Source organism: Larus michahellis, chromosome 17 (genome assembly GCF_964199755.1).
Source record: "Larus michahellis chromosome 17, bLarMic1.1, whole genome shotgun sequence".
NCBI classification, from domain to species: domain Eukaryota; kingdom Metazoa; phylum Chordata; class Aves; order Charadriiformes; family Laridae; genus Larus; species Larus michahellis.
This window is the reverse complement of record NC_133912.1, coordinates 4,037,213-4,307,877: the sequence shown is the minus strand read 5'-3', so window position 1 is coordinate 4,307,877 and position 270,665 is coordinate 4,037,213. Positions and strand designations below refer to the sequence as shown.

The 270,665-nt window shown below is 45.3% G+C and overlaps 7 protein-coding genes and 1 long non-coding RNA gene across 19 annotated transcripts; 3 read left to right on the top strand and 5 right to left on the bottom strand.

Moving 5' to 3' along the window:
* Positions 1-14,496: 14,496 nt before the first annotated feature.
* LOC141732418 (uncharacterized) lies at positions 14,497-31,794 on the bottom strand. Its single transcript, XR_012584092.1, has 3 exons — positions 31,677-31,794; positions 23,113-23,236; positions 14,497-14,864 (listed from the first exon to the last, which is right to left on the bottom strand). It is a non-coding gene; the product is annotated as an uncharacterized LOC141732418 (long non-coding RNA).
* A 67,130-nt stretch (positions 31,795-98,924) lies between these two features.
* On the top strand, positions 98,925-157,731 carry B3GAT1 (beta-1,3-glucuronyltransferase 1). 7 transcript variants are annotated; one of them, XM_074561025.1, is made up of 8 exons: positions 98,925-99,196; positions 107,582-107,701; positions 140,600-140,718; positions 140,874-141,020; positions 143,901-144,409; positions 147,013-147,309; positions 153,978-154,089; positions 155,336-157,731. In XM_074561025.1, the coding sequence occupies exons 3-7, from the start codon at positions 140,715-140,717 to the stop codon at positions 154,062-154,064; spliced, it is 1,044 nt and encodes a 347-aa protein (XP_074417126.1). In that variant the 5' UTR covers positions 98,925-99,196; positions 107,582-107,701; positions 140,600-140,714; the 3' UTR covers positions 154,065-154,089; positions 155,336-157,731. The 7 variants fall into 7 exon arrangements, with proteins under 7 accessions (XP_074417126.1, XP_074417128.1, XP_074417124.1 ...); XM_074561027.1 differs by lacking the exons at positions 98,925-99,196; positions 107,582-107,701 and adding an exon at positions 118,562-119,065 and having other exon boundaries at positions 140,600-140,735; XM_074561023.1 differs by lacking the exons at positions 98,925-99,196; positions 107,582-107,701 and adding an exon at positions 118,572-119,065.
* On the bottom strand, positions 157,616-184,246 carry LOC141732281 (beta-galactosidase-1-like protein 2). 3 transcript variants are annotated; one of them, XM_074561021.1, is made up of 20 exons: positions 184,113-184,238; positions 180,953-181,012; positions 179,499-179,696; positions 178,830-178,898; positions 178,417-178,512; positions 176,754-176,862; positions 176,353-176,445; positions 173,534-173,615; positions 170,189-170,253; positions 167,822-167,906; positions 166,641-166,778; positions 165,887-165,967; positions 165,547-165,653; positions 165,000-165,146; positions 164,505-164,576; positions 163,474-163,552; positions 162,206-162,293; positions 160,516-160,630; positions 159,461-159,577; positions 157,616-158,990 (listed from the first exon to the last, which is right to left on the bottom strand). In XM_074561021.1, the coding sequence occupies exons 1-20, from the start codon at positions 184,193-184,195 to the stop codon at positions 158,904-158,906; spliced, it is 1,971 nt and encodes a 656-aa protein (XP_074417122.1). In that variant the 5' UTR covers positions 184,196-184,238; the 3' UTR covers positions 157,616-158,903. The 3 variants fall into 3 exon arrangements, with proteins under 3 accessions (XP_074417122.1, XP_074417121.1, XP_074417123.1); XM_074561020.1 differs by lacking the exon at positions 184,113-184,238 and adding an exon at positions 183,387-183,439; XM_074561022.1 differs by lacking the exon at positions 180,953-181,012 and having other exon boundaries at positions 184,113-184,246.
* Positions 184,247-184,860: 614 nt separating this feature from the next.
* Positions 184,861-192,206, bottom strand: ACAD8 (acyl-CoA dehydrogenase family member 8). The gene is made up of 11 exons (XM_074561353.1): positions 191,933-192,206; positions 190,748-190,848; positions 190,193-190,362; positions 189,496-189,605; positions 189,173-189,249; positions 188,756-188,893; positions 188,207-188,342; positions 187,996-188,093; positions 187,616-187,768; positions 186,594-186,696; positions 184,861-185,779 (listed from the first exon to the last, which is right to left on the bottom strand). The coding sequence occupies exons 1-11, from the start codon at positions 192,180-192,182 to the stop codon at positions 185,727-185,729; spliced, it is 1,389 nt and encodes a 462-aa protein (XP_074417454.1). The 5' UTR covers positions 192,183-192,206; the 3' UTR covers positions 184,861-185,726.
* THYN1 (thymocyte nuclear protein 1) lies at positions 192,072-197,483 on the top strand. 2 transcript variants are annotated; one of them, XM_074561354.1, is made up of 8 exons: positions 192,072-192,309; positions 192,932-193,018; positions 194,019-194,248; positions 194,733-194,801; positions 195,462-195,554; positions 196,255-196,350; positions 196,990-197,140; positions 197,251-197,483. In XM_074561354.1, exons 2-8 carry the CDS (start codon positions 192,976-192,978, stop codon positions 197,295-197,297), a joined length of 729 nt encoding a protein of 242 aa, XP_074417455.1. In that variant the 5' UTR covers positions 192,072-192,309; positions 192,932-192,975; the 3' UTR covers positions 197,298-197,483. The 2 variants fall into 2 exon arrangements, with proteins under 2 accessions (XP_074417455.1, XP_074417456.1); XM_074561355.1 differs by having other exon boundaries at positions 192,129-192,309; positions 192,935-193,018.
* Positions 197,484-198,002: 519 nt separating this feature from the next.
* VPS26B (VPS26 retromer complex component B) lies at positions 198,003-208,556 on the bottom strand. Its single transcript, XM_074561356.1, has 6 exons — positions 208,058-208,556; positions 204,562-204,718; positions 203,562-203,726; positions 202,603-202,778; positions 201,783-201,925; positions 198,003-201,185 (listed from the first exon to the last, which is right to left on the bottom strand). Exons 1-6 carry the CDS (start codon positions 208,278-208,280, stop codon positions 201,039-201,041), a joined length of 1,011 nt encoding a protein of 336 aa, XP_074417457.1. The 5' UTR covers positions 208,281-208,556; the 3' UTR covers positions 198,003-201,038.
* Positions 208,485-236,938, top strand: NCAPD3 (non-SMC condensin II complex subunit D3). Of its 2 annotated transcripts, none has more exons than XM_074561352.1 (35): positions 208,485-208,716; positions 208,974-209,128; positions 209,927-210,089; positions 210,875-211,053; positions 211,885-212,067; positions 212,393-212,454; positions 212,715-212,802; positions 214,145-214,278; positions 215,013-215,085; positions 215,690-215,815; positions 216,002-216,254; positions 216,778-216,840; positions 217,015-217,098; positions 219,222-219,295; positions 220,234-220,368; positions 221,130-221,350; positions 222,769-222,960; positions 223,303-223,400; positions 223,530-223,645; positions 225,068-225,175; positions 225,697-225,811; positions 225,907-226,014; positions 227,032-227,270; positions 228,001-228,080; positions 229,366-229,503; positions 229,842-229,975; positions 230,111-230,310; positions 230,901-231,011; positions 231,428-231,583; positions 232,367-232,539; positions 232,686-232,825; positions 232,952-233,029; positions 235,903-235,977; positions 236,073-236,133; positions 236,219-236,938. In XM_074561352.1, exons 1-35 carry the CDS (start codon positions 208,485-208,487, stop codon positions 236,328-236,330), a joined length of 4,659 nt encoding a protein of 1,552 aa, XP_074417453.1. In that variant the 3' UTR covers positions 236,331-236,938. The 2 variants fall into 2 exon arrangements, with proteins under 2 accessions (XP_074417453.1, XP_074417452.1); XM_074561351.1 differs by having other exon boundaries at positions 236,058-236,133.
* Positions 236,939-237,980: 1,042 nt separating this feature from the next.
* On the bottom strand, positions 237,981-270,274 carry JAM3 (junctional adhesion molecule 3). 2 transcript variants are annotated; one of them, XR_012584090.1, is made up of 10 exons: positions 270,141-270,274; positions 245,656-245,721; positions 244,656-244,769; positions 243,644-243,796; positions 243,196-243,398; positions 242,760-242,859; positions 242,295-242,424; positions 241,184-241,238; positions 239,768-240,539; positions 237,981-239,185 (listed from the first exon to the last, which is right to left on the bottom strand). XR_012584090.1 is itself a non-coding variant. In XM_074561349.1 (9 exons), the coding sequence occupies exons 1-9, from the start codon at positions 270,187-270,189 to the stop codon at positions 240,504-240,506; spliced, it is 906 nt and encodes a 301-aa protein (XP_074417450.1). In that variant the 5' UTR covers positions 270,190-270,274; the 3' UTR covers positions 237,981-240,503. The 2 variants fall into 2 exon arrangements, 1 of the variants encoding a protein (XP_074417450.1); XM_074561349.1 differs by having other exon boundaries at positions 237,981-240,539.
* Positions 270,275-270,665: the final 391 nt, after the last annotated feature.

The following is a 270,665-nucleotide window of genomic DNA, read 5'->3' as shown; positions in this document are numbered from 1 at the left end:
AAATCTTAGCAAGAAGGAAGGAATCGATGCTGTTGAGAAACCTAAAGGGCAGGAGGCTGAACCAGCCACCACTGAGCAGAAAGACTGTACTGAATAAAATAGGGAGCCAACTGCAGAGGGCACAGAACCAAGAATGCGAGAAACGATGGGACAAGAAGAAAGAGGGAAAAGCCCAGGCAATTTTGGTCTGCCTGAGCACAGATACCGACTGCCAGAAAGATCTGGCATGGGACACTGTTCAAATCCAGAATTTCAGGGCAAACGAACATAATAAGTCTCCTAAAAGCTAACTGCTAGGCAAAAGATAGTTTTTATACCACCAAAAAGCAGTGAAGCTTATCCCAGAGCACAGCTAATGTGGAGTTTCTAAAGCACTAAGCAAAACACATGCTGCCATTCTCTAACAAATTTTCATAGTTATACCAGCCAACTATACACAGTAACTTGCTATATAGGTCTACAAATTGGCAAGGAGAAAACCTGCAGGGAAACACAAAAGGCCATTTATTTTACCTAGCTTCTCACACTTAGAGTCTTTTCCTGGCTCTGCTCAAGGTCCTGGTCCATCAGAGACCTTTGGCACAGACAGCCAGGCAGAACACAGGCTTTATAAATAGGCCTATGAGAGTGCAAGGGTAATACTAGATTTTATACAACGTGAGAATAAGCTAAGAATGAAGTACAGAAACTGGAACTGAGGTGCTCCATGCTACAAGCTCAGTGAATAAACTCTCTGGCATTCACACCCATCAATAAGCAACTTCTTAAGACTCCTGAAACATATATTTTAACTGATTCCCCTTGCCTTTATGAGAAACTCTGCTTTCAGGCTAGGTAAAGTACTGTGCAGTGCTGTTTTGGTTTAATATTAACAAGTCACTCTAAAGGAAGCTTAGTAACTGGCCACCACATCTGTGGTCAGGAAAGTGCGTGCCTGGGGTGATGGCCTAGACACTGAATAGTCACAGCTAAATTACAAACTATCTGCATCTATATGAGGCGCTTAATATTACACATATAGGCTAAGAGGGGTCACTGTGCTCCTGACTACGCTTTTGGCAAGCCTTGGTTTGTGTTGTGCTTCTTAATCAATGAAATAACCATCGAGCTCTCACTGCAGCACTTGCAACTCATGACTGCAAACAGAACAGGCAAACTTACTAAGCAAAGATTTGCTCTGCTGCGACGGTACTGGTAAAACAGCTTCTTGTGCTTGTAGGTGCAGGTCCTTGTGGAATTCAGGAGAAAAGAATGAGGACAGGAACTAATCAAGTGTCTCATCTAAAAGAAGCCTTGCTCTAAATTTCTGTGACTCCAGCCTATATGACACCGCACCACCTCCTGCTGCGTAACTGAAGTCAAAATATAATTACAGAATATGTGTAAAGGGATGCGGTGTCTCTACTAAATACTTAGCAACATTCATAAAACACAAACAAGCGGTAGCAGAAATGCTCATCTAGACAATGAGGGAGCTGCCAATTACAAGTTTCACACAGTTAACAGAACAGTAACACACCGACAGCCTTATCTTCTTCTGCCAAAGATCCCAGTGAAACCAGGCTCTGCAAAGGAGATGCACTGGTATTATTTGCTTGTAATAGCTGTTAGCTGCCTTGGAGAAGTGGCACCAAGTGTATTGTCACAATAGACAGGATGATCTTAAGTCAGTTACATTTGCTGAAGAAGGTATTTATTTCCAGCACTTACTGAATCTGTGGGGAGCTGCTCTGCCGAGTACCTGCTGCTGTGGCAGTAATACCTGTAGCTTAACCCAGATCCCACGGCCGAGTCTCAGCCAACTGGCTAAGAGAAGAGAATACCCCTCTTGGGTGTATTTCACAGGCTGTCGAGCCACTGCTGCTGTCGTCGCTTTTGGCATAAGCAACCCTAGTTCATACAATCCTCCTTGACTTGTGAGAACAGACAATGAATCAGGATTGCTTCTTCAAAAAAAACAGATGATGAAGAAACCTTCTGTGTATGTAGAGTTTCCAAGACAGAGAATTGTAAGTTATACCTTTTACAGTGGATAAGACATTGAAAAGCTGAAGCAAATGATGTCTAGCACATGGATACAAAAAATCTTTTGACACTTACTCATACCCATCAACATATGATTTCAGTCTTCCTAGCTTAATTATACTGTTGGCTGAACGTGTGACTTATAACTCTTTTCTTCCCTTCCCACCGACTAATTCTGGAACCTGAGTTAGCTTCAAAAGAACAAAGCTGCTCATCACTCTAAATGGAAGGCTCTCTACTTATCTCATTGGAACAGAAAACGTCTGGTGAAAAGTTTCAAAAATGCAGAGGTACAAACCTTGACTTTCTGCACTCTTTCAGCTTTACCAGTAGAACGTTCCTATCCGCTCTGTGAAATCTAAGCACCTGTGAAACATGCCATGAGGTGTCAAAAGGAACTTCTGGCTATGTATGAAATGGTAGATGAAATATCTCTGCCCAGAATAAGCATCTCTCTGTAGGGGAATGGAAACAATAGTGTACATACTTCAGTCCACAGCCTACTTGTTATCCTACTGGCCTATGCATTTCTTTAAGGACATGTGTGAAAAAAGAGGCCAGTCATTAACATACATGCAAACTGGGGTATAGTGGTGTCTCTTTTCCCCTGGGTAGGGTTAAGGACCTCCATTTTGCAGCAGGCTCAACGAAAGAAAGCAAGAACAGACTCCAAATAGCATAGTGGTGAGCTTCTATAATCTGATAATAAGCCAGCAGGGATCAAAGTTCCTTTTTCTACTGCACAGTCCTTTAGTCAGATTATGGCAGTCCAACAGTCACCTATTATGTACAATTTAACAATTTGTTTTTTGACTTGGCATGTTGTCCTCCTTAAGGATCTTTAAGTCCTTGAGCAAAACATACCAGCCCCAGCTGAGATAAGGGCCAGAGTGTGTTGCATATGCATACTTAGGCTGTGTCCTTAGGGAAAGGTGGGAAGAAACTTCAGAAATCCACAGAGGGAGCCAGAAGCACCAAGTTTATAGGACAGATGCTTCTGGAAAATTTCTCAATGAACTGCACAGGGAGCAGATGATAAGGGAATAGAGACAAGACTGAGGGCCACATGTGCTAAGATGGTTCAGCCCTATCTCCTACTTAGGAACCTAAAGCTGCTTCTGACGTAGAGGTATTCTGCATGAACTGCTCACCCAGAAAGCCTACCAAAGAGCAGGTCTGTGGTCCCAAGCTTTCTGAGTTCAGTCCAATCACAGAACCATTTAGGCTAGAAAAGATCTTTAAGATCATCAAGTCCAACCATAAATCATAAACCTTGCTTTAAGTGTCTATTTACTTAAACCTTACAGTTTCCTTCAGGGAGGGAAGCTTTCAAAGGTACAGGGCAAACGTTTACGCAAAGCATATCCTGACAGCAAAACAAAGAAGGAAATCTCGGTGCCCTGATCTCCTATATCTCACACCCAAGATAATAAAATACTAATACTTACACTCTACAGAGACTCATAGCAAGAAGATCCATGATGGAACGGAGGTACTTCCCAGAGGCAACACTATAAATGAATCAGTTTTGATGAGTGAAATAGAACTCACCTCCCATACCCACCCATTCAATTTAATAGCCTTCCAAAGGCTTGGGTGTATTACAGCAGGATAGCTCTTCATGGATTTCCAGGACAGAGAAAATCCTTGAAGAAACAGGCCTGCTTTTTCTCTGCAGGAGCACCTGGATGCTGTCAGCCCAAATTTGTAACACGGGAAACAGAGTAGGTAAGTAAAACACAAAATGCAAATATGGAGCTTCTTTTAGGTTTACTGGTTTGCTGTGTAAGTCACTCAAATAACATTCCAAAAACATGTGACTAACTCTCAAGTGCTTAAATTGCTTCAAAAAGATAGTGTTAGGTACCTGAGTAATTTAAGAGCTTTTTCAGGAAAATGCACTTATTCAACGTTTACTTTGCACTGACCTGGCTCTGTCCCCTTACACTGGATCTCCTCTGACAGGATGTGAACCTCTCCTCCCTGCAACTGGTAATACCTCAAATCCAAGATTTGCAAAAAACAAGCCTAAATCACTATAGTTAAATTCTAAATAAATGCCCTGATTTCTCCTCCATAACCTCAAGGAGCATTGTTATGCGCTCAGCATTTCTTTTCAAACCATGCCACCCATTTCAAATTTAAGCTTCTATCTCTTGAAAGGCACATGGCCCAGATTTGTACTGCCTCTATTTTTCTTTCCATCTGTGATCACTTCTCTAATGGCATTTAACTCTTCCAAGCATTAGTCAGCTACACCTTGTGCTGTGCATCTCCCAAGACCTAAACACCACAGCTTCCCCCGACTAAACTAAAATCTGTGACCATATCAGTGAAAGTGAACAAAGACATAAACAAAGGTCATAAACTGAATTTATTTGACTTCTGATGAAACTTCTTCTGACAGTTTTGTTGGGGTTGTTTTTTAGCTGAAAATTTTTGTTCCAGCACTGAGCCTGTTTCAGGCTTGTTGCCTGTTTACCGTGCCTGTGGTGCATGCCTATTAGAAATACATCACTTGCTGGCATCAAAACAGAAGGGTAAGCAGTAATTAATGGCATGTTCTATAAATTTCACCCCTTTCTCCTTCTCCTTTCTGCTGCTAAATATGCAAGAGATGACTGGAGAGGTGCTCTGACAACACTAAGAGGAAAGAGTATAACCATTACTTACCTCAATAAAAAGGAACCTGAAAATGAAATAACTGTTTTCTTGGTTTAGTTTACTCTTCTCCCTACGGGGAAAAGTCTACTCTTCTCCCCACGTTAATCAAGTGCTTTGTGGTTCTGAGTTTGATCTGATCTTTCTGATCCTTCTGTTGCCCAGTAAGTGCTGAAGGAAAGGAAAAAACCCATCTCACACTCCTCTTATTCCCAGCCTTTCTTTGTTCTGGCTTTGTTTTAAAAATTAACTTTCATGTTTTCTTGGAGCTGAGAAAGCCATTACAGAAAAGACCAAACCAATTTTTCATTCCAGTATACGTGATTGTTTTCTACTTCCCTAAAAGGTTAATGTTTAAAATGAATAATGGGCAGCGGGGAAGAGGAGGAAGAAAGGTTTTTCCTACTTTCCATTCTCTCAGCTCACACATCATGGAGGTATTGCTGTTTCCTGGCACAGCTAGCACTTTTGCAGCCTACAGAGCCGTTTGCCCTTGGGTGGCGGCCTCCAAACCAGATTCAGGCCTACTGATGGATCCGCTTACAAAGGGAATCATTTTGTCCTCCTCTTTCCCTCTCATAACTCCTCTTCATCAACTATTTTTGGTTGCTACAGCCTCCAAGGCTTGCTATTTCTTGTGAGCAGCTTAGTTATTAAGTCCCCTGTATAAACTAGCACCCATGGATCCACAGCAGTTTCACCACTTATTAATCTGTGCAAATATTCCTCCTGTTACCACTTTACCAGTGGGCCTAAAGGAATGAAGTAAACAGAATGAGGGTAAGCTAAAAGAATAGCCAAAAAAGCAACCGAAAATCTAACAGTTCACACAAATTTAAGAAGAGCAGCATGAAATGTACCCATCAGCAATGAAGGTTACCTACTGCTTGTGCTCATAACGTCACGACAGCAGTGGGAGGAGAACTCAGTTCTTCTTGCTTCCAAAATCTGACTCTGAGCTGGCAAACGATACGAGGTCTGCGGCACAAAGCAGCAGGATTCCAGCCAACAGGAGGGCAGCAAAGAAAGGCAGGAAGCCACGCTGTATGGACATAGTGCGGTTCCATTTTGAAAAGCCATTGGATTATCCTGGAAAAAATCCACATTGGAATTATTAAATCAAAACCTGCTGCCTTGTAGAAAAAATTAGTAGTGCTGTGAACTCTCGCAGGGGTTGAATATATAAAGGAACTTGACATTACAGAAAGAGCTCCTGAGCTGCAGCAGAACATAATTCTTTGCAAGAGAGAAGAAAGTATGGAAATCTATGAAGACAATGACTAGTTCAATCCAAAAACACATGGCTCAAAATCTCAATATAATTATCACAGTGCCTAGAGTTCCTGTTGGAGATGTTAGCCTAAAAAGAAAATATTGACCCAACAATATAAGTTAACACACACATTATGTTTCAGGAAGATGCTAAATGTAATGTGTTTAATTTAACAGGATAAACATCTGAAGTTATGCAGTCATCCGTTGGTGATCCCTGACATTTATACTGAAAGTGGTAATTTTGAAACCAACAGAACCCACAGATAATGACCATCTCCCTCTGTAAACGGCCCGGTTATTCAACATAGCTCAGCAGTCCAAGCTTCTGGATGCTGCAAAGCAGAGGCATGTCTTTTCACATACCCACTTATTTTTTTCTCTTCCTTAGATTTCCTCTTCCTAGAGTTTCATTTCACAGGTAAAACCATATAACTACTGACTTCCAGGCAAAAGGTGTGAAAAACCACAGATTTCTCATAGTTATGCTGGAAATGCAGGTTTTCCTGAGGCTGTGGCTGAGTCATAATTTTCCACTACCCAGCTGTGGACTCTCAAAACAGAACCTTCTGCATCTCTTCCTTTTTCTCTGCATGTCCTTGCTACATATACAGAAGCAACTGTGCACTCTCCGGAGATGGATGAATGTATTCCTGAAATGTAAAGACTGCAGCTTTGAGAATTAATCTGCTGCACTGGCTTCTAATCGTAAGGCAAACACGTCGCTAATTCATGGTATTCAGCTTTCTGCAAATGCCTCTGTCAGAAATCTAAATCTAAGCCGAAGTCCACCCTTGTGTTTCTCTCACCTAAGTGCCTTCGTATTGTGCTGTTAATCTCTCCTACTTCTCTCTGCTTATCATCAATTCAGATTCATTCTCTCTTATTTTTATACTAAGAAAAATTCAGACAAAGTTTGATCTAGTGGTCACAGAAGATCCCGATAATAAAATATCCAGGCTCATTTTTGTTCATCTATTGTTGTTGTGTATTGTAACTTCACCTTTGCATTCCTTAGTTCAGTCTGTGTAAATCACAGCCTCCTCAGGGCAAAGACTGCGCTCTGTGTGTGTTTGTGATTATGAAGGCTTAGGAGAGAAGAAAACTGGACCTTGCTTAGGGCCTGTAGGCACTACTGTAGTACTAAGGATAAATCCAGAGAGGCCACCTGACTACATAAGACTGTAAAAATCCCCATCAACGAGTATTGCATGTCATGGCAGAAAAGTGAACAAGAGGAAAAAAAATTACCTCTGCGGATGGCATAGCTGAGTTGCACTTCATTATATTGCACTGGTGTCACACAGAGTATGATAAACTGTTGAGACAAAAAAATGAAACGCATGTCACAAGCAGTGTAAGGAAGTACATTGCTAAGGGTGCATTAAACTTTGATGGCTCCATTTATACATTATACATGTGCAAGTCAGAAAAGCTGTACTGGTGGTAATTTTCCAAAGGAATCAGCTAATAATGTTACAGCACATGCTGGAACAAATTATTGCACAGGTTGTTGCTACTTTTTTCTATTTTTCTTTTGCTTATTAGTGCACAAAATACATAATGCTCCACACTATTTTATGCCCTAGGGTATGGTCCAAAGAGCAAAGCAAAGGGGACTTGTAAGGAAGATTGATGGAGATACACTTTGCCTCTATAAACAGCACGCTGATGAAGAGGAGATTAAAACTGGAAGTCCCCTTACCTTTGCATCACCTATGACTCTCAATCTTAAGGAAAAGTCCACTGCATAAATAATGCAAACTATACCACAAGAAGCATGAGCAATTTTAGGAGAGGCTGGACTCCTTCAAAGCTTAAGGCCACAGGTGTTTAGAAACCATGCTGACAAACAGCACAAAATATCCTGATAGAGAGGGGCTGACAGCAAAGAAACCAGCTGATATTTCCACAGTTTTCTCCTTTGAAGCAGAACTCCAGCTGATTACATGGTTGGAATATGAAAAAAAAAAAAAAGGATGGTATGAGTTTTGTCCTCAACGTACCATTAATGCTCAGAACAATCACTGCTGCGCAGGGACAGGCAGAAGGCCTAGAGAGTCAGGAGAGGGTAATAGCAAATCTCACAGGAATTTTATATTTTCATCCCCTTGATAGAAGAGTCTTGCACAAAGTGTAAACTAGTCCTAATCTGACATGCGCTTTCCACCAGTAATTCTCCAGCACTCCAAAGATTCATATGACATATGAGACAGGCCAGCAGGAGAGGACAAGGACCTAGAAAACTTCAGATCCACAACACTGCATAAAAAGGCATTATCTGCCTCTACCATCTGCTGAAGAACCCCTAAACCTCATAAAATTTTCCAGGCTCCAAGGAAAACATAAGACTCACTCCATTGTTTCTGAGGCAAATAAAGGAATGAATTAATATCCTCCCTACCCAACATATGCTAATCTCCAAGATAAGAGAGAGACTAACATATTCCGAGTTACACGAGCAGTAGCAATATGTTAATATGAAAACAGGTACTTCTGAGAGTTGAAAAAGTTGTGTTAAGTGATAAAATGGTTCCACGACTTGATTTAAGTATCTATGGCTTGAGAGAGGACTATGGGAGAACACACATAAAAATGCTTTGAGGCAACAACTGTGTTCTCACAGCCGCTGGCGCAGCCAGTCTTTCCTCAGTGCTAAAACTTCTTTATATACTACAAGTAATAAAATCATGAGCAAAAGTAATGAGAATCTCCAGCTGAAGTGAAATTTATTCCGGACCATAATCTAGCAGGATTATGCTCCCCTTCACGCAGTGTGAACTGAAACAGAAACACAGCGAAACTTGTGCAAGCCTCTGTTCAGTTTGATTAACTTACTTTCAATACTCATGTACTGAGAATGTTGCACCCTGAATTTAGGTGCTGCCGAACGTTTTGCCTATTTCCAAACCTCAAAAGCAATTTTGTGCTTGTTATGGATGAATCTCTACTGAAAAAGACGAGTTACTCTCACTACAGAGACAGAGTATGATTTGTTCACCATTCACTGCTATCAGTTTAGCTCTTGGAGCCCCTTCTCCAAGTTATTCCCATTTTTTTGTTATTGCACTCTCAATACCTCGCTGTAGCTCTTTTAAATTCTGAGTTCTGTGTGGCATTGGTTTCTCTCATACAGCACTGCATGGTTGTTCTCCCTGACTGCTGCCTTTACAGACAAGGAAATACAAAGAAGGATGCTTCTCTACTCGGAAGTCTCCGGGTGCTATCTCAGTAGCACATAACTATCACAGGCACTGCTTGCATTTGCAGGATACAAAATTGAAATTCCACCAACAATGTCAGAAACATAAAGAACAAGCAGTGGAATTGCTTGTGCTTTATAGACACTTCCTGACAGGAGCTTATCTCTGCCTGTACAATGTGTTGTTATTCCGGTAAACACTGCATGTTGGTTTATTACGGTTAATGAAATGCAGTCCTAACAACTCATGAGATACAGAAGGACAGTTAGAGCTTCTTGCAGGGACTGGATAAATACAATGTGCTGTAGTTAACAGGGAGAAAAATGTGGGAAAGAGAAGATTATTAGTGCAAGAAAAACAAACTAGAGGGAACTTCATGACCAGAGGGAACTTTTTATGACTTTCTGGCATTCGGGTCTCAATTATCAGAGACACAGATCATAAACAAAATTTATCTCTGGCAGAGGTAGGCTGCTTTATTACAGACCTCAGAAAGAGTGAATGTTTTTATAATGAAGTTAAAGGAAAACCAGAACTTCCCAATTTGAGAGTAGCCTTTTCTGATCATGACGCTAGTGCTGTGCTAGGTCAAAAGTAAATCAATAATGCAGCCCTTGGGAAGGCTCTATTTATGAAAAATTCTGTACATTGATGCTTATGTGCCACTGGCAAAGAATAATATTTTGTTTAAGGGGCCTAGATCTCTGGAGATAAAGAGAGGTTGTATGGAAGTCAAGGTATATTTATACACTGACTGTATAAATATACACACTGTGGCTGAATTTATCAAATTTAAAACATGAGAGACAGAGGGAGGTTCAGGGAAGGCAGCCCTGCTATAGCCTGTAGGAAAATACCTGTTTCCTTAAGAGGTAGAATCCCGCTCACTGTGTGCGAGTGAGCAGTGGGAAAATGCTCACGAGGGACCTCCTTCCGATCTGTCGTGCAGCTCATTAAAAGCTAGAGCACAGCAGGTGAGTTCTGTAGGAAGGGATTTTCAAAGCTTTACTTTCTTTGAAGAGAAAATCCATCAGATAGGGGTGAAAAGCAGCTGGGGGCTGTATCACACACCTCTGCAGCAATCCTGTGTTCCTGCTACGCTCAGAACTTCCCCGTCTTACACAGTTTGTCCAGTTTAGCAGAATATGATTAAACAAGTGCTTTTCTGGAAAAAGAATTCCACTTACACAGCTGTTTTATTCATGGCACATGAATGATGAAATATCTCTCTTGGCTTCTACCCTTATGAGGCCAAAGAAATAAAGAAGCACAGGCACATTTTAAAAGACTCATTAAAAGACATAAAAGATTTCCTTCAATGCTGGTGAAAGGAGTGAGTGTGTGTGTTTGTGCATGCGTGCACACATCTGTAAGGGTTTTTTGTTGTTGTTTCTAATTCAAGGACTAAAGGGGGCTTTCAAAAACCCAAGGATAGGCTAGCTAACACTCAGCTTTCACAGGCCTGCAATACAAATTGCATGTAATCGCCCTTGTGCCATTGATGACCTTCCTCCAATATTTTCTCTTTTTGACAAGTAGGGGAATGGCAGCCTGTGTCTCTGAATATGATGTGACCCTTCCATTAATAGCATTGTGCTTGCTTCCTACCTCATGCATATATTCTCTTCCTAGGTGTTTTGCGTTGGCTTCTAACAGTCACTTGCCTTTACCAAAGTGATTAAAAGAGAAAAGAGCCTGTTATTTTATAGATATCGCCTTGCATTTATCACTCCTTAGTTGCAGCAGTTCCCTGAGGTGACCACATTAGCATCTTAATTACTCCAGGCTCCTTCCATAACCAGAGACTTCAGATGGGACGAGTTTTGCTCTGCACATCTCTCTCTCTTTTTCCACTAAGTTCAGAGAAAGCTCAAGGCACCAGATTCTGAATCTACATGTTCCAGTTTATTACAATATGGGATAAATTTAGACAGTAGCATTTTCAGTTGTATCTTCTCAAACCATATTGGAAATAGAAACAAACACCTTTGCAAGTGAAACTAGCCAAAGTCCATTATTACCCCACCAACTACTTAATCATTTTACAGACCATTCTTACCCTCTGTGTCTTTTTGCACTCCACCCTGCAAAGGCTTAGGAGCAAGCTTAACATTAACTATGCGTTTTCCCATTAAATCCCTAAGTCTTTGCATTATTAAACCTTTAAATTATAAACTCGCATGGGTTATCGGGTTTGTGCAACACCATGTTCATAACTTAAAAGCATTAGAAATGGCTGAGGGAATCAGCGTAGCATTCAGAATTTTGGGAAGTTTCTCCTACCCTGCTTTCAACTGTCTGATTTATTCCTCAGCACAGCTCCCCCCTGAGGAAAAATATAATTATCTCAATTTTACAAACAAAGCATAAGCTCAAATAACTGTTACTCATAGGTCACACAGGGAATACGTGGTAAAGTTGGAAATGGAACCCATGAGCTTTGCCTACCAGTTCCCTACTCTAATTTACATTAAGCATCAGGGGAAGAAAAGCCTGCCCATCTGGACATCCACATGACGGGGAAATTTTATTGTAAAAATATCTCTAATTGCTGTTCAGCAGGCAGGTTTGGAATTACAGAGTGGAAATTTTCTTGCCTTTGCTGAAGTTAGCTTCCAAGCTTATGTTTTTCTCTTATTTAATAAAAGCTACAGGAACAGAAATGCAGGATCAAATCATGTCAGTAGAAAGACTTTTTTCATTTGCACCACAGATGCTTCAGCTGTTCACTGGAAGAGGCCACCTCGTTGCTGCAGGAACTGTCCTGGGAAGGTACTCGTGCTTTTCATTTTGTACTTCATCATTCACAGCTGCTTAGAGATTGCACAGGGCTAAAGCACTGCTAATCCTTTGTATTGCACTGACTACAGACATTTCCTTTCTTAATACACAAAAAGCTCCTAACATGAATAAGAATCTACACTGCGTTGTGGTTTGGGTGTTGTTTTTTTTGTTAAAGAAATCAGCAGGGTGGGCATGCGGCTTGTACATAAAACCAGGAAAGGGGTAGATGTCTGACGGCAATGCTCTAGCTTGAGAATCAGCGTACTTGGGCTTGTTTCCTAGCTGGGCCCCCATTATCTTGTGTGCTCAAAGGCCTCTCGCTATTTTCCTTGATTTCTGGATTAAAGTCCAAGTATGCTTTATATAGCTCCACCCACTTGTCCAAGTACAGCAGCACGAAGATGCATCACACTATGGCACACACAGGCAATCATTCAATATAGCGGTGTAAGAAATAGTCCCTTGCCAGTGCTTTTTAGGAAGGCTAGACCTTCCCCCACTGATCCACTACTGTCCTGTCAGTTTGTACCGGGGAAAACCTTTACTGAGCCTAATTCAATGCCCAGTACAGACCAGGTCAAGCATGAGTGTCCGTGAGTCACTGTAGCATGACTTTCTTGTTGCTCAAATCATCGCTCAAGCAAAACAATCTCTCTGAAGTCGGCCGTGTTCTCCAAAAGCCAGATCAGACAGCATCAAAGCCAAGATGTAACGACTCTGAGAAATAACTGACTGATATGGTAATCACAACGAAATTATGGGTATAGAGATCTGGATATCAAGTGCATCTCCACTTAATCATTACTGAAATGTTACAGTCAGCTGGTCATCAGAACAATGTGATTTATTAGTTTATTTGTGTCCGCTAACATAAGGCTTTGAGGGAAATATTTCTGCTAGATTCACTCCCATGAGAGACATAGATAAAGTAACTATGGCTCAATCAATACAGAATAGGATTATTTTGTTATCCAGCCCATTCCCAAGTACACCTGATATTTAGAAACCAAGAGAATAAGGCCCCAAACAATTTTATCCATTAAAAAAAAAGTATGAGAGAAATTAAAAGAAAAATAAAAAGAAATGTGACTCTAACCTCCCCTGTTCAGATCTAGAAAAGCCAAGATTTCTCAAAGTGTTTCGTAGTAGTCAAGCACTTTGTGTTGTTCACACAGTTTAAAAAGAAGAGGTACAGATGCTGGCATGAGAAAATTTTGAGCTGCCATTAAAACAAGTAAAGCTCCTGGCTTGAGAGCTTTACAGCTGTAGGAAGCGAAGTGGTTTGTAACCCAGAGCAGCCCACAGGCTCTTCTACTGCAATACAGCAGCCAGAGCTCCTATGACACGAGAGGCCCAGTGTCCTGCTCCATCGTGGGAAAGACAGCTTGGTGAACAGAAGAAACGTCTCAATGCTTGCCTGTCAAAAGACAGTAAAACAAATAGCTGAAGAAACCTGAAGAAGCAGTGTAGAAGGCGTTTACAAAAGTGTCATGTAAATTACAACCGTATGTGAAAACATATTGGGGAACAGAGATTCAGGATGTGTTTCTGTATACAGCATCAGAAGTTAACAGCCTGAACTATCAGCTTTCTGTATTAGGTCTCTCCTATTAGCTCAGATACAACAACCTTTTGCTTTTCATGCCTGACTGCTTCCAAAATAGGGGTTTTTTTCCCCAGGATTCTGTATGTGTAGAATTAGAACATCAAAGCTTGGACTGACAGCCCTATAAAAATTTGACTATGGGTATTCCTGTCTAGACTTGGAAAAAACCTAATTCCACTAGCAAGTTTTCATGATTAACCAGATAATGCATCAACTAAAGCCTAAAGACGCTGCAAGCTTATCTTCATGGTTACAGTGCAGTAACATTTATTGGACCATCTTAGAGGCTTAGCCCTTCCAATGTGTATGCCCTGTCTGATCTTCTGGACTTGAACACCAGCACAGACATAACCCCCATGCCTACCAAAGCCAGGCTTCCAGAATAAAGGGAGGCCTGTCCCTTTAGTTAAGGCATCTGGGAGGCACACAGGGAGTTCCTTCCATATTCACAGCAGTTACAGTCTGCAAGATGCACAGAAATAGTTCTCCAGCAGGTTCTGAACACTGCGGGGCACATAAAAAGGAACATTCTGTCCAATGATGAAGAGAAGAAAGAAAAAAGCTGTTTAAAGAGGCACTGTGAAGGTTTCACAGGACAGTGTTTTATGGTAAAGAAATATCTGGGGGAGACAAAGTATTTCATATTGAAATTCTGTCAAGCACCTACAGAACCCAATTTAAAGAAAGAGAACAAGTGTATACCTGTAAACATGCCTCTGAGCACACGGACTAAAGCAAATATTTTTACTTCATTAGTAATTCCATTAGCCTAATTGGTACAGGATCAGATTAGAACTTTTTTTTTTCCCCCTGAAGTTGCACTAAAATAAAGTTTTAGAACAGGTAATAAAAATCAGTATAAATAGACTCTTGTGCCTACGGCTTTATTTAAAGAACACACATTTTTAGCCTTGTTTCCCATGAAAACAACAATTAAGCTTTTACTGTGGTTTTATGTCTTAATCCACATCTTTGAGTCTCCAAATAGATTTCAGACAACTTGGTCAAACGTGACAGAGGGTCACGAGACACAGATAATAAAATCCCCATAGAATTCTTATAAACAGGTAAATATCAGTGAAAATGTGCAGCAAGTGTTGTGACAGAAGGAAGATGACAGCATTTCATTAGAAAGCAAAAGCCACCAAAGCCCCAGGCCCTGAAAAGCTTTCATCAGATCTATGATCTCTTGAGTGCTGAAGTCAATTAACCATGATGATTAATCCAGAGGAAGCCATGATTCAACACTTCTGGTATTCAAAGGCCCTCTGCCTTAAAAGAGTATGGCATGGTCTTGAAGTCTGTTCAGGAACCTTGTGGGCAGTGGAGAGAAAAAAAAAAAGCCAAAACAAGAAAAAAAGTTATACTGGACCATATTTCATAACCATATAATTACACTGTAATTACCCAACAATTACAGTATACAATGCATTTGTTTTAGCTTTTTTGAAATTGCCACTAATTTATGTAACAGGAAATGCATCGAGCAAAGTAGGAATAGTTACAACATAAATATGATGTAGTTAAATATCTAGAGTTTAATAGCACTTCCTTAAGAATAATATCCAAGGCTGTTATGTTGTCATGAAGTTAACCTTCTAGTCATAAGGATAAGCATTATTTACATATTTGAAAACAAAACTAGAACGTAATCCCACTGTCATTACACACAGGAAAAGTTATGACAGTCACTATTATGAAACACGAGTTTGTACCCTACTTTAATCATTCATATCATCAAACATGCGGAAGCTTAAGTGTACTACAAAGCAGAAAAGAAAGGAATGTCTAAAAGACAGTGTTGTCCCTCTTATTTCCAGAGAATTTTGACATTCTTCGATCACCTCAAGTTCCCATTTCCCCTGCTATTTTTCTCTTAATGTTTAAGCCAAGACCTCAACAACTCCGGCCTACTGGAACCACAATTTCTGTAGCTGTGCCTTCTTTGCGTGTTCTCCGTTGTCTGGTTATGTACACACAGGTCATCCAGAATAAACATTTTCCAGGAGCAAATATCTTGCCCACTGCATTAAGCACAGCAGTACTGAAATGCCCAGGGAATAATCACTGCATTTTAGGTAAACCATCATGAGATGCCATGTAAAACCAGTGCACCTTGCAAAACTTTCTCATGTTTTCACAGAAATTGACTTATGTCTTTTACTTCAGCATCGCCAAAATCCTTTAGGTGGGTCAGCTGGTTCCATTCTAGATACATGGAGAATCCTTTGCAATTGTCAGATTAAAACACTCAATGTTACATATGTGTAGTACACACAGCATTTACGCCTTTGGAAAATGTTGGCATTTTTCAAATTAGTATGTTTGAGAAACCAAAAACATTTAAATCCACTAATTCTCCTAATGGGCCGGTGGGCAAGTCTAGCTACACAGCATTAAGCTGTTCAGTTGCCACTTGTTTTTCCAAGATGCTGATACTTCTAAAGCAAAATCAGGATCCTACTGCCACCTCTCAGCCATTACCCTGTACCCAGCCTAGCAATACACAACTAAATGGAAGCTATTTTTTCCCAAAGCTGGCATGAAGTTTGGATTACTGTAACCTCATTGAATGCTACAGCAGTGAAGTCACTCAGGAGAATTTCCACTCATCCCAAGCTCCCCCAAGTCCTTCCTCCCTCCCTGCCAGGCAGCTAGCAGGACACTTGCACCAGATGGTACTAGAGATAAGCAGCCTCATCAGGGCACAAAAAAAGCCTGTGAAAGTTGAGCTCAGAAGGAAGAAACAGCAGAGGCAGGACCTCATAATCATAACTTTACTCTTTGACTCAATACAAAGGTTGTAATTCAATTTGAGTTCTGCTTCAGTGCATCTCTTATGATGTTACCAGAGAATCTCTCAGCTGAGTTAAAGAATTGTATCAATCAGCAGACAGACATTATTTTATAGAGAGAAAAAGCAAGAGAAAGATAGTTTATATATGTGTGTCTGCACTATGTTCCAATTTAATTACTTATAATTATAAGGTAGTGGGATGTGAAACCTTAATTGAAAGTTTTGGGTGCCTACATCTCAAAGCCTGAGAAGAATTTGTGTGCCCATCTGGTTAATAGGAAAGGGATTTTATTTTCTAGATCACTGATTTATCATCATTAAAGGTCCAAATACAGAGTTCTGTAAGTCAGCTTCAGGAATATGTTTTTTCCATTACGTTTACACTCTATCTAAAATTGCCTCTAGCGCTGGTGAATGTTAAAATTGACTGGATTCAATTTAGTGAGATCGCCTTCTTGCTCTGTCAGCGGTTATTTATCTCATTTAGCTTTTGTAATGGAAGGTTTTTTGTGGCTTTTTTTTCTTCCAAAATAAAGGTCCACGTAATTATTCTTTTATTATTACTAAAAAACAAGCTCCAAACCGTATTGATTTCAAATGGTAACAATGTTTTGATGGCACCTTTTGTATAAATATACTCACTCTTGCCAAACAGAATCTCAATAATCAGAAGCGAGGCTGTTGCTTTATTACTGGCTACACGAGAGCAAATCCCCTGAAATTCTGTCCCCATCCAGTACAAAGGTCCACAGGGTACTTCCGAGCATCACATGAATTGAGAGCCAAATCTATCACGTCTTCCATCAACTTTACTTACCATCCAGACTTCTGAGAGTCTGTAGAAGAGTGACTGCTTATAAAAGAAAGACAATGTTAATCTTTACCTCCAGAAAACCTAAGAGTAGCATTAATACTTATTTTGGAAGTTCTTTGTTAGCTCTGTTTTTGCTTAGATGGAGGAAGCAATTTGGAAGACAATTCGATGTCTCATTATTCCTAGATCTTATTTGCTCAGTACTCCTTCCAAAGATGACCTTGCTGAAAGCAACTCCTCCTCTGCTCTGCCAAGTCACCTCACCAGCTTTCAAACAAGCTAAAAGCGTACCAATGCTATGTTAACCAGACAAGGAATTCTAGTCAAATTTTTGAGCAATTAAGTGACAGGTATCATCAGAATACCCAGAATACTGCAGAATACCATGGAGTTTCTTTCCAGCTTTCAGTTCCACAAGTGACAGCTGAAGACGCTTCTTTTCATGTAGATAAGATTAATACATGAGAAAACAGGGAACACCAGCCTCTGAGAGGAGGGAAGGTGGCCAGTGCAATTTACAGCTCACCAAAGAAACAGATGAATAACGCAACAATAACATAGTATTGATATAACACTACATAAAGAATGCAGTCTTGTAGTTAACCATCTGCCCCAGTCTCAGGACAGATAGGTAAAATGTTGGATTTTTCAAGTAACAGCACAAAAAGAGGCATTGTGTTTAAGTCTTCCTGGGCCTCAGTCCCACATCTGCTACACTTTCTGTATAGCACTTATTACAACACTAAGTACTATTATATATATATAATACTAGTTTAACAATACGCATAAAAGTATAAATGCACACCTATCCAGCAAGACCAGACTGAAAATGCCCAGTGCTTAGTCACCCCGTAGGCAAACAGCTTTGCAGCAAGCCAAACTGCTCCCTATGGTATCAGTTACAGCAACCGGATCAAGATACACTAGTAAAGGTCATGGTAGTTCTGAGGAAACAGTCTTAGTACTCTTAATGATTTATTTATTCAGTAACTCCTACAGGAGCAGCAATCCATTCACCCTTCTGCCCTCCCCCAGCACTAAAGTACTTAATTTTTTCCTTGATTTCCACCACCCACCCCCACTTCACTGAATGCCTTTTATCCAATAAGCAAGTTTTGATTACATTTTTTCAAGGTTGCAGTTTCAGAACAAAAAGCACAAAAGATTTGCAGTCAAAGACGTCATTTTCACAAAGATACATTGTCAAAGGGCCATTTTCTGTGAAGTACAGTTCTCATCTGTTATAAGCATGCATCTTTTTCCTAGTACAACATACCTATTTTTCCCTTCCTTTTATACAGGAGGATTTGGAGGAAATATGTAATTATTCTGTTGGGCCAGTGAGCATCTCCCCCCTGCGCCCCGGAAAAATTAATCTTAAGTAAAAAGAAAGAGTCTTAGTATAAAGTACCAAATATCTTGTGATAAGTATGCTTCCCTCAGGTTTGGTTTGAAAATGTTCATTTAACTAGTACTCAAAATCAGCTTGCAGCATTTGCAAAGAGTTTCATAATTGCATACGTGCCTCTGGCCACGTTCAAGTCCTATTATAAGAAAAGTCCCTGCATCTGTTAAAGGGCGTCAAAGGATTTAGTTCTCGATAACAATGGCTTGCCTTACTGGGAATCTACACATGGGTGGGAATATCTGCTTTGTCCACAGCGGGGTAATGGACATATGTCCTGCTTTTCCAGAACACTCTACGAAAGCAACCTGGCTGCCATTGCTGAGATAAGACTTGGCTGCCTATCATCCTTCTGTGTATCCTAGTTTCCTTTGGCAGCCAGCTCCAGTGAATGAGTAGCAAGAAAAGTCAACATCAAAGTCAACTCTTCCCCATTCTCAAGTCAATAAAAATATGCAGGGAACTATTTTGGTAAAAACTTTCACTTTGGGTAGAATTAGCTCGTCTCTGTACTGGGGAATGCCGAAACAATGATTTCACGAACGTAACTTCTTCAAGCACTCCAGCTTTGTCTTTCCCTTATCTTCCCTAGACAGCAGGCAAAAAGACCACTCTCCATCAAACAAAGACCACCTGGTTCAGGTAAGGTGACTCAGAGTAGACCGCAGCATTTTCCATGAGTTCGTAAAAGTGCAGTGAGGCTGACAGCAACTTGTTCCTCCTCCCCTGCTGAGCCATTCTCCCATATCTCTTATTTCTCTCACCTCCCACTAGCACAACCAGTTACATCCTTACCTGCCCTTTTGCTACTGCAAACCTTGCATGAATTTGCTATTTGATTTCTTCCAGCAGGAGCCCTGTGAAAGCTCAGATTGGCTTCCTGTTGAGGAGAGAATACCAATCTATAAACACTAGGCTAGTGGAAATCAAATTTGCTGTTATGGTTCTTGAAATAGAGATCTTTTTTCTGTAGCATTAGCTCCTATGCAGGTTTGTCTTCCCAGCTGGGCTTACAGCACTAAGGATACTGATTGCTAAACACCTCCCAGTGAGCACATATTAGAATTCAGACATTTACAGTCATCCAAACCAATCTGTGGAAACCCAGTGACAAGACACTCTCACATTTACAGACGAGCTATTAAACCTTCCTCCTTGTTGTCTGCAGCTAGCCAGCCCCAGGCACACATTCATGCCCTGACAAGAGTTACAAGAGAGAACACAAGCTCAAAAATGATGCTAAAATGTACTTATTTATTTTTACTCCCCAGCTATATTCATGATTTCATGGGGTCCTTCTGGTTATTCTTATATTAATTCGTAACTTCCTAAAATAATTGTGTTTCCAAACCACTCTAGAAACTGCTATAATGAAAAAAACAGGTATCAAAATGGAGCCAGATGCAAACTAGCTCACAATCCACCCAGAATGCTCCACCAAGAACCTCAGACACCACCACCCCGCCAAAAAAAAAAAAAATAACACACAAATGTTAACCTTTAGATCTGAGCTTGCAATTAAAGCACTGAGCTTAGAATTGCAAGACCTCCATTCTGTTCCTACTTCTGCTAGTGACCTTGGGCAAGTAATTTAATTTTTCTCTGCCTTAATTCTCTATCTTTAATGAAGGAATAACAGCTGCTTTTAACAGAAGGCATTGTAAGGGGGGGAAAAAGGGAAGCTAAATCAGTTGGTACTTAGGCTGGGCTCTCAGTATTGGAAATTCCAGCAGCATGCTGACAACTAGCTCCATACCTAAATGCCTGAGGAAAAAAAAGCCACACATTTCCCTCATTTAAAACAAAAACCTCACTACAAGTCCTTGATGAGCCGCACTGCTTTCAGGAAACCACTTCTTCAACTTTAAACTTTCTGCACAGACAATGTATAAGGAGGTAAGGGGAAAAAAAAAAAAACCAACAATGGGGAAAGGACAAATTCTCCCAAGAAGTTTTCCACATTTAACTATAAAAAAGCAATCCATGATAAGCACCATCCCAAGAACGATAGTATTTGCAGCCTGAAGCTTATTATTGAGAGGCAGAATAAACTGCACACGTATACAGCTCATGGTAAAGGTGCCGTAACAAACACAGCAACCATAGTGGAGGAGTTAAGAATGCCACAATGGAATCTAATGAAAAGAGAATGCAGGCACAGCCAGTCCTGTGTCCCAGATGAGGCTTATCCCACAGTAATCCAACCGTCACAAACTGTGACGAAACACTAATATCACATGGTAGTGATAAAAACACCTTCCTGCAATCAACCTCAAAGCCAATTGTTAAATGCCAGTTTTGTTCTGGTAACTCCAGGCAAGGTGACAGTATGTTAGCCTTTCGCCTGCGTTCATGTCTGCCCAAAAGCACAAATGCGTGTCAGTGTTTAGTGGACACCACATGACTATACATGTCTATACCTACTGTCAGCAAATGCTTGAAGACCAATGTACATCTCTTGAGTATGACAGTCAACGAACATATACATCAATGTCTGCCTGATGCATATTTGTTTTAAAGTACAGCACACCCATTTGAGTAAGTATTTGTGCACAAGTTTAAAACTTCATCTTTGCATGTCTTGCCCCTGTGAAAACATGTCCCTAGGAGAATGCGTGCATACATATGCACGTCTGAGTGTGTATGTGACGGGCATACACAATACCTGCATATCTAAATCAGGACGTGTGTGCGCATGAATATGTCAAACAGCTTACGGGTCCTTTGACAAGTGATGCTACAGGGCTACTGCTGTAAGCCATCTTGTGATTTGAAGTAATAAAGCAATCAGCCTTCGTACTAGGGAAGAGCCAAGAGTTTTAGAATGATTGCACCTCTATCTAACAAATTCCCTCTGATACCTCCTTTTCTTCTACTACAAAATTAGCACAGGCCTGGAGAGCTTGTTAACATGGGCTCTAAACTTCATCTGTAATGTGCTCACATCTCAATATTGTAACAGGAAGCCAGAGAAATGCATGGAGGGTGAAGATCTATATGCACAGAAGCTTCAGGCATTGATGAGTGAAGCTTGATTAAAAAACAAACAACCCTCCCCACCCACTCGCCCCTTGGGAACTCTTCGTCTGTTAGGTACAGATGATTTTACAATCCGTTTGTTAACGGTGATACCTCTTTACCTATCAAAAATCACAAACATGTTTTTAAATTAAAGCCTGATATTAAACGTCAGAGATGCAAAATCCACACACTCAAGTACAGTGTGAAACCTGCACAGAACACAATACAGTAGGTTGGAACAATATATTCCCAATTCACAGTGAGAAACAGACAACTGATGCAATGCTTCGCTTCCAAAGTACAATGTATGTTCCTTATTGCCAATATGAGACAGCAGGACATTCTCTATTCCTCCTCAGCACTGCAACAGTGCAATTTGCACCCAAATCTAGAAGAGCAGTTGTATATCCAGAGATGCTTTTAAGAGGTGCCTGAGAAAAACTGGCTCCTGACAGAAACCAGGTAACGGGCGGATAATGCACAAACCTATTTGCTAAACGCCACTTGAAAAATCACAGGCAGCATAATTGACTTCTACAGCTTGGATAATGTAGGTCACTGCATTAGTGCAACAAGAAAATGAATGTATGTTGGAGTGAAAGACAGAATGGAAGTAATTACAAAATATAGATTAAATAACCATCAGATAACAGGCATAATAATAACAACTAGGGTGAAGATACAGAAGAAACAATTTGTTAAATGGATTGTAGCAGGGTTCTAAGAAACTGCCAGTCTCAGACGCTAGGCTTTTCTTTTTTCTTTTTCACTGCAAACTCAATAAAGTATCCCTCCCCTTTTTGAAGCTGATATCCTACTTCTCATGGTGTCAGCTTACAGCTTGCTCAGCCTAGAGGGCTATTAAGTCAGAACCTGTTTATATTAACACACAGTTCTTAACTCTTGCAGAAACAGGAAGCCATAAAGTCTCCAACAAGTAAGAAGGATCATAGTCCAATCCTGCAAAGCCCCAAATTCTGGCGAAGGCTTACTAAAAGCTTTGCGTTCTCAGTGCTTCTACAGTTTAGCCCAGGGAAGTTAAAAAGAACCACAACCCATAACGAAAACACATTTGCTCTGCCCCGAACAAATGAACAATGCCAAAACAAAGGAAAAATATAGGCATAGGGGACTAGGTAAAGATGCACATATGATTTTTTTTCCCCTCCATATTAAACAACTTCAGTCCAGCCTGGCTTAATAGTGCTCTGAACTTACCAGTAACAGATAGCTGTTCAGTGAGCTCTAAAAGAAAGATCTGGAGGACTGCCTGTCTTCCAGCAGTTAGGTATTTTCACATCACATCAAATCACCATTGCAACTACTGCTCCTTTAGGGACGGCACACGGCACCACATAAACACACAGGTCTAAACTTCTCTTTGCTAGAAAAGGATCTGTGCAAACCTACAGTGAGTGACACCCGAGATGATCAAGGGTGAAGAGGACAAGGCAGAAGGGATATAACATGGCTGCTGACTTGTACTCGATCAGTAGCTTGTATCAATGTTTAAGTGATACTAACCTGCACTCCAGAAGAAACACACTTTTGTCCATCTCCACTCTTGCAAATTCACATCTGCTAGCTGATGTGCAGATGACACCCAATGGCATTCTGACTGTCATTCTAATAAGGTCAGGGATGGAAGCTGGAAGAAAAGATTGAGAGAGTCACTGAAAACTTAATGGAAGTGAAAGATGTGTAGTTTTCATATTGAAGAGGAACAAAATCCACCAGCTCAGTGTCCCTTACACAGCTGCCTCTGAACCTAACTTTATGAGACCAAAGGAAGTTGCACAACAGCCACATATAAACCTCTAGAAGCAGGAATACAGAATGAGCCTCACAGGTACACCTATGTCACTTAGGCTGACACAGAACATCAATATACATAGCAACACAGAAGACTACCAGACAGCTCCTCTTTGTTCCACAAGTGCGGAAGAGGCACAGCCAAGAAAAAAGGGGACACTAAAAAGGGCTCTACAGAAGCATGCCTGAGGAAGAAGTCTTTGGTTTTTTTGAATGTAGAAGCTACAACTATCCCATTCATTGCTGCACTGTAGCACAGAACGTCCTTGCCACATAAGAACTGTTGGGTTTTAATGTTTTCCTCCCTTAAGAAAATTAAAATTTAACATGGGCTTGTCATCTGCATTTGGTCATGTGCTAGGACCACTTAACACATAATCACAGCACGTGTAGGGTCTAAGGAGCAGCCTCACTTTTGCTTGTGCACTGCCTAAGCGTGGGAATGGAAAAGAAGTGCATCTCCTAAGACCTGATTCTTGTCTTTTACCACAATGAGGGGTTGCATTGCCTCATCTTGTGATTTGCAACACAGGCCCTAATATATGTTCTCCTGAAGCACTACTTCTGCTGTATGCAGCTCATAGCCTGTGGCTGCATTGGATCATCCTTGTCCTCTGTTGCTCTGTTCATTAATCAATGGCTCCTCTGAATGCGAATGAGTTCTGAAAGGAGCCAGGTGAAAGGAATGGCAATTTGCTCACAGCTTGATAATTACGCATTTTTCAAAATAAATTAAAGCCAGAGCTAACAGCAGCACACTGTTTTCAGAAGTCCTGCTTACACAGAGAAATTAATTGGAAAGCACATTGATTGGAGGGGCTGCTGAATTCCAGCATGGAATTTACTTCCCCATTGTTCCACAGCAGCTACTGGACCACTTACCAAACAGAACCTCTCACCTCTGCTCAAACCGAGAGGGAGACAAAAGGAAGCATAAATAACCTCTACTCATTTGAAACCATCTTTGGAGAAACCTCGTTTCCTTACAGAATAAAGCAGTATTTGGGAGGGAAACATACAGAATCACAGATCACAGCCTTCAGTGAATCTTTGCTTCTGGGTTACCCAAGGCATCAAAGCTCCAAGCTCAGTTAAAACAAGGCATACGGCAATGACTAGTTTTACAACAGAAACGCTTCGAAATAGCTCTTTCATCCTGAGACACACAAATTAGAGGCTTGGGTGAACAACCAGCAGATAAACACCGCGTGGACAATTTATCTGTGTTCTTTACATCTTAGGGAGAAACTCACCCACTCCAGAACTACAGGCTCTTGGTTACTCGCTGTGGAAAGCTATCTAAACTCCAGTCCAAACACTTTGGCAACTTGCCACTCCATCTGAGGTATGGGAAAGTGGTAACGTCAGAGATTCCTCAGTCACAAGATACCACAGAGCACACTGCAAGGACTCCAGTTTAGAAGGGAATCCTTTCCCCTGAGTATACTAAGCATACTAACTGACAGCAAGGTTAGGGCAGACTTCTGAGCTATTACTACAGTAGATTAACAGAAGATAGTTGTTTTCCTGTAGAACAAATCTTGGGTTGTTGTTTTGTTGTGCTTATTCTTTTCTTTTTGTACAACCCTGCTTGCCTTACCAGCTTGCACGTGTTTAAAAGGGCAGCTCTGCATAATAAATTGGGTTTGTGTAATCAAATATTTTAGGAGATGAGATTAGTTTTAATTTGTTCTCGCAATTCCTCCCCCACTCTTCATAAACTGCACCCGGCACAGCAGGATTTCCAGATCTAATGCTGGCACAGTCAGGCAATTATTGCAAGTAAGTAAAAGATGGAATCCACAAGAGAATTACACCTACTTGTATCCATTTCATAACATTTGTTTCACTACACAAAAAAATAAGGTGGCAAGGAGACAACTGCTGCTTTCTTCCTAAGAGCAAGGCACTGGAGTGCTCAGAAAAGACCAAGAAAACGCTCCCATTCCAACTTGTTTAGATATATGACACTTTCAGCAATATCAATTGCTGCCAAAAGCATGAGCTCAGGGTTTATAATCCAGTTGTACTGTGACATCTGAAACAGAAAGACTAAAACCTGATCTCATTCTTAGAGTTGCTCAGATTTGCTTATGTGAAACTCTTGGTTTGCCCCATTAGGGAATGACAGCTTCAAGCAGTTTCCACGGAGTCCGCATGCCACTACACCTGAGGTTTTGACTTATATCCTTACATCTATCTTTCAATGTCATCTTTCCACACATCACTGTAGTATTTGAGTATTTGCAAAAAAAAAGAAAATCAGAGTAATGGCAGCTAGCCTTCCTTGTATTCAACACCAGGGTAAAATGGATTGTATTCTGTCCCAGCTAAAATTGCTTCTCTCTTGGGTAAGCTAAGAGACATTTGTATGAATTATTCCCAAGATCCTTGTGATCCATGTTCAGGAAAGAGCAGTATGAATTGGCAAGATGGGAACAGCTGGAGCACACTTCTCATTGCCTAAGCAAGACATCTTCATAATAAAAATTAAAATAAAACCCCATCAGCCGCCAAAAGCAGAAGCCACATTCTGAAGCATTATCTGTATTAACCCTTCCTAGTAACCTTACGAACAAGCAATGTCCCATTTTTACATAGAATGCTTGGAGTTGGAAGGGACCTTACAGATCATCTTTAAGAAGGCAGAAAGGCACTAGGGTAGTTGGCTGGGATACAGACTACAGTGGTGTCAGACCAGGGTGCTTTTCTGGTCAGTTGTATGCCTTTCCTCTGCTGTGTGCTGCATGGAAAAGAGCTACAGAGCAATACGGCAGGGATCGTAAAAGGCGGGTTTCAGAGAGCTTTTATAGCCCTCTAAATGACACCTACATTTCAGCCAAAGCATAGTTTAACCACACACCGCACCTACATCAGTTATTCATATCAAGGCTATGCATACTTCAGAAGTAAAATACTACTGAACTCAATGACAGTTTGATGATTTATGCCACGGTAACTGTCTTCAACTCTGAACTTGTTCACGGCTGCACATACAGGCCCCTGCAATACTACTGCAGAACATATAAATTCCCTATAGACCCCTACACCCTTCATCAGTAGTCCCTCGACACAATGTCATTAATTCCTTATCAATTCACCAGTTCAACACCATTCATCGATTCTTATGTTAATGATAAAGCTTCTCCTCAGTGTCACAGTGCCCAGCAAAATGACAGATCTAATGGATCAGAGATACTTCAGCTATCACAGAGCTTGCACATTTCAAAGTACTTTCAAGGGAAAAAACCCAACCAACAAGATACTCGAAGAAATACTGAGGGGAAAAAAACACAAGCATAGTGCAAGTTGCATATTAATGTTGATAACACAAACTTTAAGCTGCTTACCGTCCATTGAACCTCACTGGTGATATTTTTTAAAAGCTTCCAATTTAAACAAAGTTACAAATTTTTTTTTAATTTTTATTTTTACATTTGCACTGCTTCCATTTTTTCAAGGGATCAACTGAGGACATGTGGAAAAACCTTTCTTTCTTTGTCTTCCCCTGCACCAGACAAACTGTATCAATTGGTATGCGGGGTATGAGCCAGCCTGTAGGACTTTCTATTCATTCCCCGATTAACTTGTTTCAGTTGTGCCAACTTGGATTTTGCTGCTGAAGCCACGTAGAAAACTGTGCTAAGGGACTATATGTTTCAGAAAGGAAAGGCACAGACCTCACATCTTCCAAAACTACAAAGAAATACCTAAGTAGCATTTACCTGTAACTTCAAGACATACTAGCTTCTTATTTATGGATCTGAAGCACAAGTCATATATCCAAAATATATGCTTTCATTTTGGAAGTAGCTGAATCCTTTTCAAGGCAATTTGTAAGATTTACACTTGCTATATTTAATAGGGCTATTAAACAAGCGGACAAGGTGGACTTGGTGATTGGCAGTAACAGACTTTTTCATTCCTCACCCCTTTGCAATTCCCTTGAGTGGGCTGAACTTATTTACAGCAACCTTTCATTTGCACTGATCTGGAACAGCATCACTGGTGCTTTTCAAGCTTTGCAGAAATACAGCCACAGCGTAGAGTACCACCCATGGACAGACCCATCCCTGCCTCAGTGCAAGAAGGTTAAAAAAAACAACCAACAAAACCCAAAACCAAAAGAACATCCCTTCTGCCTCACTGTTCCTTTTGAAAATCCTTGTGGTTTTATTTTCTAAAACTTTCTACCTTCCAGTGGGCATCCTACCACCAGTCTTATGGCTAATTAGTATTATTGTGGAAAGGGCCCTGAATCCAGTGGTCTAGACACTCCCCAGGAAAGCCTAGATCCTGCTCCCAGAAGTGATGCCCGAGATGGTCCTTATTCCCAGTTATTGTGCATAATTACAACTTAGCATTTGTTATTTGTGTTATTAATGCATGCACCTATTCAAGAAACCATGCACGCACACACACTATATCAGTTCCCAAGAAATACGGCCACCTCAGGAGGAAGGAACTTGGCACCTCTTAAGAAATACACAGCAGAACTAGGCAACTGCTGGAGACAAGGAAAGAGGAAGGATGCTGTACAAAGACAATAAATACCTCTGTACTAGCAGACATCACCACTGGTATCAGCCAAATACTCCAGCCATTAAAGTGAATGGAAAGGCACCCCCTACCTTTGATGAGTGCTGCACTACAATTCTAAGAATATCAGCCCTTCAAAACAACTGATCATGTGAATGGATGCAGCTGCAGAGCACAGCAAGAGCCAAAAGGGTCAGTGTGTCTGAGCCACATCTCTGCAAACCCCATGAAAAGTGCCAGCAGAGGCTTGTCCCCTGGTGCCTGGGAGGCCTGCCCAGTTCCATGCCACGGGAGAGCCCTAGAGGTTTGCGGCTCCCTGGCAGACCTCTGCAGGTCTTGCTTCATTAACTCCTCAGGGATGCTGTACTGCAGAGATAGGCAGAGCATCAATGATTCTTTTTTGAAAAATTCATTTAAACAGCAGAGCTGGGTGGGACTGGGGAGGCAGCAGCCAATTAAGAAACCATCAAACTTCTCTTAAAAACCTCCCTCAATAATGTTCCCCCCTCCTGCCTCCAGCCAACATAGTAATTGTGTCTAATTTCTAAATTTTCATGCAGTTGCTGCATTTGCCTCCCCTTAATGAGATGTAAATGCGTTGCCAGTTTGCGGATTTGTTTAATTGCAGGGTAGCTAAACCATGATTGGCCAGAAGGTTCATTTTTAAATTTATTTATTTAGCACACATGCAAAGCATTTTTAAGATTCTTTACTCCAGCTAAAAGAGAAACACATTCCATTTTCCTGTTATGTTGAGGGTTCTGTTACAAAGAAACCATCTGGTTTTCCAAGTGTTGGCTAATGAACTTAAAAGACTTCTGCCACATTCCAAGCATTTGAAGTAGCTCTGAATACCTCCTGTTTGATCCAGGTTCCTAAGCTGGACTCTGATGCTCAGGGATCTTTGGTTCTCAATGGGCACATGAAACACTCAAAGCATTTTAAGTTTCTTTGCTACACGACAATACTCCTTCACTGGGCTTTTTCTCATCTACCTCCCATAAAGGCATTTAAAAGAAAGGATGGAAGACTCAGGTCCTAAACTGGGTAAGAGCAGAGTCATCATTACCTAGTCTAACTCCAAATAAGATCCACTAAAGCTTGACGAAAACGCTAACTGAGTTTAGTACCTTTAACTTATGGCCACTTCAGAATTTGCTCAAATATAGGAGAACAATAAGAAGTCTCCTAAATCTCAACAAAACTTTGAAGTATAGATAAAACTCTAGTTTGCCCTGCAGAACCTTTACTACCAAGGATGATGATCTAGAAAAGGGTTGGTTTGAGTTGCAGATCTCAAAACATCTGGAAGTGAGAAAATAATCTCCTACAAACTGTGTCCACCTGGTATCAATGCTGTAAGCAGAACCACAGGGCTATTTCTGCAGGGGCAACTTTCAAATCAGACCCACACAATAAAAGGCCAAAGTTCTGGTTTTGCTGGTTTATAACCCAAAGATCAATTCTTCCACTCTGATGCTACTTAATAACAATTAGCCTGCTGAGAAACTATAGCTTTTTCAATACTAAGACCAGTGTATAAGTAATATATTAATTTCCAGAATTTCTTTAACTTTCTGGTTTCAGTCAGTTTTATAGCATCTAATGCTGCTTTTACCACTTACCTTCATGTAATGACTCACCCATATAATTCACTGAGACTTGCACACATAAATTTCCCCTCAACCTCCCAGTAAAATTGTAAAGCAGCAATATTTACCTTTGCCTTAGACATCTTAGCACCTAGCACAACAGATTCCAATTATCACCATCTATAAGCCCCAACATCCAGTCTCAAGAAGTCAGGGGTCCCTTTCCCATTCTCATGTCCCACAGGAATATGTGAGCGTACATCTTGCCTCTAAAGTACTACTCCCACAAGAGTAGTAGAACTATGCAGACCTATATTTAGACCTATATATTTCTTCTTGGGCTAGAAGGCCCAAACAATGACCCTGGAACAGAAACACTCACCACGCTCAGGAAAGGTCCATTTCCTGGCAAATCTGTCTAGGAGACACCGCAAACACCTGATTGCTAGTGAAAGATATTGCTGCATAAGTAGTGAGCATCTCGCTGTACAAGTCACTTCTGTGTATCCTAGAGAAAAGAATGGAAGTTGATTTCAGCTCCATCTGCCTGTTATTCCACCATAAACAGATAGCTACAAAGGTAATCAGCATGTCCCAGGGCCAAGGGCATCACTTCTCTCAGCCATTGTCAGTAACGGCCAATAACATAAGCCGGCAAAGTAAAGGGAAGTGACAGCAGGGAAATAATTTAGCCTTTAACTGACACGTTATCCAGTTAAAAGCCATTTACCTTCTGCTGCTCGGTGTGTCATCGCTCATTTTAGTTTTGAAGTGACATCTCCCCAAGTGCCATTAACATGCCAGCAGTGAAAGGGAATTTATAGAGTACGCACCCTGGAGAATTATAGCCCGGGTGGTTGTGGTGAAAGAAAGTACTTTGTGGACTCTTTTGTTTACCCTTACAGCTCCCACCCCATCCAATTCAGAGCATCCAGAAGGGGAAGTATCGGGCAACTCCACTGCCATCACCTTCTCCCTACAGCACAGTATGACGTGATAATGCATTTCAGCAGCAATTATTGTCTAGGCACATCCTCTAGCATTCAACAAAATGCAGCATTTGAATTCCCCTTTCTGGAAGAACAAGGGGTCTCCTCCACAACACTGGCAGGCCAACAGTACTGAGAGAACCATGGTAACAACTTACCAGCAAATTTAACTGTCCTGGGTAAAGCACAAAGAACTATAGTGTAAAACTGAGGGAATTCTTTTGAGGAGGAAAAAAAAAAAAAAAAAAGGTTGTTTTCCAGGACTAGATTCCCGCAGTTACAAAAATGTTACATGAAACTGGATGTCCATACAACATGTGGACAAGAGAGCTCAATTTCTTATATTCAATGTAGTCTACAGAGAGAACTAGGACTACTATTTTCCCTTCTAACCATCCAAACTAACCTTAAATAGCAATCAGTTTCAAGCTACTAGACATACCGTGGCTTCTTAAAACGATCAAGTCAGGGTAAGGATAAAAAACACCACTTATCATAGGCCAAGGAGTCACAGTAAAAGCCAAGCCACCTTGGAAGTCAGAATTACTAATGCTATCAGTATTGACATCCAAACTTCAAGTTTGATGTAGCAAACAGATACAAGTCTGCGTCCACAACAGCCAGGTTTGGCAGGATTCAAGCCACACCAACAGGCAACTTCCACAGGAAACCATGCACCTCCAGTTGCTAAGCAGAAGAGGGGCAAATAGGCACTAATTGAATTCACAGTTGCCCTTTACTCAGATACATTCAGATGACAGATGAATTTGCATTAGTTTAATGTGAATTACCACAGATAATGGAAAACAATACTTATGCTAATGAGAGAACACAGCAAAAGCTTTGCAAATAAGATGCCATTTGTTCACCAGACAGAGTGCAGCTGATTACAAATAGCACCACAATTGGTAACTCCATCCACCCCCTCTTCTGGCGTGCCCCCTCCGTGGGGCATCCTCACAGCACCCTGACTTCCCCAGTGCTTCCCGGACACCCCGGGGGATGCAGCCTAGAAGGGGAGAGGCCCCCCCAAGCCAGGAGAAGCCATTTCAGGGACAAAGGTGTGAGCTAGGCCAGGGTGCCAAAAGGGAAGGAGAGCGCCTAGCTGAGGTAAAAAAACCAACGCCTGCCAGAATACCTGCGCCTGACAGCCTACCTGCACCGTCCCACGAGGGCACATGTGCTCCTACCACCACCAGTGACCGCTTTTTCAGCTCCCGGCCTGATCCCGCACCCCCTTTCCTCACAGGCCGCCATCTTCCGCTCTAAACATGGCGGACACGCTGCTGCGCGTGACGGAGGCGGGGTGTGCGCCTGCGCCGTGCGGCAAGTGGGCGGGGCGAGGGGGCACGCGGGGCCGGCGGGCAGCGCGTGCCGCCAGCGGTGGCGACGGAGTGTGTAGGGCCCGGCGGGGCTGGGTGGCCCCGCGCGCTGATGGGCCGAAAATGGCTCTCCCCACGGGCCGCCCCCTCTCCTGGCACCCTCAGGGCAGCAGTTCCGCACCATGTTGGAAAGGGCAAGGTGAAGCCTTCGGAAAAAAAAACCCAAACTAAACCGAAAAATCACCTTCAGTTTTGGGGGTGTTTCTGCCGCGTGGCGTTGTGGTGCAGAGTGGCTCCCCTCAGCCTTCCTCTTCTGTCAGAAGCCATCGACCCTGAGGAGAGGAGCAAGGGAGGTTTTTTTCCCGGCAGGGTGACGGCGCAGAGTTGGCGGGAGGAGCTGCTCAGGATCCGGGTAAGAGCGCTGGGCTCTGAGGTGGGACGTGGAGGCCTGAGGTGGGCACGCACCTGACCTGTGGCCTCCAATGATCTATTTATTGATCATGTGATCTTGTGATCATATGATCTGTCTCCTATGATCAAAGACCTGCGGCCTTTGGTAGCTGTGGTGCTAGAGGAGACATGACAGTCAATTTCAGGAAATATAACTGCCTATTAAGTTGCTGGGCACTGTCCAGTGATGCTGTTTAATATATACAAACTTGTGACCAGAAGGGCTTGAGGCAAAAATTTACTGCTTCTGCTTCAGGGGTGTTTGCAGCAATGTGAGTGAGCGAGGCTTGTTGTTTCTCACTCCTACTGGGCAAAGTCCCAGTCTTCAAGTCATTGGTTTTGTGAATAAATTGCCTGATGCCATGTGAAATGCGTAGATAGAGGAGGATTGTCTGCATGAGTGACCAGAAAACAGCTCCTGTGCAAGGTGAACTTGTGCGAGGGTTGTCCTGTTAGGCAGTGGTTGGTATACGGTTTTTAAAGACTGTATGATAGAAGGAGAGCCTCATGAGCTTAGATAAATGCACAGTACAAGAAAACATTGTGAAAACCTGGAAAACACTGCTTGGGATTCACTGGATATTTTGATGTCTTGTGCTGGATGAGGGTTGGCACCCCCAGAAACATGAGGGAGCTGGGAAAGAGGTGTAGAGAGTGACTCCATTAACAAGGTGTGAGGGGATGTAGCGACGAATGCGAACCAAATATGATGCTCTTGCGAAGGTGTGGGCTGAGCGGGCAGAGCTCTGAAAGGACTTCACAGCCAGCAGGCTACTTGCAGGCAAAAATTGTAGTACGTGGGCAGAGCTTTGTGGAATAACCGTGCTGTGGCAGGATATGATTCAGAGGCACTGGCACAGCTGTACAGGGATTAATAACCTTTCAGACTACTGAACTATAATTGTGTTGAATTGTACGATAGGAGTTTACACTGCTCGTGCCTTTGCGAGCTCTGCAAATTTGTTAGTTCCTTAATTTTCACACCCACTAGGATTTAAAATACTTATGTTTTTAGCAGGGGAATAAGGAAGCGGGTGTATAATGGCATTGCTGCCTTGGCTTACTGTACCCGGCACTGTACTTTCATCATTTCTTGCACAGTTATTACCTTTGGCTTTTAATATATGTTATTATATAAATATTCATCATATACAAAAGCACACTGACCCAGAACAATGGAAATCAGCATCTCCTGGAGGAGGGCTGGAGGTAGGGTGCCACACTATCTTGAGATTTCCTTGAATATTTGCATTTAATTCCTGAGATTTCTAAAGCAACTGAATAGCTCCAGACACAGGGTGGTACAGGAGCAGAATCTGTTCTTCTGCTAGTTGTTATTCCAGCAGGGCAAAGATCTGAATAAATGAGCGCTTGAGAAATGTCTGAACTAAGGAGGCTTGCCCCACTGAGAAATGCTGACCTGACTCTTTTTAAGTAATGTAACTGCATGTTTCCAAGGACGGAGGGAGTAACTGCTCAGCACGGGAGGATGCTGCTGGGAAGGTTTGTCCTGTTTTGCCCCTTTTGATCTCCTGTCCTTTCAATAGTGTCTCCTCCTGTGATCCATCACACAGGGTTACGCAAATCGTGATCCTTAATGCAAGCACATGGAACAGCTTCTGCTCTCTGTGATCTCTTGTCTCACAGTAATAGAGTCCGGCTGGCATTGTGACCTTGTGTGGAGCATTTGGCAACTTTTCAGATGTTGATCGTTTGTGGATAAATTGCTCTTCTTGTTTTGGCAGAGACAGTAGTTTTGGAGGAATGCAATGGCATTAGTGAAAGTTGCTCACTGGTATTCACACCAAATGATGAAAACATATAGCCCCTTCCCTTGGAGCTCTGGCAGCATACACAGACCCACCACTGAAATTCCTGACGCTGCTTGGAGACTGTGAGCAGCTGCAAGGATACACCACATTCATGAGCTATTGCGTTTGTTCCCATCTTGCATCTACTACAAACGTCTGTACCAGAATGCATATCAAAAACGCTAAACTTTAATTCAGTTAAGGGACCACTGAGTGAACCACAGCCTCAACCACCAGAAGAACTTCTATTGTTTAGCTTGCTGGATCTAAGTTCTGAACAGGAACTTCTCCAGTGTCTCACTCTGGGGCTCCTTCACAGTATATCTCCTCAGCAGCTGGACCGAGCTTTTCTCCTGAACCCCTTTACCCTTTTCGTCTTCCAAGGAAAAGTTGTACTAGAATCAAATTTGCATTAATCTGAACACGCAGTGCCTAGGACTCTCTTGGGTCCTTGTTCTCTGTTGAACCCATTTTTATTCATCCGTCAAAAAGTATTAATTCTCCCTTTTGCATTGCTCTCTGCCTGGATTTTTCTTTTTTTCATTATCTTTTAAAGCACTGAGGAACCCCATCCCCTTCTGCTCAAGCCACAAGATGATAAAGTTGTTTTTCCCTCCAGCTCTTTTCAATGCATCATTTAGCAGACCTCCTCTAACATGTTCTGAAAAGCCTCTCTTATCCCAGGTGGAGGGCGGGGAGGAGGATCTGTAGGCTGGTGGGACTATGGAGTTGAAATCCATCTAGGTTTAAATAGCTCAAGGTCAGCTCAGGATGGAAAGGACAACAGGAGATTTCTGGAGACTTCATTCAATGAATTGTTGATTGGAAAAGCTCTTTCAGATCCCTGCGGAGCAGAATCTGGAAGAAATGTGTTTTCCAAAAGGAGGACAGCGGGTTAGTTGTTAATGATTTCAATAAAGCAAGAGAAGACACATTAGGAGGTTGGCCATAAGGGTAAAAAAGGAGGCTGGTGTATTGCTCATTAGTGGTTTGCTAAAATTAACTCCATTACCGTGTTTGCTTTCATTGCAAACCTTCCATTTAATTGCAATTACCACTGAACTGCAAAGAAGGGACCCCGCTTTGTGCTACAGGTCCTCAGTATCAGAAGAGAACCCAGAGCTGAGATGTGTGAACTGCTGTTTTAGGAGCTGTCTCCGTGGTATAGTTGAGCCCGTTCAGCCTGGTTTTGCTATGCTGATAACTTGGGAGGAAAGTGGGGATTTACTGTTGGTCCTTTCCAAAGGTATCACATGTATTATTTCACAAGTATGCACAGGAAGTTTGAATTAAAATAAAAAATAAAAATAAAAAAAAAGAGGACCTGATCCAAAGGGTGGTGAAATCGGTGATAGCTGTGTTACAGTTTTCTTTCAGCCTTGGATTAAGCCCAAACCTCTACAAATTTAGTTTCTGTAAGAAGAAAGTGGAGGTTTTTTACCTTCTCCCACTCTGTATTCTTGCATTTCCTTTGATGTTCCTTTTCTCTTTTACAAGCTATTGATTCTCATCTTGACTTTTATTTACTGCCAGTTCTCTCATTATGTCAGGAATCCTATACTGAAATGCTGTTCTGTTTTCTGCATACACCATCGTGTTTCCTGCATTCACAACCTTTAAATAAAGAAAAGGCTTTGCTGTTCTCTGTGAAGGTGGCTGCCAGTTGGCTAGTTAGTGTTTGAGTTTATAATGCAGAATGAAAAAAGGGAATAGCTGGAACGCTCTTCCAGTGCTGGGAGTTATTTTGCTTTTATCATATAGATATCCAGTCCATTCAGAAAATGATGACAGGGACAGTTTTTGCTAAAGAGACTAGGATATGTTGGACAGCTTATTTCTTTCCAGTGAAATCCATGAGGATTTCAGGAGTCTGTCCGCAGTGTGAAGACAGGCAGAGAGTTAGACCCCTGTTCTTAAGGGCTTCTCTGAAACCTCCAAGGGGATCTGCTGCTCATTTCAGCAAGTTCAGAAGAAATTACACATGTGTAGATTTGCCCTTGTGGCTTCCTGATGTGAGGTTACTGTGAGCCTGCCATTCCCTTCAGCCTCCAGTGTGTCTTCCTTCGCCGGTCACAGGTTAGTGTAGGTTCATGTGGTGGCGTTTTTTTCTGGAAACAGAAGCCAGTTTGGGAAGGGAAGGCTGCAAGCGGCAAAGTGAATGGAAGGCGAGAAAAGGAAAAAGAGATGATAACAACTCTTTGATGGAAGTAGGTCAGTCTTTAATGCTATGGCCTGTCTCTTTGGGCTCCTTAGGAACAGTTATAGCTGCAGTTTGAGATGGAGATTGCACTACGAACTGAAAGCAGATGTTCTCTGAATGCAGTTAGCTACTAGCAATAAAATGCTAAGTGTTTGGAAAATGCAGTAATTCAGTCATGTGATTTTTATTTCTGTACTTTGGTCACTGACCCTACAATGGCACTGAAAAATGGCAGTAGATTGTATTTAGGAAGAAAATGGAAGATGGCTGTCAAAAAAGTAAATAAAATGAAGTGGCTAAGCCCATTTTAATTAAAACTCAGGGTGAAATAGTTATCTCATTCTTGTAGATGGTTCCAAAGCTCTGCTTCCCACTTTATTTTAATGTTTTGTGTCTATGGATCTGATGCAGATAAAGTTAATTCATAGAGTGATACAAATATGAAGCTATGTCTAGTAATATACTATGTAATCAGCTGAACTGGCTGCCAGGAATTATGCTGCTGCTCTCACCAATTAGTGCTAACATGTGGGGTAGTCATAAATATAACATGAATTGTGGGGGTTTGCTTACCTGAATGTACAGGAATGTGCTCAGGTAGTATGAAGCTAGGAGAGCATTAGAAATGCCTTGCCAGATCTCTGCCATAGGTTCAGGAGGAGCATCGATCAATTGACATAGCTCAGTACATAGAAAAACTGAAGAACGGGAGAGGAGCACATGACCATAAGTGAGTCTTCCTTCTCTGCTTAGCCAGAGGCAGAAATATCAGAGTAAAAATACTCTGCTTTTGGCTCTAACCTTGTCAAACCATAGCTACCCATTTTCGATCTTGAAAGCTCATCTAGCTTGTGCCCTGGTAACACTGAGCATTTTCTCCCTGTGCTCCTAGGGCTCTGCAAGTGAGCCATAAATGGGCTTCCACAGTAGAGTGTTGTTTGTGGCAAGTGGGTATTGGGTGTGTGGGAGCGGTATGGCCAGGAATCAGCGCTGGCTTGGTTGACAGTGAGATGCCCCTGGAGAAGAGCACTGGAGCTTGCTGTGCAGCTTTTTTCTAACTGTGCAACAGGTTTGCCTTGCTGTGCATTGGTTTCCCTAGCAAAAAAAGTAATAAATGGAGCTGTGTAAATAATCAGTGTTTATATTCAGCAATGTGCTGAAAAGCAGAAAGCACACTTTTGGGGAAAGAAGCATTTGTTACTTTCCCACAGGGTGGAGGGAAAGCAAAGAAGGAAATATGTGTTTCAGGTTGAATGAAACATTGATTTGTTTTGGAGGAAGAGGGAGGGAGGTTATCCATTGTGTTTCAATTTGGCATATTTTTAAAATAAAAGATCTTGGTGATGGAAAAAAGAAAGGGTTAGTTTAAAAAAGAAAAATGCCAAAAATATGTTTCATTTTTTCTAATTTGTTTTTTTGGTTGAAAGAATGTCTAAATTTGTGTCACGTGCATTAGTCCCTCTGCATATGTCTGTCAATAAAGCCTTTACTAGAACCACCTCCCCTTGTCAAGTTAGAACGTTTTCTCCAAGGGGCAGTGGTTATTTAGTGCCAGCAGAGGTTATTTAATTAATTTCTGTGTGTATACAGCATGAAGAACCATTGAGGTTTCAGAGCAGACTCATCCAGAATTAAAAGATATAAACAATATCTGTCCCCACTGCATTTATCCCTGTGAGACCTGATAGTTGCTGGAGCTGACAATGGCTGAATCATTAATGCTGAAGAGGACTCTGTTATGTTGTTATGCAGGTCCAGATACCACTTATTTTTTGTGCTTTCTGGATGCTGCTCTTGAAGGGCAAGTGGCTTTTGAAGCAGACCAAGGTTAGATCTGGCGACCTTTACTGATACTTTTTCCTTTTTTTTTTTGCCCCCTCCTCCTCCTCTTTTTTTTGTGTTGGAGGCACATTGTGGGTTTAGCAAATCTATGGGTAATTCTGTCTCAGCTGGGGAAGGATAAGCAAGTGGTCCACACGTGTCAGGAGCATGAGATTAGCTGGGAGATACCATTGATCAGCTAAGACACTTGGAATTGTTTTCAGCAGCACTCAGACACCCAGGGAGAGAGCAGGAAGAAAAGCACAGCCTGGGTTTAAGTGGGGATCTCATGCAGGTAATAAAACGCAAGGGACCTGTATCAGAAGCAGATAAATGAGCTGTTAAATCCTGCGGTCAGTAAGTAGTGGAGTAATCGGATTCAACTGCATTACGTTCAGTTGCATCTCTGCATGTTTGCCTATTCGTATGGATGAGATGGAGCAGGGGGATGGGGAGAGCAGCAGACTGCAGGCAGGATGGATGCCAATACAGGAATACGGTGGAGCAATGTCTGCGTTCATGATTAGGTCTGGCAGTGCTGTGCATCAAGCCCAGCAGAGAGACAGGACATATAAGGTCCAATTATTGGCAAAACCAGTGGAGGAAGAATAAGGAGCTATCAGCTGTTGACCTCACTGATGGGTAATGCTGACTGTTCACTTGGCAGCATCTTGAGTTGGAGGAGACTGCAGCATCACCAGGGCACGCTAGCGTTTTATGGCCTCTTAAACATGTGGAAAGCTGACGCTGTCTTGTGATGCTCTGGGTAGAGAAAGAAAAATGAGCCAATTAGGAGACAATAAGAAGAACTCACAGCCAAGTTTGTAATTTGGAGCTTTCTGTAAATCTGGTACTACCTCATCTAACGGAAGGGGAGAGGATGAATTAAGTGGATGATTTAAAAGCAAAACCAAAAAAAGGTGTCATCTTTAATAACTGCAGATGAAAAGGGCAACAAAAGAGTGACCAGCAGCTTCTTAGCTGTTCATAACCTACAGCCAGGTGCTCTCCATCCCAGCTTGACCAACAAACTGCTTATGCTTCTTGCTGCTAGTTTCCTGGTAGCTTTAGCTCTCTGAGTGTTACTGCAAATAAATATCTGCAGTCCAGAGCCAATTTAAAAAAAAATATGCAATGACAAAGGTAGAATAGTGGAAAGGAGGGAATGGGTCCTGGCAAAGAGAAATAACGGTTCGCTAGGCTGGCCTCCAGTGAGATTTGAGCCCCGCTTTGTGAAGCACTGTAGAGGAAGGGGAAGAGAAAGCAAGTGGAGTGAAGCCTGTGCAGAGCAGGAAGGGACATGGGAAAGGATGAACGTGCATGATGTGGGAGTGATAGAACAGAGGGATGAACATAGGGAGGCAAATGCAGCTGTGGGAGTTGTACAGGGTCAGCATGCAGACAATGAAGATAAACATTCAGGGAGAGAGTGATATGGAAAGTGAATATACAACTGTGATTTGTAAGAAAGCTTTGGGAGGATATTTCAGTGTGTCTGTTGGGGCTGAGCCTGCATTGTTTCACTTCCAGATCGCAGCCAAGCCCAGCAGTAAGTAAAAGTTGGTGCCATCCTATGCCCCAGAGTGAAATGAGTCAGTAGGCGGTGCTCACGTCCTCCAGAAGATTAGTTCTGCTAGGCGTTGTGGGTTTCAGCTTCAGGGTTAAGTAAGCTCAATGCAGTCTATGTCACTATGGAGATGACTGCTGAAGGGCAGGATTGGGTCAGAAAGGCACCGGAGAGCAAAGAGCTACTGTGACAGGTCCTGGCTAAAAAGAGGCTCTAAGGCTCAAGCCTGGCAGTTTCCATCTTTGTTGCTGGTTTAAACAAATACATCTTGTGTGGGTGACCAGTCAGCCAGCAGGAAAATGGTTAGAAGAGGGCAGTGTGCTGTGCTGAAGGACAGTTATCTAAGCATCAGCAGAGGAACTAATCCAGCCCCTCTGATACCAACCAGCTTTGATGTGGTTCTGAAATCAGCTCTTGCTGGGTCTCTGAAGCAAGACATTGCTTCAGCAGTGGAAACTGCTGCTCCCTGCAGAAAATTAATAAGGAGACTTTGGATTTCGCCCTGCATCTGACCTGAGCAGCTAAATAGGTTACACAAAGTTTTAAGAATCGCCCCAGTTTTCCTTTTAATAGGCAATTTTTCTGCTTAATTTGCAGAACAAGCAAAAAGCTATTATATAAAATTTATCAGCAGCAATTGACTCTCATTAGAGATTGGGAGCAGGAGGCTTTGTTGTAAGGGGGAAGGGTCCTCCAAATTTTTATTTACCAGCCTTAGTTTCCCAGCGTTTATGCTGACCTGTGCCCTTAACAAATTCAGACACTGAGCCATCAACATTTCTATTCTCACAAGAGCTGTTCTCACCTTCTTTTAGTCTGGTTTTGGAAGTCCTTAAGCAGTCAGTAACCAGTTCTTTTGAAGCAGGTGATCCAGGCTGAATGAAGTGCCTGTAATTTACAGTGCCATTATTACAGTGTTTGAGCAGTGAATTTTGCCATGTCGAGCAAACTCAACTCCAGTAGAAATATTTTGTTCAAGAGCATTGGAGTGCAGTTGTGTGCAGAGCTCCTTGCTGGGCGAATGAGTTGGGCATGAGATTGTGCCTATGGGACATGGGCAAGGTCAGCTTTTAAGTGCCACATGGATTCCAGCACCTTGGGTCTGGAAACTCATTCCCGAGTCTAACATCTTCGCCAGAAGTGGTACAGTTACTGATACCCACAAGACTCCCTTTTCTCACCACTTTTTTCTCCCAAGTCCTGCGCTGGATATAGCAGACATAGAAAGAGCTGCTGTCCGTATTTCCTGGAGACCAGAGCACAGCGTGATCTGAAATTGCTCATGTTTTCTTCATGCTGCAGCAGCGTCTTTTGGCTGCAGCTGAAGACAGCTGTGACTTGTCTCGTGTAGGGGGACAGGTAAACTGTAATATAGCTTCCTATGAGAGACATTAGGGAAGTGGAAATTATTACTGACATTGAAACATTCAGATGGGGATTTTTCCTTTCCTTTTCCCCCTACAGTAAATGTTAATTATACATGAAGGTTCATTACAGCAGAAGGGATTATAATTAATTTATATTTGAACTATAATAGATTTCACTACAAACTGCATTTCATTGCAACAAAGTGTATTATGACTGTTGTTTGCTGCCAGCAATTTACATAAACCGACCACAAAGCACTGCATCCATTAATCCGGCATTAAGGACAGCAGCAGGCAGATAAAACTAAAACAGAAAAAAAAATAAAGCAAGTCTGTTTAACCTGTGGACGGAGACCTTGGACTTGTTGCACAACCCAGGTAATCTAACCTGAGAAATGCAAAGAGGAGTGCATTGGAGCACATGAATTTGTAAGGTAACATTTGGATCCAAATCTATGTCTGAACTTCCCTAGAAATGAGAATTTATCTTTGTGTTCTGTCACTTCCTTAAACTGCAAAATATTAGAATCCATTTGAAAGAAGAATAACCCTTTGTTCTTCTTGGTGCTCTGAGTCACGCGCCAAAGCAGTATGAAGACAGTAGTGACCTTGAGGACAGGCAAGCAGGCTTTTATCTTGACTGGATGGAAAATCGTGTACTTTATGGTGCCTCTCTTTCCTTTTCCAACAGTACCTACCTAGTTTTATGCATGGGAGTTTCTCCAAGGCAGGGATTATGCTTACAAAGGTAGGCTGGAGCAACTCCCAAAGCAGAGTCCCTGTCATAGTACAAGCATTAATCCAAACATACCAGGCAGTATATTAAAAGCATAAGATGGCAAGTTGATAACTTTTAATTGGTGCTTCCTAATTTATTACCACTAACACACTAACCTCACAGCTCTCCCTCCTTGTCATTTTTGTGATGCCTCAGTGATATCAAGTCTTGGAACCTTGGTTTCTTTGCCATCAGGCATATCTTGACACCTCACAGCACTTCACTAGGGAGTGTATCAGACTCTGCTGATGCTATCTGTTGCACTGTATACTGTCGCCTTCTGTCTCTGAACATAATATAACAAGCTTTCGTCCGCAGACAAGAGCTTCATCCCTGATGACCCAATCTCAGACTGTAGAAAAGGGCAAGACGGCTTGTCAGGGACTTCAACAACAGCTTGACAGCTGTTGTAAACAGCCAAGAGGAAAGGTCAGAGCCAGCCCTCCTCTGCCACTGATGAATGTTTCCTCTCCTGCACTGCCAAGGTTGGGCCAAGCAACGTGAACTGCAGCAGAAAGGGCCAGGGGAGAGAAGAGTTGGGAACAAGCAACACAAATAATGTCAGTTTGCCCAACAAAGAAGAGAATTTGGATTTTGGAACTGTGGCCAGACTTTGCAAAAGGCTGAGGCTGTCTCTCAAAATCATGAAAACTCTTTCCAGAGAAAGGATTGATGGCTGTTTCAGTTAATGGCCAGGTCACTGATTATCCCCTTGTCATTTATTTTTAGAAAGTGCTTTGGGATTTGTTTTGTTGTTAGAATCAGCACTCTGCAGGATTCCCACTTCTTTTCCTGCTTCCTTTGGAGGCATTACAGAACAGCTTTGCCTGGGAAACACAGGGCATGAATGTGGCTTCTGCCATCTTCTTGGGGGTTTGGTTGCCTTTTCAGGCATCCAGTGCATGACTGCTAATAAGGAGTTTTACTGTCTGCCATTGCTGTGCCAATGTAGAGTAGTGCATATGTGCATGGTTGACCCTGGTGCAGTATGACTGGGAGTAGCACTTGGTCTGTACTGGTAGCCTGGCATAAGAACCAGTATCAGGCTCTGGAGATGTAAGTCACCCTCACCTAGAGGAGCTCAGATGATTGAGGGAGTTACATGTCAGCACTTCTATCTTCCACAGAGGGCTATTAAAAGCCATGCTGATATTGCAGCTGGGGTCTGTGTATGCGGCACATCTGGATGTACTCGAGCTATCTTTATGCTAGAGAGTTTGGGCACCAGAAAATCAAAACTGCGGCAGCACAGACCTCAGTAGAGTCAGCAGAAGCCTGCCTGAGACCCTGGAAAATTAGCTGCTAGCTGAAGTGCTATTGTCCTTAGCTCCTGTGCTCTTCAATCTACCCAGATTAAGCAAGCCTGTGTCTTTGTCTTCTTGTGGCAGTGCTGAAGCACACTCTACGTTGGGGCATTCCTTGCCCAATTTGCACTTCCTTTGCTTTCTAGCTATTTTGTGGCTATGCTGAAGGCACTCATGGCCACTTCGGTGCTTGTTTCCAAGAGCTTTCTTCCACAATTCATACTCATACTCTAGCTGTAAAATTAACAGACTGTTTTATTACACAGGCTTTATTATTCAGGAGGACCCATCCAAAGGCTAGGAGCAGTTTTAATCCCAACAGAATGGCACCTTGGCAGTAAAACAGTTTTGCTACTAAGATTTTGTTTGAGGTGTTTGCCAAGAAAGGAACAGAAGTCCTGAACAGGCTACTCCAGCGTTTGACCCAAGAAGATGCAGGATAGGGTGTCCTGATTTTGGAGCAGCGCAGAGCAACAATGAGGCTAGTTTGTCCCCAGGAGATGCTATGGGAAATAGAGAAATGGGGCTCTGGTGGCAGCATTGCAATGCCTGCTGTATTGAGGAGGAGCCACTGCAGAGAGTGTTGTGACACTGCGTTTATTAAGGACCTGGCAGCATTTCCTCCCCACACACTCCACAGTGTGAATCACGGTGTAGTGAAAAATACCCACGGAAACAACTTTTCCTGTGCTGTCTGAATATGTACATTGTTGTAAAATGAAAATTGATGTAGTCTGAGATGGGGGGTCGGAAATGGCTCCCAGAAATTCCTTCTGTCCTGCAGTGAGACAGAAGTGACAGTCCCACGATAGCAGGCTGAATGGGGGCGAGTCATCTGCCCCCTTACTTGCCTCTGACTCAGCCTCTGAGATAAAAGACCATTGCCAGAAAGCACTCGGGGTGAAAATATTTCAGTTTGCTGCTGCTTTGCAGTTGCCAGTCTTGCTAATTTCTCCTCTGATGTCACCAGCAGCGGCCCCGTTAATGTTATTTATAGTGTTTATGCCGTGGGCTTTGGTTGTGCTCAAGGTTCTGTTGCTGGTCTACAAGGAAGGGAAGAGCAGCTCGAACTTTTTCAGTGGCATATCTTTCAGCCTGGAGTGTATTCCAGGTTCTTCATGTCACACCTGAGCCGCCTGGGTCTACCCCATACTCCTGTCTGTACCTTGGTTTGCTCCAGCAAACTGAGCCATCCTGGGGCTTATTTTAGTTATTTAGAACTTAGTTTAAAAAATGCAGTAAGTCGTGAGACCAAGCAAATCCGATAAAGACGCTTCAGGGGAAGGCAGTCTGCAAAGCCAGATGCAAATGCAGCCAACCATAAACCAAAAATATATTAGCACTGAGAGAGCAGGGAATTATTCTCCTATCAGAGTTGCAGAATTTTCAGTGTGTATGACTTCAGTGCTACTTCAGGACAGCCGGGCATCTGCTTTTGGCTGAAAATGAGTAGAGCCATGATTGCTTCAAAGCCCGTGTCTTTCCCTGCATGACACCCATGCACTGCAATTAAGAAGCATTAAGAATGATGCATTCAAGAAGCACATGCCAGTCTATGTGAGAAGGACCTTTGGAGCTGCTAACTTGCAACATTGAAAATCATGAGTCAGGCTTTTTATCTGATCCTGCTAATCCTAAAATTAAAAAAGGAAGATGAAGAAGCAGCCAGGGCTTTGGTATTTACCTGCAGAGGTTCAAATCTCCAGAGTTTGTAAGTTATTCTGCCTGAAAGCTGAACTTCTCAGCTAATCTAATCTGGGAGCTAAGGCTTTTTAGAAAAAGCACCAAATATTGCCTACATCTGTAGGCACTGGAAACTCTGCAGACAAAAAGTATGTCCCAGAAGAGCTATTTCAGCACTCAAGCTGATCTTCAGTATGAAGTGTGCACTGGTGTCGGTGCACAGGAGAGAGACCCGGGCAGATAACATGTGCCTACAGAACAGGCCTTTCTATCTTTAAGACATCCCATAAACCACATGGCCTGGAATCAGTCCCTGGGTGGAAATTTTTTTACAGTGAACTTGTGCCCTGTTCCTTATGCATTTCACATTTTTCTGCAATATTTCAGCTTGTAAGAAGCTACTCAATGTATTAATGATCAGGAAATAATAACGTTCTCAACCCAGGGCCAAGTATCCTCCGTCTCCCTGCCATCTGTAATAACAGTGCGTTTAATGGATGTGTGTGAGATGGTCTCTTAGGAACCCTCAGGGAAGCGCAGAGCTACACCGAAAGCACAGTCGCTCAGCTGTTGCTGGAGAATTTAAGACTCTTACCAATTTTTCAGTGCCGTTTTGGTGACTTTCCCAGTGACGTCAGTCTCTGTTACCTGCAGTTGTTTCCTGTCTGACCTGGGAGCTAATTTTCCCGTTGGCACAAGGGTATCTTGTGCATGTGCTGTGAGCCTCCTACAGTAGAGATTGATGGCCAGCAGCAAGAACCACATGGTTGCAGAGTCTCCCAGCAATTGCCATGCATGATGGAGGAGGCTGTCAATCAGCAGTCAGCAGCATCAGTGTTATGTTAAATCAAATATACCAGAGTGGCTGCCTATGCTTGTAAATTGCCACTGGGTATCAATTACAGTTTGCCAGATCGCTCACTAACAGCCTTGCTCCATGCTGCTGTTATTGCATTGTCTGTGCTGCGTGCCTTTTGTGGATTTAAAGGCGATGTATGATATTGCCTCCCAACTCAAGAGAAATCCCATTTTGAGGGACACTTTTCAGCGTGATTGGTCACAACCATTAGACCTAACACATGGCTTGTTCTGCCATCTAATTCATCTTTAGTTCTTCAAGAGACCGGCACTAAAGAAAGCACAATTACTGGACTTAGGATCTAGGAATCGCAGACTTAAAGCTGATGGCCTTTCTTAAGTAGTATGAACATAATGGCCTCCACTAGGTATTAATCACTATGAGACTTTGAACACAGGAACTTGGGCTATTTTTCGCAACCCTGTCAACTGTGAGCTACGTGTCTTTGGGCAAGTCTTGTCTTTTCCCTGTGGTCTAAAAAGTGTCCCAGCTGAACAAAGCATGTCGTAATACTGAAGTGCCTCTAAAGACTAGGTTGTTGTTGAATGAATTCTTACTCCATTTTTTTTTGAGATTTTTGTATGCCAACTGCTATTTTAGTGCAAAGTAGTATTGATTATCATCATGCATATATAATACATAAGTTGTTATTCATTTTCGTAGTGCTTCTCTTCTCTGACATGATCCTTATTAGGTACCACAAGGGGCAGGTTAATAAAACTCTGCCTATTTACATTAAATAGTAAGGGAAGCATTACCCTTAGTACAATCCCGCTCACTGTTGTAGCAAAACCCATCCGTTTGGCACAAGGCTCCAAGGCAGCGTTCCAGCACATCTCCTGAATGTCAGGCTGGGATTCTGCAGTGATATATGTTTTCTTTCTTTTTCTTCTGCTGCATTTTGTAACTGCTAGTCTGACCTGGCATTGCTACCTATCATAGAGACAGGTTGCTTTTTTCCTGAGTAATCTCACAGTACTTATTTTTATAGGTATATTGAAGATAATGATCCTGCTTCTGAATGGGAGATAAGAGTGAGACAGAGACAGAGCTGCTGGCTTTTAAATCGCATGAAAAGCTTCAGATACTACTGCAATGAGGACCATATATGAAGACAGAGTGGTGTCATCACTGGTAAGAGAGTGAGCAATGTAGCAACTTTGATACGAACAGTGACCTTCTCAGCATTAAGCATATCGCGTTATGTTGCAGGAATAAGGCTTAAGACCCAGACTCACAAAGGTGACAAAGTGACGCTGGATCGAGCAGCATTTGAGCATCTAAATACCTTTGTAGATATGGATATAAATGCCTTATTTAATCTGAATTAACATGACTGAAAAATGAAGCGTTAGCACAGTGGAACATGCTCTGTCTGTGGTTGCGTCTCTACTTTCCACTGTAACTGCCATTTTGTATTACGGGTTGCACATGTTGCCAGTCTTGCCCCAGGCAAGGTTAATGAATTGCGTTTCCTGTGGTCTGCCTGGCTTCAGAGAGCCGTACCATATCTTGTTGAAGGATCATCACCGGGAAGCTATCGCATGGCAATCTGGAGCCATCGGCTTTGATTGTCTCTCAGTGATTGGCCAAATACATGATCAACAGATTTCCAATACGGTGATGCCAGTGTGGCGGGCGTCTCAGTCGCTTCTCAGCCCAACACATGGCAAAAGGCTGAGCAGAGCAGGGAAGCCAAAAATTGTCAGCTGGAAGCGGGGCAGCGCAGGAGAGAGGGCAAGCAGGATGCTGCCAAGCCGTAATACCTATAAAGCTCAGGGTAACAGGGGAAGACTATTACTATAGATTTTCAGAGTGTGTGTTTCCTCTTTCCTTTTGTTTCCAATTTTTCCTGGTTCCTATCTCCTGTAAGAACAAAGATGGCAGAGCTCCCCTCTCCTCAACACACCACTGGTCAGATTGGGTCTGGAATCTGGAGTGAAGAAGCAACTGGAGCAATTTCACCAGCATTTTACTTACCTTATGCCAACTGAAGTGGGCAAAGGATTTGTTTTATGACTTTGCCATCCTTTCCCATACAGAGAGGGAGAAGCATTCTCATTTAATATTAATCATGCCTCCATGGATTCAGGCTGCTTCTGACAGTGTATCAATTATTTAAACTTGTTTTAAAAATTTCCAGGATTAAAGAGATTAGTTTCTTGTTGATTTTGGTAATTCCTCCTGCTTTTGCATCTCGGAGGCTGAGTACAACACAGCTACTGAGTTCCTATTTGCTCAGAGTTCACCCTATCCAGGGGCAAAATGGAAATGTTGTTTCCATTTGTAATTGTCAAGTTCATGTCTGAGTGGTAAGCAGCTCCCGCAAACTGGGTATTGGTAAATCAATTGAAGACCTTTTAGGTGGCATTGTTAGGTAAGCAATCACGTATACCATTAAACAGGGAATATTAGTTGTATGTTTGTGTGTACTGTTAGGATATTTCTGCAGAATTTTACGTTATGAAAGTAAATTTAAAAGAGACGACAACATTTGCAGTTTTCCTCTGTGATGGTTTGTATTTCTCACCGACATTAAGTGACCAGTCCCTTCCAGCAGACAGTGGAGGTGACTCCACTGTGAGATCAAAGAACCTCATGTGTTACCGTCACAAATTTAAACAATGCCTAAAGATCATCTGTTGTCTCCTGCATAGTGAGTCTTTGTTAGCTGTGGAAGGACAGCTCGCATGCTCCAGCCTACCAGTTGGAATCAGGGCTGCAACTGGCACTTAAGAAAATCTAGAAAAAAGGATTAAAAAGAATAATCAAAGAGCTTTAAACATCAAAAAGCAAACAGGTCTATGAAATATACATAAAAACACACTAAAACCTCAATCCCAGCATTATCTGTCTCCTATCCGATCATTAATTCATGGTTTTTTGTTACCAGGGAAAGTGAACTCCTTAAATGGGTTCTTTGACTGCGTCTTCCCTGTGCTAAGCAAGACTGCCTGAACAGTCGTGCTCATCACTCCAGCAGAAAGGAATGTTTGTGGCTTCCTGTGATATCCTATAAACATACCTTTGCCTTAATTAACTGGTCAGAGAATCTTGCTTAACAAAGGGAAGACCTAGTGATATTCATATCTTTAAAGAGTTTCTATAATTACAAATTAATCAGGAAAAACCCTTAGTAAGCTTTTCTCACCAAATATTCACCGTTAGAAGGAATCAGCCGGCCCATTATTTTTCTTCCCAACTGTTTCATGCTGCATGATATACTTTATCAATCAGCCTCAGAAACCAATCTTCTCCCAGTCTCCAGCACAGTCATCATCAATCACATCTGTAAGCAATGGCGCTAGAGCCTCATCACAACCTTTCCTTTGCTAGCAAGCGTCACAGCTCGGAGAGAGAGGTGGAGATGTGCATTTCAAATATCGATCATTCTCTCCAGCAGTGAAAGGATGGTGGGAGGGGAGAAGAGAAGAGAGATCGTGTGTGTTAAAATGTTTTATTTTTGTTGTCAGTGTCTCTGGCTAGAAACTGATAAGCTGCAGGAGCTGAGAGCACGGAAAGAGTCTGGCATGAATGGTGTGTAGGAGGAAGGTCAGGAAGGGAGGAAAACAAAATGTCTTGTTGTTACTACCATTATTTGTATTATAGTGGTACTACCAAGCTCTTAGAAGGCGTGTTCTGTCCACCTGCTGTGAACACCTTTATAAAGGTCAGGATCATTATCTTCGTTTTCCAAATGGAGAAACTGAGGAAGGTTTAACTTGCACAAGGCAAGCAGGCCCCAGACAGAGGCAAGAAAAGAGCTCAGTTTTCTCAAGATGTAGAATAGCTCTCTGTGCCCCCAGTTGCATTGCCTTCCCTTTGTAGAAGAGGGTGAATCTGAGATCAAGGTCTCGCTGGGCAGGGTATAGTACAAGCAATACAGGAAGAAAACAGATTGCCCAATGGTCCCTGCATCCTTTCCATTTCCTGAGCTCTCTCTATCATTGTAGGTCATCAGTTGTCATGTAGTTTTCCATCTCAAAGCTTTATTTTGAGCTTTGTATACACACACAAGAAATGTGTTCCAGCTTCACATCATTGCAGTGTGAACCCCAGAGAAGTGAGGTGCTTCTTCAAATGTATAAGATCAAGTAAGAAGAAAAAAACAGAACAAATACAAAAATACTGATTTATTTTGTATGTATGTTTGACACTTCATTGATTTCGCTTGAGTTGTTCTTAATTTACACAGAAAGGTAAGGTTTGGTCTCCTGGGTCTAGTTTTCCACCCATTCATACAAGCTGTATGTCTGTAAATCATGTCTGTAGTGCCTGCAAGGGAGGCAGAGAACAGGGTGTGTTTCTTTCTTTCTTATGCCCTGTAACACTGTTGTTGATTCCCCTTCCAGCGCTGAAGGAGTTTATTCACTTGAGGCTTCTTTAAGCCATTCTTAGATGCTGAGAATTTAATCTCTGAGTGTTTCTAGTTGTCTGGATTAACTACTTGAGGAAATCAGGCTAAGGCTGCACAGCCAGTTGAAGTGTGGCTCCTTGTCAGGTTTAAGGAGGTTGAGAATTGTGAAGCCCCCGCTTACCATCTGCAGCATCACCATGCTGTGGTCTGCAACTGTCCCTGACCAGGCTGATGGAACCTGGTTGCATGGAGCTATAATGGATGTTGTGCTAGGATTTGAGTTTTGCTTCAGGAACTTTCTGGAGAATGAACGAAGCCTGCAGCTAACCAGCTGCTTGTATTTGGAAAGCATAAATGATAGAGAACTTGGGGCTGGAGTACAGGCTTTGGATGATGATATAGAGCTATAGGCTTCTGTCTTTGTCCCTCTGAGTCACAGATGCTATGTTAGGTCAATATAAATGGTTTGCGTGCATACCTCTGTATTTAAGTTACATGTATCACACGTGTCTTGAGCTGGAAATCCATCAAAAAGGGATTTATTAGTCCTTTCCAAACTAGTGCTTTGAGCAGTCCTATGTGCAATAAAAAAGCAAGATATTTCATAAGGCTTTTTTTGCATTGGTCAATTATTTGACACTTCTTATCCAACTGTTTGTTTCCTGCCTCTGTTAGTCGGGGTTCCTGCTGATCTGAATGCTGGAAAACCACAGCAAAACCCATCCCTTCTGTCATTAGGCTTCTTAAGTACAAAGAATGGGTTTTTTTGTTCAAAATCAGCAGTGGAATTAGCAGCTAAGGTGCACAGGCTTCCCAGTTCCTGATTCCCCAGGTACCGGTGTACCATGCTCTTTGAATCACATCCCATTCCTTCATCAGCTAAGCAGAATAAGCTTTCTGTGGCACCAGAGAAAAGTGACATTAAGAATAAAGTGCCCAGGAAGGGGATGGATGGAGATACAATGGTAATTAAGCTGGCAAAGAAAGTTACGTGGAATCAAATCACCTCACGCTTCCATGCCTTTCTGTCCTTTAAAAAAAATACTCTGGATGCCGGTTTACCCTAATTGGCTCTTCATTCTGGCAAGCCAAAGAGAGATCAGCTTCTTTTTCACTGCCTTTGTGTCCCTGCTTCCCGTCCTAACCTAGTGTAGTCTTCTGTGAAATTGTTTTCTCTGCAGAGACGGAGTTGCCTCGTCTCTTGTAATTCCACTAGAATAATCCTTGGCTCTGTGCTAGAAAAGCGCTGAGCGTAGTCACCGAAGGGAACGCTGGGGAAACATAGGCATCTGCACACATACACCTTAGTGCTGGGGGAATTGAGGCAACTCAGAAAACATGGAAGATTTGCAAATACCTCTTTCTTTCCTTTAATGCTTGCTCTGTGGTAAAGTAGAAAAGGCTCAGGGAGCAGCCCGCCAGGAGGGCATGCCAAGTGAGCAGAAATAGTGGGGCACTGAAGGCAAATGCAGGGGGAACAAACGCTTTGTACAGGCCCTCACCACATAAGGAGGAGGGTGGTTTGCAGGCAGTGCACGTAGAGACCTGGGACTGCTTAGCATCAAGCTGAACACAGGGCCAGACCCTCAGCACCGTAACTCCACTGACCTTAGTGCAATTAGTACAAGGGGTTTTGTCCCAAAGTGCTTATGATCTCAAGTGATGAAAATAATAACCTAAGACTTACCTGCCTGTATAACTCTGTGCTACAAGAGGGAAAGTCCTAGTCCTAATTAATTACCTAAATAAAGGATCCTCATCAGTGTCCCGTGACCAAGATAAGCATTGCCCTCATTTTTACACAGAGATATGCAGAGGTAAAGCATGGTGCCTTTAACCGATCTTACAATTCGCAACTCACCATCTGAAGCCCTAACCATGAGATGCCAAACCAAAAGGAGGCATAGCTATTAAATGTGTGTGATTTAAAGCCAGAAGGGAACACTGTGGTAGGCCTCCTTCATGCAACTGAGTAATTCTTTTCCCTTGCTAGATAAATGATGACAATAATATGGAGCTTAACAATTCCCAGTTACACTAGAGAGCATCTCTTTCTGAGAGTTAGCCAATAGCGATTTTCAGATATTATCGACAGAGCCTACAGTTCCAGCCATATCACACAGGAGTCCTGGCAGACGGTTCATTGCTCCGTGTGGAGAGAAAAGGACTTCTTTCAGAGTCTATTGTCACCGTATCACTATTGCGCCTCAGGTTATCAGCCAGCATCCAAATGGCAGTGCTGAAGAAGATGCTTATCCTATGGTGTGATTATTCAGTAATTTCCTGCTATTATTCTCTTGTATTTGCTTCTGAATCCTGGCCATTGCCAGTAAGAAGATTTGAGGTAGATAGCCATGCTCTAGTTAGTACAGCAGTGCCTATATTCATAACCTGGTTGTGACCCGTGACGCACTGAACTTTACTAAAGTCTGGTAGGTACTTGAAAACTTTCTGTAGTTGTATCAGCCAGAGTAGATTTAAATCTGAAATCAATTTGTAGACGTGGCTTTGACATGGCTCAAGATGGAAGGATGTAGAGCAGGAATGCAGGAGTAGGGAGACAGCAACTGCCGTGTAATTATGGGGTCTGTCACTTAATGTTTATATGTGATGGGTGTCCTAAAAGATGAGAGGTTGTCATTTGCATTATGGATATGCTAATTTGTCATGCTGACAGACAACAGAGTCCCAACTCATACAGCCATTGTAACTAATTAAACAGACAAACCAATCAACAGACATGGCAGATGAGGAATTTTAATGTGAAGCATTAAATACACAGAGTGACCTTGTGATGGTGCTTAGTATAATTTTGTTTAATACCAGAGTCTTAGCAGGAAATTAACTTAAAAAGCACATAAAGTGCGACAAGGCAGTAATGACAATTTTGCCAGGGTTCCATAGCAGCTTTCATCCGGAGGGATCCCAAAGCATTTTATCAGCTGTCTAGATTCACTTCATGAAAATGAGAATGCCTTAAAGTGTAACCTGGGTATCAGTGTGCTTGACCAGTGCTTGCTCTCTGCTGAGGTCAGTTCAGTTTCTGTTTTACTTCAGGCATTTTCTTTCTTTGTCCATCTATCTACTTGGTCTTTGTCTTGTTCATCGGAGGTCTACTGTACTATGATTAAAGTAATATGAGGAAGTCTTTTGCACAGCCCTTTTTATTTTTATTTTACTTAGTTTCCAAGCAGCAGGTACAGGATGCAATAGCATGAGGATTTACTTCTCAGCTTTGTTGCTTTAAATGTGGTGAACTGGGCAATCCATTTCCTGTCTCTGTCGTTCATAAAGCCATCTGGGTACATCAGCTGTGATGGATCATTTCAATATTATGCCTTCTATCCTGGAAATGGAGCTTTCCCTCCCCTTTTAGATAAAAGCTGCTAATATTTGAGTCCCCATTCTAGTCAACCAAGCCACGAGACATAAGACTCCCTGACAGCGTATTTGTGTCCTGAACATGTGACACTGCTCCTTGCTTCACTAGCCCAGACAATAAATATTGTGGAGCCAGTGCAAGAAATGAGAAGGGGGATTTACAGTGCATAGCATCATATGGCTTGTAGGCTAGGTTCATCCCTGGGTTAGTGCTGTTCAATTCAGAGGAATTATCCCAAGCAGTGAATCTGCTACAATGGCAGACATGCAAGACTGGAATTCCAGCTCTGTTTTTTTAACTCACTCTTGTCCAAAATACATAGAAGAAGGCTTAGCACTGGGTGCTGGGGATATATGCTGAGCTTGGTTAATCCACTGCAGAGGCTGGGGAGAATTTTGAGACTGGGATTTGGCTTTAGCTCAGGCGCTATGGAGCTTCTAAAGCTAACCAACTTCCAGAGGGATTCGGGTAACAGCTAGGATGAGAACATTGTCAAAGCTGATATGAAAAGGATTTACAAAGGTAAAGGCTGAGGGAAACTGAGGGAAGGTCCCCAGCAAAGTTTGGTGAGTGGGCAGATTAATTTCTTTGTTGAGAAATTCAAGGTAAATTATTTTAAAATAAAGTTATTCTTCTACTTGCAAATCTCTTTAAAATTTAAGTGAACGTTTAAAAACTCTGTTTCTTGTTAGATTGCTCAACAAAACACTCTTGGAGCAGTCAGACAGCTAACACTTCTGTGACGCATAAGGACTAGGAGTAGAAAATAGTATTGGCAATGCTGTATGTCATTATATCCCTCAGCAGAGAATCTTTTGGTTGAAGAAGTAATGAGACTGGAAGGGGTTAAATGTTCAAACTTTCTAATCAGCCAAGGGTTCAGAACAAACAGTTGGATGTATGATCCGCTCCCCTTTTTTAGCCAAGTTTTGGCTTCTTTACAGTCATTCTTAAAATCTTCCTGTGCACATAACAAGCAGTAAAAGCATTTAAGGTCTGTGAGTGTTTTTTATACAGGATGAAAGGTGTTCGTGCATACAGTAGCTGTGCAGTAAGCTCCCAGTGGAATCCCAGGCTACATGGAGTTTACCCATTCGATTTCATTTTGTAGAACATCCGTTTGCATGGAAATCATTGAAATTTATCAGATTGTAAGTTTTGCTTGTTTAGAAGAAAATTAAACCTTACGATGTTTGCAATGCCTGGTAATTTGGACATACAATCTTATAGAAACAAACAAACACACACACACACACCCTCCAGTAACATGAAACCATGCACACTTAAAATGGGGGTTTCCTGAAATCAAAATTCAAAGGCAGCCCTTACCAAAGGAGGTGTATGGAATGGGGAGTGAAAAGAAAATGACAGCTATCATATCTGTCTGAATACCTCTATGGCCTCTGTTACCATAGCATCTGAGCTCTTCCGAATCACTAACCAATTTTGACTGCACAACCCTCCCGTCCAGGGTAGAAGCAGTTCCACTACTTTAAATTCATTCTTCCTATGGAGAGTTAAATGGAGGGGAGCAGGTGAGAGAGGTATGGACAGGCCAAATAAATCAGCACCATTTACAAAAAGGTTGAAATTTAAAAGAGAGGGAGGGGAAAACGGGAAGTGGTAACAATAAAAGGAAAAATGAAGAAGTGCCATGATAAAAATGATACAGTGTCCAGGCAGCCCGGTCCCCAACCTTGAAAACCCCATGAGTAAAACATTGCTTCGTGAAGATGAATTCTTTCAGTTAACCTTGTTCACAGCAACATCTTTGCAGGTCAGAAAATTATTGCTTTCTCACTTTCCAGCTCTCAAGCGGGTTCCTGAATATCTCTGCATATGGATGGGTAGATTGGATTGGCTTAGGCTGAACTCAATTGGCAGACTGATTCCCTAAATCTAGGAATATTGCGCAGTATCATTCTTTTTCAATAAGAATATAACGAGGAAAAAATCCTCCCGGAAACAAACAGAGAGCCCTCAATATGTTGCTGTCAGACTGTTTTTTAGCCATTGACCAGGCTGAAATAGCTGCACTGCAGCAGAAGTGCCTGGAAAAATTATGAGGACTTCAGCAAAACCGCAAAAGCTGTAGGAGCAAGTTGCTTGTGAGTGCCTGCTCCATTCCCATCTGAAAGGTTTCGTGCACCTTCCTTGTTTGTAGCTTAACCTTGAATGTCCTTTCAGCTCCATGCTGCAACTATGCAGTATGGAAACACTCGTCTTCCCCTTGTCCACTTTTACTTGGCAGTTGAGGTCTTTTGGCTGTAAGGCTGGATGCTTAGGTTCTCAGTTAGGAAAGGTTTTGGGGAGCTTTTGGACCCTAGACAACATCAACAGCTGTATGCATTTTCATGTCACTGATGTCACCAAACTGATGCAGTGGGGCTGTGGTACACCCATGAGTTAGGGACGGTGCTCCATCACTAAGCAAATACAAACGGGTGATAAGCAAGGAAAGTGCCCTCTCTTACAAGGCAGCGCACTCCCCCTTCTCCCTCCAAGCCATCAAGTCGCTTCCCAAAGGCTAGTGGTTTAGCCCAGGGAAAGCAGCAAAATCTCATTATGCCCTGACACTTCTCACATTCCTAAGCAAAAAAGATACAGGGGATAATGGGAGTCCCACGTTTGTCTAATGGATTTATTACTACTTACCAATGCAATTTCATCAGCAAAAGTAGGCAAAAATTGATAGAGAACAGAGCACCGCAGCTTGGTGTTTACTGATAGCCCTTGCCTGCTGGATACTTTTATCCTGAGGCAAACATGAGAGTCAGAATGTCCTTGGGCAATTGCTTTTAGGCATATACACAGCAGCATACTGAGGAATAAGGGTTCCTAGCTACTCTGAACACTGAGCATTCGGTTAGGATAATAACGTCAACTGGTCAGACCTTGCAGATCACAGATCCGTACGTTTCATTGAACTGTCTTTAAAAGGGGACCAGTTGTTCAGGTTTCAGAAAACTAGATGGATCCTTGCCACAGGAAAAACAAACAAGGAAGAACTGGCGTGCCACCAGTGTCCAAGGTGCTAGGGCAAAAACTGACAAGAGAAGCCCGTGTAAAGGCAACAAGAAGCACGAGAGATTTTCCCTGATCCTTTTAGGATCAGTTTCTTTAGCTGAAGAACACAGTAATAGATCGCAGAACCATATCAGATCATTGGGAAAAAAGCTAGATGGAGAAGCAGAAGCATATGGCAATGAAAAAGCCTGCCTTGAGAAATGGAAAATAGACCTTTTCTGTTTTTAATAATGTGTCAACCTTTGTATAAACTGGCCCAGAGCCCAAAGAAATGGACTGTTGCTTCCATTTACAAGAAGACCAGGTCTGGCCTTCTGATAGCTCTATAAATAAATGCTCCATTATCTCTTCCAAATATCTTTCCAATATGTTATCTGAACGTAGGTTTATTCATTCACAAATTTGGTCATCTTTTACAGCAGAAGGTAGTCTCTTACTTTTATCGAGGAATTTCAAAGTGCTCCACACATATCAGTGATTTCAGCTTGTTAAATGTTACCGAAAGGAAGCTGAGGCATGGAGAAAATGAAATAAATGTATCCAAATTCATGCTGTGAGTCAGAAGCAGAGCCAGGAATAGAATGGCAATGAACATACCAGAAATGATGAAAGGTCAAGACAAAACCCAGGACTCACTAGTTAGATGAAGCTGCCTCTACAAGGTAGGACACTCCCTGGAGCTAGGATTCACTGTGTGCATGAAGAAAAGCTGATAAAATGGGTATTCTTACATCGCTTACGCTGTTCTTCTCTGTACTTTTCTCTAATTTCCTAGCCTATGTGTTTGTGTCTTTTCCCTCATCAGAGTGCTCTGTAGCATTTCACTGGTAGCTTTGAAACACTGTGTTAATTTTAACCTTCCAAGATCTGCCATTAAAGTGAGGGAAGGGGATGCCTCAGATGGTTGTTTCACTTTATTTTTCTTGTAGAGGTTTGTATCACGGGTAAGCATATTACATAAAAGAGTCACTGCTTGATGCAATTTGTGTTAGTTCATTAAGCACAAGATATGATTAACACGAACACTTCTTTAATCAACCAAAGATGCTGTTACAGACACTTAAAAGCCCTGTGCACTTCTAGCTCTTCTTTTCTCCATATTGCTGCTCTGCCCAGATTTGTGGGAGAGCAGACAGTTCACAGTCTCTACGCACCAGCACAGAGCAATTTTGAGCCATAGTAGCAGTTTCTATACTGGATCAGAGGAACTGCAAAGGAATCTGCTTCTTCCCTGCAGATAATTCCCTAGCTTTTGCACTTAAACCGTGTATCTGCGCTGTTATGCACCAGGGAGGTGCATTATTCTATTAAATGAGGTATAAAGAGCTGTGTAATGCTTAAGCAAGATGTGGAAGGTCAGATTACCAAGACCCCTATTTCACCCAGCAAACCACTAAAATGCAGATCTGTTCAGGCTAACCCAGAAGGAAAAAAAATGTTTTTTATTATCCTCTTTTGTCTTGGTTTCCTCTGCCTTCAAGCCAGTTTGACATAACAGTTATTGTTTCCATCATTAGCTCCATAAAGATACAAACAGATGTGGTCTTTTCTTGCATCTTACCTTGTGTTAGTTTGTACCTATTTCAGTACTCTTTGTTATTTAAATAAAGAATGACTGCCTCCTCACCATTTCGTTCTTCTTTTCCTAGGCTTAGACTGGCTGAGGCCAACTGCATCTGCCCCTGGCTGCATGGCTCAAACGTGTGGCTTTGTGTCCTTGCCGTAATGAGAGTTAGTTGGCGTCTCTTTGCCCAGTCTGGTCTTATCAGACCATAAAGCAAGCTAAACAAAGAGACACAGACGCTGCTTACAATTCACTTTGGCTACTCACTGCAGTCTGGTGATTCTCCATTACATCTCGGCTCATTATGAATACAGATAACAGACTATCATGAGCTGAGGAGCCTTATCCTTAAGAGATAAAACTAATCTGTGTGCTTAGATCAGCAGCCTTGTTCTTGCCTAATCTCACCTTGGAAAGCACAGTAATTGCAGAAACATAGAAAGGAAGTAAAGAGTAAGGGGGTGAGAAACCCAGTGAGTGTATCCCTCTAATTCTACCCTCTGAGCCTGTGGGCTTGCACTGGTTCCTAGCCACATCTTTTCTGAGTATTGTGCATTTACACTGCGCATCAGAAGGAAACAGTCTTTTACAAGAATTCCTTTGTTCAAATAAATACAGAAATAAACCTTTTGCATAGCCTCAGGAATAATCACACTGGGTAAAAGAACCCCTTGTGCTCAAAGCTTAACTGGTACAATGGGCACCATGTGCAAAACACTTTCCTTTCATACTGGATTTCCTCTCTTTTCCCTGTTTTGGCCTTCTTTTGTTTGTTCTCAGAACAAAAGCAATATCCATATGCTCAGCTGGCCTTGGCTGTCTTTTGACCCTACTCTAATGCAAACAATGAAAGTGATAAGAACAAAGTTGTTCAAGTTGGAGTTCAAGCTCTAAACCAACTAGGTTCAGGTGCACAGTCCTGCTAATATTACTTGTAGCTTGCAAGGAAGTGCCTGACCCAAAGGTCTGCATTCGGCTGCGGCAGACAGATCCAGATGCATATTTCCTAGATGGGTTTCCATTCTTACTGTGGCCTAGGCCAGACCTTTTAATGTCAAAAACTATCTCCTTGCCTTTGGTGAAAATTTATACCAAAGCTTTTGAGACACAGTTTTCTCCTTTCAACTAATGCCATTTCAGCCTCCGAATGTGAGCTGAGACTGTGGAGTTATAAATGAAAAAACAAAGAGACATCCAGTTTGTAAAATCTATGACTTAATATTGATCTTGGACATTCCATGAATTGAAACAAGCCTCTGTGCAGAAATCCTCCAAAGATGCCATGTTCACCTCTCCTCTTGACACAACATTTTATCGATCTCCATGTTTGTGCCACATGAATGATGGATTATTGCATATCAAACCTTGCAGTATTCATTTAAAGCCTTTGAATAAAACATTTCTCACAGATTAACTGAGCAGTTTTAAGTGAACAACCATTTTCATCAGTTTTAAATTTTCATGGGTACTTTTCTGGAGAACAAGTACATTGTTAATAATTGAAGGGAATGAGACCTTGCTAATCTCTTTGTATTTTAATAAAGTCCAGTTGCACCCCTTTCATTTATTTTTAAAATCTCAGCATTTATAAAAATTCATTAAATTTACTTCCCTCCCTTTGAAATGAATAATCCTGAGATTACATGAAAAGAAGTGATTATTTATGTACCAGGGAACTGGAATTTCCTTGTGTCCATATAGCTGTAAATGTGGCTTGTGATTGATTGAATGGATGAGAGGAAGGAGAAACACTTTTCAGTGGAAGCAGAGATGCATTGGAAGAGCAAGTTTAGAAAGAGAGGAAGGTATAGAGAGAAAGAAGCAGGAGGCTAGAAAATAAAGAATAGTGAAGCAGTTTGGTCGTAGAGACAGACGGGCCTATAAAAAGAAGACAAAGTTTAGGTAAATATGTAAAATTATGTGTACATAGATGAATGCATACATCTCCCTAATATATTTTTTCTCTCATTCTGTCCTTTCATCGCTCCATCTGTGATGCTAATCCAGTAACCTATGCGAATCTTTCTCCAGTCCGCCTTTTTTTGTCTTCTGTCTCTCACGGTCAATCCTTTTCTGTGCCTCAGACTTCAGTTCTCATCTCTGCCTGTGCCGAGAGCTTCTCAAAGCTTGACTTTACACGGTCCCATTTCTCTTTTTCAAATACAATTACTTCTTTACACACAGCCCCAGGATTACATTTCAAAAGAGAAGAGAAAACCCAATATGTACATGATTTCTTTTATCATTATCGAGACAATGTCAACCCTTTGAATGCTGGTCTCAAAAATATTTCATTGCAGCAAGTTTCATCAAATTCAGTGGTCAGATAGAGCATGTTTGTACAGGGATCTGATCAAGAGAGTCCTGAAGGCTCCCAAAGATGCTGTACGTTAGTACATGGTCAGATCAGTGAGTGAAGAGGCTTTGGCAGCAGTAGTGAAAATAACAAAAAGAAATGTGCTGGGTCCCCTCCTCAGAGCGGGGGGACTGTACTGCATTGGTACAGATTTTTGTGACCAGCAGATTTTTGCCGATTCCAACCACTCTTGAGCTATTCCGCTTTCAGTTTTCCATCTGGTAATTGTCCTTTGGTTCGAAGGGGCTATGTTGAGAGCGTAATAATCAAACACTCATGCCATAAACTGAGATCTCTGCCTCCTCCAAGAATCTCATTGAAACATTGCTCATAAATTGCTTGTTGATATTTGACCATGAGTCACCTCTGCATAAGTCGTTGCCAGGTATTAAAACCATTGAAAAGATGCTGGAATGCTGAGCTAAGTTGATGTGTTAGTGGCAGAAACAGAAATTGGACTGGGCAGCACAGCTTGTGTTTAGTTAGACAGCCTTCTGCATGAGTGATTTCAAGCAACAAGTTGTGAAAACCTGTTGTTGGAAGGAGCTTAAAACAGCTCTGCATTAAATCTTCCTGTAGAAGAGAAAATCTTCTCTTTTCACATTTTTAATCAAGTTTCTGCTTAGCTGTTTACTGATGAGCTCATGACGGGGGATAAAAAATGCAAAATCGGTGCATGAGACAGATTTTTAATGGAGCTGCTGTTATTGAGCTAAGCAGGTTGAGTTAGATCAGTATTTAGGGTGGGACTTCTCAAAAAAAAAAAAAGCTACTGTACTGCTAGAAAGGGTGTTGTTCACCAAGAACATCAGTGTACCTCTAATCAGGTCCTTGGCGAAGGAGTATGGTCACAGAGGGTGGTATCAGTCACTGCCATTTGGTTGGATATAAAATTGAATGTCTGAGTACTAGTGATCTGGGACGCCTTCCCATTTGCAAACTAATATTCTTCCTATCTGTATTCCCCTTGGATTTGCACGAGTTACAGTTGCTTTCACTTCCTATCTCAGACTGTGCAGCATCATCCGTAAATAGCTGTCATATTCCACCCAAGGTGGAATTTGCTGCATTTTGGTGGTGGATAAAGTGATTGCAGTTTTCGTATAGGAGAGAGATGGGCTAAGCTCTGGGCGATGCCGTAGCAATTTATGCTACTTCTTTGGCACAAAGCAGTTGGGAAACTGGATCATCCATTTGCAGACCGGTTCCTAGAAGCATGTGCAGCTGGCATAGCTATCCGGATCACCCCATCCATGGCCCTGCAGGGGCACATCCTTGAGATTCCTCCTCAAGGTATTACTGGACTGCCTGTGGGTCATTCTCATTTATGCCATGGGGTGGTACCTGGTGGCACCAGTCACAATGCAAAGGCTGGGCTTTCACATCAGTTGGAATTTTATCTTGACCCTTGTGGAATAATTACTAAATTGGCCAAGAATACAAAAATACAGCATTGTTCACACATTAAGGAAAGTCATAAAATCAAGAGGCTTCTGAGGTAGAATACAGCCGCAGCTAGCACATGAAGAATGCAACATCTGTGATTCCCTGTACAAGGTTGTTTGCGAAACTACACGAGGGATGGAACGGAACACGCTTGTTCCGTGGCCTTCCCTTGTGACGAATAGCAGATATGGGGACGAGATGGTACTACGGAACTGATAAGCGGCCTACACGCTACCCGAGCCAACATTTCGTCAAATGTTGATGAAATGCTGTCCTTTTGTGCGAACTTTGCTCACCACAATGTACCAAAACACACCTCCATCCCGGAGGCTATCCGCCCCCAAGGTGTGAACACTCCTCCTTGAATACATTAATCATAATAAAAGTACGTATGACTAAAGTCACTCAAACTCCACTTTGAAGATAAAAAAATAATATAAAAATAGCCCAAGAGAGAGGGGATGTCAGGGAAGACACCATCGCGAAGAATTCCACCGCTGATTTCCGGGATCAGTCGACGGGCTGAGCCTTTCTTCCCCCCCATAGGGACGCCTTTGGGTAAGACTTCGATTACACCGAGCGCTTTCTCGGGGACTTAGAAATTTCTCTAGAGAATCTCTACCCTACATTTATAGCCAGGCTGTATCGTTTATAATTTTGTCGCGCATTTGTATACTTAGCAATATCTTTATTTGCACGTGCTTTGCAGACAGTGTATTTATCACCGGCAATCCTAAAGAACCTGTATATCTGTTGTTTAAATAAACTGCACTGTTTAAGTAGCTAGTCGTTTCGCTTTCTCACTGAACGCGACCAAAACTTGAGAGAGGCCGTGCTAGTTCAGGAGCACGACTAGACTGAAGGTGCAGTCCACTGTTAGCGTATCCAAATGGTAATAGTTTAATACATATTAAACGCGATTGGACTGATAGTGCTGAACTGGGCATCACTCAGAATTTAAACCTAGCTGCACCTAGCCTCCCACCTCGGTGAGGAGTGTTAGAACGCAAGGGGGTTTATCTTCTGCCAAAACCGCTTGGCCCCGTTTCACATAACAGAATTTGGCATAGTCCGGCGGGATTGCCATGGATAAACTGCTGCCCCGTTTCACGTAACAACCCTGTACATTAAATGCACAGCACCAATTTAATCTGGGGTGTAAGCTTCCCTGAACGGCCAGGGAAGAGGAATACGAGCGCAATTAATTGATGGGTTAGTTCACACATGCTTAGTGTTTGTCCAGTTGTACGGTAATCAGTTCGAAAACACAGTCAGACAGCACTGAATGCTTGGGGAAATGCCACCTAATTTGCATTTATTATTCCTGCTGTATCTCCAATTACGGTCTTTGGCTCACGCTCCTACAGACAGCGAAGAAGGAGGTTCTCTCTAAGGGCAGTAAATAGCTGGCTTGTCCTCTCCTTGAAAGTGAAATAGGGGCCAGTTTGCATCTTTCCATTACGCATTTGTTTAGAGCAAATGCCTTTCTACCGGGTCAGCAGTTCGTCCCTATGTACCTACTTGTCTCTAAAAGGTATGGACTGCCACTTTCCTGCAGTCCAGGCCCAGTTGACTGTGACTGATGGCATTGCTTAGACCTTGAGAACTTCAGGCCAGTGGTACCTCTCAGCGGAAATAAGGATTTAGCCGTTTTAGAAAACAAATGACTTGTCTGGAAGTCCACTCTCCCCCTGGAGTATAACACAATCAGTGCCCACGTGACTGCTGCACACACTCCCTGTGACCACAGGCTGGAGAGTAATGCGAGCCAGGGCTCAGCTGCAAACCCTTTGTACTTCGGTGGCATGGGCTTATTTGGGCTTGAACTGCAAGCGAGGTCAGTGCTCTTGTCACTTGAAGCTCTGGCCTCCTGATGATCCTATTTTTGCAACTGGCTTGTCCCAAACTGACCTCCTTTAGCTGCTACTTGGCAAATGCACAGTCACACACACACCATGACACCTGGGCATGTAATCACACAATCCCAAATTCATGTGAGTCAATTCACTCTCTCTCTTGTCCCGCCTTTTTGCACTTACATGCATTTTCACTGTCTTACGAACAGAATCACGCGTGTTGAATCTCTTCAGCACACAGGCTGTTGTGGGCACATACTTTCTTGCTTGTAGGTGCAGTCAGACACACAATTGCAAGTTCACAAGCAGTAACATTCAAAATACAAATACTCATACTTTCCTTTCTTTCTTGTGCATGTTTACACACAGTCATTGCACAAATACAGTCACTTTCTTATGTGCTCTGGATCTCATATTTCCACAAAGTCCCACAAGCCCTGAGACAGTGTCTGTCTTGCACAGGCAGACACAATCCCTTGAAATCATTAGATTTTTGTGAACATCAGTGCATAATAAACACACTGTATGACAGGTAAAGTTATCTAGGCCACCCTCCTCTGCATCACATATCCATTGTTAGTGCAGAGATCACCTGAAAATGTGTTTTTATTTTTACTTAAGATGGACAAAATTAATGAACTGAACTTCACTGTAGGATCGGTAAAGCAGCCGTGGCAATGTTTTGAAATCATGTTACATTGAAAGTCTGTTATTTTTTAATATCCCCAGGTGTATTTTCAAATATGATCTACGGGTGAATACTGAGCCAGCTGTAACCCTGACAACAGTGACACAGATGGTAATCAGCAAAATGGACTAATTGAATAAAGTTGAGTTAGAACCAGTGCTTTGCAGAACTCTGCTAGACCCTGCAGTGACTCGGTATAATTTAAAGATGTTGAGTGAATTTCACATTCTCCATTGTGGTCCCACACCTGGAGATGCTGGAAGGGACTTGCATGTGGACAGCACAGACAATATGGGAGAAACAGCCCATTGCGACAGTGTGTGTCTGGGGAGATCTTTCTGGAATTAAAAGAACTGGATTTATTTATCCCCATAAAACTCTTTGAGGCCCTTGAATAACCTAGAGACACAACTATTCATTACCAGTCAACACTCATAGTAAGGGACAGATCTGCTGTATCCCTTAGTACAATTAGAGCACCATGATTGTGTATTTTTAGGGCTTTCCCTTACTTTATGAGGCTTACGTGTACCCTGAAAAGGGAGGGACATATAGCAGGTTTGTGCAGGCTTTTTGCTCTGATGGAATACTAACCCAGGTTGTTGATGTGAAACCTCATTTCATACATAAAGTGCTGCAGCACTGCGCAGGTTAGGGATGTTGCAGGGGCACTCTGAGCCTCACAGGGACGGGGAAGGCTGGTAGGATGGGGTCCCTGTGGAGCCGTGCGCATTTGTACTAAGGGCCACTGTACCTCTGATAAGACACAAGCAGGAGAAGATGTATTAAATGAGACCACACAGAGAAATATGACAAATATCTGGAAGCAAATAGGAGTTCAAGTGTCAAAATGGTTGCTAAAAAAAGGGATGAGGAGCTAGTTCAGGCCCTCCCACCCATTGAGGCAATGGTAAGCACACAGGGCTGAAAGGCTGGGCCCTGTGGAGAGGGCAGAGATCTTTCCCAGTGTTGACTGAGGGGTCTGGGCTAGTGCCATGATTCAGACACCTCCCCAGGCCTGTGTTTCTGCAAGCTTTGAATCAGCCTAGCTGCAACAATAGAGAGGGAAGATTGGAAGCAGAACACAAAGCATCTGTGAATGGGAAGAGGCATTGACTTTCTGTCATTAACCTTTGAGACCCTCTTTGGCAGCCTTAGCAAGGAGAAGAATGATGAGCAATAGCCAGTGTTGTTGCTGTGCAGAGACCACTCCAGCCAACTGATTTATGGGGCAACTAAATAATTCAGCCTGCCCCTGCAATGCTGTATTAATTCTTGTTCTGTCACCAGGGCTGCAGTGTGTCTGGGACATATGGGCTTAGGATGGTTGCTTGACAAACTCCTCTTCCTTGCTGTACCCAGGACACTAGAGCCAAGCTGAGACAGAAGGGTATGAAAGAAAGGGGCAACTGGAGCAGCAGCAGAAAGATGCTGCTGGTGGGGAGTGTTGGGAACAGTTCTTGGATGAATGGGGAGCCCAGAGCAATGCAAGATAATTGCCAAGAACAAGACCAGGTCAGTCCAAGCCTGGAGCATCCATCAATTTAGCCATGGTAATTCCAGCAGACATGCACAACTTTGTCTCTGCTTGGGAGCAAAGACCAAGGGAACCAGATGCAAAGGTCTGAAGAGATTTCTCCTGTATACAGTCATTTCGACTATGATGATTGCTTGTGCGCTGCTAACTCCATTAAGTGTAAGAGTTCCAGGAATGCTACAGCTGTAATGATGTGTTACCCCTTAATAATGAGTCCATTTGTGAGAATTGGAGTCCCCAGCGTGAAAAGTGTTTTGAGACTATATTCAAAGGTCCATCAGTGCATAGGGGGTTGGAGTGAAAAGTCAGGAGAGGGATGAAGACACGCAGGTATAAGGGCTGGCTGTTGGGGGGGAGGTTGATGATGTGCTTTTGCCAAGATAGTCTGGGTGGCATCTGACATTTCAGAAAGCTGTAAAAAGCCAGAAAGTAAACAAGCCTCATTAATTCCAACAAAGGGCAATGTACATAGCTGCCAGCTTCTGCTCTTTTGTTTAGCTTTCCCCCTTATTGTCTAAGGGCTTCATTGTCGTAAATAGCTTCACAAATTGCATAACAAATAGAGCTTTAAAATATTTAAAGAATAGTCAAATGGTAGGTAAGTCATATTCTATGCAGTAAGTCTTTTTTTTCCTTTCTTCTTTCCATTGCGTATATCCTTCCTTTTCTCTTTCTCCCACTTCACCTTGTGCCTCTGTTCCCTTGATGTCTTTCTTGCTCTCTGTTTCTGCCTCTCTCTGTCTCTCCCCTTCTCTCTCTGCTTCTCACTCTGCCAGACAGCACACGTTGTGTTCCCAATGCCTCCAGTGTTTCACACAGTTACTCTCCTAGCTGTTGGGAAGGAAGAGATTTGGGGTGGAAAATTTAATGAAGTGATCCATAAGCCAGCTGTTTCCTATTTGTGTTTGTTTCTTGCTGGAACAAGATAATTTGTACATCCACTTGGCAAACTGAGGGACAAAGTGTCAGAGTCAAGCTCTGTGACACATGCAGACATTTGGGAGATGGCAGAGCTGTAGCGCAGGGTCACAGCTAAACTCAAGCTAAGCCCCACCCCGGGCTATGCCCAGCATAAAGCTGCCAGGAAGAGATGTGCACGCAGGGCACCTTTCAGACAGGGGAAAGCAGCTTGAGAAAGCAGCTGACATTGAAGAGCTCACGCAGCAGTGACAGACATTATTTGCAGAGGTGCCAAATAATTTCTGCAGGCTGTTTCGGTTCAGGCACAGGGTAGCAAAACCACACTCACTCATAATAACCTGTGGTGCTGAGGAGCGCCTGGATAGGGATGACAATTCATCCAGGGGTGCTCTCCCTCTCTTTTCTTAGGGCTCATCTGTTGGCCCACATGTAATATTAGAAGATGCTGTATTCTTAGATATGAAACATCCCATTCAGGCATTAATTTATTTTCAAAAGCAAAGACACATAGTCTGTTCCTGTTTGTGGAAAGGTCCCTTTTTGAAGGACCAGAACCAAAAAAAGCTCCAGACTCATCTATGGATACTAGAGACAGCTCGCCCACTTGAGAGAGCTTGGTTTCTTTCTTGCTGCTAAATTCTGTGAAATTCAAACTGGGCAAAAGTGAATATTGCTCAGCCAAGGATTGCTGTATTATTTAACAAGCCTCCCCAGAGTAATAATCAAAGTGAAGAGCAACTTGGGAGTATATGTTTAATATCATGCTCCAGGATTATGTCACACTGTGTCTTAAGGCTAAGATGTGATGTCGGAGATTCGGATACTCCGTGTCCACTGGGGTAGGAGTTCATATTCAGGATGATCGGAAGAGGCAATGCGACAGTCTTACCTTGTGACTATTGGACTCCTGCATAAAGCAAAGTAGGTGTAAAGTACAGCCATTCTCACTTTAAACTAATCCAGCGCAGATATGTGAGATGAGAGTGGCTGCACAGAAGTCCTGAGTCCTTCCCAAGAGTTCAGGAATGATATTCTCTGTGGCCTGCTTGCCTGAGTTCCGTTTCTGCTCTTCTCGTGTCAGCCTATGACACTGAGACTATGCAGCATAAAGAAACTCCTCGTTTGGTCCGAGGATCAGTCCGAAAGCAATCTCCTATCTTCTGTGGCTTGCCTCCCACTGCTTCAGAAGTTTCCTGTTAGATGAGCCTGGAATTCATTCTTGGCTACCACGGCTTGTGGTTAATAGCGCTGCTAACTTCAATGCCACTGAGATCTTTCCTTCGGCTGGAGAATCACCATGGAGACCCCTGGTGTGTCTGTGCACCCAGCACACCTCTTGGCCCTGGCATTAATCCTTTTGCAACGTACCACAAAGTCAGCTTTAGCTTGGAGGAGCGATCAAATAAATATGAAAACTGCTCCCAGAGGAGGTAAATATTCGCTAGACAAGCAGAAAGGAAAGCAATAATATACCATGTAAGCTACTGCCTTTTATTAGCTCAGCTCCCTTTTCTCTCCTTGTAAAGTATTGTTGCATTGTTATATTAATCTTTACTCTGAAGCAAATTAAAGCAGGGACAGTTGTCGGAGTATTATTAAGAACATCTGTTTAATTAGGGCTGCCTTTGCATCCATTTGAGAGAGAAATGTAACACCCCTGTTCATCCACTCCCGCTGTCTCACTCCCCCTTCCTACCCTTCCCCAGCTACGTTGTGTGCCAGAGGAAGAACGTGTAGTGAATACAGGAGCACCTGGGGCCTTTATTACCTTCCAATTCCTCTGCTCTTAGGTGTCAGTTCTTCCTATTAATGCTGGGAAGGAGGCGGGGCAGGCAGGGAGGTATAGCTGTCGTGGGGTTTTTTAGTGATCTCTGTCTTGAGAGCCTCTATCCCTACTTTCTTCCCCTCAGAAAATAATTTGGAATTCTGTAAAGAGATCATGAATAACTATTAATTATCATTAGCAATTTGCCATTCCAGGCCAGCCTTTCATCTGGGAATCTCAGAGCAGTTTTACAAATGCTAATTAATTGAGACTACTTCATGAAGTAGTCTGTTAAACTCATTTTACAGGGCTAAATCAAGGCTAAGAGACATGAAGCGACTTGCTTGAGTCAAAGGTGGCGCTGCCAGTGGAACCCTGGCTTCCCAGCTATAAATCGCGTCTTGCAACCACCCCACAGGTGAGGTTCTCAAGCTCTCCCACCTTCCCGCATGCCCCAGCTGCACGATGGCATCCCCCTTGACACTAGGCAACACCAGGAGGTGATAAAAACAGTCGCCAAAGCTTTGGCCTTGTCTATTTCTTTGTTTTCACGAGATGGTTCACAAAATACAGGTTCACTAATGACGATAAAATACAATGATCTAACTGCAGACAGATTGACAGAATTTGAAGGGAGATACGTGACTGCTCTGAACGCATTTTGTTTCTCCTTAAGGACTTGCTATTGGTCTTTGTCAGGTCTGTGATCCAGCAAGGCTTTTGCTTTGAGCCATTCAAAACAGTTCTTACAATCTTATACCTGTGTGTCTCCCTTTCTCCGTGTATCTCTGCATTTCTGTGTCTTTCGAGATTGCGGTATCTGATTGTCTAGGCACCATTTCTTCTGTATTTATGTGGCCATTTACCCAGGCAGCCAGCAGTGAATTAATCATTATGTCTACAGTCTCAGCTGGGAGAGGTATTGACTCACAGATTCAAGTCCAGGAGGCCAAGAGCTTGTTTGTTACCTGATAAGACTAAACTTCATTTGGGGCTGCCCAAGATGTCACGGGTGGTTTAATGAACTAACTTCGTGAACTGCGAGGGTCGGAGCTTAGCTCTGCGCTGGTGCACAGGAAACACACGGTTTGTGTATCTGATTGGTCCTGTTCTGTGTGCAGCCATTGGGCATGCTGCAGATCACAGCAGTGCAGGGAAGTGCTTGCAGCAAAAACCAGTTACGAATTCACAAGGGTTGAGAGAAACAGAACTAACTTCCCCCCCGCAGCCCTTTCTCTTCTCCATGCCCTATCTGTCCCATCTTATGTTTTTGAAAATTAGAAATTTCAACTGAGTCAAACCTTTTTCTCCATTTAGCACAGACCATTTCCCCCTAAGAGTATATTCCCTGAAGGGCCTCCCTGTTCAATCATATAAATTATCCACAGACTCAGGCTATCCGATGAGTTAATCAGGTTTAGAGCTATGTCCGGTCACTCAGAAGTTCAAAGCAGTCCATACCTATGTGTGAATCCAAATTCCAGTGAGCAATCTGAGATATTGTAGCAAGAGCTGTTTTACATGCTAGAAATAGTAAAAAACCCATAAATCCTATCTCCATTTACAAGTGCTTGGAAATATCTGGGGTTCTGGAATACTGTAAATTATCTGGACTCTGAATATTTGAGGCTTTCCCATCATTATAAGTATTAACCATATAATTAGGTATTATCTGAGAATTATCCATAAATACTCACCACAACATGATATTTGCTAAGTAATAATTAGGCTATGAAAGGAACTCAAATAATACCTTTGTGTAGAAAATTAAAGGCCCTGCATTGCACTTATACAGCACCATGCTGAGGGGGTAATAGGGTTTAAAATCGCAGTAAATTACAGTTAGACCAAATCTCAACCCTCTTAAGTATTAAGAAGCTACAGGGCAAAAGAGAATCATGCCTCCAAAGAAATTTGAGAGTCAGAAAGCTACGTAGGTAGGTTCTTTATGGCAAGTTTGAAATCTGGTCAGTGAAAGATGTGGACATCACAGTGTGCTCTACCATCTTTCTCCAGAGGAGCTGCCTGGCTGTCGTCAGCGCGATGGGAGGCCCCCAGGCCATGTTCACACATTTCTGGTACCAGGTGAGGTGCTGTGCAGGAGCTTGTCCTGCTGTACTCTGCTCACAGAGCTATTCGCTGACAGCTACAACGCCCTCATCAATGGGTTGCGCAAAAAAGAGGACAAGGCACTAGGTCTGTTCACAGGGACAGCACCTGTGGACTACACCTCCTTCAACATTTTCATTTTCATTGAAGCCCCCATTTTCCAAACTCAGGTTCTCCTCAGAAGTACAGGATTTTTCTTCTCTAAACTTTCACTGTCTTAGATTGGGTGAAATGAGAGCTACCAAGGATGGAAATGATTTCAAGGGGATAGTTACGTTTTGCTTTGGTTTGCAGTGTTTCAAAACTCTCCTGATGAGCACAGCAGAATCATATGTATCTATTTATCATCATTAGAGACTGAGTTGTACCTAAGGAAGACAAACGTGCAAATTTCATTGAATTTCATATTTCCATTAGATTAATTTCAGAATCACAGGGCACAAGCACATTTAGGCCAAGCCTTTGCTGCATGGGACTAAGTGCGTAGTGTCTCAGAGTACAAAATTAAAGCAGAATTTAAATGTTAGATCATTTGTATTTCAACTTTGCCCTCCCTCCCCCTTTGAAGACAGTGTAAAACAGGGATAGTAACATTACACATGAACTCCCATCTCAGTTTTATAAATATAAATCCACTTGCGTTTGTGTAGATGTGTATAGATAAGCACTTCAGAAGAGATTGGGGGGAAGCGAACAGTTCTGCATGCACAGCAGGGCTTGAAAAGCAAGCTGCGAATAAGGCTTAGGGCCACAAAAAGAGCTTTGAAAGTAAAACAAAACCCTGAGTAGCTGCTCAGTTGTGGGTCACCGTGTCTAGTGGATAAGGATAGAATCAGCTTTGGATGAGGATGGGGTCACAGAGATATGGCGGGACATTCTAGTGGCAAACTGATCGTAATTCATCTGCAGAGAGAGCTGAACAAAACGTGGCTGGGTAAGCTTGGTGCTGAAATTGTCTAACGTTTGCATGCGGGAACTTGGAACTTGACCATTAAAGGTAGTATTTAAGGTTGGGTTTTTTCCCCTCTCTCAATCTGATAGGTTCTTTTAATTTTAGCACTGGTGATCTCAATGCAGTAGAAAAAAGACCACTTCTAGTACCCTGTCTGAAACCCAGGATTTACTAAAAGCTCATTGTGTCCTAGTGGTTGGCAGTTTATGGCTTTTTCAAAAATAAAACCAGCATTTGGCTTTTTTAAATGAGAAATAACAAGAGCGTACTGCTTATGTGAAGTTTCCTTCTTCCTCTTCCTGCGTGCTTTGCTTGTGGGATTACAACACATTTACATTTCCTCTCCTGTGCAGTCAAACCTCTAAATGGATGCTTTGGTACCTGGTGCATTTTGATCAATAATACTTGCTGTCTCTTAGTTACTTGTAGAGAAGGACTATAAATGAGAACGAGCAATACTACAGGGTGCTATAACCACTGGCACAAGTCACCGTCCACAGCAGCTGACACGTGACTCCTTTTGCCTTGAATATCTTTGCCTGGGTATAGCAGTGCATTCCTCTTCACTGTATTTTGAATAGTCATTTTCTACGGATGAGACCCAGCCCTCATCTTGCTTCTTGTTTGGTGGCTCCTTGAGCTCTCCCCTTACCCAAGAGAAAAAGGGCATTTTCCAGCAAAGAGATGTCTGCACTGAATGGAGATTTAGTCTTTGTGTGTAGTCTTTAAACACTTTCATAAATAGATCAGAGATGATGAAAGGTGCTAGTATGGCAGTTGTAGCGGTTGGAATCCTTCGCAGGAGGGGAACAAAACGAGCACATTCTCACTCCATACCTTGTACCATCACGGATGCCTCAAACCTCCCGCTCTGGCCTCTGAAGCTGAGAAATGGCTCCCGTTTCTGGTCAGCAGAAACCAGTGGAGTGGAGTTAGTGCCACATGAAGTGGGGATTTCTTGGTATAGAGACCTCTCTGCTCACACTGGGATTGCACCTCGCCACACTGAGTTCGTGCTGCTACCCAACTGCCACCAGTCAGTGCCAATCTGGGTTTATACAGGATTGGAACCTGCTTATCTCTAGCTTGGAGAGCAGGTGACAGTTGGGTGTCTGGCATCTGAATTTAATTCTAATCTTTTTTATACTCACCCTCTGGCAAAGATCATCGGCTTCAGGAGATCCAAGTCCTGCCCTAGTCATTCAGTAAGAGAAAGAGTCTGTGAAAATTTTATACCATTAGGAAATAATAGAGCTGAGGAAAGAAGACAATTTGTCTAAAAGAAAAAAGGTGTGTGAGGGCATCAATGGTGCTTGAACCTGTGCAGAAAGTGCAGTATAAACATTAGCTGCAGCTGAATCAATTGACATCTCAAACAGATTTTAAAATGTTTTTATTAAAGTTCCCCTTTCAGACTTTTTATTGTAGGTTTTAAATTGTAATGTGCAGAGGGGACAAAGTAGGTGACAAACCTGCCACTGCCTGTGAACTCTAGCTGTTTATATAGGGAGTCCTCTGCCCAGAAGGCCTTGAAAAGGAAACATGTTTATGTGCTCTGATCCATGCAGGATCTGCACTATGTTTGTTCACTTCACAGAAGTAAACACCGACGTGTTGAGGACAGAAAATTTAAGGACAATGCCATGCTGGTAACATTAAAACTGTCTTAAAACTCTTATAAATTTGTCCATATTCAGTGTACGCAGCTATACTGGCTTGGTTCAGATCTGCATCTTGCCTAAGTTTTGGACAGGAGTCTGCAAGTTAAAACATACGTATTTTAGGACCCTACAGTTGTTGATCGTTCCTCAAATGTCTGATGCCAGGGGCCTCATGCTGATAAGCCTCTGTGCATGTTTATTTTGCAGAGCTCCGTAGTTTGAATGCTGCAGCCCTGCCCCAGCTATTTGTAACCCGTATCTCTACCAAAGATTATCGTCTGCCTGTCTGTGGGAGGAATGTTTCACATGAGTGCTCTGTAAGCTGCTTCCATCAGACTCAGCCAGGTTAGTGCAAACATATCATTTATGCCATTTGAGCTAAGCTGACCGATTATGACTGAAGTGGATCAAGGAATGCTCTCAAGAAGCAGTCTGTCGTCTGAGCTGCAGGGATGGTAACTTCTGACAGAAGGGCAATAACAGTGTGGTGAGGTAGGGAGACAATGTCTTAAACTTCTCCAGCTGGTCTGTAGAAGCGCTATCTTTTGGAAAAGGCGTTCTGGCACAGATGCCACCCTGCTAGCTGAGGTTCCTCTGCAGATGCAGGGCCCTCCCAGTGTGGTATCGGTATAAATCTCACAGCAAGTTTTGCAGGTCATGTTTTATGAATTGCTGCCACCTCAGCCAGCTTTCCCCAGTGAATTCAGGTAGATAGGTGAGGATTCTTCACTTGCCATTGCAAAAATTTCCATTTTCCAGCTATCTGGCCTTTTGGGAAAAAAAATCCCAATGCTTTACAGTGGCACAGCTCTAGTTCAACATCCTCAGTAACTGGCATTTTTCCCTCTGCAGCTTCTCACAGTCCCAGCGCTGGGACATGCGAAGCTGCACTCTGCCTGGTGAGCTTCGGGTCTCAGGCTGGAGAAGCAAGCAGCTCTGAATCTTTATTGCAAGACAGAGATCCCGCATGGCAATAGTGAGCAATCGGCACCATCTGCCACTGTGCAAAGCCTTGTAGGCTTTTCTGTAGCTGGAGGAGGTTTCTCTCCACTGCCACCTGTACGCCATTTAAATTATGTATGTGTCACCTCCCTGATATCTTTGTTTCCAAATGAAAGGCAGAGATGAGACAGCAAGATATTGCTAGTCCGCCTACTTTTCAAGCACTCTAAATCTGCCATGTAACATTTGGAGTGGTTAGAGCTTGGTTCTTGCATGGTTCCTACTGGGGCAAAAGCAGAAGTATCCTCCCCGCTGGGTCAGACTGCCATTTTACCAGATAGGCCATTGAATAAAGAATGACATTCACTCTGCGGTACAACAGCCTGGGTCAAGTCCCGTTATCATTTTCCATTTCTTGAAAGCTTCTTCCCCACTTTATCTCTGTTTTCTTTTTTTAAACTTTAAAAAATCAGGACATGGTACTGAGCTTTGGAGTCGGAGTCCCTGGTGGATTATTAACACCAATAATGAAGAGCACAACTTTACGAGGACGAGGAGTTTGTTAAAGTCATTAATTTTATTCATAATAGGAAATTAATGTGCAGAAAGGCAATGCCAGCCTGGCAGTAATTGCTTTTTGGTTTTAAAACACTAAGTGGAGAAGTTAAAAGTCATTTGCAGCTGCTGCTTCCTTTTTCTCTTCCTTCACTCCCCCTTCCTTCTCTAACTCTTCTCCTCTCTTATTTTTGTTTCACAAGAATTGATTTTTTTTTTTCTTCTGCCTATTCTTCATTAAGAGTCATTATATATCATCATTACAAGACTTTGGTCATATTTCATTGCTTTTCCATTATGTTTTCATAATTCTTTCTCCCAGTATTACTGTACAGAGCAGAACTGGGCAGAGAATTCAAGCAGCTCAGGTCTATTTTGATGCCTTAGCTCTTGTTGGAGTTAATGAGCAGCCATATCTCTGACCACTTTTGGCCTTTGAGCAAGCAGATGCAATTTGTTTTCACTCTTTCCTCTCACTGAATACACCACCTCCTTCAGGCAATGGGATGTCCCATGATTCAAGGTTAATGTCTTGTGAAAACGTAAATACTATTTCATGCTCTCTTTGAAGTTGAAATAGCTTTCTCCTGTAGACTTCAGAATGCGGGAAGAGGGAAGATTATTAAATAAAACAATTGAAGAGGAGCGCTGACCAACCTAAATCTTGCTTAACATTGTCTGGCATTGTGGTCTTTTGTGCTCTTGAAAAGGAGCATCATTTGATACTTACACTGCAAGGAGAAAATCTGCCATGTCAAGCTTGCCACTGTTCTAATGCTGTAGCCCTCGACTAAACCCCAGGCTTTCTTACAGGTTTGATGACACTGTCATAATTACAGCTTAGCCCTGGACTGAGCCCAGAAGTTCATGGTCTTTATGGTCTGACTCATCTAAGTTTTATATAGAACAAAATGTGTAGTTTGGTTGTCAATGTTTCACATGCACATGTACCCAAACGCATGCAGTCAGCGTCAGCTTTGCTTGAAGACAGAATGGGGATGGTGTGAAAAGGTCAGAGACAGGCGTCACACTTCAATTTGAAGAGAGGAAGGAAGGAGTAAAAAGTTCAATCTTTTAAATTCAGTTTTTATTGTTGCAATAAATTTTACCAATTGCCTAAATGCAAGCAGATTCTGAAAAACTATATGTAAAGTTCCCAGGAGAAGTGGAAACTTTAGAGGCAGCTTTGTAGTGCCTTTCTTCCAGGGTGCTAAGGTGATTCAGAGAAGGCCTTGAGAACTGCTCTCAGTCAGACTTGGTGTCTGCTAAGAAGTCTCAGTTTGGGCTTCTTTGTAATTGTCTAGACCAGAACATTAAGTGTGAAAAAGTCCTGTGACCCAGTTCCAGATGCAGACCTCGTGACTCATTTCAACTGCACCAAAATATAAGAAAAATTAGTTATCATCCTTCTCTTGCTCTTTCCCTCTCCTCCTTTGTTATATCTTCAGTGTGTGTATGGCTTAATTTTAGTTCTGATAAAAGCAAATGACATTTTAATTTTTATAGCATGATTTATTGTCATTTGGGTTTTAATTTATGAAAAAATAATTGAAAAGAAAGAGAGATTTAACCCTGACCAGCATTCTTGATAGCTATGAGGCATAGCTATGAGAATGTAGCTATTTCAGAACATATTTTATTCACCCAAGCAGGACAGGAATATATTATTTTCTGATACTAGTTCTGTGCAAAGGCCTAATTGTTTGCTTGCTGTCTGAAAGAAGATTTGAAAAGAAATATAACCTGATGATCATAGTACACATTTTTTTCTACTCATTTTCTGCAATTAAGATGAAATATCAAGGAAGTATACCTGTTGTTTATTCTGTTTCTGTGCTCCATCACAGACCTGCTCTGTTGCTTTGTGGTATGACCACTCCATCTGACAGTCATTCCATTTGATATTCAGGAGTGAGGAAATAGCAGTGTTTCCATCCAGTGAGGTCTACTGGTCTTGGCACATATAAAGATATCCTCACCTGCCCCTTGAAGGCTGCACTTCCCCTTTTCTACTCCCTGACACATCCCCAGGATTGCAGAGTGCCAGGGCAAAGAAAAGAGTATTACTACCAGCAGCCATGCCCCATCTTCAGGAAGGATGGGGTCTCCTTTCCTTCCTTTGGAAATGACAAATTCTGTTCCATATTACCAAATATTTGTGTCTGCTATAATTTATAGCCGATTTAAAGAACTCTTTATCTTCTGTCCCTCCTCCTTTCATGCCTTGGTCCCACCAGCACTCTCTGGCAAGCCAGGAAGACTTTCATCTCTAGCTGGCTGCAAGGATTGCAGGTCTGTCCAGGTCCTAAGCAGATGGTGGCTGCCTCATTGTCAGGAGTCATCTGTGCATCTGCCACAAGCAGCCTCACAGGCCAGAAAATATGGTTACCAGGCTGCCTTTCTAACTCCTGCTATGCTCCTGCTCTGTGAACTGCAAAGGGATTTCATCTTCCTGCAGGGCTATGCCTCTCAGATCCTGACCAGGACTTGGCAGCATCCAGCAGTGCCCTAGAGGCCCACAAAATAGCAGAGACACATCTACTGGCACCTCTTTTGTTCTGTGAAGATGCACATGGTGCCTCATCAGAGGCCAGTCATGCTGTGATCCACGGGTCAAACCCCGATAGCTTGCCGGGGATCCAGCCTATATGGAATGGGACAGAGCTGTGTCCCCCAGCCCTTCTGCACTGGCTCACTGCCCTAGCTGGCTGCGGGAGCTTGTCCTCTGCTCCCTCTTAATGGAAGGTGACACTGGGGCTGTGCTCCGTAGCGTGACCATGAGGCACTTGGCAGCCGGAGAAGCAGCGTGAGCACTTGGACCCAGCTCCACTGCGTGCCGGGGCCTAATTGGCACAAGTGGTCCTTGAATGCTAATAAGGTTCCTTATTAGCATCACCCAGCAAAGACGCGGGAGAAGGAGTAGGCACAGTAGCAAACAGAAGCAGACAGAGTGCTACCCAAGTCCATTGGAAGGGTCTAGCTAATCCTCTGTCCTGTCTAAATGGCTGGCATGCACTTGGCTGCAAAGAGGGATCTTTCCACTAATGCTTTTCTTTATCTTTTATAGCAGCTGTGGCCAAGCTCAGTATTTATATTAGTTCCTTTTAAAATCCTCTTGGTTTCTATTTTATCTGGTAGTGAATTCCACAGCTTAATTATGCATTTGAAAAAAGTAATAATTTACCTGTATTCATCAAAAATGTGATGCCATTTCCTTACTCCCCTTCCCCGCTACTTTATTTTATATATTCATAAGTTCGCACATCTTCATCACAAGATGCCATTGCAAGGCAGATTTGTTAAGAGGGTTTTCTTTGGTGCCTGCTGTGTACAGCGCAGCAAGCACACGCCACAGTGGAAGATAAGTATACACAGGGCTGCAGCTTCCTTTTTTCCTTCCGGAAAATGTGTATCTGGGCGCTTGGTCTCTGGGGATTTGTGCGACGTTTTCCATATATGAAAAATGCGATACAAAAAGAGCTTGTCTCCTCTTTCACCTGCAGAGGGAGCTCTGAGGGCCAGGGAGATGCTAGCTCTGCCTTTTCTGTGCAATTCTGCAGATTTATCACATTTTGGACCCTAGGCTGCTAGTCAGAGGCCTTTCACCAGGACTAAACTCATCTGAAGAAAAAAAAATCCCACTACATTTGTTCCCAAGCAAGCTGTCCTGCTTTTCTGTGCTTTAAACATCTTTGAGCAAACTGCTGTCAACAGCATCCTCTCCTTCCCTCCCTCCATGGGGTCTGTCTTGTGAACGCAGCACGGGTGAAGAAGAATAGGGAGCAGATGTTTGGATTTCACACTGCACCTCTCATCCCTCCCCATCTGCTAGTCCTGGAAGAAGAGTTTTCACCAGTAAGTGCAATGGGGATTCTTAACAAACAGCCTCTGCTAAGACAGAAAAAGTATCCTGTGAATACCGGGGTCAGCTGATGGATCTGTGCTGGTGTTGAGGGCAAGATGCTGGGGCAAGACAATTCTGACTTCCTTCAGCCTTGTCTTTAGCAGAGGGTGTAGATCAAGGACCACTGACCAGAGCTTTGCCAGTTCTCTGAAACTTAACGTGACTGTCAGTCTGTGGCCTCCAGTGCTGAAGGGCCGATGGTGTGAACCACAGTGCTGGTGCCTGATTGTCTGTGATCTTGTATCTAAGAGGCAAGGAGGAAGAAGCTTTTGGTTTCCTTTCTGAAATGCCCGCATCCTCATCTCTCAGGAATTAAAATCCTGGTCCTAATATCCTGACATGACACCTACTGCATTTAAACGCTGATAATTTTTTGTGCAGGGAAGGAAGGAAGTGAAATCCTAACCTATATAAGCAGGCTTCTAAAGTGCAATTCTAGCAATACGACGCAATATTCCAGCAATAGATAAAATCACTGTGCTTTGCATGTCTTAGAGACGTGGTGATAAAACAGGCATTTAGGTAGCCTGAAATTCTCAGTGGATTATGCTAGGAAATGCAGCTACTAAAACGGGATCTGAAAATGGAGTGCATTTTTCCAGCTAGCACATAGCACGGTCCTGGGATGATATAAAGCCATGGGCGTGATTTTTTGTCAGTCTGGGCATGTGTTTCCTACAGAAAGATTCCCCCCCTTTGGAAACATTTTCTCTGATTGTGATTCCTCTCAGCAGTTTCTCTCTGACCTTTGAGTTTACAAAGCCCTTAAATACCAGAAAGAAGGAAAGCAAAATATTTGTAGTGATAAATTTTCACCCTTGCTGACAAGTCAGTATTAGTCCTATTTTTGTGACATTGTCAGACTCTAATGGATCAAAAATGGACCTTGTTTCCAATAGCTTTGACTCCCCAAGCAGGTACCTGTGCAGTTGGCCACATTTTGTCACCAGAATGTAATAAAATGATGTAAAATTTTAGAGATGTTACATGTTCTGTTTACTTGCTTTATTTTGTACATTTCCAAGAGATAAAAATGACAGACTCGAAATATGGTACTTTTGCAAAACTGCACCAAATTGCCAGCAGCATCCTAAATTAGAGTACCTGTAAATAGACTCTACAGCATTTGAAGAGCGAGAGCAGGCAAGTCCTGTGTGGAAGGACACCTGACCTAGCACCATGGTTTTCCCCTGGCAGATGCTGTGCTTGCTGGAAGCATCCTCCTGCATGTGAGTTAAAGAACCCGCAGGCAGCAAAGAGCCCAGCAGACTCTGTGTTGAGACGGGGCTCACCTCAGTGCGCTTGCTGTGGTCTGGCTGGATTCCTTCCACTCACTTTTAAATCAATCCTGCAGTTTCAGACAGATGTGGTATGTTTTACAGTCTCTGCCGAATTGCTTGGTTGTCTGGCAGTGTGCTGCTGTAAGGTCTGCTGCTTGCCATGCCAGTACTGGCTTTATTTCAGTGACAGATGACATTTTCCTAGTGTATGCATAGTTTATAACCAGCTTTTATTAAAGCTTTCTCCTTGAGCAAAAGGACATCTATTACGAGGAGAGACTGGCAATGGAACCAGGGGTCTTTGATGCCGTCCTGTTGATTGACTAAGAACATACCACGTCCTGCTTCACAGAGCACAGCAGGAGTCAAATGACAGAAAATATCTCCTTTCCTTGCATCTTCGGGTGTCTCTAAGCCAGCGCTTACCCCAAATATTCTCCCTTCACTGTCTTTCAGAGCCTTCTACTATTTCTGCCTCTGCATGGCTTCTCTCTCAGCTTCCTTAGCCTTCTTGCTACACTTTTGCAAACATACAAATCATCACAAAAAAAAAAGAGCCAACTACATGTCGTCTTCTGGGAGTAACTTGCATGTGCATTTATTTTTGGCAGTAATTTTTCTGTTTGATGAAACACATTCATGTTTTGATTCTCTGATTCCATATATATCGGCCTAGTGGAGGAAAGGAGGTGTGGCACATGAACATATGCAGTACATGGATTTTGTAGGAATGTGAATGTGAATATATATCATTTTTATAGGCATGTATGCGCATGTCTTTAGATGCCTCTTGGTCTGTGCGAGGTGCAGTGTATGACAATGCAATGATTTTATACATATTTGATGCATTTCTGTGCAATGTCTGTATGGTTTATTCTTCATGTGAATCTTTGTTTTAAACAACCAGCGTATTGTTTTAAGCTCTGCCTCTGTGAACTATGAAGGACAGGTAAATAGGGAGCCAGAGAATGGAGTGAGGCAACTGGGAGATTATTAATATTGAAAATATCAGCAAGCATCAGCCCTTTGATCGCAAGGCATGTTTACAAAAGGACCTTTCCACTGCATGAGGACGCTTGCACACTCCACCAAGCTCGTTGGCATTCAGTGTGTGCCACAGCAGCTGGTTCTGTCTCTTGCTCTGTGGCTGTCCAGAGAGAGATTGCAAAATGAGTCGACAGGTAGATAAATAAAGAGAGAAAACTGGGCTATTGTCAGAGACAAATGCAGGTTTATGTAGATGCAACTTGACAGGAGGCGGGGAGGGATAAGTCACGTTTGCAGACTGTGCGTGGGAGGCATTGCAGTTGCACTGTAGCCTCTGGTCCAAAGGCTCTGGGAAGACTGGGAAAGGAGAGGTGGGATAAGCGCTGTCAGTTAAGTGGACCTGGTGTCCAGTTTCGGCCCTTGTGCCACCCCTGATGCCACCTGTGCCACATCATTGCTGCAAAGCATTTATGCTCCCCCTGGTTATGATCTCTCGTTGTGTTGATGGTGATTATGGCCTCTGGGCTCTTCCAAAACAGAAACAATAAATAGCACCGGCCTGCTCTGTACTGCATCCTCATTTTGGTACGGACCTGAACCTTCTCGAACCATCTCCTTGGGAGGGGGTTTGAATCGCTGCAAATCAAGAGCAGAAAAAGAACTGTATGATCACCCAGTCCTGTCACTGCCAGTCTGGTCTGCAGATATTAATACAATTTCTGTTTGGGTTTTTTTTTTTTCCCCATGGGAAACTAGTGTATGATTCTGATGTTGTCTTTCATTCTTTTTAAACCAGGAATCGGCAATATGCAGCAAGACAGTGGATCCACTTTAGTATTTCACAGCCTTACCCCAGGTATGTTGTGACTGGTATGAAAACACCTGTAGCAGGAGATGGCATAGTGGAATCTCTGTTCCCTGGCTAAGACTACCGGATGCTAATCACAGTGTAAATACTAATAATTAATAATAATGTATGAGTAGCTCTCTGCAACTCTCCCTTGCTCAGTGCCATCCACATTGGCAGGCAGCGGCAGGAGATGGCTCAGTATTTCATAAATAGCATTTGCAAGCTTTTGTTACGACTCAGTACAGATGTTCAGTTCAGCCATGTTTGTGCCCCTTTTTATTCACTGTTGGCTAATACACAGGGAGAGTCTGGCTGTTTGGGGGGAGGGCGTTCTTCGTGGTTGTTCAGAGCACATTTAGAAAGGCAGTTATGGGTAAGTGTGAGAACGGACCTTAGATCCCAAGTGTTACATGAAACCTTTGCAAAAGGAGAATCTCAGTCCCTTGACAGTGTGTTTGTCAGTGTATGTCTCTAAATCGGACACTCACAGCATCCCTGCAGATTAGACCATGTTTGGAAATCAGTGAATTTCTAATGCTATGGTGTTGTGAGAGGAAAATCTCCCTAAGAGGGAAAACATCTTAGATTTCACTGAAGTGATCTACACACTAAAATGACGGGAACAGAAAGCAAGGAGGAGGGACAGTTCACCTCTCTCAGAGGCTGCTAATTTCCAGATCTCTCCTGTGACACACAGAAGAAGGGTTCTGTGGTTTCACTTCTGAATCTCTCTATCCCTCTCTCTTACTCACTTGAGGTATTTTTTTACAGATTTAACCCTCCCTTCTCTTGTCTTTTCCTCACAAAAAGAGGCGGTGTTTTATAGGTTTAGGTTCTGTATCTTTCTTGCACGTGCAAATACCTGTATACAGAAATGCATGCAAGCTGTTTTTATAGATTTAGCTCGTGTGTATATCTGCGTTATAGTTGAGAAGATTCCTATAGGTTTAGCTTGCACATATATAAATAGTCTCTCACATACACACATACATGAAAGCATGCTTCTGTACCTTTACTTCTGGTGTCACACAAAAGCAGGTTTTGCTCCTTTTGAAAGGTAAGAAGTGTGGGAGGGGGTTGCCTAGCTTTACATTGCTAGAAGTCAAATTAAAAGATCTGCAGAACTCTTTGCTGTGGTAAACCGCAGTTTAGTCACAGGAGATGGAAATGCTTTAATTTAGCTGAAATTACTGGACTTAGTAGAGGTAAATGTCATGTATATCATGGTAAATGTAATGTCTGTGATATACAAGAGATCATCCTAGATAATCAGCTACATCCCTCTTACCCTCAAAGAAAGGTTGTGTTTTCTTTTGTGCTGTTTACTTCTGGAAGAAAAAAATGCCAAAGCAAAACAGGAATGTATGGTTATAGAATTTGTTTCTCTGCTTTCCCAAACCAGAAAATGGCACTGGAAGCCAAATACGTTAGTAAAAACAAAGAAAAGCTCATTCTTGAATAGCAGATAATATTTTGTTTTGCAGCAACTTTGTTCTCTTCAGGGTTTTCAATTTTCATTAGACCAAAATAACCAAAGCAGTAAGCAAACCAGCAAAAAACGTATTCAAGGGAAATTTCGGGGGCAGTATTTTCCCCTAAAGATTCTTGTCAAAAAAATAACAAGCTCTTTTTTTGCCAGCTTGTCTATAGACTTTTGATTCAATCCTACATTTTTGTACTTCTAGGAATAACCTGCTTGTAGTATGAATCAAAAGTTTTTTTAACGTTACACCTCACAAATAATTTTTGGGCATTCTTCATATAGTATTGCCCCCGTATGCCAGCAATGGGCTTACCCACAAGAAAAGGAGCCTTTAGTGGGAGATGCTTACATTGGGAGGGAAGATAACTGCTGCAAAGTGGATGGACGTGAATTAGATACAAATTTCCTCAAGGGCGAATGTTCCTCTAGCAGCATTTTTAGCATCTTTGCCTAACAGAGAACAGGGAGCTGAATAAGTGGTAATATTCTGACGTCATTTTAAATGATCTTGGGGCTATCTCTAGTCACACTGTTTATGCAGTTTAAGGTCTGAAATGTAAGTGTTACTGTTATCCCAAGATAAGACACAATGAAATGGTGTCTGTAGCTGGTGAGGGTTATTTCTGTATATCAAATTATTTCATGCTACTAGGTTTTCAAATGGACTCTAATTAAATTAAACAGCTTTTATTTTTTTTCTCTTTATCACCAGAGGCAGATCGAGATTGTGTTGCAATTATGGGGAAAGATCTATATTTATAGTGTGGAAAGAATTTGTACAGAAGCCACAGTTGTCTCTCTGCTTGGCGTGACATTTTCGTTCTGCACTAATGTTCTGTAACCTTCTGGTAAGTAAAACAGGCACAAAGTATATACCGGCATTGTAAAGACAAAGCTACAGGTCTTTCTTCTCTTGTGTTTGAAATATGGTTACACTTGCTAAAAACCCTTTCTTTCTAATATGTCGGTGGTTAGAAGTTGAAAGCTGAAATTCACACTTACTGACATGAATGTGAGAGCTAGGTCTTCAAGAGAAATATCAGGTATCCTTGGCTGCAGCAGAAAAATACACAAGAAATACAATGCTGGTAATGTTTGCTGTGGAATTCCAATTACACTTTGACTTTCATTTGCTATCTTATACATTTGTATCTGAACATCTTATAATCTTTCATGTATCTGTCCTCAGAACATCCCTATGAAAAATTGCTGACCTATTTTCTCAGGAGTCACAGTAGAGATTGGTAAAAGAAGTTGTTCATAACTTTTCCAATATCAGCCCCGCATCAATTCACTGTTAACAAAGGTTACACTGGAAAATTGGTTTCCCCCAGCACAGAAACAACGCGATCGGAGGCATTCAGTATTGATGAAAGATGCTCTTTTTGCAACAGGCCTTGGCTAGGGATTTGTAAAGTCTGAGTTCAGTTTGTAAAATCTATTATGAAATCTGAGTTCAGTTTTGGCTCTGCCAGAGACTTCCTTAGTGTATGGTTTTGGACAAAGCAGGTCTTCCTTTGCCTCAGTTTTTCCATGTGTGAAATGCACAGCTCTATCTGATTAAGCACTTCTCATTAGCGGTCCAGATGCACTGGAATATTCAGGGATGAAAACTGCATCAGTTCATAATTGTGTGAATTCCAGCAGTGCTTTGCAAATAGCATTCAGACATACAAGTGCTGGCCTGGGAAGCCTGCCTATCACTGGGCTTGTCGCTTGTCACTGGGCTTTCTCATTACCATAATCAATACAATTTATGCCCAAAATAATCAATGAATAGCCATCGGGAGCTGTGTATCTAATCTTCTGCTCCAATTCTGATCACTTTTTTCTCTACTGCTTGCACTACAGCTTGCATTGTTATGAAAATGTCTAGAAGTTGAGCATAATAGAAGGAAAAAAAAATCTGATTCAAAGTTAAAGGTGTGGTCTCACTTAAGGTTTCCAGATAGCTCAGTTTATGCAGAAACTCGGTGTCTTCTCCATTATTAGGAAAGTCTTTTGTAATACATTTTCTAATACATAAAAAATAAGTTAAGTATAAATGCAGAACCAAGGTTCTTTGTGACTTTCTGGTGATAGCAATTCAGATTAAGGAGAAATGAGAATTAGCCACTGAATCTGTTGCAGCAAACAAATTATAATATTAAAATGTGCCCTTTTTTGCTTTGCTAATTTGTCTTTAACAAGCTGTGTTTTTCAGCCTTCTGCCAACGCTCCACAGTTTCTCAGCGAATCGCTCAGTGGGCAATGGCTGGTCAACTCTCAGATCGTCTTTTAACGGCAGGAGAGGAATGTACACCAAAGCTCTCCATAGCTGCATAAGCAATATACATGATCTGTGCACACAGAGAAGATTTGATTTATCCCAGCGGTGCCAGATTCTCTCTGTGTGTGCGGATCAGCTAAACTATCCATGTGCAGTCAAAAAGCCTTCATCCTGCTCCCTGTTTGGATTCAAGGAGCACTTTGCAAAAAAAGGCTGCTGGGGGTGGCTGCTACTACTTGCTCATCTAAACAAACACACTCATTATGCAGCAGGAGGGAAGACTGTGGTTCACCATGACAGTTCATTTACTCTGACACCTGAGGGACCATTTAGAAAGAGGGACATCAGAAGCAGGCTTTTTGCCCAGAAAATTGTCTCTCTGATATATGGCCTGCATTCACAGGTGGAGCATCTCTGCCTGAGGGAACGGATTTCTTTGAAGAAGAAAATGACGGTAGTTTAAAATGATTTTAGGCTTGGCCCGCAAAAAACATAGGAATCACTCACCTGATCTTGATGCAACTGATCTTTGGGAGCCCTTGTTCTTCTAAGTGTCTTGCCCAAAGTCTCATGACAACATAAAGTCAACACTGGAAGTAGGAGCTGTGTGTCCTCGGCAGCTGCTCTAACTGCTTGGCAGAGACACACCTATAGTTTGATAAACCCAAGGACGCCAAGCAGTAGCCCTGGAAGTGTGCTCCTGAGGCAGCCTCCCCTGTGTTTTCTGTTCAATGTGAATGATATGTGGGCAGAGTTGTAAGAGACTGGCTGGGTAAGAAGGTGAAGGCACTGGCTCTCCTTTTAACATCTGGAGACGAGGATACTTCCAGATGGCTATATGAGCTTTCCAAATAGAAGATTCACGATCATGTTCAACTAATTATTTGCATTCAGAGAGGTCTGGGACATCTTTCAAATGCTGCCTAGGTAAGCAGTAAATTAAAAATCAGTTAAGAATGAGAAGACAGAGGGAAATGATGCCAGGTGTGGAGAGCAGTGGTCTAGGTCTGTTTAAACTTGATACTCTGCCTGTCACACTTCATCTGATTGCCGGCTGCAAAAACAGTGTGCTTGTGCTCAGGGGCCTCAAGGTAGCAGCACTGTTGCATATCTGAAGCAAGAGGACACCTGAGCACTTGCAGGCAAAGTACTTCTTGAAGAACATCTCTCCTGCCTCATACCATTCATTATAGAGCCAGTTCTGTCCGCCCTTTTAACATTATTTCCCTTGCTGTGCATCCACAGGAGCTCTCCTGGCTGAGGATTTCCTAACCTAGACAAATCACTAATATTATGAATCCAATCTCATTAGTGTTATTCAGTGTGATCATTTTTATCACAGCTGTGCTTAGAAGCCACTCCCAAGTTCCTGGGTTTTTTATGCATACCCAGTAAATAACACCACCTTTCCAAAAACTGAATGTGCCACGTAATGCAGATGAAGCAGGTCACCAGTGCAGCATTTTGCATCCTGTAGTTTAGTCCGTGTAACTGACTTCTCATGTCAAGTCCTGGCCCCACTGAAATCAGCAGGAACTTTGCCACAGGCATCAGCTGGACAAGGATTTCATCTCTAATGTACTGAGTGTGATCCAGGTTAGTTAATGACACTTGGGTTTCATCTTCGTTCAGAGGGGCTGAATTTATTTATCTATCTGTTTATTTATTTTGGGTTTTTCTAATGAACAGGTGGCCTCTGATTCCTGACTCCTCTTTGTAATGAAGCCATTTGCAACTATGCTGCAGAATTGTTTACTAAATACAGTTTACCAAGCTTTTGGAATAAAAATTACTTAAGATGTCCAAGAGCTCCGGCTGGTGATATGCCTCATATGATCTGTTTTTCAGTAGTGGATTACAATTCCGAACACGACACTACTTATTCCACTCTGTGGAGTCTAATTAACTGTCAGAAATGCATTGTTGAAGGGATGATGGATTATACCAAGGAAAACATTAATGAAGCTCATTCCAGGCAGCCCACGTGAAGACCACAGCTGATGTCACTGGCTGCATGGAGAGTCCGTTCCTTTTGGTTTCCAAAGCCTCAAGCAGGGAGAACCTCAACTGCCTGTCAGTCCCACCCCATTAAGAGCCCATTAGATGCACCCTTTTCTTTCACTGTCATGATCAAGGTGGTTTTAGTCTTTGCAAGTAGCTGGCTTTACCACAGAAACAGACTGTGGAAAGTGAGCAATGACTGTCTAGTAGTCACATTATGACTTTATTATTCCTGACCTGACAGTGCTGCCTACTAGCAGAGCCACTAGTAAAGTGGCCGAGGTGAGAGAATAAACTATGCTTGGCAATACACGCTTCCTAGAAGGTCAGGACCTGCCTCCTTTTGTGGAGCTGGGAACAGCTGAAAAATCTTAGCTCTGAACAGAGCATTCTTTTCATGCTACCATGCGTATCCTCCCACCTCAGGTGAATGATATCCCGCGCAGTGACATCCAGCTCTGAAACTGTCATTCTGATCTGAGGCTTGTGTCTTCTTCTCCTGACCATGGCTTGAAGACCACTACCTGCAGTCTGGGACCAGTAGGCTGACACTGGTGTCTTCTTTCTGTCTGTGTGCAAAAATCTTGCAGGATCTGTTTTTCTCGTCCTCTCTTCCTACTGCACCATCCCCAGAAGAAACAGTACAGACCTGGTAGTGTCCTGCTTCCTCGCACAAATTGGGAAGCTATTTGTTTTGAGATCTTCCTGGAGAACAGTATTCCCAGTGGTGAGAGCTCCAGCTTCCCGGACAGCCTGATCCTCTCAGCAGGAAACTGCTGGAAACAGGGCAAAGAGCATCCGTTCATCACTCACCACGACTTGTCTCCTGCTGGCCAAGGCTGTGCCATCTGCTGAAGAGAGAAGAGCATTTCTCTCCAGCCACTTCCCAGCCTTCGGGTGCCAGTTCAAAGGCAACAGCAGTAAATGTGACAGCATGTAATTAAGTGGGAATGGATACCCATGTGAACCCAGCGGACAGGGTTGAACACAAGATGCTGGCAGAATTCTTCTCACCTCATCCTGAACAGATGGCACCAGATTAGCCCCTTTTTTTTTTTTTTTTGGTAACCTTTTAAATAATGAAGCAGCAACCTGGCTAAAAAAAGCCCCATCTGGATCATATAATCCTAATCTTCCTCAGGGTTAAGTGCAGGTTATCTCACTGTGGGCTGAGGTAAGAGCATGGTCACTGGCACACAAATTGCATGGCTGGAAATCGATTCTGTTAAGTGACTTTATTTCCACCCATGTTAAATCCGTTATTAGAAATGCTCCTTTCTAGCTGAAGATTTTGACCAGAAACCTAAAATAGTGGGTATTCCACTGCCACCTTTTATTTTTTTTACCATTAGTGGCGTTTCCCCACTCATCAAATCTGCAACAGGCTGGAAGAAAAAGGAAGAGCCTTACTCTAAATTTGGCTGAAATCACATTTTCCCAACCTCAGAGCTTGCAGAGGTTGGGTCAGAGAGTTGTTTGTGGGCTGTTCTCTGTTTCTACTCAATGGCTTGTCCAACTACTTAATTTAGTATAGTGGGACGCCCTGGGGACTGAGTCTAAGACTTCAGCCTTCCAGTTGCTCCTTCCAGTCTCTGTAGGACCAGCCTGTGAAAGGCTGTGGGTACCAAGAGAGGAAGGGGTTTAAAGGTGATGCAATAAAGTCTGAATAAAACTAGTGGGATTAAATAAAGCACAGAGAGGTTTACACTATCAGGAATTATATCCTATTAGACTACAGGATAATCCCAAGAGAGGTGGCAGAATGCAGCAGACAATTTAAAGGAAATTGCTTATACCAGCTTGTGAATACTGAAAGATAAAAGGCAGCAGATAAATTAATTAAAAATCGATGGTTCAGACATGCCTTGATATGCCTTTTACTGTCCCTGGAATTCACGAGGAGAGAGAACAGTACAAAGCGAACGGAGTAGCACAAGGGCAAGGCTCCTAGCATTTTTTTTGGCATCTGATTATGTCAGTTAATTTAAGCCAAAGACACTGCAACACAAAAAACATTCCACCAAACAAAAGTCTTATCTGAACAAGTCATTTTTCACCTTTTTTATGACTGCATTTATCAGACAATCTCTGAAATAAAGTTCACCTCACTTATATCTCATCATGAAGACTCAGCGTCTGCTGAAATGAAAGCAATTAATTGAGGTCTTTTACAGAGAGTCGCATTACTTTCTCTCATGCATCATTGAGTTAATTATTTAATGACATATAAATCCTAACGGTTCAAAAGGTCTGTGGCTGTGCTGGAACTACATTGCAAAGCTGTCTTTCATCTCTTCTCTTCTCACCGAATAGCAACTTCCACTTTCTTGTGAAGAAGCAGCTATCTCTTTGAAATATTGTTGTGGCAGCCATCAAAAGGTGCGATATGAAATGTTTATTCACACACAGATACCAGATATTAAATGAAATGAAACATATGTGATTGCCTGTTTGTTTGTTATTCCCCTGTTAAACCCTAAAGACATTTTCCTATCACTCTCTCTTGTTGGATTAGCTGTTGAATAGTACCCGTCTGTTTGATGTAGTGTGTTACTTTCATTAGATAATATTTCTCATTAAGGAAATATTACAAATTAATTAATTTGTAAAAAGACTGAACATTTTGTTAATAATGCTTTGGATTTATTTGGTACCTTTTATGTAAGAATCTTGGAGTGCTCTGCAGAACTGAATTAATTAATGATGAAGTTGCATTTTCTATCATACAAGTGTGATTTTGGCACCTTTGGGACTACACCTTTTTGTTTGTCCTTTACACAGGGTATTTGGACCCACCCCTGGAAGATGCTGGGTACCTTCATCACTGAGTGACACAGGAACTCACTGACTCTTTCATGGCCTTGGGCATACCGTGTTTTCATCTCAGCGTAAGTGTACTGACCCTTGTCTTGCAGAATCTTTCTAGGGATGCCTTCTGAGCCATTTTTCTGCGTTCTTTCACTGCCCAGAAATGTCTCCTTTTTGTGACTAGCTAGACAACAGTGAGAGTATGGTTTCTGCTAATGTCCCTGTTCAAGTGATGCAAGACTGCTGCAAAAATGGACTGGAAAAAGTTGAAGTCCTAGCTCCCAAAGTAATAGTAAATGCCCAGTATTCAGAATTGCCGTGTCACCTCTGTATCCTTGGCCTGAATGCTGCTGTGCGAGTGCTTTCCCCTTCTGTCCCTAAGTATGAAAGCTTCCTTGTGAACAGTTTGGTTTGGACATTTAGCCTGTGTTATGTTACGCTTTGCTAAGTACGTGAACAACATCTGCAGACAAACTGAGCCCACAGGCTGAGATTAGGCTTGACTTCGCTTCCAGTAGCAGGGAGATGCTCTGAGTTTGGAGACGTGTGTCTCATGTCCTGCTACCAAAAAAAAGTGAAAAAGCACAGGTGGCCAGTATGAGTTTCCCTGAGATAATTTTCTTTCAGCTGACACTGGCTTCTTCTTACTTGTAGCCATTTTGTGAATGGGATTGAAAGCCTCTGTTTCACAAAAAGAAATGGCTGTTTCTCAAACCGTTACTCTAAAGGCTAGAAACAATCATTCTTCATTGTAGACCAACCTTTATAATGTGTAAATTATCTTGTGTCCATTACAATCAGTTAAAAATCTAGCATAGATACATCCACTGTGGCTGGGGAAATTCAAACACATTTGCAAACATCCCTTGTCTGCAACAGAAACAATAGGCTGAGCACAGCTGCCTGGGAACCGCTCAGCCACCAGTGAACAGCTGCAGCTTTTGCGATGCCTGCTTTTCTGAGAGATGACATCTGTGAAGGTACTGTGGCAGGCCATCCAGACAGTTTTATGTGAGGAGAATACCCTCTACGTTGAAACGGTGCGTAAAAGCCCAGACACCTTTAGGAGCTACTCTGAACCTTTACCAAAGATTTAAAAGCGTTCTGGAGATCTGTCGAGGCCATGTCATGATGGCCTCGACGATGGCCTCGACGATGGCCTCATGATGGCCAAGACCATTACATGATCTTGGTAGCTCATCTCTTTTGGAGCTGCAGAGGCACCTTAATACACAGGTTGCATGGAATGGAAATTGAAGATGAAATGGGAAATCAGCCAAAGAAAACAGCCAAAGTTTCAATATGAAAAGCACCTGGAATTTCAAATGCCCACCAGAGCAGGATTTTTTCTAGTGCCAAGAATGTGTGCTAACATGGGGGTAAAATAGTGAGAGAAACAGGGCTTAGAAGAGGGTGGCCCTGAGTCCCTTCCAAGTTGGGTCAACCCCTGTGCTCCAGTACACATATTGCTTTGGGAAGGGGAACTCCAGCCGCACCACATTAGTGTGTCAGGGAGTCAAGCCCGCTCACCTGGAGCGCAGGGACTCCTCGGTTCACCAACGTTTTTGCAGCGCCTTTTAGTAAAGAGCTGTCACAGCCTAGAGGGGAGCTCTGAAAAGCCTTCTATTTAGGGACCATTCTGCATGTACACCGTCTGACATTTCTATTCCCTTCGCTAACCGTGCTGCAGGGGCCCTCCACATGAAAACAGGAGCTGCATTTCTCCAGTGTTCCTCCTTTCTGCAACATCTACTCCCTCCTCCCTTCCCTCGCCATCCAAAAATGAGGGCTTTCCGCAGCAGTCGAAATCACAAAGTACCGGAGAAGGATCTGAGTTTTCTGAAGTGTCTCACTCAGGTCAGAAGTTGGAAGAGGCAGTAAGAATCCAGGAAGAAATGCAAGATTTTTCTAGGTCATTTGTACCTACCTGAAAATGACAAGACACACAGGTATTCCTGCACAAATTAATGGGAAGAAAAGAAAAAATCCTCCATGGCCTGTGAAAGACAAAGATGCCATTTGTGAATTAAAAATCTTTGAAATGCCCATCTCTGGAGGCTGTGATAGTGTGTTGGGGAGAGGGATGCTTGCCCTCTGCTTACACTTTTTCCTTCACATTTGGTTTTACCCACTCTGAGAGACAGTATCTTTGGCAAGGTGGATTTTTAGTAGGATTTGTTAAGGCTCTGCAGACAAATTGAACCCTTCTTCTTCCACTGAAAATGCCAGCAAATCTCTCGCAGTCTTCAAGAGAAGTCTCATGCTTTAACCCTTGCTCAGAAAATTGTGAGGCAGTGATTGCCGCATCGGGACTGATTTTACAATAGACCGTTTTCCAGGGCATGTTTTTTAATGAAATACATTTCCAAGGACCCCTGCTATTAAAGAGATCAAAGAAAAAGCTTAGCTGGTAAAAAGGCAGTTGAAGACATACATGTCAAAATGAATATGAACAGAAATTAGCAAGGAGAGTGAGGACTACTGTGAAAATAATTCATATGCCTGATATAACAAGAGCTGTGCAATTTTATTAATTATTCCTAAAGCAGTTTTTAGGAAATACCCTTTTTTACCTACTTGCTTTCTGAGTCCTTGTTTCAGCCACAGCTAACAGGTTCTCTTTGGTTTCCTTTCCTCAGGGAAGGGCTGTAATGGAAAGAAAGAGGAGAATGAATTAAATAGATCCACTTTCAAAGTGAATTGTAGCTTTTCAGTTTCCCTAAACTCATACAAGCTGCCCATGAGATAAAGCTTTTGCATCTGTGGGAGAGAAACAACGGTATGGCCAGGCCAGGAGAACTACTTCCAATACATTTCAGCCACACTTCCTAAATTAAGTGTCTTAAAGATTCCATTTAGATTCTGTCAGGCAGTTTCTGGGTGTTAATTAAATATGGCTGATTATGGAAAACATATTTATGGGGATACCAGACCTGCTGATACCTTTAGGAGTATTTTATAACACATCCTGTTTAGAAATATTTTTTTTGCATTGATTTCTCTGTATCCTTTTTCACTTATTTTAAGAATATTATCATGAAAAGAAAGATATTTCTTTCTTAAAAGTTTTCGTGCCATAACTTCTAAATTCTCTGCTTCTTAGTGGGTGAGTAGGAGACTGCAGGTGATAAATCATAAACTCAAGTTAGAAATATTTAGACTGTGGAAATGTAGCAATTTCAATTAAAAAAGAGACAAACCAACATTTTCTTCTCCTTCGATTTGTGGGGCTAGACACACATTTTGTTGTGAACAGCCATATTTTTATTGTGAGTGGCAGCAAGTTAATAGTTAAAAGCTGACAGAGAGGATTAGAGATTCAGTGGCTCAAAATATTCGCAAAACCACTTTGTGGCTTCCCTGCAGGAAAAGCGTTCACGTAAATGCAACAAGTGTGTGTGGAACTCTGGCAATTTATCTTAAGAATATAGCTCCTGTTATTGGCACTGTGATGTTTTGCTGTCAGTAAACAGCTGAGATAACTAGCTCTTCTTTTGAAGCTTCTGCATAATTTCTGTCTTTCTGTGGGCAGAGGGGGAGTTTTTGCATGACTGTGATCTTACAGAGGGCTCCTAGCTTCATGTTGTGCTGAACTGGTGACGCTGCTCATGCTGGACCAGTATGTGAGATCCTTGCATAATGCAACCCTAAGGAATCTGTCTAAATAATAGTGTGTAATAAACCATACGAAGGACCTCCAGATTTGACTCATACGTAGGAGTCCAACACAGCACCAAGATTTTGCTCGAAACTATTAAAACTTTAGGAGATTAGGAACACACTCCAAAAGAACAGGAATGGCAAAACAAATATGATCAAAGCTCAAATAGATCAAATACAACTCTTTTAGGCTGGCATTTGCCCAAGGAAGTCAGATGAACAACCTGACTTTGCAAAAAGCATCGAAGGTCATCAGAGACACAGTTTAATGTTGCATCAAAGGCAGCGTGACCTGTTCCATAAGTACAGGTTCCTTGAACATCACGTTGCACTGCAGATGGCCTGGTTCTGAGTCCAGATGAGCAATGCAACCGGCTGAATCACACAGACAACTTGATATATCATCATTTGGCTTTTATTTAATACACAATAACATTGCCTCTAAGACTAAATTAATTGCACAGTAGTACATATGAGTCACTTAATTGTAATTGTTATTACCTTAATTTCTACAATTACAGTGGGTAAACAATGGTACTTCATTTTCCAAGTGATGTGGCTTACATTTATAGCACGTTTTCTTTCTACCTTGCGCATTTCTCATAGCAATTCTCTAGAAAACTGACATAATGTAAATGCTCCCTAGCAGAGGATTCTGAAGCATTATAATACGTTGTGTTAGGAACTTCCCCTTCAGCTGTGGCCACCTCCTGCGTGGGACATGGTCACTGATTAACACCAACTTGCCCCACTAGGCAACAACGTCAGCTAGTAGCTGAGGAACCAGCATCAGTAGCTTACAGTTGCTTGTCTTCTTCTGGTGGCTGTACCCCACAGAGAAGTTTATAAATCCATTGTGCCATCAGATTTATGGCTTTTCCAGACATTGTCCTTTATTCTTTTTTTTGTTTAATTTGAATGGTAAGTATATATTTTGTAGATCTCTTGGTCCTGGGTTTGCTTCTAGTAGATGTCTGAGCCAGGAGCGGAGTTTTCCTCGTGACTGAATGGGACAATGCCTTTCCAGCAGCAGAGCTCTACAGATGCATCACAGCTGCTGCACACGTGCAAATCTGTAAGAGGAGAGTTCACTAATAACTTTAATTCCTGTGCTCTCCCTTCAAGCTACAATCCTTTTAATTACAGGCCTGTAACATTTTTCAGTAGTTCTCACTTCCCAGCAAATAGTTTGGCTAATAGTAGCTGTATTGATGGACCCATCTACCAGAGCAGAGAAGGAACCAAAGCTCATAGATTTAAAATGAATGGAGTGTTTACCTGTACATCATTTTAATAGATGGTGAAATTCATTCTCATGATAGACCCATAAATGTCACTTTCTGTCTGCCACAGCAAAATACTTGTGTAACAAATGGCATGCTGCATTAATACCCAACAAGAGGACGTTCAAAGCAGCTTGACTTGCATTACACACGCTAATAAAGGCTCAACCTGGGATTTTTATTCATTCCGCTGGCTCAGGGAGCAGCAGAAACACATGGGTGGAGGTACAGCAACAAGGAAGATGAATGATATGAAGACAAATAAACCAGTCTGGCTTCCCAGAAATGATATCCTTTTGTTGAGCTTGGGTTTATTCCAGATGCTCTGGTAGAAACAATTCTTTTTTTTTCACCTGTAGCTCCCTCTTCAATTTATACACAACCCACTGTCAGTTTGCTCAGCTGGCCTATGCTGCAAGAAGACCCTGAGACTGATAATTTTCTTACATTCATCACTGGAAACAGACAGTCAGATCTCTGAAATCCCAGTGTCCAGGGGGGCAATGAAATCGAAGCCCGCAGACCGACTCAGGTGTGCATGGAAGAAGAAACGTAGCCCTTTGTTTCTTTACATCTTGATTTGCCACAGTCTTTTAGGACTGCAGCAGTGTCTTTGTGCCTGTCCGCACAGTACTTTGGACAATGTGGGCAGTATGCAAACAGTAAGCATCAAAACATAGTCAGCCTTCCTTTTGTTTTCCACTGTGTCTGTGCACTTTCTACCCAGGTAAACCTTTTCTCAGGTTCCCTTTGCTGGCTTCCCCTGAGTTGTGGGGCGGCACAGATACAAAACCAGCTCGTCAGCCTCTCCTAGGCTCAGGGGATGGCGTGCAATGTAGCAAACAGCATCACTGTTTCTCAGTAGGGAAACGACCACAATCACTGTACCAGTACTCAGCTCTGTTTCTGTCCTACTGCTTTAAAAAAAATGCTGTTTGTCTGCCTCACAAATCCATTCTGATGTCTTGGGAGAGGCCTGTGGAATTTCTGAAGGGTGAAACCAAAAGAATTCTTTAGAATTAAAAAGGTTTCTTTCGCAATAACTCAAAAACTATGTAGTTCTATAGAGATTAGGTCCTTTCTATACCTGTAAATCATCCATTAGGCTTTAATAGTGGATAATGTCTCGTATAAGGGATTGTAAAAGTAGGTTCAAAATGTAGAGAAAAATCCTCTTTTTCTCTTACGTTTCCCATGAGCAGCTGTCTCCTTGGTATTTTTGATGTACTCATCACTGTGTGATGGAAAAGGCTGGGTGTTTCATGAGCTATAAACAGCCCCACCACCGCTTTGTCTTTGAGGCTCATCCTAAGATAGAGGTCCTGTGAAAGCTTTCTTGAATCAGCCCTTTATCTCTCAAGAAAGGTTTTCATTAAAGATGCCTACCTAAAGAGAACACTCGCTCTTTGTGCCACCCAGCCTTTCCCTGGCAAGGTAGGTGATAAATTGGGAATGGGGATGGATTAGGAATCCCTCATCGTGGGCGCCCAAACTAATCAAAGTGTGATGCTTTCCTGATACTCAGAAACAAGATTAGAGCCTGTGAGAAGTTTAACAGGACCTGAGTGACTTGGTTGAATCATTTAATTCATAGAAAGCTGCTCCCTTCCACCCCCCACCAGTTTTCTGATATACCTTTGGTTTCATCTTTCCTCACTTCGGCTTACTTTCAACTCTGCTGTAATCTAAACTTTAAAAGGCTAGGACTTCTGCCATTAAAAAAATGCTGCAGCTGAGTTTCCAAGACCTGCTCAGCTCTGTCAGTCAATCTAAATGGTTAACTGGGCCTGGATGGACTATTTGCTAGTTAGAGTTTTCTGTGTTAGAGAAATGTTCGTTAATTTGCATCTTCCAATATAAATATCCCCTGGATACCAGTGCTAAAGCTACAAACCCTTTCACAGGAAGAAGCTGCTAGGGACAGCGCTTGTGTAATGCAGAATAGTTGTTCCCCTGCTTGCCAATTCCCATGATCAATGGCCATTTTTCTCAGTCCTGGCTACAGCTCAGGTGGCCCCGAAGCATCCAAAAGGGCAGTGTTGCTCAGTATTTGTATGGAGTCATAATCTTAGGTCTCCATCAGAAAGCCAAGAGCATCTGTTAATCTCTTGAGCACTGTCATTGGATCGGGACATACGGCAATTGACAGGCCCTCCGCGGAGATGCGATCTGAAGCCTTCATCTGCTGCTGTGATTTTCTCTTGCTGAGCTGTTGTGCGAATATGTTTAAGGCAAATACCCTTGCTCCACTCTGATGGCCTCTCTAGCTTTTTATGTGAGGAGAGTGGTAATTCCATAGTGATATTTCAAGAAAGCTGGTTCTCTGTATTTAAGAGCTTTGAATTGTGAAGAGAAAGGGAAAGTATAATCTTCTTATATTATCATTAAAGGCATCAACTAATCCTGCTGCAAAAGGTGTGATTTGCTGATCGGAAGGAAAAAATTTTTGCTGCATGGGAATACATATCACCAGCTAATGAATACTTCTTCCCTAGTTCCTCGAATGCTTATCTGTGTCTGATAAATTCCATATCCCTGCCTAGTAACACAGAATCCCCACATAGTAAATGCTATATCCCTTTCTCTAAATATTTTGGTTTTTTCACTGCTGTGTAAATTCTCTTTCTCTAAATATTTTGTTCTTTTCACTGCTGTGTAATTTCAGCCTGCGTAAAAACAACAAACTAATGATGCTGGGATATAAACGCGCTGCAGATCAGGCAAGAGGTAGCATAGTACGGTGGGCTAATCATCAGACTGTCAAGGGTCACACACTGACTTTTTCATTTTGCTGCTGACTTGATCTGCTGCCTTAGGCAAATCACTTCACCGCTTTCTGCTTCATGTTCTACCCATAGGGAAACTAAATATCAGTATATCTAGCTTTCATAGAATCATAGAATGTTTTGGGTTGGAAGGGATCTTTGCCCCACACCTTTTAAAAAAAGAAAAGAATAAAAGATCTGGGAAGAAGCATCTAAGCATTTAGTTGTGTGACAGTGATCTACGTCTGCCCTCTTGTCCATGGCAGGATGAAGGAAAGCCAACTCTTGATTCCTCATTTTTGCAGAGACACCCCAGGAAGCAAGCCCTGAGGTGGGACTCAGCCGTGCGAACTCCCCAGAGAGGAAGAGGGATCTGAGCAAGGTTAGTGAGCTTCCGGGCAAGGGGATTTATGGTAGAAAGAGATGTCAGTTTGCTGACAGTACATTTTTTTCCCCATACTGTGTTTTGCTACTATTACAGGTGCAAATTGGCTAGATTTACCTTGCTGCTGTGTGTTTACGGCATGCATCAAATTGGCTCTGCTGATAACATGGGCTCCTTCCCTTTCCTAGTGTCCCACGTCTTTGTACAGGGATCAACCATTCTCTGGGCCTCGAGCACTCAGTTCTGCAGTGGCTTCAAAAAAGTGTTCCATGACTTCGATGGACTTTGCATAAGGAAGAAATCTGAGATAAAATGTTGGGGGATGGCAAAAATGGTATTAATAGAAATGGAGTTTCAGGTTTGGTGCAGGTCGTACAGAAATGTGAGTCAAAGCCAAGAATGCCTGTAGAGGTGTGTGGGCTGGGGACAATAGCAGAGGATTTCATTCCAGGGAAAGGAGGTTTCACAAGCAGAAGGTATATACAAGCAAGCTGAATGCAAAGCGGCTATTCCTTAGAAGGCTGGAGGAGTTGAAGTATCTAATACGTGAATGAGAAATGTTATATTAAGAAGCCTAAGGCTCATAGGGAAGAGCCATTCTGCGACAATAGCTAGAATTGTCTTGGACAAGTGGGTTGACCATCACCAAGTGCAAAGATACAACCAGCTTCTGACATTGCTGTCAGCAGACTTGAGGTTTGCAGCCAGCTGGCAGCAGAGGGTAAGTCTCTTATTTTAACATTTATTTTGTGCCAGTGTTTTGCAGTGCATCTGAGTGATTGCAGCACTATTCGAGAATGAACAAAATTATTTTGGATTTCCTATTTCTTTTTTTTTTTTTAACTTAATGACTTGCTTTTAGTTAATGAAACATCCTGCTTCTTAGGAAAGAAAAGAATAGACCATGATTTCCAGCCAAATGTATACGTGTTTGCCAGTGCCTGTCAGCATAATACCCCATTAAAGTTTGTGCATGGATCTGGGTGCAGAAGGCTGATTGCAGGATCAGGACCTGGGGCTCTTCACTTGTCTAGCCTTTTTCACTTGTGATCTGGAATTTGAATTTAGGGCTTACTTGTTGGGCTTTTACCAAGATGTGCAAAAATGTCGATTACCATCAGTAACCTGGGTGGATGTGCCAGGAACTGAACTAGGAACACAGGGAGAGGAAACTTCCGGTAGCTTGGACTCTGCACCTCTATGCTCTGTGGGCTGGACACAGATGACTTGTATAATCCTGATTGAAAGCTGGGTAACAGTTGTGATTTGAAAGGAAAACATCCTTTGTTAGCTTTTGTGGGTTTTTTAAAAGCTTTTTTATCCCATATGTGGGCAAAAAAAAAGGAAGCACGCCTTCGGATAGCAACTGTACCTTGGAAACATTTTTAAGATCCCTTTAAATATAAGCTACAGCATATTTCTAGACAGTATGAACTGCTATTATATTAAAAATGTAGCAGTGGTTTTATGAAGGGGAAACATTTTTAATGCAAAAGTAGTGCTATTTAAAAATGAGTTGCTTTTATGAAATGGATGAGGTGGTTTTATTAAAAAAGACCATTTGGGAGGGAAAACTGTGGCTGTATTTCTGTCCTACAGTGTAAGGTAAATCTGCATTTTTTCCTCCACCCCCTTTTTTGAAAAGCAGGGGCTAAGCTCTGATCATTTGGGTTTTCTGTGGAGACAGTTAAGGCTCTGTCTGCACACACAAATGCTCTGCAGTTTTACGTGAAGGGTATGGTAGAAGCTGTGGGCAAAGGTAAGGTGTTTCTTTGGCCCAAATATAGACAGACCTTGTGGAAAACTGTGCTTAGGCAAAGTTTGCATTTAGGGTAATTGTAAATTCTTCCCCTTCTCCTCTGCTGTGTAGAAAATGCTGCGATAGCAAGTACCTAGAACTACAGGGTAAGGAGGGGAGCAGTCAAACATCAAATGTATCGCCACCAAGTTCAGGGTGCACCTCTCTCTCTGGGGACCACTCCATGTCACCATTGCTGGGATCATTACCAGGTCTTGTGTTCTGGCACCGAAGGGCTTTGTTGCACCAGCCCTGATGAGAGGATGGGACCTTGAGATGGCCCAGATCTTGAGCCACGAAAGTCGATATCATTGCTGATAGTTACCTGGCAATGAAGTCAGCACTGTATTCCTCCCGCAAGAGCCATGAAGCCAGATGCTTTGATTTCAGGCATGGCAAAATGCTATTCTTGCTGTTGCACAGAAAGAGAAAGCTGCACAGCAGGTAGGTGGTGCAGTTAAGGTGGCTGGCTAATGCTACCTGTGTGAGCCACAGGCTCACCCCTCCTGCCAAAGGTGTGCTTCTGCTTGAGGAGAGGAAAGCATTACCCATGCTTGGCCTTCAGCAGACGTGCCAGCTCAGTACATCCCCACAAGAGGATTGGAAACATAAACACTGTGTAATTCGGTTAAGTGGGAAGAGAAGGCAAACTCATCATAATAGCTCAAAATAAGAAACCCAAAACCAACAACTACCCCGAAAACAACAAATAACAGCTGCTTTTTGCAGGAGCAGCAACGGCCAATTTTCCTTCTCATAAAAGAGAGCAATGATGTGTGTCTCTCCGGGCGTGCTGCAGCTGCAGCCATCTCTCAGAGCACAGCTCTAACCAAGTTTCCGGAACAATATGATAGATTGTATCTGCATAATCTGAAGAATGCAGGATCCTAACCGAGCCGAACTGCTAACAGGCAATAAAGCCAGGGCACTAACACGCTCACCCCATAAAGCACCTAATCAGTTACCTTTATATTTCTACAAGTGCCCTGCTTATGGATATATTTTTGGTTAAGTATAATGCATTCGTGCGCTCTTTGAGTAATGGGGTTGAAACTATTCTAACAAAAGTTAGGGGAATGCATACTACCTCTGTCTCCTGACAGCGCTCCACTGTTCCCAGCTTCATCACTGTCACTTGAGACCAGCTTGCTGAACTGTGATTCATAATACCGGATTCTCATGTGCATTACCTGTGCAGTTTGTTTTCTCATTAAAAGTTCTTGTTCCTGGAATCACATTATTTTCCCACAATCTCTGTGTGCTTCTTTCTCCCCGCAACCCTTGTCTCCCGTAGTGAGTGTCACATCTTCGTGGTTGTGGGCAGAGGGAAAAAGCTTGGGAGTACACGCTCCAAAGATCAAAAAAAGTACAATGCTGGGAAAATCTTTTTTTTAAGTGCACTTCCTTGCATGAAGTTGTAAGCATAGAAATAACTATGTAGTTGTCGTACAGAACTGTGACGCAGATCCACGCTTAGTCAGAATGATCTTGAAGAGAGACTGTGGGTGGCACAGGACCAAAGGCGGATTTAAACTTTATTTTCAGAGGTGAAATGCCTCCTTTCCTAAAGTACGATCTTGGCTCATCTTAGGGTATGTAGTGACTTGGTATATGACCTAGAGAGATACTGCCAGAGAGGCAGCGCTTTACCAGTCCTATGGCTGACCTTAGGTGCTGCTTCCATGGTTCTGTTATTCATCCCAGGATATTTGTGTCCTTGAGCAGAGAAAGAAACCATCAGTCCTGTCACATCATCATCCAACAATACACTCCATGTAGGAACTCAGTCTCTGTAATCGTCTCGGTTTCCAGCAGCCAGTACTGCTGCAGTCAGTGTGTGCAAGGGGCCTGGGCTGTCAGAAAGCACCTTGTCTGCGATGAGCCCAGCGACATCCCCTACGCACTGTACATGTGTCTACAACAACACAATCGGCTGGAACTGAACCCTCCAGAAAACTCAGGTCTGGCAATTCCCTGACAGGGAGTGCAGGAGAGAAAGGACGCTCAGGTGCCCAAGGAAATAACTGCTGAATATACACAATCTCTCCTGACCTGAACAGCTGTGTGCTGTTGCTGCAGTCATATCACTGGTACTTCTCCCCATCCCAGTATCTTACTGTTTTGTCAAACTTTGCAAGAGTCATTCAGCATCTTTTTTCCCTCCACAAATCTTCAGTTTCTAGCTCTGCACAAGTATCTGAATATCTCAGCTTTACATTCAAATTAAGAACATAGTTATGTAGATCAACTGGTTGCAGATGGAGTGTGCTTCAGGTTAACTTTCTATAATTGCTGGAGTTGAAAGGCAAAGAAAAAACCCTCCTAGTTTTTGTTTTGTCTTTAATCATGCCTTTACAAAGTCAGTTTTGTGACTCCCTGGGGTTTAGCTGGATATTTTTGCATATCTAAGAGAGGCGGTGTTGCCTTCCCCCTTCCCTCTCCATTATTTATCTATTCCTTTGTGTCAGGTCCAGCTTAAGTTGCGAGCATTCTCTGGGCTGTGGTGATAATTATATTTATTCCTCTGAGATGGTTTTCATTGGGTTTGCAAACAAGACAGGGCTTCTGAGATCCTGCTGTCTTTGGCCCTCTGATAGCTTTTGAACCATTCGCAAATTTCAAACAAATTTCTCCAGAGTGTGTCAGTCTCAAAGAGAACTCAAAAGAGAATGCTGTTTTTATTACCCAAAGGGTCTGGCAGAATCCTGTATTTCTATAGGCTTCGTAAACATAGGTGGCCAGAGAAAAGGCTGTTAATCCCACTTCTGGGGGCTGCACTGTAAGGTCACCCTTTTTAGAAACCAGGATCTGTGTGGGAGACATCGCAAATGTCCAAGAACAGGAAAAGCTGCCTTGTGAGCGTGCATCTCGCTAAGCAACTGCGCCTAAACCTCAGTCCATTTCCATGGGGAATTCAGAGTGCTCTGGTTCTACTGCTCACAGAGTGACCTGAGTGTTAATAGGCTTATATATAAGCTAAATATTTAGCTTATATCTTTACATGGTGTTCCTTTCGCCGTTTAAGCAATAGAACTGACATCTGTTACGTTATTTGTTTTCCCCTACCCTGAGGAAGGAGCATCTGAGGACTGGAAGTGTTATAAATGTTGCTGTGTTTCAGATAGTGAAGGCAATGTCCGAGAGACACACCTTGCGTCTGGTATTTTTGAAAGTGCTGAACACTCTGATCCCTTCCCTTCCTGGAGACAGAGATGCTTCTTGGGTGCATGATTCAAGTTAACTTAATGATTTAGTCTCTTTTACATCTAAATGAGCTGGTACAGCATACCCTCTGGGATTAGCACAGATGACCTCATGTCTGGAAGAGCACAGTGCACCCTGTTCGTCTGCTTCTGGCAGGAATAAATGCACTTTCTGGATGTTTTGAGATTTGATTTTCAGTGGTGCTCTGTACTGAGCATCTTCCTTCAAGAAAAAGATGTGCAGAGCCTTATATGTCCAGTTTTCAAGGGATCAGGAGAGTCCCAGTTTCCTGCATGAGAAAAAGGTAGTCGCTGGATATAGAACAATTAATTTTAAATACTCTGTTCCTTTTAAATGTGCATCTAAACCAATGAGACACCTCTCTGAAAAATGCTGGAACCTCGTTTATTCGGCTATCTCCTTGACCACATTTCAGTAAACTCTGAGGGTAGAGAAAAGGCCTCTTTATGTGTGTGTTGGGAAGGGACTTGCACCCTTCCCCCCACTAGCCTTGCCACACAAGGACAGTCATTGCTCTTCTCTGTCAAAAGCTCTAATTCCTAATTTAGGAGGTAATTCTAGTGCAAATTAGTGCGCCTTGCAGATAGAATTAGAGTCTGTGTGATGATTTGGAAAATACAATCAATTTACTCCAATTGTTTGTACATGTCAGATCTCTCCAATAATGAAGAATTTACTCCTCGTGCATGAATACAAACAATGAGCTATTAGCCATGCGAGATGAGAGAGCCTGTCAGAAACAACAATCCCAAGATGCGATGTGCTACGTCTGAACATGAGCGAGGATATGACCAGGTCTGTGCCGTGGGTTTTCATGCAGCAGATCCTGCCATGTACAGGTTTGAAGCGCTCAGCATGTGAGGAGGGTGACGACTCCTCCTTAGGGGCTGTGAGACTCCAAGTTAGAGTGTGTCCGGTGCTCCTACCTATTTTAGAGCTCTTACAGCCTATCCTTTTGTTTCACATCCATCCAGGGCTCAGTAGAGGGTAAATGGAGAGTGACTGTTGATCGAATCCTTAATTTCTGGTCTTTTCATGGTCTGATCTAAACAGCTTTTTAGGAAGCAAACAATATGCATATTTCATGAAATTCATTTCAATGTCTGTTTAATTGTGAACGCTCTCTGTGAGGCTATGAGACACTGCTCCTTGTGACTCATTTGAGCTAACAAACAGGGAAACTGAGAAACTCATAATGAATTTCTGAGTGCTAAGCCTTGTTCAGTCTCCTGCTCCTCTCCCTCTTCCCTCAGAAGTTTCTCAAACCATAACATATGCAAACTTCCTGCCATGCTGCTGGCTACGTGGTATTTTTTACTGACTGTTGGTAATATGGCAGCTTGTAAAATGTGCTCAACCTTCATCCTCATTAGAGGTATGGCGGAGGAGTCCTGGCTGTGCCAGGGAAAGGCTGTTCCCAGGAGAAGGTTCCTTTTATCACCATGATGCCTACTGGAAATGGTGACTGCTTTAGCAGGGGCTCATGCTGGCTTCCAGGGCTGGAGGCCAGGATGCAGAGATAACCTCTATGCTGAATCCAGGTAGGAGGTTCTTGTGGTTGTAAACTACTTAGGCATGCAGATGTTTAAGCATATGTATCCTATCACTGGGGCCAGCCTTAATGCTCTGGGAAATGTATGAGATGGTAAAACCTACATTATCTGGGATTTAGGATGTTTGCTTTGCAGAACAAGGGATTAGAGAACAGAAAGCTGAAATGACCATCTGTCTGCAGAAAAAGGATCCTGTGAATTAAAATTTCCATGGTCGTTTTCCCTAATCTTCTTGACTTTATTTGATATCTGCTATCAGAGCTGATGTCCTTGTGCCCCAAACAGTAACACAGTTCATTTTCCACACATAGAAGTTTTCTTCTACTTACGTCTTTCTAGAAGGAGTTGCAAAGTAGCTGTAGAAAGCATTTCCTTATCTGTTGCTCTTGGAGTTTCCCATTGTTTGCAGCCCTATATAATCTTAGTGCTTCTAGCACCTTCTATCTCCAAAGAATGACAGCTGTGAGTGTGCACCTGGTTTTTGTATTGCTTCTACATGTAGTATTGAAATGCCTCTGGGGTGGAATGACTCATGCTGTTGAGCCATACCACTGCACAATAGAAGTAAGCAGTAATCCTGTGTGCTTATATACTAGTGTTGTCAATTTTTGCAATGTGATTGTGGATCTAATGGTATTTGATGTTTCTCTGTAGAGCCTCTGTTCCTGGAAACATAGGAACCTTGAGCTTTTGTTTTTAAATAAGCTTCTAGGCCTTGTGGCTATAGAGAAGAAATCTGAAAGTGTGTTAAAAGTGTAGCCTACAGATTCACAATCCAGAAAGCTGAAAGCCCCAAGCTTATTAATTTTAAATCTCATTATTTTTAAGAGAAAATTGTATTTCCCTTAAAGTAGCAGAGACATAATACCTGCAAAGCACCAGCAGATCCATGGTTCTGAGGTGGAGCTGTGTGCTGTAAAATGTGGAGGCCTCAGCTCACCTAACCGATACAGATATGCTTAGAGCCTGAATGAAATAAAGTTCTTTTCTTTGGTTTTTAAACCTTTCCTTGCTCTCATTCTTTGGTGGATGTAGGTCTGAAGACCGGGAGCTTGATTCTGGGTATCTTCAGCAAGACAAAGGAGTTGCTGAGCACTAATCAAAGCTGGCAAAATGGCTTGCAGTTGTGCTGGGATTAGCCTGTGCTCTCCAGAGCCTCACAGGTGTCTTCAGTGTGAAACACACAAAATAGATTGGGGTTCTCACCCTTGCGCAGGCCGTCTTGCAGCGTAGGAGTTAGATTTGTTTGCTGTACTGTGTGTTCTTTTTCTTTTCTTTCTTTCTTTTTTCTTTTTTTTTTTAATTTAAGCACAACCCAGCACCGCCACTTAGCATTTCCTTGTTTACAGCAAGGTGAGTCGTATTTACAGTGCTGGGGAATTTGTCAGGAGCTGCATTCTGCTCGTCATCTGTTTCTTCCCCATTTCAGAAAGCAATTAGCAGGCGGAGCATGTGAATAACAAAATGTGCTGGAAGGGGCTGTTCACCCAACTGTGCCGAACGAAACGGCTGCCTGTCAGTTGCTGCGAGCAACTGACGGCTCTGACACCAGGGTACAAACCAGGTCCTGTAAACAGGGATGCCCTGGACTGGCAAGTCAGCAGAGGAGAGAAGAAAGAGATCCATGTGAGATAGCAACTGGACTTTGGGTTGCTTGAGGAGACGGTCTTGGGACTAATAGTAGCCATTGGGGCATATAGTGTAGAGCTTCCTCTTTCCTTATAAGCTGATGAGTTGGGTGTGCAGACTTTTAGCAGTGTCCTTAGCTGTTACTATCTTAGAAAGGAAGAATAGGGGGAAAAAACCTCTTTTGTGATGACTTCTGTGACTTCAGATGCAGCCTGGGCTGAGACAGTGTCTGTTTTAGCCAGGGGAGAGCGAAAAGATGCAGGACAGTGGAGTAGTTCTTCATGGACATTTAAAAATAAATCATCTGCAAGTATAAGTTAATCTTTTACTTCAGTTGCATGGGATGTTTCACTGCCCTTGGAGTTATTGTGCTGAGTTTGGATGCTGGATTAAACCAGAAAAGTGTGAAGCAGAGGAATTTTAGTCTGCTTTAAGTGCAAATGTCTGTGTAAACTTAAACATGGAGCTGCTACGGACTTTTCCATTATTCATATATTTGATGTCTTGCTCTGAGAACGGACTTGGTATCTCTAAAACTCAGCCTCTCCTCTATATGTGTGGTTTGGGGGAGGGATGAGATTACCCCTCTTGTTTTAGGAAAGGAGCATGGTAAGCCTTTTTGAGCTGCCAGACTGAAATATGTGTATGTTCTTTGTCCGGAGCTGTGCAAGTCTCAGAAGAGTAGGTTAGAGGAGTGCCTGGCAGCTGGGAGGCTTGGGTTTCGTTACTAACCTACCCTGGGAGCTTGAGCACACTGCAGATCTAAAGCTCGCACTTCTCACGTTGCTTCATGGAGATAGGTCTCAGCAATGAAATTAATTTTTTGCGAAAGACTCTGTATTTGGACAGGCCACATTCTAAAACATTTTTATGTTTTTATGTTTTTATGCTGTCTCCCCAGGGTGAGGGACCAGAAGGGAAAGAAGGAGAGGAGAGGAGGGGAAGAGCATCCTCTATCCCAGGCATTTGGATACTTCCAAATCTTTTCCTTCCCTCACAGGTAGATTGTGGCGTCCTTCAGGTGAGTAGGTCGCCTGAAAAGCAGGCCCGCTTCATAAAGCTTTGCATCCATCCAGCTTACTATAAAATAATAATCATACCATTTAGAGTATGAAGCCCATCAGTATCGCCCGAGGGTAGACGTGCCCTTGAAAGGGAAAGTTAAGAGTGTTTGTTCGGAGCAAGAAGGCGTCAGGGAGGATGGAGCTGAATGCGGGCGACAGCTCCTGAGCCTGATGCTTTCTGACGGGCTTTGGCTGCTCCCTCCATCAGCTGGTACCTGTGGGAATCCATCAGGCTTCCCACCTGAGGCCATGGTGTAGGGGTGAGCGAAGGTTTGGCTACACGGGCAGCGCTGTGAACAACCTGGGCTCGAGCTGGCTTGCGTGTGCAACTTTGTGGGTAGATCCAGAGCATGGTCTCAGGAAGGATATGAACTAAAGAGCAGCCTTCCTAGGCATGGCTGTGGGCAGAAGCCCCCTTCCATTAGTCCAGATGTGTTTATGGCAGTAGTTTCCCTAGTGGGAACAGCGCTGTACATCATACAGATTGGAAACGATTGTCTTCACAGGGTCCTTTCCCAGTGGAGCACCGCACTTACTCCTTTCATTGCAAGGGAAAATATTACTCCTGTCCTGTCTGTTTGTTTCTCAGCTGCTGGTGGAGAATGTTTGTAGGTATCAGAACTAATCAGGGCAATTTTTAATTTACCGGAACAGACATGAGCTGTCGCAAGCAACAAAAACATTGCATGGTGTCTTGGTGCTACAGTTTGCAGGCCTGAAGTGAAGCATCGTGGCCAACCAAGCCTCTGAGCCCCGCTGTTTTGATTCTTTACCTTATGCTGGTGTTGAACGGCTGCATTTGTTGGAATAGAGATGGGAGGAGAAACTGGGTCAGCACTGAACGCAGCGTTAAACTAGGTATTTGCAGACCCAAGTTTCTTTAGGTCTAGGGACACTTTAGGCCAGTTTGAAAATGTTTTCTGTGCCAGGGGAGCCCTGTGGCCCAAGGAAGAGTCCAGATCCCGTTCCTGTCTCTGCCGTCACGCCTGTGTGAGAGAAGCATTGCAGCAGCTGTGCAAAAGGGCTTTGAGATTCAGGCACAAAGTGGTTATTTAGAAGTGAGATGTTTGTTGTGTTTTATAATAGTGCGTTCCTTTGAAATGATGGGCTCAGCTTGCTGGCAGAGGATGCTGCTGGATGTGAATGCTGCGCACAGCCCGCACGTCCACAGACACTGTGGCTATAAATGCTCTTTGTGCTGGAGACGTCCCAACTTGCAGCTTTCAGTCAGTGCTTGAGCTGTTTTCTTCCTGAAAGGACCTGGGCAGTCCCTCACCTGGAGTGTGGTCTGTTCACAGATGGAGCAAAGCTTTGGCTTGCTTTTGGCTGCTCTGCTTTAGGAGATAGAATCATAGAATCATAGAATTGCTGAGGTTGGAAGGGACCTTTAAGATCATCGAGTCCAACCATTAACCTACCCTGACAAAAGCCACTTCTAAACCGTGTCCCTAAGTACCACATCTACCCTTTTTTTAAACACCTCCAGGGATGGTGAATCCACCACCTCTCTGGGCAGCCTATTCCAATGTTTAATAACCCTTTCAGTGAAAAAATGTTTCCTAATATCCAATCTAAACCTCCCCTGACGTAACTTGAACCCGTTTCCCCTCGTTCTATCACTTGTCACCAGGGAGAAGAGGTCAGCCCCCATCTCTCTACAACCTCCTTTCAGGTAGTTGTAGAGGGTGATAAGGTCTCCCCTCAGCCTCCTCTTCTGCAGGCTAAACAAGAGAGAGACATTTGTCTCTCTCTTTCTAGGTGGGAATGAGTAGCTGGGAGACGAGGGAGGAAAGAGGAAAGGAGCGTGAATAATGAGTAAGTGTTAAATTTCTGTTTATGAAAAGGCTGTTTGATAAGTTGGTAGCCATTTAAACAGCACTCAAGAAAATACAGCCTCTGAGAAAGGCCAGTTCAATTCTGTGCCATACATGGATTTGCAGTATCTGAGATGGATGAGATCTCTCCTCTGCTTTCACGAGAAACAATTTATTTACAGGGTGAAGCTGTCAGACCTGCATGAACACTGCCAAACCTGGCAGGTCTGCAGAATAAGCTTTTGTTTGGGTTATATTTCTAGCTTCTTCCTTCAGCCAAAGTGGCCCTGCTTGAGCCGCAAGCTTTGTTCTGAGAAGTATTAGATGGTCAAAAGACGGGCCCTGTTGTCGCCTGCCAGCTAGTCCTGACTGATGCTGCATGTGTTTGGCACTGCGCTGTGTGGGATGGCTTGGAGCAGAAATGAGGACTGCAAAGGTGTTGTTGCTTGGACCTCCACGGAAAATCAAAGCCTGATTTCTCTCTTTAGCTGGGAATTAGTTTGGAGAGTGACTCACTGTTGTTGAAGTAGCTAACGCTGCCTGCAGGATTATCCTGGCCGCTGCAGCTTGGACTTCTCACTCACATTGTTCCAGTTACTCAAGTGAGTGACACATGGCCTCAGTTAAAATCTGTAATTGTAGTTGCTTTTTCATCGCTGCTTGCTAAGCTAATGAGGTAATCAAAGAGAGAGGCGGGAGGATCCACTGGGAAAAGTCAGAGATCTTTCATGGCGTTGCTGGAATGCCAGGGCTCAATCTGGTCTAGCGTGTGGCATCATTTTTCACCAGGAGAGATCAAACACCATGAGCTTTGCATCTACTGTCTGTAGGACGTTAATGTTTCTGTTCTGCTGGAGCCTATGGTTCAGAAATAATGACCTGGTGAGAGGCACACCAAAATAGTGCATGGAAAGGTCATGATAACAATTACAGGAGAGTAATAAAAGCAATTAAGTATTCACAGTGGCTTATTCCTTTGTAAGGGTGGAGATATTCCATTTTAGAGAGGAGCAGAGGTCGTGCTGTAGAAAGATGACGAGCATATTTGATGGGGCAGGTGTTGGATTCCATGACTTGGGCAGGGTGATTGTTCTTTTCATCTGTGTTCAGGGTGGTGCAGGAGCAGGGATCAGCACAGATCATGAAGAAGCCTTCCCTTACACCTTCTCTGAACGCTGTGAGGCAAGAAGCTGCAGGACTTCCTCATGCTGTGGAGGGGAAGCGAGCATCTGTGCCAAATCCCCATGGTGGTGCCAGTCCTCTAGGGAGAGAGAGCAGCAGCAGCAGCATGCTGGAGCCTTCAGCGTCCTTAGTGTGGAGGTGCACATCCTCTGCGGCTTCGACATCTAATTCTGCCGCTGTGATGCCTCTCCATTCCTGGGCTTAGTCTAGTGGCTTGGGAACATTCCTAAGACTCGTGCCGCAGGCTTGTTCCTTCATCTCTGCCAAAGGGTTTGTGGCCTGCATCCTCTACTATGCAACGGCAACATTTTGCTGCCAAGGTGATGGTGTAACTGAGATTTAAGGCCTGTGTGTGTGCAAAACTCTGCAGTGTTTGAAATGGAAGTAGGAAAACGGTCATCCTCAATCTGTTTTTTTATATGATTCACAAGGGGACTTGTGGGCCTTGAAAAGAAAACGCAGATCCCGTGCCAATAGACAAATGTTGCAATGCTTACTGGTGCATTAACAGTGTTTTCAGTGCAGGATTGATACCAAAGCATTGGGTGAGTGTGTATGCACATCCCATCAGCTTCATCAATGACAATGTTGTTGCTGTTGAAATGGGTGAGGAAGCAGGCTCAGAGTTAAGTGCCTTGCACATTTGGAGTCAGCGGCAGAGCTGGAAATAGGACCCTGGTGCCTTGGCTCTCAATCCTCTGCTAATCACAGCACTGGAGGTGAAATGAAAGCCTTCTCCAATCTTCTCCTGCTAGTGCCCGGGGCTGGGAGGCACGTCTCCTCCCTCTCAGAGCGGCTGGAGCGGAGATGCGGATGGAGGGCTGGCAGTGCTGTCTGGGGCTGGAGAAACTCCTCGTGCTGCTCATCTAGGATGCTGGGGGGATGTCGGTGGCTCTTGCTGAGTTGGAGGGACCCCACTACTAACGCCAGACTGCTTTTGTTTAGTTCTCTGATTCTATCAGAAAGCAGTGTGCTTTGCTCCCTTTATGTTGTCAATAGTGGTGGGTTTTTTGTTTAGCAGCAATTTTGCCTTTGTTGCCAAAGCTGCAAGTAGGGCTGGGCCGCGTGAGGAAGTGTCATTAAAGTTTGCTCAGACAAAGGCGCTTGGTGACGAGATGCAGTGTTGCTGAATCCACAAGGGGCACAATTAACTGATAAGAGTAAACTAATTGTTATTCATATTAAATTAGGGCACAGGTGATTTGGAAAATCTATAGACACTCCCATATGCTTTGCAATTTTGCATTGCAGATTATGGTTTTATAAGGCCCTTCTGGGATTTGGATTATAGAAGCAAAGTGTGGAGCAGTATCTAAACTAAACATACTCTTTCCTGATTAACTACATGATAAAAACATAAATGTGCACATCAGAGGATTTACCGCTGTGTTTGCATACTAATTTTTCTTTTCCAGGCATGAACACCGCAGTTTTTCATAGATCCAAGTGATTCGGTTCAGCGGCAGCTGGGTAAACCCAGCCCTGGTGACGTGATTCCCATGTTGTCACGAAATAGTTTTGAGATGGTGGTTAATAGCAGGGAATGGGCATATGGCAAGGACACGAGTGCCACAGGAGTGGGAGGAGATGCTGAGATATTTGCTGCTGGTTCTTTTGCGCTGTCATGGTCTGTGAATGTTCGTGGGTAAGAGGCAGCAGGGCCGTGCTCACCCGGGCAGGATGAGGTGAGGCTGCAAAGAGGCACGGGAATGGCAGGCTGCTTGAGCTTTTGGAGCAATTCTGCACCAGGCTCTGTTGCTTTAAAACAGCTCTGAAATGAATATTTATAAACGGGACATGAAAAAAGAGTCTAAATTGCTTGTGTGATCTTGGGACATGTGAGATATTATGATTATTTATGCACTTCTGTGTCTCGCTTTATCAGTTCATTGTGTTGCAATCCCAGAGTGTCACAAGCTGCTCTTGAAGGAGGTTCTCTCTCAATAAGATCCAAAGCTGCCTGGCAATGCAGTAGTAGAAAATGTGGGGACATCAGAGCAGGAAATGGAGCAGAGCGTGTTTCAACAGCACGGCTTAAGCATTAAGGCAGAAAGAAATGCAGGCCTTTGGCTTGGACTGCTGATAAGTTTCCTGAGCCCTAAAAACAAAAACGGCTATGACTTCTGTCATCTGGAAGTCCCCATTTGGGATTGTCTCACTTAACACACCAAGAGACCCAGCAATAATTCCAGCAGTGCATGCATGTCCTTGCGTCCTCTCCTCTCTCTGGTCTCAAGCTGCGGCATCCAGAGCAAAGACAAGAGTGTCTGACCCGTATGATGGGTGTGTGGAGGGTTGGTTTGGAAACAGAGCTTAATTACAAAGCAGTGTGGAGGGAGCTGGATCTGTTTATGTTTGTTTGCTAAGAGGGTGCTTCCCGATAAATTAAAATCCCTCAGAGAACAGTTTGGATGTATGTGATTTAGCACCGTCTGGGTCGCGCGAGTCTCTGAACAATCCCTGCCTTGGATTCTCGCCAAGATAACGATCGGAGAAAGGCTGTAGCTGGACAAGGAGTCTAGGGGTTATTGAATCACTCCTGCCAACTCCCAGCAATGTGCTAAACCATTTCCTTTTAGATATTCCCCTGAGTTAGGTTTACGTACGATGGGTCTTTAGCCTGTGAAGAGTTCTTCCAAGATGTTAAGAAGCACCACTATCCAAGGGGAGATCCGTGCAAAGCGTGGCTCTCCTTTCCTGGGCTCTGAACCGATGCAGGCTCTGTCTCTCTCAGCAATGCCAAGAGGGGTCTTGCGTCAGGCTGAGGTATCTCTACTGAAGGAAATCCCAAAGGTAAAATGCCAGCCTAGCGCTTAACTTGTTTGCCGATTTGAAGGGGAGAGGACCACCTGCTGATACATCACCACGGTGTTTTTTTAGGGTCTCCTCCCCAGTTGCACTGCCCCTAAATGTGTTTTGCATATATCTGTGAAGCATCCTGAGGGCATGCTGAATCCACACGTCAGGGTGTATAAATGCCCTCCGTACTCGTGCACAGAGCATTGATGGGGTGAAACAGCGCCTGATAGGCAGTGCTGCCAGGGCGTCTCCCTGGCTTGGCTTCAAGGTAGAGATGGGGCCTACTCAGGGGATAGTTTTCCTCCAAAGGTCTTTTTGGACATTTATCGTATCAGGTGGATTGGTGCACTGCCCGTCTTCCAAAGGTTGTTGTTAGTGTCCGGTTCCTTGCGTCTGTCTGAGGGCACTGCCCAGCTGGAGAGTGCAGAGCGATCACTGTGTCCCTGTCTGCTCTCTTGAAGTCTGGTCGCAGAAGTCGAGCTGGGTGATGAGGAGGCATCTCTGATAGCTTGTGTAAGTGAAGTCTGAGAGATGGACTTTTTTGAGTGTAACATAAAGAGATTTTGGATGAGATGACAGCTTTTATTGTTGCTTGCTGTACCTTTACCAGAAGAAAAAGAAACCTTGGCTTCAGAGTAGATTTGTCACAGAATTATCTGCCAGTTTCCCCCCCACTGAAGCCCAACAGACTAAAAGGCTGGTAATTGCTCTCTGTAGCACAGCAACAAGGGCTGTAGCAGCATGGTCTGTGCAAACAGCAGAACGTGTTGCTCCACTCCATAAGAAGCTTATGTTCTACTTGAAAACCTGTTGGCCTATGTTTGGCCCTTGGAGAATAATAACGGTCCTGGCAGGTGCTTGCTGAAGGATCGTTTTGCCCAGTATGCACATGTCAACCAAAGCAGGAGCAAGGATCCTTTCCAGAGAGTGGGATGGACAGCGGTGCTTAAAGGGAGCACCATAAATAGGTTGAGGGGTTTTGTTGCATGTAGAGTTAACGCAAGTGGTTAGTTTGATTTGTGGTTGTGAACAGCTACTGCTCAGCCCTCCTGTGGGAAGAAGGGGAATTGTCTAAGGTTAGCAAAGTGGCCAAACTTTGAGGGTTTTTTTCTCCGTGGCCCTTGAAATGAGGCTCCTAGGCTCCTTCTCATCTGCATAACAAGGTAAGTGGGACTACCAAAAGAGGTTCTCCCTTCCCAGTGTCAGGGTTGGCTCCGAAGAGCTCAGGATGTCATTTCAGAAACTGGCCTGTCTCTTTCCTTGTTGTGTTTCTGTAGGTGGTTGTATCTCAAGTGTGGCACCACAAGACAGTAATAATCTAGAGCCCAACCTATGGGCTGAGGAAACTCCCAGAAAGCCTGAGGCGAGGTATTTCCCATGTTCGGGCTGCCTGCGGCCTGAAAACAAGGCAGTGCTGCTGGAGGGAGTGAAGCTGTGATTGGGGTTGCAGGGGAGGCTGCCAGCCAGGTTAGGTGGGGAAACATGGACCACATCAGCCCTCGGGTTGCTCCAGCTGGTACGCTGCTCCCTCGCAGCAGCTCAGCACTGTGCTTGTGCGTGCACCACTGAAACGTACCCTGCCATTTGCTGAATATTTGCCCTTGCTCTCTTCCCTTTGCCCTGCGCTGCCTCGGCTAATGAGGTTACTGTTTAGCCGGAGAGAGGTGTCTGCTCGTGTTTGTGCCTGGCTGCAGCGAGGTTCCAAGCAGAGATCCTCCTGACAGTGCCAGATGGTGAGCCACAAGCGCAGGAATAGGGGGAAAGGGAGCTGCAGCTCTGTCCCCTCCTGGGAAGAAAGCCCGGTGGGAGTGTGTCTGCCCCGGCACTGCTGCTGGGTGACTTTGGAGTCTGGAAGGGGGAGATGGAGCACGGTCAAGGAGTGGGCCTCTGGATGGCTGGGGCAGGCAGAGTGTCAGGCTGTGAGCATCTAGTTTAGGTTTTTTTGTGCCTCCAGTCCTGTGGTAATAAACCTTACATAAACCTAGCTGGAAGCACAGCATTAATATTTAAAAAATGACATTTAAGATATTGAATATATGCTGTGTTCTCCAGAAGTGAGTGAGTGAGTGTGTGTGTGTGTGTGTGTGTGTGTATGCACACACTTGGGGCTTTGTTTTCCTTTTATAGTGGATTGTTGTGTGTATGTATTTTACTCGGGGTGTTTTTTGCTATAATAAGAAAGGGGAGGGAACGGGAAAATACTGCTCTGTTTATATACACTGCTGTCAGCAGTGATGCTGCGTGTTTCAGATTCGCATCCTCTGTGAAGCCCTCTGGATTCCAGGCAAACAACACCCTTCCCCCCCTTTATCCCGAGATCCCTCGGGAGGATTGCCTGAGCCTCTCCTCCCATACCCCTCTTGCTGGCAGGCTTGCCCTCTCCTGGAATTTGGCTCTGGTGAATGTGGCACACTCTGTACCCAGCATGCAAACAAGTCGATATGCTAAGGTTCAAAGGGACAACCTTGGAAAATGTCAGAGCCATGTCTCTGCACCATTGTTCTGCTGCTCTGATCACAAAAAGGAGCTTTGAGTGAGTCAGGCTGTAATTTTCAGTCGAGGGGGCAGGGGAGGGATGCAGTAATGCCTCTCTGTATGTGTCTGTCCCTCCTGAGCTTCTTTGACACTTTTCCCAATGCCTTTCACCTTTGTGAGTCTTTGGAGACACTGAGGCAGGGCTGAGCCTGAAATGATTCTGCTCACCCGTAATTTTTATAAATCTCAGGTGTAGCACATGCTCTTTCCCTCCTCCCTGAGTTTTTATGTGTTTAGGTTTTGTGGCAGGAGCATTTTTATGTCTCTTTTCCCTTGTTTTCCCCTCTCTCACATGGCCCTGAAATAGTCAATGAATGTGCCCTTTCTTATCTCTTGATATAGGCCTGAAGGGACAGTTCCTTCCTATCCATCTCCTGAATGCCATAACAGCAGGTAGCCTGGGACATGCTGGAAAAGCTCTGGGTCTGAATCCGCCCTTTTGATATAAGTGGACATTATGCATTTTTAATAGACATAGAGTTCAGTGAAACCCTTCGTACTAGCTGAATTGGCACAAAATTCCCAGGCAAGTAGTCTTTGGAGCTGATCTCTCCCTAGGTACCTTGCAGAAAATGAGATCAAGGACAAAAAAAGGCCATGTTCCCTTTGATTGCAAGAACTGCCTTGTTTTGCAGAGGAGGTGGCTGAGCAGAAGCTAGCCCGGCTGTGAAGTCTCTTTAGCTCTGCATGAAGGATTCTGGATTGGCAGTCCTTGTTCATCCTTGTTCATCCCCAGAGTAGATGCAACGTGAGGGGAGAGGCTGTTATAAAGTACTTTTCTTCAAGCATCACCCTACGTGGACAGTACTTCAGCACTGGCCTGGAGGCATCATCTCCCTGGTTTGTCTGATGCAGGCCTTGCCAGTCTCAGCAAAGCACACTTCCACCTGAGGCAGTGGCTTGGAACCATGCATGAAGTCCTCCAGCTTGCTTCACTTCAGGAGCAAGAGTATGGGAGCTGCTGTCCCTGTGATGATGCAGTTAGGATTTGTCGGTGTGTCTTGATGCTTGCTCATTTATGGGTAATACTTTGACTTCCGAGATACACAGCAGACATCTCTGCTCCCAGGTACCCCTCAAGATCCACAAGTTAAAACTGGGGTCTGGGTGCTATAGGTTCAAAACGAAAAGCCTTGTGAAAATGATGGGAATCACTGCTGAAGATCACTCAGGGTGCTCCACAATATGGACCTCAGCTCCCTGAGCGCTGAAGCTTTTCACAGTAGCTGGAAGGTTGTGGTTTTTTCTTTGTTGTTCCTTTTTTGGTAAAGCATAAGTAAATCTCCCCATACCTACAAGTTACCATGGCACTGTAACCTTACCAGATGTGGAAGAGAGAGAGCAATAAGGGAGCAGCTGTAGCTGTGGATCTGTGCATGTCCACTGTGGACCATGTAGCCAGGAAAAGATGGTGGTGTATGGAGAGGGCTGAGCTGGTTGGAAGCAGGTGAGCAGCAGCAGTGGCAGGACAGGTAAAAGGTAACTCATCCCCATCTCAGGACTTTTGGCTGATGTTAAACTGTCCAGCTGTGAGCGTGGTGGTCACAGACATACCTAGTGTGGTGTTCAGCCATCTCGGAGAAATCTGCTCCTGAGCATGAGTCAGCCCTGCCTGGGTGAACTATTAAAGGGCAGTATCAGGAGGTAAGATCTTTACTCTGGTCCCCAGCCCCTTCAAGCCCTGCATCCTCCAGGTGGTCCCTATGGAGGAAGGGGGTATACCTAGGCTCCTGCTGCATTGTTAGAGGTCACAGAAGTGTCCTGTCTGCCCACTGGGCTTGTTGCAATTGTCCCCAGATTAGGGGCAGCCCAAGTCACATCCAGAACCTCCTTCCCACGGGGAAAGCATGTTCCTGCTGTCCTTTGCCCAGTGCCGGTGCCTTAGTCAGCTGCCAGGGTGGACGTGGGGCTTTTTACCTTGCTGTTTGGGTAGGGATGGCTGAGTGGGGCCATGGAAAGACACAGTGCTAGATAGAAGGGGGAGCTGCACAAGATCTAATGAGTGTTACCCACTGCTTGCAAAGCCCAAGTGGACTCAGACAAGAAGCCATCAGTCTGGGCATGGAGGCACGCACAACGAGCAGTGGAGGGTGCTTCTGCTAAAGTGCACGTGCAGAAAGAGGAGCAGAGCTCAGCCTACCTTCCCAAGAGGCTGGAGGGCAACCTTGCTTTCCACCTAGCCATACGGTCACTGCTTTCTCCCATAGAGGTGCCTCCTCACCAGAAGACCCTTCCCTCACGCGCAGCCCTTCCTAGCCTCACACTTTCCGTTTGCCTGCTGAGCTGGGAGAGCGCCTTCCCTAGCCCGTGGCTGCAAACTCAGTGGGTGATGCCGTGGAGTGAGGAGAGCAGGAACCAATTCCTTAAGGGGCCATCTCAGAGCCTTCCCTGGCTTTTCCTCCCGTCGCAGGGAGAAGTGCCCCTGCCTAAGTGGAATAAATTGGTACAGACCATTAGCAGCGCAGGTCCTCCTCTGGTGGGGGGGAGGGAAGGGGCTGTCGGCACCGCTCTGGATACAAAGCAGCCAGCCACGCTCTGGCTCCTTCCTCCTGCACCCCGTTGGCCTCCTCCTCCTCCTCCTCCCTGTTCGCACGCTCCCTCCCTCCCTCTTTCACTCTCTTTCTTTCCCTTAACGCCACGCTGCAGAAAGGCAGACCTGGGGAACCGGAGGTCCACAGAGGCTGTGGAGGAGGAAGGAGCTCTCCAATGCTGTTTCTTTGCGAGTGAAACGGGGAGGAAGAGAGGCAATGAAGGAGTGTCTTGGTTGCTGCCTGGATTAAGAAAGAATACATAAAAAAAAATAAAAATCTGGACCCAACAAACGAGGAAAAAGGGAGGAGAGAAGGAGGAGGAGGTTGCTGGGGGGGAGCCCACTCCGATGGGTGAACAGCCGCTTTGAATCGTGCCTCTGTTCCCAGGGATTAAAGCATGAATGGGAGCAGCTTCCCGGCCACGATGGAGAGAGAAGGCGGTTCAGGCTATGGGAATAAGGTAACTCTTGCTTCTTGCAGGCATTGCGTGGCTGAGCTGAGCAGGACAGAGATCCTTTATGCACAGGGCTCTGTGTGTGTGTGTATCTGTGTATGCAGCGGGCAGGGAGTGGGAGGAAGCAGGAAAGACTCAAAGCGATTTTTCTACCCCTCCCAGTGTATTTAAAGGATGCAGAATGGGTCCCAGGGGCTGCAGTGCTGGAGATCACGTTGCCCCCCTTTCTCAGACTGGGTGCCTGACGATGCCAAGCTGCTTTGCCTGGGGAAGGCTGGGTGGGTTATGGGGAAATATGCCTGTGTCTGCCTCCAGGAGCACTGTGCTCCCAGCCTTGCCCTCCCAGCCCTGCACCTGCTCTGGGGCTCCCCTCCTGGGCTTGTGTGTGGCTCACGGGAAAGCTGTGTGGGGACTACAATGGCCCCGCGCCCTTCCAGCCCACCGCTGCATCCGTGCAGAAAGACGGGAGGGAGGTGAGAAGCGACTGAGAGAGTTGCTTTTCTCTTCCCTTGGCCATCTTCTGCCTTTTCTTTGCAACAGAAAGAGATGGGTTTAGGAGGAGGGGGAACTGAAATCCCTTTCATTCGTGCCAGCAGTGGTGAGAGCCAACTTTGAGGCTGCTTAAAGGGAAAAGCTTTCTGAGTGCTATCTTTTGGAGGAATAGGAGATGGCTGAGCGATGCTTTGCCATCTGAGGAGTGATCTCTGTGTCTTGTTATGTTGTGGGAGTGGGTGGGGATGAAAAATAGTGATTACGGGGGAGAAAGTCCATGGTGATCAATGAAGCTGTCCACAAATGATGCCTTCCTTTTCCCTGCTGGGCCTCTCTCTGACTCAGTTCCTGGGTCTCTGACCCTGAAAGTCCTAATTTCTCTCAGTCAGACCAGAAAGCGCAACTTCAAATAGTATTGGGAGGTGGCTTAGCTCAGATGCTTGGGAAAGCACTGGGGAGAACCTGGTGTTTACAGCTGTGGAGCCCATATCCACTTAATCCCAGCAAGTGCAGGTCTTGCCTGGGCATCCCTCAATATCTTTGGCAGGATCTTGCTGCTGCAATATCTGTCAGATATCTCCTCCTCTTGCCCTCGGGGCTTGTTGATGGGACTTGACGTGGGGTTAGGAAGCATTTGCTTTGGTTACTTAGATAATGACGTATCACAGAAGTCGCCGCTTATGTGCATACAGTGCAGAAAGTAATGAGCCCCAGAGTGCCGTCAATTGACGTAAGAGCTTGTATATACATCTAAGGAGCTTATGGTCCAGTGTTTGTTATGGACCAGAAGAGACTATGCAGTCTGTTGCATAGGTCTGTAAGTACTTGTCTAAATTCTTAGTGTCCCTGAACATCTACAGTGAGGTGTCACCAACTTGTGTAAATGCGTGAGGTTGGGTGTGTTTGTGCGTGCACATAAATATGGAAGAAGGGCCGTGTAAATGTGCAGTGGAGCTTCAAGCCATTCTTTTGTTCCATGAGTAATCCTTGCTTATATGAGGAAATTCTTCTAACTCACCCAAGATGCATCTTGCTTGCCTTGTTTGTGTAATTAGTCCTTGTCTGTACACAGATCTCCAGTGCGAATGAACTGAACAAGATTTGGCTGGAAGGTTACTATGGTTAGGATTGCTTGGGTTACCTGGCAGAGATGGAATTGAAAAGGTGTGGGAAAATGGAGGCACTTGGGAAAAGAGGGTAGAATAATCTTCTTTCTGTATGTAGCACCCAACTCTGTCTTCTGTGTCAGTTTCAAAGCACTGAGGAATATGGAAGATGTTCTGGTGAAGGGATTGAATAATTAGATGGCAAAAAAGAAGGAAATTTCTCCCAGGAGGGTTAATTCTGTGATAGGGGCCAAGAACCTGAAAATCGTCAAAGCCAGCAGGACAGTGGATGCTACTATAATGGAAAAGTATCTGACCAATAATTTTATTTTCCTGGTTGAATATGCATGGGTGTATGAAAGACAGAGGAAGAAAAATGGCATTGGTGATGTTGGCTCTGAGTACTTTACCATTTCATGCAGCTGAGTTATAAATCCCTCCCTGCACCCCCCATAGGCGTTCCCGGTGAAACGCTGTCAGCTTCTCCAGCGGAGGACTGTGAACTTGGAGTTGTGAGCAACGCAGTAACAGCTTTGATGAGAGCTGGCTCCCTCCGAGCCGGGCTGACCTGAGGAAGGTGCAAAAGAGGGGACCCAACTCTCATGTCATTTCTGTTCTCTAGGACAGCCAAGTGGGAGGAGATCCATAAGAAAGGATCTCCCTCCGCATGCGTGTGTCAGCAAGGAGGAGAGGGGGAGAGCTTTCTCCCTTGTTAATTGGCATCCCAAAGTTTCCTGACCCATCGAGGCGGCTCACAGTGGAGCGTGAAAGCTAAGGGGAGGTTGTGCCCCAACACAGGGAAGGGACTGTCACCTTGTATGCCTGATGCGGTGCCACTGGGGTCATCGATTCTGTTCTCCTGTAGCTTTGTCCTCACCAGGGCAGTGTCTCCCAGAGCCCCAGCCCGCTACAGCGATGCCTGGATTTGCTGTCTTTCCTCTCTTGACCTGCAGTGTTCTTCTGCATCTTTCTGGGTTTTTGCTCTGCAGTTGTGCACCTCCTGAGGCAGGAAGAGCAGTGAGTGTCTCCAGTGTGCACGGCCTTGTCCGTTTTTAGCACACTCATATATGCTGCGTCTTTTCTGGCAAACAATGTCTGTAGCTGGGAGATGTGGCCTAAGCTGCCCAAGAAATCTTCCAGTAACAAAGTGTGAGGACACGCTTTCTCCTTGTGCAAAGCTGACTGCTCAATGTCAAAATAATGCTTTCTGAAAGGAAAACAATGCATCTGCCCTTTTAATCTTTTCCAGCACCCTCATGTTACAGCAGTAGAAGCCTTGGGAAATGAAAAAGAACTGCCTTTTAAGGGGCAGTAGGGCAAATGTTGCAATTAGTTTTTTCGTGGGTGTTGAGACTTGCCTTTTGCAAAGCCGTTGCTCTGTCTTGCACTTCTACCAGCTCGAAAAAAGAGTTGTGCAAAAGCAGTTTTTTCCTCTCTGAATGTTGGTTTTTTATGCTTTACTTGTGGAGATCCTGAATCGGTTACCTACCAGTGTTTCGCTTCTCTGGTGGCAAGAGAAGAGATCTTTGCCAGGCACAAGGTCTGAAGAGCGAGGATAGATTCTCCCTTTTTCTCCTGCGAGCCCCATCTGTTTGTGTTTGGGTTGGCAAGTTGACATCAGGGCTGGATTCACCTTCAGAAGCTAATAAGGGCTTTGCTGAGTGGAGATCACAGGGTGTGGCTCATAATTAATCTTCATATCCTGATCTAGACACGTGGACCACCCCCACGTGCTCTAAGTAATACAGCGTATTAGTCAGTATTGAATATATCCTCCTACATTTTTTAATGGGAACTCCACGCCTCCAGGGAACTGAGGCACTGAGAGATTGAGGAAATAACTGAGAACAACTCACTGTGCTAGGGAGCAGATGGTTTCTCGCAGTGCTAATGGCTTTGTGCCACAAATTTAGCCAGTTTGGTCCTCCTCCTGTTCTTCACCCTTTCTGTCTGTGGATATGGTGTTGTACCCAATGGCATTTTCCAAGGCACATTGTTCACAGGCTCATAAAATGACTCTTGCGCAACAAGATACCTTATGGGTACCTGTACTGTGCCTGGAGCACGCTTGCACAGGCAGCTTTGCACACCTACGTTTTCCATCCTGGCCTGTGCATGGAAGTGCGTGTTCTTCCCCTTGTACAGCTGTGTGCAGATGCACACGTACTCTGTGTTTCTGTCTGAGAAGTGCCCTGTCCTGCCCGAGTACCACAGAGCCTTGAAGCAATTTGCCAGCTGCAGTGGTACTTCAGAAACCCCTCCAGCTATCCTATCCACAGGAGCCGTGGGGAACACACTGTGACATGCCTAGCAGTGACAGGAGAATAAATAGGAAATGCTCAGGATCCCCCTCCTGCCTGGATCTGAGCTGTTTTCCTAAAGAAGGGACTCAAGCTAAACTTCTGTACAAGGCTTCCTGCGCTTCTTGTGCTGTTCTTTAAGAGCAGGTGATGTATTCGCTCTCAAAGGGTGTGTTAATGCATTGGGCACTCCTGGCCCAGCTCCAGCCTGTGCGCTGCCCTGGAATGCTATTTATTGTTAGTTCCTGAGACGTGGTTTGATAGTCCAGAGTCCTTGGTGCTGTGAACTTCTAGTCTCTGCACTGGAGCATAGCATGTAAGTAAACAGGATGGACAGAGAAAATACTGCATGCTTGATTTTGATGGAAGGGTATCCAAATGCTGACAAGGGAAAGGTGATTGGCCTGTGATCATGTAGGGAGTCCTCTGGGAAAGATACGGGAGCCCAGTGAAGAAATTCTGCTGGTTAGAATGGGACAATCTTCAGAAAGGCATGAAAAAAGACCACCTCTGAAACCTCTGGGGAGGGGATTTACATTTTCACATCATGATTGAGAATTCTCTCCATTCAGCTCCGTGCTGTTGCAAAGATATGCATGCACTGGAGAGCCCACAGAAGAGAGATGTCCGCTGATGCCCGAGTTCCTTCCACACTGTCTGCTGGAGTCTGGTTATCCCCTCTGAAATAATACAGCTGGTGCCCTGCTAATGCAACGGGGAAAGTAGAGTTCAGACTCCCTCCTTCCGTTCCTGCCTTGTGCACTCTGGACCGGTGGGCTAGGTTGTCAGAAAAATTTACTCTTCTGCACTGTCTGCCATCTGAGAACCCTGTTAAAGCCCAGTGGATAGGGAATTAAAAGCTGTGCTCAGAGAACAAAGTCTGCTTACCCCCCAGAAAGGTGGGAACCCTTTGCTTAAGTGTGCTGAAGATGCGGATATCTTCAGCTCATGTAGGTTCAGCTGTATAGTAAAGAGAAACGGGCATTTCCAGCGTGCGACTCGTCTTATCTGAAGGCATTCGTCTAAAATAAGCCGAATGAATTCTCCTCATTGATTGCAAAAAGAATCTAGGCAGCGAGCCGTGCTGTGGGCACCGTGGAAGCAGGGGTGGGTTTCTCCCACCATAGGCCCCTGCGTACGGGCACTGCAAGGCCAGTGCGGCTCCCGTCTGACCTGTTGTGAGTGGGAATTCATCTGGAGCCAGATGTCCACAACTGCAGCTGCGGCACAAAGATCTTCTCCTGGCTGCCTGCAAGGTCACACTCCTCCAGCCTCACGAACGCCGCGCATTGCCTTGTGTGGGTGGTAGAGCCCCAGTTTCTCCAGTGCCGCAGCTCGCTGTGGTTATGGAGGCCAGAGCTTGTGGAGAATGAGACGCGATTCACTTTCTGACAGGAGAAAGGGGCGCGGGATTTGTCTCCAGTGCCTTGCTGGATGTCATTCTTAAAAGCCCTAGCACAGTTTCTTCCTGAGATTTGGCACCTGAAAGACAAAAGAAGGCTAATCCAGAAGAAATACCTTGACTCTCCCTCACCTTCCTTTCAGCTGGAAAGAGACCAGGAGCAAAAGGATGGATGCTGAGGCTCTGCTCTGGATTTCATGAATGGATGAATGTAGAGACGCAAGTGGGGATTTTGAGGGGATTTGGAAGCCTGCTCCAGGATTTATCTGGCACGCAAAGCATTTATAATACTTTCAGCATTATCATAACATAATGCCAGCGTGATTCGTGGCCCACTCCAGCTCTCAGTGAATAAAAAGCATAACTCCTATCACCATCAGCAGGAGAGGGATCTCACTTTTCAAAAGTTGTAGTTTTGAATAGCCCATACTCTTCTCTTGTCCTGGTGGCACAAGGCGAAGGCTTAGATGCTTTTGTGTGCTGCTGGGAATGAGTGGGTCTGGTTGCATATGCGTGTGGGTGCTGAGCGAGCTGCAGGAGTGACGCTGCCTCGGAGCAGCGCACCATGGCCTCTCGCAGAGAAACACAGTGTGACAGTGGAGTGGGTGCCTGGGTTACCTCCCCCTGGGCTTCTCTATAAATACCACCTTGGCGCTGAAGCGTTCTAGCTAAACTCCTTAGATTTCATCCTGTGTTTTTCCATCTGTTTAGCAGCTTCTAAAGCTAAAGAAGAAATGTGTACCAACGCGTTTCTCTTCACACAGGTGGCCCTGTGAGGGCCAGGACTGTACTTACTGGAGGCTGCATGGGAAAGTCCTTGGGGGAGTCCAGCTTCTCAGGGAACGAGCAAAAGCCAGCAAGTGCTGGGGAGTGACATTGCTCTGGCCACACGGGACCAAGCTAGATGATCTTCTATTATTATTCCATCTGAATCCCATAGGCTGTGGCACAAAGAGTAAACCTGGAGCTCTGCTGAGACACCGACGGCCCTGCAGGGCTTCTGGCGAGTGCATCCAAGTGAGCATTTTCCAGCTTCAGTTATGTCTTCCCCATACAACCACAGAAATGTAGTGCCACCCTTGTACTGATGTAACAGTCCTGTGGTAGGAATTAGTACTGTGGGAACCACTGTCCCAAGGCCTTCAGCCCATCCCTGCGCAGGAGAAATACATCAGAGTGCTGTACCATTTTTGGGTACGTCAGTGCAGGATTTGGGGCCTTTTTTGCGATCTTCGCTGGTGCGCTCTGTTCATTTTCACACCAGCTGTGGCTGCTCACAGTGCAACAAGAGATGCAGCGAGCTTGCATGTTTCCTCCTGCCTCCTCTCTGTGCCTGCCCAGCCAGCCTTGCCTGTCATCAGCAAAGGGGTAGCACTTCTGGAAGGATTTTCTGTATGTGTAGATGAGGAGCAATGCTGAAAGAAACCATTCATACAGTTTAATTGGGCATAGGAGCCATCCTCCAACCCAGGGCAGCTATTACACTGCCCTGAGCAGTCCAGCACTGCCACATTCAGATTCAGACTTGATGTAAGGGAAGCATAATTTTGCTATTTTGTGTGAGCTCCTGTGTGCCTGCTGTAGCTAGATGCCTCCCTGGTATGTGAATAACTCTGTGACAACACACTAGGTAAGTCATTGTCCTCCTGTGGGCACCACATCACTTCCCATGCCCTCTTTGCCCTGCCATCCCTCTGTCCCTGTGAGGAACTGTAACTGCAAGCCCAAGGGAAAGGCTGGAGTTTGTGGAGTGTACAGGAGGTGAGCGATATTGTGCTGTAGCCATTAACGAGGTACATTAACCAGATGATGAGGGAGCGGCCTGACAGGGTTGTTAACTCCTGTCCCTCACCGTAACAAAGCTGTAAAACCCTCCGGAGGGATCAAAGCGAGAGCAGCACTGCGCTCTTCTTGGTCCAGCCCAGGCTGAAAAAAGAGCAGCTTTGCAGGAGGAATTTTGTTAGCAACTGGATGCAGTACCTGGAACCTATTTTGGCTCATGAATAAGTTGATATTTCTTCTGAATAATAGATGCACATGATGGTTGCTGAGAGGCAGATCTGTGAGTGGGCTGGGTCTCTGAAGGAGGGAGTGAGACATAGGGAGTAAGCTGCAGTCCTGTTCTGAACTGGGAGCTTGCTGGATGCTGGAAGCCTGGCAGGACCGTGCAGAGATGACGCTTGGGTGGTAAACTTGCATGACTGAGGCAGAGAGGGGGCCTGTCTGGTCTTTTCATGTCTCCTGTGGTCCATATATACCACTGAGGGGGCCTGTTTGGTCTTTTCGTGTCTCCTGTGGTCCATATATACCACTATCCAGATCATGCCCCAGGGCTGGAGAAAGATAAATTTTTGTATTTATCTGCTTTCATGAGGGGCTTGGTGTGAATGTATGAATGGGAGGAGATTGGTGCTGTGATTAAATCCTAGCACAGCCTGTGGTGGGGGTCAGCAACCCATGATGTGTGTCTCCCAGGGCAAAGCAGGTGGTTTTGGGACAGCACAGAGCAAGGCTGGACCCTGAGAGCTGTGGCTTTTTTTGGGAGGCAATGGATGTGCTCAGATTAGCAGGATGCTTTAAGATGCTGCCTCACGCGGTGGGACTGAGAGGCAGCCTCTTGCTTCCTTGAGAGACCGCTTTCACCTGACTTTCTAGTGGCACATTTTGCTTCTAATTTGGGAAAGAGAAGTATAATCTGGCACAAGCCTGCCACCCTTGAAAGGCTGCCAGCCAGTTTATGGCACTCTCTGTCTGCATGCTCCCTGCAGCCTCGGCGAGATACAGGAATATTCTATCCTTCCCATCCTCAGCTCCTCCGGTAGCTGCAGGGATGCAGCGGCCCGGGAGAGGCTGACTTTGGCTGTGTGATGTGGGGTTGTATGGACATTCAAAGGTTTGTTCAGATGGGCTGTGATCCGCTTGGATGAACGGCAGCTGGTTATGGAGATTAGAGCTACAGAAGTCACTACTAATGAATAATTCTTCCAGTGTCTTTCTTATAATAGTGGCACATCCACAAGGCGTGACTCTTAACATATTCATTTTCAGAGAGTGTGCAGCTCCTGGAATGACCTTCTGTGAGGATTTGGAAGTATTTATTTCTGGTTTTCAGTTATATGAGCATCATTTCTGGCACGATTCATGATTTTTTACCATGAAAAAATGGCAAGTGTTAAAATTGGGAGCATTGAAAAGATTGGGTGGAATCTGAGTGCTAAGGGTAGGGGCCAGGACAACTCTCCCTTCATGGGAAGCGGTTGGCGTGCGAGTGAGGGGTCTGTGGGCTCTTTGGGCAGTGGGAAGGATGCTGATAGATTTGTATGTGCTAGCTTGGCCTGAGCAGAGAGGTTCAGGTGTGGCAGGAGACTGTTAAAAGAGACTGTGAAGCGATGTGATGAGAGTTCAACTCGTTCTTGGGTGGCTGAGTTTGAAGTCACATCTACCTTAGACAGAGTTAGTTGCTCTAAGTTATTAGTTACTTTAGCTCTGAAATTCTCCCAGAGCAAGCAGCCAGTGTTAAGCCAAGAGTATTGAGAAGGGGGCCTGGCAGGCATAACTGTGAATAAAATTACTCTTTAAGATGAATCCCTTGGCAGCAAGGTGGAGCTGTCTGGATCCTGGAGGTGTAGATACTATCTCTGCCTCGAGCCTGGCAGCCTAGCCTCAGGAAGAAGCAAAAATGGCAATAAAACATGCCTTTCTATAAATAAAGCCCAAAGGACAGTAGGAGGGGAAGCTGCCAGTTTCTGCCCTTTGTGGAGAAGGAACTGTCCATGGCATTGTGAGGATGCTGGGATTATTGTCACTGTAATCGTGTGAAGAGGTGCTGGGGTCAGGAAAACATTGCACACCAAAAACCTGTTGCTGCTGAATACTTCTGGGGTTTCACACTGGCAGGACACGTGTGTGGAAGGGGTGCTTTGACCTGTGGAGCAGGAGGACCTAAGCTGTGTCCCTGCCACTGCCCTGTCCCCTGGCTTAGGGAAATTTGACAGCTGTGAAGCCCCTGGTGGCAAAGGGTTTGTTACAATCCTCTAAAGCTGTCACCCTACACATACACCACCTTTCTTCCTCCAATTTATCTTTTAATAATGCTGCCAACATTATTTCTCATCGCTGTCTCGTGCACTCTGTTCTCTGCCTGGCAGTCCTTTTTGTCTCACCCAGGCAGCTCGCACCATAACGCTCTAATGGGAAGAGACTCTGGCTGCTGAAGTTAATAACTTATCCTACAGCCTGAGTCATTCTTGTTACAGAGCAAATTGTGAACTACGCAGCAATCCAGGGCTGAGATCCCACTCTAGGGGGGGAAAGGGGTTGTGGAGTAGGCGAGTGTTCACGTTCAGGTTGGGATCAGCACGTGCACTCCCCTGCTGCTAACACTATGGTGCATTTCTGGCTTGTAAATCTTAGGATGCTTCCCAAAGCAGTGTTATGTTGGATAGATGTGAGAAAATGGAGGATCAGAGAGTCCAGGGAAACCCACTCAAAAGGGAGCCTGCGGGGGAGGCAGAATGAAATGAGGTCTTTGCTCTGGACTGAGAAAACCAACACATTCGGAGAGACTGAAAGAGGAAATTCTTCTCTTTTTCGTCAGCATGACAGCAACTCGGAGGAGGAAGTGTGCCGAGATGTCCTCACAGGTGTGCCGCATCCCCCACTTTCATAGCTGGCATTCTGCATTTCTCAGGAAGCCCCAGTCCCTCGAGCTGCCAAAAGGCTTCAGGGCCACTTGCAGCACCGCGCCCTTCTGAGTCCGGCAGCGCTGATTTCTCCCTCTCTGTCTCAACTATCGTTTCTGTTCTGGCTCACTATCAACTGAGTGAAAGAGTTTAGTAACTCTTGTTTTTAAAGATTAGTCATCTGTAGGAATGACATTTGAAAGACTGACAGTTCCAATCAAATGACAAGGGCTGCTCTTGTGCTTGAAGATATTTGTTTAATTAAAAAAAGGTAAAATCAACCTGACTAATTAACCTTGAGATACAGCCTAGGAAAGTACAGGTGGGTTCTAGTCACTTGAGGAAGCTCCCAGTCTGCCACCACATGGGTTGGACAGGCCTGAAGGGAGTGTGGTGGGTCTGTGCTGTAGCTCTGTTGATATTCTCCTAACCCTGTTCCTTCCTTGGGCAAGGGATGGCCTGCCTCTCTGTCCCTGCCATGCAAGGCTGGTGACAGTCGTAATAATAACGATGTAATTTGCCTCGTTGATTTGAGATGCGCCGTAATTACTGCATGATTACAATATTCTTAGAGCAGCCATTACAAAACCCTCCAGTTTCTCAGAGTTCCCCAAGGGCTTGTCTTGCTCCTCACCTTGCAAGTAAAACCCTGCGAGGGAGTCTGTCTGTCCATCAGCCGTCTCTGCATCTCTCTGTGTGTCAAATTACATGTGCGTGCTTTCAACCACTCGTAGATTAGAGTTTCCTGGTGCTGAGACACTCTGCGGACCACAGGGATATTTCCTTATGTCCCAACTAGTTTGGTGGCAGGATGGTGCTTGGCCAAGCAGATCAAGCTTTTGCAAGGGATGAAGATGCTCTTGGAAATGGCAGGGGCTGGTGAGCAGTACTGGGGAGCTGGGCAGCAGGGAGAGGCACTCGTAGGCGTCTGTCTGCCTGCGAGGGCTGCTTGTTCACTGCTTTTTGAATTGGGCTATGAAACTGTTGGCTTAGTTCTGTCTCCAGCTTTTGGTTGGCTTCTCCATTCCTCATTCATATGGAGAAGATCTGGGCTGGGTTTGGCCCTTGGGTGATTCTAAAATTAAGAGAAATGACCTTCCCCAGGCATGCACACCAGGCTGTCAGATTGGTGTGAGTTGCGCTTTGCCAGCACCTCAGGCATCAGAGCTTGTGCCATTTCTGTATTTAGCCTGTGAGCTACTTGAGCCTTGTGATTCCTGTCCAAAAGTAGGCAGCTATTTTCATCTCACCTCTAGAGCAAGCTGAGGTGCAGGTGAGCCAAAATAACTAAGCCACGGGGGAAGCCAGAGTCAGAACCAGGCTTAGATTGGAGGCTGGACAAACTGGTAGATTTTGCCCTTGCTTTCCCCACTAAGAGACAAAATAAGAGCCAGATCCCACCTCCTTGGGCAATACTGGAATAGCTCTGGGTTTATTGGATTGGCATATGGAGTTTTTACGCTAGTAGAGGAAAAGAAATCATCTCCTTCCAAATGCCTCTCAAATGGGCAATGTTATTCTGACTTGCCAAGGGTTCCCAGGCAGGTAGAAGCCTCCATGTTCACCGTGGAGAAAGGAGGTGAGGGAAGAAGGATGAGTGCATCACAGCAGGGTTAGGAGACCCTGCCGAAATTCGGCAGGGACCAGAAATCGAAGGGAGATAATTTTAAAATGACCTTCCTGTTTCCAAGGAGAAGGTTGTATAGGTTTGTGGCCATACTAATGGACTGCAGAACTGCAAGCAGCGATTGATTGTGTTGCAAGCTGCAGAATTATAGTTGGGTGTTTGCTGTATCATCCCAGATTCCATCCCCCCACCCCGCTTCCCTTTCCACGCTGTAGCATGAAAGAATCGATGTTAATCCCTCAGTCCCATTAGTGACTTTTGCAGAGGTCACAGGCTGTCGGACTCCCTGTGCCCTCTTTGACCACCCAGCACTGAGCAGGGCTTAGGATTTGAGCCTTATCTCTTTAAAGAAACCATATGACGGGGATGGGAGCAGGGGGGTTTCTCTGTAGGTTGGTGTAATGGTTTTGGCTATGATTTTTTGACTGGCTGCTAATCAGGGAGCTGAGAGAGCTCTGAGTGCCATGCTGCATCTTTGCTAGATCTGTCCCACAAAGCTATGGGAGAGAAAACCTGTAGGAAATACTTCTGTGACTCAGTGAATGGCCCTGTCCCTCCAAGCACTGCTGCTACGATATAAATATATTTCTGCAGCTTTGGGGCATGCTATGATGCTGGAGGGTTTGTTGCTCAGGCAGCAGCTAACAAGGACTCTTGCACAGGCTGCTTGAGTAGGGCACAGCAGCTAAACTGGGAACCCTGGCCCTGTTGCAGGCTTGTCTGCAGTGAAAAGTTTGCAATAAGGTAGGAATTTATATATGAATTTATAGCCCAGAAGCATTTCAGCCCAAATTACCTGCTCTTAATGCCTCTGAAATACGAAGTAACTAATTCCAGCCTTCCGCGGCTGCCTCGTGAGTAGCACGTGTTGAAAGTGGCGTTGTGGGGAGGTGTGCGGAGGAGATGCCATGCATGAATTCTCCATGTGCTGGGAGCACTCTGCCTCCCCTAAGCAGGAACAGCATCCTGCGACAGCAATGGGTGCTCTTCACGGCCTGTCCGGAGCACCTCTCAGCCCGGACATGTGCACACTATCAAAGAACTCCGACAACAGTTCCTACAAAGCAGTTTTTACTTCAATGGTGTCTTCAGGGACTTGTGCTTATAACAGCTGGTGTTTTCAAAAGTAATGGAGAATTTGGATGCCTGCGTGTTTTTTTCCCCAGCCTTCAAAAAAACCCCACCTTTCAGATACTTGATGTTTGCTATTGGAAAAAAAGAAAAATTATGCTTTTGAAAACTAAATCCCTTTTTAAGGTGTTTAGGGTGCACAGCGGTGACTTGCTGCAGTGGGTGAGGGCTAGCTTACTCACTAGCTCTGCAAGGCTTCTTTTTTCCCCCTTTTTTCATGCATTAGAATCAGGCTATTAATAACCCTTTTTAAATAGAGCAAGATTATTTTTTTTTCAGGGGTGAAAAAGGGAAGAGCTCAATAATTAAAAGTAAGCGCTGTGATGGCTGTGAAGCCAGGTCTCAGGTACGGAGCTGGTGAGCTGCCTCCCAGCTGATGCTGAAAGGTGTGTGCCACGTGCTGCGGTCCCTGACCCGCAGCTGAGCGGGTGGTGGGCCCCGCTCTGCTCCGCCGGCCTCATCTCCCCAGCAAGGCTAGAGGCACCAGTGCGTGGGAGGTGAGCGGTCTCATCTCCAGGTCTGCAATTGGGAACATATTGCAGAGCCAGCTGGGAGATAAAATTAGGGCTTGTGGCTTGCTGGGCATAGCTCTTCCTAGTTGACGGTCATATTTGTGAACTTTCCCAGGTGCCAGTGTGATGGGAGGCAGCCCCCAGCGTATCCCACTAGCCCGGGATTCTAGATGCACCCAGAGAATCCTACACCCTGAATTTAGACAGTATATAAAAGCCTGGGGCTTCTCTCAACCGCTAACAACAAAAGCTGTGAACCGTGTGGTGGTGAGGTAATCCTTACTACAGCATTAGTGAGCGTCACAGTCTTCCTTCTGACAGCCATGTCCGTTCTTTCATCACCCAGCTACGTTACTCATCTTTAACTCGTGAGGCTTCCTTGGGTAGAGTGAGAAAGGCAAGTCCACAGGGAGCCTGGTGTTAACTTGACGTGTTTGGCTCAATGATTCAGTCTGGCAGATCCTGGAACAGTGGCCATGGCTGGTCTGCTGGTTGCAAAGGTGAGGCTTGGTGGTTGGGCCTCCCGCCTCTCTCACATGAGGAATCACGCGGAAGCACGTGTCTTCAAACCCTTTGGACAAAGCATATGCAAAGCCTATTATGGAGCTGGGGAATTTAGTCCAATCATGTTGAAAATGGGTCATCCTTTGTTAATGTCACTTTTTAAAATCTATGGAAGTCAGCGGTGCACAAAATATTCAGTGCAATGCAGACCACAGAGGTGGAAATAGAAAGTCTGGAAATATGTCTGTCTCTGACAGTGTTGATGGTGTCTTAGATGGGCAAAGAGGATAAGTCAAGGTATTGTTGTGTCACAAGTTCGAGAAGTCTTAATGGAGAAACCTTTAAATGAGCTAATTGTTGGGGCACTCTGTTCCCAGCATGTATTCAGCACGCACCCACAAGCAACCTTAGAGAAAGTCGAACAAGTTTTCCTGGGTGTCATCAGCATTTTCCCTAAGAAAACAACTCCCAGTTGTCTTTCTATTTTGGAAGTGGGCTGTAAGTCAAACAGCTTTTCATCTTGATAGAGATGCTTTTTAAAAACTATGTGTGAAGCGCAGCCGTTTATCAAGAAGTATTGGGTGCTGTAAATGCTTTCTCATCCAAGACCTGAGTCAACCCAAAGCTTTTCTGCTTTGAGAGAGCGTCTGGTCCAAGCGTTGCCAATCCTGACTGAGAGACCAGTGCATCCTCCAAAACCAGTAAGGGCAGCACTGCCTCTGCAACAGACCAAGACTGAGGAGACTCTCCCAGGCACCAAGGATCCACATCAGCCTTGCCAAGTGCGCGACATGTTTTTTGCTTCTGCCTTGCTTGTCACAAGAAGCTTGCAAAGCCCAGGTTCAACCTGTTTCAAAAGCACTGTGATAAAAGGATACCTGCCCCATCCGAGGCATTCCCCGGCGTGTCCATGGAGCAACAAGCAAAGGAAGTGCAGTGACTGTAGCTAAGGATCTTTGAGAAATCCCAGACAACACTTGGGCACTCTGGTGATGATTGCGATGTAAGAACCTGTACAAGAAAGCAAACACATTTAGGACAATGCATTAAATCCTGTAAGGATTTAACAGAAGATCTGCCTTGCTGTTGGAAGCAGTGAAATCATGGGACTAGGCGGTGTAGTCAGCATAAGAGCAGTGCCATCACATCTTCTGTCCTGTTTCTAGCTCTGGCCACCTCTACTAGCTGAAAAGAGAGTGTAGTGAGGTGGGAGTCAGTCTCTTTTCGCAAGTCACAAGTAATAGGATAAGAGGAAATGGCCTCAAGTTGTGCCAGGGGAGGTTTAGATTGGATATTAGGAAAAACTTCACTGAAAGGGTTGTCAAGCATCGTAACAGACGGCCCAGGGAAGGGGTTGAGTCACCATCCCTGAAGATATTTAAAAGATGTGCAGATGTGGTGCTGAGGGACATGGTTTAGTGGTGGACTTGGCAGTGTGGGGTTTACAGTTGGACTTGATGATCTTTAAGGTCTTTAACAACCTAAAAAAAATAAAAAACAATAATAATAATAACACTGGCATCTGCAGAGGCGGAGCAGCACGGAGGGAAGATTAATCTGGAGAAGAGAAAGTTTCTGATGCTTGTTAAAATTTGGCTGAAGCTCTGAAACTCAAGGGTTTATATGTTTTCCAAACTGGTGGGTGGCTCATTCTAATTCTGGATATGCAGTTTATTCACATACACAACTAATCCTTTTTCGAATCCTGTTAAGTTCTTGTTCTTCTTAGTATCCTGTGGCAATAAGTTACAGCAGCTAATTGTGCTTGTGTTGAGCTCCCTTGATCCACTTTGCTCATGCTTGCTTTAAATTTGAAGTGTTGTTCTGAGAAGCTTGGTTAATATTATTTTTTTCTGTGAGATAATCTGTGTTCTTGATCCCATTTGTTGCGACAGGGGCTCAGGACTAGGAGGGGAGAGTAGGTCAGGTTTTACCTCAACTGTTGCAAAGTTGGGGAAATTCTGCAATCTCTGTGCCTCAGTTTCTCTAACAGTTTGGAAAACACACGGAGTGGCCCCTGTGTATGTGGCCAAGGCAAGTGTAGGGACAGAACTAGGGTTTGCAGGTGAAGCTGGACAAAAGTATCGAGTGGAAAAACAACCTCCTAAAACCAAGCTTCCTTTCCAGGCTTGTCCAATATTTCTGAATTTTCTACTTCTTGTGTTTAAAAAAAGAAAGAAAATAAAAAGAACAACACATTATTTCTCTATTTTTGGCCACAGGAATTATTTTAATTTTTAAAAAGAAGGAAACAAATGCTGGATGAAGAGATGATGCAAATCCTCACCCTGCATCGCAGACCCAGTCCGCGTTGGCTCAACATTTTTGATTCCCGTGGGTGAATCCGATTCTCCTCTAGCTGGCAGGCTTGTAATGGTTGTCCGAAACATTTCCACATCATTCTCACTCCCTTTCTTGACTTGCAATTCAAGCTTTGCGTTGGACAAATCAGCTCATCTCAAGCATGGTGCGTTGCCCCTTGTGTCATCATGCGGAGCCTCTGTCCTTTTCTGCCGTGGGTCGGGAGAATCTGAGGTTGAAGTTGGCACCCCTAATTAAATCCTCGAAGAACAAGCAATTCTGCATGCTCATTCCTCAGTTCTGGCTATGTTCAGCTTAATAACTAAACAGTAATTAGCTCCACAGTTTTGCTACTATACTTATAATAGCCCCCATTAAAGTTATGGGGTTTTTAGGCAGTAATGGCTTACAGAGTAATTAACGAGCACGAGGCTTTTATTACTACCTTTATTTTTAGCCTGGGCTTTACAAGCCTTTTCTGCCAAATACCAAAATCTTAGACAGAGGCTTGTCACGCCCATCCCCTGCCATGCGGTGTGGCAAGGAGCATCTAGATAGAGCCATTCACCGGTGTTTCTGTGTGTGGCCAGAGGAGCCCAGTGACAGAGCCCTTGTCCCCAGTGTCTGCTGTGCTGGGTGATTGCAAGGGAGAGCCGTGATTGCCCCATGCCTTGGTCTCCTCACCTGAAAACAGGACAGTGCTGTGCTCTCATGCCCTCAGTTGTTTTCTGGGCGAGACAACCAGCTCAGGCGTGGATGTAAATTGAAAAGGGTTTGTTGGGTCTCAGGGCTTGTGGTCCAGCTGCTCCGTGGATTGAGGGGGACTGAGCAGAGGGACCAGCGCTGGCTCGTGCCGCTCCCGCATCATTTTCCAGCAGGGATCAGAACCAGTTGCCATTGCAAAGGTGAAGGAAACTCTGTGTTTAGGTTTAGGGGATACTTTGCGCAGGGGGGAAAAGCTATTTATTAGTGAGTTGTATCCTGAAGTATGAGTGTTTGTTTTCTTTGTAAAGCTTTTGTTGTAGGATTTGGCTGTGTTTATTTGTTATTTCCTGGCTGCTTTGTAATACAAGTAAGTGTTTGGTATGTTTGTTTGTGTGTCTTTTTCTTACATCTAGGCAGTATTTTTACTCCACTGACTTAGGTATATATATAAATTCAAGTCAAGCAATTCTTCAGTTTAACATGTTCTAAATCACTTCTGTTCAATGTGGGAAAACCAGGGAGTAGTGACGCTGGGGCTGAGCAGCCCCAAAGGAAGAAAGAAGGTAAAACTGACTATAAACCAGATTGCAGATCAAATCAGTGTTTCCTACGGTAAGTGTCAGAGCTGACGCCAATTAACTTGATTTAAAAAAAGAAACTTCAGCATTTAATAATCCAGCACGTTACCAACACATGGCTCCAGGATTTATTAAAGCTTTTTTTATTAGATGAGTGCCCTTTTAATATTGTCATGCCTTGACTCCATTGCCCTCTGCCGGAGGATGTGAAATCTCTTTCACCATGTGGCATAGCCCTTCTGCTTGCAGCATGTCAAAATATATTTCTGCCAAGGAAAGTCTTTCCAAACTATGCAAAACACCTTTGTCTTAGAAATATTTTAACCCCAGAACCGCTTACATTTGAGCTGGTGATTTGTGCCTTTTGCCTGATTTTTCAAAACTGAAACAAGAAAGTATACTTTCCGTAGTGGAAAATAGAGTTTGATCTTTTTAATTAGTTCATGTTTAAATTTGTTCCTCCTTCTTTTCCTTGTGGAGGAGGCGATAGCAGAAGCTTAAAATTGACAGTCTGAACAAAGCCAGGTTTTGTTTTTAACATTTGCAGTGGGAAAAGGAGAGTGGTATTATGATGGGGCAGGGGTAGAGTGAATGCCTTGAGGAGGAGCGTCATTTTCCCCAGACTAATTTTTGGCTAGCCTCATTTGTGCCGTAAACAGCAACAAACAGCATCATTCAGCTTTGGTAGCGAGGGATTTTTTGGATGCGGGGCGAGCCCACTGTCTTGGTCTGTGAAGCTGTGACTTCTCTCACCAGCAGTGTAAAATCGCAGGCGACCATGTATTTCCTAGCTGATGTTGTTCACAGGAGAAAATGGATTTCACCTTTTGCAGCTTTAACACGTGACAGTGAGGTGCGAGTGTGGCTTTGTTACACTGAGAACTGGCGTCACCCTGCACTGAGGCCCTCAACTGCATTAGCGTGTTGAGAGAGAACACGCTTGAAATACTTCGTCTGAATCCAGATTTCATAGTGCTCACAGCAGCCCCAAGTGAATTCATACGATGTCCTTCAGTCAGGCTTCTCAGGGTCATCAATAAAATCAAACAGCTTCAGGAGTTAAGAGCGAGCAAATGCCTTTGCTGCGGAGCAGAGCACATGATACACGGTGGGTGCGGCTCGGGGTGCAGAAGTGCGGGTCAGCAACTGGGGGTCAGGCTGTGGTCTGGGGCTCCATGTTCCCCCCCAGCCGACCATCGCCATCTGCGATGCGGATCCATACTGGGGTTGTGTCCCTTTGGGCGTGTGCGGCGTGCTGGGTAGGGAAGGAACATTCATTACAGCCATTGCGCGCGGGGTATCTGATTCTCCTCTGCAGCCCACAATTGCCGATGTTGCAAAAGGAGCTCAGCGTTCAGCCAGCCCCGGGAGGACACGGGGAGGAAGGGTTCCCATGGCAGAGAGTGCCATCCCTGGGAGCTCTCTGCTGCCAGCCCCAGCAGAGCTGCAAAGCAAAGCCGACAGTTCTCTCTGCCGGGGCACAAGTGGGCTGTGTTGGCCCTTGGCAGCTGGAGCACCAAAGTGACAGATGATTGACCAGGGAGCTGCTAAATGCTCTGGAGCAAATTAAAAGGAATCGATGCTGAAGAGACCAATGCACAAATTGTTGGAGCCTGCTCATTTTCCCCTGTGTTGAGGGGATGGAAATAGAGTAGTACCCCAGCCCAAAGGTGCCCGTTCTCCATCAAACGAAGCCCAGGGTGAGCCTGTGCCATGGGAGGATGCTGACAATTTGAGTCTGGATTGGCAGGAGGCAGGGAAAAGGCATCTTTAAGGTAAGAGCACTGTGTTGGGAGGAAGCTGCCCTTGACAAACAGGGCATGTGGTGCATGCCAGCCCACTGTGGCAGCGTGCCAAATGCTGCGAATTGACTCTGAGTGGCTCTTTTAGCATGACATTTCCTCCCACCCCCTCTCCAGTGGCAGAGTCCTTTCCTTGGTGCGTTTGCAGCGGAGGCACTTCACTAGGCAAGGTGTTCGGTCTTGCCAGAGCTGCCCCTTACGGCTCTGCCCTACAGGGATGCTCAAGGGATGTGTACTGGCTTTATTTAGAGGATGCAAAGGATGCCAGCACTCAGTGCCCTCTGTTCAGGCACTGACAGCAACTGCAGGGACAGCAAGGATGAGGCCAGATGCTCTTTCCTGAGGGCACTGTGTGCTTTGGCAGAGCCAGGCCAGTGGGATTTCTCTGGCTCTGAGAGCTGGACAGGGATGCAGCAGAAGGCTGATGTTTGCTGGAATAATTCCTCCTCTTCCTTCCTGGTTTATTTCATCTGGATGAGGCTTCTTTCTCCAGTTCTGAAAAAAATGGGGACAAATCCACGTTGCTGCGAGGTGCTTCCTTGAAAGTCTGCAGGGTGTCGAGCTGCACAGGGTGTATCCTTGGGCGGTGAAAAGCTTTTTCCTGCTGGTTCCCCATACTTGACTGCAGGAAAACCTGCTTTCCATAGAACCAGGTGTGTTTGGTGGTTGGTTTAGAGTTTTGTTGGTGTTTCCTCTGGAGACCCTTCTAGAAGACTGGCTTCTTCTTATCGCTCTCACTAACAGCAGCTTGCCCTGCTCCACCACAACCTCCTTCCATAGATGCTGGCACCATGATCTCTGCACAGGTTTTTCTATGGGAGGTGGCAGGTCTCTCCCTGGTGAGAGACCTCTGGATGGGCAACTGGCTGTTTGCTAGAGTTGCCTGGAAAATTTTTGACAAGTTGGGGTTTCATATGTGTGGAAAAAAATGGATTCGATGAAACTTTTGTTGAGGGACATTTACATAGAATCTTCATGGTTGGAAAGGACCTTTGAGATCATTGAGTCCAAATGTCGAGTCCAAAAACACGCCTGTTTTAAGGATGAAGGCCAACCTGTGTGTTCCCTACCCCTTGTTTTCCCTGGTAAATTAATACCTCTGTGATTGAAGTGCTAATTGGGAAGAACCAGGTTCTGCCCAGCAACTTGAATATCGCTTGCTTACACTTTACAAGGACAACCCTTCAGCCATTTCACTTCAAGTCTTCCACTGGGCTCAGTGCCGGAGGCTGACCATACAGCCCAGTGGTCAAGGCATAGCCAAGGGAAGTTCACATCAATCCAAATTGGGCTAATCAGGGATTTGAACCTGGATCTTTCTGTGACTGCCCCATGCAACCAAGCAAAAGCAAGCTCCAAGGCTCTTGGGGAAAAACATTTGCAAAGTAGTGTTTTATGTACAGCCCAGGCTTGAGGAGCTCCCCTCTGACTGAAGGGGGGGATCTGATAGTTTCCAGGGCACTGCGGTGACAGTGGTGACCAGCCAGCCAGCAGCTGTGCTGTGGGAGATGAGTGCTTTTCCCCAGAGCAGGCTGCTCCCTGCCTTCGACTGCGGTATTCTCTGGGCTCTCCCTTGTCTGCAGTGCAGCCCTTTTGGCAGCGGGCTAATGCGTTCCCCCACATGGGAACGGTGGTACTAAACTGCTACCCGTGTTTGCAAACTGTCCACCGTGCGTGTCCCTGCTAAGTGGCGTACTTTGCTTGCCAAGATACTTGGATAAAATACAGTCTGCTTAAATCTTGTATGTGCTTGTATTGCATCAAACTAAGCCATTGTGGCAGTTTAATATACTCCAGTCGCAACACCTCCGAGATGGAAGAAATGAACCTGAACAGGCCATTGGAAGCCTGAGTTAAAACTGGCTGCGTCAAAGATGCCAGCGGGAAGGTCTGAGCTGAGGGGATTAGAATGATGGGCAAAACGCAGGGTCACCAGCTTTGCTGGAGCTGTATTCCCAAGAGCGTAGGTGCAGTCACCCCGAGTGCTCTGCTTGGCAGAGGGAGAGGGCCTGGCGGGTCAGAGCACTTGCTGATGTGTCAGGCAAGTAATGTGGTCATTACGGTCTCTGCTTCCTCCTCGGGGCTTGGGACTCGCACATGGCGTGGTGAGGCTTGGCTGGCTTGTGGATGAAGGCTGCTTTTCTGCTGGGGGATGGTTCAGACGCTGCGGCACTGAGCAGCTTTTGCTTGGCTGAAGCAAGGGACTTGCTTGACAAGTGGATGCAGAGGAAAGCAAGGCTCTGGACACTCAGGAGGCACCTCTCCCTGGAGGGATGGGACACATTTCTGTTGCTCACTGCCCCAGTTTGGTTTGTTCTTGGTAAGGAGGATTTGTGAACTCTATGGAGCAGCTCCCTAGTACTTTTCTCTGCCTACTCACCTTTGTTTTGTGTTGCAGGTTTCCTTCCAAATGAGTCCCTGAGGTTCCTGCTGGCAGCTCCGGCAGTGTCCTGTAGAAGTGCCCTCCTGCTCCTGGTCTCAGCAGCCGAGACCCCTCCAAACCTGCTTCTGCAATGGGTGGGTTGTAAGCACTGGTAAGACCTACGAGTCGTGTCGCCTTTGCTGCTCTCTCCCTCTCTCGCGTTCTTTCTCTCTGTCCTTGTTCCTTCTTGCCCATTTATTTCTGTTCTCCATGTGCTCTGCTGTTCTGTCTCTGGGGTTTTCACTGTCAGGTAATGAGGAGCTGTGGGTCCAGTCAGTCTTGGAGATGCCGAAGAGACGAGACATCCTGGCTATCGTGCTGATAGTTCTGCCCTGGACGCTACTAATCACCGTCTGGCACCAGAGCACCATTGCTCCACTGCTTGCAGTGCACAAGGGTGAGAGAAATCAAACCAGCCCATGCCAAGTCTGTGCATCCCTCCCTCGTCCTCATCTCCTCTCTCATTTCATTTCTCCATGGCAGCCATGCTCATCTCAGCTCCCAGTCCATGCTCATGCAGAAGCCTCCCCACTTCTGCTGTAGGAACAGCCCAGGGCTCGTAGGGGTTCTTCAGAGACATCAAACTCCAAGCCATGGGATATGCTTACTGCACTTGGAGAGCTCTTTATGGCCTATATCCAGAGAACTGAAGGAAGATGCTTTTCTTTGTTCCCTGATGATCTGTAAGAGAGGATTTCCTTCCTGCTGGCCTTTGCAGCATTATGCACACAAGTTGGTCCAGAAGGAAAGCTGCAAAAAAGAGAGCAGTGGAAGCAAAGCTGCCACTTGAGACAGCTGCTCTGGGAGACATGAGGCAAAGAGCATTTTTAAGTGTCCTCCTGAAAGCAGAAAACTGGTGCTTTTGCACTTGAAGGAGAAGGCAAGAGCCAGCATCTCACCTGATTGGTGGAGTTACAATGCTATGAGAGAATCAGCTTCCACACTACCTGTCACAAAAAGCATTAAATAGAGCCCTGCCCCAAATCAGATGAATGCAGGAAGTTCTGGGGGATCCTCTCTGGCCAGAAGGGTCCTAGTTTTTATCCTGTTCTTGGCGTAGCAGCAATATCTGAGGGCTGTGAGAGCTCTTGGGGGCTGGAAGAAGCCACGCTGCCTGTTGCGCTCTTCATTCTTGGTTCTGCCCTTCTGCTGAGCGCCAGGGCAGGCAGGTCAGTGTGGGGAGGCTTGTCTTGTGGGGAAGAAGGCCAGCTCATTTTCCCTCTCCGGTCCCTTTCTCTGGGAGATCCTCTCCCCTTTTAATTTTCCCCACAGTTCCTTATCCTTTTGCTGAACACTGACATGCAGTTTGAATCGTCAAGAATTTCAGAGTCTGGCCTGAGCAGCTTTACCTTTCTCCCTGGAGGACTGACAGCCAGCCACCCATGAGGCTTTGGGCAGTTCTTAAGGGAAAAATGACTGTGGTCCCCCCTGAAAGGTGGACAGTGTTTCAGAGGATGAGGGGTCTATTGGGCTCTAAAGCAGGACTTGAAAGACTACTAAGAATACGCTGTCTGTATGCCAGTTTGATTCAATGCCCCTAAAAACTGGGAGCTGTTTTTTGTGAATGGCCGTGGACACTGGAGTTACGGCACAGAGACTGCTCTGCTCTGACTCAGTCCTGAACTTACTGATGACCTTGGTAAGACGCTTCTTCTGCCTCTGCTTCTCTGAGCCCCCAGTGGAAAATGAGTGGTGATAGAGACCAACCTGAAAGCTCTTGGGAGAAATCTTTTTGTTCCTGTAATGTGTTTCTGAGATCCTTTGGTAGCAGGTGCTGAAAAAGAGATGTGCATCTACATGCTAGCAAGCGCAGAACATCAGTGCTTACACGTGCCAGGTTTTACAGCTGAGGGTTTGACCTGCCGGGGTTTGCAAACTGTCTCAAGCACTGTCCTGGCTAATTACATTTGTGTCTGTGTCCAATGCATTTTGCAGATTTATTTTTGAATTGATTCCACTGTTCTCTGCTTTCAGAGAGCTCTGCTATGTGATGCTGATGTGCTTTGCCTTATATAGGGCCCGATACCAACATGTGCAGGACACCTTGTCCCTGTGCCCCCCCCCCCAGATACACACCCTCCCTCCATCAATGCCATGGAGTACAAGGCTGTCATTCAGTTCAGGGCTGGTATCAAAGTCTGTGCTGCTGGAAGAGTAACATGCTATGAAAAAAACATAGGTAGTATCCTGCTGGGTCAGATCTAATGTCTGTCTGTTCCTGTTCTTTCTCATCTGAAGCTTCTGGTAGTAGCTGGTTTTGCAAAATGTATGGCTCAAAGTATTATGTGCCCACTAGAGAGCAGCTGGCTTATATCCTGAATGGAGATGCCCCTTCATGCCAGTTCCTAACTGTAGACCGTGGTGTTCCTGCTGGTCTACAGTGGTACGAAAGTGTGAAAGTCGCACCCTGGAAAAGTGACAGGTGCATGAACTTTTTTTTTTTTCCCTTGAGGTGACCGTGAACAAGTCTGTCTTTGCAAGGGTTTTTATATGTTTGGATCAGTGTGTCCTATACATATGCTGCTCATTGTTCACATCCGCACTACTGAATCAGCTGTTATGTTCAGAGATTGGTAGGGTCTTTTTGAGGAGAGATTAGTCAGAGGCAGGTGAAAGTCTGCAGGAAAAAAAATACAATTGCAGGCTTTAATTTCTGCTCTCCATTTCTGGATTTGAAGCGTGTCTTTCCCCACTTCTCTGTGCTCCATCCAGGCCTGTTAGGAGAGCAGTGGGGTCCTGCAGTATCCTGGCTAAATGATGCTGCTGGGCGATCTTCACTGACTTGGTATTTTCCACCAGTTAGATCCCTGCCTCCCAGTCCAGGTGCTCCAGTGCCTGAGTGCAGAGCCATGCGTCCTGTCCCGCTGAGCATGGTACCCAGAAGCACTGGAGCTCTTCATGAGTGACAGATCATCTATCCACGTTGCTATTTTCTTTATCTAGATCTAATTGCTGTACAAGCCTGTCTCTACTGGGTGCTTTTTGAAGTTGCTTATTCTGAGCACTCAGCTGTAGCATTGTCCTGGGCTCTCAGGCCTTGTTTAGTGCTGATTTTCTAACAGCAGGAACTTCTTTTCTCATATGTGTTTGTCCCTGATTCCTTTATTTATTTGTGTACTTATTTATTAAAGCCTCCATCCGAGCTTGTTTCCTTTCCTCTGAAACGATGAGGGTGACTTGCTATTAGCAAGCAGCCTGCTGGCTCAGTTCTGGGGAGGGGGGGTGTTGGAGGACTGAGTCCATGCGGCTTTTTCTTCTCTCTCATACCCTTGCTCAGATGATGGTGGTGACTCCCGGCGTGATCTCGCTGCAGGCTTGGACTCCAAGGAATACTGCTTGTCGGACCGGGACATTGTGGAGGTGGTGAGGACAGAATATGTTTATACCCGCCCACCCCCGTGGTCAGACACCCTTCCCACCATCCACGTCATTACACCCACCTACAGCCGGCCCGTACAGAAGGCAGAGCTGACACGCTTGGCCAACACGCTCCTGCACGTGCCAAACCTGCACTGGATCCTGGTGGAGGACTCACAACGGCGCACGCCTCTCATCACCCGGCTGCTGCGGGACACGGGGCTTAACTACACCCACCTCAATGTGGAGACACCCCGCAACTACAAGCTGCGGGGAGACATGAGGGATCCCCGCATCCCCCGGGGGACCATGCAGAGGAACCTTGCCCTGAGATGGCTGAGAGAGACCTTTAACAAAAATAACAGCCAGCCTGGGATTGTTTACTTTGCTGATGATGATAACACCTACAGCCTGGAGCTCTTTGAGGAGGTAAGACCCTGCTGGGTGTCCCCAAACTGGCAAAATACAGCAGATTAGCACATGGGATGTAAAAGATGGTGTGTACTGAGCTGAGGAGATGCTGTGTACATCCTCTCCTGAGCTCTGGATCAGTCTTGTCTGTATAGTGGTCCCACTGCAGCTGTCCTGAGGTATTCTATGGGGCTTGGTTACTGCACTGCACAGTGTCAAAGGCATCCTATGCGAAGTAATGGGAACCCCAGTTTATCCTGTGGCCTGTGCTCAGGAGGCAGATAGGTTTTGCTGTGAAGGAAGCTAATGAGGAGCTGCCTTCCCCTGTGGGGAGCCTTGTTAGGGTTGGAAAACGGCCTGCTGTCCGATGTGCTTGTGCAGAAGCACGTGCTTAGCAAAAGGAATCTCAGCCATCTTCCTTCCGTGCACCATCCTGGAGGAGATTTCCGGCTGGTTCCCGATCTGATGTTATCCACCTTTCTTCTCCACCACCCCTATGTATTGCACTTGGCTGTCTGTTAATTCATGTTTGTTCTTGTTTGAGGAGTCACTGGGGTTTCTCTTCCTTGCTTGCTGTTTGCTCTCATCCCAGAGTGTCCACTGGTGAAATTCTGTAGCTGTCAAGAGCCCGGCACTTGCTCTGCACAGATCCCCAGCTGAGGTAGCAGTGCCCTTTCAGAGTTACGCCTGAATGGTGTCAGCACAGTCACAGCGCTTGCAGGACATCTTGTTCAGAGATGCTCTGTGCCGTTGTCTCTGGCTTGCTGCACACGCGAGGAGCATGTGTTTGTCAGTGCTTGCTTCTCCTCCCAGAAAAGTGGAGCCCTTCACACACTGCCTTGGAGAGGACTGTCTCTGCTGGGAGACATGTGCAGCACTCCCCTCCGGAGCTCTTCCTCTCGCAGCTTCGGGGGACGGATGGTCTCTCAGGCTGTTGTAAGTAGGCGATGGGGCTGAGATCTCAGCCTAGAAGCTTGTGGCTCCAGGAACGGTGATGGCAGACTGAATTTCAGCATGTGCTGACGATGGCCTTGAGCATGGGAAGGCTGCCATGTGCTATCGCCACCTTTTCTCTTTGTTCCACTCCTATTGGGGCTCTAAATGAACTCCTGAGCCTTTCCCTGTTTGCAGATTTGCAACGGTCTTACAGTGCCAGGTACACTGTACCTCACCTGGCTTCCAGCTCAGAAATTACTTGTTCCCTTGCTCTCCTTGAGGCTGTGCTCTTGCAGCAAGGGATGAAAAAGGAGGACTGCTTCCTTCCCTACCAGTTGCCAATTTTCATACCAGGGATCTCCTATTTATTTGCTCCATACATGCCCCTTTTCCCTTCCCTAATGGCTTTCACTTCAGCTTGGGTAGCCACAGGAATATACACGCTTTTAAAGCTGAAAGCAAATTCAGACTGAATGTCGTTCTTCCACGGTCCCCTTTGAGGCTGGCTCTGGCAGCATCTTGAGACAGACACTACACATGAATAAAGCAGAAAGGGTTCCTTCGTTCACTCATGTGCTTTGCTCTTAGAGGCTTCTCCTCTCTGATATGTAGCTGCAGTTAAGGTCACACGGAGCCAATGAAATGTGCTGTGAAATGCAGAAGACACACACTATTGTTCCCTGTGGACAGGGGCTGCCATTAGCATGTGTTTAATGCAGAAGGGCAAGTGCCAGAGCTCTTCTGGTCTCGTTTGCAGTAATTAGCAGTGATGAGATTAGCTCAGGGAGATCCCTGATCTAAGAGACTGGTCTGAGAGCAGAACGGGAGGCTGAGCCTGCCAGCAGAGCAGGACAGGGCGCTGGGGGTGAGCGGGCAGACTAGCATTCAAAGCATCTTTGTTGGCAAGTGCAGGCATCTGAAATGTCCCCTGGTGGCTCCTATCTGTTTCTGTTGTCTCTGCAGGGAGTAGAGGCATCCAGCATTGTTCCGCTGGGTAGCAGGAGCAGCTACAAAGCATCGTTCCGCAGGCTGGGTGTTTCTGGAGAGGCTGCGCTTCACAACTGGCCATGAAGTTGTGTGCCACGGCTGCAGGGCCTCACTCTAAGGATGCCTTACTGTGGCTCGTAGGCTGAGATTGCAGCTCAAACTCCTTAGCTTTCCGAGAAAGCACCTTTCTTCCTAGATATGCCATTCCTGCATTTCCAGGTGGCCTTGGACAAGATGCTTCCCTCCTCTGTGTCCTGATTTCCCCAGCTGTCCATGTGGGGGACTGATGCCCCACAATTCCAAAGACCTTTGGACAAAAAAGCAGCCTTAAATCTCAGTGATGTTTGTTATTGGCAGCTTTGCTGTCAATACTGAACTGATGCTTGGTTCCGCGGCTATCTGTTACTATTGCTATTGTTAGTTGCCACTTTCCAAACCAATTTGCTCATCCAGCTCCAGGATGTGCATCCTTGTACAGGTGAGTAATGAACTCTGTGGCTTGGTCCAAGCCACAGAGGGTGCCTGGGAATGTAACCAGGGCTCTTAGCTCTAGGGTTTGTCCTGAAGCTCGGGGACATTCGTTTCTTGCAGGACACTGAATAAAGGGAAATTGTTCTGCTGGGTTTGTGTGTTGCAAGTCACATGCAGCCGATCCTTCTCTGCACACCCACTGTACCCTTTTCTTTCCTTGCCTCCAGATGCGCAGCACCAGGAAGGTGTCGGTGTGGCCAGTAGCCTTCGTCGGTGGCTTGCGTTACGAGTCACCCAAAGTGAACGCTGCAGGGAAGGTCTATGGCTGGAAAACTGTGTTTGACCCCCATCGCCCCTTTGCTATAGACATGGCGGGGTTCGCCGTGAACCTCAGACTGATTCTCCAGCGATCTCAGGCTTACTTCAAACTGCGAGGAGTGAAGGGAGGCTACCAGGAGAGCAGCCTACTCCGGGAACTAGTGACCTTGAATGACCTTGAGCCGAAAGCCGCCAATTGCACTAAGGTATGGTCTCTTCCTCAGACATGGGATGTAAGGATCCAGAGGTAGGAGAAAGACCATTCAACCCCATCATTCAGTCACTCTGCATTTGAAGAGAGCACACCCCCATATCAAGGGGCTGGAAATGGGCGATTATGTGTTAAAATACGTGGAGGGCAGTTACCTTTTTTGGTTGCAGGCTGCTAACGGTTGCCATAGGCTTTGAAATGTGGAGTCTTCTCTCCCCTGTAACTGTACCTCTTTTTTATATTACCTCTAGAAAATATCATTATTTTGAGGATGGGTTTATCTGTGGCCTTGCTAATCCCCTGGAGCAGGGAATCCCATAGGTGAAATGTATGTTGGTTGCTTTATGTGAACTCCTGAGCGGGACTTTTCAGTACTGGTAGTGCTGTGATAAGGTAGTATCCCATGAGATTTGGCCCTCTGGAACACATTTGAACTGTAACCCAGGGAGGGGTACCAACCACGGTGTTTTCCGGCTGCCGAGGAAGACTGTTCACACAAATGCTGCCTCGTTGCGAAGTTGCCTCCACCTCCCTCTTGACATCTCTGCAATATCACTGTAGTTGTCCACAATAACCTGGATCTTTCTGTGTCAGAGATAACGTAGCAATGTTTTAATGCCTGGTATATTGCTCTGAGCTCTAGGAGCCTTCCAGGAAGCTTCATTTTGGAGGGATTTTAGTGCTGTCAGATGACTGCTAATTATTTGACATTGCCTAGGAGCCACCAGGTCATGGAGCAGGACCCCTGTGTGCTAACTAACGTAGAAACTCAGAACACAATGATGGTTCTTGCCCTAAAGACTTCCCAGTCTAGGATGAGAGACAACAGATGGACATCCATCTGGAATGACAGGGGAGCATGTGAGACACAATGAGACAATGCTGGTTGGTGTGACAGGCATCAGTCACAGCACATCAGCAGTGGAGGTGCTGTCAAGGGCTTCGAAAGCTTTGTGAGTGGGTGCACTGAGCACTGCAGGTGTGGGGGGGATCCCTCTGAGATCACAGACCACTGCGTAGCACTCACGTGCCTTTGTCTGTAAAAGGGAGTCTGATTTAGGGAGTCTTTATTGCTTAATTATCCCAGGAGGATTATTCTCTTTTTTTGCAAATAAGCTGTTGCTGCCAACAGACCCAGTGTTGGATCCAGGTCTCCATCCCTTTTTGGGACAGGCAAACATTTTGAATAATAGCCTTTGTCTCTGTTTTCCATCTTCACTGCTCCACAGCTCCCAGCTGCGGAAAAAACAAGGATCTCAATGTTCAGCAGTGTTCAGGCAAGGAATCCTGGAATAAGGACAAGGAGCTGAGGAGGAGCAACTTTGTTTATTATCTGATACCTGCTGTGCCTCATTTTTTAAATCTACATGTCTGTGCTTATGGCTGTCCAGCACTGGGATAAATAACACAGATGGTCTCCCAAGGGTGGGAAAAGAGATTGGATTAAAATTAGATCTCTGTTCTTGGGCGCTGTGTGCCCTGCTAGCTAGCAAGAAAGTACTGACTGGAAATAAATGTGTTTCCAACAGGCCAGGGGAGATGCACAGGTTGCTTTTAGTCTGATGAGGGGTGTTTACTCCATGGCCAGTTCTGCAGTCTTTGGTACATTGTCCCTGCTGTAAATAACTATTGGAAAGAAGCTGTGTTAAAAGGCTGGGGATAGGAAATGACGGTTGCGGAGGAACGCATGGAGGAAGGAGAGGAAGGAAAAGATTGTTTCCAGGCAGGAGGAGAAAAATGATGCTGTCAGACAGGCTGCCGTGTCAGTGCTGTCACACAAGCGCTGCAGGTCAGAGATGGAGAGGAAGCAGGAATTGCTGGCCGGGATTTGAAGCAGACTGCATTTCTTTTTTTGGCTAGGCTGTGGGGATCTTACAAGGGTCCTTGTTGTGAACTGAACGCTGTCTGCTCCCGGCAAACTCTGAGCGCAGCTTTGCAGGTTGAGCTTTGCCTTTCTGTTTTCAGCTGATGCCAGCAGCCTCCATTTCCCAGTTGCTGTTTTGCTCACACGTTTGACGAGGAGGAGAGTCCGGACAAGCAGCAGAGAAGGACAAAAGTAGGCTTCGATCTGAGGTCCTCTTGCCCCGCAATCAAAGCACAGAGTTCTTTCTCATTGTGGTAGTGTGCTCCCAGCAGTTGTCATGGTTTGCTTCTGTTAAGCATAACCATACTCCTGCTTTGCAGTGAGATTTACATTAAAAATTATGATGTGCTCAGATACAGTCGTTAAGGAGGGATCAGAGAAGTATGTAAGATAAGCACAGACATCTCTTCTCCAAAAATCCTGCCCTCTTTGCGTGCAGTGCTGGTATTTGTAATATTTATCAGAATTCAGCCCACAAATGCACACTCCCCAAAAAAACTTAAGCCTTGGCCAAAGACATATATCCTGCTTATTGTCTTTGATTTGGGAACTGCCCAAAATGAAGGAGAAAATTAACGAATTCAGTATTAATTGCTGAGGAGAAAGGAGAGAGTTATCCCTCCTTATCAGGAGGGAAGGGTTGGTTTATACTGGAGTTGTAAGGAAGCAAGGCTTTGCAAGCATGCTGTGATTTCTGTGTTCTGCTGCTTCTGCATTTCCCCCCTCCCCAACTTCAAAGCAAACTATACTCTCTTCAATCCGTCGACACAGGATAGAGGTCTGAGATTCTCTATTCCCATAAGGTTGATGTAACTGGGACGTATTCTGCTCCCCATTTTCTACTAACACCTGAGGAAACAAGCTGCAGTGTGCTCAACCAGGGAGCCCTTAAAGGAGAAGGCCTTCGAGTGGCCCCAGCTATTGAAAAAGCCTCAGCGTGGGCCGGCACAAGAGGACAGTCCACAAAATACAAGGTCATTGGAAATGAGGCATCTCTTGTTCCAGCTGCTCCTGGAGCCGCTTGTTTCTCCAGGGAGATAGGCGTAGGTACGTTTCTTCGGGTGAGGCAGGCTTTTGTGCACTCGGGTGGTCTCGGTAGCAATTCAGAGGGATTGAAGCGGTGCCTGAAAGTAGTCATTCCTTCTTTCTCCTTATCTCTGGGCTGAGTCAGATCTGAGATTAAATCTGCGGGTTGGCAGCTCGGTGTTTAGGTGGATTTTGTGAAAGGGAATTGGCTGGCAGCTTTGTGCTGGACGGGGAAGGGCTGTCTCTGAGGCTTAGATGGGGGGTGTGTGGGCACTGGGAAACGCCACAGTCACTGTAACTGGTTGCTGTCAGACACAGGCTAGAGAACAGGGAGCAAAGAGGCCTCTCCCAGCAGCACCTGAACCACACACCAACACTGTGGTTACTGTGAGCCTTGGGACCGGCTCTGGGAGGGGAATAACTCCTTGTGCATGTGGAGGAGACCAAGCCTTTGGGCCCAGCAGCAGCAAGGAAATTACACAGCAAAAGGAGACCAGAACTGGCTGCTTCGTGATGTCACAGATCTAAAACAGCTAAAACTGGCACAGAATGGGCAGGAGAGAGGAAGAACATCAGCCTAAGGCAAGAGGCTTGAAAAGGAGCACTTCTCTTCCTCCGGATTTTATCCTGTGGTGCTACGTACAGCAGGCAGGGGAATCAGCTTCATGAGCTCTTTGTTTTGCCTTTCAGGGGCCGAGCAGCAGGGTACAGATGGAGCAGGTCTGTCCTCTTTTGGGTTAGATTGTTCCTGAGCCTGCGCTCCTCTTTTCGTGTGGGTTTGTGACCAGTTGTTTGCGGTGGGCGTTCAGTGTCCTGGCTGCTGTGTGACAGCACTTGGTAAAGCTTCACACGCGCACCAGTGAAGACACCAGTGCTTGAGCTGTTGATTTTTACGACAGACGTATACCACATATAATACCCATCACAAAGCACAAATCTTCAAGTTGGTGTAATTGCACAGTTAAAGATTACTGTTTGAGCTCTGGCTCATTTAATAGCAGTGGCGACGATTCTCCTGACGTATGGGAAAAGCAGGAGTTATAGGGAGAAGCAATCTTTATTTGTTATACCAATGGGTGTTCTTTTGGGAGAAAAGGGCCTCCACAATGCCTAAGAGGGCCTGCAGAAATTTGGTTTAGCACAAGCAGGAAGAAAATCCGTCATTTCGGCTTAGTGTCTCTTTTTGTTCACATTGTGTGGTCTCCATTTCAAATAACCCTTCCACGGAGGGTCTGTGAGCTTGAAATCCTGTGACCCCCCCTCCAACTGTAAGTCGACTTGCCTCTTTGCTTTTTAATTTCCTGTTAGAAGACAATGAAGATGTCTACTATGGAGATGAATGAATCTTTGTAATCTCTTAGATCTGTTTTGAGTCCTGTGATTCTGAATGGCAAGGCTGTGAACGACTGGAAGTGTTTTGCAGTAGTAGAGATTTTTAAAGGGGACTCCCTCAGGTGACCTAGATGAAAGCACCATTCAGGGGAACTCAGATTCTTGGTTCCCCTCACTCTTCACTCCCTTGCAAGCTGGACTTTTTGCACAAGCCGAAGCTTCCCTGGGGCACAAACCAAACCCACTGCTTGTGGAAAAAATCAAGTGATTGGCTGAGAGGAAAAGCAGGTGTTTGTGTACTAAGTGGTGACCTCCCTCCCACATTAAAGAACACAGCCTGAAAAATGGTAGAGGCTGCTGCATCAAGTTGCAAACTCTGAAAATTCATCCATTTTAGTTAATTTAATATAAATGTCTACTTTGGCAATTGGGTTTAACAATGCAAAAGTGGAATCCAGTTTAAAGAAAAGCTACTAATGTGTAGTCGTCGTCTGTTTATGGAGTATGTGGCTGGAGTTGTTTAAGTGTGAGTCCCGTTCCTGGCAGCGTGCAGCCCTCGGCCATCAGCAGGGTTGAGCGTTTGCGTGTCAGAAGTGGAAAGAGCTCTCACCTGCTCCCGCTGGGAAGGAGAATTGGCTACCAGATTTTTCTAGCACCTGGACTGCATTAAGGTTTATACATTCTGTTTGTTGGATGAGGAGCCCATAACCGCTGCGTGCATAGCACTGAGAGCCACTTGTACAGACCTGTTTGGTTTTGCCTTTCCATAGGAAAGTAACGCAGTAATTGCATCAGCGTTGCTGCAGCAGGTGAGCAGGACTATAATACAGGCTAACTTTGATAAGCGGGCTCTGAAGTGGTTGTGGGGGAGCAGTGAAATGGTTTTTTGGACCCGCTCCAGACAGCAGTTGGTCTCCACTGCCTTAGTATTAGCAGGCGAGATTTAAGCCCCGCACAGGAGGTGACTGCTCACATCAGAGACAAATTTGGTCAAACAGCTTCCTGGGAAGATGAGGGTGCTCCTGTTCAACCCAAAGGGTTTGAAAAATGCTTTGTTCGTCCTTTAGAAACAGAACGTGCCCTCATTTTTCAGAAAAGCAGGGACTGGGTATGAAATGGTTTGCAGATACTTGGATTCAATGTGCAGAGTATTGTCATAGCAACGAGAGGGAAACCCCCGCAAGGTAGGAAATATGAATGCGAACAGGTGAAGGGAAGCAGGAGACTGTAGCTCTGAAGGGATAAAGCTGCTGCCAGCAACCCAGGTTCTAGGAGCAAAGCTATGAGTATAATTGAGTCTAGTGAGGGGAGAGTATTTAAACAGCTTCTAGAACTGTCTGCGCCAGCGGTATAGCACAGCTAGTAGAAATTATTTACCTGTAACATTCCCCCCACCTCTAAAAATGTTAGACCACCTCTTCAATTTATTTTTTTCCAGTTCTCCTCTAAAAATGTCGATCTGTATTAAACTTTGCTGCTAAGACTTGAGGGAAGCTTTTAGCAGAAGCTTCAACTCTGTTTTAAGCAAACTGGGGAGGGGCTTTAAACTGATGCAACGTATTGTACCTGGTACAGAATAGAGGATGGCAGCACGGGGCCAGCATTTCAAAGGAAATGTGTATGGGGGTTTTTTGAGGCGATGTGGTAGAGTAATGCTTCCTGGGTTATGAAAGGGCTGTGAACGTGGGAGGAAGGGAGTGTTCCGTAACTAACTCCTGCATCTCGCAGCTCTGACACAGCACAGGTTGCAACAGAGAACTGGAGCAGATCGCACATCACTCTCCTATCTTTTTAGGGTCTTGAAAGAATTTAAAAGTGAAAAAGAAGTGGTAGTGAGGTTAGGGAGCAGACTGATGTCTTCCCTCCAATAATGGATTTTCAGAGATGCACTGAAAAATTCATTTTAATATTTCACACGTCCAAAGGCAATGGTGATGACTGGAGCCACTGTGGTACTCAGTATTACTGCTTCTTCCCTCTGTGCACGCGTCACGATGTGACCTGAAGTGGCAAGAAATTGCATTTTCACTCTGAGCCTAGCAAGTAACTCCACGCTGGCCAAGGATGTAGTAACACGATAACCAAGACCCAGAATAAGGAATTTGGGGGAAACATGCATGTGATTCTCCGGTTATGAAGGAACTGCCTTACATCATTGAAAAGGTTGATGAGCCTTTCAAGGAAGATGGTTGATAACTACATGGAAGGAGCAGGTTAATGTCCCAAGACAGTACACTGTAAAATGGGTAATTTGCGTGCACTGTGCATTTTGGATAGCAGTAGGCCTGCCTAAATGAAGTTTTATGCAAACCTCCTTTCAGCTCTGAATGCGCCATTAGGCTCCAGGGTAGATGGTTAAATTGCACTATTGATTTAATGTGCAAGAATATTTGTTAGTGCAGTGAAGAGATGCAGCTAATGACTTCTGTTGGCTTCTTCAGATTTTAGTCTGGCATACGAGGACAGAAAAGCCTGTGCTGGTGAACGAGGGGAAGAAAGGATTCACAGATCCCAACGTGGAAATCTGACTGTGCATGGGTGAACAGAGACCAGGTAAGAGCTCACATTTTTTGAACAGTAATGAGAAGCAACAGTAAAAAAAGGAAAATACTAGACAACGACAGGAAAAAGACAAGAGTTCTTTTAAATGTGCTTTTTAATTTCCATTTTTCGCATCTCCGACCTTCCCTTACTGCAAAATTTCTGGAGACCATTAGTTAATCTCTCTTTTTTATCTGCTGAAGGGGAAATACCTCCTGAGAAGTTGGGGGGAAGAAGAGAAATCCAGGGAGTGAGAATTTAGGCAGAAGTTACACTGTTAAAAAACCTAAACCCTTGTCTAAACAAGTAGGTTGGCTTATTAATGGTACTAATAATATAGCTAAAGCACAAGGGTGAAGGATGTGGATTCATCCACCTGCAAACACCTAAGGAAAGCTAAGGCCATATCAGTGAAAGCATTTTTAAGTCAGGCAGAAGCTTTCACTGAGGGAAGAGTTTAATTTATATCCACACCGAAGCCACGCAAAGTCAGTGACAAGTAAGGGAGGGTGTGGACTAAACCCCAGATGAGGTATTTGTTTACCTAAAGTGAGCATGAAGTGTCTTCTTCCCTGGAAAGAAGGAAAGAGCACGTACGTTGATGGCTGACTTTCTGCTCATTTGTTCGTGCCCTGGCTTCTCACCTTTAATTACCGGAGCATCCCGGTGCATTTAGTCTTCTGTATCCCCGGAGTGCACTCTGCAGTTGGTTTGCTGGAATGAAGGATGGGCTATTTGCTTGTTTCTGCATCCAGACTATGTTGCCAGTCGTCATTATTATGGGGGAAAAAAACAACCCTCCCTTTAACTGGAGTGTAGAACCAGGCCTGTAAGGGAGAGAAGGCTGCCGCTTGTTCTCTTTTGCTCTTGAATACAGAGAAGTAAAAGCAGGAAAGGAAAGGGATAGATTTGCTCAGCAGCAGTATTTTTTTAACAGTAATGAGCTCTCTTATAACACGTTCCCTTGGGCGAAGTGGCTGGAGCCCTGCCTGCTGCAGTGGCCCGCCTTTGCCGCCCGTTGGCAGGACAGCAGAGGAAAGCCTGCACTGCATATTATCCATGCTATATATAGCGGCTTTGCAGAGAGGCCATAGCTCTTCCGCGCTGTCACAACTGCTTTTCACCAACACCCAGTTGCCTAGCAGCAGTACTCACAGATCTGCAATCTGAGATGGGTTTTGGGATAGTTCCAAGGGGTGGCAGCTAACTGCAGCGAGGCAGAAGGGTAATATACATGCCGGTTGTGTCTCTGTTGCAGAAGATTTCTTCATGCACAGCCTGCAAGGTTCCTCTCCACAGCATACAACCAGCCAGACATGCAGTAGCCAGGACCTCTGCTGACTTCCAAGAGTTTTAGCGTACTGAAAACAAGCAACACTGCATACATAAACTACCCGGATTCCCCTACCCTTCCTCCTGGACTCTGAGCAGAACCAGACGCTCTGGAGGTGGAGAAAAAGCACAGAAAATACAGGACTGACATCGACTTCAGTGCAAGGCCAGCTGTCTCACCAGATGCTTGGGTTGGGAGAAGTGCATGCAGGGCACGCTGCACTGAAGACACGGCCCAGCTGGAATGGTAGTCTGGACTGAGGGGGCCGTTTTACAGGACCTGAAAGCAAGGGTGAGAATGCCCACAGGAGAGTGTTGGCCCCTGATGACTTGTTTTTCCTGAGACACACGTACCTTGTGGCTATGTGTGCAACAGCCTAAGCAGCTCTCTGTTCACGGAGGGGACAGCTGCCTTCTGAGATGGCACCTTAGCCCTTAATTTTAAACCTACTTTAATCAGTGTTTATTACGCTGCACAAGACAGGAAGGTTTTGGGGGAGGGTGAAAAGCAAGGCAGGTTAGAACAAAACCATTAAGTATCTCTGTTCTCTTTGTATTCCCTCCCCTTTCCCTTCATTAGTTTCATGGTTTGGAGGACAACTCTGACATACCTCTGTGTTCCTGGATGGAGTTATGTTTACAGCATGTGGTTCTCTATTCATCCATGCTAAAATAACTGGAAGTGGGTTTTAATGAGATTGTTGTGGCCGTACACCGTAATACTTCATCCAGGCTCAGACCTCGGTTCTGTTTAGCTCTAATTTGGTTCACATGAGCATTAGGTGTGGGATTCTCTGAAGGGTGCTCCTACGTAAAGCCAAATTTCCACTACTGAAAAATAAAGCCAACGGCTTAAAACTAGAGATTGAATGATACAAGCTGAATTTAGTGCATTTACCATTCTACTGGAATGTCTCCTTCAGCCCTAGCCCCTTTTTCAGGGCCATGCCATACTTCTGCAGAGCTACTGGCGTTAAAACCACGCTGGAGCAGTTGGAGAGTTAACTTCTGACGGACAGAGCAGCACCCTTGTAAAGGGGATCCTGTGCTTAGTGTTCTGTTTCTTCAGCACCTGGCTTGAGGTAGGTTGAAAAACTATCTATGTAGAGCATTAGTCGCCTCTTCCCTGTTCTGTGACATCAAAGGACCTGAGATAGCACTGATGAAAGCGTGTTCTCTGATGAAACTGTATTTTGCTTCTCAGTGAGAGACACGGGACTGAGCAGTGCAGAAGAGGAACCTGGGTGCTACTGCCTTGGTTGACTCTGTAGTTGAGATTGACAAACTTGCTGAGGAAGAAACTGAGGTACAACATACCCCTTCTCCTCATTTCCAGCCCCTTTAAAAATCCCCAAACTTACCTCCCCCTTCACAGTTGTTGTCAAACCTTTGATCAACCCCCACAGTCCCAATTCTTTCAAAAAGGTCTGAAGCACAATTTTACCTTTGAATTGAGGGAAGATGTAATCCTGGAAATAGACTTGGTTATTTTTAGCCCTAACACATAGAACTATTAAAATGCTATAGATTTGATTGTTAGCTTCACAGTGCAAAAGTCTCCCCTTGGACTAATGACACTGTGTATTTCCTAATATTTAAAAAAAAATATTTTTTGTAAGTTATTTTCTCCCACAGTATATCAAAACCATTGGGGAAAAGCTGCATTCTTTAGTTCCCAGTCACAGAAGCCTTGCTACGTAGCCTTTACAAAAATGTTCCTTTAGATGCATTGGCTGAAGCGCTACTTGGATAGAAAGCATTTGATGCTACCGGCCACTGGCTGCTCTATGGGAACGGGCATTGTTAACTTCTATTAAAACAGCAGCTCTCTGCACTCAGGCAGATTCATTCTGTTATCGTACTAGCCTTCCAAGTTCACTTCAGTCTGCAAACCCTAGAGTGGGAAGAGACATTTTTAAAGGACTACAAAATTTTCATACCATTTAAATAGTTTCCAACCGACGTCCTCTCCTAGCTGCGTGTTTTGTTTCACTAATCTTAATTCCAGTCCCCGCTGGGTTGCAACCTTCCCTCCTTGGAAGGAAATAACTTCCAGAAAAATGCAAAGGATCGAGTCCTGAACACAACCCTACACATACGCTCCACTCTCCTCAAAGATGGTCACACGAACCTGGGCCCTTCCAACTCGCACAGAGGCTACCGTGGTCCTCAGGAGCAGAGATACGCATGTTCAGTAAGACCAGCTCTGGCCAGGATGGAGTGTATTACAGCTGCACTGTCTGTTCTCAGTTTTAAACAAACTGTATTTAAATTTGTTAAATAAAATTATGGTTTCTAAGAGCCAGAATACCCTGCAACTCCATTATCAGAGACAGTACACATGTTTGGTGTTTCATAGCGCGAATCCTCTGGTTACTGGAGCAGGGGCTAAGCGACTTCTTGGAGATTCTGAACAGATTCGCAGCTTGAGTTTGATCTCTTCCTCTGCCTAAAAAGATGGCAGCTCCTCAGTGACTGCGGAGCTGGTGAGTTAAAAAATGTCATGTTTTCCTAAGTTACGTGTTTCTGTTTTGAGGGACAAAAAGAAAAAAGGAAATAGGACTCGAGATCCCAGAATTTCACAGCAGGTTGAACAAGAAAGTACAGATTTGCTCTCCCATTTGCAACTGCGTGTGCAAGCCCTTTACTTCTTCCCTGACCCAAATCTGATCCCTGCTCATTTTACAAGGGAGAGTTTCATCTTTAGGTGCTTCACAGTGAGAGCAGGGGTGGAGGCATGACCGAAAGGCTAACTTGTCCTTTTTTCCTCCTTGCACCTTCTCTTGGGAAGTTCTCATTCCTGCCTGGCCTGAAACAGAAAGATCTATTTGATAGAGGACAAAACACATTTCACTTTTTAAAACTTCTTTTTTTCCTTTTTAAGAGAGAGACAACCTCCATAGGAAAACGTCGTGGAAAAAACCCTCGAATTAAAGTCATTTGACAACCAACTTGGCTTCGAACAAGTGAACAAGTAATGGCCTCTTTGCAGAGTGAGTTGCTAAATTCTGCCCGGAGGCACAACAAAATGGTTTTCCGCACCTGGTTACTCACATGTTCACCAGCTATTTTCTCCCTATCTAATTATAAAAACGAGGAGGCCAGTAATAACACATTTTTAAAGTTACTGGAGAGCTGAGCTCAGCTTCCAGTTCAGATGGCTTCAGTTCCTTCTCTCTCTGTCTCTCTCTCTCTCTCCTGCCTCCAGCAACTTTTTACTCCCCCACATTCACCAGACGATCCATAACATCATACGCAGCCATCCAAGCTGTGCGTCCTCAGTAGTGCAGGGAGATGAGCTTCCGCATCCATCTATGACACAATGGACTCTGGTTCCTTCGGGGCGCGTTCTCTCTTCTGAACTTACTGCCAAAGAGCAAATCCTTTACCTGGGTCTAGTGGAAATTAACATGCCCAAGTGCCTGGGCCATCGTGTCCCCAGACATGCAACCAGGAATAGTCAAGATGAACCAAACATGGGAAAGAAGCTCTCATCAGTCCACGTACTGGGTCCTTCCTAAATAAGGTATGTCGACAGATTGTATTATGCGTCCTGCAGTGCGTTCTTCAAAAATGACAATCTGCAGAAGAGAGGGATATATAAAGTTCCTTCATACAAAGGCTGAGTTACTTTAAATATTTTTAGGAGGAAAAGGCATACGATCACGGCAGGGGAAGGAAGCATCATTTAAAGAGATCAATCAATATGAGTCTGAACAGTAACTGTGATTCTTCTTCAGCACCACATGATGCAGAAAATGAACCAGCATCAAATCAGGTTTGCCTTGATTTTCAACTTGATGCTGTGCTTTGAAGTTTAGCTGCCATCCTCATCACGTCTTAATGGTTGCCAGAGCCATAGTCAGCTTTAGGGCAGCTAAATTTTCACAGATCTTAGGAGGTAACAGTCTCCTTCCTCTCTATTGCGCTGGTTTTCAGCTAGAGAAAGGGAATTAATATACTGTGTATATCTAGCTCTTTGAGACATGACTCACAGCGGGATCTTTAATAATACAAACAAGCAAAGAGAAATCCCACCAAAGCCTCTTACCTCATTGCTCCCTTTCCATAACCAGGGGCCAGGAAGGTAGAGTGTTTCCTGAGGTCCAATCTTCCAGTAGCGGCCCAGGTTCTGACCATTGACAAACACAACTCCTTTTTCCCAGCCCTAGAATCAGGACAGTACACAGAATTACGGATGCGGCTGTATTGCCTAGTTAGCATCCCCACAGGAAACGACGTCTACTTTCACACTTGCGTTCTTTCAGGCCCCTTTCTGCAGGTTTTCTGCTTGCTTGCCCTGTGCAACTCCCTGAAGCCATGTGCATTTAAGTAAGCTCTGTTGAGCAGGAATTATCCTTAATTTACTAATTAAAAGGATAAAGCTTTCAAAAATGTGCAGTTCATGATTCATGCTTGTATAGGGAACTTCATCCTTTTGAACAGACATATCTTTATTTCTTCCCAAGCTTAGAATATCTCCCCTCACCTATTTCCCAGATGACAGAAATCCTGTATTGCAACTGACTAGCGTAATTTACGACAAAGCATAAATGGAAAAGTGAGCAGTACAATCAGGACTGGCATGAACCTTGGCTCTAAGGGACTCAAATAGAAGGAAGAAGTTTAATAATAATTAATATCTCATCTTAAGTTCTATGCAAGAGCAGCAGTCTTCCACAGAAGGAAGATGTGAACTCTAATTCTCATGCCATGTCTACAAAGAAGTGACTCTTTCCATATCACATTGAGGAGGCAGGGATAAAACTAGTGCCTCCTGTCTTTTTTGTGCCCTTCCTCCTCTGCAACTAGAAAAGAAATAGCATTTGTATGTCAATAAAAAAGACTAACTGTTCATTAGCGGCTCTGCAGGGTCAGTATTGCACTTGTTTTCTCATCAGGACCACGACAGACTGAACAGAATTAACTGCCAGCTTGAGAAGACTTCTACACCCTCGAAATAATTCTCCAAGATCAGAGGAAGAATACAAAACTACAGACGACAAGGCAGAGCTCAATCAGAGCTATTACACGAGTGCCTCTCTAACCAACTGTTTAAAAATCTTGATCAAGAAAAAATAGGAGGGAAAGAAAAAAAGGACTCGCCTGTAGCTTCAAGAAAGTGTCCTGTGGCTGATGCTCTATCCACAGCCTTCCGCGAAAAAAAGCCGGACCGACAAAGTAATCTGGAACTGCACTCCAGCCAGCAACATGTCTCAAGCTGTAAGAGAATGACCCAACACAGTAACAGCAGGGAAGCACCAGGCAGCACTGAGAGGCACGATACTGGTTGGTCTCAAGATCATTTCAAAACACTGCTTCTGGTACAAGAAATTTCTGGTACAAGAAAAGGATATATGGGGCTATCACCATCTCTGATACTTTACAGCAACTTAAAAATCTCTGCTTCGTGTTGGCTGCTGAAGTGCCCGTCCTCCTTCAGTTACGACAGTGCCATGGTGCAAGCTTTAAATGGATGTGGCTTGCACAGGCTAAAGGAAAACCTGCAGAATTAATAGGATTCAAAATAGATATTCCTGCCCGTGTTCCTGTGGAGGAACATGAACACATCCCTGCAAGTTTGCAGTATTAGGGGCAATCTGGCATTATTTCTTACCTGTGGCAACAATTTGGGAGCAAGGGACAAACAGAAGAGAAAATAAGGAGTGTAGAAGTCCCACAGAAGCCTTGAGCTTCTGTCAGAACATGTTCCTTCCGACCCTTACTCACTGCGTCTCTTGGATGCAGGGAAGTTATTGATCCAGTGCAGCTTGACTGCTACTAAATTATTCAACTAAAAGCCTATGACAATTCCTTTCACAATACCATGCGCTCCGTCCTCCTACGCAGCCACTGTAAGCTGATTGTGTTTCATTGCTGCTGGTCAATTGCCAGTAACGGACTGTAGTGTTGACTAATCTTGCTTTTGTTTGGGCACGGCAGTTCACTTGCTTTAATGTTCCTCACTGGAAATATTCTTCTAAAACCCTGCAGTCAAAGGTTATGCAAGTTACCCCATCAATAATAATCCTTCAAGCCCCACAGCACCTGTTAAGATTGTCCTTAGAAATTTCAAAATATAGACCTTTTTTCTTTTAAAAGCCATTTCAGTTTAACATGGCCTCTCTCTCTCCTTCCTACATAAAATGTGGGAGCTGTGATGTCTTGGGGGATGCACATGTGTTACTTGCTGGTATTAACAACATAACTGAAAACAGTCTCTCTGGATCGTGGCCAGAGTCCGTAGGGCGTCCGTTGCCTTAAACGTTTGCTAAGGTTTTCTGTACCTACTACCAGAGGCTGCTTGACTTACCCCTGCTAGATTTCTTTTTCAGTCTTTCTTGAATTAAAGCAAAATAACTTCAAACAGAGGAAGCCATCTGGACTTGTTAATGTACTGTTAGTAGCTTCCTAGAATTACTCCGTCCCTTGCGAGTTTGAATTACTAAATATATCGGCCATTCTTGCTAATTTCAAGAAAGACACAAACTTCTCCAATATGGGGGTGTGTTGGAACCCACCCCTTTGGGTGAGCCATGCTTTTACCTACCCGATCTAAATCCTCCACACTGGGAATACATTTCACCCCTAAATAATGGTATCAATAAAGTGCCACCATTTTCTGCCCTATTTTGGGTAAAGGTATCAGCAAGAAACTTATCAGTGCAAAAATCCACTTATCTACTTCACCTTGTATTGCCTCTTTGATACATTTAGCTGCTGCCTATTAGATTTTGTACTGCTGGTAAGCAGTTGGTTTCAAATGAGGAAGAAAAAATTTTTAAATCCCACAAACCTTTTCATGAAGCCAGGTTTCATCTCCAAACTGTAAATCTTGAAGTTCCTCAAGGGGGTTTTATTCAAGAAGACGTCACCAATTAAGCCTGCAAGAGCAATGTGGGTAATGAAGAGTTGAAAAACAGCTAAAGCTGATAGATTTTCCTATTTGAATGCGAGGAACAGCAGGAGATGGAAAGCAGCCACATTCTGCAATGGAATTAGAGTCCATATGGTCCCATTGCTCATCCAGATTGAGTGGGGAACATTACTATACTTTGGCCTCTCCACTCTCTCCTTTGCTTCAACTCACCAAGCCGTTAAACACCCTCCAAGCAGAAAACATCGTTGGCACACGCAGCAGATGGGGTTTTGTTGTTATTGTTGTTTTTTAGTTAGCTGTCCGTGTATAGATTTTTTTAAAGCAGTAGATCAGTTACTTCTCTAACAGGCACAGCAAAATATAACACGGGCAAGCACTAATGTCCAGTGCTGATCCAGTGCTTTTCATCCAAGGATCTTAAGACATCTTAATAAGTAATTTACCTTTAGCACTCCCTTGGTGCATAAAGTTATTCTCCATGCAGCAGGCAAAGCCTGGGTCCTAATCCAGCCCCCTAATCACAGGCAGTTGAGACTGCCTAAGCAGCGCAGAGGCTTTATGCACCTCTTCTGCAGTAAAATAAAATTAGTACAGTCACGTGCCCAACTCCATTAGTCAATTTTGTATAGTTTTTGCATACAGTTCCCCATTAAAATAGAATCCTGGGGGTTTGACCTCCTTCAGGTCCACAGTGGTGTGTGATAGACTTGAACATTTTAGTAAATTCTGCTCAACAGGATGCAGTTCATTCCTCCCGATATTGTGTGAGTTTTTAAATGTTGTGATCCTCCAATATCAAACCCCCAGGGGAAAACACAGATTAAAAAAAGGTATTTTCCATCTCTCCCTGTGAAGTAGCATGCTCACAGAGCAAGAGAAATGGTACCCTAGCATCACCTAGCAAATGTAGAGCAGAGTAGGATTCACTTACAGCCTTGGGTTTAGTTGTACCCCTGTAAAATAAGAAGCACTCCAGACAGAGGGGGATGAACTATGTTTTTTAACAAGTTCTCTCCGTCATACTGTTTGCCACCGACTCCCAGATGGTAGTCTTGGCTAGCACTAGGATAGCTGTATTGGGTCTTCAGTGTGGTTCTGCGTAAAGCACACAAGACAGACAGTTCCACAGTGCTCACGCTCAGAGAACCATCTAGGACCATTTGAGAACAAAGAGCTTAACTTACCTTTCCTCTGTTCATTCAGTGCCAGGCCATAATTGACGCGACCGCGGTTCTCTACCAAGAGTCTTAGCTGCCTGAATCCCTGTAAGAAAAAAAACCAAGGAAGAGCATCAGTTGGACCAGTGTGCTGCATGGGCGGTATCAGCCATAAAGCTTGGTTAACAGAGGTCAGTAGAGGTGTTTAAGAAGGGAGGTGGCACCAATACCTTTAGCAGTTGCAATTTATCTGTTCTCTTTAAAGTTCTGAATTATGTGACAGAACAGTGTCCTCATATCTTTCAGCTACTGCAAATAGTGATGCCATTGAAGAACTCTCAGCCTTTTCATAAAAGTTTTCTTTTTTTTCTGTCTAATTTTGAAGTGCCATTTTGATCTCACCCACAGAGCCAGAAATGGAGTTTGACAGTACAGGCTTATGTCATATAGTTCTCCCACAAGCCATAAGAACAACCAGTATATCCACCCACTCACCTACTCCTAGGAGCCACGCACAGCTCTGTTGACATGCATTCAATCAATATATCCTTATACTGTTCTTATTTCCAACTTCTGCCAGGGTAAGGCTACTCCCAGAGATAAAGACAGACATTCCCGCTCATTCCATTTGAGACCCAAAAGGTGGAAAAGCCCCCCAAGTCCCTTAAAACCTACTTTGTGCTGAGGAAAATGAAGTCTACACGAACTTAATCTGCACAAACAGGGTACCAGTACTCAATGTCTAGAGTTTGTGGGTGTGGAAGGAAGGCCGGCAAATTTTATGCAGCAAGGACTACACTGACTTAAATTTTCTCCATGGAAAAGTATTCAAAAACCACTTCTTGATCACAAATAGTAACTTGGCAGTGAAATCACGCTGTATTTCATTAGTGAAATAGTGGCTAATTAGGGTGTAACAACTGCTCCCTGCGTCAGGCTACCACACCAGCTAGTTAAATGGATTAGGTGGGAGGTGCCTCCTTGAGAGCTATGCCTCTTCAGCGGTCTTGCTTCTGTTATCCACACACTATTGCTGTGAGCAATCTCCAATTAGTTACCTGTCCTTCAGGAAGGGAGAGCTCCACTGTGTTGTAGTCCAGCTCACCAACATACATGGTGTTAACAAACACCTGCAGAACAAAGCACAAGGGAAGAGAGCAACTTCTCATCAATTACACTATAATCACGTGTTGCATAGGTTACTGAAGTTGGATTTGGGGAGGAAATTGTCTCTACTTGAAACTTGAACTAACTCAGCATCCGTAGCTGTCATTGATTCAGTCTAGGTGGGGGGGGGGGGGTGGAAATCACATAATTTCTCAGGACATTCAGTATTCTGATGTTTAAAGATATGAGTTTTGGCAGACGAGAACCTCAAGCTGATTTACAAATGATAAGGGTTGGGGCTTTGCTGAGAACTGAAAAGAGCGAATCACACTTCTAATCTAAAGCTTCACATTTTCCTTTGTGGTTGACCCATTTCCTGCCTAGCTGCCAAGACCGAAGCATTTACATCTGACTGAACGTAGTCACAATTGTCCTCTGCTCCTTACCTGTGCTCGGTCACGGACATGGTCCCTTGAATGCAGATGTCCACCACCAAATATGACAGTCTCGTAGAGCACATATCCATACGACTGCCCACTGCTATCATTTAGATGCAGATTCTCCATGTTAATAGGAAGCTCAGACTTAATGGGCTGCAAAGGAGAAGCAAATTTAATGTCGGAAGTGGCCTCTCAGCACTGACAGGCCACATAGGGGCAATTCATTTGAGATAGGTGTTCCACTCTGCCACAGGTTACATTGGCCCTGTAAGCATCCAGAGGTCTGTTCCAACCTGAGTTACCTTATGACTCTATGAAAGCTACAGCAATGAAGATAAGGTACCAGAAAAAGGAGCCAAGGACTTGCAAAACTGGAATTCCAAGAGAGCAGAAGTAGCAGTAAAAAAGGTGAAATTTGCCTCCTTTACATATCCTTGACAAAACATTCCCTAACCTTATCCTCATGGGATAACAGGCCAGTGCACTAATCGCCTTTTCCTCCTAAGAGGTGAGGCCTTTTAGTACTGAGATACATTAAAATTGTTGGTACTACCTGTAAAAGAGTTGGTAACACATCCCAGAGAGAGATATATTGATGCAACAGGATTGCGCCATACGATGCCTTGCTTTCAATCATGGGAGGGAGAGGAAGAGGCTGGCCTGTGACGCAAAAAGAAAGAGAAAGATGGAGCAACTATTCCAGAGGCAAAAAGCCAACACAGATTTAAGCCCCCTCCAGATCTCCCTTGGCCCTCCCTCCCATCTTCTGGAAAAGGTACCCTGCCGGTCAACCAACCAGAGCCTCAGGGCGCCAGCAGAAGCGCCAGTTTAAACAAGCCTTTGATTTAACACTGTAGGCAGAACAGTATTTTGGTTCTTGGATTTATAATTACCAATGATCATGCTGAAGAGCTGTCGGAGCTTGAAAAATTTGGATGTGTAGTCTCCAGCCTCTGTCAGCACAGCGTCGTAATCTGAAAAAGCAGCACATATGTTTTAAAAAACATACAGCAGCTCTGGGACAGCCTTCATGTACACTGTCATCAAAGAAGTAAAAGCCCAAGACACGATTTTCTTGGCACTGTCTATATTATGGAAACCTGTACAATTTTTTCTGTGTGAATGTAGCTAGACAAGCGTAGAGTTGCTTAATTTGGAGAAGAGCCACCCACCAAGGAGCAACATACTTTTAGAGATCTAATTTGCACGTATCCAGAATTTCACGCAGGATAAAGTCTCCAATTAACAATTTTAACAAAGGGCTGTTGGGATGAGAAGAGCTTACAGTTCAATTTGACTTGGTAAAATTAAAAAAACAGAACTATATCCTGGATCACCATCTTTCCCTAGAAACAAGAGCCAGCATGGAGATAACATGAAGCAAAGTCATCATCTGCGACTTCTATTCCCAGTTCAGAATGAGGGGATCCTCCACATCCCGGAACGGGTCTGGAAATAGGAAACATTGACTTAAGTCCCCACGTAGACAGGCATTTGATTCTGAGCTATGCTCCAGCTCGTCTCTCCATGACAAAGTGCTTGTACTGATCATTTCTCAATGCTTCTGCCACTGGAACTAGCCCAAAGCGTGGTCTGAGCTGCTCTCTCACAGTAGGTGTATGGGCAAGGCAGTGAAAGAAAACTCACCGTAACTGGTGACATCTGACTTGTATTCATCAGCCTCCAAAGCACCGTTCATGAAGCCAAAGTTGGTGCCTCCATGAAACATGTAGAGATTGATGGATGCTCCTAATTTGAGGATGCTTGCTACGGTATTCACCATTTCTGTAAAGGAAGGGCAGTGCCAGGAAGGCCACAGGACAAGAAGCTAGGCTAACACGCTGCCAGTAATTCAGAGCAGACACAAACTTGTCAGTCAGTCACGCCTGTGTAAGTACAGTGATTCGTCTTGAGATTTGTATTTTGCCCTCAGTAAGGGCAGCATGTCTACTGACATATTGGGGCATATTAATACATCCAAACATACCTCTCCTACAGGTGGAAAAGGGTAAAGCTCATGTATCTGAGCATGAATTTTGTTTTTAAGCAGAAGAGTTGCAAGGACTACTCAGTCAGACTCCTAAACTCAACGCACCAATGACCCAATTACAAGGACATATGCAGGAGGAAGAGAGAGTCATTAAAATAGTCTTATATAGCTTTGTTTTCACTGTGCTTTAGATGCCCTGGAGGTTCTGGGGTCGTTGGGCTTTTTTTAGTACTAGTCTTCCTTCCTAATGAGCTTTTAAACTAGAAAAAAAATGATACTTTCAGAAGGTGCTATACTTGCAAGAAGCGTAAATTCACCACATTCCCACAAAAGGTAAAATGATCCTCTCTTAATGAGGAGTGTTTTCTCTCTAGACAAGTAATGTCGTTATGATGGAGGTGTCACAAAAATTGTGACATTTTGCAAAATACAACTAAAGTCTTCCCAGGATTTAGATTACCTCAGGAGGTGAAAGAGATGATTTAAATCACTGGGCTGCATTTTTAAAATCAACACAGAGTAGCAGGAGGCCTTAGGACACATTGACACTAATATCTTAAGATGTGTGGCTCTCTGCACACCCCATAGAGTCCCTCTTCAAGGAATAAAAGGACAATATATTTTTTTTTGAAAGAGCTGCTATTTACTAACACTTCTAAAGAAAATCTAAGGCACAGCAATGTGACCCGCTCACTGAGAGATTATTCATTTACAAAGACTCACACAAAGCAAAGGTTACTGCAGGGTAGAAAATGTGAAAAAGTTGTATGCCATTTTTCCGTGCCCGTTTGCCGAGCAATAAACCCCCCTGCCTACAAGAACAGTATATGGTGCTCACCGTCTGCATCAAAGACATAGTGGGGGCCTCCCCAGTTATCAAACCATCCCGTCCAATACTCCATCACCATCTTTGGCTGATCTCTCTGTGTGAAAACAAAACCAGAGAGTTAAAATGGAGACAGGGCAGTCTTGCTCTCATCCCTGTTTTCTAGGGAAGCACCGTTCAAACGCAGTTTGGCGACATGGTTTACAAGAGCATTTTCTTCTCATGTTGGCATAAAAAAAAAGCAGCTAAGGAGCTCTGAACAAGTGAGGAACAAGATGCTGTGGGCCAGCAATGCCCAGAACAGGCAAGCAAAACAGAGACGTACTCTGCTCAGCACAAAGCAAAAACCACGGCACACAATCAGGCGATACCAAACAGTTCTGGATATTGTTGTTTGGTAGAGCTGTAGCAAAAAGACAAACCAACTGTCACTGTTTAGCTTCTGCTAGAAATACACATTCATAAATGTCTGCTTATCAGCTACGCCACTGCCAGCTGAGAGTTTGCAGGTGCACTGCAGCCAATGCTTGCCAAGGTAGGAACAGCAGACCTTAGCGGCTTAATGCCTTTTTAATGCTGCATATGGTGTTGGCAGGAAAGAATTAGCCTTTGCAGGAATTAGGTCTTCATTAAAAAGGCTCTGCGCACAGAGCAATTGCTTCCCGTTTGTCACCGCTTGCCAGCTCCCTTAGCTCCTGTAGAATTCCACCCGGCCCCATCACACGGGACAGGACAACATGTGCTCAGCCAGGCTGGCACTCCCTCCTCATGGTATTTATTTCTACTCAAGGCAGTTTTGCCCTTTATTTGATAGGGGCTTTATCTGATGCCACATGAAATGCCCGAGGTACGTGGCATTAAAGAAACTCGTGTTTCATTAGGAGAAAACAACCGCAGGTGCCTGTAATAGTCTAATTGTTCAAGGTTCAGACCAGCTCTTGGAAATATGTTTAATCAATCTGTCCCCAGTAAAGAAGGAGTTTTATCACCCTCTGGAATAAGAGACTATAACCAGGAAAAGGTAACGTAGCTTCATAATCCTTACCAATACGACTGACAGGCTTCCTATCTTCTAATTACTAAGTGTGGCAAAGGAGGAGCTGCTTTTATTGGGCTGTATTACATTTATGTATTCAGTTGCTGGGGAAAGTGCTGCCTTCTGTTCATTTGCAGGGTTTGGGGAATTTTATAACAGCTAAAGAAGGCAAAAGCACGTGCAGCAGAGCCTCTTTTGCCTGGACAGAAAAAGAAAACAAATTAAAGTGGTAGGATTCCATGATCAGCATGCCAGCAGCAAGGTTTCCTTTCACAGCTCAGGCAAAAGCCAAGGGAAGAGATCAGAAGAGAATCGATCCCGGCCAGGGGCAGATGTCAGTTGTTCACATCTTTCCAGGCTGACATTTGGAGCGAGCAGATCAACAGGGGAAGAAGAGGACAGGGGATGCAAAGAGAGAGAACCTGTCACTAGAAAGCAAAACTTGTTATTCCCTCGCTACTCCCTCATCACACAATCAGGATACTTTTCGCATCAAGTGTTCATTAGGCAATTGCCTACCCCTGATTCGCATCTCCGGCAGCACGGGGGGGTAAAGACGCCGAAGCGACACACTAAGTTTGAATGCTTTTCTGCAGTGAGCACTGTTAAATGCCGGGGCTGGGCCGGGCTGCTGAGAAGGCCTGGGAGCCTGGGACTGCGCTGTCTGGAGGGTGTTTTGTGAAGTTACTGTGGAAGCGGGTCTGAAATCAAAGTGTTCCTCTGATCACTTCTGCTGCAGGGCCTGGCAGAAATAGGACCAAATGTCTAGCGGGGCCAATGCTCTCTTCTGCACAGCATGCCATCAATACAACTTTACGTATCTACGCTGAATATGAGGTATTGGAGATGACTGAAACACCCATCACAGTGTATCCTGAAAGAACTGCAGTAGATCAGCACCCAGCATTTGAGGACTACAGTTTTCAAACATGCTCTTGATGGAATCCATAGCGTTACAGTAAAAGAATTTGGGAAAAAGATGCTTGAACTTCAAGAGAGAGGTCTGACAATTGCAAAGTAGGATGTTACTGGGTGTCAACATTTGAAAGTGTGAAGAAATCTAACCCCTAACAGCTAAGCACAGGCCACAGCTGAATGGAAAGCCTTTAAGAAGGTGCTGGATAACATCATACTTAAAACCTTCACATTCCAGAGAAATCATCCTAAGTACTGATTCCAGACGGATTTGGCCTAATGAGAAGGAAGCCCAAACATTTATTCAAAAAAAAAAACCAAAGCAACAAAAACCCAAAACAACACAAAAACCCAAAACGGACTATCAGTGCTTCATTTCTAATGCTGTCCTGGAAAATGTAGGTGAATAAATTTTTTCTGCATCTTACCTGCACTGTGTCCAGATATTTCAGTAGCCCAGGTTCCAGTTTCTGAAAGTTAACAGTGGCCAGTGCTGTTGGGTAAAGAAAAAGTTTTTATTAATTTAGACACGTACAAAATGCCTAGGGGACCGTTTCCTTAGGCATCAGCACGGCACAAGCTCAGGGGGAGCTGGAACATCTGAACCACCAGTACAACCTCCTCGGAAATTTCCCATCAAAGTCTTCACTTAGCATGCAGAATCTAACTGGACCGTAGTACACAGCGGAATACTTGCAGGCCATCTTTTTAGCTCTAATGTTCAGAGATACTAGAAAGAGAGAGCATCAGAGCAGCTCATGGGGTGTCACAAGCTTTAATTAGAGGCTGTAAAGCACTTGGAGATCCTCAGATAAAAGGCACCACATAAAGGCAAACTTATTATTAGAAAGTCATATCTGGATGCCACACTGATCTCCCAGGCTTTAGCTGCAGGAATCACTACCCAGGCAATATCTTATGGCTTGTCATGTCTGTAGGGGTGGGTGAGAGAAACCGCAGTCCAAGTGAACCAGATAGCAATTGTAATTGGAAGACTTATCTGTGCTTCTGCCCTGTGCAGCATGGGGGAACCGGCAACTAGTTTGTGTGCGCTGCGTGTGCAGCAAAAGTCGCTGCGTGATCTTCAAGCACTGGAGCAGGAAGACCTGTCTGCAGGAGCCGATGCATGAGAAGACACTAATCTGGTATCAGTGTCCCAGCCCCTGGTACACGTTTGAACCATTTTCATACTTTTCTAGACCTTCGGTCATACTGATGAAACTTCGAAAACGCAGGAGCAATGATAGGATTCTGTATTAAAAATTGAGTTCTTACAAGAGAGCTGGTATCAAATCCAGCCCCAGTTGTGTCAGACAGAGCACTTCAAACAGAATATTTACAGAAGCAAAAGCTCACTTCTCACTATTTATACCTTGATTTTAATAGGTTGACCTATGTAGCGTGCTGAGCTGAAGAATTTGGCACAGGCAAACATGGTGGGAGAACAAAATAAAATGTGGATTTAGCATTGATGTAATACATTAGTTGGCAATCCTGAAGGCAAACATGCCCAATTCTGCTCCTCGTGCAGATTAACAGCACAGCATTGAACACAGTGTAAAGGCGTGGAGAACCAATCCCCAAAGCCTTACTCATCTTTTCAATACTGGGTAGTTTTCACATACACACAGGTTTCCACCACCGTGCTTCAGCCATGGCCAGGAGGGAAACTGGAGTTTTTATTTTGTCAGATTAGAGCCACCCAGTTTGGGATTCTTGCCACTGACTGTGCCCGTGAAGGGAGGAGGATTGCAGGAGCTGCACAGGTACTCTGAGACTGACTGGGAATTTTTCCCTACAGCATGGGACATCCCACTACGCCTATGAGCATGAAGGGACCCACGACAATAAGAGCATTCCTCCTCATCCCCTGAAAATGTGCTGCAACCACCGAACAAGGGCTACAATGCTGTAGTCTCAGGTCCTTCCACAACAGACAGTTTTCTCTGCTGAGCGTTAGATTGACCGCTCCTGGCATTAACAGGAACCTACAAATGCTTTTTGGAAAGAAATCGGTACACCACTGATGAACAAAATAAACAGAATCACTGCATTAGTTTTCAACTCCAGTATGAAGTCTTCTCTCTATTTTCTTAGGGATTTCTACAGTGGATTTTGTTCTCTCTCCCTTTGCGCTTTCATAACCACCTTACTGCTGTACTGCTTTGAGCCCTAGTTATTCCACGCATATGACTACTTGACATGTTGACTCTAATGAGCAGATTGTTATGACATCTAAAAGGCAAATTGGTATCAAAGAGCTCTCGGCATGCAACACGCTGGAAAAGACAACTCCAAACAAGAACGAGCTCCGAGGCAGTAAACATTGCCATGGAAGATGGTGAGGGCTAGACAGGGCTTTCCACAGCAGCCCTTCTGCACGCCAGCTCGCTGGCAGGGCGAGAGTGACTCTGTGTGGTCAAGGATACAAACTGCTGCACACCAAAAATATACAACTGAGCAGACCACCGTACTGGTGAAGGCCCATGGACTTCAGAGTTACTGAATTTGTCCCTCTCATACTGTCATATAAAAACAAGAGGAGGAAAAAAAGGAGGCAAAATTCTTTCCATTTAATCATCTCCATGCCTGAGATGAGAAAATTAACAGTATTTATGACTATAGAGTGATGACAGGAGCACTCAAAGACTGCACCCTGCAAACACTTCATTCAGGGAAGCAATTACTACTAAGGCAGGGAACTGGCAGAAACACAGGAGAGATCAGAGGCCAAGCACATAGTAAACCTCAGCTGAACTGGATCTGCAAGTCTGAAAATCAGTATCGCACTATGCCCCAAACAGTCAGATGCAGGGCACAGCGGAACTCAAACAGCTGTACCTCCTCTTCTTCACAGTGAAACGCGGGAGGGGTGCTAAGCAGCGTTTTTAAACGCTTAACAGAATTACACTTTTTAAAAGGGAAAGGGAAAATGGACATCCTTTTGCATTATGCACGTCTGACACCCTCCTTGCAGCTGGACAGGGAGCTGGGCCATCTTGTCTAGACTGTGTTTTTGCCAAGAAAGGTTGGACCAGATGATCCCTGAGGTCCCTTCCAACCTGGGATCCTCAGATTCCTTACCTGCCTACCAAAGGCTGTGCACCCCAGAGCGAGCTCGGTGAGAAGACAGGGCTGCCCCGCAAACTACTGCTAAACTTACAGGATGTTAAATTTCAGAATCTAGGTTTTGATGGACTTTTTTTTCTTCTCTTTTCAATTGCAAAGCAGGTATCTTAAGATTCAGTTATTACTATTTGTGATTGCTGAGGCACTTGTTTAATATATATTCAGATGAAGCAATAAGAAGTAGTATTTTCAGCCTTTTTAATCTGGTGGCAATATCAAGAAATGTTAGGTGCTGCCATCTCTCGACTAACCTCGTTGGGAAGTACAGACCCCCAGTGCTAGACAGAAGGCAGCAAGGTATTTAGTCTGCACACGCTTCATGTCCTTGAAAGCAGGGCTGCCTCCCCACGGAGCAATCCTGCTATCACTGTGTTACACCTTATGTTAAAAAAACACTCTAAATCTTTCTGGGAAGGGACTGGGATTGTTCTGTGTGTATTCCATCCAGCTAAGGGGGTCCCTCTGTGGCTGAAGCTCCCGCCACAAACTGAATAGAGTTAATGGGTGCAGCTTAGCGAATGAAGCCTACTGCTCTCATTCAAAGACATCTTTTTCTTCATTTTCTCATTCAAAGGCATTGTGGTTTTTGTCTGTTTCATCAGACAAAGAACAGAGTCTTACCTTGCCCTCCTAAAAGCACGTACCTCCTTCCACTAAGCCAAATGAGAGCCCGTTCTTGTTGTCTGAGGTCATTAACAGCTCCACGATCCCTCTGTTTAACAGGGCCTAAATTAAAAAGAAGAAAAGCCATTGTGTTAACAGCCTGAGTTTATTTGTCAGGATGTTAAAGCATTAAAGTACATTATCACCTTCTCTGGGGATAGCTTGAAACTGGTAGTAGCTTGGTAAGAAATATTATTCCTGTGACACCTCCCATTCCTCCTGAAGCTTCCCTGCCTACTTTTTCCAGCTTAAAGGCAACTGAAAAATCTTATTTTGTTTTAGAAAGCTGGATCAGTTTCTCACTGATGCATCAAACTTCAAGATTTTATCTTCTACTTCTGACATGTTTAATAAATAGCTTCACTGCTTTCCATCAAAAGAAGGCTTCAGGTGGAAGAAGGAAAAGAAAAGCAGCTCACCCTTCCTGACCGTCTAACAATGGAAGCTGAAAGGAGAAAATAGCTGGTTTGCCAGTGAACGGGATCACAGGACAGCTCAGGTACCTACGTTCTTGAATAGTCAAGTCTGAACACATTTACTGGTTCTTCAATATCGCAGCAGCGTATGAAATAGCACTCGAAGGTTTTTAAAATGCATATGCACACACAAGGTTCTTCCCATTAGGATTTTCCTCTTACATTTGTTTTTTTTACAGAACAGTGGTTGATGTTTGAAGGAGAGATTAGGAAATCCTAGTTACAAATTAACCCCTTTTCATTGTACTTACATTGGAAGTCACTCCTTCAGCTTCAAGGAGCTTTGAAAACAAGCCTTCGGTCTCTTAATTCTAAATTACTAACTATAAAATGGTGATAAAGACACATCAGCTCACACAGGAGTTACCCACATCATGTGCACCAACTAGTTAATGTCTGCTGTGTGTTAAAAGAAACCTTTGCATATCGCACATGCCTACACACAAATAGTAGACTTGAGCATTACACACAGTCTCCATTAGAGAAGCATTACAATACAGAGTTTAAAGACAAACCCAATTCAGAGTGAAGACAACCTGGTTAATTTATCAACGTATCATCACTACATCAATACCTGAACAGATGCTGGTATCTGACAAAATTCAGCTACTGAGGGAACCGGAATTTCTAACAAATTTTATTCAGATAATTCTTGGAGCACCGCATTAATACTAAGTCTTTTCCCCTCCTTTTGAATGTAAGTGCAAAATGGAGAAACGGCAGAGAGCTGCCACGCATTGAAATGCGTTACAGGGTTTCAGGGTGCAGCAGAGAATCCAGGAATAGAAACAGCGTCTGAGGCAGACACAGGTGTGCGCTGCGCTAATCCCAGCTCATGTGCAGTGTGGGGAGGGAGGTGTCAATACACCCTTTCATGGCCTCGGCGTTTTGGAAGGCAAAGGCACTACTCCCCAAAGAGTGAGATAAGGACAGGGATTTCAGGTTTTGTGTGGGTTATGGGGTTTTTTTAATGTGGATATATTAATTCCAGGAAGATTGCAATGTTGACATATACAGTAAATGCAGATGTGAATATATCAACTTGCCACATTCAAAGCTTAAGGCCCAAAGCAGAACAAAGACTAGGAGCTCCACCTCACATTAGATCCCACTCCAACCGAAAAGGAAGCCCTGCAAATCCTGCTTTCCCACATTTTCGTCTTTAACCACTATAATATACTTCCTCAGATGTAAGTTGCACACGATACCAGAACATGACGAAACAGCAGAGCAAAAATACACCCACAGACCTGGCAAGGAAACATGATCTGTTCTGACAAGTCTGTGAACATCACAAGCTCTGTCATCACTGAGATATGGAAAAGCAAGCACCGAGTCGGCACACTGTTCAGACACAACAGAGTCTCTATGCCCCATTCGTTTAGGGCTCTGAAAGCCATTTGCTTTTATGTTTGCCACTGTTGGGCCATAGGGAGGGAAACTACATAGATATAACAGACAATTTTGATGTTATCAGTTCTGATTGGCAATTAACTCTAACTTCTTCGTATGTACAGTTCATAAGCAATGTTAAATCACTCCACGAGATGGAGTTAGTGCAGGAGCAGGCACCACTCTAAGCAGATTAGGACTCGTGCCACACAATATATTTGCTGAAGGGCCCCTGTATACCTTGAGCAATAGGACAACCTGAGCCAGCGCTAACCTCGCGGTGCCCAGCGCAAAGCTGGGGTACCCAAAGGGTTTCAGAAGGGTTTGATAATGCAGATCCTGTTAACTGTCTGCCTTGCAACTGTACTGGGGCAAACGAACAGGTCAGACTCATGTTAGATCCACCAGGAGAACCCGGCCTCCTTGGGCACTGGCCAGCTCTTTATCATTCAGTTCAGAGGCAGGAGCCAGGGCACAGTCTAGTCGCTGTTTGACAAGGGTAAGGGAGGTATTAAGCAAATTAACCTGCCTAATGCCAAGCTCCAGACTACACAAATTTAGGAGGTTGATGGTGGCTTGTTCACATAAACCTTCCACCCAGGAAAGTCAACAGAGGCAAAGAGAAACCTTTCTCTAATGCCATCCAAGAGAAGCGGGACCAGCAGGAGAGAGCTTCTTCACGGCCAGCTATTACACACACTCCCCCATTTCCCTATCACCCTCTTCTCTGGAAGACATAAGAACACAGATTTATCAGTATTGAGAGGGTCATATGCCATCTCTTCCATTCCAGGAGGAAACATCAAAGGAAATCCAGCTGGATTATCAAGGGTTTCTGAAGCCATGCTCAAAAGTTATTCAGAAGAAAGAAAATGCTGTAAGGAAGGTGGAGAGAGATTCACCACAGAAACAAGTAAATGTGCCAACATTACCATTTTAACATAGGTCATGTAGTTTGGGTCTTTGGCGTAGGAACCATATTCATTCTCCACTTGGACTGCAATGATGGGGCCTCCTTTCTTGTACTGTTGGGAACAAAAGGGAGAAGTTGTTCACCATGATTTCTAATCAGAAGGACCAAAATCACAGTGGCACTGGCTTGCAGGAAAGATGCAAAAGTCTCAGGCGGACTCAGCTCATCCTCACAAAGTCTACACATAATCAAACGGCTGGATTTGGAAAGCTGACACAGACAACTACAGTCCATACTGGTTCCTAAAGCGAAGCTGGTAGATTTGTTAAGGCTTCAATCCACTGCCATTACACACAGGTCACACTCATCTGTGCAGACAGTTCCCACTTGTGGACAGAGAGGGTAATGGATCGTACTTGCCTGAAGAGGGACGACAATAGGCATTAGATGGTCAAAATAGGCATCCACAGCTTCTGTGAAGCCCTTGTATGTTGTCCTCAGTTGCATCTCTGGGTCTTGCAGTAGCCAACTATAAGTAAAGCAACAAACAGAATCTGTTAGAGTCTCCTGTCCAGTCAAGGCTGCCAGAAGAAACACCACCCACTGACATCGAGTCACATTTGGGCAGGAATCATTGATCTTTCTGTGTCACTTGGCTAAGCCTGCAGCGCAGGTATGGACAACATCGTGAGTCAATGAATGACCCCATGTGAGGCTATCTGCCACTCACGCTTTTAAATGAGTCCAGACCGCAATTGCCAAGCTGTTCCCCTTCTTTTTGTTTTGTATTTTGGACATAAGTTCATTTCATTAACTTTCCCAATAAGATTTCAAGGGCTAAACTTACCACTCTAAAGGTTACTCTGGAATTCCTGCATCCCCAAGGACACTACAACCAAGTGCTCCCTCATAAAACCCCAATCATCGCTCAAAACGAAGCTTCCGGTAATTGTTCCCATGGTTTCTACTGCTGATTTACAAGACTTAGTTCGTTAGTTTGGGGTTAACAAAGAAAAGGGCAATTTGTTTAAGAGCAGAACAATGTAGCACTATAACAATTTAAGCAGAGTGAGCTTGTACTTTCCTTGCCTCTGCAAAAGGTGGCATTAATTAATAGTGCTTCCAGAGGTCTGAACGACTCAACTCCTGTATGCTATATGCAGTGGGCTTACAAAATCATTGCCTCTTTATCTATAAAATGAGAATAGTCCTGTTGCTCTTTATCAGAATCTTTTGTGTGTCTCATAAAAAAAATACATGGGTGATGTGCCAACAGCTGACAATATATGCGCTTCTCAATCTCATGTAGAGGTGGCCACTGCCTCTGGTCACAAGTAGCCACTCACAAGCAAGTCCCTGACACGCCTTCGCAGCACCTGAACTCTCCGATGCCAAAGGCAGGGCATTCTGAAAAATGAAAAGATTAAAAGAAACGATCCCCAAATTTTCCATCAAGCATCTCCACTGAGGTTTATCCTCTGTGAAGGTAAGGAAAACAAGTGGTATGTAACCCGGCACTGGTTCCACTGGGACCTAGTAACCAGGCAAGTCTCAATGCTGACGTACTGAACGCGGCTCTCAAAGCCTCTTGCCAGCAAGCTGTGTGCTTTAGGAGAAAATACAACAGGAGGCTGGAAAACTTATGGGTCTCTATTTCTGCCAGCCATATAATACATATGTTCTTGTGGGACTTTTAAAATGGACCTGAGATGAAGCAAATTCTTACATCAAGCTGCAAATACTGTAATTCATATTATACAGAGTCAAGCTGCAACAGCAATAGAAGATGGGTTTCCCCAATTCTATTTTCTTGCTGTAACCATTATGCCATAACACAATTATTATTTTAAAGAATAACCACTCCAAAAAAAATCTGGTTTCAGGCTAGTTATTTCTACTGCTTAGGAGAGCTCAATAACGAAATGGGTCTTCACCTGCTTTGGGGATACAGGAAATAAATATTCCCATCTAACGGCCAGCCATTCTAAGTCTTTGAAGGAGGCTCAACTGTATGATCAGGGGGTTTGGGTTTTTTTCCCAGAGTCCCAGATACTTGCTTCAACTGAACTATTCACACACTTACCTGGGCAGACCACCAAGGTCCCATTCAGAGCAGATATAAGGTCCAGGACGCAGAATCACCCACAGTCCATTTTTAGCTGCCAGTGAAAGGAAGGCCCTAGAGATCCAGACAGTGCAATTATTGTCTGACTGCAGAATCCCTACTCCATGCACTCCTAATACACCGATCGCCATGAAATTTAGGTACCAGAACCAGAAGAGGATTGCTTGGTGAAGCCACTATACCAGACTGGTAAGAAACCTGTAAGTTCCCAGGACCCCAGAAAGCAGGGGAAGGAAGGAGAGTCTCCACTGCCTGATCAAGGTACGGACTTCGCTTCAGAAGCTGGAAATGACACCTTCATCCCGAACCGACACACACGCCCTCCCCTCGAAACAGGAGTATGTAATAATAGAGCTGTCTGTACCACATACTCTAGATCCAGGTTTTGACTGAAGTCAAACTTCCCTCTTTCTTGTTCATGAAGGTTCCAGGGCACGTACCTGAAATGCAGAGATAGGGCAGTGGAGGTGAAGGGCTGAAAAGGGCACTGCACTTGCAAAGCACAGAAAAAAACCTATGCGCTCCCTTTGTTAGTCAGAAACAGATCCAGAGATTACTGCATGTACACATTACAAGTGTCTGTTTACGTGTTATTTGTGCCTTTGTTTCATTGTTCTGACAAGTCCTTATTTTGTTGGACTTTTTTCCTGTACTCTGCAATATCTGAGTTTTTCAAGACCGTCAAATGTGGTCTTTCTCTACGTGTTTCTTGCATTCTCCACACCAGAGCAATTTCTAAACCAGAGCTGTGCTGAATGGCTGTTTCAGAGCCTTCCTTATTGGGTCAGCGTTAAGAAGGCACTTTCCCAGTACCTCTGATAGATCTGTTCCAGTCGGTATTTGAGGATACTGCAGTGTGTGAGGGTTAAAGAAAACCTGAGTCCTCGCTACTCTTTTCTGTGTCTTTTCTCACAATAACAAGTACAGAAAGACATTTTTATGGCCCACTGGAATTAACGACAAAGTCCCACCAACTACTATAGAAGAGGGGAGAGGCTGCAAGATACACGTGACAGAGCCCAGGGAGTGGGGACACTTACGTCGTGAGGGTGTTTAAGCCACATGCTTTCATCTTAAGCATACGGTCTTCCCAGTATTCCCTGGGGACTCGGAAATAGTGCATTGAACCTCCAAATATGCGGAAAGGCATGCCTTCCAGCAGGAACTGTGAGTTTTCTGTCTGCAAGCCTAAGGTCCTCCCCCATAACTGCAGAGGGACCAGCTCACTCCAGTTAAACCTAGAAGAGAAAAGAGATATATGAGCATCCAGTCTGTAGTAAAGAAATCTGTCCCCCTAAGAGGCTCCTCATTTCACCCTCCCCGGCAGGATCAGCTCTGACCTTCCTACTTCAGAAGTAAATCATGCCTTTTGTCTTATAGAGCATATAGATTTTTCAGAAGATGATAAAACAGAAGGAAGAACTCCCCAAGATGTGTATTTAATATTCATTTCACTAGCAGCCTCCATCCTGAATGCCCCAAGCCACTCCGACATACTGTACAACTGAAATGTAGCACTGCTCAGGCACAGATCATGAAACTAACTTGGTGCAAATACAAGATGGGAAAGTTCTCACTCACAATACTAGTAAACACTTTCATAAATGATGAAATTTAAGATCTCCCTGTTTTGCAGTAGGATGTCATATGCTGGCTGATTCCCAGATCCTCGCTCCAGCTGCAGCTGCATTTCAGCGTTGCTACCCTGAATGTCTTGAGGTCTCTGATACCTTCCAACTCAGTGCATGGAAAAAATAAAGAACCCTCACCTGTTCGCTGTGAATGGAGAACCTTCTCCTTAATATAAAGAAAACTCCTGGACTACATTCATCACTCAGGAAAGATGAGGCCTGCTGTCCTCACAAACTTACCTCTGCCTGCGTTACCGCTTAGATTAATTCCTTCATGTTATTTGCCAAAAGAACCAGAGCAAAGGAGATAGCAGGTTCCAAAGCATTTCCCAGCTTCAATACTCATGCCATCACAGCTCCAATCAGGTCAGTTCCTGCATGCAAGAAACTACTTCCTATTGCCCTGCGTGGCTCCCCTGTTCATTTTGGCTGAACCAAGAAAACACTTTATCAACTAGTGCAGACCCAAAGCAGTTGCAGTGCCTCCATCGGGCCACCCCAGTTCCACAGCTCTGAATACACACGAGTCAGACAATAGCAGCTTGTTCCTCTGAGATGTTATCCCAGCCAGATGCGAGGGATGAATTCCCCTCTCAAGAAAGCAAGAGTGACCCACACATTTGAGAGAAACGTCACATTTGGAGAAGAGGGAAAAAACTAAGCCTCTGGCTGTTTTCTGGACTACATGTAGGGCAGCTATTAGCAGAGGGTGAGGATTCTCAGCACTCACAGCTTACAGGGATTGCTAACCAGGAGCCTGCCGCGATTACCTGTCCTCCGGCACAAGACAAGGAGACTAGAAGGGAAGTAAATCTAGGGCTTGCAGGATACTGCGCGGGCTGGCTGACCAGCACAGAGGGTACCTGTATAGCACAGCATTCTCACAGGGCTCTGAAACAACCGGCAGCAGGCATGGGTAATACCTGGAAAAGGAAGTCTAGATTAGATACTCACTGCCTTCGATCTACGAGCACTCGCGTGCATTTATTGTCAAACCATTTACAAAAAATAGCACTGAGCAAGGAAACAGTAATGTATCCCGTTCAGAAGGTGATGCAGTAATAGCAGAGCTTTTATGAAGGTAGCACAACTCAAAGTGGGAGAAATCAGCACGAAATACCTAACTGCAATATTTAAAGGATGACTGCCCAAATAGGAACAGGATCCAAAATGCTCATGTACACAAGAAAGTGGGTACAGCCAGAGAGTGATGATGTGAAGCTAGGAGCATTGCTCCCAAGGAATTACTATGAATGTTACCAGCAGGGGAGGTGGTTCTCAATCCACATGCGGGATATCCTACGGCTACCTGCCCCTCTGTTCTGCTAGCACTACATCTCACACAGATCGCAACTTTAGCAAATCAGATCCCAGAGCAGCAGCTATATCCAATCCTATTGCTTGATGGCAAACCTGAGTCAGAAAGCTCAAACAGGGCTGGAGACACAAAACTCCAATTCTTAAAGATTTGGTTGGAAAAAGCCTAAGTTTCCAATCTGTTCCTGAGCTAGGCAAAGCCCTAAACTACCCCTGCGCACAACAGTAGTGCTAACTGCCACTGGTGCCAGCACGGGGGCTGTACTCAGGAAGCATGCACAGCCAGATAAAAATAAACAAATCACTTAAGCTCATCATCTTAATCCTGGGCATAACTTAGTTGGCAAGTTTCCATCGAGTTTCCTGCCTTAGAACTCCCTGGCTCCAGTGTTTTTTCTCACCCAGAAGGACCGGTAGGAATCTCCCAGGCCCCCAATATTTTCAACAGATTATCCTGGATATCCTGAATATCCCACATCTCTCACTAGGATCTGTTCAAGGGACTTCAGAAGAAAACTTCTGTGACTCAGCAGAGCTTCATCCTGTTACCCTGAGCTGGATTTCCACAGCTCAAAGCCCACCTGGGCTCCATGCTTCCTCTTGAGAGCAATACAGAGCTCCCAGTAGATTCCTTCCACTTCTATAATAACAGAACAAGTTGCAAAGAATCTTTTTTTGTCCTTTCGCTAAAGGTTACTGTCCTACTTTGTCCCTCTGCAGCCATTTCCTCCCTGCTTCAGGGAAGTCTCTTTTTTTGAAAAAAAAAAAAAAAAAAAAAGCAAAAAAAAAGCATTAGATTACCAAATTCGCCCAGAACAGAAGCTTTGAAATCAGGTTGTAGAAGTTTGTCCTTAATTAAATGATCTGTCCTTATAAGACATAAGTTGAAGTGCAACACACTCCAAGCGGAATAGGAAAGTCGCAGTTAACTGTAAAAAGAGATAGCTATGGTAACGCATTCATGCCTGTAAAACAAAAACCTAGCTGAAGTCCTCTCTGCACGAGATAAGAGATGTAGCTTTGGTATTGGTCTACCACATACCCAGACCAGGTGGGAGAAAAAGCTAACGGAAAAGCAAACCAGGGGAAGACGCGTGGAGACCATTAGCTTGCTTTGCCAATACTAAAGGACGCGCTTCAGAGGACAAGGGACTTTACAGTTAATCCCTAAGCCCTACTTAGACCTGTCTCAGGGGGCTTTGCTGTTTATTCTGGGCTTCCTCTGGCCAGAGAAAAGTGAAAGCTTTGAGCTGCCTTCAACTCATGACTTGCTGTCTTGCGGCCACCAAGGTCCTGTGTCGGTCAGACCAGCCCCGGGTGCACATTCAGCTTGGCTGGGACAATGATCACTGCATTTTGTAGAACAGGTTATTCCCAGGTGACCCGGGCCACCAAGAAAAACACCGGGTACCAATGGACATCGTGTTTTATAGACACACTTTTACAGAGGAGACAGACTTCTATGCTTTTATCACATATCGGTTTGCAATAATCCTCTGCTAAGAACGTTATGTGGCACAAACCCAGGACCAGCTATAAAAGAATTTTCCTTCTAATTAAGCAAAGATTTATCAAGGCTTTTCTATAGCTTTGAGGATCAGGTAACTTCCTACTATGAATTTAAGAACCCATTACAAAATATCCAAGTTATAAAAAGGATCTGAGTGGTAATAAATAACTACATCTTCCCTGCCCTGAATATTATCTCCAGCGCTTTGCTGTCGGGGACTGAAGAGTGGCTGTCACTTGGCGCGGAGAAGCTGCTGTGGACACAAACACCTCTGTCTGTCACACGAGACACGCTCCTCCAGGAAAGAGCATCGTCCCCAAAATGAACATGATCTAAACCACGTGGGATTTAAGCTAGAACTTCTTGTTACGACAGGTGGGCTACAGAGGATCGGGCTGGTGTCCTGGAGCGTACAGCCGGGAGGGGAAGAAGGCAGGTAACGTGGTTCTGAAAGGGGAGGTGTTCACCACCTGCTCCAGCCCAGGTCCTGGGTACCACACTGCTCCATCGACGGCATGGGGACGCAGGAGGGAGAGAACCAGACCCCGAACAGGCTAGGAACAACGCTCTGGGCATTGGAGACACCCGGGGCAGCTCCAGAGACGGGTGAGATCTGCCGGATTGATTTGGAAACGTGCCTCATCCATCAGAGCCGCGATGATGTAGAGCCTCACCGGAGCCAAGGTCGGCAGGGAGAGCATTAGCCTAACGCAGCATCTGATTCACGGCGCTGGAAATCGCTCTTCCCTTACCCATCACTTTCTGCGATAAGCAAGAAGTTGTGTATATTACGTGTAACGTTTATTTAAAGCTTTTCAATCATTTCTGCACGGCAGCAGCATGACTCTCCGGTCCTTCCCACGCTCCGGTCCTGCCGGAGGAACGCTCGGTGGCGGGGATCAGCGTTCCTTCCCTACACATCCCGATGAGAGAAGCCGGTTTGATTGCATCCACGTTAATTAATTGCCCAGGCGGCGAGAGGGAAGCGCAAAGTTAATTATCCTTTTTAAAAAAAAAAAAAAAAAAAACACAAAAAAACCAAACCAACCGTATTTCTCCCGATTCCCGTTCCAGCGCAGCCGCTCTCCGCAGCAAGCGCCGGTCAGGGCGGCTCGAAACCCACCCAAGCCCGCTGCCCCGCTGTGTCCCCGCCGCCCCCGGGGCGCGACCCCCCGGGGGCCCGTGCCGGCTCTCACCTGCGCAGCAGCAGCCACAGCACGAAGAGGAGGAGCGCGGCCCCCCCGAGCCGCCGCTGCCGCCGCCCGCCGCACGGCCACATGGCGGCCGCCCCGCGCCGCCGCCGCCGCCGCCGCGGCCCCGGCCCCGGCCCCGGCCCCGGCCCGCCGGCCCCGCCGCCGCGCCCCCCCGCTCGCCGCCGCCGCCGTGGGCCGCTCCGCCCGCCATTGGCCGCGCCGCCGCCCAGCTCCGCCCCCCCGAGCCCCGCCGCCGCCTCCCATTGGTTCGCCGCCCGCGGGGCGCTGCGCACCGGCTCGCTGAGGTGAAGGCCCGGCGCCGCCGGCCCGGCCCCTCAGGCCACCGCCCCGGGGAGAGGAGAGGCGGCTCCGGGGCGGCTCTGGCGCTCGGGGAAGCGTGCTGGGGCGTCAGTCCTCACGGTATGAACCGCCCTCCGAGAGAAATACCCTTTGCAGAGCGTGCGGGGAAGCGAGGGAGGAGAGGTACGGCCTTGCTAGCAACAGTCTCTGGCCGTCTAGCGACGCCGGCAGTCGGAAAACACCTATGTCTGCCCCTAACCGCTGTCGGCTCCCTTCTCTGCCGGGTGCCGAGGGGGACGGAGGAGCTGGGTCGCTTGAAGGGGTTAAGAGACACTGTAACTAAAAAAAACAAACCCTCAGAAACTGAACTTTTTTGCAACCCCCTACTTCAGAAGGCTCCCGTGACCTCTGGTTACATACCTGAAATACCACAGAAGGAAATTATCACAACTTCTGACCCTCTCAGTATCATTGCTTTATTGATTCCAAACCCGAGGGGGAAAAAATAGTTGAATTTACCAACGTTTTTACTCCCCCCTCCATTGCACGCAGCAGGGAGTAGTGATTTGAGGCAACGGACTTAAATATTTCTGTGCAGGAGCTTAGTTTTTGATTTGTACCTCCGTACTGCAAAGGCTGCTTTGAGATAGAGAAAGCACCAGTATGTGGCAGGAACAGGGAGAACAACAAGGAGTCGGTACGTTGGACAAGGTGTGCTGGGAGAAGAGGAAGAGGAGTGCTTCTAGCTAAAGGAGAGGCATCCTGCTCCTCAGTGTAAAAGCCACTGCACTCTGCAAGTGGTTAGAGCCACGGGACTTGTGGCGAACTTGTTCCCAGTGGTGCAGTCAGCACCCAGAAGGACAGGTTTTTAAGCAGAGCAACTCGTTCTCTCCAACTAAAGATATCGTTGATAGAGGAAGAGTCCTATGGGCTTCGGCTGCACCTTTGCCTGAAGTTCCTGATTCAGTCCTGACTCAGCGGAGATGGCCAACAGGTCGGGTGTTTCTGTGAAGGATGGCTGGCAAGCAGCCCACGGTCAAGATTCGGAGACAGAGGCTCGTATTCACAACTGTGATGTATATCTTCAGGCTGCACAATACTAGCCTCGTAACAGCAGCTCCGCCAGGCACAGAGTGCAGCTGTGGCAGCATGTGGGTGGCGTCCAGCTGTGCTCCCAGTCAATATAAGGCAGAAAGACTGTTTCCACTGGCATATCCCCCTCTCCGCTCCCCGGGGAGAGAGCTGGGGAACAGGGGAGGGAAACAGACCAAGCCATAACAGACGAAGTAATTTAAGGCTGGAGATTAGCTCCTGGCTTCAGCCCTGTAGCAGATTCCTGGCCACAATCATCCGCATCACCTCATTGGTACCTGTAGCAGGATGAGGGTGCAAAAGACAAACAGTTAGGAGATGGTCCAATTCTGCCCCCAACGAAGGCAAAGAGAATTCTCCCCTGACCTGCAGTCTACAGCACAGAAAAGCTCTTCCCACCAATTGAGGTGGCATTTAGGAGGTCTTGGGCCAAAATATAACTGCCAAGTGCCACCACATCCCTCAGGAAAGGCTTCAAAGCGGTAGATGCTGGTGTTTGGTTTTATTTGGGCATTGAGAGGCCCTCACAGGGCTCCAGGCATTGAGGAGAACTGGATATATGCCAACATCCGAGTTCTCTGCTTCACTATGTAACATATACACAAAACAGAAAGGCTGTAGACCCAGTTGGTATTGAAAAGAGTATGTCCCTTATCAGGTACCCTGGTTGTAGGTGAAGGGCTTTCAAAACAAAATGGTTTGGAGGCCGAACTGAGATTAGAAAAGGCCAGACACCTTTAGAGACACACTGTCAAAGAGTGAAGATAGACTGGAATCACGGGAAAGGAATTGCTGGGGAGCATCAGCACGCATCTGTAGGAGTAATGGGATGAAACTGGACAGAGGCACCGCTAACATGACAACTCGGTATCTCCCCCTGCTGTAAGATTCTTAAAATACACAGTAAGTGCTCCAATACACTAAGAGCCAGGGAATTCCCACTCGTGACATCCAGGGACACCTCATGCTCAGGGCAAAATGGGATTCTGAAACCCAAGAATCAGAGAGTCATGTGGAAAGGTGGGGGCCTCTGGAGGGCCTGCTCTCTCCTGGCTTCGCTGCCAAGTTGCTGGTAGTAAGAGTGTCTTTTACCTTCCAGGATCTGGTGGACTCTGATGTCTCGCACAAACTGCTGGACAGCATAATCCTTCAGGTAGCCGTAGCCCCCGTGCATCTGTAGAGCCTGGTTACAGATCTAAGAAGATAACATCGCTGTTGAAGTGACTCATGGGGTGCCAAGGACAAGTCAGTAACAGAAATTCGGTAAGAACCCAGAAACCTGGGCTCATTTTTGTTGTTTCTGGTCACCTAATCTCTTAACGAAGTATAGTGCGATGGCAAGGCGCTCTCAGTCCCCATCAGTGCTGCCCTCGGTGCTATCATGTTACGTAAGTGCTGTTTCACATTAATGGTGCATTTATGTGAACACAATGGCATAGAAACACCCAGGAAACACTTTACTTAACTAAGGCAATTTTTACTGCATTTCCATGGTGGTCCTAATGCAAAAAGGGAAACACCAGATCACCATCTAGTGGTCAGTCAGGCAAGGAATCTGCTCAGGGCTCTGGTTTCTACTCAAACATGACTCCACGCCTCTATGTCAACTTGGGACATAAAACACAGTAAGTAGCAAAAATGCAGAGTGCTGAGAGTACCTTCTAAATGGCACTGATCTAGGAAGTGTCAAGGTGCAGATTTCCTTTTACTTTCTTTTTCTCCTTTCTTGCTTTCTCATTTCAGGGACATTTTGGGATAATATTTTATTTGTCAGTGGTCTGGGAAAGACCACTTGCTACCTAGGAGCGATGAGACTCTTTGAAAGTAAAAATGCCCTTCTCCCTGTCCTGTCTCCCTACTTGGTCTCCTAGAAAGTAGTGTAGAAAGCACTAGAGGCCACGAAGCCTGAACTGCGGAGAGGCTAATCCTGCAGCCTCCACAGGGTGCAGAATTCTCTCTCGTAAAACATCCTGGTGCTGAAATGAGGCTTCTGGCTCAATGAGCACGCTTGGGTCTGCATCGCTACAGTGTCAAACTGCTTTCTGATATCCTGAGCACCAAGAGGGGTCTCCAAGCTTCCAGTTACGATGCCAACTGAGGTTTGAGTAACGTACCGCAAAGCACTCATCAGTAGCAAAGAGCTTGGCCATGGAGCAGAGCACAGCCGCGTCCTCCCGTCCCTCCTGCAGTGCCCGCGCTGCATTGCGAACCATGAGCCGTGCCGCCACCAGGCGCGTCGCCATCTCCGCCAGCCTGAACTGCAGGTACTGCCAGCAGGAGAGGAAAAGCTAGGTCAGCATCTTTGGAGGGGCCTGTGTCCTGAACCACATCCCCACTACCTTCCGGCCTGCCACGCTTCCTTACTCAGGAAAAGCATGTTCCTGACTTCTCCAGGGCAGACCCTGTGAAGTGAGCGATGGGACCTCTGGCTGCTTGTTCAGTCAGGATCAGAAAAAGCACAGCTCTGGGAGGGCAGGTTTGGTGGAAACTTTACCTGATTGTTTGCCAGGGGTTCTCCGAACTGTTTGCGGACAGTGAGATGTTCCTGAGCCAGAAGAACAGAGGCATGAGCAGCTCCTAACGAACATGAAGCTGGTGGGAGAAGCCACAGACACAAAGTGAATATGAAGCTAACGCAGACAGGCAACGAGATGTTCCTGCCCACCTCCCTTTGTTATTTCTTACCAATCTTTAGTCTTTCTTACCAATATTTATCCTGCCTCCATTCAGTCCTTTCATGGCAATGTTGAAGCCCTGCCCTTCAGCTCCCAGCCGGTTTCCAACAGGAACAACGCAGTCCTCGAAGATCACAGCCCGAGTTGGCTGGGAATTCCAGCCCACCTGGGAAAAAACAGAGCAGCTTCCAGAATGCCTGAGGAGCAGCACACTGCCAGCTCCCACAGAGAACTGCTCAGCCCGCTCTCAACCCCTTGGTCTCATTGCCAAGCTGCCGCAGAGCGCCTGTGGTCTATGTGGTTTGGCCTCAGTGTGCTGAGTTGGAAACTGGAATGCATGTATTTGAGAAGAGGCACAGATCCAGCGAACCTTGATGTTCCTGAAGTTAAGATCCTTCACTTTCCAAAGGGACGGGTATTGCGCAAACTTCACCAAAGCTGGACTTGGCTGGGAAAAACCACGCCAGGCTGGGACTCTGGTCCCATCCAAGAGGAGATCCCTAATGCTTTGCACAGAAGAGCTCATCTCTGTCCTGCACTTCCCTCAAGCACACAGGAAGTGAAAACCAAGCCTCTTACCTTCTTCTCTTTCTTGCCAAAGCTGAGCCCTGGTGTCCCCTTCTCCAGCACCAGGCAGGAGATGCCCTTGGGGCCTGGGCCTCCTGTGCGACACATGACCACGTACACATCGGTGTCACCTCCCCCACTGATGAAGGCCTGCAGAAGGGCACAAGAAGAAAGGGGCGGCTTCTCGCATACTAACCCTGAGCGTGCAGCAGCAGCTGGGGTACAAAGACGGAGTGGCAAAGACCCCGCGCCAGGAGGTATTTAGGGACCCAACTGTACTAAGCTCTGGTGAATGCTCTGCAGAGCATGTCCTACCTTGGGAGAACACACAGAGATGAGGAGACAGCAGGAAATGGAAAGGATGGTTAGACCCAGGCCCCCTTGTGCATGCAGTGCCATCCAGCAGCTTTAGGAGGAGCAAAGAGGTACCTTGGAGCCGTTCAGGACGTAGGTGTCCCCTTTCCTCTGAGCTGAGGTCAGCAGGGAAGCTGCATCACTTCCACTTCCTGTTCGGGAGGTAAGGAAGCAGACAATGAAGCAGCAGGTCCAGAGCCTACTAAATCTCCCAGGGATCATACCCAAAACCACACAGGTTTTCACCACAAGCATCTCAGCCATCATCCTCTGCCCCTTCCCAACTTCCCAGCGATTGCCCAAATGAACATGAAAAGAAACTTTTCACCTCCAGCTCCATGCAATGTTCATGTCCAGTTAAACCATGTTAGGAGGGAGGGAAGGTTGAGGATGCTCACCTGGCTCAGTCAGGCAGTAAGAAGCAAATTTTTCCATGCTACAGAGCGATGGGCAGAACCTGCGCCTCTGTTCCTCATTGCCAAAGGTGTCGATCATCCAAACACACATGCTGGGGCAGGAGAGAAGGAGCAGCATTACAGTACGTGAACACAGCCCTGGGAGGAAGGCGAGTCATACAAGAACATCCCTGGCTGAACAGAAGAACAAAGCTCCATGGGGTCCAGGCAAAAGCACCATGGTCTGAAAGCATATTGCTCCACCCCAAAACAGAACAAAGTTAGGTGCCACAGAAGCCAGGAGAAAGGAGATCACCTTCCATTCACAACATGTCTGTACAAGCAGGACAGGGCCCCACTATCAGCTGGTGCCTCTGGGCTCTCTTACAGTACAGCCAAAGCACAAAGGCTTTTTCCAGGCGGGTTACTATCTATAGACAGCTTAAGTGGAAGAGCGGGGAACAAAATCCAGAACTTAATCCCATCTTGCATGCCACAAAGCTAAAATTACTTCTTGGTGGCGTCTCAGTTTTTGTAGCCTATTTGTTTGCTGCCATTGAGAGATCCTCACAGGGACATGTCTACTTGGGGTCCCAACTTTAAATAATAAAAGAGCTGTCTCCAGCAGGATTTAGAGCCCACAGAAAAAAAAGTGGTTTTCAGCCAGGCTGACACTATCCACCACTCGGCAGACACTCACTTGTGGATGCTCATATAAGCAGTGGTGCTGGTACATCCTGTTGATAAAGCTTCAAAGATTATGGAGGTATCAAGTCGTGACAATCCAGAGCCACCAACGTCTGGTTTCACATAGATCCCACCGAATCCTAGCTGGGCTGCCTTCCGCATTGTTTCCACAGGGAATATTTCCTATTTGCATAGGCAGAGACATCACAAGTGAATACTCATGATCAATATTCAATCTCTTTTGGTACATCTGGGCTACCAAATCTGGTCCCAAACTCCTGCAGAGTTTTAAATTAATTGGGTGGGTTAAAGAGGCGGCTAGACAGATACATACTATCTTCAGAAGTAAATTCAGGTTTCAGATTATTGAATAGCCTGTCTAGGAAAGGTTCTAGGAATTTTTGGTGGCTTCCCATCCCAGCTACAGCAGCAGCTTCAAAGAAAATCTCTACAGATGGCATTACAGCACCGAGGAATTATTGCAGGAACCCCTCTGATAAGACCCCAGGATCGTAACATCCTAAGAGAGGAAAAACTGGGCAGTACAACCCTTCTGAGGCTGTCATACCTTTTCATCCCACTCAGCCATGTGAGGAGCCATCTCCTTGGCAGCAAAATCAAGGGCAACTTTTTGGAATTCCTTCTGCTCCTCAGTCAGGCCGGTGGATGCTAGAAAAGCAGGAAGCGATCACGATACGTGTCTATTGCGAGAAAGCAAGCAGAAAGCAAGCACTACCACCTTGTCTATACCCCAGTCAATTTCAACGTGTCCCCTAACTCCCACAAACCGGTCAGGGTCTCTTGCACAGATCATTTCCCTGTTCCTCGGGGCCATCATGAACTGTGCTGGCAGAGGGCAGCGGGCTTTGGGAGGGGGCTTTCCTAGGACAAAACAAACCCGAGGTCCCAGCTATCCCTGTCTACTGAGCGTTGTGAGACAGGGACGGGGGCAGCACAGCCCACGGCAGTTGTCACTCCATCTCACTAGGTCTGTGCTGCAGAAATACAATGACACAGTGCTGGGACTTCACAAGGGTGACACTAGAAAGCAAGCCATGAATAAAGAAGTCCTTTGGAAACAGGATCTAAAGTTTTGGTTAGATCCTGCATTTGAAACCTCCTTCTTCATTTGCACGTAGACCCAATGTTACTTTGTTAGTTCCTCTCCTAAAATTCATAGGGATGCTGCTGCTTCAATCCTAAATGTGGTTACATTTAAACATGGAGGCAATACATCAGGAAAGGGTTCAGGAATCCCGTAGCAGGAGTCCGGCTCAGACACAGCCCCTATTCCATAACCAGAGGCGGTGCTCAGCGATCAGAAGACGATTCGATCGCAGGATAACCCAGATTTACAGCTGGGGGCAGCCAGCCTGGCCCGCCCCCCCAGTGAGCCTTTCGCGGTGTTCTACCGACTCTTTTTTAAGATACTCTTTGGTTCACAGTCAAGCTTCAAAAACCTCGAAGGGCAGAGGGAAGGGGATGGTGCTTTTCGTCGCAGGTGGGCACATCTGGCCGGGGCCTTCGTCGCCCTGCCCGCAGCTGGTGCGGGAGCGAGGACATCACCCCCCCGGCGGGGACGGGAGCCCCCAGGCCACCGACCTGCCCCCAGGCTTCACCCCAGACCGCCTCCCACCCCGCAGGCACCGACGACGGGGGTGGAGGGAGGATCCCCGCGGCCCCGACCCGTCCCACGGGCCGGCGGGGGCCGGGGCTGCCCCGCCGCGCTCGGCCGGCCGCCGCGGAGCCTTACGGTCAATGCAGGAGGCGATCCCCCGCCGCCCCGCCGGGCCCCGCAGCAGCCGCCGGACCGCGACGAAGGGGGCTCCTCGCCAAGCCATGGCGGGGCCGGGCCGGGCCGGGAGGCGTCGTCGGCGGGCAGCGGCCCGGCTGCCGGTCGGCGGGGCAGGCTGGGAGCTGTAGTCCCGGCCCCGGCGCCTCCCGCCCGCGCGGTGGCTGCGGGGAAGGAGGCGAGCCCACAGGCCATGCCTTATTTTTTGCATAACGGTCACCCATTTCCGACTGCAGTCGGGCGGGGGGCGGTATTTTTCCTCCTCCTGCGCCGGGGCTCGAAGGCGAGAGCATCCTTCTCCCCAGTCCGAGGAGAGGGGGCTGCTGCGGCCGGAGCCGGTGAGGGGGAGCCCGGGGGGGGGGTGGGAGAGAGGGAGGGGAGAAGCTTGGCATGGAAGGCGGAAAAGTTGATGCCACCCGCTCTGGCAGAAGGAGGCCAGCTCGGAGCCAAATAACTTCTAACGGGCTGCTGGCAGAAGGGGGCTGGGGCTGGACCAGCCAGCTTGCGTCCTTTCCCGAAGGGACTTTGCCGGCATGATCTCTGCGAGCACCAAGCTGAGCCAGACACCCCTGGTGCGAGGCTGGGCTGAGCTCTGGAAGCAAGCTGTTCTCCCATTTCCAAAAGCAGGGCTCCTCTTGCACGGCAGAGAGGGGCCGGGCTTAGGCCAAGCACCTTGGGGACTTGTCTCCAGCAGCTGCGCCGCTGTGGAGCAAAGCAGCCCTCCTGCCGATGTCCATCAGAGCAGTGCTGTGGAAGGCCTGCCTGTCCCCAACTCGCTGAGGGTGTGGTCCTCAACCAGTGCCAGTGTTCGCACTGATAGAGGAAATGGCTGAGCTCAAGAAAAGGAATTTATTTACTCACCACTTACTGTACAGCTTTTACCATTCTCGGTCTCGGACAGCTCTACTTTTTTTCAGCTTGCCTGAATAAGCAGTAATTCCTCCTCCTTCTCTCATTCAGCAGGTGCTTCTCAGTGAAGAGAAGATAATTCAAAGAGACCAGAGATGCCTTGGCCAAGCAGAAAGAGAGACAAAGGAGCAGTATCAGGTCTGTGCTGACATCCTAACTAATTTAGCGTCTCTCACTTGAGGTTCCAAGCTATAGTGAAACTACAGACAGTCATCTTAACCGTCTGTCTTTCAAAGCCGCACGTCTTATAGACAGCATTTCCTCTCTAAAAATGGGCTGAGCATCCATGCGTGACTGAGACAAGTCTGCTAGATATTCAGTAGGGACAATGATGTATTCCCAGCAAAAGGTGGTTTAGAAATGTAACTCATGCCCATTTATGAAGAGTTTTCAGATCTTATGCGTTAGAGATTGTCCAAGTATACCCAGGCAGGAAGCTGATGCGGTACCAGCTGCAAAAAAACCCCAAAAGCAAAAACCTTGCACTTGAGGCAACATTATGTGGTGTTTCAGGTGTAAGATGAAAAAAATTGCGAAGTTGGATCATCTGTGCCACTCATCTGCTTAATGAACTCCAGCAAATAACCACCTTCTTACCCTTTATTCACTTCTTATTAATTGGTTTTTGCTGTCTGGATCCTGGACAAACAGGGATGTGGACCTCCTCTGAACAGGTAGCACAGTAGAGGCTTAATCTCAGGTTTCCAGCTATTGCAGTAATTGAAAGAGCTCTCTTTCTTTGCTGCTCGTTTCCCTGTTATTCACCTGACTCACCTAAATCAGCTTTGTTGCCTGCAGTTGATTTCTCAGCAATTCATTAAAAAAAAATTCAACTACATTTCATGTGGGCAACCTGGTCTATCCTGGCTTTTTTATGATTAACTATGACTGTGGTTTGTGCACACCACACACACACACACAAAAATCCTTATTTCAGATGCAAACTAGAAATACTCAGAAACACTGGTGCATAATGCTCCTTCCTTACCCATAGCATCTGGCATGCATCAAACTTCTGCTGCAGTAAAATACCAGTGTGTGAAACTAGCTTGGATGACTAAAAATGTTTCAGCCCCAGTCCTTATCAGAAACAAAATGTGGTTTGTCTGAATGGTCTTTTTTTGTTGTTTCTTTTAAGATAAAAAAGAGCCTGATGCTAAAATTGCCAAAACTGAGGAGGAGACTCCGGATAAGGAGGAAGAGGAGAAGTCCACAAAACCTCCAGCTGGGAGTTCCAAGTCGGGATGGAAGAACTGGAAGAAGACAAAAGAATCTGACACTGGTGGGGAGGAAAGCAAGATAACATATTGTCATTGGCTTCTGAAATCGGAACCAGAGAGCAGACTCGAGAAGGGAGTGGATGTGAAAGTAAGCACCGACACCCATCCTTACTCAGCAAAGTAGAGAAGCAGTTTAACTACTATCCAGGGCATTAGTGCCTGAACGCTGAGTTACAGGATCCAACAATTCAGACTGTTTGCAATATTAACACTGTTGCATCTTTATTTCTCAAAAACAGTCTGTCTTCCTGGAAACAGAAAGACATAATGTTGTTCTCTGCCAGGGTGAAAACCTTGGGGTTTGATGCTTGTAAAAGAAGAGGAAATCGGGTCCTGAGGATGCTTAGCTGTTCGTAGTAGGGGCAGCATCTATATCAGCCTCTGCATTTACACTGCTGAAGTGTTTCTCCTTTATGAAGGCTTTTCTTTAGTCCCTGCGGGAACCAAAAAAATAGTGTGAAGTTTGTACTATAATTGAAGGAGCTACTAGGAACACATGTTTAGGCACAATACAGACATTGAAGATCGGACTGCTTCCTGAACCTAACCTGTGTTTTCATTCCATTTGGCAGTTCAGCATCGACGACTTGAAAGCTGAGCCCAATCAGACAACCTTTTGGGATGGAGTAAGAAACTACCAGGTAAGGAGCACATGCCAAAGATGGAATCACTGAAATAGAACTAGAAACAAGGTTCCTCTCCCCACATATAACTTGTTCCCTTTGCCTGAAGTATTTCTTTTGAGGCACTCCGCCTGCTTTTACAGCTGTTATTTTTTTCAGAAGTCAAAACTCCTGTTTAGTTGCCTCTAGGTCAAAAGCAGATTCAGGCTGGGTAATATTCTGTCAAATTATCCATTTTTTCTTTAGCTTAGGCCAGCCTTTACTTCCCTTGACACCTTTTAGCCAGTCTGTACTACCCAAACTATGCCTTGTCAGTGTACAGATTTATGTTCCAGCCCTCTCTGCAAAGGAGATCCACATGTGCTTCCCCCCTATATATGACCTGCTCTGCTTGTTTGCTGACAGCTAACTTAAGTCTTCCACCGTCCCTGAATGAGGGGGGCTGAGCTGTTCAATTCCCACATATTCTCTAGCCAACAGGACCCCACTTTTTATCCTTGTTTTTACTTCATCTCACTGCAGCATAAAACATCTGTACGACAACTGTTGGAAACCTTACCGGAGTAGCTCTGAAGTACATACAACTCCCTTGTTGTTAGTTCTTGTTGCTAGCTGCTTATAATGAAACCCTGAGAGCTTGATACAAAGAGTTTGAAGTGTCTCGTTTACACCTGACAGGCAAGGAATTTCCTGAGAGCCATGAAACTTGGGCAGCAGGCCTTCTTCTACCACAGTAACTGTAAAGAGCCTGGCATTGTTGGCATTGTCAAGGTGAGTGCCTCTTTCTTGTTCTGTATTTTTGGGGGGGGGGGGGGGGGGGGGAAGTAATAATGAGTGGGTTATCAAACAGTTTATTAGCCCTACTTCTGTCTCAGCACCAAAGGAGTGCAAAAGTTGTCCAGTCAGAGCAGCGACTGAGCCTAGGGCATCTAGGCTCAACGGTACATCTCGCAGCAGGGCTGACTCAGGCATCTTTCCCCAGAGAAATGGAACCAAACTGCTGTTTTCCTGCTGACGTTTCAGAGTGCTTCCAGCCAAGTCAAGTGTTGCTCCACACTCTGATTAAAATCTGATTCACTAAATTCTTGTCAGCTGAGCCTGCAAGGCAGTAGTGTAAAACCTAGGGCACAGAAAAGCTTTTTTCTTTTAAGAGGAGAGCTAATCACGAAGACTGTCATCATCTACCCAGTTTTCCTCTGTTGCGTGTGCTCCTTCCACATTGCTCTCCAAAGAGGTGATGATGCCTCATTGAGAGCCATACTGTTCTGCAGTGCTTCGACCCAAGAAATGTAAACGAAGGAAATACATCCCACCATTAAAACGGAGTTCAGGGAAAGCAAGACTGACTTTTGCACCAGGATTATTTCTTAGATCTAGCCACAGCTTGTTCAAGGGCATTTCATACCCTTTGCTGACAACAGTTTTTAACTGATGGGAACATGTCTTGCATTCTTCTCCCCTTCTGCTTCAGATCGTAAAGGAGGCATACCCTGATCACACACAGTTTGATCAGAAGGATCCTCATTATGATTCCTCCAGCAGAAAAGAGAACCCCAAATGGTCCATGGTAATGTAGTAAACTAAATACAGCTGTTTCAAGCTCTGTGTGCAAGACAAGTGAAGGTAGAAGCCTCTTTGCATCATATTACATATCTTCTTAAGCTTCTGTCCTGGCATAGCTGCTTTTTTTCTCTCTCAAGAGAAAATCCAATCCTGATTGTTTTCTCTACCCTTTCCCCCATCCCTTCCAGAAGGCTGCCAAATGTATCTCCCTAAACTTTCAAATCTTACTTGGCTGCAGAGCTGACCTCCGTGCACGGCAGAATTCTGGGTTAGCAAAGAGAAGGAATATCTCTTAAGTACCACTCTTGGCCTACAGCAAACAAAGCTATAGTTTTGAGGGACACTAAATTATAGGGAAGTGACTGTTCACAGCCCGGCTGCATCCCACATCTCCATTTTGTATTGTCTGTAACAACGTGTTGCTAGTGCACAGTGCTAAGATTCATGTAAACAGATCACCTGCCAGAAGTATCTGAAAGTTGTTTTAGCCTTGAGCAAAGGAGACACTTCCATCCCATTATAAGATAGTACGCATCGGCCATTTGCTTCCGTTTAAAATCTTTATCCCCACAAAGATCTCATGTGATATGTGGAGGCCATGTCCTTCTCCAACCATGCTCCTTTGCTGCCCATCGCTTCCCAGGTGGATGTCCAGTTTGTGCGGATGACAAAACGTTTCATCCCCCTTTCTGAAATCAAGGCCCACTACCTGGCACATAAAGCAGATGGAGGCCCCCTAAAGAACATGATGCTCTTCACAAGACAACGGCTTTCCATCCAACCACTGACACAAGGTAAGAACCTTCTTTGCACTCTTGGTGCCGTTCCCTCTGAGAGGCAGCCCTCACTCAGAGAACTTGGAAGCTCCACTGATGGCTTTTTCTTCCTTACCTTTTCAACGCAGAGGAATTTGATTTTGTCTTGAGCCTGGAAGAGGAAAAGCCACATTAAGAAACTAACAGCAGCACAGCTTCTACCCAGCCCGCTGATGCCTCCTCCGAAACCAGCGTAATTCTTAAGTTTACTTGCTCAATTGCAGCAACAAAAACATGCCTGCACGTGATTCGCAGCTACACATCCCTTATTCTGACACACTGTTATTTTTGCTTATTTTTAAATAAAGCCTTTTAGAATCAATTGCAGCTACTCTATTCTTAATAGTGGAAAAATCTGCAGTTTGTGTCTTGAAGGATGAAACAGGTACATCCTCCTTGAGGATGGTGACTACAGGATCCAGTGCAGTTCCATGTACCGCAGTGGAACATTTTTCTGCAGAAAGGTATTGCTAACTTCTGTCTAGAACAAGAAAATTTAGATGTATGTACACATCCAGCCTGATTGCTGCAAAGCAGATCACAGATAACCTCCTGCAGGTACAAAACCTCCCATGTTATTTTAGTACTGACGATAGGGAAATAGAAGGAAATACATCTTGCTTGCTCATTTTTAAGCTACGTGGGTCCTCCGCCAGCACAGCTTCTAAGCAGTGACATAGCTTAAAGAAAGACCACGCATTTATAAAGATAACAAAGGACAAACTCCTTGAGTGTGTTTGGCAGGCTACACAGTATGGCACTAAAGGAAAATGTCTTAATACTGTAAAAAGAACCAACAACCCAGACCCAGGCCAGGCAATATAAACCATATCAGACAAACTCATGGACAGCATTTGACAGCCAGGGCTGGCTCTTTTTAATTGGAGAGACAAAAAACCCAAGTTTTAAAATACAGCCATTGAAAAGACGACGAATTAAGAAACATGTAAACACAGCAGAGGCTTAATTACAGGTTGCACTGCTTGGTTTAGTACTTGCACACTCCCCCCTGCCTGACTCGGCCTGGGAGGGAGGGAATGACCCAAGTACTGAACAGAACCACCCAGCTCAGAGGGGCACGACTGCTCGAGTAGTGTCTGCCCCTTCCCGTGCTAATGAAATGCTTTTCTAAAGTACCTTGTCCTGGAGTGACCTTATGCTTCAACTTCTCTCTAAGGATGCTTGGAACATCTGCTCCACCCTGGACAAACAGAGGGGGCCTAGTGGGTAACAGGCTGAATGGTCCATTTAGATTAAATAAAAATGGGGATGGTTTCTGAATTCTGGTTCCACAAGTAGGGATACAGGAGAGAAGGGCACAAAGCAGAAAAAAAGAAAACAAACCAATCCAATGTATAGGCTCATGCACCTTTTCCAAGTAATCCCTCCAGAAGTGATGAACAGATGTTTAATAGAAATCTCCTTACAGCGCATTGTCTTGTCAGACAATTATCTTATATCCAGTACTGATGCTGTTCGGCCAGTAAACAAAACACTCCTGGAATGCAGAGATATCTTCATCCATGGGGTTTCTTTAGTACCACATGGCCTACAGTCAAGAGGAATGGGCAAGGGAAAAAATGCTAGGTGGGATGGGAGTTGAGGGAAAGCTAGAGGGTGGTTAGGGTGCTGCTGTGCTCAGCATAGCCACAGAAAGATAGTCTGCTATCCCCGGAGGCTCCCAATGGGAGACAAAATCTTTTGTCTCTAAAAGATTGTGTATTGCCACAGCACAGGTGGTTCCCCCGACACAGAGGGGAGTAGAGTGAGTGTCAAAAGTAACATCCAGATTCCTTTGCCATGTGAGCCTCTTGCCCTGGCATAACAAGGTAGTTGTCTAAAGTAAGGTTTTGCTTCAGTCTTAGGAAGACACGGCTCCAGCCCATGGCACAGACTTCTCATGTAAAGAAAAGCAAGCCACGTCTTCACTATTACAGAGCAGAAACATGGTGTGACACGAGCATTCAGCAGAGATGAGATCATTAGTGTCCTCTACAACAGAGCGAGACTGTCCAGCTCTACTAAAAACCACAACCTTACACGTGGTGAGTAAAAGATAACTTACTTTGGCAAGCAGAAACACACATTTATCACTGAAATACAGTAGCTGTCTTATTACATAAAAAGCTCCCCTTCCCACCCAGGCCCCACTCCCTCCACCAGCACTGTTCCACTAACAAAGCAGAAGATACTTCCATTTCCCAGCTGCAAGACGACTGTGCTACATTCAGCTGTAGGACAGAGACAGGAGATTCATTCCAGAGTTAAAAGGAAGCTGGACAAAACCCTAGCGAGCCACACTCACAGGGAAATCCAGACAAATTCCACTTGATAGAGCTCATATCCCAGCATTTAGTGCAGGCTTGTCTCTCCATCTGCTAGGAGGTCTAATCACCTGCTTCCGTGAAGGGCAGCTAAACAGGATGGATATTCTCCAGACTCAGTCAATCGACTCTACAAAGCCACATCTAATTTTTAATGGAGGAGTGTGACTCCCTTCTGGGAACGTTCTCATGACTCTACTTAGCTGAAGACTAAAAGAAGCTTATTTTAGAAAAGAAAAAAAACACATTCAGGTTCTCAGTTCATGGTACACCCTCACACCTCACTGGTGACTTCAGCTCAGGCCTCAGGAATGTCTCTGGAATCAGAACGCTCTACCATCCTTCCAGTTGCTGCTTGGCTTCATCTAGCAGCACACGCAGGCCATGAGCTTCTTAAAACAATTGCATCCACTTACTGTCCTTACTAATCCTCATCCCGCAGGCGTTAGGGAGCAAACAAAACAATACGCATGTGTTTCTATACTGCTGTCTGTCCCTACTACAAAGCCTGCCCTGTCACAAGGACACAGACATGAGCAGGGCAGCGTGTGCAGCGTAAGCCCGCTCCCAGGAGAGCCCCCCATTTATTTCTCACGTTCCAAAACTATTCTCCAAACCTCTGGAGCCTGGTCTGCCCCTGTTCCACAGCAGCAACTGGGACCTGTATGAGCGCAGCAACCAGAGAGACTGAATCTCAGGGGCACTCAGGCAGCTGCCGAGACAAGACTAGGAAGGCACTGCTCTTGGCCAGGAGCCTTCCTGCCCCCTCTTCTTGCCCACCCAGCAGCACTGGGACCTTCACCGCTCTGCCCAACCTGTGCCACCTCCTACTGCCTTCTCCTGCCTCACTCCCTCCTACCAGCCGCAGCTCCCCCTTGACGCAACACGGCAGTCAGGAGCTCCATGGCAAGGACACGACAGTGTGCCTGCTGCCCGTGCTCCGCGCGGCTGTGTGGCAGTCCCTGGGCTGAGTCAACTACGTGATATAACTGTTTGTGACAAGGAATCCAACGCCAGCAAGAAGAGGAAAGGGAGGCAGCGAGGGGATAACACTAAGCGATTTCAAGTAGGCCGCACCTCAGTCTCTGACTCCCTCTACCTTCCAGCTAATCACTGTGTCATTTTCCCTCGCAAAGATTTCCGAAAGGCAAGAAAAATATCCACCCTACGCAGCCCCAAAGCAACCTCCACACCGCTGGGACGAAGCAGCAGATTTGGCCTTCACTTGCTCTCTCCTTCCCCACAGCCACACTGAAAGGTTCTTGGGGCAAAGAGGAGATCAGGCAGCTCCGCAGCCTCCGGACAACACGCCTCAAAGCAGCCGACCCCAGAGGAATGTAGTTGATTGGGAAGCACTGAGGTACCTTCAACTCCGCACCACCAGTGCTCCAGCTTGCCTTGCCCTCCCATCCCCTTCCCACCCTACGAGTCCTTTGAAAAGGAATTAAGTCAAAAACGGATATTTATTTTCATGAAGTCTCTGAAGTGTTTTTTTTCTTCCTCCTTGCTGCTGTCCCCACTGGCTCCACAGCAGCCTTCCTCTGCGTGGCCTCTCACTGCCGGCCGTTGTTCTCTGCAGGCTGGCTGGGGGTCTTGGCCTCGGTGTGTGAGGATGTCCCCTCAAACCTCTGGGAGGCGATGGCTGCTTGGTGGGACATGCTCTTCCTCACTATGTCTCCTTTCCGCCAAAGCACCACCTCCTGTAGTAACACAGCCAGCAGGGCTTGTCAGGGCTTGTGAGACCTTCTCCTGGCCCCACCCAGACCCAAAGGCTGAACCAAGCTACCAGGCGAGCAGCTTGCACCCAGCGAGAACTCAGCCCATGCTGGCATGTTCCAGCCGCAGCCACGCACATGAGGCCACTTGCAGTGGCAAGCAGCGGCCTCACAATGCGGCCTTCCTGAAAATTTGGGTAGAGCGCTCCTCCCCAGGATCTGAGCGCGCAGAGGCAACTCACTGGAGGTCTAGAGCAGCTCTGTCCTATTGCCATTGGCTACCACATTGGAATTCATAAGGTGAAGCACAGAAGCTCCACCGCAGGGCAAAGAAGTGGAAAAGTCGTCCCAGGTGGGCACCTTCTACATACATGCCCACCACCACACACATCTGACCTGTGTGGACCGCTCCTTCTAGACCCGCTTTGCACATCCTAATTTGTCTAGTCCTTATAGATATTCAGTCAAGAACATGATTGTCTCCTACAGGAATCCCAAATTCCCAGAAGGTCCTTATGACATAGTATCCCAAGCGACAGTCTACAGGTCCAAGAAGAACTAACAAACAGCTCTGTTTCTCACCTGCTGTTTAAAGTAGCGTCTCTCTTCCTCATCGATCAGCACCAGATTGAGGTAATAACGCACCGAGAACTTCTTATTGATGTCTCTCATCGTTGGAGTCAGCTCGTAGCCAGCCAGAAAGAGTCGGATGGGAATGGACTCCCCTACAAAGTGCACAGAACCATCAGTAGACAGAACTCACAGATATAAGCTAGGAGAGCATCCATAAAACAAAATCTCACTAGGCCACAAACTTTGTCACATTTCCATGAGTGGAGTTAGATGTTCTAAAAGATCCAACTCCCTTCAAAATGATCATGCGTGGTCCACAGCCAGATCCTGTCCTTGCTGACAGCTATTCCATCTCCACTTTAACAGCATAGGACTCATTTGTGACCTGCATCAAGACAGCACTGCAGGAAAAAACGAGTAAGGTGACATTTTCTCTGGCAGGTGACTCTGCTGGGCAATGGAACTGGAAAACAAGTGGCACAGGAGATTGGCACAGAGCTAGAACACCACATCTTTCTGCTCCAAGTTGCAGCAATGCCAGCTGGTGGCCTACGCCAACAGTGAATTTACATCTATTCCTAGTTCTGCCACTGCTTCATCAAAAGAATTAAGTCATTGCAACTCATTATGCCTCAGTTCCCCCTTATCATACCAGAGAAGGAAGGGGATCATATTTAATCACCTATGTAAACTGCTGTGAGTCTGCCAGTGAAACAGGATGCATACTACTACTGAGCACACAGACTCAAGTGAAGACACTGCAGGACTCGTATTCCCACCCGAAAAAACTTCAGAAGAGGAATTCTGAAGGGTTCGTCTGCCTTCTCACCTCTCACAGGTGCCCCATCCATGATCTCGTATTTAGCTATTGTGTCATTCTCATGATATACGTTGGGTCCGGTCCCTGTTGTTTCTCTCTTGATGATGTCTATCTCCATGTGTTTGATCTTGATTCGCACCAGCAGGAAGTAGATCTTTCCGACAATCACATCTTTTAAATGATACCTAGCACATGGAGGAAGAAAGCACCACAGTCAAACACTGTGCAGCAGACCAGGACGCAGACTGAAGAGCAGGAACTTGCTTGTCAGGCACTTTGCTCTTACCCACAGCCCCAGCTGTAAATTTCAGAGGGCATATCAACCACCTCCACTAGCCTGCTGTAAACAGCACTTCATCTTTCATCCCCCGGTCTTTTGGAAATTTACAAGAACACTTAGCATGATCAGATAAATTAAAAACAGAATTTCAGGCTAAGTATCTGTAAGAAACCCCTGTGACAACAAAGACTCCAAAACCAATTTAAGTCAATTAAAACTAACCCAAATGTTACACTTCAGGGAGATTTGCTAGCATCAGCTGGGAAAGATGCATTAAAAGTAGTTTAAAAGAGTTGTTTCCAGCCTCTGTGCCCGAATTAAGGTCCCACTTCAGCTGCATTGTCTGGCAAAGAGCAGACGTTATACTTTGAAGACACTTGCAAATACTGATCTTGTCAAGGATACAGGGAATGCAAAGTTACTGCAACAGCCTCACACTGTGCTCCCAGCTCAGTACGCCGCAGCCATTGCTTCCCACTCCTTCGTCCAGAGAACACATCTATGAGCAAAGAGAGGAACCTAAAGATCCTCCACCAGGATCTGAACAGTCTGCCAGCCTCGCTGGAGCGCATGAACAAAGAATCCCTTTGAGGATCACATGCAAGACGCATGCCTCAGGCTTCCAAACCAAGCTGTCCCCTGTAGCAGATGGTTCCTCACAGCCACTGGCTGCTCTTGAGACACTTACTTGGACTTGTTATACTCGAATTCAATGTGCAGGCAATCCTCAATCCCCACCTCCATCTTAATAGAGGAGTTGAGCTCTGGGTAGGTGCTCAGAGTGTGCACAACTATGTCCATCTCCTTCACCACATCGTTCAGTCTGCGGCTGACGGTCGCTCGGAGGAAATACCTGCAAGGAGAGTCCCCCTCCTATTAGGGTTGTACAGGCAGCAACAGAGACAAAGCAGGGAGGGACATGGGGCGGAGTGGATTGCACTGGGCTACCCGAGCAGTCTTACCGGTACCCTGGCTTCTGGAGCAGCCAATACCACCCCATGTTGGAAAAGAAAGAAGGGAATTTTCAAATGCAAGAGCAGATTCTTCTAAGACTTCTTTAAGCTTGCATGCATTTGTGAGCCTGAGTTACCTAAGCACCATTTTAGGGATCTGAGTAACAGCTTGCTCATGTTAAAACTACTGCCCTTTTGCAAGAGATTAGATCACACCAGTCTCCACGGGCACACCTCTTTCTGCAGATCTCAGAATTTTCCAACCGCCCCTTCGAAGCCAGTGACTGGATTTCAAGTCAACTGGAGTGCCTAGATGTGAAATACAGTTTGCAACATACAAAGAAGATACAAGCCAGGCATGTGCTTGCACACAGAGCACAATTAAAGTTGACAAGACTGATTACAAGGCAGCAAAAACTGGAGACAAACAATTTATTTTGCTTTTTGAATTACCAAATAAATTAGAAAGTATTTCGTTGATTCAGAGGGGCTGATTTCTCTTGTCATTTGAATGGGACAAAACAAGTTCCATGAAGCCTAATGCACGCTCATAAAAGCAAAGCCCTGAAAGACAGCCTTTTACAACTCAGCCCAGCAAAATTCATTTGAGTTACGTTATCAGCTTGCAAGGATGTCTGAGAGGGGATGCTGCACTCCAGTATCATCATGGTAACTATCAGTACTTGCACGCTGCACAGAACCCAGAAGTGGGGTCAGCAAGGGGAGGAGACTCACCGCAACTTCACATTCTGCCCCGTGTAGGACTCGTAAGGTTTTTCCACATGTGTGAATTCGAAGTCAAATGTCTGTGATTGAGTGAATTCACCAGGACGGGCCAGGTCTTTCACCAGAGACACAAACTCGTGGTGGTTTCCTCGGTCATAGTAGAGTTCTAGGAAGACAGAAGTCCAGGTTAAGCAGTGATGCTTAATCCCACATGACACAGTGAGGAAAGGCAGAAGATTTCACAGCTACGAGCAGCTCTCTTATCCACATCACTGCTTCCTTCACCACTGTTCAGAGAACCTAACAGGGGAGGTCCTGCACTGCTTCACTGCTCTCCACCAGAGCCAGGTGCCGGCCAGAACTTTCCTCCCTGAAACAGAAAGGAACAGCCTCAACTGCTACAACGAATCAGGAACTTGGCTTGCCTCAGAGTGACATGGGTCACCTATTATCAATATTAATTGTGTTCAGACTGTTTGAGAAGAGGAGCCAGGAGCTCACGCAATCTCTTCCAGTACTTTTCTACACAATATTCCAGGCCAAAGGCACTGCCGCTCTAAAAAGAGGAAAAAAAACACCACTGCTTCTCTAGAACAGCAAAGAGCAACAGAGCAAAAACGAAGGGCTAGGAGGCTTCCAACCGTTCCTGATTCTCCTTTGCCAACAGAGTTTGAGTGGTCTTGATTCGCACCAGGGAATAAGTAACAGTGGAGATGCTCACCGATTCTGCATAAATCCAGTGTTTGCTGCCTGACTACCAAGTGCGTGGGGAGGCAGCTGAGTCAACTGCTCCACCAGCCCCTGGATAACACATGAATGGCCATGGAACCACTGACAAGGGAAGAGCGTTCACCTTTGGAAGCACTGCTCAAACCAGCTCAAGTAACCACCATGGTCACATTGCTTCAGTTTTCCCCACAACCTTCTTGCGTCAGCAGGAAACGACTACAGGTTTCCTCATTTAATGAAATCGATCCTCTCTACACTTCCACAAAGTTTTCTCCCTTAAGACAAAGCAAAAGAAACTTAAAACTCTGCAATTTGCATTAACAGCTCTGTATTACACACAACCATCAATGCAATCTGCCCTTCCCAGCCCTGCGTGTGAGCTGTGTGACTACAAGACACCCACACAGTCCTTCTAAAAGGTAAAGCCTTTGCCAATCTGATACCTTTAGACAAGGAAACCAAAAACCTAAGTCATCAGGCAATCATACACACACAAGTTCACTGTCAGCACTAAACTGTGCAGAGGAGGCTTCTGAGAGGTTTTATTAGAGTTCTGCAGCGAGCCTCAGTTCTCCGCTCCTTGAGATGCACGATGAGATTTCAGCTTTTAAGTAATGGCTGTTTCTTACACCCCTTTGCTCACCTTATCTCTGTAATGGAAATATTGGCACTAGAACACCCCTCGCTTACGCAGAACAGCGAGTGCCATCAAGCCCTTCAGGCTGGGCAGGCAGGTGACATAAATAAACCAACTCTCTCTGCACTGAATACATGTCCACTGAGAGGAAAGTGCTTGTTGATGTGACAGGGAGAAGCCACGTGCCATATATCATCTTCCCACACGATGCAGAAGGCAACGACTGAATTTAAAGCAAGGGGAGGCAAATGTCAGTGTACTAAGTTCTCTGCTACCTCGCAAAGGGCTCTGCAGCCTTAAGAGTAGGAAGGATTGACATTTCCCAAACTTTAGAAGACATTAGCATGTCAAACAGGTATAAGCTGTAATTTCAGCTTTTCAGAGCTTTAACGTTTCCAGATGGAAAAAAACCAAACCCTGCCAACATTTTGGTGGCACGCTCAGGACACAATAACTGCAGGCGAACTGCAGTCTTAAATGGGCTCTGTGCTCACCGGAGACCACGCAGGACACCGTGTTCACAGTCGGGCCTCTGGTACCCGGTCTGGAACAGCCATCTTCCCTGTGACACATCACTCCGTTACGTCCCAGTCTCCCTACTCGTTAAATTGTCTCATATAGATACTGACCTCAGGGCAGCCAGAAGTTGGAATATAAGGCAAGCTGTTTTCAGATGGAAGGCATTAATGAAGTGCCATCAGTGGTACAAACTTCAGCGCTTTATCAAAGTGGCCTGATGGACAAAACCAAAGGACTAACGTGCAGCCACAGCAGCTCCTGACGCACCCTGCTTGGGCCATAATGTGAATTCGGAGCAGTTATTCTAAATGTGTGTGACTCGAAAGTCTTCCAAAACAGGGATTCAGAAGCAGGTGAGGCAGCAGAGAGGAGACAGAGTGGAGCAGGAAGCGAAGTTCATGCTTAATTTCCACTGACGATAATAATCAAATATCAGGAGGTCATAAGCTCGCTCCCGATGAATGGGCTCGCTTACACTCCATCATTTACAGGCTCTCCCTGCCTGTCCTCCTCTTTCTTTCCAAAAAAGCTGTGTTCCGCACAAGCAAGGCCAGCAAAAAACATTAAACAGCAGCATCAGGGCTGGGTGGGAAAACCTCTAGTTCGCTTTCCTAGACCACACAATTTGCAATGCAAAGGTTGCAGGCCCACAGCTCCCGCGGTGATTTTGAGGCTTAAACACAAGTACGGAAGGCCACAGACGTGAGGAATGGCACACGCCACGCACAGTCCCATCACCGGGAACATCTTGAACTTGTTTTGGCTCATGGGTCTCAGGCACGTCCATGAAACACAGACGTCTCCACTCGGATTGAAGAGTGGGTGTGGCAGCTACCTTTCCTCTAAGAAAGCAGGAAATATTAAACCTAAATTGGTTACACGCGCATGTAACCACGAGTTTTGAACAACTTGAAGTCACCCAACTAACCGTGCAGGGATGCGTGGTCACCCACGCAAAGAATAAGAAAATAAAAGATGGGATTGGCTGAGCTGAGCCCAGAAAGCTGATCTACCTGGGTGAAACATGCCGTGGGGTCGGGGCTGGGGAGGTGCCGCTGGTGATGTGAGACATTCGGGCAAAACCTACCCAATTCACCATCCTCGGCAGAGCCACTGCTTCCCTACCCGAATCAATAGGCACGGGAGAAATGCAGACAGCCAGCTCCTAGAGCTGCGAATAAAGACAGCCTGGAGAATTCCACCCGAGAGCTGGCATCGATAGGATGTCCGGGCTCTGACCTGCATCTGCAGGACAGAAACCGAATTCCACCCTGCCTCCAGGCACGAGAGCCGAAACCAGTGACCGAGCAGGAGCGAGAAAATAGGACGGGAGAACAATGACCTGGAAAGGGACCGGGGTGCCCTCCCTTCCGCCGGGGCTTGAGCCCAGGCCACAGACAGGGATGCCCGGCTGGAACGGCGTCTGGAATCATTCCGGGTGGCCGTGGGAGTTCTCTCCGCAGCCGCCGTAACCTACTTCGCGCCGGCGAGGATTTCCCTGCCATGGGGCGCCAGCACTTGCCCCCGGCCTGTGCGCAAACGCGACATGGGAGGCGAGACGGACCTGCGACGCGACCGAGAGGGGAGGCCGCCGGCTCCCGGCGGGGGACGAGCTCTCACCGATCTGCCCGATGAACTCCACCTTGATGCCCTGGTGCTCCAGCCGCTTGTTGGGGTACTTGAGGGTGAGGACCACCCTGCCGGAGACGGTCTCCCCGTCGTAGAAGAGGAAGTATTTCTCCTTCTTGCCTTCCTCCGTCTTGTGCTCCACCCGCCGCCGGCTCTCGGCGTCGCTCAGCACCAGCTCCAGCTCCGCGCTCTGCCCGAACCCGAAGAAGCTCATGGCACCGGCGGAGCGCGGCCTGCCGGCCTGCCCGCAGCCACCACGGACAGAGCTCCCGGCGCCGGGGCGGGGGACCCCGCAATGCGGCAGGGATAACCGGGGAGGGGGCGGCGGCGGGGCCTCCCCGCCCGCCGCTGGAGGGAGCCCGGGGCGGCCGGACCGCCTCGCCGGGCCTCGTCCCGGGGCCGGGCCGCGCCACCGCGCATGCGCCGCCCGCCCGGAGCCGCAGCCGGCAGCCGGGAGCCGGGGCGGCGGCAGCAGCGCCTTCCCCCGCCCGCCCCGCCCGGTTCCGGGGGGCGGCCCGCGCAGGCGCGCTGGGGCCGGCGGGAGAGCGCGATTGGCCCGTTCGAAGGGACTTGGCGGCGGCGGCGGGAGATGGCGGCGGCCGAGCTGTCCCGGGCCCTGGAGGGGTGGCGGCTGCGGGACGTCGGCGGAGGTGCGGGGACGGTGAGGGGCACCCGTGGGTGCACCCCCGGGGCGGGGGGGAGGCAGCGGCGGGACCCCCTCTCCGAAACTGACACCCCCCGGCCTCGGCGACCCGATGTTTCCGCTCTAATCGCTTTACCCCGTATTTGTTTTCAAGTGTTATTTAGGCTGGAATGCGGGTGTTGAAGGGACTAGGTGATCTGAAGGGTCCCTTCCGACCTAGGCGATTCTGTGATTCTGGCTCATATCCTTGTTTTTTTCTCACAGTCTGGGTGAACGCAGTCTGGGATCTGGATTTCACAGAGGTGGAACCTCTGGATGCCAGGATAGCCGAGGAGATCACCGAGGAGGGACTCGATGCCTTCACTTGGCTCTACCAGGCCCTGGCACCCTTCGCTGGGGAGGACCATGAGAATAGGGAGGTAAGGCTGCACTGGGCCACCTTCTGCTTAACAAAGATGCAAAGAAAAATCATAGAATCCTTTGGGTTGGAAGGGACCTTAAAGATCATCCAGTACCACCCCCTGCCCTGGGCAGGGACACCTCCCACCAGCCCAGGTTGCTCCAAGCCCCGTCCAACCTGGCCTTGAACCCCTCCAGGGATGGGGTAGCCACAGCTTCTCTGGGCAACCTGTTAAAGCGCCTCACCACCAACATTGCAAAACATTTCTTCCTGATATCTAGTCTAAATCTCCCCTCTTTTAGCTTAAAACCGTTACCCCTTGTCCTATCACAACAGGCCCCACTAAAAAGTCTGTCCCCTCTTTCTTATAAGTCCCCTTTAAGTACTGAAAGGCTGCCATATGTTCTCCCCGGAGCCTTCTCTTCTCCAGGCTGGACACCCTCAACTCTCTCAGCCTGCCCTCGCGGCAGAGGGGCTTCAGCCCTTGCAGCATCTCTGTGGCCTCTTCTGGACCCACTCCAACAGGTCCATGTATGCCCCATGGATGGGGCTTTGAGCAACCTGGTCTGGTGGGAGGTGTCCCTGCCCAGGGCAGGGGGGTTGGAACTAGATGATCCTTAAGGTCCCTTCCAACCCAAACCATTCTACGATTCTAATATTATACACTATAAAATAATTATTAAAAACATATTTTTATATGTGTTATATACATAGGGGTTTGGTTTCAGTGGGAACTGTTAAAATGTTAATAGCAGCTACTTGCAGAGAGCTATGTTATTACTGGGTTTCTCACTATTACTTGTGTATTTCGCCTCAGAATATCTGGACCTTGTTTGCTGAAAACAACTTCTCTCATAACGCTCTCGTGGCTGTGTTGCACCACTTTGTCCAAGTGGGCCAGCATAAAAGCGCTAATGCACAGCAGAGGATTTATGCTCTTCACGCGGCTGGGTTGTACTTCTTACTGCTGGAAATCCCAGGTGAGCGAAGGGATGCGCCTCTTCATTGTTGGATAAAACATCATTCAGGCAAAATCAGCTTTTTCTCATAAGAATTCCAGGTGGAACAAGTGATGGCTTTTGAACTGTTCGCTTGATCTCCGTGAAATCCCTGGAGATGAAACTCAGCCACAGTGTTGAGTGCCGAACAGCTGTTACGGTCTGATGGCAGCTTGGTCTCCTGTCATAAAGTGGCTTGAAGGCTCAGTCCGGGTCTGCATTGCCATGCGTCTTAGCAGCTCTGTGACAAGGTCGACAGAGGAGTCTGAACGGTACACAGAGCTGAAATCACACGTATCCCTCTGCTTTGACAATAATACACAGCGAAGGCAGAAGCTTATTCCTGTTCCTGCTCTGTAACTAGAGAGGATTTCACTGTGCAGTGCTTTTGGACAGGTTCATTTGTGAAAATAACAGTATTTGTTTAAAATAACCAGCAGTTGGAGTTGATTCACGGCAGCATCCTACAGTGTTCAAGGCCAATACGTCCTCTAAAGTTTTGCTGATCTTTGTTATGCAGCACATTACCAGCTAGAAGGGGTCGATCAGCTGGTGGTGCTACTGGAGAATGTCATCGTGGATGACATGTCATCCTGATGCACTTTGGCTTTGTTCAAACAATTCCTTTTTCTTCTGAACTCTCTTAGGCTCCCAGGCTTTGTCCTAGCCATCTATTTGGCTGTCAAAGCAAATGGAGACTTGGCCAGGTGATTTGTTGCTCTCTGTATTTTGTCTGGAAGATGGTTGATGTTGTTTTTTCTGGGCAGGCAGCGTAGCTAACCAGCTGTTCCATCAAGTGCTGTTTGATAAATGTCTTCACACCCTGAGAAAAAGTTGGCCTCAACAACCAGATCTGATGAGGAAAAGAAAGAAGATGCACGCTCAAAGCTCCAAGACCAGTGCACGAAGAAACAGAAAGAAAGGAAAACCATGCAGGAACAGCAATGTAAGATGTTTGTGTAATCTCTTCAGATATAAACCTCTATTATTAATAAGCAAGTTATTGGCAAGCTGTTTCACTTCTGGGTCACTGTGATACTTTTCCTCTTTTTTGCTGTTTTTTAATTCTTAACCTTTTATTCAGCAGGTCAGCTCTGCTCTTGATCCTCTGCCTATTATTAGGAATTTCAGAGATCTGATGATTCAACATTAGCCATTTTCCTAGCTGCTGACTAATAGAAAAAATACAGCTTATTTGTCTGTGGCATATTGTTAGAAAGCTCAGTAGCAGAGGGAGAAATTAATTTATATCAGCTTCTTCAAGAAGCATTCAAGCTCGCAAATGACATTTACGTTTCCTTGCCAACTTACTGATGGGAAGTTAAGGGCTAAATGCTTTGGTTAGCTGTACTCAGCTGCTCGTTCTAACATTTATATGGTTTTTTTTTTAACGCAACAGAAATCCAGAGAGAAGATGGGTGCTGCAGGGTCATGACAAGCAAGCGAAGAAGGGTGTAGGCACAGTGGGAATTACTTGACATGACTCTCCCAAGTGTCAGAATTCAGATAATTGTTTTCAGTTATGATGGACTTTCTCTTCCTAATGAGAACAGGCTGTGTCGGGGCCTTCTTTTTTTTGTATACAACTTTCATCTTTTTTTGTGTTTTTTTTCCCCCACTGTTAAGTGTGTTAACTAATCTGAAAGAAAAGATATAGAATTTTGGATGTGAAATCACGTAGGACCTAACCTGAGAACTCAGTGAAGCGCTAAAATGTGCAAAAGAGATCAGCCAGTGCTGTGGGACAGGATGCTCTTTCTCTTTTCTGCCAATATAGATGGAAGATACATTGGAAGAGGAGGAGGAGGAGGAGGAAGAGGATTGTGAAAATGTTTACTTTTCAACGGATGATCTTCTTCAAGTTCGCAACTCAATCTTCCTTCTTTTGAAAAACTTCTTAAGACTTCTACCTAAATTCTCCCTGAAAGAAAAGCCTCAGTGTGTGCAGAACTGCCTGCAGGTAATAAGATTCAACTCAAGGAACCTTATATCCCCCCAGCACAAACTTTTGGTGGACGCAGAACACTCCATGGCCACAGGAGCGATGGCAGTCCTACCTTTCCTAAATTGGTCCCCCGATTAAGCTGTCCTCACTGTAGCCAGGGGGAAGGCACATGGTATTGAGCCTGTGGGCTTTGGGGTCTCCTTGTGTTCTGCTTCGAGGGAGATACTGTGGTTCGAAAGTTAGACTCAAGTTCTCTATGGTGTGACCCCCAGCCATCCAAGGAGACATGCACGTCTTCCCCTCACCTGAATTAGCTAAGCTTGGCTTTGTTTCCTTCCAGATCTTTGTTGAACTGACAAACTTTGAGCCAGTGGTACATGAGTTCATGTTTTCAGCAGCAATGTAAGCAAATAATTCTTAATGTTTAAACGGTACTTTGAACAAGTAAAGCACTCAATGCTTGTGTTATCCTGTTTATGCGAAAATGAAAGCAGTGATTTCTTTCCCTAAAGATAATTAGAACGTGTTCCACCTAGCTAACAGTAAACAACATCTAGTGGATATTGGATGTTTTCCAGTCAATGAGCAGATTTAGTTGTAATAGTTGTAGTAAATGTTTCTCCGATGAGATATGAAGATGTCTCTCTGCCTTTTTTGCTTAGGGATGTTAACAAAGCCAAGTACGTTCCCGAGCTGGCCTATCATGGACTGCGATTACTGTGTTCCCCTCTACATGGTCCAGAAGATAAGGTAAAAGTTGAACAAAATCTTTAAAATGCTCACTGCAGTATTGAAAATGAGTAGCTGTTTCTTTCCTTCTCTGCACATCATTTTTGCTTGGACGTTTTTTACTTTTTACATTAGTTTTATTTTTTGGGCATGTGTTTGCTGGGTCAGAGGCAAGATGCTTTTTTTCCACCCCAGTCCTTATTTCCTTCGGCTTGCATGATGTTTTGTGTGCATTGAATTCTGTGCTCTAGTGACTCTTGGGGCAAATGAATCGAAAGCAGAGGCTAGCTACAGTGGCATTGGATCTCTCTATCTTAAAAAAGAGAATTCCAGGTGGCTGCGTGTGCCTGGAATTTTGTGGTTTCCTGCTAGGTGGAGCTCCAGCACTGCTTGGTAGCGTGCTGTGGCATGGTGTTGTGCAGCAGTGAAGCATGATGGGGAGGTGTTATGCGCAGATGATAGTGAGCAGGGTTGATGCTTATTCAGAGAATAGTCTGTCATCATGGAACATCCAGTTCTACCAGAAATGTGTCTGCAGCTTTACATTTTTATTCTGTTAAATTGGCAAGCACACTCTGTCATCTCCCACTTATCTGCGTGCTGCTTCTATGGATGGGCTTTTGAACTTTGGGTGTGGCTGTGCTGCTGTGTTTGCAAGTCTCTGTACGCCCATCTGAACTAGTTCTGAGCTAGAAAACAGGGTATTAGTGTCTGTCTAGTCAGGAGAGCCTGGAGCTTAGACACTAACCTGATGCATACCTGAGTGTCCGCCCAGCTTTAGCAGCCTTAGACCTGTGTGTTTCAACCTCCTTGGTTTCTCAGGGCAGCACAGGCGTTTCAGAATTGTTGACGTTTGTGCTATCACAGGAAGATGTCGTAGGTCTCCTCCTCAGACCCTCCTCATCTCCCCTGCCCCTCCTGCATGACTGCTCGGTGAGTGTCAGGATAACCAGGCATGCTGCGGTCCCACAAGTGTGGCAGGGAGGAAGCTCCAAAAATTCAAGTGCACATGGTGGTAAAAACATGCCTTTAGTTTAAGATGTCTTCCATGCAAAACCCAATGAATTTCCTCAAATTTCAAATGTCTGGCGAATTGAAGTCCACTGCTTTGGAGAGGATCTGTTGGTGTTGTCAGGAAGCCCTTCTTAGGCCTTACTGGACTTGTAAGAGAACATTGCAGCTGGGAAAGATGGTATGTGTATTAATGGGTCCTCTTTGAATTATTCCGTCACATTTTGACAGGTGATATTATTTGGATCTAAGTTTGTTTAGTTCAGAAGTAATTCATAAACCTGGTCAGAACGCTTATCCATGGGCTCCGGTTGCTACTGAAATGAACCTGAAAATAACCTTTTCTTTCCAGATTCTTCGTTGTGTCTTCCAGCAAATCCTCAATGTCATTCTTATGCTGGAAAGCGGTGCGGGTTCCAGACGCGCGGTCCTTGCAATCACATCGGCTGTGATCAGCGCCAGGAATCAGGCTATAAAATTCATCAGGTGAAGTACAGAGCTCTGGCACTACCCTTCCTGGCTGTGTCTGCGCTTTCTTCTGGCGTGCCTTTGCTTTACTGTTCAGTTGATAAAGGGATGAGACAAACTGGCACTGACTTTGAAGCTGTTTGTGCAAATGAGGTTTAATTAAAATGTCTGTAATGGGAATTTACTGAACTTGCTGGCGGAGGGGAAAGAAGGTTCTGTTTGACAGAAAAGTGGCACTGAAGGGAAGGGACCTGCCTTCTGTATTTTGCTTTGTGTCAGTTTTTCAGGTTTTGTAGTTTACTACAAAGTAGTGTAAAGAAGATAAAAGAGTAACATGGAGCTCATTTCTCCTTAGTTCTTTGCTTTCTCCTGCTTAAAGATATATTTTGCCTGTGTTCGTTATTCCCCTGTGTGGGGATCCACATTGTTGAAAAGCGTAATTTGTGCAGAGATCCCCAGACAACATAGTAACAGATAACAAAGCAAGTAGATTGAGAAGAAAGGAGCTCTTCATATTGACCTTCTACTTGTAGAAAGGTATTGGAAGAAATGTTTTCTGCCTGCAAAGCCAGGTTAATGTAGACAGTAAGTAGGTCTGTCTGACCGTATCCTGTTGCACTAGTGCTCGTGATTCCAGAACGTGCACTTTTCCTGGCTTTTGAAATGCATTCCAAAGGGAATGTCCTTGACTTGATTTTTGCTCTGTTATAAAACCAGCCTTATTCAAATCTGCTTGTTTTTCTTCTGTGCAGTTCCGTAGTAGATGAGCTGAAAGAAGTTGTTTTTCCTGTTCTTCGAATATTGCTGCAACATATCTGTACCAAGGTATGCTAAGCTTTGTTGCGTTTTAAGCTGAAGAACTCATGTGTGGAGACATTGCAGTATCTGTAATGGCTAGGAAATCCATTTTCACAATGTTTTGTAAGGAATTAAAAGATTTTAATCATTTGCAGATTTCTTGACAACCTGATTGCGTTTTGTGCTCATCTTTATTGCAGTTTTCAGGCATTTTAAAAGTAGTGTCACACTCTAGGAGAAGACTGAGGGTGAACACTTCCCTCCTCGTTCACAAATTATTGTACCCTACTTTTGACTTTTCCACAATTTGCCATTGCTTTTACACTGTTTTGGTAAAGGCAAATGAGGGTTACGTGAGCGCTTTGCCTAGCTAACTATCTGAAGACTGCCATGCAGAAATACTGCCTCTGGGTTTAATCTAAGCTCCACCTTTGCCTTGTGGAATTTGCTGTGTGATTGTGGGTGAGCGCTGAAGGAGTGACCAGGGAAGCTGTGATTGTTCTCCCAGTCCTTGCTGAATTTGACCTCATCGCCTCATTAAATAAAAAAATACTTAACCCCTGAAATGCCATTCTGGCTTCTAGAGCAGAGCATCAAAATATCATACTGTGCAATTGCCCTTGTTTTTCAGGTCCCAGATAAGGCTGATTATCGCACCTATGCTGCACAGGCCTTGGTGAATTTGCTGAATAAACTCCCTAGTATAGAGTTTGCTGACTTCATCGCTTGGCTTTATAAATACTCACGCAACACTAAAGTAAGTACATCCCCTTGATGTTCCAGGGTTCGGATATGGCAGTGTTTTGAAGATGAAGGGTTCGATATCAGTGCTGAATAGCATTGTTGTTGTTGCTGGTGTCTAAAAGCGGGTAAACTGAGTCGGCAATGCCTGTGTCTCTGCTTACATTAACAGAGCACCTTGTGTGCTTTTCCTTCCAAACAGATTGCCTACAGGGTGTTTGCTCTTGATGTAGTGTTAGCTTTGTTGGATGTGCCCGAGAGGAACTTGGACGGCTCCTTGTCCCTGGATCATCAGAAGTTTCTAAAGCATAAGTTTTTAGTACAGGTCATGGTGTTTGGCCGGTGTTCGGACAAAGCATCCGTGGTCCGTAGCAAAGCCTTGAGCAGTTTTGCCCACTGCCTCGAAATGAAAGCTGCTTCTACCCTGGAGAGTATACAGGATTTATTACAAAGCTGTAAGTATTATGGATAAATGAGATAGTAAAAATATTTCTTGACATTTCTGGGGAATGATCACCGGGAGATAGGAGAACTAGTTGTCAGGAACTTAAAAAATCTGCACGTAGCGTCCTTGTGTGTTGTGTCATAATGAGAAGTAATAGATGAGTCCTGTTACTCATGAAGCTTTATATTTGGAAGGGATTTATTCTCGTGTATCGGTTCTAAATAGATTCCTCCATGAGGTACCTTTGAAGGATATTTACAGACAACTGAAATTGCTCATTGAAAGAAAAAAAAAAGTTGCGTTTTTGCCTGACAGTTGATTAAATCTTGAGTTGCCTTTTGCTTCTGCTAAGTTGGTTTTTTCATGATTGGCATTCTGAACTCCCTCAGGTGTGGTAAAGGCCAGATGGCACAATTCAGAAGCGTGCACATAGCATCCTACGGTTAGATTACTTGCCTGAAAAAATTTGGAATGACAAAATATCCAGAATTAAAATACTTCATTTAATTTCTTTTTTTATTTCTTTTTGGCAGCTTCTGACCATACAATCTTGGAAGCAAACACAAACACTGTGAGTTTGACAGCGAGTGCAGAAGGTATAGAGTTATTCTTTTATAGTAAGTCTCAGTCTTTTCTTGGCATGCCATTTTCTAAAAATACGCGTATGTATAAAACCTAGGGCATGCGTGAGGCGCTCTGTTTAACAGTGAACCATCTTGCTGCCTGAACATATGCCTTTTTTGTACTTAAACTTTTAACTTTTCTTTCAGCTATGTCCAGACATCCGCTGAAGACCTTACCGACTTTCAAAACTATTGAGTTGGCAGATAGCAGCGATACTGCTGTGCTTGATGGTACGTCAAAATTATACTAGCCTTTTCAGATAACTTTTCAAAACCTTAATTGAAATTAGACTTTCCGAAGTGTATTCATTGGCCATTTTTCAAAGAAACTGGAGAGAGCTTTCTGTAGAGCTGTTAAAAAACGCTTAGGGGTGATGAAGGGGGTGGAAGTGCCAGCCATAAAGAAGTATTATTTCCACTCAAGTCTGAAAAATACATTTAATTTTGAAATACCAATGTTCGTTTGTGTTAATGTGGTGGCAACACTTGTTGAAAAGTAGGTAATTTGTTCTTTGCAAAAAGGATGGTAATTGATGTGGGATATAATACTTCTAACTCCATAAATTTAAGGGTAATTAAATCTCTTGCTCCAATGCACAAAGAACTAATATATTTTTGCTACATAAAACACAGCACCTTTGACTGGCGCTGTTATGTTCGGGAAGAATTCACTTCTCTGCAGCACCAGGTACTGGCTGGAGTTGAAAGCAAAGCGTGAGGTTAAATGGACTGATGCAGAGTGGCAAGCAGCTAGTTCTAATTTATTGATAGCATGAAATCAGCGTGGAAGCTGGCTTTTGTGGCCAGGATGTTCCTTCTGTGAATCTCTTCCTTTCTTTTCCTCTTCCGTGTAAAGGCTTTTCTTCCTAACCTCTAGGCCTCTGCCAGTATCTCTGCTCTCAGTTCTCGCTGTTCACCTCTCCTGAACTGCTGACAATTCAATTCTCTGCTGGTTCACGTCCTGCGCTTGTGTCTTTGTCATGCGGCTCGTGCTGCTCTTCACATGGGATCTCTCTCCCTATCTCCATGAGCCAGGCTCCAATCTTCTCCATTGAAAGCTTTCTTTTAAAACATTTCGCTGATAAATTTCGTTAATCCGCTCTCTCAGATAGAAACGTCCTCCAGGCCACTTAAGGTATTGTGTATTCCCTGTTTAGTTGCGGACTCCTTGTGGCAGAGGATGCCTGCTTTTGTGTCTGATACCCAGCAGAGCGTACACTTGGCAAAACAAATTAAGAAAAGGCTTGGATGGAAAAGGACTGTCTGGAGCTCAGGAGGATAGCTGAAATACAGGGCTCTCCGACTCAGTCAAGGTGCATTAGCAAAGCTGTCTGGCACACGCTTGTGTTTGGCTTACGCCTGCGCTAATTTTGCACTTCTATGAAGACCAAACAGCTCATATTTTAGAAGCGAAATAAATCTTAGCCAAGGATAGTCAGACCATGCTAAATGCACAAGGGCACAGATAAGAAGGGTAGGGATAATCTGCAGGGCGAAGTGTGCACTAAAGAATTACCACTGCCCAACAGTATAGAAACAATATGTTCCCTTGATAGTTCTCAGCCATTTAGAACTCGGGTTTTCTGTTTGGTTGGTGGTTTGGGTTTGGTGGTTTTTTTTTCTCCTTTCTATGTCACTGTGAGTAAAATCAATGTCACTCGGCAAAGTGTGAATATTTTAGCAGATTTGATCACTTTCACAAGAGCTGGACTATTTTAATGGCAAAACCTTGCAATGAAAATGTTCTGTGCTTTTTCTGTCAAGCTGGTATCAGGAGGAAGATGCAATCGCAGTTCGCTGCCCATTAAGAGCGCGCGGATCAAAGTCCTGTTCTTCCTTTAGTAAAAATTTATTTTCAAACTACTTTTGATTAGCTCCCTGTGACTAATCCTGTTTCTTAATGGCAGCAGAGTGGATCTCCACATGAATCGCTCTAAGTAACAGATCTCCAAATTTGGCATGTATTTGGGAATTCTTACTTAATGCTGTAAGAAATCTAACAGACAGCAATAAATAGAAACCTTCAAAGCACTGGTAAAATGCTTGAAATCAGTATTGCTTGTCAGTAGTCCCTCTGAGTGATTCCAAAGGTGAGAAGTAGTTGATTGTGGCCCTGTGTGTTCAGTTGTGGGTTTTTTTTTTCTTTTTTCCTCTGCCTTATACCTCATTCTGGGTTATTCTGGGTGGGTTTTTATTGGGCTTTGTTCATTCCTCCTCTCTGAAAGTCTCGGGCAACAAATTGTCGCTCGGTTTTGTTCAGAGCTGTGTTCCTCCTTGCCGCTGCACAGTGTTCAGGGTGTTAGTGCTGCTAAATGGCGGTGTGGCTAATTTCTTTTTATCACGGTTTCGGCTAGGAAAAGAAATCATGGCCATGCTGAGACTGAGAGCCGGAGATGAGAAAACCAATGTGAGGAAATCTGCTCTCCAGGTACGGTGTTTTTGCGGGCTTCCCTGTTCTCAGTGATTACCCAGAATGCCCTTAAAATAAATAATTAGGCCGTAGTACTGTAGTGAACTGTATGTAACTTTGCCCACCTGTAGCTTCCTGCTATTCCTGCAGAGTGCCTACAGGCCTTAAAGAGGTCTTGCTTGCTAATTTCTGATAAATAAATAATGAGAGCATGATGATGGAAAATTTTTCTAGTACTCTTGCTGGTGTTCTCTTATGCCGTCATTTGGAAAGAGAGGCTCTTTTCAAATGTCAATAGGCATTTCAATTAAGCGACTTCCTTATAAACCGAAGCATATTAACTGCTCAGTTTGTTTTGACCTTGTTAACAAAGAGATTAGGTTATATCCAGCCTCTTGTGGAGGGATGCGTTGCTTTGCTTGGTGCTCTTTTTTTTTTTTTTTTTAATGAAATCATTAGCTTTTAAAGAGATACGCTTCAGTGAAAATTTCAGTGTTTTACAAAATAGGCGTCTGCTGTTGACTGCCTTCCGCTGTTAGTCCTCTTCACCCCAACTCAGTTCTCATGCTGATTTGAGCTTCTCAAGTCAAGGCTTTACGATTGTTTTGTTTTGATGCTTTTTGATTTTTAAAAAAAAAAAAAAAATCCCCTCTTCCTTATTACCAGGTAGAAGATGTGATTCATACAAGAGACACGTTGTTTTCAAGGGGAAATTGTGACATTCACTCTATCCAAATGTTGTTATAAAATCGGAATGACTGAAAAGATGCTTTCTGTTTCATTCTGCATCTCTGGTTGTGCCCAGTACTCATAAATTGTTAATGTGATGTTTCACTCTCGGTGAGATAAATTAATCTCTAGTTGAAGTCGGCAGGGGGTAGATTGTATTTTTGATTTGCTACCCAGTGCGCATGGCCTGTATTCCCTACACGGTTATGCTGGGATTTGACTTCTAGGTTTTTATGAACATCCTGAAGCACAAAGTCATCCCTTGTACTGCAGAAGATTTGTCCACTCTTCAAGACCGCTGCCGGGACCCTGCTGTTTCTGTGCGGAAACAGGCCTTGCAGTCTATAACAGAGCTCCTTATGGTGAGAAAAAATATCATGAATTCTTACGTAGACCCGAGATGAGCAAACTACGGGTTAAAAGAAGGACGAAACAGACAAATCAGTTGTTCATTCAGTGGATATCATTTTATGACTGTGTTTTAATTTTTTTTACCACCTTTTGACTTGTAAGTCGTCACTCGTTCTTATACATACTTGTGATTTATGTAGGATGCTTCCAACTGTTGGAAACATTTATTTTCCTGGCTGTTGATTTATCAGTCGTGAAGAAAATGTTTATGTTGCTGGTCTTCTCAAGTTAAAAAAAACAAACCTGAATCACTTTACTAAGATGTAATGCGTAGATGATAGCACTGCAATATTTTTCCTTCTATTTATTCATGAAGGGTTAGTAACTTAGGCTTGAAGCATAGGGTTTATATTAAGCAAAGCTTTTTTTATGGTTAGTGTTAAATCATCTGCTGTACAGCTTTAATGTGATACTGTTATAATTATTTGTAGGGTTTCAAAACAAAGTATTGCAGTAGTTTAGCAGAAGCACCAGGCAGCTCGATCATTGATATGATCAAATGCCTCGTGGTGTGAAGGAGATACAAGTTCCCTTGTCCCCTGTGCTGCCACATGGCAGTGCTGGTTGAGCAGCGTGCTGGGGTTTGTTAAAATTTATTTGCAAAGTTAGTCGCTGAATCTGGAGGTTTCTAGGCCTTTGCTGATGTTACCCATGCATATAGGATCCTATAATGATTTTTAAATGTTTCTAATACGACGTGTGTTTCTCTCAGTCGCAGCACAGTAACGCTCTGGTGCAGAAGGCCTGGTTAAATGGAGTGGTGCCTGTTGTGATGGACACTGAAAGTTCTGTCCAAGAAAAGGCCTTGGATTGCCTTGATCAGCTCTTGTTGCAGCATATAAAACATTATAATAAATTCAGGAGTGAAGATGGAAAGCAGGCTCTAGCGTGGGATCTCCTTACCCTCTTGACTTCAGAAAGCCAGGAGCTAAAGTAAGTGCATTTTTCCCTTCGTTGTAGGCTCTGATGGCTTTTCCATAACAGCCCTTTTGTCTAACACATTGTATGTTTTTATTGCCTTTACTATGTTAGCATCCAGGGACAAATTTTTTTTTACCTTTAATCCTGTTAGAATATGCAACTTTGCCTTTACAGAAGGAAATTGCCTATTGACTGGAGTAAGATAAGAGTATGAGTTCATAGTCTCAGAACTCTCGTTCGCTGTGTGGCCACAGACCAGTAGTTATCATAGGTTACATATTGTTTAAAGGCACGTGCCGTGTGTTGTGCAAGGGCAAGAAATTAAATTTATTGGGGCTTTTTTTTAAGCTACTTGAATTCTCTGCTTGAAACAGTCAGTACAAGCACATATTACTGCTAGAGATGGAAACTGTCGTGTTGTGAGGGGCTTGTGTTGCTCTGCCAGTTCCTGGGACAGAAGAGCATGGAGAAGCTGGCAGGTGGTGAGAAGAGTGCAGTTTTCCTTTGTGTCTTTACCTGTGCTCCCTCCCGGAACGCCAGTGTTCATATACAGGAATGTTGTTCTTGATGTGTTGGTAGCAGCATGAATATTTAAGTCAAATGGAGGTGTTCTATGACACAAGTAAGAGAGGATATATAAAGAAAGAAGAACATGGCTTTTTATTAATTCTGATGTGCAATATGTTACTCGTCTTATGACAAATAGAATTATTCTGCCTTTTGCAGAATGCTGTGGGAAGAAGCAGAAGAAATGGGATGACACACAGTATGACAAGGACACAACACTGACTAAAGACAGCTGTATGTTTATTAGTCAACAGGGCATAAGAGCTTAGAAATAGAAGATGAGGTAGTGGTTGTGCTGCTTTGCCAATTGGTGAAACCGTCAGTGTTCTAATTTGGGCTATTTTAGAACCTAATTTGCAGATTCATGGCACCTTCTTCTTCATGACCTTAAAGTACCTTGCAGCTTGATAAATCTCACAACTCTTTCAACGTGAAGTAGGTAACTAGAGATAAATAGAAAAATGAGTGAGTTATGGTGCCTTAACATTACTGTATCCTGTCCCATTATGGGTGTTAAACTACAACTACTAGCAGGTCTTTGTTACAGATGGCTGAAATTATATTTTCTTGATGTGTCATGGTATTAGTTGGACCTTCTGTCTTACTGACACACAGCACTACATCCATGCTTGTATGCCAGGTCTGTAGTGTATCACAATATGAACTGAAAGACTGAAAATATTTCTAGTAAAATATGTAGCAGAAATCCTGACATATTCTGAGTAGTGGGAATGCCAAGTGATAGCAGCTTTGTTGTGTTGCCCAGTGTATCCTGGACAGGGACGTTGGATTTTACTGCCAATGTCTAAGACCAAGTGTTTTATTTACTCCTCCTTTAACTTACTTCTCTTTCTTCCGTTTAGCCGTTACTTGAACAAAGCTTTTCATATGTGGTCCAGACAGAATAAGTTCACCTCCACTTTCATCAATAATGTCATGTCTCATGTGGAAACGGAGCACGCTGCACCGGCTTGGATGTTGCTTGCGAAGGTGGCCAGTTCTTCACCCAAGCTGGATTATTCCAAAGTCATTGAATCCTGGGACAATGTCAGCAGGTATCTGTGTGCTTTGAACACTGTCCTCCATTCTGCAGGAAAGAGATGGGGGTGAAGAGGAAGAACAAAGCAAGTGAGCGCTTGCTGTCTTTCCACGGGCAGAGTGCCGTTTAGCTGCTTAGATCACAGTGCTTTATTCAGGCAATCGGTTCTGCAGCTAGGAGGCAAGAAATGGCCCGCAGATTTGTGCAGTAATGAACTCTTACCTTAAGCTTTTGAGTTTTCATTTGCTTTGACATGTCTGCCTTAATAATGCATATCCCAGATGAAAGGATTTTTCTACTGTGATTTGGTGTTGTTCCTTAGCGTTAATGTTGGTTTGTCTGCTCTGCTATTTTGCAGGCAGCAGAACATGAGCATTGGTACTACAGGACATATACTCAGTGTCATCGGTCATGTTGCAAAGCATCTCCCTAAAAGCACCTGTGAGAGGCTGATTGGTGAGCGGCCCTGAGGAATTGCAGAGGGGGGGGCAGGTTCATGCCTCCCATTTTAACAGTTATTTCTGCTCCATAAGCAGTCGATAAGCTCAGAAAATGCTCATTTTGCATGTGTGATCTCCTTTTCAGATAATATCAAGTGCTGGCTGAGGGACTCTCAGTGTCCCCTGGAGGTGATTAGCCCAGCTGTAGAAACTCTGCAGAAGCTCTGCCGCGCGTATGCAGATGTGCCGGAGGAGGCACAGGTGTGACTTAAAATACATCTTTTAAAATAGCTTGTTTCACACTTAGGAGCGCTGTCTCTTGAAGGCAGCTTCAGTCTCCAGTCTGCTGGCTGATTAGCTCACTGAACAGAGAGGATCTGTCTCCAACAACTTGAGTCTGTTCTGCTCAGCTCTTATTGGCTTTACTGCAGTTGTGCTGGACACCATCCTGCAGCTAAGGATGGGTTTTGTAAAGAATCTTCTCTCTTCACAAGGATATTTTGTTCTTCCCCACCTGAAATGCCTTGCATTTAGCTTTTATCAAAGTTTACAGAATTCCTAAAGGGGACCTATTGCTCTGCCTTTGTGATACCAGCTATTTCTCAGGCTTGGTCCAGTTTGAAGCTGTAGGTTTATACTATAAGCTCTGATTATTCTGTATCAGAGCTGCTGTAGATGCACATATTTTCTAGACCTCTTCCATGGGACCAAATAGGGAATGAATAGCACGTTATTGGCACATTTCTCTTTTCTGCCCCCATTTGTTTTATGCCATAGCTTTGTTCCACTTCTGTAGTGAGAAGGTGGGCTATCTTTTGCTGGTAAAATATTTGAGATCTTGGCCAAAGCACAGCTGCAAAGAAGCTAAAACTGATGCAGGTCTCCCTTGCTAATGATCTGTCTTTGTGTATGTGTTGTATTTTTCTTTCAATATTGATGACAGCTATTTTATGATAGGCATCCCAATTAAGTTTAGTAAATAGCGTGCAAAACTGCACACTCTGTGCTTCAGAGTCCAGGGTGGATTGATGGTTTCTGGTTCTTTAAATTGACAGCCAGAAAATTCTCCCGTGTAGGTATAGTCATCACAGTATGTTGGCTTAAAACCAAATGCAGATGTTCCTGTACGTTGGTCGCTTTAGCAGTTCTCACAGCTTAGCTGCCATACGTATATGTATTTGGTTTCTTATGTGACCAGTTTTAGATGGTAGAAAAAGAGAAATGATGCTTTATTTTCATCACAATCTGGTAGACAATTAGCTTTTTTTTGTTTCCCCTCCACCCCTTGGAACTTGCTATTGTGTTTTCATTTGAATGGAACTGCATTTTCCAAACAACATTTGAAAATTCATACAGACAACTTCAAATGTGTTGGATCGACATGGAACAGTCGCCTAAACCCTCTTTGTTTATATCTGTGTGATTTCTATAATGAAGTAAACTTAGGCCTGTAGATCATTAAAAGCGAGATTCTTCAAGGTGTTTTGACACTCACACACATCCTTTGATGTGCAGGAAGAATTTTAAAGCTCTAAGGCACTGCCTGATTGATTTCAATAGCACCTAGATTATTAAAAGCATATAAGGACTTTCAGATTAGGGATTCAAGTGTGGACAGATATTACAGCTACATTTTGTTTAATTAATAAATTACCAAATTAATTTTGTTTAATTATGGAACAGGAGCTGCTCAACCAGGTGTGTGGAGATTTAGTATCCACCTGTGAAAGCTATATTTCGAATATAGTCCTCAAAGAGGACGGAGCAGAGCAGCTGCAAGAAGATCGCTTGGTAAGTTTGGTTCCTCGTCGCAGATTGGTGAAAGGACGTAGGTCTACTTGAAACTGGTGTTCCGTAAAGTTCACGCAGGAAAATACTGCTGTGCACGCCTTGTGTGGAAGCTCGTAATGAAATCTGGTATTTACGGGCCTGGGAGCATACAGCAGTTTTATACGTCAGCAATTGCTTTAAGGATACGATACCCCATGTATTGTTTAATAACATTATATGTTTTTTCTTTGCTTTTCCACTCTTAGATGAGCTGCTTGGGAAATCAGTCAGTAAAACATGTAGAATGCTTTGAGGAGTATTTCAATATTATTAGTACATGTTGGGGGGGTTATAGCGTATTAAACACGCACGCACACCCATTTCCGTTTCAGAGCTTCACTTTCTGTTCTCTAGCCGCTGTCTTCTTGAAAGGACTGAGGGAATTTTAAGTTGTTTTTGGAGAAGTACCATACCGACTCCTGCTGACTTAATTTACAGCTCAGCCGTTGCCTTGTGACTGCAGTGTTGCTTTTTCTCCGTAGGTGAGACACCTCTTCATCTTGGGTGAGGCTGCACAGCAGTGTCCAGCCAAAGTGGAGAAACGCGTCTTTCTTTTGATTCAGTCCATTCTGGCTTCTTCTGTCAACGAGGACCAACGTGAGGCTCTCTCCTTACTGCCTTTAATTTTGAATTTACAGGCAGCACTGTTTGCCGGAAAAGCACGTTTTCATTCCTGACCTGTTCTTTCCCAGTGTCTAGTTCTCCAGATCTTGAGGAAATGCCATCTTCTCAGCCACTCTCCCAATTCAGAGGATCGGCCATGCCTCCAGTGGTCAGAGCTCATGCTTTCATTACTCTAGGTAAGTGCCATCCTGCAGCAGAAGCGTGCCTTCGTGTATCCAGTTCCCACCCTTTCTGCTTAAAGTTCTGCTCACAAGCTGTGTCAGTCCTTACGGATAGCCACAGTGCTCAACGTTTGCATTGCCTCAGCCCATAGATTTTAGCAATGCAAATATCCATGGTAACAAGTCGCACAAACCGTAAAAATACTGCCACCTATGTGACTGCTTCTGGAGGTGGTTAATGCCTTAATAGTGATCAATAATTAGCGGCGTCCTTCAGAATAGCACTGTCCTTGTCTGTGGAGTTGGTTGCTGTCTGGCTGAAGGATCATCTTAGATGTAGTAAGGTGCTCAACAGAGGATGAAGAAAACTTGGTGCTTTTGGTGCTGTTTAGAGCAGAATGACTGCACATAGTTACTTGTTCTCCTCGGCATGAATGAAGAGGAGCTTTGAGAGAAGCCTGGTCAATCTGCATCTCTGGTGTCACAGAGTGTTAAGTGGAAGTTCTGGTTTTGTAGTACCTCTGTGGTTAGGAAAAAGTCTCTTCTCTTGCAGATAAACAGTATTACTCTGCTTTAACTGCTTTGGGAAGCTTAATACTTTTGTACAGAGATGAGAAACAGTTAGGGAGAAGTAATGTTAGAATGCAGGCTGTTTTATATTAAGTTGGTTTAGTGATACTTTTAGAGGTGGGTGTCTCCCTGCTGTGCCTATGACAGCTGGGGCTGTTCTTTTTCGCTGCTTTGAATAATACCCTGTACACAAAAATAGTTCTTTGAGGGAGGGAATTTGGCATGGAGACCCACGCTATAGGTCTAGGAGGAGTTTGGAAGAACTCCTTGAGGTATCATTTCTTTGAGAGATCGTGCAGATTGCTCATCAAGTTTCAGCATGTGTTTCTTGTTTATTCCCCTGTTTACTTCCTGATTCCTTTCTTGGCTCATATTGGGCTCCAAGGAGGCAGTAAGCTGGGCTGTGGTGGTTGGGAAGCAGAATATATTCACAGCGTTGACAGTCTTGCCCCTGTTTCACAGGTAAATTGTGTTTACAGCATGAGGATCTGGCAAAGAAATGCATTGCAGCTCTAGCTCGAGAACTGGAGGTGTCGCATGATGTGGCTGTTCGCAATAATGTTATCATCGTTATGTGTGACCTCTGTATCCGCTACACATCCATGGTGGACAGATACATTCCCAATATTTCCTTGTGTCTGAAGGACCCAGATCCCTTCATCCGTAAGCAGACGCTGATCCTGCTTACCAACCTTCTGCAGGTAAATAGGGGTCCTAAGCATCTGTCTGACAACCAGCTTCAAGTACCTCTGTTGTGCCGAGTACTGGCAGCCTGTCCAGTGGGTGTATTGCTTATACCTTGATTAATCTACCCTTAATCAAGAAGACTTTAAAGTATGTATTTTGTCACTGCATTTTTTAGGCAGAAATCATATTGAGGACACTTAATGCAGTTGGATACTGAGATTATTTTTAGTCAACGGTTACCTCTTTTCTGGTCTTCTCTTTTTTTCTATGAATTCCCTTCAGTTTCACTCTTATATGAATGAATCTAACAAGCATCACAGCACCTTTTTCCTCCTACTGTCTCTGCTTATTGTTCTAAAGATGTAAACGTTGACAGGCTGAAGATGTTTACCCTCACAACGTTCATATGAAGCCAACCAAGGCAGATTTGGAGTGCATTTGGCTCTGAGAACAGTGTTGAAGAGCATGTGTGCCTTGGCATGGGAGACCAGATTTTTCATGATTCTACTTTTTTATTGATATCTGTAATAAACCTAAGTGCGTGCTGCTGTGGCATTTATGCTGTTTAAGAATCCTCCAAAACATTGTCTTCTTGGAGTTTATTTTGTGTACCTCCAGCGGAAGTTGTATAGCTTGCTCATTTGCCTGAGGTACTTCCTGTGTTGCCCTGACGACAGTCTGTAGGTTCACACTGGGTTTTTCCTGATTCAGGTTGAATTTTTATTGCCTGCCGATTTCTTACAGGAGGAGTTTGTGAAATGGAAAGACTGTCTTTTCTTCCGTTTCATCAGTGTCTTGGTGGATCCAAATCCAGATATTGCCAGGTAAAATACTCATCTGTAAAATAATGAAGGAGTTGAAGATAAGAGGTTTGTTCACAACCAGTCTCGGCTTGCACCTTCAGCACGTGGAGAAGAATTGCAGTGAGAGAGCAGATGATTATCCCATTAACCTCTTCATTCATTCATTCATTCGTGCTTTAGGGTCTGCAATGGTACCAAAGGAGTGTAGAACCTCTTTCCAAGTCATTTGGAGGTCCCAAAGGAGCAAGCTGTGTGTTCTTGGCTGTCTTCAAAACATGCAGCTTTGCTCTATTTTTTACTCTCAGTTATCCAGAAAAAAGGAATTTTTGAAAGAAGCCTTTATGAAATCTTCCTTGTGGATTTCTAACAGGCTCTGACTTGAGTGCTGGTTTTGTTTTAGGAATAGGATTAAATAGTCTCTTTTTTCTTACATGGCATGCCTTCTCCTTTTATGCCTTCTACCACATTTTTTAATACTTTGACATGTAAGAAGAATTATGCACACTGGCTTTAAGTGCATGTTTATGAAGTTTTTGTAGGTTTCGAAGCCTCAAGCTGCTCTGTTCTGTGAGAAACGAGAGTAGGGCAGGTTTCTCCAAGGATGGTAGGTGACGTGGGGATGCTGGATGCAGAGGAGGCTTGGACACCCTCCTGCTTGCTTCTGCCTGGAACAGTCCAGCTGAAGATGGGTGTTTCCAGGCCCATCAACCTGTCATTGCTTACTAGTGCATATTCACGCTTTCTTTTCTCTTCAGTGAGTTTTTAATATGTAAAAATGTCTTTCCAGTAGATGGTGACATTGCAACATCATGTTCCTAGAGCTGCAGTTAAAGGCTCTTTGGGAGGCTTTTTCTTTGCATCTGCATTCAGTGACTGCATCCAGACAAAACCACGTTCTTCAAGTCTGGGATTGACTTGCAGGACTTCTGGTGATTAACTTTTTGCAAAGCGCTGTAGGGGTGTCAGCCTTATTGGAACTTAAGTTATTTAAATAATGAAAGCGTTGTGCCCGGATTCAAGTTCAGATTTATTTCTGTCTCTATTTACTTTAATGGCAGAAAAATGAAGTGGTATCGGGGATGCTGAAAACGTATGTCTCTCTGGATGAAAAAAGGCTTAAAGTCAATAAGCTGATATCCTTGTTCAAGCCCAGATGGAGCTGGGCAAGAATTAAATGTGGTATGGAGGGAGAATTAGCAGAGGAAAACCATCCGCCTGCTTTACAGCTTGTGAACCCTGCACTGTGTTTCAGGGGCGGCTTTTAGAAGCTCCCTGATGATTCTTCCTTTCTTTTCCTCCCTTCCAGGTTTGCAGAGTTCTGCCTGGTCCATCTCTTGCTGAAGAGGAATCCAGGAATGTTCTCCCAACACTTCATTGAGTGCATCTTCCATTTCAATAGCTATGAGAAACATGAGAAGTACAACAGGTTCCCCCAGAGCGTGCGGTCAGTTGAACACATTTATATCTCCGTATTGCTAAATGAGGGACAGTCTGGCCGTGCGGCTTTTGGTTGCAGCAAAGCGCTCATGGCGTTTTATAATTATGTATGCAGTGGGGGGGAAACGGCTAGGGGAAACAGCGTTCAATTAAGAGCATCCTGCCTTCCCCGTGACACTGCTGGGAGGACTTCTGCATGTAATTTGTGGGAGCTTGTGATATCCTAACACGTTCATGGGTCTTGAAAGTGACATTCAAATATTCCTTGCTGATTTAAAGTCTTATTATTTCTGCGAGTTTGCATAACGTGACTTGGCCCTTGTAAAATGTCCTGCTGTACCATAGGGCGAAGAATCTCTTCTCTCTGAAGGGAAAAGATAACAAAGAAAAAAGGATGCGTATCTACAGGTTCCTGCTAGACCACTTTACAGATGAGCAGAGGTTCAGCATTACAACAAAGATCAGCCACAGCATCCTAGGTAAGGGTCTGTCTTTCAAAATCTGGCAAACAAAGAACTATATAAAGCCATTAGGCTCTCAGTCCAGCCATGTTATCTTTACTGGCACTGCTGTTTGCAGTTAAATACCGCTTATTTCTTCCCTGCGTGTTCCAGCGTGCTTTGTGGATAACGTCCTTCCATTGGACCTGGAAGCCAGTGAGCTGCTCTCGGATACGTTTGCAGTCCTTAGCTGCAAAGAAATCAAGCTCTCAACTATGAGATCAAAACCCGATGAAGACGTTCAGCCTGATGAAGATGAAATGGCAATGGCCAACGCTGTCATGCAGGTGGCACAAAAAAAGCTCATCTCGCAGGTGAATGGCACTTGATCTGCTGTGGGAAGAGAGATGGCCACCATACTGGGAGGGATTTTACCTTGCTGTGATAGAGAAACTTGTGCAAAAATTATGGAAGTAACATAGCGATGCCTGTAGGCTGGTATTCGGGCTCTGTCTGTAGGCCCGCTCGGATCTGAGGGCACCCATGGAAGCACTGTGTGTTGTAAAAACAAAACATTAAGGCTAAATTTGTGAAGGCTGCTTGTACTTGAGGGGTCAGTTGGAATGATCGGAAATGCATTTCCTTTGAAGTCAGTGAAGCCATGCTCGGCTCCATTTGTTCCACACATCTCTTATTGCTAAAACATTTGAGTGTAACAATGTTTTTGATGCACCTTATGGCAATTTGCCTTCAATGTGAGAATTGACTGAATTAGTGATGTATCTTAAAAGACACCATTTAGGTTAAAAGCCTACGTGCATGTGTGTGGCATAAGAGCGGGCTTAATTACGGTAATTCCCTTGCTGTGGAGCGTTAACTCCTCTCACTTAGGCCATTCATCTAACCACGGAGTGGGTTCTCTTTTATTGCATCCTGTAACTGTTCATGCCTTGTTCAAACAAAGGTTCAAAAGAAGAACTTCATAGAAAATATCATCCCAATCATCACGTCACTGAAGTCTTTGATGGAGCAGAAGAGGATCCCAGCTCTTAGGGATCTTATGAACTACCTACGGGTAAGGGGAAGTGTTTTCTTGTTGAATTTTTTTTTTCCTTTCCTGAATTAATGTGTTAGATGTGAAACCAGTAATGGAACGAACAGCCTCTTAGAAGGAATTTAGAAGGCATATGATGTTGTGACACTGCCACTGTGTTAAATAATGTGGGAGGTGGAGGGATTTTAGATAAGGATCTCACAGTGTGTTACGTGTGAGCCTCCTCAGTGGAACGTGGGCAGAAAGCTTGAATGCTGGAAAGCTTTTTCATGTTCTGAAGTACAAATCGGAATCAAAACTCTTAGTCTGTTAAAAACACCTCTGTTCTACCAACTGGTATTTCCTTTTGCACTTAAGCAGCTGTGATCTGAATGGAGACATGAATCAGTAGTCAGGAGAGATTTCTGAAAAAGTTTAAACATTCCTTATTGCTCCAGGAAATGATGCAAGATTACCGAAATGAAATGAAAGACTTCTTTGCTGTGGACAAGCAGCTGGCAGCCGAGCTGGAGTACGATATGAAGAAATACGAAGAGCAGCTGGCCAGGGAGAAGGAGTCAGACCAAGAGCAGGTCTTGGCAGCGCAGGCAGAGGTTGTTGGTGCCATTAAATCTGTACACGTACTGTCTTCTCTGCTAAAGTTTGTGTACGCACCCAGGCTCTGCATGTCTGTGGACCTTGTTACAGCACTTGTAACAGGGTGGTGATGTAATGTTCTCATACCTCTTCACACTTGCTGACAGAAACTTTGGTGTCAGAGTCAGTTAATCTGCTTAGAACGATAACAAACACCACACGTTAGCCAGAGAGGAGCAGCAAACAAGTAATGTAAAAAGAATTTAGTTTAAAGGTAAAACCAAGTCTAATTTGCCACTGGCTGTGCTTACGTGTTGTATGTACTCTCTGTTCCCAGAGTGATAAAGATGATGAACAGGTCAAAAAGAAAAGGGTTCATTTTGTCTGACCTTAGGTGTATACAGAGTGGAAGCTTAACATCTGTTCTAGTCATGCAGATCCTCTTTAAAGTCAGTGTAAAGAAACAAGTATGTGCTTGGGTCAACTGTCCTGAACTATTTTAGATATCTGCCTTAAGATGAGATGACTTCTACCCTGGAAGAACCTTTCTCTCTCTGCTGACTTTAAAAGAGCACTTTATATATAGACCTCTAAACTAGGACATATGTATCCCATCAAAACTTCCTATTCCCTTCTTGTTAAAATTTTGACCAATAAATTCTTTCTCCCTAGCACCCCTTTACATCCATCACACAAAAGGCAGTTCTTAATCACACAGCATGTAGGTCTAAGCATCTTGTAGAGTTTTCTACGCTTGTATCCACTGTTAGACATACGATCTCTTCTCCTGTTTTCTGTAGCAACCTCCATCTTTGGAAAGTGATGTGCCTTCTGGTGGCTGGAATAATAATGCTCAGTCTCCTGTAAGTGGGAAACAGTCCTTGCCAACTGGATCAAATCCTTCCTCTGGGCCTTCTGAATTTACTACTCCTAGTGCTAATAATGTTCAGAGACAGCCATTATTCAGTCGCAGGTATGCATTTCTCTTAGCAGTTACGATATTCCGCGGGGCTATTGCTTTGCTTATCCATTCCTTACTTAGTGGTGTGAACGTCACCAGTGCTGCAGCATAATCTTCTCCATTACGTTACTGTTTCTGTCATGTTTCTTGCTCTGTAGGCCAGCATCCTTGAGCACACTTGCCATCCTGAACTCTGCCAGGAAAGCAGTGGAAGCCAGAAGCAAGCAACGTAGCAAGAGTGCCGGAGGAAGTTCATTGGCTGCATCGCTTCCATCAGGCACAGCTGACAGCAAGCAAGGTAGGAAGCTTGCTGCAAACTGGTCTGGCATTCGACCAGATCTAGTTGACACAGCCTGATTGTCAGGCCCTTGAGGTCTCTGAGTGAACACGTTTCCATTCTTAATTATTTCCTTGTTATTTCTAGTATCCTTTCAAAGCCTGAATCAACAGTCTACTGAAGGAAATGTTTCTGTGTTGGGCCGCGCAATCAGCACACCAGAACGTACGTATAACCCGAAGGAACCCTTTCCAAATTGGGCTGAGCGCTCGTTCTCTGAGAGAGGTAGCAATGCATGGCTCCCCTAAAGAACAGAGAATATTAGTCACTCATAGCTGTAGATTATTTATTTGTCTAAATGGTTGTAGTAAATAGGAATTGTTCTGAAATTGAAGGTTGCAGATGAATGATGTACACGGTAAAGGACAGTCCAATACAGTCTCCATTTAAATGTCATGTTACTATAGTATTGAGTCAGTGCAGGAGAGCGTTTATTTTGGGCTGCTGAAGCAACAGAGCTACTGCCCTTTCTTCCTTCATCAACTCTGGGGTGCCAAGGAGGCATGTTGTTGTGGTTCCTTAATAGTGTGCATTGCCCGCAGGGTGCAAGATTCTGTTGCCTTGAGACACTTGATGTCCTTAACTCTGGAAGCACAGCTTAGCATTTTTAGACTAAATTACAGAATCCTTTTGCCGAGGGAAATAAATACTCAAGGTCTGGTCCTTTTCAGCTCTAAGATAGGGGGTTCCTGTTGTCCAAACAAAGGATCTAAGATGAGCTACGACTTGCTTCTAGTGAGCTGTGACAATTGCTAGAGAACAGAGATCTGCTCAAGTGGGATTAATAACCTGCAGTCATTTCTGATTGTGTCTGTGTGTTCTACCCTAAAAAAGAACTGAACTGAGCATTGGAGAAGGAATGATTTGGGTTTTTTACTCTGCTGTGGAAATCAAAGTAAAAATACACAGAGAGGAATCTCTAATACACAAATTGTGAGAGTCTGCTCTGCTTATGTCCATTGCAGCTGAATTGCCATCTCACAAAACCTGACCTTCAAAAATTACGTTGTATTGGAATGCTTTCTGACAGCCTCCAGCACTTCTGCAAGCTTTCTGCAAGCGCAAGGGGCAGTCAGAGTAAATGACGAATGGAGCCGAGTTCCAGCAGTAGCTTCCCTTCCTTCACGTCAATTTGCTGCTGAACTCCTGTAGGGCATCTCCGTTGTAGTGCGAACTGTGAGCGTGATGAACACCCTCACGCACTCTGGAGAGAGCTCTGGTTAAGCTGGGTGTATAGGTGGGTGTCCCACAGGTCATCTCTCACTAGGCAGTGGGGAATTGTTGCAGGGAGGGGTGGATCTGCCAGAAGCAGAGGTATCCGACTGCGCTCTCTGCCTGTATCTGTGCAAACACCCGACCTGCAGGCACACGGGAGGGCAAACGACACATAGCCACTAAGGCAGTCAGCGATGCAGCACTCTGCAAATACCTGACATCCGCGAGTGGGCAGTGATGTGCATCCACTGGAAAATCTGACCCTTCTCTTCCCTGGATGCTCCACCGTTTGGCTAGATTTGTCTGCCTCAGTGTATCTCTTCGCTGCCTGAGCAACAAGCAATGGTCTTTGTGCAAAAAAAAATAATAACAGGGGCAGGTTTTAGGAGAGCAGAAATCTTTAAGCGCCATATCTCTGTCTGGAAGCTTGCATGGCTGTTTCTCTTAAGCACCATATGGTGAAGAAGGAGGAAGAACGTTAATCTGCAGTGGTACTAGGGCTGAATTCCTACTTTGCTTCAAGGCAGCCTATGTCCTTCAGCGGGGAGACAAACTGTACAGAGCGGTATCATCACTTCAGTTAGCGTGTGCTGAGCCATCTGTATGGTGGCACTGGGTCTTGCAGGCTGATAGGCAATCAAAATAAAACGTCTTTCTTTCTCTGGTATATCACTCCAAAACTATTGGAGATGCAGTTCTTTGCAAACCGTTTTGTACTAGAGAAGTTAAGAACAGCTGTCTCTCTACCTTATACAACTGTTCTGGCTGTCACTCCCTCCCTGCCGTCTTTGGGTCCCCTCAGCTCCTGCTCCTTACTTTGAGAATGGCCAAGTGGGTCTGGGCGAGTGTGGCTTCGCTGTGGTGCATAAACACACGTTGTGAAGATACCACCTTTGACTGCACGGGAAGCCCCACTTGATGACAGTTCTTTACCATTTCTTTCCTTCCTTTCACATAAACTTCTCATTAATCAAGGTAACTTGTTAAGGCACAGACTGCACAAATTCAGGATGCTTGCAGGTCAGGCTTGAGAGACGCAGAGGCCAACTAAGGCAGGTAGATTTAGTTGGATTTCCACTAAAAGCTTCAGTGTTTCCCTTCCAGGATGGGGAAGTAGCTAAAGAGCAAACCCAGTGAGTCTGTAGAGAGAAGTCCTTTTAGCAGAGTTTCCAACTCCTGCCCTATGAAGCGCTTTCTACCTTAATTCCTTGTGAAAGGTTCTGGGAAACATGAGCATAAAACAGAGCGTTGAATAAAGTAAAATCTGAATATTGTGACATCTCTCCTGAGGTAAATGACAGGAAAGAGACAGCTGACAACTATGGCCTATTCAGGCAAGCTAAATTCTACTTAGCTTCCTTGTCAAGTGATTCCTCCTTTCTGGCTGCCAGCAGTTCCTTACGGAAGGGCTGTTCAGGTCCTGTGCCAGTCTCCAGGGGCTCCGAGTTCTGCCTTGAGGAGGCAAAGCATGGTCTGAATCTAACGTATTGTCAAGGGTGGCAAAGCTTCAATGGAAGGTGGGGCTCTCCCACCTAGGCAGGCACACGACCAAGGTCCCATATTTATATTAATTTCCTCCACGTACAAGAAGGCCATAAATCTGGAGCACAAAGCTGATGTGCACAGATTGCCCATCAGGTTCAGCATGTAGTTTTGAGGCTGGACGGGAGACACTGAGATCTGCTGGGCTGGAAAAGAGAGATGTGTATGTGCTTGCAATTAACTGGATATGTGTATTCTGTGACAAGTGTTCGCCTACAGTATGCCTTGCTCTCTGGCTATGTCATAAGCTGATTGCTGATGCTGTGTGTTTTTTCTTTCAGAGACCATTAATGAATTGACTTTTGGTGCTGGGGTCAGTTACATCAGCTTGACGCACACGCCCGGTTCAGCTCCAGGCAAGTTATCTTTGTGATTCTAACTTGAGGGGCGGGGGGGAACCCCAAATGATCAAATCTGTGGCGTTTTTTTTAAATAGATGCGTTATTTGCAGAGAATAAAGAGGCCGAGGATGTGCCAAGAGATGTTATCTGTTTGCTATCACCAGACAAACCGTAAGTTCAACCCAGGCCTGAAACAGCAATCACGGTGAGAAAGACTGGTAAAGTGTTTAATGGTCATTCTGCTTCCTTCTTCTAGCCCGTCCCTGCCACGGGAGTGGAAAGTACAATCCCCAGCAAGGAAAAAAAGCAGCCAGCGTGTCCCTCTGAGACGGTCCCAGCGGAGAACTCCACTGAAACCAGACAACTGATCCTTTCATTGGACTTTTGTACAGAAACATCGTGTTGCCTGAAATCTGCCCTTTTCCTTTGTAATTATAAGTCATTGTGGGCACACGTCCTTCCTTCCTTATCTATTCTTATTTGGTTTTCACATGAAACTGTCTAGAATATGGGCATACAAAGCCTGTATTAACATATGTATGTATTATAAACTGCTGCTGTTGACGAAGCTCGCTGGCGTGCTGGAAAGCCGCAGTATAAAGGGAGGCTTGCTCTTCACTCACAGGATGTATAATTTGTCCATTTGGAAACGCAAGAGCATAATGTTGCCCCAAGCTTAGCAATAAATGCATTTATCACAGCTTGCAGGGAAGTGAGTGGCTGAGCTTATTCGCTCCATCCTTCATTGTCCCTCTTGGTTATATACTGAAGTTGCTTTAATTTGAACAAAGGTAAACCAGCTTGTCACTGCCACACCCCTAAATCTGGTAATTGCACGCTACATCACCTCCTATTTGTTGTGCATTCTCCTGGGTGTATGAACAGCCTTAATGTTTTTATATGGAATATTTCCATTCTTGAACTATGTTATTTCCAACTATTAACATTTTATGAAAATAAATGGTTACAGAATTAATTCCGCCCACAGCTTCTCCCTTCTTCTTGATCTGACAGAGAAATTATATTTTTCTATAGAGTTCCACAGCCTCAAAGTCTGTTCTACTACGTCGCTGGTATCTTAGGCATTCAGTTCAATTAATGTTGGACCCAGCAGCTTTTAAATATAGACTCTTATTTGGCTACAAGCAGGATATGAGTAACTCACTGAAATCAAGGTTGGTAAGTCATATACGTAGCTTTGTGCTCTGCGCAGATAACTTGTTTATCGTAAATGTGCTGTGTAATCGACCATTCCCGACTCCCTCTGATGCCATGTGAACCTAACAGAAGTTTTTTCTGTTGTTAACTTCTATTCCAGAGCTGTTGCCCTAGATATCATTGAAACTTGAAAATGGAATGTGTTTTATTCATGCTGGTTTGTCTTATTCAGGCATGAACAACAGAAACGGAGTAGGCTTTTCTTCACAAGTGGAACCAAAGAGGCCGAGCGTGCTTTTGCCACAGCCCTTCCAGAGGCGCTTACCTCCTGCACTGGTATCCTATAATTTGGCCTCACTTTCCCTATTCAGTTTTGAGGATCAGAGGAACCTGCAAGTGAGGTTAAACTTTGTTCTCAAAATCAAAGTCAAAACCTGGGAACAGGGGATGTATGGAATGGCTTTGGCTTAAGCGATGGTCAATTATGGCCACATCCATTTATTCTGTACCTTCTCTCCTGCCTTAAAATGTTATTTAACCTGTTTGAATGGTGAATTGGAATAGTCGATTTCCTAATTTGTGCTTTTCTAGTTTTTGTTCGTTCTTGAGCAGTATTGAGATGAGCCCCATGAGCATTACTTCGGCTTCTCTAGAGAAGAACCAGGGACAGACAGATGTCCAGGAATAAACTGATAAACAGCAACGTACCTTGGACTTTCTGTAACCTTCAGCCCAATACAAGTGAGTGAGTGCTCTGACAGAAGAGACTTTCCCTTATTTCACTGAACTGAAAACAGAAGCCTCCAGTAATACGGCTGTTTAAAAACAAAACCAAAACCATACAAAAAACCCTACAAGAATGCTTTATAGCTTGGTATTTATGTAAAACATTCTTGGCAAAGTTAAATGTAATACATTAGTACAAACCTGAATATTATTCACAATGATACAATGAATTCCATCAATCAGATCTCATGAGCTGTGTCAAGGGGATCATCTCCCCTTCTCTCGTTAGAGATGCCACTGTCACATTTTAGAACTGAAAAATAAGTCTTGATTCTTATCTTGCTGGCTTTTCACGTGAAGGCTGCCTTTGGCTGATGGTGAGACAGTAGATTGTGCTCCCATAGCGCCCAGAGCTACCCTGATTCAAACCTTTTCTTTCTCTCCCTTATTATAGGTATCCTAAAAGCAGCATAGAAAAGGAGTAGTGGATATACAGAAGGTGCAAAGGAATGTTACGCTCGCTACTGTCGTAATGATTAGAGGCAGCGTGCAGCCAGTGAACTGTGTGGCTTGGCTGGAGAGCATGTCTTAAGAAGGTAACCATAATGTAGTTGCAAGATAGCAGTGGTAATGTCCCAGTTACAGAGAGAACATATGGTTATTGCTGCCCCATCCTTATTTTTACTGTCATTAGCGAAAGGAGAAGCGGTAACACTTTGTTTAGGCAAAACAAATGCAGCAATGGCATGTCGAGCGAGGCCCCTAGGAAACAGAGTAATGCACAACACTAAAAAACAACACTGACAGTCCAAATCGTCAAGTATCCAAAATACTGTATACAGGAAAAGTTAAGACAACTCAATTCATATTGGAAGTACAAGAACACTAAATTCTGCTACATTAAAAAAAAAAAATCCTTAAACCACAGCACAGTTCTAGTGTTGCATCCACATCTTGCAGTCTTAAATTACCCAATGCTGTTCAACACTATCAACATGTATGTTTCTGGGAAACACGTGTTTCCAATTCTTCTCTCTAAAGCCAAGAGAACTAGATTTGTTTTCTTTTCTTGTTTCTTTTACCATCTAGAGAAAAAGTTGCAACTGACACTACAAAAGTGCTTTTGTATCGAGCTTTTGCTTTCCCAACTCCAGAAACAGTTGCCTTGGCTATGCAGTTTAAACTGTAAAGTTGCCGTAGCTGTCGCACTGCGTTAGTGCTTTAGGGAACTTGCAGAGGGGTAGCAAACGTTGAAGTCACTCTGTCACCTTGTTGGAACTGAATCCAAAAGCCATCCCTGGATATTTCTTGCAACGTCACAAAAACAAAGTGTTGGTCACTGGCAAGAAAAGTAAGTTTTATATATATATAAAAAAGTTGATAGCTCCTGCCATAAATTTACAAAAACTATCCCTGAGTGACTCTGTTCTGTGTCTGGTAAGACCTCTTGTGACAAGGAAATCGCTGAAGCTAGCTTAAGAGGAAAGAGATGCTGTTCCACCTGCAGTTTTTTATTACACTTTGCAATAATACTGATATGCTCTGACAGTGCCATACTTTAGCAACATTTGAGCTCCTCTCTGTAGCTTAACAAGTAAAAAAATAGCTACATTACTTAAACACTGCTGGCATCACGTATTTACACTTTAAATAGAAACGTTACCTTTTCTGAAGTAATCAAAATATATCTTCGCAAAAAATTTAGAATGTGGGATTTTACAAAATAAATGGAGAAGGTAAAAAAGCTTGAAGATATCTCAGTACCTTTTATGGCCGTCTTAGCCCGTGAAAGTATTTGGCTTTAATTTTCCTGAAAGGGATGTCTTAGCACTAGGTTCTCTGCCTCCACTATAAGCCTCTTTAAAACCCCAAAAGACGCAAGAGGCGAGCCTGCTTTGTGCAGATTAGAATGAGGGGTTACCTGCGTGCAGTGAGTTTTCTATGAAGCAGGGAACAGAAGCAATCCTTCTGGCCTGATGCTGCCCGTGTTTCCTGTTAAATGGTGCAACGAGGATTCAGTAAGTTTACAAAAGGGCTGAGAACATTAGTTGCATTATCTGTCACTGTAGGCTATTCAGATACCCCGTTCTGCACCTGAGCAGTCAGAGTCTAAAGCACAAGACAATCACAAACGTGTAAAAGTCACCAGCCAGGCCTGGGCGACAAGCTGCTGAGGGGAAGACTCCCCCTTGCACGGATAAATCTTATTCTTTGAAGTCCGTCTATTGCCGTATCAGCACTTCTTTTTGTCTACTAGTAATTTGTACTAGTAACGTCTGCTACACGTTTACCTAACGCTGCTCCCCTGGTTGGTTTGCACATTGTGGCTGTGTCCCCGCAGCACAAATAGAAGGCAATTCCACAAACTTCCACAGCCCAGACTCTCAGGAAGTATTAAAATGCTTCCTTAGTCCAAGGACAGGTTTAGGCGATCCTGTTGGTATCTCCGGAGGCAGGGGAGACGCAAGTTGGGCAGTGAGGAGTTACTTTAAAACTTTGGCAAAGAAAAAAAAGATATACAGATAGCTAGCTATCAAGTTCTTGTGTGTTCCAAACTCTTCCAAGCGCACTTAATTCATCTTTTGCTCTTGCTTTGAGTTCCTGGAGGAGGTATTTTCACACTTGCTTTTGCTGGTTTGCAATATTCTTTTGGCGTCTTATATGACAAATGAAGACTTGTGTCTGAAGTCACCCTGCAACAAAACAGTTCTGGATGCATGAAGGACCTAGTGGCTTTCCAGGCACCTTTCTGTCCCTGCCGCCCCGCACTGCAACGTGCCCGTGAAAGGCAGGTCTGATCTGCGTAACTTCTGGCATTTGGTGTAGGTAGCACCCCCTTCCAGCTGGTAAGGAGAGGGAGACTCCAGTCATACTGGCCAGGCGCTCCTTCTCCTGTCCTCCTCACGTACTAAGGCATGGCAGGGGACCTTCTCATTCCCTCTTCAGTATCTCTGCTAATAGGGAGAGGCTTTTTCTGATCTTAAGCTCAGTGATCTATTCAAATCCCAAAATGCAAATTCTCTCGTAAAAGCATCATGGCCGGCCCACTTAATCCAATGAAACTCACCCTAAGGGGGTCAAGCCATAAGATAAGCGAGGCAGAGCAGAGCTGCTTCTGATAGCTCTTGGCATCAGTCACTTAAGGCAACTTAAACTGCTCATCATTTCTAAGGAAATGACTCAGCCTTCACCCTTCTGTTTTCTCTCTGTTCTCCATCCTTGCTTCTGAGTGGTGCCCACTCAGAGAAAGTCTGTAGGCCCTAAAAAAGCTCGTAGTCCTCTGCCCACCCCCTTCCTCTCCTAAACAGAGAGATGTTAAATGCAAATCATTTGTTACCTCATCATCTGTCCGGATATAGTTAACGCCATCGGGTTTCGCTGGAGTCTTGTAGCTGAAATAAAGGAAAAGGGCTCATTTCTGGGACAAGAAGACTGCAGGGTTTTGGAGGGGAGGTGCTGAGAAAGATGAAAATGAGGAAGAGCAGCTGAAAGCAGAGAGAAACCCAGCCCATTGCTCCAATGACAGACCTGTGCTTATTCCATCATTTGTCACGTCTGGGATTTTTTTCTAAAATCCCCTTCAGCACAACGTAAAAAAATTGCTGTACGTTTCCACAAGACTGACTCTGCAAAGAGATTAACTGATTCTTTTCTGGGCTCTCCTGCTCCGGTCCCTGTGCGCTACCTTTCTGTGTGCCTCCTGCACTGCTTCCTGTGGCAATCATAAAGTTCATTTTAAACCTTCACTGCCAGATACCTTCAGCATTTTCCTTGGTTGTAAGTGCGTGCGCCACTTGTTTGCTATCCCACAGGAATTCAGAATTTATATACGACTGTCAAGCCCAGTGTATGCCAACCCTCAGCTGCATTTAAATAGGGTATTTGGAGCTTTTTCTGAAAAACAAACCAAGCCAAACAAAAAAAAAGACGGGACTTCTGCTGAAAAGCAACATTTAACATGGAACAAATCTATCTGGTGAGAATCTTGGTTTTACATACATTATCCCTTGTACAGATTCTGTAAGGACATCAAGGCTTGTTTCTCATGCTAATGATGTTGGTTTTAACGTTTTAATGCGCGTTCTAAAATGCTTGGGTTTAATCCCAAATTTAGGTTCTCACAACTAGTGAGATTTCCTGCAGAGGGCCTACTCTTCTGCATATATTTTCTGTTCATATCTTGATGCTTTAAACTAATTGTGCAGCGAGCTCTGTTCATTAAATTGTAGACCTCATTATGCCAACAGCACATAGCCTATTGGACAAACACCTGTAGGTATTTAATTGTCCTGGTCCCCCAAAGTCTTCGGTAGGGAACTAGGAAGAAATACGCCCACGTCAGGCACTGAAATACATTTTTGCCACCGATTTCTGGCGCCCTTCAGACTACTTCATGCTTGCTGTGGGCACAGGGACTTGTATAAAACACTTTGAATCCCATCTCTTACCTTTCCCCGCTCTCTTTGCTGTTTGCAAAGTAACCCCTTCTGTAGGCGCAGCAGATACCAAGAGTGATGAGCACCAAGACTGCTAGAACCACCAGGACTCCACCAATTATCCCACCAATATTGAGGTCATCTGGCAAAGAGAGAAGCCATCATCCAGTATTTCTTCAAGGCAGTAGCGATATTCTAGCTTTACATATATTAAAATGACATATTTTAAGCAAACCCCAGTAATTCATGGGGAACTAGTGAGTCCCTGATTCCAAGACTAAAACTGCTGATGAATCTGAAGAGTGTTTTAATGTTTCCCTGAATTCTTAGATATTTTTTTTCTTTCTGTCTGGGGCTATGAGAAACCAGGAAAGGCTTAATGCTCTAGGATGTCCCCCTTCTTTCCCTCTGGTGACGACCATTTATTTATGGCGATATATTAATCGGCACTGACAAAAAGAATTTAGAGCCACTCACAGACTTCCATCTCCTGCTCCTCACACTTGGCAAAGCCGGCGTCGTTTGTGGCTATGCAGGAGTAACGGCCTGTGTCACCTTTGTGCACGGCATGGAAAACCTGGTGAGGAAAAAAAAGGGAGAGGAGCAGGACGTGAGAGGCAGAAGGCACTGTGAGGGTATAAACACATACAAGCAACTCTCCCAGGCTTCACGGTGGGCTGTGAGACATTTTCCCCCTTTCTAAAAAGGCAAGTGGTATCGGCAGTGATCAAAACCAAACAGCTAGGGTAATATCTTCTTCCATCATTAATCTTCCCTTTCCCAAGTCACCCAGATCTAGAACACCCAACCTTCCTCAAATTAGACCTCCTTTAAAAGCCATGCAATGACTTTTTTCTTTTACAAACGACCTGTCCAGCGAAACAAGTCTGGATTGTGTCTGTAAGGGCATTACCAGAGTGCCTGTGGTAGGGTTCACGGTGTAGGAGGAATTCTGGAATTTGGCATTCGATTTCGTGTCTGGGGATAAAGGTTCACTGTTGCGGTACCAGCTGTAAGTGGACTTTGGGTAACCTTCATTCTCGTGGCAGTGAAGAGAAGCTGACTTGCCAACAGGTACAGCTTTAGGCACAGTGCATCTAGGAGTCATAGGTTTCACTGTGGGAAAGACAAAAACCACGTGAATGGCACTGCGGAGTAGAATTAAATAATTTCTGACATGCTTTCGAAGATGGCTGTGCTATAAAGGTACCAAAACTTTGTGTTATTTCCAGCTGGTTTTAAACAACTTCCAGAGTGCTGTTGTTTCAACTCTGGAGAGATCTACAGCCTCTTCTGTTAGCTGTATCTGGTTTAAAGGTATCTTGCAGTGCTTGCAGAGGTGTCTGGGTTTAAAGGAGTACCTTGAACTGTGAGCTGGATGTTAATCTCATCTATGGTTTTAGTATCAGAAGGTGCTGCCACTTCGCAGCGGTATGTGGCAGTGTCCATCCGGGTGGTGTTTTTAATCACCAGCGATGTCCGGCTCAGAATTTCTGCACGAGTCGCAAAGTCTCCTGATACAGAGGAAAGAGAAAAAAAAAATTAAGCGTAGTCACAAAGAATAATTTTAGGCATCTGAATTAAGTGGTTGAACTTGGACTCATTCCGGAGTCAAGAGAACCACCTAAAATGAACTTGGCGCTTGAAAGTTACGAGCCTTCCTTTCGCCAGTGACCACAAAGGAAACCAATGCTGCTAGCCATGTAACAGGATGAACTGGAAAGCACCACCCCAAATCTCAAAAACTGTGGCAAAATTGGACTTCCAAGACAGCCTCAGGGCTTGTCCCCTTTGGAAGATTCATTTGGATGTGGCCGTTGGTCCCATCTAAAGTGCTGGAGTAGTGCCAGATGGAGTCAAGCCCTACGAGCAGTCCTGTGCTTGAGCCACCATCAATCCGAAGAGTTTGCTTCTGATCAGATCCTCCCAGGATGCTGCAAATCACGGTGCTGCCTCAGCAGCGAGCACTGACAGCTCAAGACAGAGATCCCATCTGAGAGCCCTCAGATGTCACATGGAAAGACAGGAGGGGTCAGTGTCTGGTCCTGAGAGCTCAGACACCCAGAGACCATGCGAGGACCACCACGTGCTGGAGGAGGGAAGCTATAGCCTTTGCTTTCTCACCCAAGAAGTATCTCCTACACAGGATCTCACTCCAGCTCTTTGTGGCTCCCTACTGTGAACTGTCAATAATGAGAGCAGAGAGCAAAGAACATCCTGCTCGCTCTCCATCTCGCACTGTGACTGCTGAACTCTAGCTCCAGAAGAAAGCAGCAAGACAGCCAGAGGTCCTGCCTGTTACAGACTTGTTTGTTCTCAGTTGTATTGTTTCCGAGGCTGTTTTGGAAGTCTAAGAACAATGAGTCTTCATACCCTGCATTTTATTGTCAAAAAATACATAAGAGGTTTCGCCATCTCGGATTTTCTTCCATTCAATTCTGGGGTCTGGTGTTACGGTGGATTTAATGATGCAGGACAGCTCAACACCTACCAGGAGAAATAAAGGAAATACAGATTAATAGGAAGCAGCTGTATTTTTCTCTGCTTAAGGCAGTCTTGCACAGTGTTTTATGAGGAGATGCTGCCCACAAAGCAAAGCCTTCTCTTTCATCTGCCTCACAAACAGAAACACTGCTGGGTTCCAGGAGCTGTTGGGGAAGATGGACTTTGGCCAGCAAAAATAATAGCCGAACAGATATCAACTACGGAGAGAAATGAACACACTGTTCTCTACAGGCTCTAACTTATGGCAAACAAGACCTTATGACAGGGTGAGTCCACAGCACTGTCTTGTTGCTAATCAGAGCCTACAGCGTGAGTCAGGGATGCAGAATCTCCCCGGCTGGTGTCTGGTAATGTACTGAGGACCACGCTGCCTGGGGATAAATTCAGCAAACCCACTCCCCTTTGAAGTAGGCACTGTCATCTCCATCTCCTCTACAGAAGAGGGCACCGCAGCAGGGTTGAGAGGTGGCTTACTCAGTATCGCGCTGGATGTCTGTAGTAGGGCCAAGATAAAATATAAATTTCCCTACCCCCTTTTCAGTATATTAACTGCAAGGCGACTGCCTTTCCTCCTTTTGGGATCCAGTTCAAAAAAGCACTTAGGCAGACACTTTGCAATGCCAATGGCTTGCAGGGGACTTCAATAAACCATTTCAATCAAGTGCTTTGCTAAACAGGGAGAGATACAGACATATTCTTAAGCACTTTCCTGGATCTGAGGCTCTCGGTAGCCCTGTCTCCCCCAAGAAACCAGATACCATGAGCAATAAGTAAAGTTTTTCTCCATTGTTTGGACTGATGCAAATCCCCAGGCAGAGGGCAGTGGAGCCACGGTGTCGGGCAGCCAGCGGGCCCCCGCAGCACTCACTCTGGAATTCCTGCACCACGGGCTTGGTGTTGCTGGATGTCAGTTCCACAGCCAAGAGTCTGCAGCCTGGAAAAACAAACAGAAGGTAATAAGAAATAGCACAGCTCATAAGTCACCCAGCTAGAAACACGCTGCCTGCTGAGAAATCTTCTCAGCCAGCTACAAGGACTAACTTCCCTAGATAAAACCTATTCCTGGCTACTAATGCCGCTCCAGCAGGCCGAAGTTTATTTAGGAGTTGTGGTGTAAATACAGGAAAATATAATTGTTAGAAGTAGCAATTAAAGAGGATTAACATAATGGCACAAAACCAGTGCCAGCACAAGCCATTTCCTTGTGCCTTGTGCTTATTTAGGTGGTAAAAGAACTCTTATTCTGCTAATGCCAGAGTTACACTATTATTTTGCAAATTAATTTGATCAGGAAAAGACAGGAAGCAGAGAAACCTCAAGAGTTCCGGTCAGTCCCTAGAAGATGAAATGTGCTAACATATGCTGTACATCTTCAAGTATTTTAAGACTCAGCGTGGTAATGTAAAATGCAAGGTAGTAAATCATGAAAGAACTGCAATTCAGGAGAAAACAGAGGAGTTGAGCTCTTTGGGTAGTGTCCCAGCCAGACTGACACTGGGACAAAAGCTCAATCATGCAATGCTGCAAGGCATCTGTATACCACAAGCTATTTCCCTTTATTGTCCCTGCTCTGAGCACTAAAATGTTTCCAATTAATATAGTCATTTTCCCTTTGCGCGTATTATTTCCTTTTGAAAAATCTGCTTTCCGTGTCCTTTCTGCTGTGCATTTCACCAGAACAGGTACCAACAACATTCACGCGCTACTGGATACCCACACTCACAAACAGCTCTCCGGAGGGAGAAGGAAACAAGCCGGCAGTTTCCAGCATGGCGCAGCAGGAAGAAAGCGAACCAGACGGCAGAGGCAAGCCATGCCTTCATCAGGGAGGATGTTTTGGAACCGGGTGTTGCGGCTGTTGCAAAGCCCATCACCTCTCGGTCAGACTATGGAGAATATGGCATTCACCAAACACAGGCTGCTCCAAAGCCCCGTCTTACCGGAGGAGGACACGTACTATAATCGGTGCCAGATAATCAGGTACAGGGGTATGCCATGGCCCCACATGCAGCACTGCTGTTACGAACCCTATCGGAAGTTTGTTGAAATCTAGGAGAGGATGCCCGTGACTTCCCTGGGCATTCGATCAAACAGCAAGGTAAAGACGATGGAGACCAGTACCTCAGGGACTGGAGAAGAGATGCATCTAAAGGTTAAGACTGTCTTACTCTGAGCAAAAAAGTCGTAACCAACCTGAATAGAAAGCAGAAAAGGCAGCTTGAAAGGAGATGTGGAGAAAGAAAGGATCTTCAGCATCATGGCAGGACAGTTGGAAATTCCTGTGTGCTGGCCTTCAGGGTGGAAAGGTTTGTACAGAAAGAATCTGACAATGCAGGGTCAAAATTCCTCTGGTGGAGTGGGTGAGACGGCGTAACAGCAAGGCAGCAGGCTGAGAAATACCCAGGAGCTGCGAAGTCCCTCCCACTGAAAGCTCGAGGGCCTGGAACACCTAAAATCCTTTCAGCATTTTTGAAATGTTCCCTGTTGATTCTTATCCCTCATTGTTTGTTAAATGCTGACGCTTTCCTCAGTGCCTTGGCTCTCGGTGCTTATAGCCCCAAGACCACTGGGGAGAGCTGAAGTTTGGCAAGATTTAGAAGCTGCTTTTGTGTACAAAATAATTGTTACTCACATAAAAGCCACCGGCTGATGCAAACTAATAGTTGGCCCAGCCAAAACTGCTCTTAGCAGGACCTTTCCAGCCCTCCCCCTTCTGCACTTGGAGACATTCACGCAGCGTCTGGGAGAAATCCAATATTGAACTAAGATGACAGTGCTCTGGACTGTAATGTAGCTATTTGGGAGAAGTCTTGTGTATCGGAGCTGAAATGAGTAACAGGGCAGTGCAGGGAGCACTTTGCTTTCAATCCGCTTGTGCTTCACTGCGGACAGCCGGGAGAATGCCATTTTCAGAGCTGGCTCTTGGCAGGTCGAAGCAGGTGCTCGGGTCCTGCTTTGTTGAAGTCCACTATGAAGCAGGGCCCATTTTCATCAGGTCTTGTGCTTCCGGACCTAACCCCTTGACAAAAGGTAACTCGACACGTTCCTTCCCCTCTGTTCATCCTTTGATCCTCTCAGGTGTTCTGCCTGGGGTTGTGATCCCTGCTTTCCTGCCCCATTTACGTAAACAGATTTCACTGATCCAGAGCATTAGAAGTGGCCAGTCACCAGGAGACAAGAAACAATCTTGGGACAATGCTTTTGAAATCTTTGGACACATTTTCAAGACTAGTGTGGGGCACTTCATACAAACAAGGCATTTGATTGCTTCTGCTGTGAGGTTCCTGCTGCTGGAACCAAGAGGACTTTTCTTGAGGGCCCAGGCCTGAGCACTCAGCTTAACTGTGGAGATCCTGGTTGGCCTCCTGTGTGGGACAGCTGGCTCTGATAATGCGTTTGGCCCAGCTTTCAAAAGGGAAGAAGTTGTAGGTTCTGCTTTTTTCAGAGACAGCAGCCTCCTTCATCGGGGAACTGCGTTACAAAGACGCTTCTACAAACAGCTTTCTTCCGAGACCTGAAGTAGCAGATGACTACAGAGAGAAGAGCTGAAGAAGACAGCTTGCACAGTGCCCATCTGGTCTGTACTATCCCATAAATCTTCCTTTTGGAAATGTTAGAGAAAGATGGGGGAGGGAAAGGCATGTGGCAAAGGTTCCTTGTTGCTTAAAGGAAACTTGATGCACCCGTTTGCTTTTTGTTATACATTCCTGTTTACACAAGATCTTTTTTCAGAAAAATTATGTGCCATCAAGTAGATAGGATGGTATCGGTCCTAGTGCAGTAGTGTAGCTACAATGTAAGTTCAGTTGAAGATGGAGATAGTAATACCCCAATGTTGTGTTACTCTGAAGGAGTTACGACCCCAGAAGTATTCACCTCAAGACAGTGGGACTCCATCAAACTCCAGCCCCGACTCATTTCTCGGAAATGGTTCACAGCAGGTTTTTTCCCCACCCACTAAACAGAAGAGATTTAGGTCTACCCCTCGGGCACAAAGCAGGATGACAACAAATTTTAGACAGAAGCTGGAGTCCTTGGAGACCGTGCGAGAGGTTCTGACATTATTACGTGCATCGACTGTGGGCAGAGATCAGCGTGGCTACTTAAATCACTGCTAAGGCAGATTTATTCTTCTGCGTGTGGCACAAGAATACTGCAAGCAGCATGTTCTAAATACCAAGAAGGCTACAGCTATGCAGGGAGCAAACCAAAACCCCAGGGGGGGCAAAGCAGGAGCAGAACACCTTTATAGCTCTTCTTAGCATTACTTTGGGTATCTCGCTCACCAAGGGGCTGGAGGAATCTGCACCAAGCCAGTGCTCCCCAGCTGTCCGCACTCTCCTGTTCAGGGAGCCTGGGCACCTGCGCCACGTCACATTTTCCCTGTTGTCCACAAGGCGACCGCACTTCTGGGTTGCTTCGTTTTGCGTGTTAAATCATCATTAGTGGTGACTTTTAAAAAGAGTGTTCCAAAGATGTTCCTTTAGGCCTCTTTCAGCCCGGTGCAAATAAGCAGCAAAGGTTTTATGTTATGTAAATCTCACTTCAAAGGCCTCAGCACCCAGGATTCGGAGAAAGCCGGGCACAGACCTGCGTTCCTTTCCAGAGCAGGATTTATGCCACAACACACACACTTACCAGATCTGTATGTGCTACATCTCCGAATACCTACCAGATCTGTATGTGCTAGAGACTCAGGCAGACATATGGTTGAATCCCAAATGCCATCAGTTCTCCAAAATAGAATCCAGGACAAGGCAGCGAAGTCTACAGCATATTCTTATGGCACTTCTCTCAGCTAAGGAGATCCAGCCCATGCTTGTTACTGTGACTCATGTTATCTGAATCATGTTAAAATGCTACACCAAAACCACACTTTCGGAAAAAAAAACCTAGCAGCTTTATAGGCAACTAGGCTGTGTTAAATCTCCTCTCTTTGTACCGGGTTTTAGGTGCGGTCTGAGCTTCCAGCTCCTTCCACCCCAATCTCTTCTCTGTTTAAGGACTCTAGGCAGAAATTTGAAGAAGAGGTGAGGTACTCCTCAAGTATTATAGGCAAGGTAAGACGGATGACCAGGAAACATTTAAGTCAGTTGCTGCCAACAGTCCATGCTGCAATATCATTCAATGCTGCTTTGCCGACACTGCAGTTATCTGATACGGTAATTTTAGTTAATGCACTGTCAGGCACAAGCAGTAAAAAACCATGCAGCTGTATTTAAACACCTGCCCACTAAAGCAACAAAAATATGCCTTGCTTGAGGTGTCCATCATCACTAAGCCGTTGCTTGATTTGCAATTCAAAATGCATCTAAGCCATGTGGGAACGCTGCTATAAACCACATGTCTTGCTAAGAACCTTCGCTTTCTGGATGGTTACTCTGTGTAGCAGGAGTGCTACCGAGAGACAGCGATATATTGTTAGGTGTTAGAAACACGGTAGCTGAACCCTCTGCCCGTCAGCACGTTTAGGGCTGCCCGTTTGGAGATGCCCGCTAGAGCTCAATGCCATGAGCTGGAGTGAAAATAAACGGTGACAAGGGCAGTGCAGCAGAAAGGACTGGAGCAGCAGGCAGGAGACGAGCATTGTTGTTAAGGGCAGCCCACTTGACCCCGGGACTGTCCCTGCCGTAGAAGTGTTGTGTGTATGCGGCAGGGAGGAAGCCAACTGTTAAATGTGAGAGAAACCTCCCGAGGAAGAGCAGAGGAAGCCACACAGCTCTGGAGTGGATAAGACAAGGAAGAGGGAGGCCAGGTTTCTGCCGTCAGCTTATTTTGAGGAAATCGCCATAAGCCCTGACTTTCAGAAACATCCGACCATCTGCACCTCGAAATATCCATCCCTTTGTCTCTCAGTGCTTCAGGCTCTTTATCCTCCCTCCTCTCTATCCCCAGTGCATCCCACTGTGATTCCACAATGCAGCTTGTGCCAGTGCAGACAGGGTGGTGTGGGACAGGCAACACGGCATGGTGTTGCAATGAGATACCAAAAAATGTCTAGCCCACTCTGGCACTGGTAAGATTTTGGGGTTTTTTTGTCCAGCTGTCCTCGGCTGGGATTTTGGGAATACCTTAAGGGACTTAAATGCAATTGTGATATATAAAGACTGGATTTATAAAGGGTGCAAAATGCGTGGGCAGGGAATGAATGGCGTACCTCATTCTTATTGAATTCCAGTGGGAATTAGGCATCCTGTTGATCCTCATTTACATTTTTAGGTGTCTTTCTAAAGTGACAGCTCTCATAAATCTGTTTGAAAAAACCCATCCTATGCCATTAGATGCAGTCAGGAGGATTTTTCTTTGTAGTGCTCAGTCTTAACTTTCAACCCTTGCCTCCAGTCCAAGGACCTGGCTGTATGTTCGCTCTGGCACCCAAGTTGTGGGTTAAAAGCCTCCCCCCCCAGCTGATACGAGGGAGCAGGCAGGTGGACCTTGCTGGTCAAGTGTCCAGACATTGAGCCTTTCTTTTATTCCAGTTTTCCATGGCGCCTCTCCTGAGATCAGCAAGCCAAGCCTGACTCCGGGGTGGGCTGCCCTGCAAGAGAACAATGTAGATGTGCAGCGAGAGATTAGCGAACAAAAGCTTAGGAGTGTCTCCGTCCAAATTAAGTAACAGATGGACCTGGTCTGTGTGGGAGCTGATAACGGTTATAAAAAGGCCATCACCAGACTGTGGCCAGCCCACCCTGGAAAAAAACCCACCCCGTTGTAAATCCTCTGTGCTGTTATAGCTGCTTGTGCTAGTAAGGCTTTATTTTTACCAGCTATCGTAAACCAGCGTGACTTATTTTAGATGCGTGGCTTGTACCACTTGGTTAAAAGGGCACCAACTCTCTGACAGACACCTACAAACAGAGGAGATGTGCCCGCCTGGGCAGGCACTATGGAGCATAATTAACCTAGAGAAGGCAAATGCAGCATTACAGAGCGGTGTCTGGCATTCCACATGGTTCTGGCTTTTGCTTTTCTCCTCTCTTAGGTAGCTTGCTGATGGCACTCGTTTCTTCTGAAATGCTGGTAATAAAGGAATCTCTGGTGGTCTCAGCAGGACCAGGACCCCACAGGACAAAGCTGTGTGGAAGACCATTGACTATTTGCTTTCATCTGAAGATGTAAGAATTTCAGATTTTGCTCTTAATTCACTCTCTTCCTGCTCACCACTAGAGAAGGCAGGGAGATGCCTGTGTGCTAACAGGGTACATACAGTTCTGGAACGAAATCTTCAACTGTTTAAATCTCCCGATTTAAAGTGCAACCTTAAAGACCTGACTATTTGCTGCAGAGAAGGCGCATTAGTATCCAGGCCATGCACACAGTCTTTTTTCCTTCTTTCCCCTCTTTTGGACAGGAGGATTTACTGTTCTACCTCCTAATTAGACAGCAAAGCCATTGGTATACACGCAGCTTACACATCCACACCCAGCAGTGAAACAGGTTGCTATCAAGGAGATGTGGAGCCCTCCTAAGACAAAAACCTCTCTGCAAAGCAGTCTCCTTCTGCAGCTAATATTCCTCCTCTCTCCCATGCAGGGAGGGAAGTGTAGGCATTGCCTGGTGAAGACCGCACAGTGGTCTGATGGTTTCTCAAAGTTTGGTTTCGTCACGTTGGGATGCAGCTGCAGACACGCCGGCTCAAATATCCATCTGACAAGGGCTTCTGGAGGTAAGAATTTCACAATCTTTGGTTTTTGTTTTGCTTATGGCATTGCAGCGTGTTTAGAGATGAGATATGAAGCCCTTGCATATCTGCACCTTCACAAAAAAGAGACAACCTATGCTCAAGATCAGATGTGCACGCCACCCACTTTGCAAATCCTTAGGCCCATGCTGGGAGGAGGCATCATGAGCCATGCTCCAGAGCTGTCTGAACAGGAGGAGTTCATGCTTACTCACGGTCTTAGCACAAATCTGAGCTCCTGGCTGGACATGTTGAGCTTGGACCTAGTCCACCAGCAGATTCTCATGCTCCGCTCTCCCTAAAGGAGCACAGATGCTTTAGAAGAGAGCCAGAGCTGAGCCGATGGCTGGCAACCTGGGGAGAAAGCTCCCAGGTTGAAGGGCCTAGCACACTTAGCCCATGTTATTGAAATAGCTTTTCACCCATCAGAACAGACATGGCTCGAGAGACCAAGAGCCAGCTCCGCAAAGGTATCTATCTGCTGTTGACATCAAGGGGAAGATGGGCATTTAATACTTCGCAGACATGGCTGTACGTGCCTTGCCCAACATCTTAATCTGTGCATGATCTGCTCCTAGCTCTTTTTTCCCAAGCTCATACCCTGCTCCTGGCCCTTCTCCTGGAAGGACTGAATGTACGTGCAAGACGGGAAGGAGGTAATACTTGGGTGGATGACTAATACCTAATACTTAGAAGAGATTAAGATGGAAGCAGCAAGGGCTAGGGAGTTTCCAGCATGTCAGATTGCATCTCTTTCTGTAATGCATTTCAGGCCATATTCAGCCTAAAGAAAAGATGGAAAGAGTTAGAATTTGCCCCTCAAAATCTGGGATGAAGGGTAATGGAGAAGGAACAGAGAGGAAACATGAATAGGAAAGCTGTGCCGAGAAGAGGCTGTTATTACCAGCCTTTGCATTCCTGAATTGCTTCTCCCTTCCCAAGAAAGAAACGCGAGGCTGAACTGAAAGTCTCACTTTCCTTGGGTAAGCAACAGGGACTAGGGCACGAACCTTCTGCGTTGCGTTAGATACCACTAACCGGGGGATTACGTCCTGCCCAGATCATTAATTTTGCCTTGCTACTGGGCTCCAAGGTCAAGCCCCTTACACAGATGCTTTGGGCTTGCAATGTTAACGCTGGCTCTCCAGGAGCAAAAAACAGGGGCAGGTGGCCTTGCTGTGTGGCTCTGAGGGAAGGCCGTTAGGCAGGAGAGCCTCTAATTGCCTCTGCACCGAGTCTCTGGCAAAAGCCAGAAGAGAAATAAGGCAACAAGGAAACAATTACAGATCACTTGGCTAGGACTGTATCAAAACAGTCACATAGTACTGAGCGCTGTTCTTGCTATTTTCATTAACAAATGGACAGCATAATTACGTCTTCAAACTGGTCTGGCTCGCAGCCAATACGGACCGTGAAAAGGAGTGCATTCACAGAAAATGGGACATGAGGGGATCTCAGGAGGCCAGCTCATCCCCACCCCTGCTTTAGGGCATGAAAACCCAAGGAATGCCACTGCCTGGGCCCCTGGGTGTCTGCTGAGGTTCTCACACGCAGTGTTTCCCCGTGATCGCTTTCACCTGTTAAAGTGCTGTGCATTTGTCAGTTAAGCCTCAGACCCTTCAATTTCAGTGGCCCCTGCAATTCAGTACAGATGTACAGTTCCAGTTCACTGGAGGGAAAAACTGAGGAATGGGAAGTCACAGGAAGGGTAAGAACCACACTATCTCAGCCGGCAGTGGATATACAGCTCTGTGATCTGCTCACCGGACGAGAGTGTCTTGCAACAGCAAAAGTAGAGGCCAAGAACAAAAATGGTGAGCACTGAAGAGAAGTGGGAATATTTGCACAGGGCAGATTTGAAACCAACCCTTCCTGCCTATTCCCACTTGCCTTCCATTGTTTCCCTAGCCAGCCCCAAGAATTGCCATACAGGCACATCCTACGTTATTTCTCACTTCAGCAAGTCCCTTTCCTCCCAAAAGTGGCAGATGCTGATACCAAATTAGTGCAAAGTGGGAGTGAACCAGCAGATAACTGTGATAAGAGCCAGGGGCAACGGTCTTCCTCCTGTCCTCTCCCTTCCTCCCGGCAGGGCTATCACTGCAGCAGACAGATGCCAAGGGAAGTCTCCAGGGCAGAGTCAAGTCAGTGAGACGTGGCACGGATCTATGGCCAGGAGCAGGGAGGCAGAATGAACCGTACGGGGAAAAGGGGCAAGTTCCTTTATTTTTGTCTTGTGTGGGAATTTGACTCAAGGATTGCTGAGAATTTCATAAGCCAAAGTGACGTTTTCCAGGCTGAGCGCCAGCCAAGGCACAGACTTGATCTCAGCAGGTATTTGACTTCGACAGGAGCTAGGATGCTCAGTACCTGCTTGACCCTGGCTTTTGATGAGGACACATATATCAAAAAGCTGCCTGAAATGCAAAGACAGGAAATAAGCGGATATGCTATCAGCACCAGGCTTTGCAATACTCTTTAGTGTCTGGCTGCGTCCCAACCATCAATACAGAGACTCGCAGGGTTTTAGCCTATAATCCTCTATTCCTCTGTCTGTGACTCTAATCTCTTGATCCTCCGTTCTCCTCCAGCCTATAGCTTGACCAACAAAACACAGATCTGAAGTTCTGCTTATCAGAGACCAACCATGTCATCTTCCTGTGGAAAATGGGAGTTGGGAAGAGAGCAGTAGTCATCAGAGCCAAGAGCTGAGAGTAGGCTAGGGATGGGAACGGGAGAGGGCGTGAGCAAGCACACAGAGAAATCATTTATGACAAGACTGAAAACAACTCTCTTCTTTTTAAGAGCATTTTTTCCGATTTTACAGTATCATTTTTGTCTCTTTTTTGTGTATATAATTCTAGCCTTGTGTATAAAACACAACTGCCTAGCTAATGCGTCGCACAAAACATGTACAAATGAACGTTGCAAGAGACTGACTGCAGGCACCAAGGGAACATTCACATCTGCCTATGAGCGTGCGACCAAGAGCCTGTGAAACTACTGCCGTCATTGCGCGCTGGAGAGGTGGGGCCGTCTTCTGTGAGGCAGCTTTGAAGCTTTGCAGTGAATCTGTCAGAACAAAGGATGCAGATCTACAAGGGAAAAAGGCGTTCAGCAGAAAGCTGCGCGACCCGTGTGCAGGCCTGAAGACATGTGAGTTGGGCGAACATGGTTCTAGGGGCGGCCCTGAATCATGCAAACAGATCTGAAAAGACTTACCTTGTTAACATCAGCCTGAGTGTGGGCTGCAGACCTGCAGAGGGAGTTGCGCTGCAGGGTTCAATAGAGATTATTTCCTTAGGAAGCACATCGGGAATTAAAGGGAGCCCAAATGAAGTCACAGACAGATAAAGATGAAAAGCTTGACGTACAGCGCTATTAGGAAGATCCTGGCGTAAATAAGCAGGGGAAGAAGGAGGAACATAATGCCATGTCAGAGCAAAGAGTGAGGACGAAAGCCATTCTGGCTTGTCCCAACCTGGATTCCCGACCAAGGCAAGCTCATTTAATAGAGCAGAAACGAGCCCTGGCATGGAGGAGTTAAAAGATTACTTGTCCTGGGGGAGTTGAATTAGCCACATATCTGGGAACTAACTTCTCCCAGACCCTGACTTGTTTTTCTCCTTAAACATCTCCTGCTGCTATTTTTAGCAGAGAATTTTCTCAGACGAATGCTCCCAGTTGAGTCCTGGTCAGAGGCCCTTTTCCCAGAGAGACACAAGCCCAGCAGCAGGAGCTGCTCCCCAGTTTAGCTCAGCTCTGTTTCACTGTCCTGCCGGCTTCGGGGTTCACGTGTCGTGCTGCCAGGTCTCTCCTGAGGCATGGGGGACAGTCGCCCCACCAGCCTGGTGATTAAATGCTCTCCCAGACCCCAAAAGCCAGGGGAGGCTGCAGCCTGGTCTGCCATTTCAGAAGCAGCTGAAGAAGAGGGTGGACCGGACTTGATAACCACCTGCAGGCTTTTTAGGAGCATGAGTGGCAAAGAAGGTGGGAAGGAGATAGAAAGAAATGATTAGGTTGACATTAATAACAGGATCTGCTTCTCAGCACTAAAATCTATTTGGCTTCATTCCAGTTCCTCCGAGGGAAACCGTGGAAGCCTTTATTGTTCATAAAAATTGCAACTAAAATCGGACTGGATAAAGCTTAAGGAAACACCTCTCAGGGGACAACCCTGCTTTGGCTGCTGGAAACAAATGAGGTAACTCCCTTCCTCTTCTTTGGTTTTCTTGGGGCCCTTATTCCTCCTTAGCCAAAACGCTAACCTGTCCATCAGTCCATCACTCCCTTCCCCTGGCTCCTCGCTGCTCAGCCTCCAGCACAGAGCAAGCGATGCGTCTGCTCAGGCTGTCTGCCTAAGTGCAATTAGCAATGTGTCAGTGAACGTCTGGGGCGGTTCACAGGGAAGCAACGCTTGTAACTTCTTTTATCTGCAGCTTGATTTAATACCTGCCTGCCAGAGATGGGCAAGTAAATCAAAAGGCCAGATCAGGCCACATGGACAGACAAATTGAGCAAAACCGGAATGAACCCCTGGCTTGTCTGGGCTAATGTGCAGTTAAAGCTGGAGGACCCAAGAGGATCGAGCGCTCTGCATCCTGTGAATGAAGCGCGGGGAAGGCTGCAGTCCAGCGCTGGAGAGCAGCGGCGGGCGGGCGGTTACAGCAGAGCCACAGTCAAGAAGGTCCCTCTAACAATGGCCCCTTCTTGGTCAGCGTATCTGTTGCCTGTGTGTCTTGGAGTCATGTCAGTGAAGCAAACAGATTGGGAACATATTTGTACTCCCCACAGCAGTGCAGAAGCCAACCCAGACACTGGAGAGCAAGCTGGGCTCTTTTCTGCTCCTTGCCTCAGTGCCAAGTTTCCAGCTCGGCTTGAAACCTGTGGCCGAGCCCTACTTTGGCAGGGGTGAAGGGAGAGGACAGGCAGGGTCAGGAAATACTCGGCTTTTCAGCTCATGCTTGCAGAAGTTGGCAGCTGGCTACAGGAGAGGGGAGCCAAGCTGAACTCAATCGCGCACCTCTGAAGGCCCCCATGAGATGAAATTTGGCACTGTGTGTGGCTTTGCCCTTCTCCCCAGCTTAAACAAATGGAGCCGAGAATAGCAGTCACCTGGATGACCCACAGATGCTGTATGCGGTCTTGTCCCAGTGGCAAGCGCTACCTTCAAAATGCTTCCCCAAGCCCAGCAGGAATCCCAGGAGCCCAGGATTTCTCTCTTGACCTTCATTGTACACATTCCAACACATGGGCACTTAACCTTTGAGGCTCCTTTGGAAATCCCAGCGACAGCGTTTTACGGATGAGTATGTTTCCCCTAACATCTGCCCCCTGTATCGGATGCTGCCAGAGCCGCGCTCTGGGCTGGCTCTGCTCCCAGCTGAAGGACAGACAATAGGCATTTGAATGCCGTCTCCACTTCCCCTCCCAAACAGCCTGGGGGAGATGGCACATCAGAGCCAAGACAGCGCTGACAGCACAGCTTGCCAGCCAGCGACAAGTCTCTCTAGATCACGGCCTGCCTTTTCTTTCCCTCCCAGTGCAGCTGAACCACTGGCTACAGTTGTTACTGGGCAGGCAGGCCAGCTCTGCTGGGCAAACCCTGGCAGCGTCCAGCTAGCCAAAGCGAGGAAGCCTTTTCTCAGCACACTACTGCTGGCGCCAGCCTGATCCCTCTCTGAATGCTGCGGAAATCGACTGACCTCCTGGATTCCCAACTCTGCCAGCCAGAGCCCTGGTTAATGGACCTCTCCTGTACCTCTCTGCGTGCCAGCTCACCTGGAAACACACCGGCCACCTCTTGGACTTCCCCTTGCTCGCTCTTACTAGCATCTAGCTGCAATTCACTGCTTCAGGCAGCGCGTGGGGCACAGAGAGAAGCACTTCCATCTGCAGGAGGTTCGGCAAAGGTTCAGCGAGAGCTGGCTTGGATTCTCCTGAAGAACCATTGTTCCGTCTTCCTAGAAATAGCCCTGCTCCTGAAGAACCATTGTTCCATCTTTCTAGAAATAGCTGTGCTCCTCGCATCCTGGAGCCGTTCAGCCTGTTTGGCACCGTTTCTGTTGCTTCAGAGACAACAACAGAGAGTGAGAAAAACCTGTCTAGACACCATTTACCTTCCATGGACTCCCATTGCCACATCAAAGCACCACTTCAAACAAACCTGCGAACTGGCCAAGTAATAACCCCCAGCTCTCCTGTGCCTGCTCCAGCCAGAGGCCCTCAGACCCATCCCATCGTGCTTCAGAGTGCATCTATAATCCAAGCCCTTCTGATAACAGGAAGAGAGGTAGGATGACAAACCTCATTACAGGAACATCAACAGACATTAAGTGGCCTCAGACTGCTCAAGTGGGGGCTGTGTCCCCTCTACTCAGCATCCAGGTAGAAGCAGAAATCTCACCCGCCTCCTCTCAGCAATCCGCAAACCTCCAGCTCCTCTCAAAAGCAGCCGTACAAGGCGGTCCCCTCGGCAGTCCCACTTGTCCCACCTGCCCCGATGCTGGATCCCTTACCTTTCCAAAGCCACGCGCAGGAAGGCTGAGCAAGCTTTGCTACCGCCCAGAGATCAAAGAAAATCTTCCAAGGACATGGAGGTCACTGAGAACTACAAGCAGCTTGTCCACTGTGAGGCAGCAAGTCACTATCAGAGCACGACAAAGTCACAGGAGCTCAGGTAAATGTTCAAGATACCTTGAAACCAAGGGAGCCGGAGAGGTTTTTAGGTCACTTGTGCTCGAGTTACTTGAAGTCACTGCTTTGGGGAAGCGCCTGGCACTAGCATCAGGCACTGACCGTATGCAGCCACCACAAGAGCAACATCTAGCTCATTATTTTAATAAGGGTCCTTTGAAATACCTTCTGTGTGAGAGACAGCTAAGAAAATCCAGTCTGGTTTTATTCTGTCTCAGGCAGAAACAGCCTTTATTTAGCAAACTGCTGCTAACAGCTCTGTCTCATTAGTCAGTGTTTAGGGGACCAGGCTGCAATTGTTCTGAAGTCTGGCATTGCAGAAAGCCTTGGTAATGAGGTCTACAGGAGACGATTCCTCCTGACAGGCCCACAATGACCTAGAAATCCTACTTAATTCCCTGTCAGTGAAAAATGCTGAGTAACAGCGAGGTGCAGAGGCACCGGGGGCTGATTTGAGGGGGCAGGCTCCAGCCTCTATCACGCTTTGGGCTGTGATGCAAGAGCTCTTAGGGCGGAAGAGCCGGCACCGCTCAGCTATGCAGCAGCTCCCCAGCTAAAGCAGAGGGGAGGCTTGCCAGGCAGATAAACAGGGGGTTGTTACGGGAAGGTCTGTAGCCTCATCTTGCCACCACGTAGAGCAGGCAGAGCGCCGGCAGCAGAAGTCTCTGTTTAACACAACAGCAGAGACCGGAGGAGGCGCTTGCAAACAGCCTGGCTCTCGCTAGGGCTCCTTTGAAGCCCCCTCACGAGCAGCACCTGGATGAGGTCTTCTCAGAGCAGTAGGCATTGTCTCCTCTGGATCGTGCTTGCTCGCAAACTGTGCCAAAGCCCTGCAATAGCTCAACTTTTACTATGTTCCCAGGTGTAGCGTCCCCAGCAGCTCACGAACTTCACCCCCGCAGCTGCCGGTGCTACCAGCAGAGACTGTGGTACGTCCTACCGTGCAGGCAGCCTCTCCTGCCACGTATCGGAGTGGCGCGGGTGCTGTCTCCTCTCACGTGGAGGTGGGATGAGCAACAGCTCTCTGCCACACCAGGCAGCGTGTGTGCCACGGAGGCGTTGTTAAGCTTTTCATAGAATCACAGAATCGTTTAAGTTGGAAAAGACCTTTAAGATCAAGTCCAACCATTAACCTAGCACTGCCAAGTCCATCACTAAACCATGTCCCTCAGCACCACGTCTATAGTGTTTTGACATGTTCTGCCCAAACCACTTTTCCCGTTTCCTTGGAGGAAAATGCAGCAGGCTGGCACAGGCTCGGGCCACAGACACGTTTCTTTGAGGTGGTTTGTTTTCGACAAGCAGCGCGTGTACTGTGGTTAGGAACCTCTGGGCTGGATGGCCCAGAGCCAGCTAGGCCAGAAGATGAGGTACAGGGACTCAGCTGGAATGTGGGCTGGATACAGCTGACCTCGAAGACCACCCCCAATAAAGACCCTTACAGGCATGTGGCTGCCACCTGTTTCAGCCAGCAGACGAGGGACTAAACCAGGAATTCTGGAACTGAATGCAGGGTCTGTTCAAGAGCAGTCGAAAGACTCCCACCCACGTGAAGCTGTCACTGATGTGTGCTCTCTTACAGATCCTTGCAGAGGAATGCATCTTTGCCCATCATGTGCGAGACTGCTACTCCCATACTGCAAATGCAGCCCTGTTTAAGGTACAGCTCAAATCCACAAAGGGCTGCTGTAAAAAAAGAAACGTGGAAATGAAATCACCAGCCGAAACAGTGTCTAGAGACAACTCAAGCCAAGTCCCTCGAATGTCAGCACCAGAAGGAGAGCTCTGAAATGGAGAACGTAGCTCATTCTGCACCGGCTCTGCTGGCACAGACAGAGGATCTGCCTCAGAGACATGAGGAAAAGACATATGCTGAGAAAGGAAGGACCAGCTTTATTTTACCAGCCTGTGTTCCCACCAGAGATGTGCTTTAAAGACTGCCTTGCAAAGTAGGAATTAAATCCAAAGGTGCCTATGCATCTTCCTTGCTGTCATCCCCTTATCAGTTATCTCCAGCCTGCTCTGAACCAGAAGATGAAAGGATCGTAACACCACTTATCTTCCCACTTAAGAACATGCTTAACAGCTTGCTGCTAAAGAGGAGGACACTCAAGCCTGGGGAAGCAGCTGTAAATTCTGCAAATGGGTTCCCTCGAATTTCTTTGAAGGAGCTACTGCTTCTCAATGAGGAACGCAGATACCAAAGGAAACCAGGGAGGGAGGAAAAGAGGGAAGCCTTTGTAGCAAAGAAAGACTTTGCCTCACGTCCAGAATGTGAAGCTGAGTGACAGATGTGAGATGTGTGGCATGTGTGCCTCAGAAGTGACCGAGGATGAGCCAGGAATTGAAAAGCTCTTGGGAAATATTTAAGCAGCCAGAATTATGACATGTTTGTCACTAGACCACAAGAAGCTCCAAAAACACGCTCTCCTCGAGACAGTGCAGTGTTACAGCCAAGGTTAGGGAGGGATCCCCTTACATGCTGCAGGCAGAACTGGTGCATGCGACCCAGCTCCAGCTCCACCAGTTAAGCCCAGGTCACCGCACATCCTCTGTGTTTCTCCCACAGAGCCTGCTCTGCTGCCTCATCCCTGAATTTGACCCTCACCTCCCCTCTTTGCAGAGCTACTTGTTATCACGGTGAACCTGGATCCAGCTTGCCTTTGTCATTTAATAGCTGAGTCAAACTGTCAAAACGGCCAAGCAGGATCCGTTCCAAATATTTGCAGAAAGAGGAGGATCAAGGAGCTTGCAGCAGAACACCAGGAGCCTCCCGGGGCGAGAAGAACAATCGCTATTGTTGACCGACAGCGGGCTGCTGGTGGGTGATGAGCACGCCTTGGCGCAACGTCGGGGAAAAAGCCCCCGAGCCCTCCCATGCTCGCAAAGCCCCGCAAACAAACTGGAATCTGGAGTCCCCTCTGTCCCCTGGCAAAGCCCCAGCGATCCAGCGCTGCGGACTTATCAGCCCCGATCCTAGCTCAGCTGTTGGCTTGGAGAACTCAAGGCGCAGTTGGCAGCTGGGAGAGGGGGGTACCCCAGTGCCTTAGAAGCTGCTGCCCGCCCCAATGCAGACTTCAAAGGGCTTATCTTGCCCTGTTGTGTGGGAAGAGCATGCAGTGCCTGCGGGTGAGGACAGCTGTGTGTTGGCCAGGCCCACCAGAGCATTTTTGATGGAAGAAGAGAGAAGTTAGTACCTGGTTTAACCTCCCCTCCGGCAGGCACAAGGCAGCTTTGGCAGGCAGAGCTCCGCGCTGCCCTGTTATTTATGGGGTGTTGAAAACTGGCCAAAATTAAGGGAAAACACCAGATATATACAGATGCTCACAGACTCAAATAGCGAGTTCTGCTTGAGGGAGAACCCATGAGACTGGGGAGGCGATTACAAGGTGCTCTGCCTTTCATCTCCAGATCGCCAGTTCAAAGGCAACTCCATCAGCACTGACCAAGCTGTAGCCAACTAATAGCTATTTGTTTGTGCATGAGAAATGAGATAAGCCATTGCCTCCTTGCTCCCTGAGAAATCAGACCAGCCCCGTCGATGTACGCTACGTGCAATCTCAGCAGAGTAGCTAAGCCCAAAGAGGGGAAGAAACCAGCACCTCCTCTGCTGTAGGTGCCACGAGGAGATCCATGGTGGTTGAAGGTATCCTGTTTCGTGACATGTATCCAGTCCTGCTCAGGATCACTCACACTAACAGGGGGTTGTGTATTACTCCTTCCATTTTGGTTGGTGGTATCTCAACACTCAACAAAAACAACCCACTCTTCCCAGGATGGGGGACTCCCACCAGCCGGGGAAGTCAGGGCTGGTCCAGAGGGACAAACGGCTGCGGTGCACGGAGCTGGGACTTCCCCTTCTAAGGTGTGTTACTGATGCAGAGCACCTCACTACTGCAAAGCCGATGTTTTCCGGGCTCTAAAAATAACTAACTCCAAACAACATGGTGGGTATAAAGAAATATTTTCCTTTGGGCTTTTGCGGAGATCAATGCAGAAGAAAAAGATGAAAGCAAAGATTTAGGTGTCTATTAAAAACAGCTGATAAGATCCTCTGAGGGGATAAAAGCTGTTTTACAGAAGCAGCAAGAACTGCAGGACTTTGCAACACCTTCCCTGCCGTTAACTGTGTAAGCTCCCGGAAATCATTCGGGAGAGGGTTAGCAGCCAGGGCGCCTCAGGAGGAAGTCCATTAGCAGGCCGCAATCTCCTTAATGGATCCTCGGGGTGTGTGGTAGACGCTGCCCTGCCTGTGGACACCCGCTTCTTTCCACTGCTGTGATTCAAGGGCTGCTCATGCAGCCATTATCATCCAATACTCTCAGGAATGCTCCTCATCTTTATGGCAGCCCAATAGCGCGATGAATTACTCTTTTGGGTAGCTTTCATTGAGCAAGGACACAAATTGGGATAGTGAGTTTTTTCTTTTTCTTTTCTTTTTTTTTCCAGACAGACACCGATCGGTGAACAGAAGCCGTACACGCTACTGTAATGCAGGTAAAAGCAGTAACATCTAGCAAGACCTTTGTTTTCCAAGGATAGCATCCTAACAAAATGAAAATATTGTCTCCCTGGCTGATCTGGCCTAAAAGATCAAGCAGGGACTTGTACAAAATCATTAAGTCCTCAGCTACGCAAGCGATTCCACTCGAGCAGGTCTGAGAGAGCACACAGCCGCCCCGGAGAGACATAAAGCGGCAGGAACCTTCCTACTGGGAATGAAAAGCAGGACTGCTGTGCAGAGCACTGCTGAAAGGTAAGCTTGGATTCCCAAAACAGCTCTCTTTCATGGCATTGTTTGCCAGTCTAATTCCTTATTGCTAATGAAACACAAATACGTTGGATATGCAGGATATTACGGGCTCCTTCAGCACCCATTGAAGGACTTCCTGGTTATAATGCTGGCCACTCATATAAAGAATTGTCCCCAAGTTTATTAAGGTGGGGATTTTCAGCAGAGGCCATGGGCATTAGAAACAGCCTAATAACGGCAACAAATCCCCTTAGATTTCAGCGGATTTCTCCAGCTCAGCAGAAAATCTTACCTAGGCCACCAAAATCTATTTTTAATAGTGTGATTAAAAATCTTGAAATACTGCTGAACATTGTTCAACCGCTACCTTTTAGCCACATGCCTGAGCTACAGTAAGTCCCTGGCACGCCGCAGTTTCAAAGCTCAGTGTCTTCAAATGAGCCAGCTGTGCCCAAATGAATTAAGAGGACTCTTAAAAACCCGCTGATCTTACATTTGTGTTGCAATAATCAGGTACGTTGGCGGGACTAGGTTAGAGTGTGCTCTGGCTTTAACTCTGAAAATCCCTGGGATTTATGACTTTAAAAAAAAAAAAAGAAAACCTTGAGCATTATCTAAACACAATTTAATTTCATCTACTTCATCTATTGCTGCGCTGAAACCTTCATTTCCCCTTGTAACTGACTCTGTTAAGCCCTGTGCTCCATCCCACGAGGGGCACTACAGAACCCGATACATTATATTATTTATACTGACAAGTGATTCTTGCATGACAGAACAATTCCCATTAATTTTTTGAGCTTATCTCAAGTACCTGGGGGCTGTCAGGTTACAGCATGTATGTGGCTGGGTTTCTTTTTAATTAGCTAATGCCAGCCCAGTGTTGGTGTTGACTGGACTCCCGTTTGACAGCTCTCAGCAGCCCGCAGGTGAGTTCACGGGAATCCCACCCAACTCTGCTCTCGGGAGCAGGGGAAATCGCAGAGATTTTTGGGTTTGGTTGGTTGTTTTTTTTTGTTGCCAACTCCCATTTATACATTTTGCTTCTGCACCTGCTGCTCCTTTCTCTGCCAGTTGTCTGGTTTGGAACACGCACCGAAAGTGATTTCAATACCCAACGCAGCAGAGAAGGAGCTTCAACGAGATGCTTCAGAACTGCAGAGGAACACCCTCTCTAGACCTCCCTTCTTGCATATTTAGTGTTTTTGCTATGAAATTTGAAGGCCCGGCTTAGGATGCTGCTCTAATAAGAACTGGGCACCGGCTCAATCATGCAGCTGTCTTGGTTCTGCACTTCCAAGGCGTGTGTTAGACAGCTGAACCCCTGCACAGGAGCCACACAAAGCTTTCTTACAGTACGAAACGCAGCAAGGCGATCAAAGTTAGCGACTGCCGAGGAAGACGGGGTAACAGACCCTCAGCTGGCCCTTCTTGTGCTGGAAACATCTTTAATATGCACCTCCTTCAACGTTTATCCCCAGGGCAAGCCTCCTTGACTTCCACTTATCTAAAATGAGAAGCAGAAGTTTGTGAGGAATTGGGTTATCCCAAAATCAATGTTCTGGTGAAGACCACGGAGTGCCTTGCTGTCCTGTTCCCCACAGATGTACTCTTCTCCTGGTAAGTCTCCAGAAAAAGAATTAAACTCTCCAAACAATCCTTCTAATCTCAAGTTAATACGGAGGGTGTTAGCGCTCTGAAGGGTCATAAGCAAACAGAGACCTGAGCTTTCCAGCCAAAAAAAAGTCCAGTTTTCATGTTATTGTTTATTTTGCTGAAACTGAAAACTCTCATTTCCAGCCATGGGAGTTTGAGAACTGCAACCCAGCAGGTATTTCCTCTGCCCCAAGCGCAGCTATTGACAGAACCCTACCCAAACAGCAATCCAGCCCCTTTGGGTGAAAATTAAGACTGTGTCCAGAACATTCATTAGTGCAATTAAAGCCATTAACTGGTTCTTAGGCCACGTCCTGACTCAGTTGAAGGAATGGGTTTTGTTGTATGGCACACACCCTTACGCCTCCACTACATGGAACTGACACTTAGTGGTTGAATTTGGTCTTAATCCCGTGTCTCATAAAAACACGATACTCCCCAGGGGCTCAGAGGGAAGGCAAACAGCCCTTATCAATTGGAAAAAGACGGCGCAGTGCATATTCCCGTTGATAGAGAAGGCAGATTGAGAATGTAATTATCCTAATTAATTTTATATCTCGAATTCATCTCTTTTCATATAAACAGCAGTTTCAAAGCAGGCCACCGGCTTTTACGCAGGGAGCAGTTGTTTTATCTTGTCGAGGGGCACGTTTGCGATGCACGCGCTTGTTTTGCAGCAAAGGGCTCTTGAGGACTCGGGATCCTGTTGGTCTGCGGAATTCTTTCCCCTCGCTCTAACTCCCTCCCACCACTTCAGGCCTGCTCTGGAAAAGGAGTTCACGAACCTTCTCCGGATCATCAGGGCTTGATGCAATCAACTGTGAAGCATTAGCTCTAAATATACAACTGGGAGGCCAGTTCTGCTTCACCACACAAACACTCATCGCCGAGGATGATAAAGCGGCAAGCGCAATTTGCAAGAGAAACTTAGATAATAATCCAAGTCAGCTGCAAGGAAAGCAGGAGCGAGCGGGGGCTAATCAATGTTTTACCCTTTGGAAATGGCTAAAACTCGGTGTAAACGGGCAGGAGGCGCAGAACCCAGGCCCACCCACAGCCATGACATAGAGCAGCTTTTGTCCTGATTTGTGAAGCTAAATGCAGCAGCTCATTCCGTTTTATTTACTTGTTTAGGTGATTTTTTGGCAACTCAACGTGTGTTCCTGGTGCAGGTCCTCAGTGTGTGGACAGATAATTGAAAAACCAGCTGCAGCGGGCCAAGAGACCCAGAATTCCATGTGTAGAAGGAAAACAAACAGGTCAGTAAAAGAACTGAAGTTCACGATCGGAGCAACATCTCAGTCCACAGCTCTTCTCCTCACTAAAGAAAACACATTTTACTCTCTGAATCTACGTGTGCTTCAGTAACCGAGTAATTCTCAGAAGTATTTGGAGCAAGAGGGAATGTGCTGGTGTCACGTTCTTTGTCAACAGCTGTAAAGTAGATGTGCGTCCAACCACTCTTTGGTGGTGATGCCAGATATTGCTTACCCAAATAGGAACACCAAGCCCTTCCTAAGAATTTTTTTGAAGATGTTATTAAGCGTCTGCTTTTGGCCTGGCTCTCAAAGCTGTTTGTCCCGATTTTTTACTGCCTGTTGAAAAGAAAAGCAATACTGCAAATACTTCCCATCAGAAAATACCAAGAAGCAACTTATCATAACTGCAACAGAGCTAACAACGTTTCCACTGAGTGGTTTTTGGCACTGACAGCTGACTCGGAACAGTTGCTGGTGGCTGGGACAGATGGACTTCATATATATATATACAAAAAAAAAAAAAAAAAGGAAACGAGAACTTCTACTCTGTAGATTTTGAAAAGCCTTTTGCAAAATCCAGCATATCAAAACCTCAGAATTAAATCAAAGGGAGATTTGAATACACTGAGCTTTAAAACTGCAGTGTGCCAGGGGCTTGCTGTATCTCCCCATCAAGGACTATGAGGTTATCAACACGTTTTATTTTCAACAGGAAATACTTGAGGGTTTTGGGAAGGGCTCCACAGCTCTGCCCTCAGCCCAGCGTGTGAAATCCTCAAAATCCAAATGCCTGTTTCCACGGGGAAGTTCGCAACAGAGACCTCAAGGTAGGACGTAACATCGTTGGCAATCGTAAGCCCCGCTTTCCACCGCTGATTCCAATAACTTCCGCTGGTATCGTTACGACCGTGGCATTTCCCTGATGTGCAGAATCTTTAGATGCTGTCGGTACCTAGAGCCGGGTATGCACTGAACGCTCCCTGCTCCACTGCCCCCTGCTTCGTGGCGATGCTTTAAGGCCGTGATGAAGAGTAGGGTCCATGTTGGCAATAACACTGCAGGCGGAGGCAATCCCCGCTCCGCAGCGCTTGTAGTCTAATTGGCAGTGTATAGTCTAAATCACGCTTATAGTCCAAAGCGTACAGGTCAGAGTCTTATAGATTGGGATCTCTGCATCTTGTTAGCTTTCTCACCTTCCTTTCTTGCCTTTTTTTTTTTTTTCAAGTAGTCAGTTGGCATCAAACGCATCCTTATGATCTGACTCCTATCCCTCTCTCCAGCACCAACCCTCCAGATTTCATTACATGTTTAATTTTATGTACTGCTGACAGAGTAACCTTAACTTAGTGGGATGCCCCTGGTACGTAAAGTCAAAGGTAGTGGAAACCCCTTTTTTTTTTTTTATTCTCAACCTCACTTTTGCCCACTCTCCTGTGCTTATGACCCCAAATTTGAAAACAGCTGGAAAACAGGATGAGGCACTTGGATTTGGCCAGAACCCTTTGTATTTAAATGAAGAGCAAACCCTGTTACCACTTGGTTTACTCACCAGATAAATATGCTCAGGCAGAGGTGTGCAACTAGTGGCGTTTGGCTGCTTCTAGCAACTTCTGTCTGTCTAAATAAATTCAGAACTAATTAATTTCCAGTCTTGCTATCTTGTAGGCCAGATTCAACAGGCCACTTAGGCACTGCTCACACAACAGAGGGAGGAAATGGGGTGCATTTCTACCTTGCAGCCCAACTGTAAGGAAAAGTTGCGTTAAATCTGTCATTTTTTCTCATTCAAAGGGAACCTCCAAACCCAGAGTTAGCACCCAGGAGACTGTACGATGTTCCTAAATTGGACACTCCCAATTTCTCCTGCTGAAACTGTTTCTGCTACAAACCACAGTAAAAGCAAGTGACCAACACACCCTGGAGCGCGTGACAACCATCTCCTCGTCACAGAGGAGCGTCAGAGTGACCGTCTCACCCCTCCGCTCGCGTTTTTGGTAACTAAAGCCCAAATCTCCCCTTATTTGAGGCCCAAGAAGCTCTGCAAGTTATTTGAAGTCACTGGAGAATTGGTTTGTCCTTAGATTAACTTGTTTGAAATATTGCAATACACTTCAGTCTTGAGTTGACCCAAAGAAGTTACTTGTGTGTCTGTACACACGTGCGTGCGTGCGCAGCCCCGTTTATTTTAGTAATCAGTTGCTGGTTGTCACCCTAACCCCACTCCATCCCATTTTCTCCTTCTGCCGTCTGGGCAGACGGCGGAGGGGGAGGGCAATGCAAGCCCACCGGCTGCTGTCCCCCTCCTCAATCCCCCCCACTATTAATAGCCAGACAACAAATGACCCCAAATTCATTCCTGAGTGGAATTAGCAAATGTTTTTGCAATTAAAACTGCAAACATTCATGTGGGGCCCCCGGAACAATAGGCGCCTGTGCCTGGTCTTGAATAGGCACTAGTGTCCGCCCTGCCTGCCTGCCGAGGCTGCACATTCCTGGCACCCTCATCCCTGGACCCGCTCCTTGCTGAGCTGGAGTTTTGGGGTGGTTTACCCCCTTCTTTTGTCCCTCCCACGCTCCCGGTGTGGGAGCCGGTGCCTCCTTGTCCCAGGATCCCCGGTCCCTGCACCCCCCCGGGGTCAGGGTCAGCGCATCCCTGCCTTTCGCGGGACCACGGGTCGGGGGCACCACATCCCTCCCCGGTACCAAGGGGCGGGAGCACCGCATACCTTCCTGGTACCTGGGGTCGGAGGCACAGCATCCCTCCCCTTCCCGGTAGCGAGGGTCGGGGGCATCGCATCCCTCCCCGGTACCCAGGGTCGGGGGCATCGCATCCCTCCCCGGTACCCAGGGTCGGGGGCATCGAATCCCTCCCCGGTACCTAGGGTCGGGGGCATCGCATCCCTCCCCGGTACCTAGGGTCGGGGGCATCGCATCCCTCCCCAGTACCGAGGGTCGGGGGCATCGCATCCCTCCCCGGTACCGAGGGTCGGGGGCACCGCATCCATCCCCAGGAGCACGGGTCGGGGGTACCACATCCCTCCCCTCCCCGGTACCGAGGGTCGGGGCAGCGCATCCCTCCCCGCGCTCCTCCCGCTACGGAGCCGGGACAGAGCATCGCCCCCACCCCACCCCTTCCCGGGGATCGCCACCGGGGCATCGCATCCCCCTTCCCCCGGCCCGCGACGGGGACGGGGGCAGCGCATCCCCCTTCCCCGCTGTGCGGCCGCCCCGGGACGCGGCGCCGGGGATGGCGAGGCGGCCCCGCCGCCGCTGGCCGCCGGGCCGGCTCCGGCGCGTCCGGGACTCACCGAGGAGAGGCAGGAGGAGCAGGAGGATGGCCGGCCGCCGCAGCGCCATGATGGGGTGTGCGGAGCCGAGCCCGCCGCGCCGAGCCTGCGCACTGCCCGGGCGGCGGCGGGGGGGGCGGCCGGCGGAGCCCCGGGGGCGGGGGGTGCCGCGGTCCCGTCGCCGCGGAAACCGGGCGGGGAGACGCGGATCCCGGCGCCTGGCACCGCGGGGAGGGGACCAGGGGGGAGTGACCGAGGAGGGGATGGTCCTCCGTGGGGTGGGGTGGCGGTGGGGGGACCGGCCCGCAGCCCCCCGCATCCTCCGCATCCCGCCGGTCCTCCCGGGAAACTTCACCCCGCGGGTGGGAAGAGGCGCCCACCCCGAAACACGCCGTCCCCGCGGAGGGAATTCACCCAGAGGAAAAAGCTGGGCAGACTTTAAATGGGTTTTTTTGAGCAGCGAAAGCTGGGAATTAGCTTGAAAGCAACCGGTTTTGGTTGTCAAAACCCACCCAATTTTGCTCTAGAGTTGGTGGTTCCCCCCTC

Bases quoted from the DNA above. Each gene is read 5' to 3' on its own strand.
- B3GAT1 (XM_074561025.1), top strand. The intron at 144,410-147,012 runs GTAAGACCCTGC...CCTTGCCTCCAG, and splicing joins GCCTGGAGCTCTTTGAGGAG to ATGCGCAGCACCAGGAAGGT. The intron at 147,310-153,977 runs GTATGGTCTCTT...TGGCTTCTTCAG, and splicing joins AAGCCGCCAATTGCACTAAG to ATTTTAGTCTGGCATACGAG.
- JAM3 (XM_074561349.1), bottom strand. From the start codon at position 270,189: ATGGCGCTGCGGCGGCCGGCCATCCTCCTGCTCCTCCTGCCTCTCCTC. The intron at 242,860-243,195 runs GTAATGCCCTTA...TTTCCTCACCAG, and splicing joins ACCCTACCACAGGCACTCTG to GTTTTCCATGCCGTGCACAA. The intron at 242,425-242,759 runs GTGAGTGGCTCT...TCTCTTTGCCAG, and splicing joins GGAGCAGGAGATGGAAGTCT to ATGACCTCAATATTGGTGGG.
- ACAD8 (XM_074561353.1), bottom strand. From the start codon at position 192,182: ATGCAAAAAATAAGGCATGGCCTGTGGGCTCGCCTCCTTCCCCGCAGC. The intron at 189,250-189,495 runs GTGAGCATCCTC...CCTCCCGAACAG, and splicing joins TTACTGCCTGACTGAGCCAG to GAAGTGGAAGTGATGCAGCT. The intron at 187,769-187,995 runs GTAAAGTTTCCA...TCCTGCTGGCAG, and splicing joins AACCCCTGGCAAACAATCAG to TACCTGCAGTTCAGGCTGGC.
- NCAPD3 (XM_074561351.1), top strand. From the start codon at position 208,485: ATGCGCCGCCCGCCCGGAGCCGCAGCCGGCAGCCGGGAGCCGGGGCGG. The intron at 227,271-228,000 runs GTAAATAGGGGT...GATTTCTTACAG, and splicing joins TGCTTACCAACCTTCTGCAG to GAGGAGTTTGTGAAATGGAA. The intron at 232,540-232,685 runs GTATGCATTTCT...CTTGCTCTGTAG, and splicing joins CAGCCATTATTCAGTCGCAG to GCCAGCATCCTTGAGCACAC.
- LOC141732281 (XM_074561021.1), bottom strand. From the start codon at position 184,195: ATGTGGCCGTGCGGCGGGCGGCGGCAGCGGCGGCTCGGGGGGGCCGCG. The intron at 173,616-176,352 runs GTAATGTTGGCA...TTTTTAATTTAG, and splicing joins ACATGACCTATGTTAAAATG to GCCCTGTTAAACAGAGGGAT. The intron at 158,991-159,460 runs GTAAGAGGCTTT...TCTCTTCTGCAG, and splicing joins TATGGAAAGGGAGCAATGAG to ATTGTCATTTTTGAAGAACG.
- THYN1 (XM_074561354.1), top strand. From the start codon at position 192,976: ATGCCTTGGCCAAGCAGAAAGAGAGACAAAGGAGCAGTATCAG. The intron at 194,249-194,732 runs GTAAGCACCGAC...TCCATTTGGCAG, and splicing joins AGAAGGGAGTGGATGTGAAA to TTCAGCATCGACGACTTGAA. The intron at 197,141-197,250 runs GTAAGAACCTTC...TTTTCAACGCAG, and splicing joins CATCCAACCACTGACACAAG to AGGAATTTGATTTTGTCTTG.
- VPS26B (XM_074561356.1), bottom strand. From the start codon at position 208,280: ATGAGCTTCTTCGGGTTCGGGCAGAGCGCGGAGCTGGAGCTGGTGCTG. The intron at 204,719-208,057 runs GTGAGAGCTCGT...CTGTCTTCCTAG, and splicing joins GGAGTTCATCGGGCAGATCG to AACTCTACTATGACCGAGGA. The intron at 203,727-204,561 runs GTGAGTCTCCTC...CTCTCCTTGCAG, and splicing joins GGGCAGAATGTGAAGTTGCG to GTATTTCCTCCGAGCGACCG.